General features: G+C 37.7%; 4 protein-coding genes and 1 long non-coding RNA gene across 7 annotated transcripts; 2 read left to right on the forward strand and 3 right to left on the reverse strand.

Moving 5' to 3' along the window:
- Window positions 1-5628: 5628 nt before the first annotated feature.
- Window positions 5629-21937, forward strand: IGFBP3 (insulin like growth factor binding protein 3). Its single transcript, XM_084510001.1, has 4 exons — window positions 5629-6660; window positions 10421-10647; window positions 13236-13355; window positions 19626-21937. The coding sequence occupies exons 1-4, from the start codon at window positions 6270-6272 to the stop codon at window positions 19749-19751; spliced, it is 864 nt and encodes a 287-aa protein (XP_084366127.1). The 5' UTR covers window positions 5629-6269; the 3' UTR covers window positions 19752-21937.
- Window positions 21938-28053: 6116 nt separating this feature from the next.
- On the forward strand, window positions 28054-32109 carry LOC311432037. Its single transcript, XR_014689794.1, has 2 exons — window positions 28054-28240; window positions 31310-32109. It is a non-coding gene; the product is annotated as an uncharacterized lncRNA (long non-coding RNA).
- Window positions 28763-34810, reverse strand: IGFBP1 (insulin like growth factor binding protein 1). Its single transcript, XM_084510064.1, has 4 exons — window positions 34307-34810; window positions 32559-32737; window positions 30678-30806; window positions 28763-29671 (listed from the first exon to the last, which is right to left on the reverse strand). Exons 1-4 carry the CDS (start codon window positions 34683-34685, stop codon window positions 29540-29542), a joined length of 819 nt encoding a protein of 272 aa, XP_084366190.1. The 5' UTR covers window positions 34686-34810; the 3' UTR covers window positions 28763-29539.
- A 14015-nt stretch (window positions 34811-48825) lies between these two features.
- On the reverse strand, window positions 48826-51893 carry CCDC201 (coiled-coil domain containing 201). The gene is made up of 3 exons (XM_084512108.1): window positions 51788-51893; window positions 49540-50108; window positions 48826-48993 (listed from the first exon to the last, which is right to left on the reverse strand). Exons 1-3 carry the CDS (start codon window positions 51804-51806, stop codon window positions 48907-48909), a joined length of 675 nt encoding a protein of 224 aa, XP_084368234.1. The 5' UTR covers window positions 51807-51893; the 3' UTR covers window positions 48826-48906.
- Window positions 51894-60688: 8795 nt separating this feature from the next.
- ADCY1 (adenylate cyclase 1) lies at window positions 60689-226013 on the reverse strand. 3 transcript variants are annotated; one of them, XM_084510065.1, is made up of 20 exons: window positions 224312-226012; window positions 181518-181667; window positions 163548-163666; window positions 152415-152526; window positions 140446-140573; window positions 125355-125513; window positions 121215-121356; window positions 104372-104527; window positions 99871-100065; window positions 97843-97940; window positions 94434-94518; window positions 89766-89855; window positions 87028-87284; window positions 86283-86409; window positions 80107-80238; window positions 78720-78866; window positions 78221-78319; window positions 73317-73431; window positions 70977-71101; window positions 60689-70071 (listed from the first exon to the last, which is right to left on the reverse strand). In XM_084510065.1, exons 1-20 carry the CDS (start codon window positions 224978-224980, stop codon window positions 69733-69735), a joined length of 3444 nt encoding a protein of 1147 aa, XP_084366191.1. In that variant the 5' UTR covers window positions 224981-226012; the 3' UTR covers window positions 60689-69732. The 3 variants fall into 3 exon arrangements, with proteins under 3 accessions (XP_084366191.1, XP_084366192.1, XP_084366193.1); XM_084510066.1 differs by having other exon boundaries at window positions 80122-80238; window positions 224312-226011; XM_084510067.1 differs by lacking the exon at window positions 181518-181667 and having other exon boundaries at window positions 224312-226013.
- Window positions 226014-288358: the final 62345 nt, after the last annotated feature.

Raw genomic sequence — 288358 nt, forward strand, 5'->3', positions numbered from 1 at the left:
TATTTAAAACTGTACATATTTCAGTAAAAATTGGTATCATACTTTTGACCAATCTGCCCAAACTCAACAAAGATTTTCAGTGCAGAAATAATCTAAAGAGGAGACATTTATACAGAAGCCAATAAGGACAGGGCCACTTTTTTGTAGTGGAAAAACTGCTGGACAATATGTGAAGTTATATCAGGATCTGTCAGTTTTCATCAATCATTCAGTAGTTTTCTAGGAGAGCTTCCTTCAGAGTTGAATTGTGGATTCAAGATCACCATCCCATACAGACAAATTTGTTTAATAGGCTGTACAAATGAGTATCAACATATAATAATAATGCCTAGTGTCCATTATATTTTCTAGCTAGCGAGGTGAGAGATGTAGTCATGCTCTTACCCTCCTCGTGAAATGTTATTTTCCCAAATCTACTGCCAAGTGAGATGAGGTATACACGGCTTCATTCTCCTTCCCCTCCAGCCAACCTTTCACATTTTGAGCTCCATTAATTTCAATGTAGTTGTTCTTCATTCTTAGAAATGTTATGAAAGGATAATTAAATGAGTCAGAGAACAATGTGAAAGATTCCGCATATCACATATGCCTTTCTAAAACTAACTCCTTGTGACAGCCTAACTAACAGATAGTAGTGTTCATGAGTAATAGACATGCTCCAGAATGACCTCTTCAGACATGTTAATAGGTGAGCTTCAAGTGCTGACATTTTCAAATCACAGAGACATCAGATCAGTAAGGTGAAACAGTGAGTACAGAAGCTCCCATTTGTGCACTGGGTGCACTGCAGGGCTGTATTTCAGACTAGTCTTCTAGTCTTCTGATGGCTTTTCTCCACATGGATTGAAGGGACACTCAGACCTGAATGTTGTCATATCATCAGGAATATTGCCAATGTTTTCAGCAGCAGGAACAAAATTTGATATAGCACCCTTTTTATGTGATCACACACATATATATACACACACACATATAACAAGGAGATGTATATATCTTTCCAGCACCAATTATGACGTTAATCCTTTTGAGAAACTACTGTGTACAGAAGGACTAGAATGTTTGTTTGTATGTCATGATTTAACTTCCCAGATTCTCCAAAGAACTGAAAGAGTTAGTTTGTGACTTAGAGTCAAAACCAAGATGTATACGTGTGAATTTCAGAAGTACCCATTTGTGCAAGGTTAACTGTGCTGAAATTTCAAACCAATCTATTCACTATATTTGTTAAAAGTCTAGATAATTTTCTGATTAACCCTCAGGGAGATGTAATTTTGAAAAACAGAACAAGAAGCACCAGACGGCATGGAATACCAACTATGCACCCTCAAATACGTCATAAGTATTTCTGTTCTCTTTCTACATATGGTTTCCCAGACTGAAGTATGTGGTTCTATTGTGGAGTGGGACATGATGGTAAGCATAGAATGGCTCAGGTTGGAAAGGGCCTTAAAGTTCATCTAACTTTAACCTCCCAAATCTGTGTTTTTCGACCTGAATTACTGTTAAAATGATCTGCATAATACTTGTTTCTTATAAGACTGCAGCCTATCACTTCCTTCAGCATTAGCATCCAGAGGGTTCAGGTACATAACAGTAGGCATTCATAAAGACCTGAGGCCTGCTCAGTGCCATCAACAGAAGAAAGGTCCTTAATTGCTTGGAGAACAAAGAGACTTTGGGTATCCCATTGATGTCCAATAGTGGACTATGATGTGTAGTCTGACATCCAAGACAAAGCAAAACAAACAAAAAAGAAGAGTTGTAAATCAAGAAGGCGTGATAAATATTGCCAATTTATAGTCAGAAATTCAATAGTTAGGGCATTATACAGTGTTAGAGATGCCATACTCTGTGGGAAAAGGTTCAGACCTATGTAATTTTAATTTGTATGGTTAAGAGACAATGGAGTTACAACTATCTATCTTCTTTCATGCACAGGTTGCCCCAAAAAACTTCATGTTTTTGGCAAGGGGAAACTTCTCAAGAGAACTCACAGCATATGCTTTTAGTTCTAATAACAGTCTAAGACAGACAGTTTAGGAACTTGGTATTTTTCTTGCTCAACTTAAATCTTAAAAAGTTTTTAAGAAATATCTTTTTGACTTGGTAACAAGGCATTTAGATTTGCAGGCATTAAAATTACTACTTTTTTTTTTTTTTTTCTATAACATATGCAATATAGATGATATTTGACAAATATAGTGAGATATTATTGTACTGTAACACAGTGAAAAGAAGGGACAGGATTGGTAAATAGAGAAAAAAAAAGTTTATGTTATAAATGTTTATTAAATTCTCACATATTTTCTTATACTTTTTGTCTTCCAAACTTGACTGAATGTAAATGCATGAGGTATGTTCATGACCCACTAACTTATAGAATGACCTAACACTTAATGAATTCATTCAAAATCAAATACACAGAGAGAAGGTCTGTTCTCCATGTACTCCACTCTCAGCCATAGTCTGTTTCCAGTAATCCAAATTCACTTATCTTTCCACTTCTACACTCCACTGAAATTTCAAGACAGGATCTGAATTTTATTTATTTGTTTATTTATTACCTGTGGATAGAAGTCCAAGTGTTCTAGTAAATGTAGATCCAACAGACTTTGTAAAGAAGCAGATTTTTTCCTGTTACCTCTATGTTAACACCTGTGTTATGGAAGTTGTACAATATCCAGATTGCTGACTGTTATGTGGGTTATGGAGAACATCTGACCAAGGAGCAATCTCTGCTGTTCTTAGGAAGAATCTTGAGAGCTATATCTTTTTCTTAATTTCTTTCTCCCTCTAATTCCCCTCTTCTCTTTAAATTCCATATGGTTTTTTATTGTCATGATATGCCATATAATGTCTAATGAGTACATAAAAGAGATGGACACATCTTTCAATAAACTCTGTATAAGAGCATTGTGATATTAAACCTATCAGCTATTTTCCTTTCTGCTATTATGGTTAACAAGATATCTCCAATAGTAAATGGGAGTGTTTGGTAGCTGTTTCTGTAATACTGCCAATATATACCCTTTCATTATGTATGCTTCTGTTAGCAAATAGATGGACAAATTCTGAAAAGGCTTCATTACTGTCTAAAATGTCTCCATTAACATCCCCAAAAGGATTTATTTCTCCTTTATTTTCCTAATATTATCTGCTTCCAAATTCAATTATTCTCTCTTCTGTCAAGCTGAATTCAGAAACTGTCTTCAGAAAAGCAGCAAAGGATAGCATTTATAAGGAATCCAGTACAGCTTTCTACTTCATGCATGGTTAAGGGGCAGGATCCGGAAAACACCTGGGCTGTTTACTTCTGATTTATTTCTAAGTATTTATTTTCCTATTATACCCCTGAATCTGGAGCAGGTCTTGCAGGAAATTTTCATTAAATTATAATTTTAGACAGGTGACAAATAATTATGAGACATTCATTCTTGCCTTTGTGAAAACAGAGACCTAGAAACTATCATTTAAATGAATACTGTATTTTGGCAACATGACAGTATGTCTTCACAGACTGGGGGTGCACAGGCTGAAACTCCTTGCATTTTTATTTTCACTGGTTTAAAGTACACATTATATGAACTGACTTCATTGTAGATCTGATGAAAAGCAAGAACATATTGAGGAAATCCCATGTACAGTGCTACCCTACTGTGCTACTACCAGACTAGAAAGGAACACCTCTTCTTTCTTTTAGACTTAATCTGAGTTCTAGATAAACAAAATGCAAGATGATCCTAACAATTTTCAGAATGAATCAACAATAAACAACTATTAAAAACAAAATAAAATAAGCTTTCCTGCTATAATTTTCAACAACAAAGACAAAAGAAAGTAAGAGAGAAAGAGGGAAAGAGAGAAAGAAAGGGAAAGAAAGAAAGGATGAGGGAAGGAAGCAAGGGATGAGGGAAGGAAGGAAGGAAGGGATGAGGGAGGGAGGGAGGGAGGGAGGGAGGAAGGAGGGAAGGAAGGAAGGAAGGAAGGAAGGAAGGAAGGAAGGAAGGAAGGAAGGAAGGAAGGAAGGAAGGAAGGAAGGAAGGAAGGAAGGAAGGAAGGAAGGAAGGAAGGAAGGAAGGAAGGAAGGAAGGAAGGAAGGAAGGAAGGAAGGAAAATACGCAGTGTACAAGTGCTTTTTTAATTCCCCCCATGTGGCTGGGTTCGCTCAGATTTAGTGAGTCTCGAATCCAATACTGGACAACCGGCGACCTCTTTCGGTCAATTAACAAAATGAGCAAGAGGACAAAAGGCTGAAAATCGTTGGTGCTGTCGCCTATCGGGATATTAAGCGAATCTGACCTCTCTTCCAACACCTCATTCATTTTATTTCCCTAGGAAAAGTCTCTATTAACTCTTGCATCACATTATTTACGCATAAAACCTTTTTTTTTTTTTTTTTTTTTTTTTTTTTTGGTCTTTTTAAGTACGGTGTTGCTTTCCAGACAGTATTTTGGAAGGTTGGAAGGTACTGTCTGAACAAAGAATGGAGAAAACAAGCCAGAGCTGATTTTAATGTTCTAAAAAAGATTTGATTTGTAAAAAAGAGCAGATTTGGAGATTCTCAGGGCAGTTCCTTGAGTGATAACATCTCCACTTGAAAACTACACTTTTCCACTTGAATTTAGACACGTGAACAGCTGATGAATTACCGGAAGGTGAACTTCAATGTTAATAACACAGGGGTTAAAAACAGCGTAATGGTTTGGCTCATCATTTCCATGGCAGACAGTATTTGTATACGCCAGTATCTGTAAGCATTATTCGTTTTACTTTGTATATGGAGCAGGCTCCTGTGATAGAAAGGCCATATATGTGCCTACATATATATTTCACCATATCCTTCTGTGTTAGGTCTCAGAAGTGCTGCAGAAAGGATGGTCACAAATTCTTGCATTGGCAATTCAAATTTTCTCCACCAAAGTTAAGCAAAACAAGACAAGCAGAGTGGGGGCAGAGTTTGCACTGGCTACAGAGCGAAAACACATGCAGTGTGCAAAATCGACTGTAGGGCTTGCTTTTTTTTTTTTTTTCTTTTTTTTTTTTTTTCCCACAGACTTATGAGGATGTTGCAATGGAAAGCATTTTCTCGCAGACTGAGGGAAAAGTTTTAAAGAGCTCAGAGAACGCTTTAGGAAGATGGGGGAGCTGCATCCACGGGCCTGGATCACCACGTGTACCGAGTGATCGTGTGCCAGAGAGCACAGGGTGCCAGAGAGTAACATCTGTGCAAGCGTGTGTGTGAGGGAAGGCTTTCAGCCCCGAAGCAGGCAGGATTGTAGAGAGGAGCCCAAAAAAGGGCACTGCCCGGGAGCTGTGCTCGTACATCCCCTCCCGCTGCCACGGGGACACAAGTACATACACAGCACTTATCCCCTAAAGAACAAAAAAAAAAAAAACACGAAACGCCCCTCACTAAGAAGTGCCCATAAACCCCAGGGACCGCCGCGGGCCCCTCCCCAGCCCCCAGCCCCCAGTGACCGCCGCGGGGCCGCGCCGAGCCCCCGCACTGCCGCCGCGGGGCGCTGCGCGGCCTCGGCGGGGCGGCAGGGAGCGGAGCGGCGCGGGGCGGGGCGGGGCGGGGGGCGGCCGTGCCGATATATGGCAGGGCCGGGCAGCGCCGCCGGACAGATGGGCGCAGAGTCGCGGGGAGCGGAGGCGGGAAGCAGCCAACAAAGAGAATAAAAAAGAAGGGAGCCGTGTTCGCTTTATTTTTATTTTTTTTTTCTTAGCCCTCTCACCCTTGCTTTTTTTTTATTTTTTTTTTTATTTTTTTTTCTAAGCATTTTTGAAACAAGTTTTCTTCAGACCGTCTGGGCTTTTTTATTATTATTATTTTGATTATTTTTATTTTTTATTTTTTTTACTTTTGGAAGCGTTTTTTTTTTTTTTTTTCAGTGTTGTGTGTGGAAAAAAAAAAAAAAGCCATCAACGTTAGTTTCAAGCCAAGTGGTTGAGGCGCTCTGCTGGGCGGAGGGGAGGGATAGGAAGGAAAAGTTGCCTTTGTTGCCAGCGAGTTCTTCTATCACCTTTATGCTACCAAAGGCCGGCGGCTGAAGAGAGAGAGAGGGGTCGGTGCGAGCGTGCTGCGGGCACCGCTTCCTCCCCTCGCGCCGGCCGGGCTGCGAGAGGCCGCTGCCTTTACCTGCCCCGCAGCTCCGGGCGAGGAGCGGCGGCCGGCGCTGCCGCCCCGAGTCCCGTGAGCGGCGCAGCCCGGGGCGCTCCCCCCGGGCCGAGCTGCGCGGGGGCGCCTCCCGGCGGCCCCGGTTGCCATGGTGCCGCGGCCCGGCGTGCTGTGGGCAGTGGCGGCGGCGGCGCTGGCGCTGCTAGGCCGTCGGGCGGCGGCCGCGCTGGCGCTGGCGGGGCCGGTGGTCCGCTGCGAGCCCTGCGACGCGCGGGCGCTGCAGCAGTGCAAGCCCCTGCAGCCCGACTGCGCCGAGCGGGTGCGGGAGCCCGGCTGCGGCTGCTGCCTCACCTGCGCCCTGCGCCTGGGGCAGCCCTGCGGGATCTACACGGAGCGCTGCGGCGCCGGCCTCAGCTGCCAGCCGCAGCGGGAGGAGGCGCGGCCGCTGCAGGCGCTGCTGGAGGGCCGCGGGCTCTGCACCAACGCCACGGGGGACGGCAAGCTGCGGGCCTTCGTGCTGCCCGGGCCACTGGCTGAAGGTAAGCGGCTGCTTCATTCTTTCTTCGGGAAGTTACAAAGTAACCACGCGCGCCGGGGAGGTCGGGCAGCCAGGGCTGGGGTCGCTTTTGAAGGAGGGATGCTCTTTTTTTAGTTTATTTTACCCCAAAGGATGAGGGAGGTGAACCTCTTGTGTCTCTTACTATCGTTATTTATTTATTTTTTTATCTTCACCCCTGGTGCTGTGAAGTAATCCTTCGCGAAAGAGGCAAAGTTGCTCTTTCTGAGAGCAGTTTGGGGGAGGGAAGGCGTTGTGTGCTCCTCGCTTGGGTCGTGAGTCTGCCCAGTTGAAGAGGAGACAGTGTAATCCTTGAGATTTGTGCCCGGTGTTCCTGGAAAGAGGGTGCGAGAAAACTAGAGAGTGTGGGCTAGCTCTTGTGCTGCAGCGTGATTACATCAGGGCAGTGATAAGCCCAGGAATTAAAAAAAAAAAAAAAAGTTATGTTTTCCTGGCCCTTGAAGGTGGTTGTTCAGAACAAAGCATTTGCACAGCAGTGTTTAAGAGGATGTTGTTTTTCCCTGCATTGCAAATAAACCTTCAGACAAACGAAGGCTTTCCCGTACCTCTTACATATCTTGTAAATGAGACGTTCACCGAGCAGGTTCTGTTTGGTTTGAAGAGGAAGGGACAGCTGGAAAAAGTTCTGTTAGCATGCATATTTGGAAACTTTAGAGGCAGGAAAAATTGGGATTCGGATCAAGAAAACTCAGCCCTGTGCAAACATTTCATTAAACTGTTTGTTAGCCAACAGCAAGTATGTTAACATTTATTTAATAGAAAAGTGTGTCAAAAGGCTTTCCACTGTTTGCATTTTTAAAAAGCCAGGAGTTTTTCTGCTAGGTTACAGGGACTCTTTGGCTGGCCTTTCCTTAGCTGAGGAAGTGGCACCAGTGTTCCAGTTAACTGGCTGCTATGAGACTAAGAGATGCCTTATTATAATTATTTATGTGCTGTTCCCAGGCTGTTCATACTTTAAATGAGCGAGAGTTCAGAGGTACTCACTGCAGTTTTAAATCTCATTGGAACATGGAACAGCTTCCTTCATCACATGAACTTGGCTTTGACTATTCATCCTTCAAATGAATTGAAAACGGAGGGAGTCTCCTCGATACGTGAGACTTGGCAGTGTTTCGTGGAGGGGCAGTGCTTTTAACAATGACTGTTAGAGGAGGGGAAAGACAGAGCTGAATGTTGGTTCCCTGATGAAAATATTTCCATTTTCAGGCTAAATAGTCAGAATGCTGAGTTCCTGTTTTTGCATTCTTGGCGCAGGAAGAATTCCTGTTTTGAAGTCAGTAGGAGCTTTGATTGCTTAAAAAGTGCAAAGTAGGTCTCTACAGCTCACATTCAAGGCATGAAGGTTGAAAATTCAGGGTGCAAAAAAGAAGTATTATGCTGAACCTGTGTGTACACATAGTACCTGCCTCCTCGTGGGTAACGCTCCAGTTTCAGCTCTAAATCTGAAGCTTGGGAACTAAGGTTGTGGCATGGTGCCCTCCCTCCCTGAGCAGGATCACACCTCCCTTTCATGTAGCTTTGTCCTGCGTTATGTGCTATACTTTTGGTCTTCACTAGAAATTGCTAGAAATCAGTGTGGATGGTGTGTATTGCAGGAACTTCTTAATGCCAACTAAAGTAGGCCACTGACTTTACAATTCAGGTTTTGGCACACAAAAGTCTGAAGTATTACTGTTCATATACAAACCTTCTAATCTGTTCTTGAAAGAGAAGAAGCAACTTTTGTAGCAGTTCTGTTTCCATTACAACAGGATGTAGAGGTACCATGGCACCAACTTTTGTAGAATTGAGTTAATGGAATATGCTTTACCATTTAAAGTGTGGCGTTATGACCATTCTGAATTCAAGTGTAAGAAATTCTGTCAATATGTGGTGGTCTATACAAACTGTGAAATGATCAGCATGCTGATTACTCAATGCACATTAAGAATACTTTCTACTTTTTTTATAGTAGGTAAACCTAAAAAAAAATGGACAGATGAGAAAACACAGTAGTCACAGTACTTATATCTAGAAGATTTAGGTTTATAACATTTTATTGTCATTTATTGCAAAATTCACTGAGAATGTGGAAAAAAAAATACCACTGTTTAAAAACAGGACATTAAACCACCAAAAATATGTTCAAATACTGCTGAGAGTCTGAGTTAAACCCACAAAAGCCAGGAAATTTAGACTTAAGACTTGAACTTCCTTAATCCATTTGCACTGGGAGTTGGATTTTCCCGGTCAATTATGTTCATTGCCAGCAGTGGCTACACTAAAACCACCAGTACCAAGATGTTAACTCTGATCCCGCCGCCTCCTCCTTGTTTTCCTCCTCGGTTCCTGTGTATGGCCAGTGCCAGGATACTGTATGTGTTGAAATAACGAGACTCAAATGAGCTATGTGAACATGGGCTTTCAGTTTTAGCACTAAATTTCTTGGCTTTTGTGGTTTTCCAGTGAGCCGTCAAGTATAATTTTAATACAGATTTTCAGGATGCTTCTTGCACATCAGTTATCATTATGTGCTCACAATGTGATTTCCTTAAAGGGAAAAAAATAAAAAATAAAAAGAGAGAGAAAAAAAGTGGCCAGCAGCCAAGGCACCAAAACGCAGCAACTAGTGGGACTTAGCTGACAGTAGCAGGAGTATCCAGACTTGAAAAATTCCATGGAGGAAATGCAGCCAGTTACAGTTACATTGCAAGAGTCTTCTAAGAGAGAAATGCTGTGTAGACAAATACCTCAGAAGGTACAGGAACGCTGGGCTTATGCAGTATTTTGGAAAAAATAATCCTGTAGTTTCCTGTAGGTTTCTCCTGTAGTTTTGTGGATGATAGTTTAATGAAAAAATATTTTTGAAACTCATAATGAAAGTAGATGTTTGTCCTGTGACACCACTACAGAATGAATGGTAATTTTTTTATCCACTACCCCAAAATATATTTTATACAACTAGAAATATTTTTGAATTTAATAGTAGAGGAATGAAAATGTGCTATTTTTTTTTTCTTTCCTGTTATGTATGTGGAATAAAACTAAGAGAGAAAAACAGCGTTAAAAATAGTTAATTAGAACCATCAAACTCAGCATGGTAGAATTTTTTATTAACGCTTTTTTTTTTTAATTTACTCTCTTGGGGAAGATGAAGAGTTGCTCTCCATCCAATAACATACTCGTGTTAGCTGTATTAAATTAAAGTTGTTTAAATCTGTTCTGGGTCAGAAGTACATGATTTGAATGCTCTGCACGACCCATGTTGGTCAGGCTGCTAACAGAGCTCTGACTCAGGGCCAGGTGCTGGCAGGGCTCCACACCTGGCAGACCTGCCTCCTCCTGCCGGGAAGGGAAACCAGCAAAAAAAAAAAATGAGGAGTGAGAAACTTGGGCGGTAGTGGTTTGCAAATAGTTTGAAATGAAGTGAACGTAAATACTTTTCAAGTGATTAGCAAGGCAGGGTGTACATTCATAGGCACCTAGCACAGGTGGTGGAATGGTATACTTGAAAGGCTCACTAGGACTGAAGAGATTTTTCAGTTAGAAAATTCACTGCAGTTCTTTACACATAGCCTATAGACTTCCTGATGCATGCAGAATACTTAATTGCTCGTGTTTTTATATAAGATTTTTGTACAGAAAAACTAAAGATGTAGAGTAGTCTAGTGGTCTGTTGCCCTTCCAGACTCAGCTGGCGGTTGACTAACTTTGTTTCTTCACTGAATTTGTTCTTTTCATAGGAAATTCCAGTGATTCAGAAGAAGACAGGAGTACCAGTAGCATAGAAAATCAGGCCATCCCAAACTCCCACAGGGTGCCAGATTTGAAATTGCATCCACCGCACATCAAAATAGATATCATCAGGAAAGAGCAAGCCAAAAATACACAGCGCTATAAAGTGGAATATGATTCACAGAGTACCGATACACTGAATTTCTCTTCCGAATCCAAACAAGAAACTGAATATGTAAGTGCTTTTATAAAAGCTAAGAGATTTCACTGCATGTATATGCCTTTGTGTGTATGTGCATGTTGTGCATTTGACAAGATAAATAAAAATGGTTATTGTTGTACCTATTTAGGGTATTCTGGCCGTTTGGCCAATACAACTGTTGGATCTGCAAATGCAGATAAGCAGCTGACCAAACAGATCATGTTCAGAAGACACAGAGGCCTAATGCACTGGTGTTTACATTGATTTTAATGTAATTTTCACTGTGTCAGCTCTTGGCAAAAAACCTTGTTTCCACATGTTTCTATGAGTGTTTTCTGTGACATGTTTAGTAGTGTCATTATTTGGTAAACTTGGTTGCAAACAGCATTATTGGGTTGCAAAACAATGGAAAAAAGGAAGACGTTTGACGTTCAGTGTGGTGGTATTGTGTTCATACTCCATGAAGCAAATCAAGGGGGATGACTTAGCTTCAGCTGAAACTAAGTCTCAAGTCATTATTTCTATGACGTGCTGAACACCACCTCCACTTGCAGTAGTTGTTTAGTGCCACTGCATAAATGTAATGGTTCACAGCACACAAGCTGCTATTGCTTCCAGCTTACTGTGCCCAGTAGAAAGAGTATTTGCAGGGCAGCCAGAATGTGGTGAATCTGATGGGACAATAATTCCTGTTTGTGCATTTCTTGACTGCTGGCATGGTGGTTATCCTTGTGCCTGTGCCAGCTGACTTAAAAATATGGATGGATATATTTTGGCATCTCATCAAAACAGTTGTGGTGAAACCAGACAAGGCTTCCTACCTGCAAGAGAAGGTTTTGAGACCTGTGAGGTGGAAAGCTGTGTCTGAAGAGTGTGTGGCCTCCAAGTTAACACAGTTGTTTGTTCAGTTTGTCATTGATGTCCAGCTGTCTAGTAAAAACACTTAAGTATCCAAGTTTTAGCATGCCTTCTTCCCCAAAACTTGAAATAAACCTCTTCCAGTAAAATAATGAGCGTTTGTAGCTCTGAGGAAATAGGGTTCTGGCCTTAACTAGGATAAATGTTTCACGTACATGATAATCAGGCCCTGTGTGTAAAGGCACACTGATTTACTAAATCTGCGTATATCTGTAGGAACTGGAACCAGAACCAGGTCCATTTGAGGCAGGTACCTCTGCAAGCAAATGCCATTATGCCCATGTCTACGTCTTAGCTTTAATATTCATCCTTTTACTTTTGAAACCTACTTCAAGATAATAGTTAAAAAAGGCTGTTGCTCTTTTTGTAGGCCTAACTCAAAACTAACTCCAAAACTAACTCAAAAAATCTTTGTGTGTGTTATTTGTAGTTGGTGTCTGAACCATTTATTTAAGGAGTTGCCAATAAGAGCACCAATTTAAATAGCTTGTTTAGAGCTTGTGAGATTGATACTGAACAAAAATGTATGAAAGCAGCAAGGAAGATCTTTGCTTACCAAAAATTTATTTTTTAAACTTCAGCAGAGCTGTGGAGTCTGTATGCTTTCAGACACTCACATGAAAGGCACTTCATATCAACAAACTTAACATTTATGCTTGCAAGTAGTAATACATTACTTCACTAATTAAGAATTGTACTAGTGGGTCTTTGTGTTGATAGAACAACTTAAATGTTTTAAACCCCTGCAACTGTGAAAAAGAACTTTTTGGGGTGTCTATTGAAGAATCAGGCTAGTGAATTGAGTCAGTAATGTGCTCAGAGCAGCATGTAGCTAAACACAGAGTATGTAGAGGCTGTGATTCTTGAATTCTGATCCTTCTGCTGATACTGGCTCCCTTCTTGGCCTCTGGCAAAACTTGAACTCTTCCACTCCTGGATTTCTGGCTGTAAAATTGGTCTGGTAACATTTTATACTGTACCCTAAAGGCCTGCAATGAGAAACAATTAGTTTGGTGTTTGAGACATGCTTTTAGAAGTGGTTCTGGAAGTTTTTATGTCATTGTATTAGAGCTAATCCACACTACACCATTGTCTTCCTTTTGCATATGGAGAAACTGGTGCAAAAAGTTATGTACTTATCTACCGAAAATGCTGTGTGCAACCATTCATTTGCATGGGTGCATACATTTGGTCCAGCTGAAATTTGGAATTGTTGTCCAAAGTTCCAATATATTTATAAAGGCATATACAGTATGCCAAACTGCGTGTTTTCAATTTAATCCATTGCATTCAAGTCTTTAAATCTAGCAGAATCACAGAAATAAAATGACGTTAGTGAAGATTTACAAAGCAGTTTGTTCTCAATTGTCTGCTTTCTTTTCCCACTTGGTGAGGATCAGCTTTTCACAATATATGTTATATATGACTGATTTACGTAATGGTCAAGTCTTCCTTACAGCTGTAATTTCAGCTGGAAATGTTAGTCTGTTTGCAAGCATGGCATAGGGCCTTCAGTGCTTAGAAATCAGTTTTGTCTTGAATAATGTCAGAATTTCATCTGTGATTGTTTTGCTTTTTGACATTTCTTTTAATAGATTTGTTTTTGTGATTCTTACCCTTTGCAGATTTATTAACTCTTCTGTGAAGAACAGGATTTGTAAATGAAATTTCATATATGTTTTTTCAAATGTGCTCACTAACAGGGTCCTTGTCGTAGAGAAATGGAAGACACTTTAAATCACCTAAAGATCCTGAATGTCCTGAGTCCCAGGGGTTTCCATATTCCAAATTGTGACAAGAAAGGGTTCTACAAGAAAAAGCAAGTAAGTACAGTGTCTTGAGCATTTCAGTGAATACATTTCACTTATTCTGTGTTGCTGTTGAAGGATCTTGCCAGCAAAGTGCATTATATATATATTTTATATATCACTTTAAAAAGAAGCTAGTTTAATCCCAATTTTAGGTCCTGATCTGATACTGTTGAACTTTGTCAAATGGGGATAATGTTTTTATTTTCTGTTGGTTATGACAGCAGATTAATTTGAGAAACTTCCAACTTAATCACACACAGGTTGGCCAGTGTCCTAGATACTAATGCCCTTCAGTTTAAAAAAAGCAATGCCTCTGTAATAACCCACAGAGCTAAATGTTGCAGTTGCCATATGACTGCAATAGATCAATGCTTTGAATTGTAAATAGATGCTTGAAAGTTCCTAGAAGAACTGTGTTGGTTTATATTACAAAAAGCAATTTGAGAAAAGCATGTGTCTGTCCTTTATGCACTACACAGATCATTTCCAAAATCCAGGTCATGTTATCATGGAAGTTATACATCTAGTAGTTATTCTGTAGCAAGGTTGGCTCCTCAGCCCACTCCTCTTTTTTTCCTCCTCTTTTTTTTTTTTTCTCTCTTTGCAAATGCAGACCTATGTGGAAGGTATATACATGTATGCAATACATTCATGCTCTAAAGCAGCATTCTCCATTTGGTACTACCCTTGAAGCTTATTCAAGAACTTGCAGAATTGCAAGACATAACATTTTTTCTTTGTATGCACATTTCATCTAATACAATTGTTTAGATAGTGACCTATCTCCAAATGTATTTCTTGTTATAGTTCCAAAATTTTCAGAATTCAAAAAAGTCCTTCAGATTTCCTTCAAGGCAAACTCTGTAAGGACAGATCTTGTTTGTAGACTATCTTGTTTTTCACATTTGGGTTTACAGAAGTCAGCCTCTTTATGTCTGGTAACCAAGAGTGGCTGACTTAGTGCATTACTGCATAATAGTTCGTTAGTTAGAAGTGAGAGATCAACCTCAGAAGAGGCAACCTTATTTTAAGAGCGGTATCTCCCCATTGTTTGGCTTCCAGCTTTCTTAGAAACAGTCTTAACCTTTCAGGTATTCCCTGGAGCTCTGCAATGAGCTGGCAGTGTCAGGTAGGCTGTTTGAAATAGGGGTGAGGTTTCCAGTGTTCTGACCTTGGCTGCACACTGCCAAATTTGTATTACTTCCAAGCTTTTCCCAGGCAGGTGGTGGTAACTCCCAAGCAGGGTGAGTTTCTTTTTCTTTAGTTTTGAGAACCCACTGTCAATTCATGTCTCACTGCATGTAAATTAGCAGACAGCAGGGCTCAAATCCCAGTCTGCATTCATTCAGGAAATGCCACAGACTGCTGTGTGAACTACTCTGTGGAGCAAGGCAAGGACTGTTTTGTGGCTGTGCCATAGAAGTATTTGCTTAGCTACTTCAGAACAGCATGTCATGTAACTGCACTGAAGATATGCAAGCATCTTGCAGTACTTACCCTCCTCTAGGTATTACAGAAGACCACAGATTGGTATTTACTTTGTTCAGTAGATGTTCCTCTCATCTGTCTTTAGACTTCAAAGTTTTAGCTTTGTCAGCAAAAATGCGGTGGTTTGCACACTGTCCCTAGTGTGTATATATGGTAAATCAGATCCACAGTGAGCACATACTAAAGTGCCTCACTGTACAGTCATGGTTCTCTAACTGAGGCAGAAAAAAAAATACGGAGGGGGAAAAATATGGATAGTCTTTTTATGGATACTCTTTTCTAGTCTTAATTCCTAGAAGTTCATTTACTAAAGTAAGGTGTTGGTACAGAGCAAAGACAAGCGTCTGCACAGCATGTAGTCTCCATGTTATCTGGAAACTTTCAAGCTGCTTTAGAAAAGGTTGATATGCTATGTGCAACAGCCCCTCTGGTCAGAAAACATAGATGTTGAAGGAGCACTTTCATACTTGGCCAGTCTTGGCAAGCACTGTGCCAATTTGCACTGCTCCAAGTAGTTTCATGATAGTTTGGGACAGCTCAGAATCTTGTAAGAGATGCCTGAAAATTGAGTCCATATCAGTAAATACAATATGTGTAATGTAGTTTGGGTGCTCTTCCTTAAAATGAATCTTAATCAACCCCTGGCACAAGCCTTCACAGATAGGGCTTACAGAGAGAGGCTGCTTCTCACACTTAGAAAATATAAGACAAAAATAATGTATTTGAGTTACCTTTGTATAATTATCTCCTAGAAAAAAAAAAAAAGCATCCTTTTTATAAGTGAATGAGTCCTGGTCAGATTGAATCCACTCTCTGCAAGACAGTACAGCAATATCATTTGTTTTTTTTTTCTTTTTGGAGGATCAAAATGAAGGCCTGATTTTGGGAATTGCAGGTGTATTAATTTCCTTCTTTGCTATTATTTGTTCAATCTGTAATTCAATTTTGTCATGACAACAAAATTCGGAAAAAAATGTGTTAGGAAACAGTAAATCCATTGCAAAAAAGGAGCATTTTGAGCACTTTTAATTCTGGAAATGAATGCTAAAAGCACTGCCTAGGATGTTCATGTATATAGAGGTATGATGGTAGGAATCAGGTAAATTATGATTACTCTGGAAACCATGAAAACTCATTCAGGAGGTACTTTGTGTTTTAGTATATTCTGCCTTCCTGGTCACCTGCTCTTGCAGTCGAGTTGAAAGCAATTATTTTTCTTGATATTTGTGGACATCTAGAGAGATTTTTCAGAAGTAACTATAGAGAGTAATTTGCATATGAGCAACAATTTCAAGAACTTAAATTCATCTGTCAAGGTATAACATGAAAATAACTTAAGACCTTGTGTTTATATATAAACTTTGTTAAAATCAAACATTATAAAATTTAGATTTCTTTATCTTAATAAATCACACACATTAGCTTACACTATTCAAGTATGGTGTATATATAGGTATAGTTACATGAACTAGGTTAATACAGGCATGGTTTTGCCTCAGGCATGCGAAGAAAGTTTTGATGGAATTATAATTATTGCCCCATATTTGTATACCAGAACCAGATATTCCTAAATGTGAGCTGGCATTGTTCCACTGAAAACAACTGGGCTTGGCAAGAACCAGCATGGCCTGAGGTGTATGTCAAGGCTGTCTGCACTCTGCTTCAGGAGACCATGGTTGTAGCTCCATGGAGACCTCTGAGCTGATCAGGAATTCAGCAGGATACCATATGCTTTGCTGTGCCCCACAAATGCCTCTGTGGCACTTCTTTGTGGAGGGGAGAGGGGCAGGTGGCATGGGGCTGGCAGCTGGTACTTCTATCAGAAGTAATTATTGACTGCACTGCTTGGGCAGTTTTCCAGCTTTTTGGACTTCTGAAGTCATACAGAAAAGCCTTGAAATTTGTGTGCAGTGTAAAATTCAGAAGAGTGAATACTTTTATCTAAACTTTTTTTCCATATGAATTGTCCAGTATTTCAGTATGGAATGCAAGCTAGCTGTTTCAGGGTAAAAAGCATCACTTTTGAATCAGAAGCACTTTAGTATTGACAGTATGGATGATCAGGTAGTACAAAATAACAGACTGCAAGAGGTAATTTTTCTCGTTTCTTCAGTGACATTTTAGCTGTAAAGCTCTAGCCCAAATAATCCAAGGGTTTCATTTTTTATTTCTTCTAGACAACCTGTTTGGGAAAAAATAGCCATTAGTTTCTGCAGACTGTGCTATAGTTAATTCCAAAAATTGATTATGCAACTGTAAAATGCAATCAAAACCACCAACAACACGCGATAACTTTAATTGATCATTTGTTTTGACAGTGATGCAAGCCTATGAATCAGTCAGAGTTGTGTAACATACTTCATATAGTACTTCTAAAAGGGGAGGCTGTGTTACTATTATTAGTAGAAGTGTAGTTTCATGACCGGAAAAACAGGCCAACAGCCAGAAACCCCGTGCTTTAATTCAGGCCCCATCTGTGCCTCTACTCTTGGGAAAAACAACTCCATAACTGCTGCCTCATTTTCCTTATCTGTAAAACGTAAATCATGCAAAAGCAACTGTTTATGAATTACTCAAAACTGAGCATGAAGGATTTAGTGTGCTAAATGTGAATACCTCTTAAGGTAGAATCCAGTCCACTTACCACCAAAATTTAAGAAACACATCCTCTTGGTGTTGGTGAACTTAGAACAGGCATTCTCAGAAATCGTGAAGAGCACATACAAGTACTAGTCTGGACTTTGAAACAATAAATGATTCTAAAATTTACATTGCTTTTATATTTAAAGATTTGATGCAGGGAAACAACTGACCGAGTGACTAGAATTCAAACACAAGCTAATCATGTAGTTTAGCAAATTATTAATGTAGCTGTCCTCTCAGTAGGCTTGAAATTCTTCATCCTCTCCTATAAAAGCTGATATTCTTCAAGTTAATTTTGTCATCCCACTGGCAGGATTGCCATTCATTTCCATACAGCTAATGCAGAAGGACTGCAGATTCAAAGAGAAGGCATTGTATTATTTCTTCATTAGACTTCCTACTCAAAAATATGTCACAAGGCTAGATTAATTTTCAGTTATGGTGATTAATGTTATTTATTTATATATTTACAAATAAAATAAGCAAGCTGGAAACTTGGGTTTCTGCCAAGACAGTATGTTCAGTGATTGGTGTCTAATGTGTGATCTGCTCTCATCTCTCTTTCACAGCTTCCTAGTGAGAACTGTCTACACTAATCTCTGCTGCCACAAATTAATTGGCTCAGGGACCAACCTGCTGCTGCAGGCAGTCCCAGGAGTGGCCCATATTCACACTTCTTTCTGACATATTGCCCTTTCACCTGAGGTCCTAAACTAGACATCAAAGGGTCAGGCACTTTGTGCAACATGTAAAGCCTAACATTTACTTGATATTTCCTCATGTACCTGTGCTTGGGAAAGACACTTAGCTTTGTGGGCCATTGACAAGGGACAGTAAGACGTATGAAACTCTGGAGAGCAATGCAATGGAGTGATAGTAGCAAAGTTTAACTACCTGGTGGCAAAGCCACAGCTGGTACCCAGTGTAAACTTCTGAAATACCTGAATTGCTCTGATGTCAACTCAGAGCTCATTTACTTTGTTTGTATGATAGCTTTTACAGTATTGAGGAACATATGTGGCTTCACCGTGTCTAGTCTGTTCTTCCTCCACATGATGGAACAACAGATGAAACACTAATATTTGAAAAACTCTCTTGGAGTCAGAATTCCTTCTGTCCTGACTAAATGACCTTCTCTGTTAGCATTTGCAGTGAATCCTCCATCATCAAATCTCAGAAACTTCTGTTGTGCCATACTGGAGGCTATGTCTTAGCAAGGAGGTTGACCATTGCAAAACTGTGCTGCGGAGGCATGTGCCTTTTGAGGGAGTGAAAACCTTGCAGTGTTCCAGCAATACTGTTAGGCTGAACTGTGACCAGGATTACACACCAAACGTAACCTGCAGCATCTCTTCTCCTTTAGTTTAGCTTTTACCATTTTTCGTTTCTTGGAGAGACCATTACTTAGTACATGACAGACTTTTTAAATCTACTTTTACTGCATTACTATTTCTAAAGAAGTTCAGCATCTTTGCTTGTTTAATGATAGTTTCAGGTTGGTCACTTTTGTTAATAAATTCCAATAAGCATCTGATTTCTAACATTGATGTAGGTCATAGACTAATATACAAGCAAAGTCATTTATAGCAAAATAGACATGTAAAGTTCTAGTACACCTATCAGTTGTTGAAGTGATAACTACATTAGAGAGGGATTATGTATATGTTAATAAATGTCAATGACAGTATTGAAATTCTTCCAGCAAACAGGTGCAAACCAAGGGTATTTATTGCTGCAAGAGCTGTCTTTGACCTGTGCTTTAGTGTAAAACAAATCTGTTGACTTTCTTTTCCAAAGATGGGTCTCAGTCGTCAGTCTGTGCTGTTTTAAGTAGTCCTGGTATTCAATAGACAAAAACTGTGCTGCCTAATTCTGCTGTTTTCTGCTAATTCTCAGAGCAGTTTTATTATGGAATAATTAGATCCAAAGTGCTTGATGGGCAGGCTATTAGACTACTTTTTATTGTAATACTTTGTAGTGGTGTTAAATCTTCAATTTAATTCAAGCAATTCTATCAAATCTTCTGTTTGGTTCTATATATGGCTAGGATATAGCAGTGCAGATATCAAACAAGCAGGAATCCCTACTGTATAATGCTAAGAGTAGAATAAAACAAAAATTATGCTAATTAGGTCCTCCATTCTGTTTCAGTGTCGTCCATCCAAAGGCCGAAAAAGAGGTTATTGCTGGTGCGTGGATAAATATGGACAACCGCTTCCTGGATATGATGGCAAGGGAAAAGGAGACGTCCACTGCTATAACTTGGAAAGCAAATGAGGGCTGGATGCCAGCTCTTCTGGCATCTGTGTGTGGCAGCTGGACCGAGCAGAGGCCTTCGTGGGGCTGGGCAAACACCATGTACTGCATTGCACAAAGAGTTTATGAGCACTGCCTCCTGTGGCAGTTAGGGGAGTAGAGGCCTCTATGGACTCTGCAGCTGCACCCTGCCACTAAAACATGTTGGGCTTTCTACAGAATATGTAGGGAGCTCTGAATTCCCCTGTCAACCTGCACTATCGATACCCAGAGAGAAAGAAAAACACAAGGCACTTCAGAATGGATTCAGGGAGTCTCCACTGACTTTTTAAAGAACGGCCTGTGACCAATTTGATCCCAAAAGATTCTGTTTTTTATTTTAAATAATTTATAAATTGTAAACTTGTAGAGTTGTTAAAGCAAAACAAAAACGCACACATACACACAAAAACAACCCACAAGGATTTAAAGGCTAAGGTTAAGCTTTTTTTTTACAGGTCTGATGGGAATCTTCACGGGTAAAAAGTTTTATAAAAATCTCAAAGAACTTTTTAAGAAACATATTTCTAAAATAAATACATGACTATTTTTTTCTGTAAAATATATTATGAATATTCTGTTAGTCTGTAATATAATTGTTTTTAAATAAACTTTATTTAAATGTAACATGTGAATACCAAATATTACACGATAATTCTAGTGTATACTTCTGTATGCAAAGAAAAAGTAAACGTATGGGATGCTTTACAAATATGTATAGATCCATATGCATAAACACTGACCTGTTCTAGGTAACAGAAATGAATTTGTGGAGTGAAGGAGGTGTTTCCAGAAGAGATTAAGTTTCATTATTTGATGTAGGTACAAATATTCTGATAATCTTTTAAATTCTTTTTAATTATTTTACTTTTAATGTACCCATCACTGAATTATACCACTGGAATGAGTAACAGTTGCACTGAAGCTCTCTGTAAAACATTCTTCTATCTGTCCTTTGCTTCATTTAGTGCAACAGAGCTTAAATTTCCTGTTTCCTTCATGCTAACATAGAATATTCATGGACAAAAAATTTCCATTACAGTACCAGCCTTTCTATTTGCTTATTTATTTTTAAAAGCTGTATCTATTCTATGTGGTCTTCATATACTCTGCCAAAGTATGCATTCTGTATGAGGATCTTTTGTTTAAAACAATGCGAAGAAGATGGGAGGATTGTGGGCCTCCACAATTGTTGAGACCTGTGTGCTTCACTTATGCTACACACAATTGTTGCTTCCTTTGACTTTGGTAGAAATTATTTGCCTGCATCAAAGCATTAAATAAGATCCATAGGATTTAAATATTTAAATTGTCTGCTAAGATATGTCATTTTAATATGAAGATAAGTGTAATGCTGTTACATAAGGAAGTCTTTGGCAGCATTTTTTTTTTAGGCTGATTGTTTATTGAACTTCATGACAAATTCTGTATGACAGTGAAATCTGGATAAGGAAAGGTGGCCTGTGAAATGTAACATCTCTCTGGAAAGTAATGCCATATTTTGTATATGTATTTATTTATATATTTTATATAAATATTTTATATATTTATATAAATATATAATATATTCTTATATGTGTCACTATAAATGTTTGATGTCACTGTAGAAAAAAGAACCAGCAACACTGTAATTTCCTGTTGGGTTGGGAATTCGATGGAGAGTGATAGCAGTACTCTCATGCAGCTTTCCAGCCATTGGAAACAGTGGTTGTGCTGATGGAGGGGAGACCATGGAGTCAAGGAGCCTGTTCCTCTCCCACCCTGTGAGTTATAGCCACCTGTGTTTCCTGCAATGGCATATGTCTTGAAATTTTATTGTGGAAAGATTTGGATATGCAGCTTGCAGGATTAAGGTAGCTGATCACTATAAATCAAATGTTTAATGCCTTACCCTGAAATGTAGCCCTGTGTGTATTCTGTGCATATTTCTAATTTATATCTAATGAAATAGGTTCACATTGTTAAAACTGAAATTTTAAACCTAAAAGTAATAAGAAAAAGTGTATGTGAGGTGGTGCTTAGTTCAGGTTGATACAGACTTCCTGACAGATAGTTACAGAAAGCTTTGTGAGTTGAAGATTTATTGCAATATTTTTACTGCTAATGCAAATGTAATGCCTGCAAATATTTGTTGGCAAATTAAAATAAATAAATGCTGACTTTTTTTTTTAATTGTACACCAGTTTATTTCAAATAGTTTCACATGGGGAATAAAATTATATATTTTTTATTTTATTTATATATTTTATTTATATATATTTATATATTTGGGCACATAATATGCAAAAACTAACATTGGGGTCACAAAAGTATGTTATGAGTATTTCACTTTTTTTTTTCCTTCACTATTTCATGAGCCTTCTCATAAAAGAAAATGACCTCTCACCAAGGAGGTGGACAGCTGCCTTCCAAACTACATTTGGGAAATCAAGAAATGTTTTAACAGGCTATGGCAGCATTTCTGATTTGTGTTTTTCATTAAAATTATAGCTCTTTATTAAAAATCAAGAAAGACGTGTTGTCTGGTATTGGTCCTTAAGTTAGTTTGTCATGCTTGTTCTCAATAGATGTCCTTAAAACAAATGTCTAAAAATAGCAAATGTTTCTTACCTGTGATTTAAAGCTCCTCCGTATTCAGAAGCTCCCTGTTACGGACACTTCCTTTGTGCATCTGATGTTCCTGGCAACTGGCATTTTTGGTATGAAATGCAAGCTAACTATATTTCCCCATGTAAGAAACAAACATTTTAATTAAGAGGATCAGCAGTGATATTTATTTATTTATTTATTTATTTTTTTAACATACCTACTTCTATGAAGACAAGGGCTCAATTCATCAGACAAACTGCATGTCATTCAAAGATTTTTTTTCACGGCTATCGCATTCAAGCTGCAATTCAAATAAATTATTTGTGGGCTACGTTCAAGCAGCAGAATATGTGCAGCATGAAGCAAATGCATGGGTCAGTACCAGTTCAGAAGATCTCTCCTTGCACACACAGATTAGAAATGTTGCCTGTTAAGCGCTACAGTGAGTGGTGGACTTCAGTTTTAGTGACAAATGGAACTTAAGTATTAGAAAAATACCTGCTGTTTTGGTGCCTTTGCTGCCTTCAGCTCAGGTGGTATGGCTTTTTTTTTTCCAAGTAAACATTTGATAGCATTTTTCTTAACAAGCTCTTTCAAGAATCTTAGGCAATCCAGGTGAACATTGTGAAGTCTCACAAAAATTCTTGTAACTTAGTTAACATTATTGACATGTTAAATATTTGCACAGGAGGGCACTACAAAAGCTTAACGTATGTACTGCAAAACTCGCTAATTTCTTTTTGAGAATACTTCATCCCTAGATGCTACATGGATGCCTTACGTAGCCCATATTTGTGTGGTATTTGTTTTAACCAGAGTAGTAGTTGCATAAATCCCTCTAATTGACAAGAATGCAAGTTAAAGCTGCCTGCAGGCAGAAACACTATCTTTCAAACTGATTGAGAAAGTTAGCTTTAGTAGATCTACTGTGCTATAGTCTTTTGACCTCAGAATATTCTTTTCCACCTTTATGGCATGCACGCTCTTCAGGGAATAATGGTAGCTATTTGTGCACAGGGGAAAGCACCATAACTCTTCATTGAACTGAGCCCTAAATTAAAGTAACGGTTTTACAAATCTTTTAGGAAATCATTTTTTGGTATCTGTAGATACTCTCTAAAACTGAGTAATCAAGGATGCCTCCACAGAGATTTTACATATTAGCGATACAAATTAAATTATGAAAAGTGCTTAGAAATTTTTGTGGGTGTGAATGCGTATTAGTATTCAAAATCAAATATTTATATGGGTAGCTATTTATTATGTGGCCCTGCTGTGCCTTTAGAAAGGACCCCCCCTTTTTTTTCTTTTTTTTCTTTTTTTTTTTTTTTCTCCTGCACAGTCCAAAAATAAGATCCAATAATGGATATTGGTGTATTCTAAGGGCAAGCTTTTTGTGGTCAGTATCAGTAACATCTTCATCTGTGAGTATGCAGAATTCATTTTGTTTAAGGATTTTAGCATTTTTGTTTTGGTAGGTTAGTGTCTGCAGTTCTAACACATGAGATCGTTTGAATTAAACAATACATCAGTTGAGAAAATAATACATCAGTTGAGAAAATACTACATCTTTCTCTGCTAAAAAGAAAATTTCCCATCTAAATGGTAAGTAGCACAGGTTTCTTGTTCACCAGAAGCTCATTTTATTTTTTTTCTTTATTTTATGTTGTATTATTTCTTCCAGTTCAGCTTTTGCAGCTGTAGAAACATAAACCTTTGCTTTTGTTTTTGCCCTATATATTCAAAATGCAAATGACTTCAAGGTTGAAAGTTACAGCTGGGGAAAAAAGGAAAAAAAAAAAAAAATCAGAGACCAGGTATTAGGAGAGGCAAAGGATAATGTTGCAAATCTCAGTTTATCCTTGCAGAATGCTTGTCCTTCTGTAGTATGTATCCTGGCTTTCCACTTCTGCTGACATATCCAAATTCCTTGAGAGCCTTTCTCTGTCATAGCTAATTTCACCCCACTGCTTTCTCCATGAGTGGTGATGGAAAAAAATAAAGGCAGCAAAGTTATTGCTACAGAGAGCAGCTGAGATTTCCACTAGAAAAATCTGTCAAGCTGAAAAAAATGTCGTTGAGGACTGCTTCCCACAGCCATGTGCAGTAAGAACTTCCAAAAGTGGGGCAGTGAAGAAGTTCGGCTACAAGTACCAGGCTGAGGGTACATTTCTCTCACTTCCTGCAATTGGAGAACAGAGGTTATTTTTGCCTGCTTAGGCCACACAGAGAATATTCAAGGTGAAGGCATGTTTCCTATGTCTGTTACATATCACATAACTTGCACCCAGTAAAAAAGACCTAACTGACTGAGCTTGAAAAGTTGATTATCACTTTATCACAGGGGTGCCACATGCAACCTTCAGCCCTCAGATCTTGCCATATATTTCCACAGCTGCTACCAGTGGCATGCTTCTTTCTCTGGTCCCTTGCTGGATCCAAATGGTGACAGCTCAGCTGCTGAAGCAGCAATAAACAGAAGATGCAGACCATGAGAAAATATGGAAGAAGACTATGATATAGCTTGCATTTGCTCCAGGACTCCAAAGACATCCCTCACAAAGATACTTTCCCAAGCAACCTCAACAGCTATGTATCATCAAACTACAAAGCACCATCGGTGACAGAAAAAGAAATAATCACACATCATCACCAGCATAATTATGCAATTAAAATCTCAGTGTAGGCACAAATGGACTGTTCTTTGTTAGCTTAACAGCAGTTGGAGGAGATTCTGTGCAGGAGGTTCTATGTTGGGCATCTGCAGCAGGACGCTCTGCCAGAATAGCTGTTCCTGCTGGCCAGGCACCCTCCCTACAGGGAAGCGTGGTTCATAAAAAAGCAGCAAGGAGCCAGGCATGTGCACAGCCTTGCCTTCTGCTGAGTGCCCTCACCTCTGCTGAGATATCCCTACTGCCACTCAGAGATGATAATCTACCACTGAGTCTCAAGTGGAGAGCAGAAAGTTTTGCAAAATGAAACACACAAGATCTGGAATGGGCTAAATTTAGATTTGTTCATTTGACCCTAATTCTACATTCACGAACAAGCTTGTTCCTGCATCAGTCCTGCAGTATGTTGCTCCTTTCCCTGGGCCCTTGCAGTAGCATACTTGCAGGTAGATATTGCACCCTGGTGCAGGTCAAGGGAAGAGGAAAGGAGAGAAAATAAAATAAAGCTATTGTTGACAGACCTATCATCAGAGCTGTTTTCATTTATCAGAAAGCAAGTGCTGGTATCTCTGGACTCCTGCTGTAATTTCTGGTAATACAATACTAACTAGCTGCATTCCTGTAAGACCCTCCCCTTCTTTGTCCCACTACCTCTTTACTTAGATGTGACTTGATAATATGTGGTGACACATCAGTAAAAGAATTCCTCTATTTTCCTCCACCATGCTACTGTGCTATTCACTCTATACCATCTACACAAATCTTCAAGAAGGCAAATGTGCCAAACACAATTAAGTGCTGGATAAGGTTCATAAACCACACTTTCCTGTGCATTCTGAGTCCCTGTCTGATTCTCAGTGCAACATCCAAGAAGTGTATAAATATAAAATGTTGGTAAATAAAAAGCCCGGGACCTGTCTTTCTCCCCATCACCCCCTCCCAGTACTAACCAACACAGATGTGTCTCCACTGCACCCCAAAATAGTGAGCAGAACAGACTCAGTATGAGCAGAGCCCAAAACCAGATAGGTTGTCTTCAAAAAAGAGAATAGAAAATAAAGTGCAGAGAGCACTGACCTCATTTCTTTGCTATGAGCATTTTCCAGTTGGCAGTAGGCCAGGGGCAGGAGGAGGCATGGCTGGAACAAACCCTGCTGCAACAAACCTGGCAGGGTTTTGGCAGCAGAAAGCACAAACTACGTAGTGTTCTCAGATAACATGAACCAAACACACAGATGCTTACCTTATACCTTCCCACCAGTTAATTTATTTCAGGTTGGGTAGGAGTAGTGCAAGAAGGTGTGAAGGCAGGGAGCTGAAATTACAAAGAGTATTATATTCCCTTTGCAAATCCAGGTACACTCCAGGTGACCTGAACTGCTCAGAACATCCTACAGCACCTTCCCTGTTTCCCCACATATTCCTACCAGGCTGAGCTTGCTAGCACAAGTGTGACTGATGCAGTGGGCGCATGCTGGAGGCAGGATTGCCAGCTGACACATGCCAAAACACAAACAGAAAAAAAAAAAAAAAAAAAAAAAGTAATGATAAATAAATAAACAAATAATTTAAAAAAAAAAAAGAGAGAGAGAGAGAATTTACAGACTTTTTTTTTTTTTTTTCATCCTATTACTGAAGCTGATCATAAAAATTGGGACAAATCATAATGCATGGCCCCTATGGTCTAAATGTAGGCCAAGCTCCTGGCAGCACTCCGACAGGGGAGATGTAATTTACCTTCTTTGCCTCCTTGCATTAGTCCTAATCCCAGTATACTGAAGAGTCTGGCCCAAGTCAGACAGCCCAGCCTAGAGAAGCTCAACAGAAATCTGTCCTGGTGAGTCCTGGCAAGATGTCACACAAGGCCAGATTGCAGATAAGGAGACACCCATTCCCTGTTGCTTTCAGTGTGATAAAAGGAACTAAACTCCCCTAAGAAACTGGTCTGTCATGCCTGAATGCTGTACAAGGCAGCTTTCACTTCTGGTGCTTAACTGGAAAGGAAACAGTTTCCTAAAACCTTTCCCTGTTAAAAACTCTAATTTCTTGCAGCTAGGATGTGAACCTGACACCCTGCAAACATTAGAAGTAGCTATACTGGATTGCTATACTATAAATATACAAATATATGCAAATATATTAGTGTACTATTACTATTTATTAATATGATAAACGTTTCCTCTATATATAAAAATCCCAACATAAAGAACCAATTTCTGCTGTTTAGAGATCAACACTACACAAAGTTGATGGGGTGAGAACAGAACAGGGTCAGAGTGCTCTTGTGTGCTACAGCTGTGAGTATACAATTTTCTCTCCTTTCCTCACCATTTTCCCCTAGCAAAGCCATATGACCATTGTTCATTGCTGTGGGTGTGCTTTGTGGAAGGATTCTCAGGTTTTGCTTAAATTCATTGATTCTTCATTATTTTCATACAGTGATTGCCAAACATTTTGACGTAGTGAATATAATTTTACAATGAAGTTTAGCAGGGTCCCACTGTAGTTCATTACAGGGAGGTAAATAATTTGTAATTATTTATAATGTCAATGCCATCAACAGCTTTTGCAATGTTTTCCTGGGAAGATCTCAACACACTCTACAATGCAATGCAGTAGCATATCCATACTTTCAAATCTGGGGCAGTTTAAAGAGTATTTACTAGACCCCAATAGTATCAACACTGACATATAAATACTACCAACACATTCAATAACTACAGTGTAATGCCACTGAAATGTAATACTCAGAGCAGAGATTTCCATGCTTTAGCTTCACTGTTTCTGCAAGCAACTTCCCTCTCTCGTTTTAAAACCAAAGTTCATGCCAAGAAACTGCTGGAGGTTTTTTTTTTTTTTTTTTTTTTTTTTTCTCTCTCTTTTTTTTTTTTTTTCTAAGTTTCCTCCCAGTCAAGCTTTTAAAAATGCCCCTCTGGCCCTTTTCTCAGGCAGAGCTGGTGCAGCCATTTTCCACCTTTGGGGCATGCTAATTCCCACATCAGTTTCTTCATGGAAAACAAAACAAAACAAAATAAACAACAACAACAACAAAACACAACAACATTTTGAAGCAGGCAAGGCAGTTGCTTGCTTCCCTCTCTTTCCCTGCAACCACTAAATAAACAGAAGAAAAATTTGGGAAAGGGAGAGGGAGAGGGACTGCATCCTAAGCACAAGGGACCCTCTTCTCTGCTTTCAGCAAAAAAAAAGGTAAGGCTGGGCTTTTTCTCTGACTTTCCATGCAAGAAATTGTTCTTTCCAAACTCTCTGTTATCTTTTAAACACACTAATATTACTGTGTTGGGCTTTCAAGTTGAAAAAGTTATACAGCTTTCCTATCCAGCAAACCTTTTAATAAATTTGCTTAGGGGCTGCTGCTTTGCCCAAAACAAAGGCTTGCAAAACACAGCCAGGATTGGAAAGGACAGAAGAAAGGGAATGGGGAGAGGAAGAGCAAAGGAAGAAAACGTATTGAGGAAAGATGGAGCCGGGAGCTCAGGAAGCAGATTTAGAAGGGCTGTGTTTCCCTATACTCTCCCACCCCCTGCTACACTGTCCTGCCTGCCGTCCATTGTTCCCTGTCCGCTATCTCCAGGGAGTTGGTACTTAAGAGTTTCTTACGCCAGAGGTTGGACTCGATGATCTTGAGGTCTCTTCCAACCTAGACAATTCTGTGATTCTGTGATTAAGTGTGCTGTGTTGCAGAAACACGCAGAACACAAGAGACTGGGACTGTGTAGAAGAAATTATTTAATAGCTTATTTTAAATAACATGACAATGTCAACATGTGAACAATTTACACTTGTGGCACAGGTTGTCCTGTTGTTCTGCTATATGTCCTGTGCATACGTGTGGAAAAAGAAACAAATACTGTCCCATTGTGAGCTTCAGTATATAATCAAGGTTTAGACTTTCTTTTTTAAGAAACAGTTTGACATTGAAACAGAGCAATAATATATAAACAAAACAAGTTTTAAATAAGTTCCTAACCATGTTCTGTACTGAAAGCTATTTTTTAAAAATCACTTTTACATCTATAAATATATAGTACAAAAATGCAAGTTTACAAGCCATTTTTCCCAAAAAGATTTATGCCACTTGAAGTTTTAAGTAGCAACATTTCTCCAACATGCCACATGCATTTAAAAGCAATAATATTAAGTATTTACACATAAAGTTATGAAGTGTTTGGGAATATAAATTAGTAACAAGACACTGACAAAAATACACTTACTATAAAATAAATAATTCAACGGCTTTACATATGAGGGTATCTATAATATACAAACATAATATACAAGACTGTAGGACTTGATCTTGCAGTTGCTCATATCTGTCACTTGAGCATCAGAGTAATGCCAGCACAGTAAAAAAGCTGCTTTATGTGGCTACCTATATGCTGAAAATCAGGTGCCCATAATTAGCTTACTGGAATGGATCCTGATTGAAATGGTTTCTGATGAGAACAAGCTCCACAGAAAACCTGGTGTGAATGAATATGTGTAGTTTTATTCTTGTGAGCTGAGATATTGTTGGCATTCAGGGTCTCCTTTCACTTCTGAAGATCCAGGAATTTTTCTTCCAGTTTTTGGATAGACACACCAGCACCCAGCAGACTCTCCATCTAGTGAAGTCTCACACTAGGATTATTACGAAGAAAAACAAAAAAAGAAAGAATAAGTAATTAAGAAAACTCACTATGGGATGCTACAAGTAGAGCTGTAGAACTAGGACTGGAAACTCAGGAAATGCCACACATGGACTCATTCTGAATGTAGTAATCCTTGCTCTGACATAGCCTCTAACCAGAACAGTTGATTGAGGAGCTTTGATCCAAGCTCAGCTACCATAAGAGCAACAACAAATGTAAAACAGTTTGCCCAATTCTTGATAAACAATAGTATAAAACAGCCATATCTTCAGTAAGAAACTGAAGGAAAGCAGAATATACAAGCTAGAGAGATGAAAGCAATGGCTTGATGGCCTGATGCTTCATGCACAGAAGGAAATAGGATTCTTTCTTGGGATAGGGGGGAGTTAGATTTCTGTTCATGCCTGGTTAGATCCCAGGTCACAGCGAGTCACATGTTCATGCCATGCTCTAAAACAAGGAGTCTCAGTGACACAGATTTATGCAGACCTACTAAATTTGTGTGCATGACCTGTGGTTATTTTTTGTACTTTTAGAAGGCTAATGTTGCTCCAGAGAGTTTTGTCACTGAAAATGTATTTTACTGTGGGAGCTGAGAACCTCCTATTTCCATAGTGATTTTTACATATACAATGAACAATGTAGGCAATGTGGTGGATATTATGCATTAACATTGACTGTGAATATGCTAACAAATTAGTTACATGAAGCTTGACTTGGCCTGGGAACAGACAGAGTTAAAAGATCTTAGAGAAGGCTTTGCATACACCTGTTCTGTGAATGGAGAAGACTCCTGCCTCCATTTTTATCAGCCCAGAGCATGCGGCTCACTTTTAAGAGAAAGACAAACCATCTGTTCCTACTACAAAGTATCCCTGTTTTCACGACATTTTCCAGCAGCTGCAAACTTGTGAGCTGGAGAGCACAGGGCTATGAAAGGGCTATGTCAGACTACACGCAGCACTGCTGTGAGCAGACAGGAAAAAAGCACGTACCTGTTTACTGTGGTAAAATCCATTCTTGTTGCAGTTGGGCAAATAGAATTTGTAAATGTCCCCTTCTCTTCTCTGCTGAGCCTTTGCCAATTTATACAGGGCTCTGTAGAGCTCCTTCTGACAAGGTCCCTGCAGGAATATCATTTAAAAATTGTCAGTACTGAAATCACAAAGAATCCAACCAAAAAAAAAAAAAAAAAAAAAAGTATGATCAGTATAGAAGTAGAAAAAAAATTGAAAATAATTATTAGTCATACAGTCTGCACCAGGCTGCTTTGCATGTAGTTTCTACATGTTTCAATAGGAGCACAGCCAGAAAACTCTGATGTTCCATTTAGGCCTTTGTTTTTATTCTTTGAAGTATTTTCTGTCCTCAGAAACATGAGGATTTAAGTCCTTAAATTGCCACACAAGGAAATTTAACCTGTACTGAGTAAACACATTACTGCTCAGAGGGTACAATATCTCCTATTATGGGGAGGTGCGTGTCAGGAGGCTGGTGTACGTGAGGCTGGCCACGTTTTCTGGGTTGCCATGGTCTGGGTTGTTCTGTTGATGTATGGAGAATAGGTGCAAGACATATATAGACAGTACAAGAGCAAACATCTGAACGTTTGTTATCTTTTGTACAGGACATGGCCGTCACCAAAGCAGAGTGTAGAGCACTTGCTGTGGCTCCAAGACTCAGACTCAAAGTACCAGGAACTGGGAGTGAAAAACTGTTTGCCTGTCTCTCTTTTCCAGCTTTTTGAAGTCACAACTACTACTTCATTAATAGTGCCTAACATATTAAAAGGAATGAAAGGGGAGGAGAAGTGACTGAACAAATATTTTTATTGGGAGCGAAAATAATCTCTTCTTCACATAAGCAGTCCTATTCAAGTCAATGGGTTTATCTGTAGTTCTAGGTCAGAAAAGCAGAAGCCTAAAAATCAGAATTGGACCTAACAGCACTTAAGCATAGTCCAAACTAAATCAGTGCTTAAATTCTGCTCTGGGTGTGGAGTGAGGCTTCCCATGTTTCTGGGATGGGAAGTGGGGGCTATGTATTTGTTGTTGTTTGGCTGGTGTTGTTTTTTGTTTTGTTTTGTTTTTTGGGGGGGAGGGGGGAGGGCGCTGAGGGGTGCGTGAGTGCAAGAGAGGGAGAGAGCAAGCATTATGAAAGTGGGCTTTCCGTTGTGCACAATCCTAATCCAACTTCATGTCGCCGGGGCGCGGGTTTACACCGGCTGCATGAGACTACTAACTGTGGTTCTTTGGTGCCCTCAAGTGGCACCAGAACCTACTTGCTCACATCCCACATGCCCACTAACCACTGCAATTTTGCAGTGCTGAAGGTAAAAGTGAAGGTTAATTGCTGAGCTTTCTGTCTTTTTATGTGTACCTACTTGCTAGTGTTTCCTTGTGAAATTAATAAATGTTTTGGTTTGCACTGGTGTCTTATCAATGTTTCTATGTAAGTATTCCCTTTTTAGTTCACTGAACACTGGACCAGGCACAAATATATTATATATTTTTAAATTAAAACAAGAAAGAATTCTAAGATTGTAATATAGGTTTCTGGAAATTAAGGAACCATGTAATAATCTGATATTAATTGCAGAGCAAGATTCAGCCTCTACAAGGACTCTGTATAGGACAGATCTGATGCACACCTGTTTTTATAGCTCCTGCCATTTTGCCTGTTCCTCAGGCATCTGATGAAGGCATTCCAAAAGAAGTCTGTTCGCTAGCTATCCAAAATGCCAACATTTTGATGTTGATGTTGGAGTTTCATGCACATTTTAAATTTGTATTCAGAATCAGTAACTTCTACTGAAGTGGTCTATAAAAAGATTGCAAACGAAAACAAAAACAACAACAACAACAACAAAACCCTACCTGCTCTTTCCACTTCTTTAGTTCAGATATTCTCTTTGCTTTCATGTTTTCATATGCAGTGATGGCATTCCAGGGGATGGATTTGTCCTGGCCTATGGGAAACATCATCTGATAGTTCAGCATCTGATCCTGTGTCATTTCAGTGCTTTCTAAAGGTATATCCTCAGGTTCGATGGAGTCTGGAAATGAATGATATTTAAGTGAGATAAGGAAAAAGAAGGAGAATCAAAACCACCAACTAAAACATATAATGTCTAAGACAGATCCACTTCACTAGCTCTTGAAAGAGTAATAATTTACATTAAACATTTTGATGTTAATTCATATAAGGACACATGAGCTGTTCTCTAAAAAGCTGGTTATTTTATAAATACTTGGAATCACACTAATACAAAAGATTAAGCTCCAGATAGTCTGTTAGAAATTAAAAATTTTTATTGACCACAGTGGGTTGTAGTCACTTTCCTAAGCAAGTAAAGACTGGAGTGAAACTTTTAATGGATTTAGATTTTTAACAGCATGATGTGTTTCAGTTCTTATTTAGGAGATGAATTAGTCCAGACCTGATCCATGACATCTTGTACTTTGTTCTGTGGCTTGCCTCACAGAGGGCTAGAAATTCACAAGATATGGCAGAAGCTCATGGTGGCCTGCAGTGGAACAAATAGCTAAGGAGTGGAAGAAGCTGTTTGGATCACCCTGAGCATGACCCACGTGCCCATGCCTAACTTAGTGTGTGAACTCTTCCACTGGAAGCAAAAGTTCCTTCTCTTAGCAGAAACTCATCATGGGATAAAAGTTTGACATGTGTAAATAACTTGCTGGGTCAAGGCTGTAAATAATTATCCAATGGAAAAAAAAAAAAAAAGGAAGAGAAAGATTGAGGAGGGAAAAAAAAAAAAAGAATAAAAACAAAGAATGAATAAAAACAAATATTATAGCTTTTTAACTGATGGAGGTTTAAACACTCATTTTAGTCACTGTTCTCTCCACTCCCCACCTCCTCAAGTACAAGAGAAATTCAATTTACTACCACCAGTGACCATTGTTATTTTGAGTCAACCATGATTATTTCTGTAATGCCTACTGAGTTACCTTCATCACCACTGCATGAACATAGCAGCAATGATGGTGAGAATGTTAATAAACAGTAAAAATAATAATAAACATTTAAAAATAATAATAAACACTGAAAAAGTTTCTGGTCATTATCATTTGGCATAAGATGCTTGATACAGCTTTTTGCTCAAAGAAATTTGGTTAGCAATGCACTATTTAATATACTTTTAATTCTGAAAATGAACCCAAATGCAATGCCTGCTTAGGTCTTTTCATTCTCTCTCAAGACTTTTGGAGCTGGCCATCAACAATGTCTAGAAAACTTTTGTTGCACTCTAGTTGCTCTTTACTATTAGAGCGGAACAATCTCTAGAGTCCCAGAAACCTCACGCTGATTAGCCTGCATCGTCCCATTGAAACACTTCATCTTCTTGTCTGTGGCATAAAAGCCTGCTTTGCCTGCCTCGCACTGATCTGAGCATGTTCTCCTTGAAAAAGCTGCCTGCCTTTCCTGTTTCTCTAGCAAGTGCCTAACTTTGTCCACTTTTTTTTTTTTTTTTTTTTTTTTTTTTTCCCCCTGGCTTGTGACTTCCAGCACCTGCAGCCTTTCCCCCTGGGCACAAAGCACATCCCTCCTGGAAAGACCTCGTTCCGGGCCGGGGAGGAGCGGGGCCGCGACCGCGCCGTACCTGTCAGCTCCGCCGCGCGCATCCCTCCGGCCTCGCTGGCGGGCAGGCACGTCCCGTGCCCCCGGATGAGGGCGGAGAGGGGCCGGGGCTCTCCCGCAGGGACGTGGCAGCGGAGCCCTTGGCGGCAGCGGGCCGTGTACACCCCGCACGGCTGGCCCTGCCCGAGGGCGCAGGTCTGGCAGCAGCCGCAGCCGGGCTGCCGAGCAGCCTCCGGGCAGCCGGGCGCGACGGGCGGGCAGAGGGCGAGCTTCTCCTGGGTGCACGGGGCGCAGTGCACGGGCTGCAGGGCCACGCCGGCTGCGAGGCGAGGGCCCAGGAGCGCCGGCAGCAGCAGGGACGGCAGCCAGCAGCGGTGCAGCAGAGCCCGCAGGCTGCTCATGTCGCTGCTGAGGAGGGACGGCAGAGAGGGCAGCTCGGCGGACTGGGGAGCAGCAGGCAGTTTACATACATTCAGCTCGGCCGAGCCATTTATACAATGCTTTGCCTGGCTATTAATCTTTAACCCCAAGTTAACTATTATCTGAACAAGAGAGCCAGAGAAACATAATTTCACTGGCGGTTCAAATCCCTGACCACTCTTCCCCTCCCCTTTCACTTTCCCCCTTTATCTTTTTTTCTTTCCTCCAGACATTCAGGAATGCTTTTATTCCCTCACCCCACCTCTGCCCTAGCATAGTTAACAGGAAAAAATGCGGTGGGGGTGGAGGGGAAACGGGCAGAGGGGAATGGATGAGTGGGGGGTATCCCCTCCCCTTTTGCCTGTCACAAATGTCTCTTGTTCTTGACATTTGATAACAATGTAAATGTTTAAAAAAGAGGAGGGGGAGAGAGGGGAGGAGGGAAATCCCATTGAAACTGAAGCAGCTGACTTCATATTTCCACAGCAACAAATGCAACAAACCCTTGTTGAATTTTCATCATGTGCCTGCAGGTTAGGAGGACACTGACATACCAAAGAGGGGGCCCCAAGGGTAATAAAGCCATTGGGATCCTGTAACCACTGTACACATGGACACGGGAGTCCTTGCATTAACCTGCCAGAGGGGCTGCACAGCTGAAACTAAAGGGGTCTTCTGCCTCTGCTGCTGCTGGGACGAGGAGTATCAGTCCTCACAACATGCACTTGGGGTAAAATAATGTTGGTCAAACAAACCAGAGAGAAATTAAATAATTCTGCTTTTCTCTCTGTCCTGTTACCCTCTCCATCCACTCATATTTCACTTTTTTTTTTTTTTTTTTTTTTTTTTCCTCCTTTGCATGCAGTGGTTGTCACTATAATAAAAGCAAAAGCATTCAAACTTCACTGTGCTGAGCAGATAATTTTATCCTGGTATTTGCAGTATGTACTGAGCTTGAAATAGCAAATTCCACTGTCAAGTAATCTAAAGTAACATGATTTTTGTTTATTTGTTTTTGTTTTGTTTTTCATTTAGTTCTTAGTTCTCTGCTGCAAATGTGTCATTCACGTGAAAGAAAGTGAAGCAGAACTGCAGAGCATTCTTTAATATTTTATTTTTCACTTCTGTTTCTCTGGTACTGATGCCAAAGATTTTTATTTATAATGTAGTTTTTGTTGCCTTTTTAACTCCTTGTATTCTTAAGTCAGTTCTTGAAGTATTCTTATTAGTTATAGATTTTTACAACTTGAAGAGATTTTTTCACCTTACTACTTCATCTAAGAGTTTTATTTTTCCAATTTTCAGCCATTTAATGGAATGTAAAAAAAAAAAAAAAAAATCATCTTCAAAAGTTCAGGATATTCAGCTGCATATGCAAAAGGTAGCAGCCCTTCAAACTCACTTTCATTTTTAAGGATACTGAACAATTTTTTTTTTAAAGATAATTCTGTAGAATTCATATGTCTATGACTGGGAGAAGTGTCTGGCTGAAAAACTGTGGTATGACAATTTCTGCACAAAAATACAGCAATTAGACTTTTCAAGCTGTAATGTTTATTTTCCCCTTTCATTTATATTTTCTTCATGTTCATCTGCCTTGGGAAATGATGATCCACCTATCACTCAATGTGAAGTGATGAATATATAAAAGTATACCTTCTTCCCTCCTTTCCTCTTTTCTGTAAAAGAAAACAATGCAAAAACAAAATGTTTTGTGAAGAAACATGAAGAAAAAAATATAAATGATCCAGTAGACCCAGTTGTAAAATGACAAAGACCCAAAGATCTCATATACATTTGTGTATGTGCATGTATATATTCATTCACTTACCTATCTCTAGATAGCTAGAGTCTCTGCTATCTGAATTGAGCATCATAATTCTACTGACTGCCTATCATAAGCTTCTTGTCTATGAAATGACTGTACTCCAGAGTGACTGCTATGGTCTTGACTGCAGTTTTTCTTCCTTTGCTTTAAAAAAGGGAACATGAACTGAGAAGAAATTGCTTTTAATAATACATTTGAAACACATCTGTAAAAAGTTTTTTAACTCATCACCATCATTTTTAACTGATTGGATAAAGAGAAACTTAGTGCAAGACTGGAGTCTTTATCTGATGTGCAGGCCTATGTCACAAAACTTCCATTAGTTTGAATGAAAGTTCTTCCAAACCATAATCCTGTTTCCAGGTCTTTGGCATGCTTGTCATTGCTGGGGGGGCAGCTGGCAATATCTGAACTGCCCAGGCAATTCCTAACAACTGGCAGCCTTCTAGAAGACAGATTTTCTCCAACTTACCCTGTAATGATAAACAACCCCCCATGCACCCACTCCAATTACAAGATATTTTAAAATTGTGTTTATTTTGCTTCCTTTATGTATGATTGCAGGTCAACTCTAAATGATGGGTTAATTTTTTTCATTTTGTTTTGTTTGTTTTTTTAATTTGCTGTCCTTTGTACAATAAAAGTGAGGAAAGCTCATTTTCCTAAAGCAAAATTTGTAAGCAATTGCCTACCTGCACTGAAGTTAGACACTTAAGATCTATCCCTTCATCTTTCATTTATAGATATGTAAAGAATATACTTTAGAACAGGTTATAATAACGTAGGACAGTATCAATCAACAAAGCAGTGTATTTGTATAGGTTGTAAGACATCAATGAAATGAAAGTAGTGTATATGTTTATGTAGACTCTGTCTGATATAATACTACAACTCACCTACCAATCTTCATCTCTGACCCTAACATTGCCTTACAAACAGATAAGAGTCAGGAGGTTAAAAACATCCATAATGTAAAGCTATGTTTACTGAAGACTTTTTGTGGTAATCTTTAGATGTTCCAACTGGCGTCCTCTAATTTGAACCACTAATGAAGAGACACTACATGAATCCTAAACAAGGGTTACTTTTCTACAAGACTTTTCCCATTGATTTCTCAACAATTCTTAACCAATGACCTCATATTTCATGTTATTTTTTTCTTTAAAGCTGCATGAAATGACTCATAAAACTTAAAGTTTTATATGTTTAAGTACAAGTGATCTTTATCCTCTAATCACCAAAAATTCAACTGGCTTGCCAAATAATTTCCTAATGGGACTGCTTCACTGGTTTAAAATACCCCAAACAAACAATGGAATATCCTTATAATTTTACCTTTGATAAGAAACTGATACTAAATTGTAAGTTTAATATCTAAAATTACTACGTGTTGTACGTACATACAAGTACACGCATATATATATATGGCATCTAGCATATGAAGAGAAACAGCTATAGATACATGAAAAACCCACTTTCTTCTTTCTCATTTGTCCCATCAAAGATACTACGTGACAGCTCTATGGTTTATTAGGATTTTATTTATTTTATCCAAGTAATTCATAGTACTGAAGTTACTGCTGAATAATTTGAGTGTTTATTGATTGATTTTTTTCATAATTTTCACTTTGCAACAATGACATATATGTCTTTTGGTATTATTTTTCTATTCTGGTTGGATAAGAACAACTTCTAGATTCTGGATGCAGATAAGGACATGTTCCACATTTGTTTTGCACTGATATTCTCTAACTTTTGCAGACTGACTTTTGGCATTTTTTCCCAGCACTTTTTTTAGGGGGGAGGGGTTATAAAAATATTTTAGAAATAACTAGGTGATTTTGGTGCAGAAGCTCCAGTGAGAAAAGTGAGGTATGTCTCATGGTAAGTCTAGCTAAGGAAGCCTCTCTGTGTCAAACCATGGGTAATCTAGTTAAAAGGGGGGAGAAGAGGAGGAGTCATTCATTTCAGTGGTGGTGCCTGAAGCATTTGTGCATTGAATAAAATGTCTTTTTTCCAAAGCTGTGTGTCCACAGACCAATTAGATAATTATTTTCAAAAATAGTGATCTCTGCTGGCAAGAAAGGATAAAAAGCAGTCTTACCATGCCATAGGCCAGCTGCTCCACGCAATGATGGTACAAGCGAGAGTTTGTCCTGCCAGAGAAATAATCCAGACATGAGGTAAAGCTAAAGGAACTCCAGAGAGCATGAATTCCTGTGTGGAGAGTTAATATAAAAAAGCTGTGGATTCACCTCATTTACTATTGTCAGCATTACTAAACCCAGGTAGGGATATTCCCTGGGGCAACCCATGGAAATGAAGGTCCTCCAGTGCCTACCAGGTTGGGCTGTAGCTTAGCAGGGACTTTGAAAAATTTTACTGATCCCTTTAGTATTTCCTTCAGGAACATAAACTAGCATCAGCTGTTTAAATCTCTGTATGTTTCTGGCCACTGTGTCTCAGCCATGGACCCGAGAAGAGAAAAAAGCACTGTCAAAAAAGTAATGTGTCCTTTACCATGGTTCCTGAGTGCTATAGTGCTACTTAAGACATGAGTCTCCAGACTTCACCACTGCTGGGTTAACTTCCGAAGTGTTTGCTATCTTATGCTGATAAAAGAAAAGGTAAATTTTCCGAAGATTTTCTTTAAAAGCAATGTAAATAGATCTTTCAGATATATATTTGAGCATCTTATTTAAAGGGCAATTTGAGACAGTAATAGAGAGCTACAGCTTCCTTTAATGCCTGGGTCCATCACATAGGCAAAATGCCATAATCTACATGAATCCACCTTTTCTCCCCAAATTAATACTTGTCTTTCCAGGAACAAAGCTTTCCATATGAAGTAGAGAGGGAACTAGGCAGCATTGGCAGAAACAAAGTGAGATCCAGACCCAGACTGGGGGCATCATTTACTATAGACAGTTACACAGCTATGGAGAAACATGGCTGTGGAAAAACAGCCAATAATAATTAATTTATACTTGTTTATACATAATCAGTTGCAGTGCTGGATGTCCCTTTTCACACTAAAGATGCTGTGTTTTTAAAGAAATATACTGCTTACCCAAAATTCAGTGCCATGGGTGCCACTGAGGTTTAGGATAGGTTCAAATTCCTGATCTTTTCTTCTGATGTGCAGGAGGCTTTTCTCCTCCATGACGATCTTTGCCTGTTAGTGGTAGAAACTAAAGGTACTGTTCTTTCCTCTTTTTATCTTTTCTATAATGTTAATAAAAGTAGAACTAAATCACAAGACCCAGACCACAGTAAGCCAAGAGGTCCATTTTTTCGGGTATCCTGTGAAGTGGAAAACCAAAACTTAGGTACAAACATGCCTGAACTATGCCTACTACAGGAGGAGGGGCTAAGCTGCAGACTGCAGCCTGAAAGTCTCAGCAAGAGGGTAAGAGAGCTGCTCCATACACCAAAATGATAATCTGTTAAAATGGGAGATTATATTTCCCTTAATTATTTACAACTGTCTTCTACATTTAGGCTGTTCACCCCTGCACTGGTTTTTGCAGTAATAAAACAGTTCACTCATCTGCTTTTGTGAAAAAAATCTGTCCCTGCTTTTTGTCCTGGGGTATTTCTGATTTCAGCAATATCACTTATTATTATCAATAGAGTTGTGTGGTGGTTTTACCATGCTAGTCAGCTAAACACCACAACTGCTCTCTCACTCCTCCTCCTTAGATGAGGATGGGAAGAAGTAAAGTAAAGAACAACTCACAGGTTGAGATAAGGATAATTTAATTGAAGGAAAAAAATAATAATTATTATTAAGGAAAGATTGTTATTAATTAAACAATTTAACTAAAGGGAAAAATTAAAAGGGAGAGGAGAAAAGGGAGGGGGAAAGGGAAAAAAAAAAAAGGCTATGTGGAGTGCAGAGAAAGAAATTACTCTCGACTTCCCACAAATGAGTGATGCTTGACCACGTCCTTGAAGCAGGGCCTCAATGCACATAGCTGGTGTTCAGGAGTAGGACCGATGTTTTCACAACGAGAACCCACCCCTCTCCTCTTCTCCCTGTTTCCACCTTTTATTGCTGAGTGTGACATCACATGGTATGGAATATCCCTTTGGTTGGTTTAGGTCAGCTGCCCCGGTGATATTTCTTTTCTCACTTTTTTGCCCACCCCCTAGGAGGGTTAGAGAGAGTCCTGATGCTGTGCCAGCACTGCTCAGCAGCAGACACAACACTGGTGTGATAACACTGCTGTCTACAAGTGCAGAGCACAGCACTGTATGGGCTGCTGCCGGGAAAGTTAACATTCCAGCCAGACCCAGTACAAGTCGCTAAGAGTACCAAGAGTACTTTTCAATCTTCAGAGCTTCTAATTGTTTCCCCAGAGCATGAGGGACAGGACTTCAGGGTTTCAGTCAATTCTAGAGATGTCAAGGCTTGCACAGAGAAATGAAACCAGGAAGCCTGCTACTGGAATTCAGGATTGCCTTAGCTATTCAAACGTAATTACCATTGAATTAGTATCTGATAAGAGTGAAATATTTTGATGCTCACTGCAACCTAAACCTATGTGTATTTACAGTTTCTAGCTGTTTCTATGGGCCCCACAGTGAAATTTAGGCAAGTTCATACTGTCCATAGGAAAAAAGATGCCAAAGGTTGTGGCGTTTGCTTGGGACCCCTGAACCTTTCACTGAGGGGACCAAGATTTGCTTTCTGGGGGAAGAGGTAGAACAGGATGAAGACCAAATAACTGTGGGACACAACGTTCTTGTTCAGGAAGGTCACCCTACATGGCACATACTTTTGGGCAAATACACTTCAGCAAGCACTTCAGAGAAAATTGAAGCTGTTAACTTGACTTGTCATTAGGACACTTAAAACTGCATAGGCTCCTTGAAGAGGTGCACATTTTGCAAATAGAGACCTGAAGTAGTTAATCCAACCTGTGATTATATCAAAATCACACTGGAGATAAGACTGAATATTACACGAATATTTGTCTGACCTGGTGTACAAATAATCTCTGCCATCAAACACAGAGATCACACAGAGTTACTGGATTAAAAAAAAAAAAAAAATCAATAAAATTAATGTATAATGAAACAAAGTAAAAGCCAAGATTAGATTCCCAAGGCACTTTGTTAAAGATGAAAGCAGTGCCTCTCTTTACAAACAGAAACTTGACCACATTTAATAAATATTCAATAAATTTTGCCTTCTGTAGTAAAACCATGTAGAAAAGCATAAAATTTCTAGTGACTCACAGCTCATTCATGATGTTTCAATCATAAAAATTAAGATAGTCACAGAGAGGAATTATTTGATGTCTCAAAAGATTTGTTTTATGAAATCTGAGTGAGCTGTTGTAGAAATGTCTAACTATGTAATAATAAATTTAAGGTTTTAATTTGAATTGTGGTTTTGCTGTTGTTGTTATGATTAGTGACTGAGAGACTATGACATGTTTGTTCCCAAAACCAAACAATCCCCCCAACACAACTTCCTTATTAACGTAATTTACTACTTTTTTTATATACAACATTGCTTTTTATCCCCTCAGATTTAATAGCTTTCTTAGTGTTAAAGTTACCTAGTGAAAATACATTCCACAGACTGCTTAAGGATATGCAAAGGAGCTCACCTTTTAAAATAATAATGCAGAACAATGTATTCAACTCTTCTCCAAACATTGTCATGACAACCTTATCATTTTGCCAGTCTCATGTAAGGATTTTCCTCTGTTTTAATACATTTTTTTTTCATCACCCAGTTGTGGACAAAAAAAAAAAAAAAAAAGAAAAAAAACCACCCCACCTGCTACTGGATGTACTAGTCAAGGTCAGGATACACTATTGATTTGTGTGCTTGCATCATAACCTTTGTAGTATTATTTCCAGTCCTACTCACTTAGTGAACTTTTTTTTCAGCTACTCAGGGCTATTCAGGTTGCCAAACAGCACTTCTTTCTCCTTTTTCCACCATTCCAGTTTAACCCTTCCTTTCTTTCCTCTGGCATAATTACAGTTATAATGTGATTAAAAATCTTACATATTGTGTGCAGTGGATTTTTTTATGTGCGAGTTGTTATGTGCGAGTTGTTATGTGCGAGTTGTTTGTTTCTGTTTTTGTTGTTGTTGTTGTTTGTTTGTTTGTTTTTTAGAGAAAACCAACAACTAAAAAAACACCAGTCTATTTTGTATGAATACCATCACCCAGCACCAGCTTGATTTAGTTGTATACTGTATGGTGTTCTCTTGTCAGGGAAGTATACTTTGAAAGCTATTTTACCTAGGTATTTTTTTTAATCCAGTTCCTCTCCCAGTAAATTTATCAGCAGTGCTGCCCATACTTTTTTCCCCTCTATCTGAATCCACAGCTTCTTTCTGTAGTAGAAAGCTGGAATATTCTGTTTCTAGGAAAAAATAAATAAAAACACTTTGTTTTTGTTTTTCTATCTGAAAAGTAAGAGATATTTCTTTTCCCCTTTCATTGCTGACATGTCCTCTTTAGGAGAAGTTGTAAGATGTAAGCTTTAGCAGCTTACAATATCTGCCAGTAGAAGATGGTCACTTCAGTAGACAAACTTGCAATGAGATGAGGAGCTGAAAGTAAAAGGCAGCAAGAAGACGACATGTAGAGCTGGGAAAAAAAAAAAAAAAAAGGATGAAAGGATGAAATTGAGGACAACAGAAGTGATAAAAACAACAGCAATGCTAAGAAGCAGAAAATCCTTCCTTCCTTCCTTCCTTCCTTCCTTCCTTCCTTCCTTCCTTCCTTCCTTCCTTCCTTCCTTCCTTCCTTCCTTCCTTCCTTCCTTCCTTCCTTCCTTCCTTCCTTCCTTCCTTCCTTCCTTCCATGAAGATTGTTTTTCTTCATTCCTCTTTCTATTTTTCAAGAAAAAAATAAAACAAAGCAAAAACAAAAGCAAAGACAATGAGTAATTAACCTATGATGCAAGTTCAACCTTCTTTTCTAATAAATACTTAGGCAAACTAGAATAGCTTTGACGGGTGACACTTAAAAGCCAAGACTACAAAATAAGTCTAAGATGGTGATTACTGCCTTGCAACCTAGGACACTTGGTTTCAAAGTCTGGTGTCAAAGGAGAAGGGGATTTGAAATGCATTCTGTCATTTCCTAGAGTTTTACCCTGCAGTTTGCTGAAACTAAAGGCAGAAAGATACACCTACTTGTGTAGCTAAAGTGCTGTGAGATCACATATATAAGCAGTGCCAGGAGACTGACAACCAGGAGCTGTTGTCAAGTACTATGGGGTTTGCAAGTCTGTTGGGACTGGCTGCATTATCAAAACAAAACAAGCAAACAAACAAACAAACAAACCAACACATTATGCACACAGCAATACAACACCTTAGAACCAAATCTGGGGGAAGCTTACATGTTAGGTGGGGTCCTAGGATCTGTGCCTACCTACCTATATCTAGTTGTTGATTACATTTGAAAATGTTACCAAGTAGCTTCAACTGTTCCAGCTCTTCTAAGGTTCTGCTAAGCTCAGCTGAAACTTCAGTATGTTTGTTAGTGTTAGGCCAGAGGTTGGGCTAGGTGATCTTGGAGGTCTCTTCCAACCTAGAGGATTCTGTGATTCTGTGTTGAGCTTGCATTGACAGAGGAAGACTGGGAAAATTTTGTGCTTTTATGTCTTATAGAACAAAACACACTGGGATACAAGTCAGTGATGCTGCTGTGTTGTTTATTACTCAGTTGTTTTTACTGTAGCAGGATGATAGCACATTGTGCATTGATGAAAATAATAATAAAAGAAAATTGTTTCCCACTTTTCCTAGTTATCCCAAAATTATTCTGCTATGATCAGTGAAGAATTAACTTGGTTACCATTTCTCTAGTATTTACATTTTTCTTCAACCTGCCCTGCTACAACATCACTCCAGCTGGGCAGAGCACTCCCAGCTCTGTCAACAGGAATGTTACTATTGCTTCGGTGGGAACAAGGTTGAGCTCATAAATCTAGGGTGAAAACATTTCTGTCTCTTCCCTCTGTTCTCGGTAGTGTTTTTGTTCTTCTCCATCCAACATCACGCTTAGTCACCATCAGCAGGTAGATTGTGTAATATCCGTTCAGAAATAAGCGTAGTAAAAACAATTCCCTAGGTCAAGGTCACAGCTTAGCTCCTAAAGGAAAAATACTGGCCTAAAGGAGTACCCTCAGGGGAGGCTGTTCTGAACATGCAAACATATTCAGTGTTATATTGAAAGCCAGAACAAGCACAAAGCTTAAGAAACCATTTCAACTCTGATTCACTTTCATCCATGCAGAAGTTGTGTGGTGTGTGTGTGTGTTTTTTTGTTTGTTTGTTTGTTTTTTTCTGTTTGTTTGTTTGTTACAACATGTTTTAGAAATATGATGTCTTGAGACTTATCTTCTCATCATTCTCATGATGAGTCTCAATATAGTCCCAAATCTTTTCCAGTCTCACCACCCACAATCCATACTTGGTGTTGCTAATAAAAAGGCCTATTTTGTGGGGGTGTTGGATTCTACAGCTCCTGCTAAAGTTTTTTGTAAACTGGGCTGATATTGCAACATAAATATGCATAAAGGAACTTTGCTCATCATGAGAGTCACCAACCAAACAGTAATTGGTTGGTAACTGTTGCTGCTAGAGTATGAACATAAAACAACATTGAAACGGCACAATAGTAGTGCCTCTCTCAGTTCTTATTCTTTTCAAAGTATATGTGCATACTACAACAGAAAACTAACTGTATGATTAAACTAATTAGCAGTCTGCTAGAGAAAGGAAAGTACAAATCCTGTACACAAAAGGTTTTTTTGTTTGTTTGTTTGTTTAAATTATTTTCCCCCAAAGGATGTACTTATACGTGCAGGATAAGAGTAGCTATATATACATGTAGTTTCATATTCCCTAACATTTTGGATTTTAAAAAGTTGAGACAAGTCTTTCTTTGGGAACACCATTCACTATAGGGATAATGTATAATTTCATATTATATAGTTATGGTTGAAATCCCCTAGTAAACTATAATTAACAGTAATACTGTTGGTGTAGATAAAGTATCAGACACATTTCAACAGCCCTATGAAATGCCAACTAATTCTGCACGTTTTCCCATGAAAAGCTAGTAGATCAATGTTGTGATTTTTTTCCAAATTCATGAGGACCTGAAGTACTGTGATATAAATGCTACAAAGCCATTTGTGTTTCTTGTTAAACATTCCACAGAGAGGAAATAGTAGTTTCCAAAATCTTGAAAGCCCTCATTTTTGTGCATCTGTCTGATACAGCCTAAGGATTTGTAAAGAACCTTGAAAGTCAGTCCCATGTTACAACGGTGGACAACTATTTTCCCTCCACTGATGAAAGTCTCTGGGATTTTATCGGCACCAATTAGTTCCATAAACTTAGCAGGGGGCAGCCTTGTTCTCTTGAAAACTTTCCTAGCATTTACAGTGTTCTGAATCCTAGAATGTTTCACATTGTGCTTGGCATAAGCCCAAATACTTTTTAGCAGCCGTAGTCTCTGGATTCCTCTTGTATTTGATTTAGCCTGGACTAGAGCCTGAGCAAGACCTTCCCAGCAATTGCATCCTTAGCCTGCTAAGGACTGAGTCTTGGTCCAAGAAGCCTTTAATGACTTCCACTTAGGCTAGCATTGTGGATTTGTCAACCTAAAAAGACAAAGGCACTTCAGGGTATAACAGCTAAGCCTGAGCTTTGGCAGAAAACTGACAACAGCTATCAGAGTGGACTTTGAAGATGTGCAAAGAGTACAGCAGTGAAAATCAGGCATGGAGGACAAAAGACTGTGTTTATAAGGAAGAAGTCACTAGAAGACAGACTGGAGAAGACATTAAATGGAGACATTTGAAGATATGAATGGGTTCATATCTTCACTGGATGCTGGAGAGCAGCCCCACAGAGAGAGATCTGGGGGTTGTGGTTGACAGCAAGTTGAACATGAGCAAGCAGTGTGCCCAGGCAGCCAGGAGGGCCAACCATATCCTAGGGTGTATCAAGCACGGCATCACTAGTCAGTCAATGGAAGCAATTTTCTCGCTCTACTCTGTGCTGGTGCGGCCTCACCTCAAGTACTGTGTGCAGTTCTGGGCACCACAGTACAAAAAGCACATTAAACTGTTGGAGAGCGTCTGGAGGAGGGCGACAAAGATGGTGAAGGGCCTAGAGGGGAAGACATATGAGGAGCAGCTGAGGTCACTGGTTCTGTTCAGGCTGTAGAAGAGGAGGCTGAGGGGAGACCTCATCGCAGTCTACAACTTCCTTGAGAAGGGGTGTGGATGGTCAGGTGCCAGCCTATCCTTCTTAATCACCAGTGATAGGACCAGCAGGAATGGTGTCAAGCTGAGACAGGGGAGGCTTAGGCTGGACATCAGGAAGAGGTTCTTCACCGAGAGGGTGGTCGCACACTGGAACAGGCTCCCCACTAAAGTAGTCACTTCACCAAGCCTGTCTGAATTTAAGAAGCGTTTAGACTGTGTACTTAGTCACATGGTCTAAAATTTTGGGTAAACCTATATGGCACCAAGAGTTGGACTTGATGATCCTTATGGGTCCCTTCCAACTTGGGATAACCTATGATTCAGCCAGGAGCCAAAGGTGAGTTTGAAGGATGACTGGGAAAAAGAAAAGCAGAAGCAAGATCAAGACCTTCTGATAGCAGGATGAGAAGCCTGACAAAGGAACAATTGCAAATGGCTATATAGGAAGGTACAAATAAACAAGAGGTATAAATAAACTAAGACTAAGGTGATTGGATAATGTGATCAGGGTAGAAGAGAGTTTTTACACTAGCCTTGCACTTCCCTGATCAGGCCCTGGCACAAGTCATAGATGCAGATGAAATGCCTCCAAGCCCAAGGGGAATAAGAGAACATCTGCAACCCTATTTTATCTCAAGAACAGCTTGGGATCTACACCAGCCAGGAGCTCAGTTACCAGAGGAACCTGCAGAGGCCAGACAAGCAGCCTAGGTAACACAAACAAACAAATACCAGAATGCTAAGCATCAAACCAAGTGAGCATATTTGAACCTGAGGGGCAATATCACCTCACTGCCTGGCTACCACAGAAAGTTGTATCTGGGGACACTGCTGTTCTGAGTAACTCCGGAGAGTTCCATTTCAGAATTCATTACTAAAAACATCCTACTTCCTCTTAAACACCAAGAGAGGCTGTAAAGCCACAGCTCCACTCTTGCATTTTTGAGCATAACATAGCTGCTACTAGTGAGTGTCTTGTAATGTTGGCATGGACCACACTTCCGCTTCTCTGCGGTCTTGAGCAAGAGACATTACAAGTTTTAGTATGTAAGAAGGAAAAGCAATGGCTTTCCCTGACTCTGTCCAGAATTTGCAGCTTCTTTTGAACAAGACCTCATGTCTTTGGAGCCATTAGGAAGCAGGAAATCCAGTTCGCTGGTCTCAAAACCAGAACAATCAGGAAAACACATGTACTAGAAAGGAGGTAAATCTGTTTCGGGTCACTGTTGCTGACAACCCATTGACCGCTTACATGTTTTAAACTCTGCCTAAATATTAAGTAACATACAGCAGCAGGAACTAAAGCATTACACTTTTGGCACTACTTCTTGACAGGTGCTTCACAAGCAGCTGTTTAAACTGAACTTCCATTTCAACAACAGAGCCTCCAGGGCAACACCCCCTCCCATCCCCCTCCAGCAGCTCCAGAGAGGAACAGAAAATCTGCAGCCTCTTAAAGCAGCTAGTGAAGCAGTAAGGATCTCTGATATGACTGTGTAGCACATTTGCAAATACACGTCTGCAACAAACTTATTTAGAACCAAACCTTCAATGGTTATTACAATCATTAATTAGTAATCTCCAGAGGCCAGCCTCCCTCCTTGGTGCCTCTCACTATTTCCTCATCTCCCCAGCTAGCAGCAAAAAACACTCCTGATTGCATCAGTTTTGATTACTCTTTAGATGAGGAGACTCTCCTCTGGCTAACCAGGGTTACACTCATGAGGCCCACTAGGACTTTGCCACTTTGGTAACAGCAGCAATCCTAGGAGATTTGAATGTTATACAAAAATAGTGCTCAATGGCAGGATGAAGAATAATTCTTACATAAAACCTCTCTCTCCCTTGTTTATTCCAAACCTTCATCTACTGCACATTAACATTGTCTCTTATGTAGAGGCTGTATTTGATTTTTATTTGACACCTGCTATACCTAAGAGGTAAGAAGAATCACAAAACTCAAAGACAAATCAACCAATAATAATAATAAAAAGCCTTCAGAAAGTAATAGATAGTCCAGGAAGCACTACATATTATCCATGCATGTGATTTATTGGAACCAGTTATTAATACAAGAACCATGCGACAGCATTAATTCCAAACATATTCTGGTCACATTTCTTCAATTGTCAGCTCATGTTCTCTTGCTTCCTCAATGTTTTTAAGTTGACGAAGCACCCATTCTCTTTGTTTCTTTCTCTGTTATAGAAAAACAGAAATATTTAGTCAATCTGATTCTATGATTCATTTAGACTTCACTTTCTTTAAAAAGAAAACACAAATGCATCATAAATCAATCCAGCCAGATTTTGTCTGTAGATTTCATTTTAAGCTAAAAAACTTCTACTCTCAGAGCGTGCAGATTTATCTGTAGATTGCTTCTTTCTCCATTTTTAGGTAAGTTGCCAATATTAAGATATTTGAGAATTTTTCAAGTTTAACCATTAATTTGTTCCCATGCTTAAGTTTCTTCTAAAGAATGTGTATATATATTTGCTACTAGTGTTCACAAATGGTCATGCAAGCTCAGAGGATAAAATAAATACCAGATTGGAAAATTACACCTCATCTAATTAGGGATGATATCACAGATTATGACCCAATTCATGCTTATTTATTCCTACTGGTGAAGTTGTGAAGATGCTCTATTACCAAAATATTTCTGTACTCCTAGAAAAGTTTGTATATACTCAAAATTAGTAGAAAACTGTGTACTATTTCATAGCATATGGAGAATATAGTTACCACAATAGATTTATTAATTTTCTTCTTTTTCTTTTTTCCTATTTGGACATCTTTTATCCCTGGTATTCCAGTGATCAGCCATGAAGGTCCACTCCTGGGAGTTACTGCAACCTTCTCAGATGCTTTTGTTGGAGCTTGAGTTTCCACACTTGAGACAGCCTCTTCACTTGGTTCTTCACTTGACTCATTAGAGGCCAACACAGTGGAAAGTCTTCTTCTAGAAAATACAACCCGAGAACTTTTGTTTATCTCCTTGTTTGACTCTTGCAAGTCAAACACTGTTGAAAGCCTTTTTGGAGACTTATGAGGAATGTATGCTTCAATACTTGCTAGAGACACTTGAGCTAATGATCTGCTTAGAGTTGATTTTGGCACTGGGGATTCAAGAACTCTCTTACTGCCATCTTGATCCTTGACTGACTGACATGTCAAATCTGTAAGAGATGGAATTGTTCTGGAGAGCGTTGAGTCCACTGGAGTGCTGTGTTTCACCAGTCGCTTTTTCATAGATCTTTTGACATTTAGAAAAGAATATTCTTCCTCTGACATCTGGAAGTCAAGTTTGCCGTCTTGAGAAAATAAAAAAGAGAAGTGTCATTGCTCATATAGCGAGAGATGCTATGTAAGGTGTTCAGTTGCAAAAAAAATAATAATCCAAAGTGCTCCAGTTTCCTTGTTTGCATTCTATCTCTACATGGAATGTATTTGTTGTACACATCAGTGTTCTTAAAGGGCTTAAGAAATAAAGCATCTTGTCACATACAACATTTACTCCTGTCCAAGCCCTCCACATATGAAGCTCCATGTTGATTCTAGCCTATCTCATTAACTCCAGCTTTATTAAGACTGTAGTTTCTCCTTTCAGCATAAGTAGATAATATGCTTTTGGTTTGCAGTTGTTAATGCTAAGTAAGACCCTTGTAATTACTGCATGCTAAAAGAATTAAAATATGGTAGCAAAAATGAAAGCACACTGGAGAAGCATAAAGACATTCTGGATTCAAGGAAGAATCCTTTACTCCAACTACCATTTTGTCTCTCTTATTTTCCTTAAAAAGGGATCACAAACATCTTATTCCCTTTCACTTACTATCTGTATTACTTCTAGCCCTGAACTCTGATCCTGAAACAACTGTTTTGTACAACTGAGTTTATAATAATGACAAGGTTACATTGGTACGATTTCCCACTTCTACACCTGCACCAAGATCAAAAAGGAACTTGTCTTACATGTACAGAAGCCCAAGATAAATATATCTTGAACTGTACACACTAGAGATCTCTCTATATATTAAACGTGTGAGCATTTCTACTAACTGTTGATCGATGTGGTTTCATGAGGAAGTTCATGAACTTTATACAAGTTCATTGCATAAAGCTAATCAAGGGAATTTTATTTTCCTTTTCCAAAAATAAGTTATTAAAGATATTACAGGGGAGTATGGTGAAGCAGCACACAAAGAAACTTTGCTGATGTCATATGCATCTGTTCTCCACTAATAGGAAATATTTTGCACCTGTGTAGGGTCCATTAATTTGGTAGAGTATTATCCCCCACTTAATGTTTCTAGAAGACCACACGGCCAGAAGATGAAAAAAAGCATTAAGCCTTTTCAAAATAGATGTGGTTTATATATTTTTTTTTTGTTTGTTTTCCCCTCATCTCTCCTTTGAAAAGGGCTGGGAAAAAAGTATCTCTATCAATTTTATTTAGATAACTGTTTCTCCATTCACTCCTTAGCAGTGTTAGTTTGTGTGATATACCATAAGCAGTCTTCAGCCTACAGTTACTGCTTTTTTTCCTTCCATATCCAGCCACACTGACTTCTCTTTGTGTTTATTATAGAAGCTTACTTATAGTAAGCTTCTTTGAATAAACTTGTGAATCAATATAAGGAGTTTGCAATTCCCCCAAACACTACTCAGCTATACATTTTGATACTTTCCCCTTATTCATTAAATAGTAGTTTACAAATAAAAGCTGCCTTTTGTTTTGTATTTAAAAAAAAATAATTATAAAGGTTTTTCCAACCGAAACTTCTGAGAACAACATAATGCTGTGATTATTTCACACTTTTCTTTAATTCAAATATACCTATATACGAGCAATGTTTTTACACCTACTTGAATTAATAGCACCATTATTAAAGGGGGAGGAATCTAAAATCAACAGAGAAATATAAACCATTTAATAATGTCAGAGCACACAGTGGGAAAACAAATCTTTGGCAAGAGAAAATAACCCTACCAGTGCTATCAGATCCCATCTGATGTCCTCCACTACTCTGCTTCTCAGGTGATCTAACTTTAGTTGCTGCTTCAGTTCTTATAGCCCTAACAACCTCCCAGCATACTTTGCTGCAGATACTCCCTAAATCATGTATTTAGCATTTTTTAGGAGTTTCACTAGTGCTGCTGAATAACAAGAACAACAATAATAATAACAATAAAAGATAAATAGAAATCTGGGATAAAATAGTCACAGGAAAATGGACTAGACAACTTATCTATGTGCTACATTTATTGCTATTTAGGTGCTGCATGTGGCCCATTTCAATCACATGATTAATCTAGTGTTCTATTGTCTTCACGTAGCTGTTTAAGGCATATTGAGGATCTGTTGCAAAATGGTTGTTTGTTGATGGACTTATGTATGTTGATGGACTTATATCTGCTACACAGGTTTTGTTTTTTGTTTCAGTTGCCTGAAAAAATAATGAGAGAATAAATGTCAAATCTGCAATGAACAAGCTCTCTTAAGAAAAGTAGTTAGTGAAAACTAACTGAAGATTATTTTGATGCAGTCTGAATTTCATGGTGTTTGCAACTAGCAACTGTGGAAATGTCAGTATTTTATATTGAAGCAAGTGGTTTCAAAACATCACCTTTTAGATAAGAATTGTCCTGGTCTGAAATTGTAAGGTTCAGATGGAGGACCATAATTTTTGTTGACAGAGAAATGCATTTGGACTGAACCAGGCCCACTGACTTGCAAGTCAGCTTTGTGGTGGATGGCAGTAAGCAGCTGTTCTCACAACACTGTAAAGCAAGCACAGACGTGGAGGAGTGCATGCACAGATATTGGGGTAGCTCCTTTTGACAAAGCATGACTTGTGGACTTTTACAATCTAAGTTGATCAGACAGACCTGATTTCATGGCTTTATATGGGTGACCTGAGGCTGTAGAGTGCACCTAGCACAGAAGGCCAAAGGGCTGATCTTGCCAGGAGTTGAACTGTGGTTCCAGGGAGTCTGAGCATTTCAAACTTAATCATAAACCACCCTCTTTTGCTGTATGAATAATAGTACTATGAATATAGAATTGGAGCTACCAGTTCAATATTTAGGAATAACAGTCTGTCAGTATATGGGGTAAGTTGCTAGGTTTAAATTATGTGCCCCAAAGGAACAGAAAGAGAGCTTGAGAAATGGAGGCACTTTACAATCACATGGATTGCATAAGTAAACATCCTGGAAATAAATAGTCTGTCCAGGTTAAGCTATTTATTTCCTAAAATCCCCGGGGAGGTTCTTACAGGAATATTTTGAGAACTAAACAAAAATTATTTTGAGTTATTTGCGGCTGGGCAAAAGAAAAAATTCTCAGTCCTTTATAAACATAGAAGAGGCTAGACCAGCCTTTACCTCATTTTGAATATTAGTAACTAGTTTTCAAACTAGTGGCCTTGTGGTTTCAAGAACAAACCCACCAGGTCATCCATACTGTACCTTGCAGAGCTTGGCAATCCAGTTCCTTATATAGCACTGAGCAGAGAGTGATGGCTTGACATAGTGTTGCAATGTTTGTACTGTCCTGCTGTGACAGTGAGACATACTACTGCCTCTCCCAGTAAGGCTGTGATGCAAACAATGCTGTGCATCATGGACGTGCACAATATTTTTTTTTTTGTGTGTGTGTGGATCTGCACATAGTTGACATTATTTCAAAAGCTCCTGGCCACACCTTCCAGAATGTAGTTCATTCTTTGTCCTCCCCTACGTGTTTGCCCTCACTTTGTAGCATATCCTTTTCCAGGCTTCTCACAGTCCACCACTGGTGTCTGTAGCTGCATGATTTTTATGCCTACCTTCCATGGCCCTTTCCTACATAATTCTTAAAAATAACATCTCCCTGTCTCCTCTAAAGTAATTACTTACTTATTTCTCTAGTTCTTTTTCAAGTATTCTTAAGATATAAATTAGGATATTTGCAAATTGTTCTCACTATTAGCCATAGTTTCTCTTTTGTGTTAGAGATTTAGCTTTTTATGAAGTGATGGTAAGGTGTTACAGAGAACAGAAAAGAAGTAACTATGCAGAGATAAGCAAGAAAAGAGCCCAAAGCAAATGTGAGCATGCTGAACTCAGCAATCTAGCTACAGTGATGGTATTGCTATAGCCTTGGTCTATCTGTAGCCTGGACATGAAGCGTATAAGGTCAGGCATGACTGTCATCTTTCAGACTTCTTGATGCTTTCAGAGAACACATTTTATATTTTGTCCTCACTCCTATTCATTATGTACCATTCCTTCACTAAAACTATGGTCCTTGGTATGATCATCCTTCTCTTCACATTTTCTTCCTCATATTTGGAGCAATAACTCCTTATATCTGGATCCAGCTGTTTGATCTATGATTACATATGGTCCTTTTTTTCTGTTGTATCTATCATACAAGGTGAAACACAATTCCAGCATTATTATTATGCAGTCTCCATACATTTTATATTAAACCTCCTATGACTTTACATTAATAGCTTAAAAGATTCTTCTGTTGGTCTAATTTTAGGACATAAATTCATCTACCTTTCTAAAATGGTTCAAAACTCATATAGAAAATGGTTTTAAATGTCTCTACTGTATTCCTTTGTGGGAAACATTCATTCTTAAAGTTTTCAGTTCCAAAACCAACATAAGTGGGGAAAACAAAACCAAAACAATGTTTTGTTCACATTTCAATCCTTTTATTCCAGTTCAAATGCATGCATTCACTTCAGAGACATGGGAGTTTGAGATGACCTCATTGGGAAGAAAATAAACCTGGAATTATTTTTCAGTTTAACAAGGAATAACATGTATTGCCATAGGACATCTTTTTTACTTAGTGCTCTAGCCTAATCTGAGAGACTGCCCATCTTCAATTGCTGCTGTGTTCATTTCTTTATTTTCCACTCTGATGATGTTATCAACCAGTTCTCCTGAAGGGAACTTGGGTAATGAACTAGACCTCAGCTCCTATGCTTCTGTAACATATTATGTTGAATTGGTTGTGTTATTCTAGAAGGCCTTCTCCCTGCTCTGGGGTCAGCATGATGGTTTTTGGTGAAGAGGGTGGTTCCACAAAAAGTACATAATGGACAGTAGGAAAAGAGCATGGTAAATACAACTCATCACTCTACTGTTCATAGCGGGATGATACTTTTTTGGATAAATGGAAGGAAGGAGGAAGAGACAGAGGAAGAAAACAAGGGATGGTGGGGAGGAATAAAGGGAGGGATGGGGGGCGGAGGGGAGGGGTATGTAAAAAGAAGGAAAAATGCAGATAGGGATACAAAGATGAAAATGCTTTCCTAAATTTGCAGCCATACCACGAGAATAAATTAGAGGAAAGGATAAAGGAATGGAAAGGAATAATAAAAAAGAAATTATACCATATTTCCTAAAAGATTTAGAAGATTTAGGCCCAGATTATTAGTTGTTTACAGAAGAAATCCATGAAAGTTCAAATCTAATTCAAATTCTCATAACCTTTTCTTCCTCCTTCTGAACTTTGAGATATAGTCAAGACAAATCAGAATGTTCTAAGACTGCCAATCAGACTGAACTTCCCAGTGAAAATAGGAGTGGCACATCTCATTTATCAACATGAAGGCTGAAAACAGCAGGGAACTTCATCATGAACTAACCTCTACAGCTCTAACACCTTCCTTTGTCTTTCCAGTGTTATGATACAGTGGGATATGAAAAGTAGCAGAGCCTTTGTCTCAGTGAGTTGTAGGCTCCTTGGGCAGCCACAGATGTTAAAACGGAAGCAGTACAAAACTCTTGGGGATGTAGCTTTTTTAGGTATGTAAAGCTGCATGAAGGAACCCACTGGGACTTTCAAAAGTGCCTTAATCACCTTATTTCCACTTATTTCAGTAGGAATTACATGCCTGGGCACCACTGAATATCCTGAGGTTTTTGATAGGATATATTATGGGAAAAGCCATTTAATACATATGTTTTGAAGGATCTTTGATTAAATCTTCAGAAACCAAGGATTATAATCTTCTGTGGTCTGTTAAACAAGCTATACACATCTATAAATCCGTGCTCTATCTATTTTGGCCATTTGGAAGACTTTACTCATTGTCAGTAGAATGCTGAATTAAGATAATATGATCACTGGAGGGAAAAAAAAAAAGGGAGAGAGAGAGAGAGAGATTACTTATAGCATGTGGAAATGTACTTTTACAGCTGTTGGAAATCCTGTGTAGGAATGGTCTTTTTTTCTGGCCAGTGGAAAGGTCAATGTCTTTGGCTACATTGTCCAGGGATAGAAGTAAGTGTGGTACAATTTCCACTCTAACTGCTGTCATAGAAGCATCTTATAAGCAGCTTGAGGCTTTAGGGAATCCTAGACAGCTCAGTACTAGCAATACACTGAGTCTGAAATATGTTTCAGATTTTAGGTAGTGTACCTCTGCCACGACTGGGTCTATTCAGCTGGACAGCAAATCTGATTTTGCACACAGAAAGCAGCAATATGTATGCTGACTGAGATCTGCAGCTACTCAGAAAGTCAAACCTTTGTTTAAGCATTTAAATCTCCTTCCATATGATTAATTTCAGTGACAGTGTAAGGAATAATGAGATTTCTTTAAAACCAAATAATTGCAAATGTTATCACATGTTTTTAAAGTGCAGGGAATTGAAAGTAATATTCTAACAGCTTTTTTTTTTTTTTTTTTTTTTTTTTTTTTTTTTCTTCCCTGCTTTAACATAGGACTGAGTAAACGAAAGTCTTAAGGAGCAGACCTTTATCCCTTTGTTTAGTATCAGAACTCATAGGCAAGTTCAGTGCCACGTCCTCCCTCCTACAGCAGGGCCCAGCTCTACCCTCAGATACAATGCTTGGTGTCTATGTGAGAGGAGGATTAGACTGTAAATATTTAAATAAGCTGCTATCTTATAACCAATTATAAAACTCTAAGGCATTAAATATTGTTGCTTCTCTTGGTTAAACGAGCTTATAAAATACAAGTAGCCATTCTAAAACATTGTAGGGAATGCCAAACAGAGAAAAATATATTTTTATATAAAGGTCTGGATGATTAATATTTGACTTTAAAAAGTCAAACTACCTAAGTGGTAAGAAACTAGGTACACTTTCATAGCAGTAGAGGTCAATAACCTTCATAAAATCAATGTGTCACTACCTGCCTTTGTAATTACGTCAATGACTCCTCTTCATTATATGCTTATCCACTTCAGCCTTACCAGAGTGCCACGATGTGTTCTATCTGCATGTTGTTTGTTCACTAGACGGTGTCCTATACACTTTCTACGTGTTTCTACACTCCAGAAGTCCATTGAGTTAATATTCAACTGGGATCTTTCCTCAGTGACTTGCTGTGTGTTATCTGATATGACTGCTCCTTTCTAATTATGTTGGCAATGCTGCTGAGGAGAACAAAATACTATTGCCAAAGTTCAATAAACATACCGAGTAACTATAGAGTTTGGGGGAAAACAGTCGGTGATGCTTTCATGACCTTTGGCAACAGCATAAGCACAGTTTGGTCTATGCCAAACAAACGTCTAACTTCAAATTTCTCAGAGACTAGAAAATGATGGATTTGCTCTACTTTATTACATCTAATAATAAACAAAAAATGCTGTGTTTGTGAAGTGCAGTATAGCCCTTTGCAGGAGGTCAGGCCAGATGATTATCAATGGCTCTTTCTTATCATATTAGAATCCCACAGACAAATTCCCAGGTGATCTGAGATAAGGGAATGCTAATGAAGTCATCAGAGTCCCACTGATTTAGTGAAGCAGAGCATTTGTGATAGGGAAGCTCATCCACTTTGTCTGTTGTGACATAGTAATTGATATGTCAGGCCTTCATTGGATAGGATATGAAAGTCTTCATTGGCATCTTCAGACTAGGCCTAGTAAAATGAAAGGTAAACATTCATAATAATCATGACTACTTCTTCATCACTAGCTCTTTCTACTTATTCATCACTCACTTGCTATGGCTAAATGTAATAATAGTGGAGTAATGTCTGGTTTTAAGTATAGAAACAGCACAAATCTCAGAGGTTCATATTAATGCAAAATTAAATGCCCATTTCTATCCTTTGAGCCCTGAACCTGAAAACCTATGCAAACTATTACTGTAATTGATAGCAGGAATAATCTACACAGGACTGGATGTTTAGGATTGGATTAGGACTTCTAGATAGCCTGGCTATACGTCAAGATCCCCATCTTCAAATGTTCTCACCACAGTTCAGTGAGAGATGAGAGCCAGAATTGTAACAGACAATTTCCACTACGTGGATTGCTTTCCAGTTATGGCCTTTTTTTCCATAAGAATAATCCAAACAAGAGAATATGGTTCATGATTGGTACCTGTATAAATATTTCATTCTCATGGGCAACAGAACATCATGTTCTGCCAGCAGGAACAGTGCATTAGGTGACCTGCTGACCTAGGGAATGGCTGCAAAACTGGAATGCTTTGACATAGATATAATGGCATTGCACCAATAATGCCTGGATGATGTACACTGTGTTCTCATTTTCCGTTCTTCCCTTCCCTCTTTTTTAAATTGACAATATCCTCTGGTAACATTTTTGGAAAAGAATACCAGTTCTAGTCCTGGGTGGTTTATGCTATAGAAATGCAGACCCTGAACAAGAAATTCCAGATACTGCATTTCTGTAAAATAAAGCACCCAGGAATTGAACTGCTGTTCTTGTCCAAAAATATTACCAGAGGGTATAAGCAACCCACTGCTGATACTACCTCATTACTGAAGCAATACAAATTTTCACACTGTGTGATTATGCCTCTGAAGTGATTCAGCTGTGTAATGGGCATGACAGAAAAAATATTTCAGTGTACCTGAGCTGGGTCATTAATCCAGAATGTGTGTTAACTATTGCATTAACATATGTGTGTGTGTACATATTTTATATACAATATGTATATATGTGTTATATGCATAACACCACCAAAAATAACACAGTGAGGGTCAAACTTCTTAATATTAAGAAAAATACATTAAATACCAGTGCAACATAACAGCTCCAATTAAAGGTGAATGCCAGATTTTCAGTTTATCTGCATCCTTTTGACTTTAGAGCTATTCTGATTGAAACTTATGAAGATATGGTTTCTTCTCTTTCAGAGAGGAAGAGGAAAATAAGAAATAGCTATGTAAGGCCTCAGACAATTCCTTTTATTAGTGTAAGGGCAGACCAAAAACTGTTTCAGCACACTCACTGTCATCAGTAATTCTGTACTGAGCTCTCTAACCTGCAAGGGAAGTGGCTGGGAAGCCTTAGTCTAGCATTTGGAAAACAAAACAAAAACAAAAACAACAACAAAATCTTACTTCTGAACCCAGGCTGTTTTTCATCGCAAAGGACTCTACATTTCGAAGTTATCTCAGAGCATATCTACATAGACAGGCATGATAGACCTGAGCGCCTCTGCTTTTGCTGGCCAGATGGCAGTCCACTGTGATTTGGCAGTGGTACAATCAAATTACTTTGGTTCTGTGCCCAAGCCTACAGCGTCTCTTAAGAGACATGTTACCTGACGCAACTTTATCAGTTTTCAAATCAGTTTTAAGCTAGCATATATAATTCTGCACTTTGGCCTGTTCTGTATCTTGCACAGTTTTCTCAATATAAACCACCTACTGCATCCACATAATCGGCCCAAATTGGTGAATTCTTGCTGGCTTGGGGAAAGGGAGAAAGAGAGATGAGCTTCTGGTCTCCCCTTCTTCTGGTCTCTATGGCCAATATTTTGCCAGTATTTGTGCATGTTTACTTTGCTCTGCTTGTACAGTGGATGGAGCAATTGGTTCAAGCTAGCTTTCACTGTGATAAATGCAGAAAGTAAACATGATTGCAATGGAGCTGGATTGGTCCCATAAGGTTCTTTAGCACAAGGCAACTATAAAAGTAAAATTAAAGGATTGCTAGATGTATGTTCTTAGCTTGGAAATGGAGAAGCAGTATTTTGGACCTTTTGAAGGGCAGCTTCATATAGAAAAAAAAGAATTCAACTACACAAAAACAGTCAAACAAACAGCAATCCCAAACAGTTGTTTATTCAAGCAGATTTTTTTTCCTTTATTTTTAATTGGATTTCAGAAATTATAATAGTGCAAACACTCAGTATAAAAGTTGCAATAAGAAATTTACATTCACATTTAACATTTCAGTCCATTCACTTTTTAACATAAAAATAGGACAAATATTCAATTGCTTTTCTCAATTTAACAATCCTGAAAAAGACTGGAAGATACTCTACAATATTCTATTTACATAAAAAGACCCGTATTATTAATGCAAATCTATCATTATAAGTTACCCAGTGTTAAGTTATTGTATTGTACTATGTATATACATACATATATATATATATAGTGTATAGTTATATAGTTACAAAAAATATGTATAGGTATCAGTGGGCTAAAACAGTTGGAAAAATGTCATCTTGACTTACGAATTCATTTCTTAAAGCTATGACTATTTGTTTTATTTACCTACATAGATATTTCTGTTATGATACAAAAGGCCTCCTCCTGGTCCCTTTGAAGTCACTGGCAACAACACATTTGACATCAGTGGGAGAGGAACAGACCTTAAATTAAGGCCTGATCTAGCAATTCAACAATCATTGAAGTTAATATAAGCATTAGCTGTACTGGGCTGTAAATCAGACTAAAAGATCTTCGGAAACCTTGTATGCCAATCAAATAAAGAAAACAGTACATTTGATTTTCCTTTTGAGGAATGGAATATCTCTACCTGATGCAAATGACTTCCCCCCAAAAGTCTAAACAGAATATTCAAGTTAGTTTGCAAACAATGCAGAATTTGCTGCTAACATATGCAGCTAAAGCAGCTGGTAAGATTCCTGTGGCGTGGTTTTCTTACTGAATACCTAAATCCAACCAACCTCATAAACCCCCCAAACTGTATCTTGCTTTACTCTTCATTTTTTTTTTTTTTTAATAGAGTAATAACTCTACACACAGACTACACAACCACCCTTGAAATGGGTTTGCACTTATTTTTTAAACATGACAGCATGAATCAGGCTACCACACTCCTGTTTAACCGTGTCTCTGCAGCTGGCAGGATTCAGCCTTACTTTTCAGAGTGCTGCCAGTTGCTGGAGTCTGCATTCCCACCGCAGGGTTCATTTATCTTGGGTTTACGGTCATGTGCAGCCACTTCCTATCAATATTTTGTCAAAGCTCTTTCTATTCCCTTTAACACCTATTTGAAAACACTTTTTTAAAAAAGAAAAAGGTTGGCAACCATGTGATGGAGGACATACAGAAGAAAAAAAGCAGTAAACAACTGCAATAAAAATGTGATGGAGGTGAACAACTGAGGGTCAGTTAAGTGCAGGAGGGTCAAACTGATGACATACACTTTCTTAACAAGTGGTGCAGTGTTTATGAGCTGGAAGGCTGGAAGTCTTTTAGTCTTTTTTTTTTTTTTTTTTTTTTTTTTTTTTTTTACTTCCAAAGAACTAAGAACTGTGTGGTGTTAGGCAGGCAGGCTTGCCCAACTTCTTTTAGTCTTACTGCTATGGCATTTATTCTGTTTAAGTATTTCTAGGATGCCTAAAATTATAGATAAGCCTACAATGGACACTGTGTCTTCATGTGTAGGCAGGACAATATTGATTGTAGAATACATGCTTCATGTCTGTTTTTGCTTCCTGCCTTAGGCTACTGGATATTTAATTATAAAAAGAAGGAAACATACATTTGTTAATCTTTCCAATTAACAAATCAGAAAAATACTTCATTTGCAAGCAGAAACTATGGACATGTACCAGTAGGGCTAAAATTCACCTCTTGACAGCAAAGTACAAGGACTAATCAATACAATAAAACCTGGACAGATGTTGTTAATTGCAGTATGGGTTTTAGTGGCAGGGATTTTGAGAGATGGGTCAAATTTAGCTGAAACTGCTGAAATTATGAAGTTCTAGAATTCTCTGAATTGGATTAAATTACTCCAGAAACAGTAACTGCTCTTGGACACTGCTTTTCTGAGTGTAAAGTCTTAGAGCCTTACTTTAGTTTTTAATGTATTCCATAATGTTGTCCAAATCTACCTCTGTGTAATAATCAGGTACTTGAACACAAAACAGAAACTTGCTTTGTGTAAGTCCAAATTTGAACACTAATATGTAAATGTAAATGGAGCAACTCACAAAAGCACTTTACTTCTTTTTTCTTAATTGAAGTACAATAATATCACTATAAAATAAAAGGAGAAAGGCTATATATCGTAATTCTTTAGAAATGCAATTATCACTAAACAATGTTGTGATGGCACGAGTAGTTCATTTTCATGTACATTTCATTGAAAATGCTTGATATATCACTTGAGTGGCATTTGAAATGTAAGAATAGACAACCTTTGCACCCATGCACACTAAAGAGTAAAAGAAGTGAGAAATCACCTAAAGGACTTCAATGTGCCAACTCAAAATTGTCATAACAGAGATCATAATTGACAGGTCTGGGATCAAAGTAGCAGATCAGGCACTTAAACAGTAAGACACAATAGTGTACAGAATCTTGGTAATTAAAATACACTTCAGCCTTGCCCGCAATGAGGACTGTTAAACTAGGAAATGTGGCAGTGCAGATACATGCTGTAGGTAAGTGTACTGAATATATATAATCAGCACGTTGTACAAGCGTGTTCTGAAGAGGAGGGCAGCCAGATTTTTCAAAGGAGCTCCAAGCTATCTGGCCAGATATCCTGCAAAACTCAGCTCAGTGTGTACACTGAGCTTTCTAGAAAATCTTTTCTTTATTTAACTTGGACCCACATATACCTGTCTATGGCCTTCATTTATGAAGACTTGGATCACTCCTTGCACTGGCATAGCTGTGCTGGTAGTAAACCAAAGTAGGAAAGAAAGTAATAAAAAAGGTTCACAGTGATGCACAGCACTGTTTGTTCCTGCAGTCTTATGCTGGTGTGACATGTCTGATGCCACAATAGACATAAAACAGGGAATCCCAGTATAAAGAAGCAGATCCTCTAGCATGTAGTAAGGCACAAGTAAAAACTAGTCCCTTCAGCACATTGGCTATGGATATTAACCAATGCTAATTCAGATTTCAAAGTGCTTCCTCATGATCAGAAAATAGGCATAAAAGGTAACAACCAACTATTTCTAATGATTTTGTCTGGAATTTTTAAAGCAGTTCAGCAAGAGATCTTGAATAATTTTGTGAATGTGAACAGACACCTGCTAACTCTTTGTTGTTTTTTTTTTTTTTTTCTTTCCCTCTTTATGCCCTTGAATTTGTCAGATTACAGATCGCCCCAGGTGGCCCAAGCAGTTTGACATTTTGAAGCATAATTAAAGAGTGATAGGCAGGCCCCACCTAACCTTTACTTGTTTTTCTATTTATTTAGATTTACTTATTTATTCATTATTTAATTTTGCTCAGAAGTGAGTGGCCTGAAAACTCTGTGAGAGATGGCATTAAGAAGAATGAAGAAGAATAAATAAATAAATAAATAAATAAATAAATAAATAAAAGCCTATATGGAGTTATGGAAAAAGCCAATCATAAACAGGGTTGGGGTAGAGAAGCAGAGTCCAGATTGTCATTAGTCACAACCGTTATGCTACACTGAGATGTAAAATCCACTGAATTTGAGATGAGTTAGTTTATGACTGTTAGAAACCCTTAACTGCTGTATGAAGCCAATCATCAATACAAGGTAGTTGTTCTTACATACAAACTGGGATATGATAATCTGGAATGAGATAATCTACAATCTGATGACAGAATTGCTTGCAGGAAGTGTACTGCCTAGTTAATCCCACAATCACTTGATTAATCAAACAAACCAACAGATTCCTAAGTCCTATTATAAAACTAGCTGTAAAATACAAGAAGTCCTTGTTAATCCATAATAGAAAGTATTCAGAGTCCATCCCCCTTTTCCTCTGCCACCAACCTCAGTGTTATGCTCCTACAATACTCCTGATTTATCATACAGCACTTTTGTAAGTAATTCAAGTAGTTCCTAATTGTAGTATCATGAATATAAAAACTTTAAAAATGGTGCATGCCAAATATTTCCAAAATTTAAAGTTTGGTTTAGCAGCAATATGGAAAAATCATTTAAGAGGACTGGTTACTGATTTATTGATCTTATGCTACTACCAGACAGGGGGCTCAAACTGTGAGCCAGGCTGTAATATATAAGTGGTGCATCCCTGTAAGCATGGCTTCAGTAGGAGCAGGAGTTGCATCAGCACAGGAGAACACAGGCAGCTCAAAGCCAGAATACCTGGTGAACCTTCTCCTAATAGTTCTGTTCAATAGTTTATGCTTAGCAATAGAAGGTTTTTGGAAAATGGCTAAAAACATTTTTAACAAAAATAAGGCAACAAAATGAATTTATATATATACATACATATATATACATATGTATGTATCTAGTAAAATAATCTATTCACATTGTGTACTTTCCACATACAATAACTTAATACCACATTAGAAATTTATTCTGGGTAACATCAATGGGCCAGTTCACCCCCTTTACCTTCCATAGTGTTGCACCTGCATACAGCAATAATGTATATGACACTTGGTCCTGCATGATGACAATACTACATCAAATGCAGTATCACAGAGTACCCACTGAATGTCAGATATTACATCATTATGAACTAGAATATCTGCTTGGTGTTTGTATTACAGTAAGTAGAGTTTATTGCTTCTAATGACCAGAAGGTACCTCATAAAAACAGCATAGATGTTGATAACACATTTCATATACTGTATTATGGAACTTGGAACACTGAGGTTGGCAGATCACAATCATTAAATTATTTTTCTTCTTATTTTGCTGTTTGCATTTAGATTTTGCTTTGCTGAACACACATGCAACTAGTGGATTTAACTTTGTGCCAGAAGTGATATGTAAAAAATATTTAGTAAAACATACTGTTTTGTACTTTTTAAATTTTTTTTTTTTTTTTTTTTTTTTTTTACTGAAGTCAGGCATGAGTGGCATGCAGTATATTGCAAGGAAAACCAAAAGGACATCAATTTCCAAAGGATTTATAGTCTCCATGCACATGTAAAATGTCTGTTACAAAAATTTGTTAAAAGTGTGCCTTTTTGCCTCTTTTTATACAAGTGTACATGCAATTACCTGTCAAAGCTAAAACTATTTACAAAATTTCACACAATACATCTTTTAAAGTGAATAGTACATGAAAGGCCAATGTTTTCTGTTGTTTTTTAACACTGTACAAGATTAAAAATAAATAAGGCATTATAATACAGGTTTATCACAAATTAAAAAAAATGTTGGTTTTCACTGTAATACAAAACTCTAACTTGAAAGAACATTATGGCTAAATAGTCATCCTGCCTGGGCAGAACACATACAGAATCTGGACTTGCTGATGCAGAGAAAATACTTTGATTCTGCTACAAGCAGGTATTTATTCAACACATGAAAATGATTCTAGCTAGTTACTATTGTATTTGGATTTCTCAAAGCACTGAAATGGCACAGGTCATATACTGTTTCCTTTCAAACAGTGGCTCCCAAGAACTTTCTTTTGCCTTACAGACAAATTATGGGCAAAAATATGAAAGAGACTTTTATAATCTACTCTGTTACAGTGCTGTAAAATAGTGACGTCGGTTCAATACCAGAGTGAGACATCACTGTAACCCAAAGCAAAACTTGGCCTACAGAAGTTCAACTCCTGACCTTTGTAATCATGCTAAATCCCTGGTGATTTCTGCAGGCCTTGTGGGCCCATAAGTGATGCAGATTCAGCCCTGTGAGCTGAAGCTTTTTACTCTCAGTCTCACCTAGAGAAAGCAATGGATAATTTGTATGTGTTTTAGTGAAAACAAGAGTGCAACTAGTTACATTTAGAAGCATCTACAAATAACAATGCATTTTACAGGCTGGATAAAACAGGTTTCTACTCAATGTGAATGGAAAATGTTTGGAAATATCTAGCCAGGAATTCATCTGAATGCTAATTTGTAATCTCAGCAGAGAATAGTAATTAAAAAATCATTTAAAGATAAAGGTAGCACAGGAACACTTTGAAATTAGCTCCCAAAACAGTGAAGTAAGTTTGAACATCTCTGATACTTATTTCCTTATATAAAGAACAAAACTTTAACTATTACTATTATCTTAAAGAGAAAACGTGCAAACTGATGTGAAAAATTGTGCTTACTATTGACACACATTAACATGCCAAAATGGCATCACATTGTTGTAGGGCTCATATCTGTTAATTATTTCAAGCTAAGAGCTGCAGAAGTGCAGGATGCTATTCTACCTACAATACACCATGTCACTACCCTCAGTTAAAAGTTAGGGACTTTTGGGTACTGTGCAGCAGAACTGACTCCTTGCTGGGGCTACAGCAAGGTCACCTAGTCAACAGTTTCAAAACTTGACCAGGAAATTAATAAATGCAAGATAGGAAATGCAATTGCACCTGTTAAAGTAAGTCCAAATCAAATCCCTCAGAACTGTTTGTAAAGATATTAGAGTTGGCCACATGTGATCTTCAGCCAATAAAAGAAGTTACGACAGACTTCTCTAATTTGGCAGAAAATATCCATTTGTGGGGTTATCAGAAATCTTACTACTAGATAAGAACAGAGACATTATAGCTATCATTTAAAGCTGTTATACAAGATCTGAAATAAAACAAATGTACACAAGAAAAGGAAAAGGGGGAAAATTATATGAACAAAAAAAAAGGGAAAGCATAAAGGTAAGAGCACAGCTTCATTATATCATGATTTAAATGGATGTTTGCCTGCTGGAATGTCTGATTAATACTGCCTATCGTTTTCATATGGCTTTTTACTCATTTGTGACTTGGCTGAACTTTTTTCATGAGTAGTAGGAAAAAATACAGTTTTTCCCATTAAAAGAAAGATAAATCAATAACAACCACAACAAAAACATTAATGTTAGGATGAGGAGAAAGTCTGGAAACTGACTTCAAATACACCATCACTGATAGCTTAAGATAGCACACACAAACTGGACTAGCTGTAGTGCCAAAAAGACATCCTGGTGCACTCACCTTGCTCCAGAGGCAAAAGGATCCCACAGGTAGCTAGCCAATGGAGAGCACCTATCTGGTCCTTTCCATTCGACATGAAAAATATTCTTACAAAAGACACTTGCCTCATTCATTTGTTGGAGAAGAGGATCAGGCTTAAAAAACCTTTGCCCAAGGTAATGGAGAACCTTTGCTACAAGATCTTCTTTGCTACGTGATTTTCCACTGACATTACTCCATGAATAGGCTGGAAAAGAGTCTGGGAATAAGAACAGTCCCCAGAATATCAGCACAGGGAGCAATTCATTTCTGCTCACTGTTAATTTAATGACAAAAGAAACAATGGCAATATGATTATATTTTGGACCTGTTTAAAAAAAAAGTAAGATATAAATACTTCCATTTTAAGGTTTGAAAGTGGATAAATGTTTATATTTGGTCTATGTGGTTATGTACTACACTATGATCTGAAGCGGCTTTGTAGTAACAGGACATGTGAAAAAAAGTTTCATTACTATCAGTGAAATTGTATCAAGTCCACTGCTACAAATATTGTGTGGCTTGGTCTCTTTGGGAGTGAAACTGAGTGATTAATGCTACTGGACGCAATAGTTTCCATTTAGGTTAAATATGTCACTTAATTGCATTGTGATTTAATTCTTATAAACCTATTAGAAAACTTAAAATATGCAGTGCACTTTGCAGGGATACCTTTTACTCAGTTTAATTTTGTAAATATTTATTCTTTTAAGTTTGTGTTCTCTATGTGTATTTATTTAAATGGCTTTGAATGGCGCCAAAACAGAATTATGTAATTCTAAAATAATACCTGTGAACTGGATAGCTGTTAGGAATATAAAGAAATGCATTGACTTTTCACAGGTCAGACAGAGTGTATACACCCAACAGTTAGGAAACAATTTACATTTCTTATAGTTGTTTTAATCACAACAGTATTTGTGCTATCTTTGTAATCAAGCACCTAGCTGACAGGATACCAGGTAAAACCTTGCTGAAAACCAGTGGAGTCCCACAGCTACACAGGGAACAGAAACTCCTGCAGATTTTCTTTAACTATTTGTACATGTCTACACAAAATTTGTCCATATGCTGATTGTAGAAGAACCACATTCAGTATCCTCTTTCCACTGAAATCAGTAACAAAATAGGAAATGTGGAATATACTATATATGTTTCCTAATGTACAATCTTGACAACTTCTGCAGTTTTTTTTTTTTTTTTTTTTTAACTAAAATGAAGCTTTGCATGTTTTTTGACAATTTGAAGCTTTGCTTCTCTTTTGGAAAGCAGTGAGCCTGGTTAGATTGTGCATCCCCATTATGGCAGCTGTTCATGGAGCATGTCACCAGTCATCCACAGCCAGGTAACTCTAGACTACCCCCTCCTACGCAATGCATTTCACATCTAGACTGGTGTTTCAAAATGAAACGATTTATGATAGGATGTGGGCTCTATTAAAGGAAAAAGAAGTCACAACATATTCCCTTTTATGCAGGTTAAGAGTAGCCTTCACTTTCATGGTATGTTTACCAGTGTGCTCCTCAGTTAGGCAAAGTTTGACTGTGCTTGTTTCTCAGAATTATAGCTTTCTATAAATGTACAGCTTTGAGGAGTGAGCCTGGATAGAATCAAGATATAAAAAAACAACAACTATGGCATTAATTTAGAAATCAATTAAGACATAAGACCTGGCAAATATACAAACAGCACAAAGCTAGCAACAGCATGTTTGTCTGAAGTACAGGAATATTCTTTGAGCAGCTTAGAAAGGTATAGCTAAGCCCTGGAACCGAGTTACATGACCTATGCTGTTTACAAAAGCCATCCAATTTATAATACCATCCTTCTGCTCTTCGATAAAATCAGCAATATACATAAAGGAATGTTTCTATATTGCTGAAGTGTATTGCTCTATTTGGGGGGTGGCTCCTCTGTCTCACACAGAATCTGATGACCTCTGAGGAATTAGCAACTTTTTAAACTCTAACACCTTTTTTTTTTTTTTTTCTCCAATGGATTTTTTTTTCCAATGTAAAAAGAAAACGTATTGCTCTTCTGCCAAAATTAAAGTTCTGTTGTTTATCTATTTTACAACCTAGTGTTATTGTTTGACTTGGAATTTCTTCAAAGTTTTGGAGCATGCAAGTAGAGCTTGAAAAATACATAAGGTTTAGCAATTACCTGAATCTAGCCTTTGTTAATCTGCCACTGACAGTGCAATGAACACTTCTCATTGCTTTAACTCATGCATTGGGAGCACGGTTTTTCTAATTCTTGCTGTAGCCCAAGAGAACCTTCATCTGCCACACACTCCACAATTAAATGCAGCTTTTCTAATCCCAGACCCAACAATGCTGGCTATGACAGAAAGAGAAATCTCTTTGCTATGTCATTGTAGGTGGATGTGTAAATAAATACATATTTTAACGTTTTTCTTTTTTTTTTTATATATATATATAACTATATTAATTCTACGTAGGAGTGTTTGTATATGTGCATATATAAATTAAAACATATATATACACACACACTCATAAATAATTGCTTGCACGTTTATCTCATTTTTTTCCATTTACCCATTAAAAATGTCAAGAAAATATTCCTTATTTCCAGAAAATCAGGTTTTGACTTTTCTAACAGAATTGCTAGCCCTTATATATTCCATCCCAAGAGTTCATTACACAGTTCCCAAGTTCTCTTTGGTTGGGTTGTAGTGGTCCTTGGTTAATGCCATGGCCTATATGACCTCTGATCTCTTGGTAAAAATTCAGGGAACCATTGCTTTCCAAGTTCACTGCAAATGGCACAACCAAATCTCCTTTGCTCTACGCCTCCTTCACAGCCGGCACAGAGGGAAGATAATGCAGTGTTTGATTTGTATGAGTGGCAGATGCTTGAACTGCTCCAAGCCCAGCATTTACGGTAAAGCTAGCAACTGAGGACACTGATGGACAGCTGGTACCCAGTTTTGTTTGAATGTTTGATTTTCCATAAGGGTATATTTTCCGCTCTAAGTTTAAAGATCGTGTTTGTGGATTATTTCCATTGGCCTTTCCTTCCAGGAAATAGGTCAACATTTCACCTTTTCCCTTTACACTGACTTTACCCCTGCACACAAATTCATAACTGCACCTCTTTAATATCCGCTGAACTTCTTCTGTAACCTGAAGAGAGGGAAAAGAAGAAACAAAAAAAGAAAAAAATATTAGCTTTTCATTTTTTTTTTCTGTTCATATAAGGTCAATCCTAAAACTGCCAACCCCTCCCTATTTTACTTATCTGTTGTGAAGTACCCATAAGCAGAATGAATTAACATGTACTGCTGCTCTTGGGCTCACTAAAAGCTTTCTTAAGGAATTTAAAATCACTGACCAAACTGGAATCTCAGAAGCAGAAATTCTGGTCTCAAGATGAATAATTACACAGCCAAATTAAGCTCTGTCTGTCAGAAGTATGTAGCCAAATTCTCCACTTTTCTAAGCTGTATCAGTTCTACTGATGGTAAGTTACTCCAAAAGGCCTTTTGATCCCTGGAGACTAAACAGGTATTTTGGATAAAGAGTTCGTTGAGATTTTGAGATGTGCAGCATTGCTTCTAGCCAAGCTCTAGTAGAAAAACAATATTCTGCCTGTGTAGCATCTCCAATCCAAAGGATTTGAGGAATTTTTAAAGCCATATAAAATGCAGCAGGATGCAAATGGACACAGATCCCTTCCTTGTAGTCCTTATTCAGGCAAAATTCCTACAGCACACTGGGTGCCCCATGCAGTGTTGGCATTCCTGGGCTTGCCTCCAGCTGAGTGCAATGCAGCAGAGAACCCTGTTTCTTCTGATGGGAAACAATTTATCTGGATTTTATGAAGTAATGAAGCATATCATGGAAAACAACTACATATCTGTTTCCTGATTCATCTGGAGAATTTTGCTTTATTCAGAAAACAAAACAAAACAAACAAACAAAAAACACAAAATCAAGTGAGGCTGCATTTCTAAGGAGTCTTAAAAATGTAAACACATATAAAACAGCAGTTATATAAAGTTTGTAAAATTATCTTAGAATGCAGTCACCTGAATTTTCCCTTGCACTCCAGTACTATCCATCCGGCTGGCAACATTTACAGTGTTTCCCCAGATATCATACTGTGGTCTTCTGGCTCCAATGACTCCAGCCACTACAGGCCCAACGTTAATACCTAAAATCAGAACAATAATGAGTTTGTTTTTTCAGTTGTTTCAAACACTACAGCATATTATTGAAGGAAAACATAAATCTTATAAAACAGACTTATCACAAGTGTCCTGGAATTGTATTGGTCATAGAACACAATGTATGTTAACACTAACTGGACTTTCGAATTTGGAAGAGTTTTAGATACAAAACAAAGACATATACATAGATATCTAATTGGAAATGCAGTATGATAAACAATATAAAAAATTAGCCCATTTGTTGATTTTATTTTTTTAAATTATTTTTAAGAAAAGAAGAAAAGTAGTGGTACTACACAATTTGTCTGTGGAAATATTCAAGAAAAATTTTTAAAGACCTTTAATTGTTTGCTATGACTTCCACTGTGGCTGTTCATACAAAGCCTTTCTAGTGGGGGATTTTCCAAGCTGAACAGAAATAGTGGCCTTGAAAGCACAATGAATGGGGTAAGAGAAGCATGTCATAGTGGTTATCACTACTAGAAAACTCAGGACAACTCAGAACAGGTTGTAAGAAGAAAGTATGTGAAAACAGCTCAAGCATCTTTTTCAGGAAAACACTGGGCTTCCTTCTACATTTCTGACAGATTTTGACACTTGTTTGAAAGAAAAAAATGGGATGTTCTTTTCTCTGAGTGCCCTTTAGGAACTGTAAATGTGAAATCCTCCATAATGTTCTATGCAAAGTCTTTCCCAGGCAAGTTATACAGCAGAATGGGGTTTAAATATTTGTCTTCTACCCCTTTCTGAACCTGGAAAAAACAGTTGTAACATGGTTCAAAAAGAATTTCAGACTTCTGATTATCAGGATATACAGAAGGTCAAAGATGTATAAGTCTGCTGCTGCCATCCTTGTTGTCTTTGGTCTTTCCTACTATCCTGCTGTTAGCAGCCTCACTTTTCCCCTTGTCTAGCTGGTTTTCATTGGAGAGCAGTGAGACAGGAGGAAGGAAGGGAAGAGAAAATCTTGCTCCTTAAGCAGGCTGGGAAAATGTACTCACAGAGGTAAGGCTTGAAATAGCATATAAAGGATTCCATGGGAAGGACCTTGCTGTGAAGACCAGAGAATTTTATTTGTTGGATTAAACAGCACTTATTCACCAAGACAGGTGTGAAGACTGGCAAAAAAAAAAGTGTAATAACAGCATAAAAAAAAAAAAAAAGCAAAGGTAGAACTTCTGAAACTGTACACCAAAGCCTAGAATTCTGGAGAAAAGCTCCCCTGTGCACTGAAAAATATCAAGATGCAAGTTGTTTTGATTTATATTTTAATAAAATTAAATCTCTCTCTCTCTATATATATATATATACAAGATATCTACATATTCAAATATGTATAGATCATCCACTGAATCTCTATTACTGCTATAAATCCTGGACTATAAATGTGGTCAAGTTTCTGTTTCAAAACTTCCATCCATGAAATAAATTAAGAATTTTTGTTCAAACTGTGTCCTGGCAGAAAGGACTGTTTGAGGTGATTTGGAGGGGGAGGTGCTGATCTCTTCTCATTAGTGGGAGAATCAAGTGGGAGAATCATCAAGGGAATGGCATGCAATTGCGTCAGAGGAGGTTCAGATTGCATATTAGGAAAAGAGCCTTCACCAAGAGGTTGGTAGGGCACTGGAACATGCTCCCCAGGGAAGTGGTCAGGGCACCAAGCCTGCTGGAGTTCAAGGAGCATTTGGACAACATTTTCAGACATATGGTTTGATTTTTGGGAGGTACTGTGTGGAGACAAGAGTTGAACTTCGTGATTCTTGTGGATCTCTTCCAACTCAGGATATTTTATGATTTTTATGAAAAGTTCCCACCACACTTTTAATGCCAACAATGTCTATGCAGATGCTGGAGTACCTAACAGTTAAATACAGCTGGAATTAGTTTGCACCTGTTAAGCAATGTAAAGCAATGTAAGACACAATATTAGATACAGTAATAATATTGTATAAAAATATTAGTGCCGTTTCCTTTTAGGTGCGCATAGACTTAGACACTGGAATTGGACACAGGTCTAATTCTTTAGTACTGGTGATGACCATTCATGCTGCTCATCTTCTACATGGATGTGCACATTCTACAAGAAGGCTTCTCAGTTTTATTCAGGAATTCAGGGCAGGCAGTCCTTTCCAGACAGCGCAAGGAAAGTTAAAAAACAACATTGTTCCTCTTGTGTGATAATTGTAGAATGTGACTTACCTACTCGTAGGACAAAGTCGTTGTAAGACTGATAGTTGATTTCATCAAGAACGTCAAACATCTCTATTGCAAAATCTGCCAGTGCACTCAGATGGGAAAAAATTGATTTTTTAGCCTAGAAACAAAATGGTGTTAAACATTAGATTTGTTTGGTACTAAGAAGCAGCTGAAATACCGATATGAAAAGCAATGAAAGGCCCAAGTTGGATGGCTTAGGGAAGGAATTTAACCTATTATCCTGCCCGTGAAAGGAACTTTTGATGGTGATTACAGCATATGCACTATTTTCTCAAATACTGATTCTTTCTCCCTTCCCTTCCCTTCCCTTCCCTTCCCTTCCCTTCCCTTCCCTTCCCTTCCCTTCCCTTCCCTTCCCTTCCCTTCCCTTCCCTTCCCTTCCCTTCCCTTCCCTTCCCTTCCCTTCCCTTCCCTTCCCTTCCCTTCCCTTCCCTTCCCTTCCCTTCCCTTCCCTTCCCTTCCCTTCCCTTCCCTTCCCTTCCCTTCCCTTCCCTTCCCTTCCCTTCCCTTCCCTTCCCTTCCCTTCCCTTCCCTTCCCTTCCCTTCCCTTCCCTTCCCTTCCCTTCCCTATTTTTTCCTTTTCCACTCCTCTCTTTTTCTGATTTCTGGGAAGAATGGAAAGCACAGTTCCCATGGTTAAGTTGTTCTGTTGCTAGAGAGCTGCAGATGTTTGTTGTGAGCATTTCACAGAATATAACCTGGTTTCTTACAAAACTACTTTGCCTGATGATTATTAATAGCTACAGTTCTGCCCTTTTCTCCCTTTGGGGATTTTGCTAGATCCCAGCTCCATGGGTCCATGTTGTTCCCATTGACAAAATTCCTGTTATGTTTAATCCTGCGAGATACAGAACAGCTCTATTTTCTTTCCTTTCCAGGCAAGCTGAAGTGATTTGTTATAAAACATACCTAAATGAACTACAGCAAAAGAACCAGAAAGGATCAAATAAAATAATGAAGTATCAAGATAAAAAGAGAAAAAGGAAAAGGAAAAGGAAAAGGAAAAGGAAAAGGAAAAGGAAAAGGAAAAGGAAAAGGAAAAGGAAAAGGAAAAGGAAAAGGAAAAGGAAAAGGAAAAGGAAAAGGAAAAGGAAAAGGAAAAGGAAAAGGAAGAAAAGGAAAAAGAACCCCCCAAAACAAAACATAAAGAAATACTTTTTACACCTACAGTCTAATTAAACTGTTGAACTCATTTTCAGAGAACATTGTTGATTCCAAAAGTTCAGTTAGATTCAAACATACTTATACAAATTAATGGAAGAAACATTTGCTATGAACTGGTAAATAGATATTATCTGTAGATCTAGAATTTCTTAAACAGCATATCATTAGAAAGTAGAAAACAGAGATTTGCATGTTTGCTCTCTAACTCATACCCTTCCCCCAGTATCTACTTTAATGAGCCACATTAAAGATAGGTTACCAGGGTGGACCTTTGACCTGACTCAGTATTGTTGCTCTCACGTTGTACTTTTATTTGAATAATAAATATGAATTCTTGAACAGATTTACAAAGTGAAAGTCGGCTAAAGGTAGGATATGGTGAAAGAAATACAGGGTCATTGGCTGTCTAGCTTCAGTACGGTGTTTCACAACATGGCTGTGGTAGCTGGCATGAGATGAGAGATTACTGGATTTTTGACATGATAGTGAGATTTTATAAATTGAATGTGCCTGAGAAACCTGAGAAACAGGCTGCTATTTGCTTTTCTCAGCTTAATTTGAAAGTGGTCCTCCATGTGTTTGGGAAATTAAAAAAATAGAGAAAACATAAACAAAAAATGATTAAAATGAAAAACTTGGGCAAGTCCCAGTTTTTTGGAAGGATAGTTTTCTTTACACGTTTCTTGCAATGTCAGCTAGCTCCACTCTTTTCCAGCCTCACAAAGACAAATATAAGAATAAGAATTAAGTTTAAAGATAAAAAGGCTGGTGACTACACTTCTAACAGAGAGGGTGAAGAATATTGAATGTCTGGAACAAAGAGAAGTCTATGCTTTTATTAAAAATCTCTAATCTTTACATTCCTTTTCCTTCCAATGTATTCTTGCCTGATGCATACTTTGATTTCCTGCATTGCCTCTCATGGTTGCAGGAGAGATGACAGGTCACAAATACAGGATTTACTATAGATGGCATATGTGTCTCAAAAGGATTACTGCCACACTCTTTTGAACTTGCACTGAAAACCACAACAAAGTCAGGATCCTAGTAAAATCACAGATGTAATTTACAAGGACTCCACACATGCAGTGAACTTACATTGTGCAGATCTACAAAGAACCTGGTAAGTGTGCTGCTCTGATGATGTAACTAGCAATGAATTATTTATTTAAATAACCGAAGAAAGGTTAATAGAAAGATCAGCATAATCGTCACAGCAAAACCACCCTGACAGAGGCAATGTGAATTTGCTATAGGCACCTGCTGAAGTCAAGCTGCAGAAAAAAAAAAAAAAAAAAAAAAAAAAAAGTCCTGCAAAATATGGGATTAAAATATTTAACTTTATAAGTGTACTGAGTTCCTATGTGTGTAAGTATTTTCAGTTAAGAGCAGAGTTAACCACATACACAACTTGTGCTCATGTCCTAAACCTCGCACAAAATCCATGGCACACAATTAGAGGCTGCACCAGATTTTCTTATGAAGCTGGGATACCACTGGCAGAGGGGAGACCAGGAGCACTTGAGTCTGGTATGGCTTACAGTGGACATATCTGGCTCTGTAGGGCAGTCCAGGGACTGTGTGGACAGGGCAGTGATTGTCTGGACATGGTAGGCTACCCAGGATCATCATACTTCTAATAAATGGCTGCATGCTGAAGACCTAGCAGGAAATTGCCAAGAGGATATGAACAATTCCTGCCCACTTGCATCACAGAAGATACCACAGAAGAATTGAAAACCCAAGTTACAAATGAAAATATTATCTGTGATCACAAAAGATCTTTAAATTTTTGAGAGTTTGGAATGTTAAATAAATTCTACCTGTACAGAAAAGATCAAAATTTGCCCCAAGATTTCAGGAAAACCCAGGGTCCTGTACAAGACCATCTGCAGTGATTTAAAATACATTAATATGATAAGCTCAGAGCAGTACCTTTAGTACTGGACTAACTCAGCTGACCCTTCAGTTAGCAACTATAAAATACAAGAGATAAACATGTTTAGGTTTTGGAACATATGCTACTGAAGTTAAGCAATAACACACGTGTTTTCAGGATTATAGTTCAAAGAGCATTTATACCAGACACAAAGTATGCCTTTGCCTGTTTGTATGAGATCATACGGAACAAAATTCAAAGAATTTTCTGCCTTCCTCAGGAACCAGGAGTCAAACATTTTCAGCATAAACTCAACATTTTAAAATGTCTTTTTATAATGTCCAGATTTCTACTCTAGGAAAAATTAAAATAAATAAATAAATAAGTAAATAAATAAAGCACCTTGCAGACCAGAAAGTAAGTTGTGATACACTCCACTGTGATTCTAATAGTTGATTTCAATGTTGCCTTATTTATTCATTTAATGTTGTTGGTTGTTCTTAGAAAATTTACAGGCCATCTCCTGCCTCATTTTGCTTTTACCCTCTAATTCAGTGTTATTTTTTAAATTTTAAACCATATGCATGAGTTCATCTCTACAACACTTGTACGTGTGTATCAGAACAGGCATGCATATCTACCTGTACTCGTGCAAAACATTTGCAGTACTATTTAACATCTTTGTCAGCAACATGGGCAGTGGGTTTGAATGCACCGTCAACAAGTATGCAGATGACACACTGTGTGCTTGCAGCCCAGAAAGCCAACTATATCCTGGGCTGCATCAAAAAGATTGTATGTAACAGGTCAAAGGAGGTGATTCTCTCCATCTATTCTGCTTTCATAAGTACCCCACATGGAGTACTGCGTTCAGCTCTGGGCACAAAGATAAGACATAGATGTGTTACAGTGGGTCCAGAAGAGGGTCATGAAGATGATCAGAGGGCTGGAAAACCTCTCTTATGAAGAAAGGCTGAGAAAGTTGTGGTTATTTAGTTTAGAAATGAGAAGGCTCCAGAGAGACCTTATAGCAGCCTTTCAGTATTTAAAAGGGGCCCTATAGGAAAGATGAGGAGAAACTCTATCGGGGGTACAGTGATCAGACAACGGGTAACAGTTTTAAACTAAAAGAGGGCAGGTTTAGATATAAGGCAGAAATTCTTCATGATGAAGATGGTGAGGTATTGGAACAGGTTGCCCAGGGAAGTCATGGATACCCCAACCCTGGAAGTGTTCAAGTCAACACAACAGGTTGTGTTGAGCAACCTGGTCAAAGGGGGTAGAAATAGATGATCTTTGAGTTTCCTTCCAATCCAAACCATTCTATGATACTATGATTCTATGAATAGGGAAGAGGTCTCAGGAGATTCTGGGAAATCTGAATGCATGGGTTGCCTTCATGTGTTCATTATATTGCTTGTATAATTAATTTTATTAATAGTTTATTAATACATTATGCCTTTTAAATGTAGTTATTAATTTGAACACAATATATTTGGTATTCTGCCAGGGGATTCTGTTTTTCCAGATGCTGCATACAAATCTAGTAAATAGATTCTGGGTTTAAAATACTACCATTCTGACTTAGGAGCTTTTTACACAGATCCTTTACAAAGAATCCAGATTTGCAGACAATCAAATACAAATGCAGGCATGTGAGAAGTTGCTAGGATAGCAATTTTTCTTTTCAAGCTAATGATGTTATTTGAATTTCAGATTTAAGTTGTTGTAAAGAAATAAAACAAGCTATCTGTAATCACACTGAGTTGGTTGTGTTCCTGGTGTTCCTTTGAAAACTGAACGAGAACAGTTCCACCACATTGACTGTCATATAAAATCTTACCTTAGTTCCTGAAGTAGGTACAAGTCCCACAGCTGCCATATATGTACTTCCAATTGTCTTGATCTTTTCTATGTCCTTATAATACTCTTTGTCCATAAGCTTTGTTTAAAACATAAAACTGTTAAATATTACATAATATTTTAGACAAGCAACCATAGTTAACAAATAATGTGCAACTTGATTAAACCATATTATGGTTTGCTGAGGTAAGTTGAGGCTTGCTTTCTTTGTGGTCATTTAAAGAAAAACAAGCAAACAAACAAACAAGAAAATACCACTGACTTGCATTTTAATACTTTTCTTACAGTAAAGGAATTTGAAGTCAGATTCATGTCCTCAAATGTACAAAACAGGCACTTTGGAGAGAGGCCCAGTTGGTTCTCAATATAGTACTGTTTTATTAAACAGTTCAAAATATGTTGAATTTTTACAAAAAACCTCTGTTGATAGAAGTTTGGTAGAACTGATATGGTCAAAAGACAAAGCATTTAGACCTTACCTCATCAAAATCAGCAATAATTTCATTTAGCAGGCGTAAACACTCCACTCCCATATTATTGCCATCCAGTTCAATGTAGAAATCATTGAAATTTGGGATGGAAGCAAACATCACTCCCACTTGTGAATATGACTGGTAATAAAGGTCCTGCAGTACATGAACAGATATAATTTTTGTTTAAAAAGTTTAATCTAAAACAGACATCATTATTATGATACCTATTCTGATACTTATTCTACTGCTAAGCAGCAAGAGCAGTTGCCTGGATAGCTAGGACAAAAGTCATCAGTTTGGGTAGAGAGAGAGCCAGTCCTATTGAATATAAATAAATAAATGCAAGATCTCTTCCCTTAAAAAAAATCCACAGCATAAAAGTAAAACCTAAGCTATTAAAGCCATTTAAAACAAACAAACAAACAAACAAACAACAAAAACAACCAAAATGTAGTCTCTTTTCCCTGTGTAGGGATGAAGTGACTGAAAAATTCATAGAAACTCTGAACAGTTTTAGAACTTCTTTTATTGTGTGAGAAATACCATAGCATTTTCTCAGTTCTGTTTTACGGTTAAAATAGAAGACAGGACAGTCTTACCCTGCAGCACAAAACCAGCAGCCTTGCTTTTTCATCTCTTTCCCTGAGTTGCAGAATCCTGTATTCAGCATTAGCAATATAATCTTGTTCTGCCTGGTAAAGCTCCTATTTAAGAATTCAGAGAGCTAACAGAAAGTATAATTGCAGTTCTGCAGTTTAAATATATTGGTCCAAACTCCAAAGCACAGAGACTCATAATTTAGAAGAGCAGTGTTGTGGTCATTATGGCCACAATTGCTGCAGTTATTGCAGCTGCTCTAGAAAAAACGTGGTAATGTCTGCTTGAACCAGTGTTCACTTCATCACTGTGGACTTTGAGGTTAAAAGCTATTGTAGCTTCTCTGGATGAGTAAAATTCTGTTTTTACTTGTAAAGGCTGAGTTTGGTAATATGGTGTATTTACAGAACTAGAGTGGTTCAAATGGAAGCTTCTGGCAATTCACACACCTCACCACTCAGAACCAAACTGAGCTCACGAAATACTCTGATAAATTCCAATCCTCTAATTTAATTGAAAAAGAAATTTTTGATTTGCATGCAGACACTCAGCTGCATTGATGTTGAATAACACAGAATTCCCTTATCCTGCTTTTTCTTAAAATTCTTCAGAGAAAGAAGACAAAACAGAGAAAGAAATAATCCTGATCTAATTCCTGTATACAAGTATTTACAAACCCATTTATTTTAATTTGAATGCAATTTTATAAGTCCAAGCTTTTCTTGAAAGTATACAGTTGAAAGTTGACCCAAGCTGCAAATGGTCACATTTATACAACATTACCATATATTTAAACCTTATCTTGGTTTACCATATTCCTTGGATTAGACATAAGGAAGTGCTGTGCAACATGTGCTGGCAACAGATTGAAGAGAATTCGTTTATTATCCAGTTTGACTCTCTCCATATCATCTCTCTCTTCTTCTGCCTGTAGGGATAAAGGAAAAGAAAATCTTTTCCAAAATGTAAAAAAGAAAAATTAACTGAAACCATCAAAAACATACTTTGAAATTAAACTGAGCAAAACAGTATCTATGAAGTAGAGTGAGAACAGTAGCATCAGGGGTTTTTTACCTTTAAGTTCTTACTAATTCTAAAGTCACTAGGCTGATGACTACTTTCAGGGCTTAATCAACTGTGTATTGGTGTCTCACAGGGACCTCTGCTCTTTAAATGGGCACTCTTAAAAAGCTATTAGTAATTCCCCTTAAGTCACATTGACATTAGAGGTGAATTACTTCTTTTTTAGGTAGGTAGAAATACTGACAGCACTATCTGAACCACCTTTCAAAAAAGGGAAGCCTAGAGAATCACTAGTATTTAAAGCAAATCTATGACACTTTGCAGTAAAATAGAAACTGACCTGGTAAAACAGATTTAACAGAGAAAACTGTTTTACATTTGAACATCCTCAAGAGCGAAAGGCAATTTAAAAACAAATATATATTTTAATGTAAAAATAATTATTTCTACGGCTGTCTTTAATTACAACAGTATTTGTCATGAATACATACACAATTCCTGTGCACAACAGAGATTCTACAATTCATGAGAATGACAGCATTAAGAAAGTGTCTAAGAGTTAACACAGCTAAGCTCTTGTGTCTTATTTTACTCAAGGTTCTTGTGTCTTATTTTAAGTGACTTTGGTCACAGGAGCCAGTGAGGGCCACACATAAGGAAGAAATTCTAAAAATCAGATCCTTTATCTGAAAAATACTAACTATATAGAAATCTCTTTTTAGTACTCCCAGGTTTGCAAATTCCAGCCTAATCCTTCTTAAACTCTTCCGCAACATTATTTGCTCCTTGTTCTGAGAGGTGCTTTGAGCCCTACGTTCTGATTTTCACACAGCCCTCTGAGGAGAAAAGCAAACCAATGACATATTTTCTGGACCTTTTTTGATCTTCCTGTTTTCTGCCTTTCAGGGGAATGCAAATGAAAATTTTCTTCTCTCCTTGTGACTCATGAACTCCTGAGCTCAAAGCTACTCTTTGAGTAGCTGAGATAAAAGGATATATAGGCATCACCCTTTCCCAGGCAAAATAGACATTGCAAAGGGAGGAGAACTTGAGGCTGCAGAAAGAATAAAATAACACAGATCACAGGTGTTTACATTCTTGGTGGAAATAGTATTCAGGCAGCTAAATAGCAACCAAATCTTCATCTATTTGTTCCTGTTCCTGTTGGCTCATTAAGGAAAGCTGCTACCATGATATTCACACAGTAGCTGCTGGTTCAAAAAACAAGATAGATTATTGTGACAATAAAAAAAATAAACAAAATCCATAGGCATGAGTGATATCATTTTTAACATGCTACTTTTTGGTTGTACCTGTTTGGTATTCATGGCACCTAGGTCATTTTGCAGACTTTAACTGTATTTGAAAAGATGCAGTATTTAGAAGCAAACTTTGCTTTTTCTTCACATCTGGTGACAAAATTTAGAATGTTCATTGGTACTATGGCATTTCACATCAATATAATAAGCAGTTATCACATTTTATACAGTCACACAGCATCCCACAGTATTTACATTGCTGGTAACTCGTTACATGTCTGTTCAGGAAGTGGTCTGTACTGTTTTATCACTTGAGCGCTCAGATGGCTATTTAATAGGCATAAAAATGCAGTAGTAATGCCACCAACTGACTAGTTATCACATGGAAATCCACTTTTTCAGGATACAGCTAAGAAGAAATTGGGCACTGGTGCTCCAGAAACATGATCCTTGTACCTGAAGGTGGCACTAAAACCACAGAGAATAGACCCATCACAGTGTCTGCAGGACAGGATTTTTGGACACAAAGTGTATGTACACATGGCAAGTCTTGCCTGCCAATCATAGAATGCGTATTTCTTACAGGTGTAACACATTAGAAAAGATAGGTAAATGATATTCTAGTATTCCCTAAAGAATGCAACAATCAGTAACATAATAGCATTATTTTTACTTTCCTCTTGTTACAAATCCTGGATAAAAAAAAAAACACATTTGTGTCAGTTTTAGCTTCCTCATAAACTTTTTGTTGTATTTATTTTTTATTTTTAGCTTTGTTGATTCATTTATATATAAAAAAGTGATTAAGAGTCATAAATAAGGGAAATGCTCTTATATTTGCTATTTACAGCTATTGTCATATGAGGCACATAAAGTTTCTCAATGGTGTTATGTAAAAACCGAAATTCTCTTCCCATTGCCTGTTTAAAAAATAAAATAAAATAATTGTTTCTGAAAATACTGTGATATTCAGAAAAGTGAAATTTGACACAGAAAAAAGTGAACAAAACCAAAAAGAACCTGTATGACCAATGACATGTGAACAGTAAGTACAATATAAATGTTTTACCGACTCATTATCAGTTAGAGAATGTTGTGCTTTCTTTTGTTTGTTCATTTGTTTTTCACGTAGTATACCTAAAACTTGCTGCATTACTTCTGTTCTTGTTATATAACAGATGCATTTGCATTAGATTACCTTTTCTCATAAATGCAATTTTAAAAGTCAGCTTTGCTTCTCTGCTTTTTCTCAAAACACAGTTTGGTGCTTTCCTCTAATATTAGCATAGATCACTGAGAATCTAACAATATATTCTTCTTAATAATGTCATTATTTGCAGGATACTTTCAGTTTTAAAATATCATTTAGTTAGTACTAGTCTGTTTGTGGTTCATGATGAAGTAAATCAAAAAAATATTGACAAAATCCTTTCTATTACAGCTGTATGCCACTAATTGTTTTATTCATCAGAGATTTTATTTATTTATTTATTTATTTATTTATTTTTTACAGGATTAGCACTGCAATCAGATTACTAAAACTATGCAAACTTCCAGAATAGCCCTGGAGTCTGAAGTTCTTCCAGTCATGAGCTAGCACCAGCAGAACTTCCTAAACTCCATATTGCACCATGTTATCTCAAGTCTTTCACACTGCACTGGCTGGCAACTGGGATATGTGAATCTCCAGCTCTATTAGTAGTTCATGCAATTCAGTGTTTGCACAACGAACCACTACGCTCGCCCTGTAAAATGGAAGAAAATCTCTGAAGATCATGTGCATTTATGTGAACAATTTTCTAAAAATTCTGCTACTGAGAAGATAACCAAGTTAAGCCTAATATTTTGATGAAAAAATAATACTTCAGCCACAGGGAAACATGACCAAGAATGCTGTTAAACCATGTACAGGACTCCTGCAGTCCAGGAGCTGAGGAGAACCATCACTGAAGATGGTTTTTTCCCTTGTCTCCTCTTAATGGTTGTTAAAAAATTAGTAGTTTAGAGTCTGCCTATTATTCAAAGGCAATTTTAACCTTTAAAAAGGTTAAACCAGGGGATATTTTTTCCTCTTGGAAATTATAGTTGGCACCACAACAAACACAGACTATTTGGTCCAAAACAAATTTTGGAGGCTGACAGGCACAGCACATATAGATACTGGGGTCATAGAAAAATAATAAAATGAAGTGGTCATGCATTCTAGACTCAGTTAAACAGCATGGAGTCCTCAGCAATTATAGAATGTGATAAGTTTAAAGCTTACTCAAATGATAACTAAATGATAAATAAAAAACACTCACATATGTAAGTAAAACACAGAGGTAGGCATGGTTTTGGACATTGAGACAAACAAAAACACCCAACAGAACTTAACTGCTAGGTAGAAAAACTTTATGAGTACAAGAAAATAGAGCTAAATCATTCTTGATTTCTCCATTCTAAGTAGCACAGTAATGCCATGGATGTGTTTAACCCACGTGTTGCAGTCTTGATCTTACATGTAAAAGCAAGCACTCAAATGATTTAGACAGTTCCCTTAACAACATAGAATCATAGCATCGTAGAATCATAGAATAATTAAGGTTGGAAAAGACCCGCAAGATCATCTGGTCCAATCATATCCTTACCACCAGCATTGCCCAATAAAACATCTTCCTAAGGATCACATCCAACCTTTCCTTAAACACCCTCAGGGACAGTGACTACACCGGCTCCCTGGGCAACCTGTTCCAAAGCCACTCTTTCTGAGAATAAATGTCTCCTCATTTCCAACCTGAACATCCCCTGGTGCACCTTGAGGCCATTCCCTCTTGTCCTCTTGCTAGTTATTTATGAGAAGAGGCTGACCCCCAGCTCCCCACAACTTCCTTTCAGGTAGCTGTAGAAAGCAATAAGGTCTCCCCTGAGCCTCCTCTTCTCCAGACTAAATAACCCCAGTTCCCTCAGCCGCTCCTCACAGGACTTGTGTTCCAGGCCCTTCAGCAGCTTTGTAGCCCTTCCATGGACACACACCAGGGCCTTGATGTCTTTTCTGTAATGAAGGGCCCAAAACTCTCAGCCATGTATATATCAGCTTTGTTTTCTGGGTCCTGTCAGTATGCCTCCTTGCCACTGAAGGGATAGATGAAAACACCACCTGTACTCCTGTTCTATCTACTAACTACACCAATCCCCTGAAGTCCCTTTAGATAGCCTTCAGGCTTCTCTCAATGATTTCATCGCTGCCAGCCTGAATCATCAGTAATGGATAATAATCGGAGGGGAAAACCAGGCCAGGAAGTGTCCTGGTAATGGCCCTGACCCAGGCCCGAGGGAGGCAGCAGACTTCCTATGGTTAGGGCCTTGCTGACTTATGGGGTCCTCTGTTCCTCTCAGAAGGGAATCACCTATGACAATTAACATAGTTAACAGCATGTAGGTGTGAACAGGTTGTAACCTGTATGAAATACAGGAGTATAAAAGTGTAAGATCAATCATAATGACAACTTCCAAATTCCATCAAACCAAACTTACATCTTCTTCAACTTCCTCTTTCCTTCAGGGGTCAGTGTGACACACTTTGGAAGTAGGCATAGGAGTGCTGGGGAGTGAGGGGAAGCAGACTTTTCCTGACACTCCTGCTTATAGCTAATATAATTTCTATATTTTTTTCCTGTGAATATGATAGTTAAGAAATGTATTTTCAAAAAAAAAAAAAAAAAAGCCCCGGGGGGTATCTACATAAGTTTATTTAAAAAATAATAATAAAAACAAGCAAACATGGATTTATTTTCTTTATCTCAAGTTTATACTGGTAACAGTAATTTTCCCATGTTTGAAATTTAACGTGCATTCATAATGTACCTTAGATATATTACTTCGCTAATGATATGCTGTTTTAGAACAATTACTGTCCTGGTTTCAGTTAGAACAGAGTTAATTTTCTTCCTAGTAGCTGGTAGAATGCTATGTTTTGGCTTAGGATGAGAAGAGTGCTGATAACACCCCGATGTTTTAATTGTTGCAGAGCAGTGCTTATACCAAGCCAAGGACATCTCAGCTTCTTGCTCTGTCCTGCCAACAGGCAGGCTGGGGGTGCAGTAAGAGCTGGGAGGGGACAGACCCAGGACAGGTGACCCAAACTAGCCAAAGGGGTATTCCATACCATCTGACGTCATGCTAAACAATATATAGGGGTGGCTAGTCGGAGGAGGGGGCTGGACTGCTCGGGGTTAGGCTGGGCAGCGGGTGGTGAGCAATTGCATTGTGCATCACTTGTTTGTACATATTATTAGTAGTAGTACTATTATCATCATTGTATTATTATTATTATTATTATTATTATTATTATTATTATTATTTTCCTGTCTTATTAAACTGTCTTTATCTCAGCTCACGGGCTTCACTTTCCATTTCTCTCCCCCGTTCCAGAGAGGGAGGGGGGAGGGTGAGCAAATGGCTGCGTGGTGTTTAGCTGCCGGCCAGGCTAAACCACGACAATTACAAACAAAAAATCACTTCTCCAAAACAAGTGAAATTTATACATCTCTGGAAAGAAGGTTGCAATAACTTTTCTTTGTAAACCCCAACAGACATGAAAGATTTTGACTGTCTTAGTTCTACTGATTTTTCTGAAAGTACTTGTAAGCAATTTCATAAAGTTAGACATAATTCCATGTACATGAGTACTAGAAATCCTATGACTTACCTGCACAGCCCAGAGGTAGTCCAGACGTAGCTTCAAGTCCACCTGTCTGGAATGCAGTGCCAAAGCACAAGAAAACAGCAAAATAGCTAGTATTGGTTCATAGCCACGCATATAAAAGGAGCCACCCCTTAAAAATAAAAGGAAAATAAATGTATTATACTAGGTTTTCTAATAGCAAATAATCTATATTTTTAATATAAAATCTTTAGTTTGGGACCTGTGGGTACTAGCCTTTTCTGAAAAGGCTTATACTTGTAGGGTGCTACATGATAGTACTATGACTGCATCACACCAACATTCAACTTCTTCAGCACTTTATGACATACGTTATCATAGTATGTGTGCATACTTTTATTTAGAAAATACAAAACCCCTCAAAATTCAAAAGCTTAAATAAAGCTGGAATTAGTTGAGGGGTGCTGAAATATGAAAGTGAAGTTTTTAAGAGTTTTTTTTCTGTTTCATATTTCAATTATACTGCAGCATAAACAGCTGAGGTATGGTAGGATAAAACTTCAGAATAATAGAGCAACAATTGTTAGTTCCCCAAAGCTTATATACTGATGATTGGTATTACTAGATCCTACAGTTGCTGGAAAAAGGATGGCTTAAGTATTTCTCATGTTCTACAGAGTATAAGGCCTTAAGCAGCATTGAATGCTCGAGCACAATTCACAAATGAATAGTAAATGTAATGACTATCTATAACGAAATGTGCATTGCTTTAACTTTGCAGGATACCTACCCCACTGCTTTTCTATAACCACTGAGTTCCAGAATAACTATGTACAAAATTGTAACAAAAAGCAGGAGAATCATTTTTGGCAAGGAAGATACACGCAGAAATATTGCCAAGGTGAGAGTCCCCACTACACAGGAAAGGAAAGCATAGTGGGCTGTGTCACATGGAAGTTCATTCATTGTTTTATTTGTTCCACCAGGAGAAATGATAACTATTGAACTGCTGGAATTGGTATTCCAAACCCAAGGCATGCAGCCAACCTAGAAAAAATACGAGAAGGGAAAAGGAAGAAAGTAAGTTAAATGTGAAATAAACAGAAATACAGCTGCTGTGGGGACTGACAGTAGTTAATTTATAATTGGGAAGAAATTGATATGGAGTTCCCAGCCATCTCACTGCTATAATAAAATCTCTCTCCTTTTCCTTGAATGCTTTATTCAGTTTTAGGTGGGAGACGTGCTTTGTTCATTAGATGCCAGCAGGGCCAACTGATTGAAGTCAGGGATTAGTTGAATAGTTTCCCTCTCAGTGCTCAAAACCAAGAGATTCTCAAGCCAACATATACCTGAAAAGCTTATGAACTTCAGTAAACCTTGTATGTGGTTATTTGGGTTAGAAATGCTCTCGCACACAACCCAGAAATAAATGTGTTTGTTTATAAACTATGTAAGCTTTATCAATTTCAATTAATCAATTAAATATAAAATAAAATATATTTTAATCTCTGTTTGAAAAGCTAAGAATGAATAATATGTTTTCTCCACCTCTGAGCTAATTTTGTTATCACATATGATTCAAATACAACATCTTGTCTTTATTTATCCATACCATTTCAGTTATCTGAGGAGCTCTATTTCCTCTCTTGGCTGGGGGGTGTGGGGAAGTTTTGGTGCATTTCCCATGATAAACATGAGGAAGTTTAATCAGATTCTTCCAAAGGCAATGTCATATACAGATCTCTTTCATACAAGGAAGGCAAGGAAGGGAGGAATTGCTGTGAAACAGTGCAACTCCCTAGAGCTCCAGACTTAACTGCACTCCAACATTCATCCCTTACTACGGTAGAGGATTAGAGTTAACATAAACAGGGAGAGTGGGACTGTAGTGTGATACTGATTTTAACAGGCACTGCCACATAAGCCTTGCCCTGTACTTAAACTTCTCTTTTGAAGTGTGTTATTAGACCCTTTTATTTCATTCTGACCACTCACAATGAAATTTTATAGCATGCTGTAAAATAACTGACAATGTGAAAGGTTATTAAGCTATATATTTTACAGGGGATTGTAGTAATTCAGAAAGATGAGACATGAAAGATAAAATGTAAGTTAAACTCATAATGGCTAACATTATGAAATTATAGAGACTGAGGTGAAAAATTGTTTCAATGTGATTTTGTTTGATGTCCTTCTTGAAAAGGCTACTACAGTCATCTGAAAACACAGACTTGCTTGAGAACTTTGTACATGATGCGCAATCTTTCCAGGAAAACATTATGTGCTCTTAACTAAGTAAAATCTCAACACCTAGCTGCTCTGCTAGCTGAGAATTCTGGAGGCATTATTTTGCAGGAACTAATAGTTTCTACTCATTAAACACTTCTAAGCATTTCAGTGGTTACAGGCTCTTTCTGCTTCAATAAAGGATAAAGCTATATGCATTTGTAAGTTGTAATTGGATGACCCTTCTTAGAGGCCAGAACTAAATTCTAATCTGTCTTCCTCCACTGATGTTTGAGGCTGCTCTAGCTATTATGAGCTCTGCATTTCATTTTCACCATCTGTAAGCAGTAAAAATGGCAATGGTTTCACTTGGTCAAACAATCAGGTGTATTGAGGCTGATTTACAAAGGTTCCAGCTGACATAATATTCTTCTAAATCCAAAAGTCAGATATACGGACGTCTTGCTGAGATGCTAGCTAGCCTACAGGCACTACACATCTCTTCAGGCTTATAGGCACATTAGGAATCTCATATATGTCTGTGCTTTTATTCACACAGTTGATCTTAGAATTCCCAGAAATGTCTGAACATCAGGAAATCTTGGTACCTCTCAGGACATTGGATCAAGACAAGGGATCTTCTGCCTATTCAGTTCATTGGGGATCAAACTGATTTTTTCAGGGGAGGCCCAGGGAAAAGTGAATTAAAAAAAAATAATAAAAACAAAACAAAAAACATATAAAATAAGGTATGTGGCATCTCAGTCAGTACTGTGAATTATGAAATCACTGTTTTCCTACTGCTTAGAACACACTGCTTAAATCTCAGAGAGAGGCAGGATTTGAGACATCTACCTCCTCATCATTTCCATTTGTGTTTAGCATGCTATTTTTGTGTGGATTCTTTTGCTTGGGTGCACACAAGCATTAGCAGCCAAAATGGCAAAATCGAGTGCTGAGAATTCAACAAGGCAACTAAATGCCAAATACTTAGGTGTAAATTTAAATCCCATCTGACATTCAAGTCCACCATGTAGAACTAGCTGTAAAAGAAGCTCAATTTTCTGAAGTATTGAGCAAATTCATATCATACAGGAGAAGCTTCAGTGGATCATATAATCAGCAGAGTTCAAATTATGGCAAAGGTCTTTAATTTTGAAGAAACATGCTCTGTGTGCATGAATAATCAAAAAAGTAGGAGTCCACCACACCATAACATGGTATGTGTTTAATGGTATCTGTAACAGGTTGTTCTTAAACATAATATTAAATTAGGCAATATTTGATCTAAATACTCACCACACATCCTTGAGCCACAGAGTATATTAATATCACAATAAAAATACACAAAATGGTACGAATTTGTATTGTCAGGCACCCTGGAAAACACTAAGGAAGAGAAAAAAAGATTTATAGATAACCATTTTTAAAAATATATTTTAAAACACATTTAACTATTGTTTAGTAACCTTTTTACAGTGAACAAAGTGGTATGAGAATTTTTCCTGCAGTGTAAATTATGAAACAAGCATGCAGTTATAATTGTGTATACGTGTTTTAATGATAATTGCATTTGGGTGTAATACATTTGAAATTGTTATTATGATATATTATTTCTTATTATAATTAAAACTCTTTGAAAGGTTAGTAGGCTGCCTGCTCATAATGCAAACAGTAATCTGTGATGGCATTTGACTTTTTTCCCATAGGGAATATACCCAAAACACATATTGCCTTGTAAATTATCAGCTACAAATAGTGATTCAAGAGAACATACTATGGTAGCAAGGAATCTTTCAGCGCTATTTGTGTCTTCTACTATAATAGTCACATTAAATGCCAGGGTAGTTTTAATTATAAGGACACATTTAAAATATTGAATTTGTCAGAGCAGAAAGAGCAGCAGAGAACAAAAATGTTTAGTGGAATGGTGTCTTGTGAATCTCTTGCTCATCTCCATTTTTACCCCAATTCCAACACTGAAGTATGAAGTGTTCACTGCTGTGGAGCATACATGAAATGAGTGACAAAAAGTGTGAGAGAAGCAACAAGTCTGTTAGGGTGTAGTACTTATGATTGTTTCAGCCGTACTGGGCTTATGTGGCAGGGTATTTGATGTGGGGGGAGGAGTAGTGGCCTCTGTGAGAAGAGTCCAGAAGCTGCCTCATGTTAGATAAGAGCCAGTTCCAGCCAGCTCCAAAAGGAACCTACCACTGGCCAGCTCTGAGCCAGTGTGTGACATTGGTTGCACCTCTGCGAGAGCAGATTTAAGAAAGAGAAAAACAAACAAACAAACAAACAAACTGCTGTGCAACAGCAGATGGGAGAGAGTGAAAAACAACCCTGCAGACACCAAGGTCAGTGACCAAGAAGGTGAGGAGTTGCTTCAGTTGCCAGAGTACAAGTTCCCCTGCAGACCCTGCAGAAGCCCATGATGGAGTAGGCTGTCCAACTGCTGCCTGTTGCCAGAGTACAAGTTCCCCTGCAGACCCTGCAGAAGCCCATGATGGAGTAGGCTGTCCAACTGCTGCCTGTGGTGTACTACAGCAGAGCAGATCTCCATGCTGCAGCCCATGGAGGACCCCATGCTGCAGCAGGGGTAAGCAGCCTGAAGGAAGCTGCGGCCCCTGGAGATTCCACTCAGGAGCAGACTTTGGGCCAGAACTGCAGCCCATGGAGGAGCAGGAGCAGGTGGTCTGGCAGGAGATGAAGTCCATGGGGAACCTAAGCAATCCATTCCTGAAGGGCTTCACTCTGTGATATAGACCCATATTGAAGCAGTTCTTGAAGAACTGCAGCCTGTGAGAAGCCCATATAGGATCAGTTTGGGAAGGACTGTATGTGGGAAGGACCCCACATTGGAACAGAGGCAGAGACTGACCATTATAGAGTGGCAGATGATGAAGCATTATGGACTGACCACAGCCCCCATTCCCCATTCACCAGTGCTGCTCAGGGGGAGGAGGTAGAAGAGTATGTAGAGATATGCAGAGGTATTTAGAGGTATATAGATATATAGAGGTAGAGAGATAGCAGTGGAAGGTGTTTTTAGTTTGCTTTTAGTTTCTTCTTAGTAATAGGCAATAAATAACATTATTCTCCCTATGCTGAGTCTGTTTTGCCTGTGACAGTAATTGGTGAGGGATCTCTTTGTTCTTATCTCAACCCTTGAGCTTTTTTTTCATCATGTTTTCTCACCCTGTTTTCTTGAGGAGAGGGAGTGAAAGATTGGTTTGGTGGAGCTTGGATAGCCCTCGGTGTGAAACCACCACATGTAGAGATCCACTTTGTTTTCACCAAAAGATGCTTTCCTTCTTTTCCCTTTGCACTGAGAACATTTGGGACATCTATTATTTAGGGGATCCACAATACTTATTTCAGACCATGGGACTTCCTCCATTCCTCCATTTGCCCCTTCCTTTCAAGGGGCAAAAATCAAGTGTATGAAAGAATCAAGTTTAAGGAGTAGGAACTATCCTGTGTCCCTTAAAAGGAGTGGGCTGAGACTGGGTTTGGCTTAAGATCAAATGAAACAAGCAAAAACATAATTTTTGAATGAAAGTCACAATTCCTGAATTAAAGATGTTCAACTCATCACCAACAGCAAAAGCATAGTTTCCAGCAGGCACCATAGTACCCACAGAGGAGCTTTTGTGGCCTCGGCACAACAGAAATTATGTAATTAAATGTTTCGCCTTCCTTTTACATATGGAGAGGTATTTCCTCTGTATGTGTGAACACAGAATTCAAAGTCTGATACAGTTATAGATGAATCAACTTCATTTGGGCTGCAAAACATGGAAATACAATGATTACAGAAAAAATAAAACCCCTGTGTGATCTGAGAGTACATGTTGGCTTCAGTGTGGATTCAGCACACATAAGCATAAATGGGGAACATTTGATGTAATATAAATAGTAAATTTGTGTAAGAACAGGATGGGCTTGAGTTAATTAGTCACACCTGAATACAGTTTAAGTATTAGTCAGCATCAATAAAATATTCTGGTATATTACTGCTTTCAAGGTAGAGTGTGACCTGTTAACCACTATACTCTGAATCTGATCATCCAGACTGTTTGTTTACCCATCAAGGTGTCCACCCATCTAGACCAAAATCTATGCATATATGAGGCAAGAATTGTATTTTTATTCACACAAATAAAATACCTTTATAATGATTTCATATAAAATAAATATATAAATATATATATCATTAATTCAGTTTGCAATGGAATCAGTTACAGTGGTCAAAACAGTAATAATAAAATGCTGGGAATTCCCATAGTCTGAAGATAATGCTGCATGGTTAATAACGACAAAGCAAAACACAGATTCAAAATCAATGGGTCCTGACCCATTTGCATAGACTTTTTTTTTGTGTGTGTGTGTGTGTGTTATATATGTTATAATTGTTGACATGGTAGGCTACTAGGTTAAAAAGGAAAATAAAACTTTAAAAGGTAATGTGTAAGATGTCTGAATGAAAGTTCTGACTGTCACATAAAAGCTTTATATTTCTGACTTTTGGTCAGTTTGAAATTTGCTCTTTCATCACAATAAAGCATTTTGTGTTTCATTTCCTTTGTTTTATTTGTGGGATTTTTATTAACTAAAGATTTACTGTCAGATCTCCTAAATACTAGGTAACCAGTACAGTTCAACATTATTATAGTGATTTTATGAGTGAGATGCACAAGTCACTTGTCAAATGTAAAATAGCAAATAAATGCCAGAATACCAATTTACAGAGTGCCCAGTTCATAATTCTATATTCATTATACATAGTATATTAGTTAACTTTTATTCATTATACAAGAGAAAACTTCTCCACAAAATTTCAAACTGTTCTATTCAGAATTTTTATGTATTTTTATTTTTCTAATACTGGATTTGGTCCTGTAAAATACTGGATCTCTAGAGGAATCTGAAGTTCAAATCCTGTGGACTGCTGGAACTAACCTTAAGTTTGTGCTAGTTCCAGGGAAATGGCATAAAGAGGAGCAATTTCCTACAAACTCATCTGTGTTTACTGTTCATACACAGAACAACACATGTTAGACTACTGTGCCTTTATGAAACAAAGGAGATCATCAAAATTACTCCCCTAAAAATGTGTAGGTCTATAAAAAAATCTGCTCTGTACCAGATACTCTGCTAACATACTATTTATGTTTCCATGAAAACAATTTCTTTCCTCCTGCCAAAGGGCATATTTTCAACTAAAAAATTAGTGTATGTTAATTACTGCTGATTAACTGTATGTTTTCTCCTAATTAATGTCTTTAAAAATGGTTTAAACCACTAAAATAGTCTTTCATCAGAAAATTAGTCTTTAGATGTCTTATTCTGATCTGGCTGATCTTATTCTTGCCTACAACAGCTAAATGTCCTTCTTCATTATTACTGTTGTGAAAATGTAATGCAGGAGGATTAATAATTTCTAAAGTTCTTGAAAAAGCCAAAGGTTGCATGTGCAAAACATTGTATGTTATAATCAAAGTGGTTGACGCTTTGACAAGAAATCTTTTAAAAACACAGGGGAAGTTAGCAGCACTTTATATTTAGATACCAATTGCAATGGAAGGTAAAATAGCATGCTTCATTGTCAGAAAATGCCAGATGAAAGCAGCCGTTCATCTGGGCACTGGAATGATTCAGACGGTGATAGGTACTCAGTGAAGATGTAGCAAAGAAGAAAACAAAGAAACAAAAATAAATAGCATTAATGGCACTGAATGCTATACTGCTTCAAAAATTACTCATGGATACCTTTAGGTCCACATTCAAGTGAAACATTTTGTATGATTTGGAGTGCCTAATATGTTACTTAGCAATAAGCTTGAAAAGCACACAGATTTCAGACTCTGATGCTATCAAGTGTGCATTGATGGCTTCATAGTCCAAAAGACAAACAAGGCATAGCCAGTAAAAGAAGGAATGATAAAATATTCTTAAATCACTTACTTGTACTCGTGTGACATGTAGGTACATTATACAAGCAACTAGGAAGCATATGCAGAACACCAGGAGGACAAGGACTATGGTACTCCTAAAAGCAAAATACAGTAAAAGTAATTCAACCCAACTTAGTAGTAGATATGAGAACAAACAGCACAGGCGTCCTTCTGAAATGGTGTTGGATGAGTGCTGGAGGATCTCTTCCCTCACCCTTACTGTAAAGCTAACCATTGCAGGGAAAAAACTCACAGTGAAATACACTTCTCTCAAGGATGAGAAATCAGTAAACATTCCTGTACATAGTACCCACTCTGACCACAGCAAGGAGACCAAATCATCTAAAAAAGTCACCCTTACAGGGTGTCAGGAGAGACGCTTCCTAATTTTAGACTAATGCAGGATGATATGGAAAGTGGAGAGTGCAACCCAATTATTTGGCCTTGACAGCTGTGTAACAGCTACCTGGTGCTTTTCCCTTCTAATCTCTCCTTCTCAAAGATTCTGAAATCAGAGGCTAGTCAAACCTGTTACTTATCAAGTCAAATAAAATCAGAATGGACAGGTCAAATAAAATCAGAATGGACAGCACTCACTTCTATTGACACAGAGCAATTCCCTTCTTTTGATTTTTTTTTTCTCAAATGGTAAGAAAAATCTTAGCTTTTGCAAAGATGCTGTAGTAAGTCTTATAATTAAGACTTAAATCTTCCTTCTTCTGGTCTTTCAAAATGAGAAGAGGGATACAGGCCAAGAGCTTCCATCCTCCAGCAAGCCAGTGTTATTGGAACAGTACTTTATAGATGTGAGCAACCTAGCAAAAATGAATCCACCAGAGCTGGTGCTTTGATTTATGTTCAAGTGCAGCTTGGCCCCATGCCAGCCATGGAACAAGGCCATATAACAGCAACATAGAATGATCTTCATACCCTCCTTTCTAGTCTTGTGAAAACAACATGTATGTTGCCCTTAATCTTGAAAAATTTACGTTTTCTTGTAACAGTAGAAGAAAAACAGCACTATTCTGTAGTAAAACATCTCAACATTTGATTTTGATTTAATATTCATAGAAGAATTTATGTAAGAATTTATCAATACCCAAACAGAGAAAATGCTGTTGTATAGTATGTTTATCTAGAACCAAGAAGGAACTCTAGATGCTGTCATAATGTGGATTCTAAATACAAGTACTAATAGATAGCAGACTCCCCTACATTTTAAGATAACTGTCTTGTATTTAGGATATAACATGCAAGATGTATTTAGGATATAATATGCAAGAAGAAGATGCAGGGGACTGCAACAATGTTTTTCAAGGCAGCAACAGACAACAAGTGCTGAGTGGGACCCTGACAGATATTTGGATTGGCACCAGTAACAAAGGGTTACACTGCTGTTTTTGCTTTTCTTTTTGTTTATAATTCAACCCAGCATAAGATATTAGCAAGGTTCATAATCAAGGTTTTTAGTGGTTATGCTATATGTGTGCATCCATAACTGAACAGCTAAAGTCAACAGAAACATAGACTTTCTTCCACCAACCACAACTAGGGATATAATTGTGTCCTTAGCTGTTTTGCTGAGATGAACACAGAAATTGTGAAAATGTCAAGCCTATTGCATTTATGTTTTTACGCAGCAAGTGACTATCTTACAACAATTGTCTTTAGATTTTGAACTTCCTTCTTGGAATACTGTGATACATGTCAAACACCATTATTATCACCTATTCCACCGTAGTAACACATGACATGTCTTCTCTTGGCTTTTGCATTCCTAGTCATATTTACAACTACTTTTGGCAACTGAGTAGTTTAGAACTCCAAGTTTTGTGGAAAGGAGAAATTTTCTGATACTTCCAGAGTTTTAGTCTAGCTCATCATGGTTCCATTACTGTCACAGCAAGGAAAGAGCCAGGGCAAGCTTGTAGTTTTGCTGTCTAAAGCCACTGCTCACAGACACACTGGAAGAGAGAATTTGCGACTGTTCAGTAAGAGGCTTTTCTAACTGGCCCAGTGATGAACCAGTCCATTTTCCTGGCATGCAGTAGTTATGTCTGGTGTTTCCACATCTGTTATACAAGAGCTTAAGCTGAATATCTGTCTATCTGTTTTTTAAGTGATTCCTACTTTTTGTAAATGTTAGCAACTACCATAGTACACAATTCTTGGAAACTCATTCTACTTTCAATGACACTAATGCTCTGTCTATCTTTGCTTTAGATTGCTATGTAATGCAGCTGGGCCTTACTTCAGAAGTAGGTGAAGGTGTTTTCAACTGTGCTCCAGTCAGTCAACAGAGGTTGTTAGTATGGAAACTACATGATTTTTGTAAGTGATTTTGAATTCTTCAGGTGACAGGTATCACATTAAAAATTATATGGTGACTTATCAAAGTAAAAAAGATTACTTTCAAACTTTCAGTTAGAAACAATAGAACCATATAAGAGTAAGCATTGTTCTGACTAGAGATTTGTGAAAATGAAAGATTGGATTCAAAATTGGATTTTCAAAAGTATTACTCTGTGGCCAGTTCTATTTCCACTGAAATCCTAATAATTAGTAAAAGTGAGTGAAGATTATTTTCAATGTTTAGATATTCTCATCTAGAAAAAAAATACTATTTTTTTTTTTTATAACTTGGAAACAATTACATCTACTTATAACTTGTAGATTTGAAAATTACATCTAATATTTTTTCTTTAGTAAGCATTTACATAGAACTGGCAAAACTTGAATTAATCACTACATTATATCACTTAACAATAAGTACCAACACCCCTCCCCTCACCCGCAATATTTGGTTATATCTGTCTTAGTGCAGCCCAGACTGCAACTCAGGTAAGAGTGTTTCCATCAATATTTGAAGTAGCTAGTTCAAAGCCAACACAAATTTAGAAAAGCTGCTGTAACATCTGTGTCTGCAGTGTAGAAAACTTTTAAATTAAAAATCTTTAGCAGATCTTGGTCTTTTCAACTTCCAAATAAATCTTTCCACAAACAAAGAAAACAAAACAAAAGAAAAGAAAACATCAAAACCGAAAGAGACCAGGGAAGAAACCATTTTAAATAAGGTATCAATGACGTTGAAATTTTGGATGTCCCATACCAGGAAGAGTTTAAGGCCGACTTTGGGCAATCTGGTCTAGCAGTAGGTGTCCTTGCCCATGGCAGGGGGGTTGGAACTAGATGATCTTCAAGGTCCCTGCCAGCCCAAGCCATTCAATGATTCTATATCATGGGTCATTTGGATAAATAGATGAGATAGTCTGAGGAAAGATCAACAGACAATCCCCTGTTTGAGCAGCTACTGGCTTTGGTGCTTATTGTCATTTCCAGAGACAGGAATGTTTTGATTTTGTGCAGGATGCTTGAAGATGTTCAACTTCAAATTATAATAGCAAAAGACAGAAACTTACTGTGGTATTATTAAAAGGTAGACAAGGCCAAATAAGGCAGCTAGAATTAGTGAGAGAACTACAGCACTGGTGAAGTATTCATCCTGAAGCTGGTGGTACTGTTAGAAAAAGGAGGAAATGAAGACAGTGAGCATTTTATACAAACCCTGCCACCCACAATTAACCATTCTCAGCAAGAAAGAGCTATAAACTAAAATAGAACAAGTCTCTTCCCACTTTGCAAACATACAAATAATTGTTGTTTAATTCTCACAAAAAATGAATGAGGCAGGTCTATGCAAGATCTTGCTTGATAGCCTTCTTTCAGTTTTTTGTTGGCCTAGCTGTTTAGTTTTCACCCTCGAATTAGTCAAATCTGCATTAGACCCAGGCATAAGTTTATCTTCTGGTACAAAAATGAGCCAGTCATTTCAAAGCAGAAGGAGAAGGAAATCCCTCCTTCCTCCACCCCTTGGTACTGCCTTCAAGGAGCGTTGTCACCTCAAACACTCAGGATAGGATACTGATGGGTACGCTGGAGGCAAGTGCTACTGGGAGATTAGGTTCAGTTTTCAGCAATTATTGTCCCTGATTCCAGCTACAGTCCTTATAACAGAAGAGTTTTGTCAGAAAGATCCAAATTTCAACCTCATTTATATCATAAAAAGCTAGAATTCAGTTCTATCTGTTAGAGTAACACTAAATTTACACAAAAACACTCCTGACTAGGATGTGATTATAACCTCAGAAAGCAAGCAGTTCAGTAGAGATACACACACGCCAGTTAAAATCAAAGGAAATTGAAGCCATGATTCCACATACTCTAACCCTGTGATGCTAGTATAGGAATAATATACTGCATCTTGCAAGATACAGTATTTTCTCAGGGAACAGAGTTTACAGCATTTAGTTTAAGATTATAAAATACACATACTACTGTCATAATGGCTATTCTCATGTCTAATTTGAAACATATACAAGTGTGAAATACAGAGCAGCCTGGAAAAACACATTAATTGAATTAAAAAAAAACACAACAGACAAACAAACAAAAAGTCAGTTCCAGGAAGTTTTGGATTTTTTAAACCTTGTGTTGCAATTTAAAGGAAAAAACAAACAAACAAACACGAGCAAAGCTAAACATATGAAAGACAATTTTAAAGTTCTAAATATTCCCAAAAGACACCATACAGTTGAATCAAAATATTCCCTTCCTTCAGTAAACTTCACCTGCCATATGCAAAATAAAGTTCTTACTTCAAAAGCAAACAAAATCAAATAATAAACACTATGGGAACCTGAAATCAAAGATAAAGCTCAAGACTTTAAAAAATAAATAAAAAATGGGTCCAATGGGGCACACAGACTTCTATCTTCAAATAGTACTCACAGAGTATCTTAGACTATGATGTGACTTGCAGTGGAAAAATGAATTAAATGTTACCACCAAACTAATCCAAAACTGTATTACTTTTGCTTTTAAAAAAAAACAAATAAACCAAATGTTTCTATTTTTTGAAACAAAACAGTAATAATAATAATAATAAGTAAAAAAAACAAACATAAAAGGTAGGAACAAACAGTTCTACTTTGATAACTCTTCCTATATATGTATTTATGTGCTTCTGGAGGAAGTCCACCACTTTCAGCACAGTTATACTGGTATGAGGTCAGAACCTTGCCCAGAGATTTAAGCTTTTCTTTGTTTTATAGGATGGATTGGATCAATCCACATCAGGCTACATATGCAGAGGGAAGCATCCTGCCTTCCATGAATGCCATTCATAGCCAATGAATAAGTAGGCAGCCACATCACCATGAGACAGCATGAGAAGCTTGATGAGTAGAAAGATACTGATCTTTCTTCTCCCTTCCAAGTGCTTCCATAGAAGGTGAAGATAATTTGGTCTTCTTAGCTAAAAGATAATCCATCAGATTACTTAAAGATAGTGAGTAGAATTTAAATATTGTCTAAAAAAACAACAGCAAAAAAATGCTAGTTGGCTCACAGTCAATGAAATCAGTAAAAATAATTTTAAAAACACTTACTTTATTTTCACGCTCAATTTGTTTATATTTCAGGGTAATGAAGTTCAAGTCAGCCATCTCAGACTCAGTTTGACGGGCCTCTATCAAACGGCTGATGTATCTGTTTACTCGAGTTCCAGGAGTGTTGTATACGACATTGGTAGAAAAAGAGGAACGATTCCTGAGTTTTTCAGAGGCTGTCCTTAAAGCTCTCCTCTGTAGCAGAAATTAAGAAAAAAACACAGACTTTTATTAACATTGACATTTACTGTGTTCATATTATCCCAAGTTTACAGTCAGTATGAGGAATTCATTAAGAAAAGCAACTACAAAAAAAAAAACTCTTTAGGTGAAATCCTGATCTCTTTAGAATTGATGATCATATTCCCACTGTGTTCCAGGATTTCAATCCTCATCAGCAGAAATCTTCTTTACATACTCTCCTGAGACTTCTTTTCCACTGAAGAGATAAACAGTTTGATCCCAAAGTCACTTTACCTAGCAAAATCATTAGAAGTTTTATCTTAATGAAAGACACAGAGCCCTGCACATCTTAAAGATGTGACAGCCATGCTCTTCATGACACAAGAAAAGTCCTACTGGCCAAGACCACCAAAGTGTCAACATATATTTGGAAATAAAATTTTCCATTACTTCTTGCATGATGACCATATATGATTTTGGAGGATCAGAAATCTCAGATTTTCCTATTTGTAACTCGCATTAGATCTCTCTTGTTAAGATCTCTTTAGTATGCACTTTTAGGCCACTTGCACATCTGGATGGAGCAGTTTAATAAATTATCAGAGCTAAACTGCTCCTCACTGGGGTTCATACCTTCAAGGCTGACATAGCATAACAGGAAAGATGATCCCTCAAAGTCCTTGTCAGTGCAAAAGATCTATTGCAGAGCATATCTGAAAGGAATTTTAGACAACGTGTCTCACAGAGAGAGTTTAGAACACTCACAGAGATGGTGAGCAGCATCTCAGCTACAATGGTGCTAACCTTCAGTTGAGGGCATTGCAATTCAAGCCACTATGGTTAGATCTGCACTAGTATGACTGTCCATGTATCAGCACACACTGAAAGGATTAGGGCTTTCACAAAACAGACTTGTAACTTCTTAATTTTTTAACATAGAGTGATAAAGATGTAGGCCAATTGTGCAAAACAAACAAACAAACAAACAAAAAACCCACAACCCAGTCATATAATAATTAGCATTTTGAACAATTAGCATGAAGAATAAGGTATTGAGTATTCTTTTCAGCTTAAAAAGGGTCAAGCCTCACTTCCCAAATGGGTTTTGACAGCCCAGCTCACTAAAGTTGAACTTTTAAAATAAAAATAATATAATATATATATATAATTATATAATATATATAATGTAATATAAATGTAATATAATATAACATGTTATATTACATTATATATATATACATAATATTATATATGTGTATTATTTAACATCTGTGGAGTTCAGGAAGAGTATTCAACACATTAGGAAATGGTGAGTCTGGTCAGGGAAAAGGACTCCATTGGCTCAGTTTATAATCAGTAGAGTCTGTCAGCAAGCTGTTATAAATTTCTCTCTTCACAGCAGTCAATACTTAATAGCCCACTCTTTAAAGGATATATTACAAAAATAAATCCTTCTAAACCAGATGATAAAAAGAGGTGGTGCTCATTATTTAAGTAATTCTGTAGGAATGGCATTTTCCTGTCTTACTCCACAGAAAGTAGTTGTTGTAAGATCCTCATCATTGAATAAACAGTGGACTACAACTGTAGTCCTGTTTTGTTGTCTCCATATATAGAAAGTAGTTTATTAATCAATTATGAAATATAAAAAAATATTTTATATAATAACAAATTGAAATATTTTTCTTCAAACTATCAGATCCTATTACTTATGAAGTTGAATGTGGTGTAAGAAGTAGTTATTTCATCATGAAAATTAACTGTATGGACATATGTGGATTGGAGCTTTCAAATCCAATCCTCTGCTTTTATTTAACCATAACAGAAATCTTAATTTGAGAGTCATACAACTATTCTAAATATTTCTAACCATAAATTTGTTCTGTTGCAGAACATCTTTCAAACAGGCCAAAATCTACCAGCTCTCCCACAAGTTTATATGGAAACTATGTGCTGTCAGGGAATATTGCCAGGAATTAACAGTTTTGCTGTTCATAAAGATAAAAAAGTTAACATATAAATTGCTTAGGGTGAGGCAAAAATATCTGCTGGAATTTTTAATAATTTGAATTTAAACCACAGGGATGAGCACATAGGGATGAGCAAAACAGCTTTCTTTAAGAAAAATAAAAATAATTTAAAAATGCTTCTTTGCTTCAAAATTTGAAATGGGAGTAAACAATGAAATAAACACTGTTAACTATTACTCTAAAATAGGGTCAAAGTTACTGTGCTAAGTCAAATTAGGTGTTGCTCACAGTTAATTACTTAAGTCTCTTATTTTTTCTTCTGTTATTATTTCATACAGTAAAGTTATATGATGTATTATCTACGATCAAGAATAATCCTGTCTCCTGGGCTGGTGTGTATGTGTGTATCTATGTTTGCCCAGACTGTTAATGACAATATTTTTATCTATAAATCCTAAATAAAAGAGAGCCACGGACCAGGCCAAAAGTCTGTCTTGGAGACATCTACACAGGGTAGTTCAAAACAGAGCAAGGTGCAAGCTAGCACTTCAGCAGTGTGAACAGTCCAGAGAACAGTGCCTGAGCATACTGCCTGGTCTCCTATTTAGATGTCGGAGGAGGCCTCTGGGGCAGGCTGGGAGTATGTGGGAATGCCTTGTGCACGGCATGGGGTTGCGTAACCACAGCTGTGCCCTCTTATGCAAGTGGAGCTGCACTTGTGATATTACGTCTTACAATTCAGGTTGGATATTAGGAAAATGTTCTTCGCTGAGAGGGTGGTCAGGCACTCAGTCTTCCCAAGGACAGGGTCACAGCACTACACATGGTCTGATTTTTGGGTGGAGCCAGGAGTTGGACCTTGTGGGTCCCTTCCAACTCAGAATATTGTATGATTCTATTTATATTACTCAGAAATAATTAAATATATACTGCAGTAGTGTGTTGACTTTAAAGTCTTTATAGACAAACCTTGCTTTAACTGATTAGAGGACTGATAGCTCTGAAGAAACTCTGGATTGCAACACAGTGTGTTAATATTAAAAACATGTATCACACTCCATGTTAAAAGTGTATCAGGTACAAAAGCTTGGAATATGGAATAGCTGGTTCAGACAAAGAAAGCATTTCAGAACTTCACTGTATATGTTCTCACATGAAAAACAAACAAGCAAACAAAACAAAATAATACAACAACAAGAATAACACATCAGAACCCTGGGAAAACCATATCTGGATTTACTGTGTATACTACAGTATTTATACATATATACACATTAGAATCATTGTAGAGAACTGCATATGTTTCAAAGACTATGTGTGTTGCCTTTTTAAAAATACTCAAAGAAAAGCACTAATTTACAACTGAAAAGCCATACCGAAGTCCCTGTATTGGCCTATTTCAAAAGTGAATCTGGAGTTTCTGAAATTCTTCACTGAAATTGTGTTTTAAAGAAGCTAACAGGATTTTCTCTTTTTCCCCCAGAAGAAACACATGCGCATGTAAAATACAAACTAGAAAAGTTATAATTCTTTAAGTAAGATTACTTAAATTCTTTAAGTAAGATTTGAAGATTGAATCTTCAGTAACTGCACATAATTCAAATAATAATAATTAAAAAAATAAAAATAGAAGTGGAGCAGTCAAATACAAAATGAATTGCTGATTCCAATGCACACGTTTCTTGCTTTGGAGCACTGGTAGAGCAGCATATACAATATTGCCACCTGCCGGCAAAGAGAATAGGAAGGGCAAGTCAAGTCTTCAAATGTTTTTTTTTTTCTCCATAAATTTCTGATAGTATACCAGGATCTACTAGCATATAAAACAATCATGAGTTATGGCATTAAAAGCTATTCAAAAGTAAGAAAACTGTATTTGATAATTAGGGACTTGAATATTTTTATTAGGGACTTAAAGGGTTTTGTTTACTAAGCAGTTTTTTTGCTTTTTAGAGAACCACCTCGAGATATAAAATTATGTTCTTATTTTGCATCTGCTGCTATCAGTGTCAGACTGTGGTGGACTCATGATGCAAAAGAGCAGCTCTTGGTAATTGCATAAATAGCCTCAGAATCTCTAATTCCTTTGAAAGAAGCCCTTAATAAAAGCCATGTAAGACACCTGTGCTGGTTTATTCAAGAGGAGCTCCAAATGTAAGACCTGGTATAATTAAATTTTGTCTTTAGTGTGAGATGGCTGCATGTATTTCCCATTGCTGTGGTCATTAGATAGCTCTAGCCGCAGCAGGAACACATGAAGCAGCTGGCCAGGCCATCCCACAAATACTCAGAGCAGGTCTGCTTTATGTGACCCTGAAACCGATACTTAAAGAGTCCATATGAATTACCTTATCGTCATCCTCACACGTCATGACATTGGAGAAAGGGATCTCTGCTTTGAACATCTTACGACAGTGCATGAGCTGAACAAGCAGATAGCAGACTGTCTTGAACTTCATTCTTTTGGCAGGCTTAATGTCTGACAGAATCAGTCCAGGAAATATCTGTTGATCAAAAAATAGTATTTATAACTGTCATTAACATTCCCATACATACCTGCAGATATCTGTATCATCTAGTGTTTAGAACAAAGCAGTAATCTGATCAAGAAGCAATGCATTTTGATAAACATTACATATTTACATATGAAGACTATTAATTTTTTTTTTTAATCTAGTACATAAAATCTATTATACAGAATATTTAAACTTATAGTTAACATTTTGGGAATAGTTACATAGTCTACATAGAAATGTAGACTATTAAAAATAATGACAAATTCATAAAAGAGGCTACATTTTTATTTCTTTAAACTGAAAAAAAAATCTGGAAATAGAAGAAATATTTGGAGGAAATTAACATTCTTAGTAAGTTATGTTAAAAATATGATTGTCTCATTCTTATTTCCTCATTTTGTTAATTCAGACACTGGTAAACTCATTAAAATCAGAAAAGGATTGCTTTTGCTTAAAAGATACATACATGCCCCAGAAAGAGATTGTGACACACTGAAATTATACCTTAAATCTCATTTCTTCAAAGTATGAAGCATTATACCACAGAGAATTATTCTCAAAGGGTTGAGTATAATTTTTCCATTTTACAACAGAGCTCACAGTTCAGCAAAGAGAAATATTTTCTTGCTTAACTTAACTTTTCAGCATGTATTTAACTCTTGCTGACTTTAGTAAACCTCTAGTATGCATTCAGATGCTTTCACAGATAGAAAAAGAGTAATCCTTTATTCTGCCCTTAGCATTTATACCAATGTTATTCATGCTTCTGGCATGTAAAATATGTAAAGCAGCTTCATGGGAAATGTGGAAGGACCCCATGCCACGACAGAATGGGAATTTAAGCTTGTAAGATTAACCTATTCTGGAACAGCAAAATAAAGAAGTAGCAGAGGATTTGGTCTCTAGCACTCCTAAATACAGAAGACAGAGCAAATCATACTGCAAAATTCTTATTTAAATGTCCTAAACCTCACAAATGACACTGCGGCTTTGCTGTCTGGTTCTCACAATGCTATGATTTACTGAACAGTTTACATCATTACTTAATTATCAAGGAATGAAGAAGTATGTATTATCTGTAAGCATTTGTTTAATGCATGTTTTCAAGGATATCTAAATTAGAGAGATGGAAGTAAATGACGCTATGCTTATATTTTGAATGGCATCTCAGATATTAGTTTGCTATGCTGTTTAACACACAGTTAAGCACTTGCACTTTCTAGAGAATCAAGAGTATATCCTACTGGCCTACCAATACACTGTTTAGTGAGTTACACTGTTCACGAAACACAAAAATGAATTGTGTGTAAATACTTGAACATTTTTATTAACAGATGGATATGTTACATATGTTTATATATGTATAGATATATATGGCCTGTTTCAAATGTGGAAAGGTTCTTATGTGTGCCTATGTACTTTATTGTACACTGAAAATCTGATTAAAGCCAGCTAATATTACCAGCACTGTAGTGCACAGTCATCAACTGGAATCTAAAAGGACACTAGTGTGTCACTTGATCAAATATAGTTCAACATAAGTCTCTGTTAAGAGGTTCCTAGTATGAACTCTTTTCAGGACATCCTGACAGAAGACTGTGCTGTGTTGCAGTGATCACACAGAAGATGATCTACAAGGTTGTTCATACAGTAAATATAATTTAGGTATTCCTCAGGACACTAAGTATTCCTCAGGACACCAAGTAAATAGTTGTTACACTTGAGTACGGCAGATGTGATCAGCCGTTGAGCTAACATTCTCAACAGCTAAAACACACTTTTTGGACAGGTACTCTATTTACAAATTTTCCTAATGTAGCAATAATAATGTAGTTGATACAACCAGCTCCGGTGTAGCCATGTTCTGCAGCAGAGCAGAGGATTGCAGCATTCAATTTGCTGGTAAAAGCTGAGGCAAAGAAGGCATTCAGTACCTCAGCCTTTCCCATTTCCTGTGTAACCAGGTATCCCATGTTACTCAGCAGTGGGACAACATTTTCCCTAATTTTCCTTTTGTTGTTGATGTACTTACAGAAACCCTTCCTGCTGTCTTTGATATCCCTGGCCAGATTCAATTCTATTTAGTCTTCCTAACTATTCTATTTAGTTTAGTTTCTAACAATTCTATTTAGTTTTCCTAACTTCATCCCTGGATACTTGGACAACATCTCTGTATGCTTCCCAGGTTACCTATCCTTACTTCCATCATCTGTGTGTTTCCTTTATGTGTTTGAGCCTCCTGGCATTTTTGCCTGACTTCTCATTCATTGGGATGGACTACTCTAGAGGGAGTGAGTCTTGAATTTTAACCAGCCTGTTTAGGTCCCTTTTCCCTACAGGTCCTTAATCCATGGGATTCGTCCAAACAGATCTTTGAAGTCTGCTCTCCTGAAGTCCAGGGTTTGCTTACACCCTCCTCCCTTGCTCTCAGGATTCTGAACCACCATCTTAGAGTCACTGCAGCCAAGGCTGCTTGTGACCTTCACATTCCCAAGGCCCTCATTTTTGGTGAGTATGAGGTCCAGCAGATCACCTCTCCTTGTAGGCTCATCTGTCACTTGGAGGAGGAAGTTATTGCCAACACACTCCAGGAACCTCTTGGATTGTTTCTGTCCTGCTGTGTTCCTCCAGTAGACATCAGGGTGGTTAAAGTTCCCCATGAGGATCAGGGCCTGTGAACATGAGGCTTCTCCTGTATGTCTGTTGAGGGCCTCATCTTCTTGTTCTTCCTGGTCAGGTGGCCTGCAGCACACACCCATTATAATGTCCCCTTTACCTGTCCTCCCCTTAACATACATGTAAGCTCTCAGTTGGATCCTCATCTATCTTCAGGCAGAACTCCATGCATTCCAGCTTCTCTCTCATATAAGTGACTACATCCCCTTCTCATTTTCCCATCCTGTCTTTCCTAAAGAGCCTGTATCCCTCCATTGCATCACTCTATTCTTGGGACTCAATCCACCACATATCTGTGATCCCAACAAGATCATAGCCCTGCAACTTCACACAGCTCTTACTGATCATGCTTATTCACCATGGTCCTTGCATTAGTATATAGGCACCTCAGAGAGGTTCCCTGGAATGCTGGAATCCCAGAATGGGTTTAGGGCTTTTCTCCATATTGGTGCCTTGTAGTCAGTTCCTTGCTTACATGCAAAGCTATAGGTGATCCTGCTTAGGCCCCATTTTGTTGCTTTAGTGATCCCTCATGGTCATATCACCCCATGCCCTTTTCTTGACAACCCTGTCCAACACAGGATTGCTGGTTACTTTCTCCCTCCCTTCTCATGCTTAGTTTAAAGCCCTCCTTATGAGGTTAGCCATCCTACTGGAAAAAAAAATAGCTCTGCCCAAGTTCATGAGCTGGATCCCATCTCTCCCAAACAGATGCTGATCTGCAAACAGGGTCCCATGCTCTCAAACCCTGTCACCAGCACCAGGTCTATAGTCAGTTATTGACCTGTACTATCAGTGTCCTCCTCACAACCTTTCCCATCACTGGGAGGATTTAAGAGAAAACCACCTGGACTCCATGCCCTTGATTATTTTCCCCAGATCTCTGCCAGATATTTCCCCTGGAAGTATCATTTGTGCTTACATGGAATAACAGGAGGGGGTAGTATTCAGAGGGCTGGGTGAGATTCAGCAGTACCTCCACAATATCCTGGAACTGGACTCCTGGTAAGCAGCAAATCTCTCTAGTTGATAAGTCAAATGGGTGTCTCTGTCCCCTGTAATTGGGAGTCACCCATTACAATGACTTGTCATTTCTTCCTGGTGATCTTGCATGGGTTAGAGGGATAAGTTTCTTTGCTTGTAGGGATATCTGAATTCTCTTCAACACTGAGGGCAGTGAACCTATGTTGTAGATATAAGCCTCTAGGTGGGGCAGGAGCCTTTCTCTTGGTACCAGAGGTAATCAGCTTCCACCCTTCCCTTCATACAGAGGTTACATGTACCTCATCAGTGGGGTATGGATACTGCCAGCTTCTCTCCTACAGTTGGGGTCTGAGGGTCTTCAAGTTGTTGGATCACAGAGAAGATCCCATCAATCCCCCTTTCATCTTCTCTGATGTTGTGCAATCTGCTCACTTCTTCCAGGAACTCCTTCTACTTGATGGCACAGCTCCTCCAATACAGCACATTTGCAGGACAGAGGAACATCACTCATGGCAGAATGAAGCCTTAGGCACTTTCTGCAAGCTGGGAGTGGAAGACTACATTTGCCACCTGAAGCTTTGTCTGCCTCAGTCTCCACTCTAGCAGGGATAGCCACTGCAAAATCGGCTGGCAAAACATATCTGTGACAGTTAAAATCATCTGAAGTCAACTGTGGGCCCCCTTCTTCATGTCATTCTGAGTGAACTACTGCAAAAACTGTGGCATTTTTTGGATGCTTCTGTCCTGAGCAACCTGTTGTATTTCAAAAGTGGATCTAGCTGTGAAGGTGACCCTGATTTGAGCAGGGAGGTTGACCACAGACCTTCCAGAGGCCCCCTCCAAATCCAGGTACTGTGCCATGCTATGAAAATGTGTGGAACACATATATCTTCTGTTCTTCATGGCTGGTCAAGGCCCTAAACATGCCAAAGACATTGCAATACACACAAGTAGGGCACAATGGCAGTTCCTAGATCATGGATAATTTTATACATATCTTTTTATTTATTTATTTATTTATTTATGTTTTGGTCTGATAGTTGCAGGACCTATGGATTCTACACTGGGCCTGGAGATTTTCCATTCTACTCTTATATATACACAGCATAAAAAAGCACAAACAAAGGAACTCTCCCACTTTCATCTCACAAATCTTGTCCCTTATTTTAAATTATCATTACTCTTTTGACTGCAGGACAACATTTTTTACACAGAGAACTTTTGAGTGGAGCATTTCAGTAAGGTCACCTTCTGCTGTAAGCCTCTGATAATGGCAAGAAATGCAGTGCAGTCTGTTAAAACAGACTTAAGATAAACAATCAAACAAAACAAATAAAAATGAAACAAACAAACAAACAAAACATCTTTCACTCTGCCTGTTCTTTAAACTTGCTCTAGGACAGTATTACAGGAAAGCTGTGCAGCATTCTCATCCTAGCTCATTTTGTCAATGCATTTTACTTTCACACTCCTTTTTTTAACCCTTGGGATCATTTTTTATTTTGTTCACTGTTCCTTTGCTTCATAATTTTAGAAAGGCTGGTTATGTGCTGCAAAGCAGTCAGCAAACAAGGTTAAGAGCTGGGATTAAAAGCACTCTGAAAGCAGCCTGACTGTCTACAGCTTTGTGAGCATTTCTAAGTACACAGGAAACAAAAAAAAATACTGATTAAAATTCTGGGAAAACACCCCAGTGTTTAAATCTCATGTGATACTCCAGTAAGGGATTCACTGGTGCTTATCTGGGATTCTCAGAAACAGCAGCAGACTGTTGTTCCCCTGGCTATATTCAGCTACAGTGCTTAAACAGTACTGAAAAAAGAAGATATCAGTGACATTCAAAATACTTTCACAGAAATCATAAATGCTGTAGCAGCTTCATGGCAACTGCAGGAACAGTCCTGAAGATCTAGAGTAGCACACTGTTTGCTGGGTGGTAGCACAAGTAGTCTACTTACAGTGTTGGGGTGTGTGTATTCCAACTAGAAATAATCTAGAGCTTCTATCAAAACACTGTGTCTATCTTTTAAAACGATTCTGCTAAGGTATAAATGGGGTGTTAAAACTTAAAATGTTCAAGTTAGGCATTTAAATCTCTTAGTTAAATTCTTCAGGAGTTGTCAGATATTCAAAATACAAACCAGGCTGGACTCTCCTAGGCACGACAGCAATGGCAGCTGCAGGCAAGCATCACTTTGAAAACAGAAATCCTCAATGTGTGCCTAGTGTGTACCCCAAATTAGATACTTAGGTACATTTCAAATTAGACCACTTTTGCCAAATGTATTTTTGCATGTGGTATGCTATCAAAGGAGAGAGTTTGAGTAGCTGGAGTTTTCACATGCCCTGCATTAGCTGTAAAGATCTCTTATTCTGTTACTATTTAGAGCAGGAATCTAAACTCTAGCACTTCAAAAGGGCTAGTAAACACTAATGTCAAAATATCCTCAAAATGAATTAGTTCGGAAAGCTGGCAAAGCATAATGATCACAAAGACTTTCTTGAGACAATGTGGACAGGACAAGTAGAGACAAATGCAAAAATGTCCAAGGGAACTGCTAGACGTATGGATGGATTTCTTGGGCCATAAGTGCTCTGTGGAAAACACAAATACAATACAGTTGGAAAATAAAAAAAAAAGAAAAAAGAAAGAAAAAATTAGAGAAATGTGTGGCATGTCCATGCAGACCTAAACAGACTTAATCAATCAAATTTACAGAGAAGGAAATGTCCTACAAATATAAATGGAGCTTCAGTTTGAATTGAAATAATAAAAATAAATAAATAATGAATGCAGTAATTTTAGACCCATCGTTTCACTCAATTTAGTCCTTTAGCTTTTTTCTGTTGTCGACGGAAGGAAGACACAGACGCTCAATATGAGTGAACAGTGAACTTCAACCTTAATGGATAGCTCTGTCGCCTTTTATCTAGTTCGAACATAATCAACTCATACATATTGCAAAAACTAAGCTCAGGATTGGCTAACATTTCCCGCTCTTTTCAGGTAGTTCCTCCTTCTTTTAGCCACCGTCCCGCCTTAGGGACTTTCCCAATCGCTCAAGGGCATCGTGTCCTTGAGCCTGATTGGCTCTCAGCCAGCTGTGTACGTGCCAGACTCATGTGAGTTGAGTACGGTACTTCACTAGCCCATTGCCTCTTAACTGCCCAACATCCACGTGTCCTATTTCACTTAACCATTCCTCCACAATTCCCCCGTTTTTATTTTGCGCTACAAATACCTTCTCTGTGAGTTGCTCTAGTTTCTTAGTTAGGCAGTTAAAGATCATACGTGCAGCAACTATAATCAATATAATTATAAGTAGAAAGCGAAGTCCCTCTTTAACTAAGAAAACCCATCCACCCATGTTCCCAAAAACAGATTTAAGCCAACCTTCAAACCAACTATCTTGTACTACAATTTTTTGTGTATGATCCCTTAACAATTTCAACTGGTCGTGAATTGACTAACCATGGTCAGAAAGATAAAAGCAACACATTCCTTCTACATCTTCACACCCATGTCCCTGAGCCAGCAATAAGAAATCAATAGCGACCCTATTTTGCAATACAGCATGTCTTAGACTCTCCATATCTTGTGACATTTCAGAAAGAACTTGTGTTGTTACATTTGATTGTTTAACAGCCCAACAAGCAAGCTTATTAATGTTAGTCAAAGCATGTGCAGTTCCCACACCAGGCACCAAAGAAGCAAAGAATCTTTCTGCTGGACCCCACAATTCTACATCATCATTACAGTCAGAACCCAAAGTTTTTAGTTCTCGTTTAATTCTTCTGCTCCTTGTCGAGTTCTGCCACGAGTGTAAATCTGGAGCGAAAAGTGTGAGTCGCCCTAGGTAACACGGACCTCCAAAAGCATTGGCTGGTACTCCTTGCCATGCACGGTCTCCACAGATCAAAAACATGCCAGAGAGAAGCAGCACAGCCGCCGCTGCTTCCATGGTTCCGTCAGACAGGCTGCAGGGTCCTGATGTCCGTCCCTCTGCTCTGTGCCGACTCACCACACGGTGAGCTCCAAGCGCAGCGCTGCTCGTGGCGGTGACTGAGGGGGGGGAGGCTCCCACTGCCCCGTAGCCCCCTGAGGCAGCGTTACCGTTCTCACTGAAGGCGGCAGTGGGCAATGCCCAGCTCCAGCGCTTCCCGGCAATCCCAGTCGCTCTGTAGCGGCAGCAGCGACTCTCTGCTCAGCCTGATGTGTAGCTAAAGCGCTAGTGACTGTTTTCCAAGGCTTCAATAATTTTTTAGCAGACTTAATATCATTAATAACATCAAACAATTTATCTACAAATTTACGCCACTCTGTTTGTTCAAAAAACTGTATCACGATTTGTAAAACAACCCTGCGCTACTGCATATGCTAATAACCCTGGCAAATCTTTTTCTACAATCTATATCTAAAATACTCCGCTTTTCTAAAAATCATCTGAGCAAATTATACGCCGCTTGTCTTTCATACCTTTATATATACAGTTACAGCCTTTGCAAAGACCTCGGCGGCGCTTTTCCGGCGGGACCCTTTATAGGCTCATCCCGAGTGCGGGGACTCCCTTCCACCTTCTGAGCTGCGGGTGCGGGGACTCCTGTCCCTTTCACCTTTCAGACCTCGGCGACGCGTGACCGGCGGGATCCTCTCCCGGGTGCGGGGACTCCACGTCCCTTTCACCTTCCCGACGCGGGTGCGGGGATTCTTGTCCCTTCCACCTCCTGGGCTGTGTTGCAGGACCGGATCCTCCCTTATTCCGTCGAACACGTGGCCCAGGATCACTGCCAGCAGTGTCCAAATCCCGTTCAGACCGGTCCCTGTTCGGGCGCCAATTTGTTGTCGACGGAAGGAAGACACAGACGCTCAATATGAGTGAACAGTGAACTTCAACCTTAATGGATAGCTCTGTCGCCTTTTATCTAGTTCGAACATAATCAACTCATACATATTGCAAATACTAAGCTCAGGATTGGCTAACATTTCCCGCTCTTTTCAGGTAGTTCCTCCTTCTTTTAGCCACCGTCCCGCCTTAGGGACTTTCCCAATCGCTCAAGGGCATTGTGTCCTTGAGCCTGATTGGCTCTCAGCCAGCTCTGTACGTGCCAGACTCATGTGAGTTGAGTACGGTACTTTACTAGCCCATTGCCTCTTAACTGCCCAACATCCACGTGTCCTATTTCACTTAACCATTCCTCCACATTTTTCCTCTCTTTTTTTTTTTTTTTTTTTAATTGTTCACATGATGATGATTAGAAAATTTTCAGCATCTACTTTAGAGGCTATTGAGAATCTTTCCTTACTAAGATGAACTTTTTAAAACAAGTGGTGAATGAAGTCAAATCCAGTTGGAGGCCGGTCACCAGTGGCATTCCCCAGGGCTTGGTGCTGGGGCCAGTCCTCTTTAATATCTTTATTGATGATCTGGATGAGTGCATCGAGTGCACCCTCAGTAAGTTTGCAGATGATACCACGTTAGGTGCATGTGTTGATCTGCTCGAGGGTAGGAAGGCTCTGCAGGAGGATCTGGATAGGCTGCACCAATGGGCTGAGGTCAACTGTATGACGTTCAACAAGGCCAAGTGCCTGGTCCTGCACCTGCCTAGTGGAGAAGGACCTGGGAGTATTGGTGGATAGTCGGCTGAATATGAGCCAGCAGTGTGCTCAGGTGGCCAAGAAGGCCAACAGCATCCTGGCTTGTATAAGAAGCAGTGTGGCCAGCAGTCCTAAGGAAGTGATTGTCCCCCTGTACTTGGCTCTGGTGAGGCCGCACCTCGAGTACTGTGTTCAGTTTTGGGCCCCTCGCTACAAGAAGGACATGGAGGTGCTCGAGTGAGTCCAGAGAAGGGCGACGAAGTTGGTGATGGGTCTGGAGAACAAGTCTTATGAGGAGGAGCTGAGGGAGCTGGGCTTTTTCAGCCTGGAAAAGAGGAGGCTCAGGGGCGACCTTATCACTCTCTACAGGTACCTTAAAAGAAGGCTGTAGCGAGGTGGGGGTTGGTCTATTCTCCCACGTGCCTGGTGACAGGACGAGGGGGAATGGGCTAAAGTTGCGCTAGGGTTGTTTTAGGCTGGATGTTAGGAAGAACTTCTTTACTGAGAGGGTTGTTAGGCATTGGAATGGGCTGCCCAGGGAAGTGGTGGAGCCACCGCCCCTGGAGGTCTTTAAAAGACGTTTAGATGTAGAGCTTAGGGACATGGTTTAGTGGAGGACTTGTTAGTGTTAGGTCAGAGGTTGGACTCGATGATCTTGCGGTCTCTTCCAACCTAGAAATTCTGTGATTCTGTGAAGTCAGGCAAAGTCTAACAACATGCTGTGAAATGCCGTAGTAATGCATCAATCATACACATCAAACTACTTCACTTAAGAAGAAAATATTATTAATACATGAAAGAAATTGTCTCAAGAGTGTAAATGGGCAGTTATACTTGTGAAATACACTAGATGCTAACAATGATTCACAGATAAAAGTGATTTACAAATTAAGCCAGAAGGTAAGCACATGTAGTTACTAAGTATTTCATTTATACAAAACACAGAAGTAATCATGAAGCAATCTGTTTTGTCTACTCTGTGCTATTACATGAGAATAATTCAAGACTGGGGAAAAATGTCAAATCAGCTAGAAGAAAGACATAAGCAGACAAAACCTGTTGCTTGTGGTGGAAAAGTATGGGGCCTAGTGATTTATTTTAATATTGAAGGCAGATCATTTGTTTCATGGAACAAAGTTATGTTGATTAATAGTAAAGGAGGATGTTGGGCTCCAAATCAAAAATACTGCCTTTTCAAGCAACAAAGTGATAGAAAATTTGTTTACTTTCCAGCCACTCCTTGGTGAGAGGACTGCAATATAGGAAATGTAAAATCACATCTGTTTATGGTAGATATGACAATGATGTGACAGTCTTTGCCACTTTTTTTGCACCTGTTGTCATGCAGAATGAATCTCAGGTGTGCAGAAAGAATTTCTGCCTTAATAGGCAGATCATGAGTCAAAGAAATTAAATGATCAACCTTTCGAGCTGTCAAATCCATCTGTACTTCACAATAAATTATGCCACAAGTATGTGCTGTAGATAACTGCATTACAAATTTCTAATGTTTACAAGAATTTTTACATTTTAAACAGTACTTTCCAAAGAATTCTCCTGAGCTGTGTTTGCTTATTAAGAGGATTCTTTAACTTCCAGGTTTTGGGTAAAGTTTTCCTAAAATCTTAAGACTGACAAAAGTGATCTCTTCTTCAACTATTGCATTAAGTTCTCTTCTCAAATAAACTGCTGGTATTTGGGTTTGGTCATAATTATTTTTTGGACAAAAATAAAATAGAAATTTTAGCACCGTCTTTAGATCATTTTTCTGCAGATTCGCTGCAGCAAAATAGGTGGGAGACAGAACACCCTTCCTCTGTCATCTACTTCCAGCTGAATAACTAGACAAGTATTCAGAAAAGATGTAAACCATTTTAGTTGTGATTTTCAGAGTGGTCATAGCATTACTCAGAGATTTCAGATAGTATGTTATGGCTGTCCAAGCTAAAGAACGGATTTTCTGAGACTGCCTGGCATGTCTTTGTAGGTACAAGGTACGGTAAGAAGGATAAATGTCAGCCCCTTCAGAGAAATATTTGAAGAGAAGTTGTAAATATAATGTGTCTTTCCCTCTCTTTCTCTGTCTTTTAATATTTCAAACTTATTTTTCATTGCATTCACTGTATAGCTAGTTTCCAAAATGTGAACAGATGTGGTACTCACTTTTCATGAACAACCATCATATGCACTATTCAAACAGTAGATGCAGACACTGTGTGATTTACATTGCCACAAATAAAATAAAACAAATGTATTTGAATACATGGTGCATAACTCACTAGCACATTAGTAGAAAAGTTGCAGGTGGTGTTTAGCAACCTATTAAGCTAATTAGTCATTACAGTCAAGGTATGTTTTAGAATCCATGATGCATTTATGAATATATAGGAATCATTTATAAAATGTATCTATAGACTTTATCTATGATTTTCATAATGTTTATAGTTCCCTTTTTTTGGAAACATCTCTATTGCCTACCATTAATGGTCTGTGGGATTATTTGTATTTGCAAATATGACCTGGCAAAGGTTATATTGACCTGGCAAAGTTACTCAAGTGAAGCAGGTTCCCTTAAGCTGGCAATGACTAACAGTGATGGCAGGCCCACTTCTGTAAATGGAAACAATTACATGTTCTGAGAAATCTTTCTCCTTAGAAAAACTTCATAATTTCTTACCACTGCTTGGCTATCCAGAGAAGTACCTCAGGAAATGTACTTAATTGTCTGGGCTAGGCTAGTTTCTCATCTAGAGAAAATAATGTGCTTTCGCAAAATTAGAGAGACACAGGTAGAGAGTGAATTAATGTAGAAAATATAAGTAAGTAAGCCTAAGAAAAATCCACCTGGCTATCACTGCAGACATAGGCAAATCTTAGGATGTGTTACACTGCATGAGAATAATAGTTCTAGTGAAGTAGACTAGTTAAGCTTGCTACTGAGCTGAGCATCTGCGAGTCTACTATGCCAGCCATAAAACTGATGCAAAGATACTTTGCCTAATGCTGGTGCTGCCAATGAAAAAGAAAGAATTCTATTGAAAAACAGACCCATTCTGTTAAAAGAAATTTAAATTGAATTTCAAGCACAAAATTTGAAAGCTGGAACAGGATTAGTGAGAAAGATTACTGAGGAATCAACAGTGAAAATTATTTAGCGGGGTCTAAGCATGAGTATAAAGTTCCCAGAAGGGGCTCTGAGATTGACAGGATCTGGCCTAGTTTGTTGTTGTTGTTGTTGTTTGTTTGTTTTGTTTTTCCCTCTAATAACATCCATAAACAGAGTAATATTTACTATACTTCAGGACATTTGATGATACTAAGAACATCTATGTATCTAAAGCATAGAGTATGGATTTGTGAATATTTAATGTATCAGAAAGAGATAAATTTTTCTAACTAGATCAGATGAGGATTTTCATATATGTGTTGAGACTTGTGGCTAGTTACTTTAATCTAATTGTTCAAATCTTGTCTCAGTGCAATATTTTGGTCATATCACGACATGGCTTAGAAACTATATACAATATGAAGAAATAACAGATGTCATTTAAAATAAATGTGTTAGCTTTTTCAGAACTAGAAACTTGGTTTCTATTTGGGCTATATCATTTTGTATTATTATGTAATATTTAAGAAGAATATTTATGTAAGATTTTAAATAAAGGTGACCAAAATTTTGAATTTCATTAAAAAAAAAAAAGTCTTTATGCCTTTGGATAAACTATCTGATAAACTAAGTGGGTTTAGAAGCTGAATGTTATCCAGTCAAACATGCATAATTGTTGCTAAATAATAAAAATAAACAATAAATAATAGTAATAATAGCAAATAGTAAATAACAGTAACAGTAATAGAATAATATAGTATCTACCAAAATAAAAGACTTGAATACAACAAAAAGAAAAGAATACTCTCAGTGGTCTTTTCTAAGTTCCTCTCACGTTTTAGCTTATACACCATTCTAGTAATCATATCAGATCACAAAATTTTGGTTGTCAGTTGACTGAATAAATGATTAAAATAATTGGGAACATTTTATAATTTATTCACATTTTTAATGTAATTGGTACATGAATGAGTCTTCATATACTGTTCTCATTCTTGGCTCAGTTGATCTGTCTTTCTGGCACATCAAATAAGGGAAAATGTGGGGTATGTGCCTTCTAAATAAATATTAACAATAAAAAAATTATTTATCTTTCAAGTTCAACAGATTCTTGGCCATCTGTTGCAGATAATATTGATTTTCATTCTTCTTGGAATCATCCCTGCTACAGTCAGTTCATATTAATCTCAGAGATGATGCATAAAGACCTAAAAATGTCTTCGCATTTCAGCTAATGAGGCTCCAGGGGAAGGAACACAATAGTAAAACAGCAGATACCTGAATTCACCTATGGGTGCTAGATCTTGTCTGTGCTTCAGGGCCAGTCCTCTGTTTCTATATCTCTGAAGGTTTAATGACTGAATCAAGGTAGGAGAGGATATAGCAGGTGTTTATCTTACAGCTATTTATTAGTATCTTGTGGTCCAATGCAAGTGTACAAAGACTGGGGATGGCTGTAGTATACTATGACAAACAGCAAAGTGATGTACTGATTGTTTTGAGTCCAGTGGAGAAGGCTGTCTATATCTGTAAAATTCATGAAGTGTTTCTTTCTGCCAGTTTGGCTGACACTGCACTGATGCACGCCAGAGAGCTGATGTCAGCCAAGCTGTACTGCAGCATCTGTCACTTCTACAAATCCATCAGTGACACCCAGGGTAACATGGCATTCAGTTTATGTGGCTGATGACAAACTGAGTTGTTTCTCAGCAGTCACCAGCAGCTTCTCAGCAGCCTTGCAAACAAAAAGGAATGGGTGCTCATATGTAAGCTCTCATCTTTGCACATTAAACATGCATTGGCTTCATTTACTTTAATATGTGAATGTCAAGATTCTATTCTTAGAAATTCTTCAGTCAGTGCAGCTGAGAGAATACATGTCTACATGTAATAGATGCACTTACTGCCTTTTCTCCCTTTTTTATGCATTATGAAATGATACATAATGCTCTGGGAGTTAAAACAGCAGACAAGAAAAAAAAAAAAGATAAACAAATGTAGTGGCAATCAGCAACATACTTTTTCATATATATATATATTTTTTTTTCAGGAAGAGAGATTGGTTAATTTAGGAACTAATTCTGGTTTCAAGAAAGGCAACAAAAACCTCTTACTGAGAATGAAAACAGAATTTAGCCCACTGATTTTCGACCTATTTTCTTTCCTACTATCTAAAATGGAGTCTAATCATATAGATTAGCAGAAGAACAAAACACGAGATCATGTGATTTTCAGAGCAGACAAGGATATTCCATCTCTCCTTTATGCTTTATTCCATCTCTCCAAGACGCTTTAGAGGAAGCATATAATAAAACACCCTTGCAGCAGTCCTTCTGGTATAAAGCAGCAGTAGCTTTCATCATCAGAATCAGAATTCTGTGGTGACTTGACTCCCCGACTTTCCAGAAAAACTCTCCAGATAATCAAATTCAGACCAGGAACCTGACTGCTGACCTGGAATTCAGGATGATCTATTATTCCCTGGTTATATTTTTGTCAAAAACATGTTAATGGAAAGTTAGCTAACATCCTCAAGCATGGAGCTTTGAATTCACTTCAAAACCTCATCTTTTTTTGTTTCCGTACTTACTTTGAGACTTATATTTTAAAATTTCTCTCTAAAGGTCAAATCCCTGATTTAAACTTGTTTGGGCAGAGACTCGGACAATATGTTTGCAAAAGTCTGTATTCTGAGTTGTCCGGCTGAGATAAAGAGTAATACATATGTGAGGGCAGATAACTTTTAAGATAAGCATCATTTGATATGGAGAGGTTTGGAACAAACTGAACATGCTTAAATGGGATAAGGGCCTTTCAAGACTCCTACTGATGTCACAAAAGTTATTTTGTAGCATAAAAACAGACTGTCCTAAATAGGATCATTGCTTAGTTGTTTTTGTTGGGACATACCAATTAGATGAAATTTACAGTTTTTCAGCATTTACTTTTGAGGTGCACTCAGTAACTGGTTGAGGAAGAAAGGTGTGCCTGTGAATGAACCTGCTTGAAGGTCACTAACTATCACCAACTTCACTGCAACTCAAGAAATTACCATTGCACTGATGGGACTCTCTCCTTATTCTGAAAATCTGGCTAGAATGAGGTGTCACATCCATTTCTATCAGGCGTGGCTAAATCCTTAGCAACATCTAAGAAGTTCCTGCTCAAATGAGCTAAAATCTTACTCATTCCACACTTTCCATTTTCTGTTCTCCACCAAAAGAAAGAAAGGTGCAGAAAAGAAAGAAAGGTGCAGAAAATATTATTGTCGCTTCCAACACTGCCGACTTACTTCTCTTTTCCCAGAACTTCTCCGAGTGTCTGACAAAAGGAATGCACTGAAAAGAGAGGGGAGCCTGGCAAAATCTATGAGGAAAGGCAGCTAGGATAGGAAAGGGATAGCCAAAATCATTGTGGGAGTCTGAGGTGGCAGAGAAAGGAAGGGAAATGATGTTCAATTTGTCATGAGCAGCTCAGCTTAGCGGGAGAAAACACTGGAGCTATTTGTCTGTTTTGGACAGAGAATATATTCTTTGTTGCAATAATCTTAGAAAATTTACTCAGCTTGAGCATAAATATCTGATCTACGGTAGACTTATATATACATTTAAAAGCAGGATGATTGACTCCAGCCTCTTCTCCTGACCTAGATAAACAGGCTTGTGTTGTACAGTTTGACAACATGGCAACTTTTCCAGATTTCCAGGGAATGTTAATTCGGTTACTGCTGAATTCATTTCACTGTCTTTTCTGCTATGGGCATGACAAGTCTGTAAATAGTTTTTTTTCTGCATCTATTAAGTAGGGACTCCTCCAGGCCTACCAAAGGAGTCATTACTATCATAAGCGGTTGTAGAAAGTGTTAGGAGTGTGTGAGTAAAATGTCATGGAAATATGGGAATTAAAGAGCAAGATAAAATAGTCAGGCTGCCAGCATTAATATTCAGAAATATAATTTTGAATGGAAGTGGAAGATAGGAATGAATTACATTTTAGACTAACATACCATATCATTTCTAATGCAATGATTACAGAATCTGAATAAACCAAAAGCTTTCTTTTTTTGTGGGTTAAGTGAAAAGTTGTTTTAACTTTAAACTTCAAAAGTATAGTGATCTTCTTTTCTAGGTAATGTACAAGGTTAGCTTTTTTAGTGTTCCTGCCTCAACCAAAACCAAAAGATCTAATTTCAAGAGTTTAAAAGCTTTTAGAAACAATAAATACCGATATTGCCTCTGTTTCAGACTATCATAGAACAGTTGTTAAACTACAAAAAACATGCCACAAAACAAGCTAGAATTTGTGGAGCCTACCTTCCTCCGATGGGATGGCACAATGAAATATGTTTCAATATTATGTTTCTTCAAGAAACTATTCCTTTCATGTCCATATCCTGGTTCTACTTCGTAGTCCCCATTTAGGCACTCTAAGGTGGTCTTTGTAATGTGAACTTTCCTGGAGAGAAAAATAAGATGTTCTTCGTAGCTAAGATGTATTACTAGGTAGTTGCTAGTGCAATACACTCATGAAAAAGATCATAATGGGCTCTGTCTTTTCAGCCAAAAAATCACAAAAATGTTTCTATTAAATGTTTTTTTCTAAACTTAAGCAGAATGACCAAAACAGTAACTGCAGATTATCCAAAACCTTGCAGATTTAGTGATTTGTAGAAAGTGGAAGTCTTCACATCATCTTTCACATTGCATGGATTTAAGCGTTTACCTCACTGCCTGCTTGGAAAAACAGCCTGCTGTTTGAAACGTGTGGCTCCACACTCCAAGTCTGTCATGTACATAAAGAAGAAACTCCTTGTTCTTCTCTTTTTGTTTCTCTTCACAGCTGTGACATGTTCCATTTACTTACTCTGCGTTAAGGCAGCTTTCTAATCCACTTTGTTTTGGCAGCACAGTCAACTTTGACACTCTTAGGGACATGGTTTAGTGGGTGGTATTGGTGGTAGGGAGATGGTTGGACCAGATGGTCTTGGAGGTCTTTTCCAACCTGAATGATTCTATGATTCTAGTTTTGAGTTTGCTTATCCCCAAAACTATCTTCACATTTCCTCCTGAAGGAACCCTTATATTTGAAACGTATTCCCAGGAGATATCTTCAAAGCTGTTACTGCTCTTCTCTATTAATTATGTTCAGGTCTGTTTTATTTAATTTTTTATTTATTTATTTATTTTCCATCGGGAACCCTCAAGGTAAAGAACATACAAAAACACACTACCAAAATTGTCTCAGAATGACATATGCAGCAAACAGAAATTCACTTAACCAAAAAACTTAACCATTGACCTCCTGTTCAGCAAATCATAATCTTGCAAATATCCAACAGAAGGTGGTAAATCCCAGTCCAAATGCAAGTTGCATATAGAAGCACATATAAGCATATTTGTGAAAATGAACAGTGTACATTTAAATTCTATATATTCCATATATATATTCTATTCTATATCAGAGAGAGTTTTGATGTCATGGAACTTGAGGCTGGGAATGATAAGGTTGAGTCCCTATGGGTTAGGACCAGCGGGAAGACCAACAAGGCAAGCATCCTGGTGGGGGTCTGTTATAGACCGCCGAATCAGGATGAGGAGACTGATGATGAGTTCTACAGGCAGCTGACAGAAGTTGAGAAATTGTCAGTGCTTGTTCTCATGGGGGACTTCAACTTCCCAGACATATCCTGGAAGCACAACACAGCCCAGAGAAAGCAGTCTAGGAGTTTTCTGGAGAGCGTGGAAGATAGCTTCCTGACACAGCTGGTTAGTGAGCCTCCCAGGGGAGGTGCCCTGCTAGACCTGCTGTTCACAAAGAGAGAAGGACTGGTGGGAGATATGGTAGTTGGAAACTGTCTTGGGCAGAGTGACCATGAAATGGTAGAGTTCTCCATTCTTGGAGAAACCAGGAGGGGTACCAGTAAAACCGCTGTATTGGACTTCCGGAGGGCCGACTTTGAACTGTTCAGGACACTGGTTGGCAGAGTCCCTTCAGAGGCAGTTCAGAAGGGCCTCCCTTCCGAAGAGGAGTCCAGGAAGGCTGGGCACTCTTCAAGAAGGAAATTTAAATGGCGCAGAAGCTGTCTGTCTCCACGTGCCCAAAGATGAGCTGGAGTGGAAGAAGACCAGCCTGGCTGAACAGAGAATTGTGGCTTGAGCTTAGGAGAAAAAAGAGGGTTTATAATCTTTGGAAAAGAGGGCGGGCCACTCGGGAGGACTATAAGGATACTGCGAGGCAGTGCAGGGACAAAAATAGAAGGCCAAAGCTCATCTGGAGCTCAATCTGGCTACTGCCGTTAAATACAACAAAAATGTTTTTACAAATACATCAACGCAAAAAGGAGGACTAAGGAGAATCTCCATCCTTTACTGGATGTGGGGGAAAATTAGTTACAAAAGATGAGGAAAAGGCAGAGGTGCTTAATGCCTTCTTTGCCTCAGTCTTTAGCGGCAAAAACAGTTGTTCTCTGGATACCCAGTACCCTGAGCTGGTGGAAGGGGGTGGGGAGCAGAATGTGGCCCTCACTATCCATGAGGAAATGGTTCGTGACCTGCTACGGCACTTGGATGTACGCAAGTCGATGGGGCCAGATGGGATCTACCCGAGGACACTGAGAGAACTGGCGGAGGAGCTGGCCAAGCCGCTTTCCATCATTTATCCTGGCTATCGGGGGAGGTCCCAGTCGACTGGCGGATAGCAAACATGACGCCCATCTACAAGAAGGGCTAGAGGGTAGACCCGGGGAACTCTAGGCCTGCCAGTTTGACCTCAGTGCCAGGGAAGCTCATGGAGCAGATTATCTCGAGTGCCATCATGTGGCACTTACAAGGCAACCAGGTGATCAGGTCCAGTCAGCATGGGTTTATGAAAGGCAAATCCTGCTTGACTAACCTGATCTCCTTCTATGACAAAGTGATGTGCTTGGTGGATGAGGGAAAGGCTGTGGATGTGGTCTACCTTGACTTCAATAAGGCTTTTGACACTGCTTCCCACAGCATTCTCCTCAAGAAAATGGCTGCTCGTGGCTTGGACTGGTGTATGCTTCATTAGGTTAAAAACTGGCTGGATAGCCAGGCCCAAAGAGTCATGGTGAATGGAGTCAAATCCAGTTGGAGGCCGGTCACTAGTGGCGTTCCCAAGGGCTCAGTACTGAGGCCAGCCATCTTTATTGATGATCTGGATGAGGGGATCTTACCCTCAGTAAGTTTGCAGATGACACCAAGTTAGGTGCATGTGTCGATCTGCTCGAGGGTAGGAAGGCTCTGCAGGAGGATCTGGATAGGCTGCACCGATGGGCTAAGGTCAACTGTATGAAGTTCAACAAGGCCAAGTGCCTGGTCCTGCACCTGGGGCACAACAACCCCAAGCAGCACTACAGGCTGGGAGATGAGTGGTTGGAAAGCTGCCAGGCAGAGAAGGACCTGGGAGTATTGGTGGATAGTCGGCTGAATATGAGCCAGCAGTGTGCTCAGGTGGCCAAGAAGGCCAACAGCATCCTGGCTTGTATAAGAAGCAGTGTGGCCAGCAGTCCTAAGGAAGTGATTGTCCCCCTGTACTTGGCTCTGGTGAGGCCGCACCTCGAGTACTGTGTTCAGTTTTGGGCCCCTCGCTACAAGAAGGACATGGAAGTGCTCGAGCGAGTCCAGAGAAGGGCGACGAAGTTGGTGATGGGTCTGGAGAACAAGTCTTATGAGGAGGAGCTGAGGGAGCTGGGCTTTTTCAGCCTGGAAAAGAGGAGGCTCAGGGGCGACCTTATCACTCTCTACAGGTACCTTAAAGAAGGCTGTAGCGAGGTGGGGGTTGGTCTATTCTCCCACGTGCCTGGTGACAGGACGAGGGGGAATGGGCTAAAGTTGCGCTAGGGTTGTTTTAGGCTGGATGTTAGGAAGAACTTCTTTACTGAGAGGGTTGTTAGGCATTGGAATGGGCTGCCCAGGGAAGTGGTGGAGCCACCATCCCTGGAGGTCTTTAAAAGATGTTTAGATGTTGAATTTAGTGATATGGTTTAGTGGAGGACTTGTTAGTGTTAGGTCAGAGGTTGGACTCAATGATCTTGAGGTCTCTTCCAACCTAGACAATTCTGTGATTCTGTAAATTGAGTCCAAGGACACCCAAGGAGTACTTCAAATTCTAGGACGTGCTTCATGGAATGGCTGTAGGTTTATGTGCATGTTTAAGAGAAATCCTTTTTTCTTCTTCTTTTTCTTTTCAACATTTTACTTCTAATCTAATCTATTTACTAACATGAATCTTAAGACCATTTGGACAATTCCACAGCGGACATCATATAATGCAATGATTACTCCTACTGTACAAAACCCTTAATCCTTTTCATCAATAGTGATTACATTGCAAATTCTGCAAAGGAAATAAATTCCTCACCTATACAGGTATCTGATTCTTTATATATATTTTTGTTTGTTTGTTTGTTTGTTTTTGTTCCTCATACTTACCCAGGCAACCCTCCAGCTTCCATTACATTGGCTAAAGTCACATCATTTGACCAGACATCGTATTGCCATTTTCGGAGACCCAGGACCCCACAAAGTACCCTTCCTGTATGTAATCCAACTCTCATGTTGAGATCAACCTCTGTGGCTTCTGCAACAGATCTGGAATATATAGCATCATGATATTAGTCTTTAGACAACAGCATTACTCTTTATTTTCACTCCTTCCCCCAAAGTTAACAGTACATAATTGAAAAGGCAGGAACTTTTCAAAATCTCAGATGGTGTATTCAGGTACTGTTCTTTCCCTTCACTCTTAGGGTAGTTTCTAAGCCTCAATTGTAATTATAGAGAAATTATTCTCTTGTTCATATTTTAATTAGTTTTGAACCAATTTCTCAGTATTTCTAAATTTATTGAACAAGAAATTGATTTTCCAGGTTTTAATGAAACACAGTAAAGGTTACATTTCATTACATTTAATACAGGAAAAGGAAAAAAAAAAAGCATAGTAAATGGGTTTTGTAATGAAACTTTCCTAAAACTTTTAAGTTTCATTGTCTCTTTTTCAGTATTTGCTATCACATTTATACAGAAGCTTAGGTATTTTGCTGATTTTGCTGAACCAAAGAATTTTCTAGCTGTAACTCAAATAACTCAAAGACAGACAGCTTAACTCTTGCACTTTCCTGTTTATCTTTCATCTCACATTTACCTACTTCTTTTTTTACTCTCATAAATATTCCTTTTTCCCAATGTGTGCTTATTTCATCAGGATGACAAGCAAACACAAGGTGATTGTTGGAATTCAAAGAAGAGTGTTGAAACTATCTTATTGGGCTTAATTTTAACCTGACATGTAAATAAACAAACATGTTTCAATCCTACCACTACTCCAGGCTACTTTCAACTCGGTATTAAAATGCAATACCTGGCGTTTTTGTAAAGCTTCGCTTTACTGGTTAGTTTTGTCTCTTTGTCACAGAAGACTTGCATTAAATGATTAAATTTCTCTTTTTTTTTTTTTTACCACAATTTGTTGTCACTCAAAGTAATTTTCTCCTCTGTTTTCAGTTCTACATCTGCAATATCAGAACAATACTTCCTTTTCCTTATTCCTTTTTTTTTTTTTTGGTGGGTTGGTTGGTTGATTTAAAGGTAATAGTGTAAAATGTTAAATCTGTAATCGAAACAATACAACATAATCTGAAAACAGAGATGGTATGGATCCCTCCAGTTCGTCTGTGAAAGGTTGAAAAATAAATTAAAAAAATATTATTGTCTCAGTAATGTGTCCACAGTTTTGATTTATGGTGTTCTCTAAACTCACCCTTTAATTAAATTTCCACTTTGATGAAAACATACTCAGTTAAAAACTAACCTTTTTTTTTTTATTATTTTTTTTCCCCAGGTGTCTCAGATTGTCAATCATCTTGGATGATACTTATTTAATAATTCATATTTTTCATCTGATCCCTCTGCTACTGCTAGGGAACTGTTGCAACTACCAGTAATCACACAGAGTTGTGCTGTGCTTCTATCTTTATGGTATGCTTAACTAAGCATAACTTCCTGTGGTGAGTCTGAAATGGCACAAACATATTTAAAAATTCTTGTTTCTGCAGGAGAAGAGTTATGAGGAGGTACTATGAAGCAATGACTCCACTCTCTTATAGAAGTGCAGGACAAAGAATATGGTGAAACCACCACATCAGTGCAAGAACAGTAGATAAAGAGAAATTATAAATACTAATATCTCTCCAAAGCTGCTGCAAGAGTGGCAGAGAAACCACCTCTATGGACTTCAACTCATAAATTAAATCTAGTCTTCAGAGATTCTCATTGTACATGTATACCTGGGAAAGGGGGAATTAACTGGTGACGTCGTTATTAAAAGCATTTTTAATTTTGATGCTACTTTTGAGGAAGGATTCTTTATCTCTGTGAATGGAGTACGCTCTCACCCTACCCTGACTTGTGAACATTGAAAAGGAACCTTGAAGTTAATAAACTTACACAGTACATGCAGAGGAAATGCTATGCATGAATCTTTGCAGCTTTTCCCATTACAGCGGCACCTGGCATTCCACAGTTAAGTTGCAGTCCAAAAATAAATAAAATGGGAGAATAAAAAAGCTACCTAATCAGTGTAATATTTAATTTTCTTTAGGATTTCAAATTAAACTTTCCAAAAGGATGATGCTCTGGTTACAATTTTCTCTTGGCTTTCATTGACTAATGTATTTTTTTTAAATATCATCCAAGTACAGTGGATTTGTTGGAGAGGTCTTTAAAATGACTTTTTAGTTATTCCAGAAATAGCTATTACATTTTTGTCTTGTTGTACTTTTAAAACTACAATTAATTGAAAGGACACATAGAATCATAGAATCATAAAGGTTGGAAAAGAACTCCAAGATCATCTAGTCCAACCATCACCCTACTAACAATGTCACCCATTAAACCATGTCCCTAAGCACCAACTCCAACATTTCCTTAAACACCCCCAGGGATCGTGACTCCATCGCCACCCTGGGCAACCTGTTCCAATTGTAAGTACTCTTTCTGAGAAGAAATGTCTCCTAATTTCCAACCTCAACATCCCCAGGGCATCTTGAGGCCATTCCCTGTAGTCCTGTCACTAGTTATTTGCGAGAAGAGGCTGACACCCAGCTCCCCACAACTTCCTTTCAGGTAGTTGTACAGAGCAATAAGGTCTCCCCTGAGCCTCCTCTTCTTGAGATTAAACAACCCCAGTTCCCTCAGCCACTCCTCATAGGACTTGTGTTCCAGGCCCTTCACCAGTTTTGTAGCCCTCCTCTGGAACTTATTCCAGTACCCCAATGTCTTTCTTGTGGTGAGGGGCCCAAGAATGAACACAGTACTTGAGGTACGGCCTCACCAGAGCAGGGGGACGATCACCTCCCTGGTAAGCCAGGATGCCATTGGCCTTTTGACCACCTGGGCACACTGCTGGCTCATGTTCAGGTGAGCATCAATTAGCACCCCCAGATCCTTTTCTTCTGCACAGCTTTCCAGCCACTCTCCCCCAGGCCTGTAGCACTGCATGGGACATGTAGCACAGGACAAGATGTGGGGTGAGGAGCACAATATATCGGGCCTCAACTTAAGCAAGGAGCTTTGCAGCCATGAAGTGCTGAAGTATGTACCATGTCAGCTACCACTAATGTGAGTAACGTGGAGATCTTTTGTCCTCAACGGGAATTCAGGCCTACCACAGTTTTCAGTCATATTTTATACAACAGGAGAGAAAGGCTTATGCACTATTTTCTAACAAAGTATTTCCTTATCTTATTTCTACCACTGCAAGTCAGAATTCCTTTTTTTTTTTTTTCCTTTTTTTTTTTTTTTTTTTTTTCCCCAGTATCTGTTCCTAGTCAAGCCTTAAAAATGACTCCAAGGAGTCCTAAAAGGATTCCACTCTTACAGGGCTTGCTGCATACTTGGCAAAGCACTGAGGAAATGAAAGGAGCTAACAATATAAGCCACCTAATGATAACTTAACCTTTGTATCCTTACCTGTACATTTGTAGCAAACAACTGACTTTATACCAAGACCTGATAGCATGCAAGGCAAAGTATGTTAGGATTATGGTTTGCTTGCCTATCTATGTTCTCTTGAATAACTAAATACTTGTATAAATATCTTCACCAGCATACCTGCAAGTGTGTATTTCTCTATTTGTAAATTAATGTTAAAAAAGTTTTCATTTAAAACGGCATATAAAACCTCATGTCAAATGTATGCTTTTCTTTGTCCTAGCTGGCTCAGGAGAAAGGGGAAAAACTCATCTGCTTGTAGAAATTTGAATATCATAACAAATTAAATGAAAAAAAAAAAAAATGAGCAAAGAAATACAACATGGATGATTGTACTCCTTGTTAAAAAATCTGCACTGTATAATGTACCAATGAACCATAAAGCGGAATCTGAACACATTTGGTTTTTCACAAAAGATTTCCAGAAGTAGTCACTTAGTAAAAAATCTAAATCAAGAACAACTTTTCTCATTTTTCCAAGAAACCCCAGTATGTTTCAGGGATGCTTTCATCATTAAATTTGAGTCAGGAAAACGAAAAATGAAACAAAATCAAACAAACAAACAAACAAAAACTTCATGGGCAGTTTATTAAACATTTTGAATTTACTTTGAATTTATTATGTGTCCCTGTGTCCCCTAATTTTCATGAACATACCCCAGTGAACTATCAAAAATGAAGAATTTAAGTAATGTGTAAAAAAGAGGCTTCAAATATAACATCAGAATCATAGAATATCCTGAGTTGGAAGGGGCTCAAAGATTATCAAGTTCAGCTCCTGGCTCCACACAGGACCACACCAAAATCAAACCATATGTCTGAAATCATTGTTCAAATGTTTCTTGAACTCCATCAGGCTTGGTGCTGTGACCACTGCCCTGGGGAAGCTGTTCCAGTGCCCATCCACCTTCTCAGTGAAGAACCTTTTCCTAACATCCAACCTGATCCTCCCGTCACAGCACCATGCTGTTCCTTTGGGGCCTTTTGCTGGTCACCAGAGAACAAAGATCATCGCCTGTCCCTCTGCTCCCACTCATGAGGAAGCTGCAGGCCATCATGAGGTCTCCCCTCAGTTTCCTCTACTCTATGCTGAACAATCCAAGTGACCTCAGCAACTCCACATATGTCTTGCCCTTTAGACCTTTCATCATCAGAAAAGTACCACAATCATATTTCCAAACAGCATCAACTTTTTTTGTAATAAAATATCACAAGAACACCTAATGACACATTTTAAATTAATAATGCATTTCTGCAAAAATACCAGTACTTCATAGACAAGCCATGAACCGGCAAACTAAAAAAATTTTAACGAATAAATTATTCATTATAACTTATTTTTCTTAGGTTTGGAAAAAATATTCTCAAAAATTTTCCAAATGTTAATACAAAAGGAAGCTCAGAAACAAATGGGACTATATACATATACGTATATATATATATGTGTGTATATATATATATTAAGCTGTAGGCTTGTAGAGTCTATTCACTTAGAAGATATTCATCTACTCTGACAGCTTATGTCTCTTACTAATCCTTTACATTTTAGTTCTCTACTTAGCTATAAATATTTCATGTGCTGCTGCATATGGTCAAACTCATTTAGATAATCTGCAGAATTGCTCTGTGAAGTAAATACATTTATCCACACCCATGCTGAATTTGAAGCAACAGAGGAAAAAAAAATAGAATCTCTGTACCCAATTTCCTTTAAGTTATTTAGATCCTTTCTTAGGTCCAAAAATACCTGCATAGAAATAGATGTTTCCTGGTTAAAGGCATAGACAAGATTGTTGGTTCAGTTATATATGTTTGATTTTTATGTATGCACAGTTCTAAGATAACAGTGCCCTTTAACCACAAGGAATTTTGCATGTCTCCCTAACTATATCTGGGTCATTTCCACTTCAACATAATTTAGAAATGGTTAGTTCTTGGATATTAATGACAAAGAATGTCTTTCTGTGAACTAACGTCAGATTGGGAGAATATCAACTAATTTGCTAGTTACTGCTACAGAAGCCATGAGGAGGAGGACACTTAAAATGAACGTGCTCATAGAAGGTAAAAACCAAAAAACAAACAAACAATTGAGCAGATTGATATTACCTAACACACATGTCTTTGGAAGGCAGACACCTGAAAGCACTGAAATAATATTTCAAATACCAAGAAAAGAATATTTCAACCCTGAATGGCAGTCAGTTCCTGGCCTGGGCAGCCCACAACCTTCTCTGCATTTCTTACTCCACCCTGCAGCCCACCCACCAGGATGGATGGATAGAAATGGTATGGAGCAGATCTGTAGCAAAAGCCTGTGGGACTGGCAAACACCATCTCAGAAGGAAACAGGGATTTCTATGCCCTCAGGAGAAAACCCAAATGAGGGAGCATCACTATTGCAAAGCTCTGCTTTACCCTGCCTGTTATCATGACCTAGCACCTGCTCGGAGCTCACAGTCTCACTTTTCTATTATCTACAGGTTTCTCTGAATAAAAGAGAAATAAAAAGACGGCAACAGTGACCCTCCCCTTGCCAGGCCCTCAAGGAACACCTTGTGCCTGTGTAGCTGTGGACAGGAAGCAGTACAGGTCCCCAATGTGCAGTTTGGTGGGGAGGCTCTAGCACTCAAGGGTGGTGGCAGCACAGAGAAATGAGGAAAAAAAAGTTAGCACTGGGGATGGCCATGAGCAGGATCATCCCAGATGCAGCACAGAGCTAGCAGCTGTCCTTGTGCCTGTGGGATACCAGGTAGAGGGAATGGATTCTTGGGAGGATTGCAGGGTTCTTCTCCCCAGGGTCTCTACTCCATGCTCCTGGGCACTGAGTAAGGGCTCGGATGAGAGAGAAGGAAAAAGAAAATTAAGTTGAGCCCAGGATGGACTGCCACACCAAGTGATGGATGCTGCTTATTCCCAGTCACCAATACCTCTCTTGGAGCACCTAATTTGGCCTGGGAGGACATAGCACAGTTGCAGAGGGAGCCATTGGTTGCTGTGGAGGCTTCTCCTGTCTCCCCCATGGCTACCCACCAGGAATCTGTCAATTCTGCTAGGACACAGCCACACTCCAGGATGTACCTGTGCTTCATGAACATGATGTTCCACACCCCTTCCCTGACTTAGAAACTGTACTGGCTAGAGCTGCATACTTTCCCAGTATGTTGCTCATCTGGAGTAAGACAACAGAGACCTGGAGCAAGACAGCCTGGGCTATGAAGGACTGTTTGCTTCAGGAAACAAGAGGTTCACTTTGACAGAGGTACAAGCTAACAAAAATTTCAACAATGATGGTGAAGGCAGCTCATGATAGACAACTTTTTCCTCATCTGAAAATTTATGCACCTGTTGCTGATTCTCCCAGAATTCAAGGTGAATGCACTCCCACCTGTCCAGACATTCCCAAGCCCAGGACTTCTGAAGAACCAGCAATGTTTACACCAGGTAACATAGTGCCTCTCTTGCTCAGACAAAAGAAGACTCCAGCAGGACTCTGGCCATTTCACTTGGGCTTTAAAGGGGCTATTGTTGTACCCATTCTTCCACAGTTCAGCCAATGACCAAGCTCAGAGGCAGGAGATTGTTCAAGTATCAGCCTCCACAATGCCCAAACAAGCATCCACAGAATGTGCAGGTGGAAAACAAGCCCAACTTCATATGTTAGGCCTTACATGGATGACTGATGGAGTCATCCATATGAGGTGGAGTCATCCATATGTGATACACTCACCTATGTGACACAGAGAAAAGTTGATTTATCTCCTGTTAGACCCCACTGAGGTGCCTGGATTTCAAGAAGCAAGGATTCTTTCCTTCAGACCTCTTCAAACTCCACATGTAGTAGGAACATTCAATACAGAGGACAAGACAAGTCCTGTTACAAAAAAAAAAAAAAAAAAAAAAAAAAAAAAAGGTCCTCCCCCATAATACATATAGGTTAAACTGAAGTATTCAGGACCAGCTGCTGCGATCTACAAATGTGCTGCCAATGTGCTAATGTAGACATAGCCACTGATCCAGCCAGTGTTGCAATTTTCTCTGAGTCAGTACTAAAATTGACTCCCAGTAAGATGTCAAGGGAAGAAGTATTGTGAAAATGTACCATTTATGTGACAATACGAATGATTACATGACCCCATTACATTTCTAACAAGTTTATGAATGTTATCCCAAATATTCTATTCCAGTCTCAAATCTAGTATTTATATCCTGCTCACACATTCCGTCCTCATTTCCAATTAGAAACATTATTGTTCACTTCTTGCCCTGTGGATTTACTAAGCACATTTAAACAACTCACACATTCTATATCCTAAGAGTTTATAGTTGTTAATTGAGCCAAAGGATTATTTAATATAATTTATATCAGTTGATGAAGAGCTCCACAGGGAAGGGCAAACTGCTAATTTAAATTTTAAAAAATTTCCCTGCCTCACACTATCTTAAATCAGAGATCTAGTCATTATATGGGGAAGAGGAGGAAGAGCATGGTTAGCTGAGCAAAACTTCTCCACACAGCAAACAGCTAGTAAACATCTAGTGAGAAAGTAAAATACTGGAGCAAATATACTGGAACATTCAATTGTAGCAAACAGTTTAAATAAGGTGAAGAGCATACTTGGACTAACTGACTTCGAAACTGAGGTGAGGACAGTATCTTCCGTATTAGAGGTGCTAATGAACATGGCCATTTAAATGATATTCCTAAGAAAATCTGACAGTCCAAACTTAAAAGCAACATTGGTCATATGCAACACTTAACCCCCACTTAAATATTGCTGTGATGGCTTAAGTGACTCTGAATTAAAACAGCTAGCTTGTACTGAGGCACTGACACAAAACACACTGACAACACAAGTTCCTTTGGAGTAATATGAGAATATAACACTACCTGCTTTGTTTCCTTGTTTGTTTGTTTTATGAAAAAGAGAAAAGGATCTTTCTGTCATGATTCTAGTCTGACTTTAACTGCGCCCCTGAAAAAACTGCTTTGTACAAGGCAGATGAAATTGTGACAAGTTTGTTGTTGTTGTTTTATAATTTTCTGTGAAAAATTATAATTCTATTTGAAACTCTCAATCTAAATGTAATTGAGACAACATTCTCTGATGATACTTGCATGAAGCATCATGTTCTAGGACACCTAAATAAGAGCTACACAGAGCACTAAGAGAACAGAAAGTATCAATTTACATGAACTCAACATTCAACTCAGTAAAATCACAGATCTCTCAAACAACCACTAGGAACTTCTATTCCTTGATTTCCTGGGGAAAAAAAAGGAAACAGTGGTGGTATATATCTCTGGGATAGGCACTTTTAACAGATCCATCTTTATTAGATGGTATTATCATGCTTTTGTATATTTATTTATCCTAGGTAACATGACAAAGCTGTCATAAGGCATAATGTCTTCAAAACATAAGTTTACAATGCCAGGGCCTGGTTTCTTCAGTAAAGTTAATAGACATTTAGAACAGTACCACCTGGCATCCAGCTCTGACACTGGATAATAGGAGTTTAAAAACAAAAATGACTGCCTCTCATGAGACTGATAAGCTGCTACACCTAGTAGTCATACCATTAAAAAATAAAATGTTTCATTCCAACTTTACCGTCATAAGTTCTACACTTCTCCTTTTCATTTGCTCATCATATTTTCAAACAAATTAGCTTGGGCAATCCATATTCTGGCTTTGGTCTTTAAGAAGGACTGAAGACATTTTCCTAATCTTCAGAAGAACCTATTTTCCTGCTTTGGAGCTATTTGTGCACTTTGCTAATCCACGTGCTTCTGTCAACAAGAGTATTTGAGCAAGTGGAGATGCTGCTCCACTTGAAGTAAAAGAAAAAAATAAAATAATACTGCCATCAAGGGCAAGAGTTCATGGAATGAATCATTTTCCTGTTTTCCCTCATAAGCACAACTGGCATATTCATTTAACTGAGAAAAGAAATATGCACCAAGCCTGGATCCTTACTCACATTAATTCCTCAAAAAACAAAACAAAACAAAACAAACAAAAAAAAAAAAACAGAGAGAGAATTCATTTTGCAAATATACAAAGGAAATGGATAGCTTTGCCTCTTCTCCATTTTGCCCTCTCTCCCCATAATCTGGTTACTGACTACACACTCTGAAGTCTTCCGAACTTATAAATCCTGTTAAAAATATAATGTTGAAATTTTCATTTAATTATATTCTACTACAGGTATTAACTAGATGTTTACCAGATGTTTCTAGATAACACGCTGCTTAGAATCTGCCCATCTGCTTAGAATCACAGAATCACTGAGGCTAAAAGGGGTCTCTGGAAATCATGTGGATGAACCTCCCATCTCTAAGCAGGTTCAGATACAGCAGGTTGCCTAGAACTGTGCCCAGATATGTTTTAAATATCTCCGAGGATACAGACTTCACCGCCTCCCTCTGCAAACTCTCCAGTATTTGAACATCTCCATGGCAAAAGGTTTTTTTCTTATGTTTAAATGGGAATTCTTGTATTTCAGTTTTTGCCTATTGGCTCTTGTCCTATCACTAGATACCACTGAGAAAAGTTTGGCTTCAATCTTTTTGCATCCTCTCATCAGTTACTTGTATGCACTGGTAAGATCTCCCTGAGTCTTTTCTTCTCTAGGTTGAAAAGTCCCAGAATATTCTACCCTTTTAAATTCAATTCCTTTTTCAAATTTACATTGTTGTGACAGCAGCCAAAAAATAATAACATACAAAGGGAACATAATTAATTTCTAATATTGGTCAAATTGAGAATTCAAAAAAGAAAAGTTAAGACAGTTATTATTTGTACACATGAAAGATAGCATAACTAATGAAATAATGATTAATACTGAGCTTAAAAGAGAGAAGAGCAATAGGCACTGTTTTCCAGGAATTAAAAAAAAAAAAAAAAAAAAGACTTCTGAAAATGTGTAAAAGGCTTGTATATTTAACTATGTGTCTTCTAAAGCCCAATGCTTCCTTATAAACATAGTATGGAAGAACACACATAAATAACTTTTGGATCTCTTTTCTATTTCAGGATTTGTCCTTTGTGCGCTATGTTGTTAAGTACTCCCTTCCAGTGTGTTTGTAGGGAAGAAGAGTACCATACAGTGATTCTTTTAGGATTTTGTGTTAACACGGATGATCATATATTATAATAGATTACAAAGTCTTTTGTCAGTTTTACAACTTTTACAAAGAAAACAGGAAGTATTTAAATATTCATGTTTTGAAACAAAGGGAGAATATGGACTCATTTACCCAACCCTTAACATTGTGATTTATTTTATAAATTAATATTACAATAAATCATGTGGACTGGACTAGAAATGGGAATCAGCCTTCATGTGTTTTACATACTTCTCTCCTATTTTTAATTCTTTAAAGTCTTCTGCAAAGAAATATCAATGAATACAGGTTCACATAAAAAGTTCAGGTTGGTATGAAAGAACAGTATATGTGGTAATGCCCATGTTCCCCTAAGTCATTAGCAGGGTTTGAAGAAACAGCCATTACTTCCATTGAGACAAACTCTCTTGAGAAAAGCATACAGTGAACTCAGTGAGAGGATCATAATACACTCTTCTACAAAATCAAGCCTTTGCACAAATAAGCATGATCTAAATTTGGAAAAACAATTGCATCATGTATTCACCTGTATATATGTGCATATTCATCCTCACATACAAATGTCTGACATGAAAAATACAAAGTGGTCAAAGATTTATTAGAAATAATAAAGAAGGTAAAATGTTCCAAATGCCAGGCATGGAAATTTGTGAGAAATTTGCTTTTAAGTCTCTTTCTGATTGACCAAATCCCTCAACTTGTTATTCCTATTACCTGAGGAATAATGAATATTCAATAAACAATACTTATACTTATTGAATAAATTGGGTAAGGAGCCGAAAATTTCATCTCTGAGTTGTAGAGAAAATATTTCTGTTGCCACAAACAGGTAAAAATTACTTTAAAATTCTGCTTTAAAAATATGCTTATAAATTAGAAATATTTGGAGAAGTCCCTGGGAAAGAGACTGATGGGAAGAATGAATCATGTGATTCTTTTGTCTAATTGGCTTTAGAATAGAATTCTGTAACATCACATGAACATACATAAGGTAAAGACTGGAAGACAGACTGAAATAAAGAAACACAGCAGCCAGCAGCATCATATGGACTTAATAGATTTTTTGTTTAATACAGCACTGAAGTATAACTGAGGAGTAACTGGAATTATAAAACACATAATTTGAATTCAAAAGGCTTATGTTTGTTTGTTATATATATATATATATATTCTGTATTTAATAGTTAACTATTTTTAAATTGAGATTACACTGTGGTCTATTCACCTTTGCAGAGAAGGTAGGTCTTCTTTTTGTGCAACACAAAAACTTACGGATTAAGTGAGGGGAAGCAGAACTTTGAATCAACTCTGTATTTCCAGCAGCCCAGCTAACACCAGAGAAAAGAAATAACTGACTACTGGAAACAGTGACCAAACACTTTCCATTACAGAAAAGGTGAAGGCTCTGATGTGACACACTTTTACAGTGCCCATCGCACATGATATACTGGAACAGCAATCTCATCCCACAAGCGCTGACCATTATTTATTTAGATATAGAATTAATACAGGTGTGCACTCCCTCCTACAGCCTCTCTATAAAACACAAGTATTTGCATGCATATAGACACAGAATAAGGCAATAGTGAAGAAATCTCAATCCCTTTATCCCTTCCCTCCTGTGTAATGAAACAGATCTCCAGCTCTTGCTAAAAGCTCATTCGCAGTTCTCTCACATTCACATTTTTCTTCTTGGTAAAACAACAATCCATGCAGACCTCTCAAACATAAAAAAATCTTTCTTATCAGCAAGTAAATTTCACATTACATTTCTGAAAAGTAGACTAAATTGAAGGTTTAAACATGACATATGGAAATGAGAAATCTGAAAGCTATCATTTTGGGAATACAAACAGACACAACAGACATACATCAAGACTGGTTTTAAGATTGCATATTGGTGTGTGAAAGGAGCAGTTTAAAAACAATAATTCAGATTTCTTTCTTTGTGGAAAATAACAACTGGAATATTTCATGATTTACCATGATCTTTCCATCTTCTAATAAGTACATGCATGTGCCTCTATATACTTGTACTTGTGCCCTTTTTTTTTTGTCACAGTGATTAAATGGACTGGAAAATTGTTGTATAGAATCATCCTTCCTAAAAATCGGTATATCTGATTTTTATACCTGTGACCTGAATGCAACAGTACTAATTGTTAGGGGGGAAGACATGGTGGGGAAAGGGGATGTACCTCTGAGTGAAGAAAGCATGCCTGAGAACACTATCACACTAAGTAATGGCAGGGAAATACTTTCGAACTGTACCAATGCAATCAGCAAGAGCTCTAGAATGCTTCTACACCAATGCACACAGCATGGGAAACAAGCAAGAAGAATTAGAAACCACGGTTCAATGAGACAAACATGACCTGATTGCCATCATGGAAATGTGGTGGGATGGATCACATAACTGGAATATCAGAATAGGGAGCTACCAACTCTTCAGAAGGGATATACAGGGAAGGAAGGGAGGTGGTATTCCTTCTACATTAGGGAAGGAATTAATTGTGACGAGTTGCCTTTGAGAAACAGCCATGGACAGGTTGAGAACTTATGGGTCAGAGTTAAAGACCGCAACAATAAATGACACCTTGTGGTTGGGGTCTACTACAGGCTGCCTGAGCAAGGGGAGCCTGTGGGTGAGGCATTCTTGCTTCAACTACAAGAAGTGTCACACTTGCATGCTCTCATCCTGATGGGGGACTTCAACCACCTGGATGTCTGTTGGGAAAACTACAGAGCAGGTTGTAAGCAATCCATAAGATTCCTAGAGTGCATTGAGGATAACTTCCTGGTCCAGGTATTAGACAAACCAACCAGAAGAGAAGCATTACTTGACCTGGTGCTCACCAGCATGGAAGAGCTCATTAAAGAGGTCAAGACTGGAGGTAGTCTGGGTTGCAGTAACCATGTCCTGGTTGAGTTTATAATCTTGAGGAATACAGGCCTGGCAAAGAGCAAAGTCAGCACCCTAAACTTCCAAAGAGCAAACTTCAAGCTATTTAAAGACCTAGTAGCTGAGATCCCCTGGAACACTATCCTCAGGGACAAAGGAGGTGAGCAAAGCTGGAGACACTTTAAGGATGTTTTCCTTAGAGCACAAGAACTCTCCATCCCCCAGCATAAAAAAGCAGGCTGGGAGGGCAGACAACCAGGATGGCTGAGCAAGGACCTGCTGGTCAAACTGAAGTGCAAGAAGGAAATGCACAGGCAGTGGAAGCAGGAACACTTAGCCTGGGAAGTGTACAGAGATATGGTCTAGATGTGCAGCGATGGGATAAAGAAAGCCAAAGCACAGATGGAACTAAACTTGGCAAGGGGTGGTAAAGAATAACAGGAATGAATTCTGTCCTCAGACCAGTACTGTTTAATATCTTCATCAATGACACAGACAGTGGGATCAAGTGCACCCTCAGCAAGTCTGCAGATGACACCAAGCTGAGTGGTGCAGTCAATACACAAGAAAGAAGGGACGACATCCAAGTGGACCTGGAAAAGCATTGAGAAATGAGGTTCAACAAGTCCAAGTGCAGTGTTCTGCACCTGGGCTAGGGCAATCCTGGACATGAATACAGACTGGTAGAAGAACTGATTGAGACCAGCCCTGCAGAGAAGGACTTGGGGGTTTTGATGGATGAAAAGCTTGACATGAGCTGTCAGTGTGCGCTTGCAGCCCAGAAGGCCAACTGCATCCTGGGCTGCATCACCAGAGGCATGGCCAGCAGGTTGAGGAATGTGATTGGCCCCCTCTATTCTGCCCTTGTGAGGTCCCACTTGGAGTATTGTGTCCAGGTCTGGAGCCCCAAGCACAAGAAGGACATGGAGCTCTTAGAGTGGGTCCAGAGGAGGGACACAAAGATGATCAAGAGGCTGGAGCACCTTTCCTATGAAAATAGGCTCAGTGAGCTGGGGCTGTTCAGCCTACAGAAGAGAAGGCTCTGGGGTGACCTCATCACAGACTTTCAGTACTTAAAGGGGTCTCATAAAAGGGATGGAGAAGGACTCTTTATTCAGGTAAATAACAATAGGAAAAGGGGTAAAGGTTTCAAACTAAAAGAGATTTAGATTAGAGGTTAAAAGGAAATTCTTCACTCAGAGGGTGGTGAGGCACTGGAACAGGTTACCCAGAGAGGTTGTGGATGCCCCATCCCTCGAGGTGTTTGAGACCAGGTTGGATGAGGCCCTGGGCAACCTGATTTAGTGGGTGACATCCCTGCCTATGGCACGGGGGTTGGAACTAGCTGATCCTTGAGGTCTCCTCCAACTCAGGCCATTCTATGTTTCCGTGACTGTATGAATGGTAGCAGGCACTGTTCCTCTGAAAATACCTCTTATGAATGCCACACAGAAGCTGCTGCAGCACTCCTGTCCAGGTATACCACATGCAATACTTACGTGATGGTGTCAATCATGTCCAGTCCCATTTCAACACAGCAATGGGCATGATCCGTTTTGGGCTGGGTCAATCCTGATACGCAGTAATAACAGTCACCTAGGATTTTTATTCTTCTGCAATGGTTTTCCTTTAATAAAAAGAGAATTGGAAAAGTTTTACTGTTTATATAAATGTTATAATATTTAAAGGAGAAAATATTCTCCAACTATATGCAGTCAATCAGGGAAACCTTTTGTGTTCATGTGAAGTAATTTACAGTCCATGAAATCTAGGTTCCCTGTAAAGAACAGCTGACATATGCACATTTATTTATTTATTTTAAAATATATACATTTAAAATAGTGGTCAGCCCCACATTGCTTAACACACGTAGGATAACATTGTTTAACATAGTTCTGAACAAAAATTATTCCGTTACCCTCATGTTAGGTCAATACGAATTCAAGATTTGCAAGGACACTTCATTCTGTATGAATCCAAATGAAAGGACTGAAGTCAAAGAGCTACTGAATGTTAGGAAAGAAATGTATTTTGAGAAGCTTTTGTTCAAATCCAGTTCCAGTTACTAGGAAAGACAATTTGAAACTTGAAAAAGAAAATTTGTAAAGGTACCTACATCTGCGCATTACCAATACATAAATCACAACTTAAAAACTTACGCACTTTCAGCATAAACGTGATGTACCTGCACATCAGAAGAAGTCACTTTTCATTGCCATTGAATTTATCTACTGCTTGCATACAATTCAAGTTCTACAACTATAGAAATCTGGCTAAGTCTCTCCCATTAAATTTATCTACTGCTTATATACAATGCAAGTTCTACAACTGTAGAAATCGGGCTAAGACTCTTCCATTTTGAAAAAGCAATGATAGGATATGATAATTACTACATCACTGTGAGTAGAAAGTTCATTCCTGAACAGAGAATGCATAACGAAGTGCTTTTTAACAAAGCCATGACTTTAACTAATAAAGTATGAAGAAACATGAGGAGACGATAGTATACCTTCCAGCTGGACTACGACAACTTCTAACCATTTAGAATATGGCATAAAAAAGTAAATAATCTGACTAAAGAAATACAACTTACACTTTTGTCTTTAGTGACAAAAGGCTTGGAGGGGGAGGGGGTGTTGGTGGTGATTTTAAACTGGAAAAAATGGCCTATTTATACTGGTTTAGCATTTCAAATGACATATATCCTCATTCAATCTTATGCCTACAAGAATCGTAGCCTTCCTGATTTGACCACAGCCTCCATTGCATATTCCAGCTCAGAAGTGATGGTTATACATACAGTGATCCTGTCCTGTCTAACATGTCATACATAGTATTCAGGGCTTATTATTACACACTCTTCCAGCTGCTGTCATTCCCAAGCCTGTATATGTTTCTGAATATTGAACAAGTATTATACTTTAAGATTTACCTCAGTTCAGGTACAGAAGAAGGCACGTTAACACTTTGGGAAAATCGGTTTGCCTACTTCTTTTTATGTGCATATTAATTTAGCAGTAAATTCATATCTTCAATCAAAGAAACAAGTCATGTTTTTGGGTATGCCTAACTAGTAGAAAAAGCTTTTCTAAGAGAGGCTACTTAAAATGGCTTCTGCTGTACAGCACAATTTAAAATATACTGTTATTTATCATTGTTCATATATAATTTAATGAATATGAGCATAATTATTCTGGAAGCATTGTCACTGGGGCCTTAAAGTATCCCTGTATCCTCTAGCCACAAAATGTCTCACGAATTTTACTTGAAGTTTTAATAGGATATTTTGAGATCCCTGGTTAACTGGTATTATAAAAGTAAAAGAATTATTGATACAAAGTAATATGCAAACCTCGAAATCCATCCTGACACAAAACACACCTTCCAACTCAAGGTTTTTGGATAGAAACCACTAAGTTTTTTAATAGAAACCACTCATTTTAAGTAGAAACCACTAAATTATACTGCCAAAATAAGCCACTTTTAAAAAATTGTGGGCAAATCTTGAAGGAGTAGAGGGTATTCAATAGTTCAGGCTGAGACCATCTTTCCAAAATAAATGCAGTTTTGTCCCACAGTTTACAGTCCTCCATAAAGCTCTTTTCATCTTCAAATTTGGTATGCATGGTCTGTGGACAGGCAATGACTATTTGACCCAACCAAAAGATATTCAGAAAAGCCATTTCAGTAATCTGGGGCGGATAATATGTATGTGTTAATTGATCAGTATTCACTCTGCTTCAGTGTCTATGTCCAAAATGGCTCATTTCAAATTACTTGTTTTTCTTAGAGAGTTTACTGTGCTATAGACCAGTACTTCACATTTTACAGTGGGATACAGGAAATTACTCTATCAGACTGGCACAGCACAGTCTAGCAGACTGGTAGATAGTTTGAGAAAGGAAAAGACAGTACAGAGCTCAATCCATTTCCACTTTCTCATGTCACTTCATTACTCATGCAAATGAAAAATAAAAGAAAATAAAACTAAAGCATTGTCTAGAAACACATCAATTCTGATGGAAGATATATGGCTAAATCACCTGGTGTTTTTGAAAACACTACTCTGTTCCTTATCAGATGTTATCTCCACTTTTCTTGTTTATAATCATCAATTAGTATACAGTAATCTCTAGCAAAATCACTTGTTTTCTTTTCCTCTCTATGTGAGACAAAATTCCAGGAAGGAGATGCAGCTTTATAAGAGCAATCTTTATAAGCACTGATAAGCAAATTAACAAAACAAACTCTTTTCCTCTCTTTGTTTTGTTTCCTCAGCACCTTCCAAAAAAAAAAAAAAGCCCTTGACTCAACAATATTTTTCACACTTGCAACAGTGACAAATTCAAGTGTGATAGGTATAAATTCTAGTTACAGATAATACAAGCAATGCCTGTTACAAACAGCTGATAATTTGGTTTTATGAACATGACAAAAAGCACCAGAGATTAGCACAGCATTATCCAGGCAGCTTGCCCACCTGTTGTTCCTTACCAAGGTATTCCTGAGCAGATCTGCAGAATTCCCCCTGGCACAACCGACATTCACAGTGTTTGTCAGAGTGAAGTAGAAGACCAGCATGGAAGGCAAAGGATCCTTCAAAGTTGCTAAGAGCTTCCTTTACACTTTTAGACAAGTACTGACATAGAACAGTTTATTCTATCTGTCCATTACAAATAAGAGGGTTTTGTAGTTGTTTTAGGTGTTTGTTTTTGTTTTGTTTGGTTTTAAATGTGTTTTGCAGAAAGAGTGATGTCACCATTTGTATCAGGTAGACAAAAGGCATCAAATTTTCAGTTCATATTAATCAGCATGGTATCATGTGTTTCAGGGGAAATGCATTAATTTACACCAGCTGTCCCTCTAATCCTCAGGGGCCCAAGCCTAATTCAATGACACAGGCCAAACGCATCAGTTACAGTCCTTCCTTAGTGAAATAACTATTGGGGGAGGAGGGCAAAACAAAAAACGCACCTCTAAAACTCCCCAAAGATGTAAAATGGCAATAAATTGCATTTAGTATTTATCTCTTCACAAACCTAGAACTTCATTCTGCTTCCAAAGAGATCAATGAAACATATGGAAATTTGAACAAGAACAAGACAGAAGTAACCCCTGTTAGCACTGTAACTTATTTTCAGTGTATTTATATGGACAGCATATTTAAAATTTATAGCACTCTAGGCCAAAGTGCTGTTAATCTCAATAGAAATTTGGCTTAGGAAGCTTTGAATCACTCTAGAAATTAACATAAATTTATCCATATTACAGATGTGTATAAAGACACTAGAGAGACTTGCAGAAAGATTAGTATTTTCTACAACATCCTCAAAAGCTGGAATCAAGTCTCTATTCAATTTTATTTTACTTTTTTGTTAGATTGGAACAGAAGTAGGAAAAAAAAAACATAATATTTCAGTTAACATGCTGCACATATATATCATGCAGCACAAATATAGGCATTCGTACATATGTGCATGTATACATTCACAGACACACAGATTAAAAATTTACCTATATCCCAAACACACATACAACATATGCAATAATGCAAATTAGAATATTGATCTTGTGAACTATTAATATACTAATACATGTAAATGTGGTTGAACCTGAAAGTCTAATTGGGCAAGATGCAAGTTTTGAGTCCTCTCTTTCAAAGCATTTGAGCTTAGCCTGGCAGAAAGTATCTGGGTGTTGATACTCCCATATTCCTGAGCCATTTCTAACATACCTGTTCCCTTTGTACCTGTATCCCTGTATCCCCATTGATAATCCACTCCTTCCTTTGCAGAGAGGCATAGTACATGACTTACTGTTCCAAGTGCCTTTGGAAGGGCATGTACAGCATTATGCTGTTAAAGAAATGGCCACCCTCCTTCAGGAACTTAGAAGAAAAGGCAGTGAATTGGATAGGGTTAGTCAGAAGGCTTTAGGGTGCAACTGAACAATATTATACCAAGTTATTAATTTCAGTTAATGGTGAGAATGAGACATCCTTTGTAAAACATTAGATTATGTTTCTGATATTTACACTTTCCTACCATATTTCATTCCCTTATAATATTAAACAAAATATAAAAGATCTTGTCCCCCTCACAGCTCAATAACTCTGTTCTGTGTACCAAAGGACACTAGAGAAAAACAAGGCCCAAAACATTCCATGTAAAGGACAACCCAGTGAAAATCTCTTACAGTGCAGCAGTATTCACAAAAGATGCAAGTAGGTAAATTCATAAAATGATGAAGAAGTTGTTTTAGATTCAAATGTGAAACACTCCTCAGAACCCTTCTTTGAATCCTCTCTGAAAGGGCACTCTTTGTCGAAAAAAAAATAAAATAAAATTCAAGCCTACTTCATCTAACTCCTTATAGCTAAAGATCCTGCAGTTTTCTCGTGCTTTCATTAACAGTAAACAGTAATGTCACTTATCTTTTTTTACTTTTTTGTTTTTCTTCAGTAAAACAGAAAGATTTACCAACATGCTTTCTCTGTGTAGTATTCAAATCTATTTTAATAACTGTGTTGGAAGTGCGCCACCCTATGAGACAGAGAATTGAATCCGTCTTATCAGATAAAGTTTGTAGTCACATCCTAAGTGTAGTGAAGTGACATGAAAATTACCACCAGCTACATTACACTTCAGTGTGCTAATAGTGGTAATGCATTTTTGAAAATTGTTCTACCAATTAGAAAATTTCACTGAATCCAAGGGGATGAAGCACCTCTCCTACAGGCTGAGCAAGCTGGGGCTGTTCAGCCTACAGAAGAGAAGGCTCTGGGGTGACCTCATCACAGACTTTCAGTACTTAAAGGGGTCTCATAAAAGGGATGGAGAAGGACTCTTTATTCAGGTAAATAACAATAGGAAAAGGGGTAAAGGTTTCAAACTAAAAGAGATTTAGATTAGAGGTTAAAAGGAAATTCTTCACTCAGAGGGTGGTGAGGCACTGGAACAGGTTACCCAGAGAGGTTGTGGATGCCCCATCCCTCGAGGTGTTTGAGACCAGGTTGGATGAGGCCCTGGGCAACCTGATTTAGTGGGTGACATCCCTGCCTATGGCACGGGGGTTGGAACTAGCTGATCCTTGAGGTCTCCTCCAACTCAGGCCATTCTATGATTCTATGAATTCTTTCAATTACTGCATGCATATTTTAATATTTCTTTCAACTACATTTGATCTGTGGGTTTAAAATTTCATATAATCATTCTGATAAACTTTTAATGGAATAATGCCTGAAAATATACAGTAACTTTGCCAACCTGTAGGTAAAAGTGACAAGTACTCACACATCAATTTGTCTCAGCATAAAATGGACAAACAGAGAAAAAAAAATGAGAATGAGCTAACTTAACTGCAGCACTACATCACGTTTGATTTGGCAGCATAATGGGGAAATATTCAGAGCAATAAGAGTGAGTATAGGCTTAACAAGAAGAGCTTCTACAGAGTGATAGAAACAGTAGGAAAAAAAACAAATCTGGTTTCAGTATTGGAAGCACTGTAGCAAGTGGTTGTTAGGTTCTGATTGAGGAAAACTGGCCATCTCCAGATAAGCATATTTAAGCTTGTAGTTTAATAATGTATTTGTGAAGTCATGATACTTTATCTGCCATCACAGGAGCCATATTAATATATATGTAAAACATGTAGAACTATTCAGGATAACAATAAAAAGACATTTTGCTTCAAGTACTTTCTCTCATTTTAAGGGCAACTATATATGTTGACCTGCAATAACCTACATCTCTTGTCCGACCTCATACATGAACTTCCATTCTTACCATAAAGCCCCTCCCTATTTTGAATGGAAACTAATTTAACAATACTTATATTGTTTCAGTCTTTGAGAGTGAGAACCCATTTAACAGTCATGTAGGTTAATTCGCATAATTGGAAATTAAAAAGGATCTTAACAAGAATATTTTACACAATCATCATGACAGATATGCATGCTTGTCTCCTACTTAGCTTTCATTAAGAATCCTGTAAAATGTTGTTTTCTAATCAACATCCAAGGAGAAACAAGTCTACAACAAATGTATTACAAAAAAGTTGAAAAACTAAGCTCTAAATTTCAGGAAACTGATAATTTTTCTGGTTTCTTCTACCACAACAGAGAGGATTAAAAAAGCTGTCACTTTTGTGCACCAACCAAAACATGAAATTCAGTCATGTTCTAAATAAAAAATCATGGAAAATATTCAATACCTAATCACTGGAAATGTCCATTTCCCTTGGCCTGCAAGAATTACTGAAAAATGATTGCATGAAAAGAACTAGCAAGTTAGTGTATTCACCTGGCTATAAGGAAAGTAGTTTCCAGAGAGAAATTTCAAGGAGATAAAAAGTAAGTTTTGAGATGAGCAAAGCTGACTGCTGTGAGGATAGTGCTGCTGGCCTCCAGCACAGGAGACACAGCCCTTCTAGTCACAAAAGACTCCATATATAGGAGTGTGTTTACGCAGGGTACATTAGACAAGTAAAGTGTGCACCTGGGTTATCAACCAAACTGCCCTTTTAATAATGAAATTAACTTGGCATTTCTGGATTGCAACTAGGCATCACATTTGGATGACACCTGTTGAACTCCAGAAATACCTTTCTCTATGCCGGCTGCAGGAGTTTCAGTTCAAACGCCCACACTGCAGGCATCTGGAACTGATCAGAAAAATCCATCATGGTCCAATGCAAAGAAGCAAATCTCAGATTTGCGGAATATGAGCTCAGGAAGAAAATGATAATTCATAACAAGCATACAAATCATGACAAGAGATATGACAGAAATGACATAGGAAGCACAGTACTCTCTAGCCTAAAAAGTACTATGAAGGAGGTCAGAAAAGGTACCTCTTCTGTAGTACATACCCATTTGTATGTTCCTACTAAGTGTGTGATGTTAGCTTCCTCGATGAAAAATTGTCCCACAGACAATTTTCAGCTTAACTTCAACACAACTTTATCAACTTCAGCTTAACACCATACACATCATTAATCCCAGTTCCTATATAGTCAAAGGCATATTCATTAACACAACTTCAGTCTAGGGACGCTTTCTTAGGTCTCTCAAGGAGACCTCTCCAAATGAGCAGGATGATTCAAGCTTACAAGCACTATCTGCCTCAGTGGGCTTCTGTCTCTGCATTGACTCTCAAGGGAACTTTGGGAGACAAATCTCTTTAAACTTATCCTTTGCAAATATCCCCCCCTAGTGCACACTTACCAATTTCCACAAACAAGATCACATCCTGTATGTTCATGCTTTCCAACACTAACTTTCCCATCTAAACCAGCCCACAAAATTTTACATATTTTTATTTGTTTAAAATATAACATAGTTATATAAACTAAAAACATTCTATAGATTCAGTAGAATCAACTTTTTAAAGTTACTTAGAATCAACTTTTTAAAGTGACTGTTTCCAGGACTAGCTGGCTCTACAGCACAGGGAAGGACTGACAGTTCTTGACACAGTTCCAAAAAAAAAACCAAAAACAAAAACAAAAAACAACACAATCTGATCAAGAAAAGTAATTTACTGGCCCTTTGCTTAAGGCTCAGCAGCAAGATCCTTAGAAGTGAAGAAGGTAATCAGGAAAATATAGTAAATTAAAATGGAAAGAAATAGATTTAGCCTACAAATACTGGCAAAATCTGATGGCATACATAACTGCAAAAGCAAAGAACAAGGAAAACTTCAGTGCCTCCATCTGACTAACAGATGAGATGCCGTAAGTGGTAAGAACAAATAAATCTTTCATTCAGAATACTGATATCCTGAAAGAGACTAAATTTCATCTATCCTTATCTCTTTGTAAAAGGAAATTCTTAGAAGTCTGAGGTGCAGAAAGACAGAAGTTGAAAGGGAAATTATTGAAGATTCTCCATCCTTTACTGGACACAGGGGGGAACATGACTATTGATGAGAAGGAAAAAGCTGAGGTTCTTAATGCCTACTTTTTCAGACCACTTATCCTCAGGGTACTCAGCCTCTCAACCTGGAAGTCTGAGACAAGGAGCAGAAGAAACCCCTCACAATTCATGTGGAAACAGTTAGAGACCTGCTACTCTACCTGAACTGTGTGATTGCTGAGCCACTTTCCATCATCTCTCAGTGGTCATGGTCAAACAGAGAGGTCACATGTGACCGAAGAATTGCTAAAGCGATGCCCATCTATAAGAATGGTCATAAGGAGGATCTGGGGAGCTACAGGCCTCTCAGCTTGGCCTCGGTGCCAGGAAAGCTGATGGAAAAGGACATCTTGAATGCACAGCATGTGCAGGACAACAAGGGGATCAGGCCCAGCCAGCAAGGGTTCATGAAAGGCAAGTCCTGCCTGACCAACCTCATCTCCTTCTATGACCAGTTAACCCATCTGGTGGTGACCAGTTGATGTAGTCTGCTTAGACTTTAGTAAGGCCTTTGATGTGGTCTCCCATAGTATTCTCCTGGAGAAGATGGCAAGCCCATGGCTTGGACCGGTACACTCTTAGCTGGGTTAAAAACTGGCTGGATGACCAGGCCCAGAGAGTGGTGGTGAATGGAGTGAAATCCAGCTCGCAACTGATCACCAGTAGTGTTCTCCAGGGGCTGGTGTTGGGGCCCATCCTCTTTCATATCTTTATTGATGATTTGGGTGAGGGAATTGAGAGTGCACCCTCAGTAAGCTTGCAGATAACACCAAGTTGGGGGGAAGTGTCGATCTGCTGGAGGGTAGGAAGGCCCTGCAGAGGGACCTGGACAGGTTGGATCAATGGGTAGAGGCCAGTGGGATGAGGTTCAACATGGCTAAGTCCTGGGTCCTGTACTTTGGCCACAACAACCCCATGCAATACTACAGGCTTGGGGTAGAGTGGCTGGAAAGCTGTGCAGAGGAAAAGAAACTGGATGTGTTGGCTAACACTTGCCTGAATGTGTGCCAGCAGCGTGCCCAGGTGGCTAAAAAGGCCAATGGCATCCTGGCTTGGATCAGGAATAGCATAGCCAGCAGGACAAGGGAGGTGATCGTCCTCTTTTACTCTGCTCTGGTGAGGCCACACCTCGAGTACTGTGTTCAGTTTTGGGCCCCTCACCACAAGAAAGACAATGAGTCCCTGGAACATGTCCAGAGAAGGGCTATGAAGCAGAAAAAGGGCCTGGAACACAAGTCCTATGAGGAGTGCCTGAGGAAACTGGGGTTGCTTCATCTGGAGAAGAGAAGGAGGAGGATCAGGGGAGACCTTATTGCTCTCTTCAACTACCTGAAAACAAATATGCTTCTTTATCACACAGGATGCTAAAGAAATCCTTCCTCTTTACTAATAAGATGACTTATGGTTAAAATAATTAGAATATAGCTGAAATGTGTCTTGTCTCTTGTATCACAAGGTACAAGAGATACAAGCTGTGAGCATGACAACAGTCTTGCAGGGCCATGTGTAACTCTAAGTGGAGAGCCCCTGCTGGAGCAGATTCCAGGCTGGAGCTGCAGCCCGTAGAGAGGAGCCCACACAGGAGCAGATGACCTGGAAGGAGCTGCTGCCCATGTGGGAACCAAGCTGGACCACTTTGCTCCTGACGGATGGACCCCCTAATCACAACCCGATGCAGCACAGTATGAACTAGAAGGACAAGTAAATAACAATTCTTCCCCACATAGCTGAAAGAAGATAAATTTATTTTCAAATTTGGAAAGAGAATGTATGCAGGCTGAACAGAAAAGTCATTTTTTTTTTAGCTCCTCTGCTGTCTCTGATCAGCTTCTTCCCCACAAAACAACTGACCTCACACCATGATCCAGTATCTGCTTGTTATCCTTGCTTCAGGTGTCACTAACACCTCCAGTTGTCTGTACCTGGCCAGAACTAAAGGAACAAGAATGGTATGGTAGCCATTTCCCTTGCTTCAGTGCCATAACACATCACAGGCATGGGCGTTTGTATGTGCACGTTTGTTATATCACAACTGATGTGTTATTACACTGCCTTGTGTTTTACGGCTAGGATGACTCTACACATGACAGCACTGTAAATTTTTAAAGAACTTATTAGACGTCTTGTTGCCATATAGAGGATAAATTCAGTAATGAAATGAAAGTAGGGAGAGCAGCTATTTAAACAGCTATTTAAGACATTTAAGCTCCTGACAATGGTCAGCTACATGGAAGTCCCTTTTATTTCAAATCTATATGTATCTGAAGTACTCTAGGCAGGAAACCTGTGCTCCCCATGAGGCATTGCCAAATGAGTACGTTACAAATTCACACACCTCCTCTCCCCCCCAATAAAAATCCACATTCATTGCTTTTCTACTCAGCATCTAAGTTAATCTCCTGTTAATCTTCTGTTTTTCTTGTAAAAAGGACACATTTTCCTTGAAAAAAAAAAATATTAGTTCCTTTCTGTTCTGACTTGAACAGAGTGCAAATCAGGACATAGCACTTGATCAAAAGATACCCCGCTTAACTATGGGAGAGAATAGGTCTTCCTCAACTCCAGCATCTTATGAAGCAGAAAGCATCTTTCTCCTTGGTGTACCTGAGAGCCTTTTATCAAGACAGAGCCACAGATTGTCCATAGACTTCATATCTCTTATGTAGAAGACTATATTAAGAAAAGGTGAGTTTGGACTTAGATGCTACTTATGTTGGGGACCTGAATAAATATGTTCTTCTAGGCTGCTGCATACAGTGGAGAAGCATCACTTATGTAGAGGTGATACTTCTCAACAACGAAGGCTCTGAGGACAAGGTTAACAAACAAGAGAGATTTGATGAAGTTTTGCTTTGTTCATGGAGAAAACACATTTTTAGCATATTGTTAAGTGTAATTTGAAACCAGCTGTGTGAACTTTTTCAGGAATGTTCATGCCTCTCATTTCTTGTCAAATGCTTGTAGTACTATTAGACTGCTAGGAAGTACAGGCAAGGAACATTTCTCTCAAATTCTTTTTCCTTGGGGAGTCTGCATAAAGTTAAGTGCAATGACCATATCATACGTATCGGTAATGTTATAAATCTCATTATGCCTACAACAACCTCTGAAAAGCTACCATCATTTCTGTCATGAGTGTTGTCTGTGAATTTGATTCTCTAGCTTCTTGTCATCACAGAAAGTAGTTTTATATTGTACCTCAAAAAAATCATATTTTCCATTAATCTTTTTTTTTTTTTTTTTTTCCATGCAGGATAGACATTTAAATACTGAAATATCCTTCTTGTTTAGTGTAAACATGACCAATGAAGAACACCAATGGCTTCCAAAGAAACACAAAAAATATATTTAAATAAAGCAATTTTAACTCCTTTCCTAAACAGTTAGTATAGGCTATTTTCTCTCTAGGATATTAATTTTAAAATATAAGCTTTAGAAACTTGTAACACACCGGGCTAAACCCATCTATTACAGATTTCTAACATATTTAACTAATGTATCATTATTCAGAAAGGAATTTCAAGTACATTGAAAGAAGAATGTTGTACTTACTGTAGCTAACTCATCAAATTTGCCAAAGAGTTCATTCAGCAGCTTCACCAGCTCTTGGGCAGTACACTGTGACGCCAAACTAGTGAACCCCACAATGTCTGCAAACAAAATGCTGTAAAAAAGGAAGAAGACACAGAGATATCAGTACAGAAGGTATCCTCACATTCTCATTTTCCTCTTTTATAGCATGATACGGAACCAACACACAGACTCAAGCAAACCATGAAATGCTATCAAAAATGCTACTTAGAATAAAGCCAGAAACGATCTGAAGTAGAGAACTAGACACAGGTTGGTAGTGATAATTGTGTGTGAACAGCTAACAGAGCAACCATTACACTCTTGGCAAGCACAATTACATCAAAAGCTCAACTTTTTAATCACTGAGCACTGACAGTACATTCATGAATCATTTTTCAGTTAAGAGGAAGGTTGTTTTACATACAACTACCTTAATAAGTCAGTATGGGTTTCTTGATAGACTTTTAAACATTTAAAAGATTATTTATTAATCCTTCTCAATCAATATTTGATTTAAGACACTGGTAATTCTACACAAAAGTGAAGTCCAATAAAAGAACCCACAATATGTAAAGAACATACTATATGCAAGCTAAGATAAAATACGGAATTATTGTTTGCTAAGACACATCGTCATAGTTTAGTTATGGTTGTGAACTAATTAATACTGCAGTTAACTACATACATACATTTCGCAGGTAATGGAATAGGTTCAGTAATATGGTTACTGTTAAACATTTTTGGCATAAGATTTTCAAAATATGCAACTTTTTTTTTTTTTTTTTTTTTTTTTTGTGTGTGTGTGTGTATATCACTGCTTTAATATAATATTATTTAAAAATACAAAATATAATTCCTGTCTGGACAAGGCACGGTGGAGGCAAGACCGTGAGTAAATGCTCTGCCCTTTTTTAGAGCAAATTCTGCCATGAAATATTACAACCATAGCAACTGCTGCATTTTTTTTTTTTTAATGTAAGCAGAAATACACATGATCTACCCTCATTTTTCAGCAGAGGTAATAGGAAACAGACAGTGGTTGAGCAGGGCTTTTACAGAGACAAAGTGCTCTGTAAAACTGTAACTGTGAGCCTACTGGCTCACAGTTGGTCTGTTGCCACTCAGAAGTGGCAGTACTGGGAAGAGTGAACCCCTGACAATCACATGGAGCCCTGATATTTTAAAACTGGAATTCAAACTTATTAGTTGGCTTGTTTTATTTTAGCTAGCATGCTGACCATTATCTCTTCCACTTCTTCACCAGTTTGTATCCATCCATTGCCTCTTCCCTTACTACTTGGACTACAAGTGTTTTGGGGCAGTACCAACACTTCCTCTTCATTGTAAAATGCCTAAAAAATGGAACAGGGTATCTTGGGCTGAAACATGGGGTTTTGACTTTAGAAGTAAATACCTATGTGATGTATTTTATTTTATTATTTATTTTTATTCCTGTTATATCCTGCTCAAGTATTTAGAACACAAAGAACATGGAAGGTATTTATTGAGGGGTGGAAAGATCCGACACAGGGAGCGAGAACAGAAAAAAAATAGTAATGCTTTTTATGGTCATGGAACACATAAGGGTACTACAGAGATAAATGACAAGATATACTGTGCCAGAGTTACAGTGATATGCCTAAAACATTTCCATAGCAAAACCATATTTTCAAATATATTTAAATTTCTATTTCTCAGCAGAAGACAAAGTAACAATGAAATTCCATTTCCTTTGATTTGGATATATTATTCACACGAAAATAATGTGAGTCTTAAATGGAGGCCATACTTAACATTGACATACTAAGAAAAGACAAATCAACTACAGGAGTGACATCATTGTTAAGGCACGTTAATTATTCCTGTAGATGCTCTCATTCAAGAGTAAAGCAGTCTTGATTCACTGTAACTTAATTGTTAATCATCATGGAATTTCACATCCTTAGTGAGGATTAAAATAGAGTGACCTATGTCTACCTTATTTATGCATATAAGAATCCATACAATGTTATGCTAATACAAAGAGATGCTCCATAGTGATTGCCAAACAATTGGTTTGTTTGTTTGTTTGTTTTTAAAAAGTGTTAACATATATAGAACCAAGAAACGAGAAGCTACATGTTAGCTATCACTTCTCTTAACAACCATTCAGGGATATGACTCTCCCTGCCTTAATTCCACAGAAAACTTAACAATGGCATTACTCTGGTGAAAAATCAGCAAAACAATCTCAATTAAACTGTGACTATTAAAGAAAGAAGAGAAAATGAAAGTGGAAAGAAAGTGAAAACAACAGATAAAAGTTACTTCTTATTGTCCAATGAGGTGGCCTGCACGTGAGTCAACTGCAGTTCTCCTTTACAAGTGGTGTAACTTCAATGGTTAGTAAAGCTAAATAGTTATTATAGTGCTAAGTCTGGTGTTGCCTCATTACCCAGGGGCTAAGCAATACTCTTATTCTTCCATCCCACATCCGAGAGAATGGACTCTGAGGAGCTATCATTCTCTTTTGCTTGTGGACTATACCAAAACCTCTGCAATCCCATATTCCAGGTGTTTATTATTTGTCCTGTAGTTTTCTGTCATACCAAGTTTTTACCACTAAATTCAAAGGATCAGGAAGATTGGCTATTCCAGTAAAATCTTAAATTGTTTTGGATTTTAGACAGATGAGTTATTACTATCATAAATTCTACTTAAATCTTATAGGAGAAATAATTTTTGAGCAGTGCTTTCTCAAACTTTTTCCCTGCTCTTGATTTTAATGTCTGTGTGATGCTGATGTGTTGAAGGAGCAGTGCTGTTCCAGGTGGGAGGTTTGCTTAATCCTAACACTGCTTGTTTACAAAAGATCTGAGGAGCAGATACATATACTACTAAAGTGCAAGACAGAAGCAGTAGGAGAGAAGTTTAAAATATTTTCTTCTGATGTTTTTAGTTGAGATGCAAGGCATACTTTTATTACTGGTTGTCTATCTCAAAGTAACAGCTGTGGCTACCCTTTCAATGACTTAAAACCCTCATAATTCCATTAATACCTTCTGCTCTTAACTACCACTTGATGGTACAGCTGGAATTGGGTGAGTATTTCCTTTGTTCTTGATGCATTTGTAGTTTTGACTGTAGATTTTTTGTGGCTGTTTCCTGAAACTTTCCACCCATCTTGACTGTATTTTGTAAAATGAGCCTAAAATTACCTTTTTCTTTTTTTTTTTTCTTCCTATAATATCTTAGTTTTAACATTTTTTTAATGTATTGATAGATAGAGCCTGAATACTCGCCAATGAAAGCACTGGCTATCTTTGTAACATTTGATAGGAAAATTAGCTTTTTTTTTTTTTCTAACAGGAAGATACCAGATTTTTCACTAATATTTTTTATAGATAAATGATTTCTTTCAGTTACCAACTTTGCAAACAAAGTTCTTGAAGAGTTTGTCTCATTTCCCACCACTATACATGTAGATCCTATGATTCGCCTCTTTCCTTCTGATCTTAAAATATTTCCTTCTTTCTTAATGAAACTCACCTTTCTGAAAAGATATATTCCCTCTCCAATTACTATGTACAGTAGTTGAATCTACATTGACTTATGAACAGTTTCTAGTAGACACACAGACAACGCTATAATCCCTAATACCCACATAAATTTACCATAAAAATACAAATCCTATGCAATACCACAACAAAGCCTAGATGATAGATACCTGTATCTTTTTGTGTAACTTGTGGAAAAGATTTGTAATCACTGAAAAATAATGTTATGTTTTGCTTTGTTTTATTTTGTTTTGTTTAACTGCTATTTTTTTACTAGAAGTTTTTAGGTTTTTAATAGCTATTTTTTTTAGTCCAAATTTTTAGTTGAGGTATCCTAAGGACTCTTTAAAAAAGTTTCCTGGTGAATCTGATTTGATAAACAACTCTCCCTTCCCCCAGAACTATTAATTTCTAACTGCTTCTTATATAGAAAACCTGAATAAAAGCAAGGCAACACTGCTGTAAGCAACTTCAGGAATTAAAGAATCACTATGAACAGTCAGTCATTTCTCATCTCTCTATCACATACAAGGAGCTGAGCTTGTTCACAGCATTGTCTCATGCTCTGTGACATATCTGGAGCATCTCTGTGTTGATAAGCACTGAGTAATTCCACTAGAACCTTCTGTGTTCCTGCTTTCTCTCATCTGCTCCCCTGAGCTCCATGAGCATGTGTAGCCAGCATAGTGACACAGCAGCCCTACCGCAGCACTCTGAGAAGATGCTACACCTTGCTAAAATGGAACGCTGAAAGCCTGTAGCTTGGTGTAAGAGATTTAAGCCACTTTCCCATTGAGAATGTTGATGGAACAATACTTTTCTGTGTCTCCTTATGGCATGTGCCAAAAAAGAAATCCTGCCAAGTTCCAGATTTAAGAGCTTGTAGGTAGTAAATGTTCACTGATAACAGTGCTCTTTAATGTGCCTTTTATGCTTGAACAGTCCTGCTGGCTTCACCAGAGCCACTTGTATGAACTCAGCAAAAGAGGGAGAAGTGATATGGTTTGGGTTTTTTTGATGGTTAGTTTTTATTTTCTGCGTGTGTTTTTTATTTAATTAGAGTACAGCTTAAAGTAAGAGTGATATTTTAATGGCACGTGCTGCATCAAAAAGGCATCTGTAGGATTTTTTTCCTTTTTTTTTTTTTTTCTGAAAATCAATCATAAGTGAAAATTATTAGAAAATTTTATCTGTAACTCACTGCAATGATTAAGAAACAAGTGATCTCAAAAAAAAAAAAGCACAACAACACAAAGGATTATTAAAGCTAAAAAAAAGAAGGGGGAAGGGGATTTGTTTTTATGTAAAAAAGTTCACTGTGAAGCCTTACAAGCTGTATATATATATATAATATATATATATTATATATATACATATATTATGTATATATAATATATATAATATATGTATATAATATATATATATTATATATATGTGTGTGTGTATATATATATATATACACACTTATTTTTATATATATATATATATAAACCCTGTCTATAGTCTTCATGATCACAGCTTTTTAGCATTGGAATGGGTAATTCAAATTTAAAAAAAAATAAATCTGTGTTTTGATGCTTTCTAGAATACAGCACAGATCAGAAATATTTGCATGTAAGTAGCTGCAGACTGTCTCTGGCCTCAAACTGGGTCACAACCACATCTAAATAGATTCAAGAAATAATTTTATTGGTAGCTTTGAAACAGTGCATTGCCTGAAATTATTCTCTTGTTACACTGAGCCAGTTCTATTTCTTACTTGTAAAACTTAGGTTAAATTGCTGTACCAAAGGCCCAAGAAATCAGTAACAGATCAATATTCACTTTGTTTCCTTCTTTTAAAAGAAAATATAAACCCTACCTTGCTTAACCTGATTTTAAGGAAGAAATGTATCTTTTATGTTCCAAACCACACTCCTGAGTATCACAGAAGAGCAGGTATATCGGGGAATCTTCACATGTAAGCTGACATATGGTCCTCACATCCTTCATGGTGACCTTGGCTTGGGTTACCCCTGTAAGGTAGTTCTTGTGCTATGCTGAAATGTCTCTTTAACTGCATATGAACTACTTTTTGTTTGTTTGTTTGTTTTTGTTTTTTCTTATGAGAATCAGAAGTTATTTTGATTGTGATTATTTTCCACCCTAAGGCTTGAATCTAATGTTCTCATGTGGTTCACACTATAATTCTGAAAGTGTATTTATGTGTCGTTTTACATTATATATATATATATATATTTTTTTTTTTTTTTCCATTTAAAGAATATGCATTAATTTCCTACTGTATAACAATTCTGTCCAAAAACATTACAAGGTAACAAATGCCTCACTTCTTTCTCTTTGGCTGACAGAAAAACATCACGTCTTCAAGACTGTTGAATAATGTTCAGGTATTCCACACAAAATGTAGAAGCAGAGATGTATGTACAGTGAAGAATGTGTTGGGAAAGGACTGATTTTCACCAGATTATGACAGTTCTTTGTGACCTCTTCTTTGGGAGGGTTCCATAGATATATAGTTTCTGATTTAAGCACTACCCTTTAAAAAGTGAACATGGGGGATTACCTTATCTGGGAAATATTTCTTGTTCCTTACTGCACACACACAAACACATTGATATGAATAAAAACTTTTTCTTGTAACACTGTCTTGCTTCCAGATGTAAATTTGGGCCTACTGATCTTTCTCTTTTGACATGAAACTGCTGCTGAACAGAGAGCTTCCATGCTCTTCCAAAGTTAATGGATTGTGAGAGAAGGAAAAAAAAAAAAAAAAGTATTTTCTGTATGTTGTACTTAATTTACAAGAAAAACATGATAAAACTACCACATACGAGAAACTAAATGTCAGGAAGAGAAAATATACAAGTGAAAGTGATCAGCAGTTCATTTAAACAAAATTCTAATATTGGAACAATTCTTTTAAAAATGAAAAATCTGGAAGAAAAATAAACAATTACACTGTAAGAAAATAAGTATCTCAAGTGGACAAATGACATTTTAGATAGTGGGCCATCAGTATTTCTTTCTGCAAAGCTCAAGCAGTAAGCATTTACATAGTGCAAACAAGGATCTGCTTGTATTAGAAATAAATTATGAAAGTTTAAGCACTGGAACTGGAGGAACATGGAGGGTTCAAGGTTTCACCCTCTTCACTTCTGGCACTTTCAGTAACAAGACATTCCTCAGGTTATGAGTTGATACATATCTTCCCCAGCAGGTATTTTTCATTATCTAAATGTGAGTGATTTAGAGAAGAAAAGAAATTTTCCCACAAACTACTGCTGTTCCTATGGCCCTTCCAAGTTCTTTTGATGACACTGTCATCCATACATACATGTAGAGCCATACATTTAGTGCTTTTTTATGGGCTGTGTTCACTGATTACCTTAGAACCATCTCAAATGGAAATATAAAGTAAGTAAGGCTCCCTCTCTACATAGAAATCTTGAACTGATGTTAAAGGATTTTAATGCTTCTACTGCAGAAAGAAAAATAAAACATTAGATGAATCCTCATTTTTTTTTTTTCAGGTACATAGTTTTTGTTGGTCATGGCTCCTTTCTCCTCTTCTTCTTCCTCTTCCTCTTTTTCCTTTTCCTTTTTTCCTTCTCCTTCTCTTTCTCCTCCTTCTCCCCCTTCTCCTCCTCCTCCTCATCCTTCTCTTCCTTCTCCTTTTTAATAGGTGGAGAGTGGAAAAATCATGCAGTTTACTCATTTCATGCCTATATCCTTCAGTCTATCCATTCTGGAAGATGACGCTCTGACAGCCTCAGATATTTGCCAGGAAAAAAAAAAAGGGGGTTGCAATAAAGAAGCATAAATATACGGCATATTTTATCTTTTCCACTGCCTAGCCTTGGGGTTTGAAATTCCAGGAATTTAGAAATATAGAATGCCTGGTATGAAAAGGGCAAGTTATGAGAATACAGGTATGGTGCCCAGTACAGGACTGAAGTGCCACTACTAAGAAAAGTTGCTTCCATCTCCTTAAAAAGGTAAGGTCCACATCTTATTATTGGCACTGACACCCAGTTGCGCTTCCTGAAGGGTAGGACTGTCCTGTACGCTGCTGTCAGAGTGAAATGTGCAGAGAGTTCCCCTTCCTTGTTTAAATCTGCAGAGTCACACAGCTCTGAGGGTGAAACTGGTGTTATAAATGATGATACAACTCACTCTGAATTTAGTAATATCTATAAAAGAATATTTATAAAAAGTATAAAAGGCAAGTAAACAGTGCTGGGTGTGCGGGGAGTCTACACTCCACCAACATGCACACACGAACATCAAACATTCTACATATACAGAACATTGCTTTTACATACTAAACCCGAGTCTGCCTATACAATCAGAAAAGGTAACAAACAATCCTTTAAGTTCCATGACTTAACAGTCTCCATTTTCCATTCCTTTTGAACAGTATGTCTTGCTTTAAGTTGTCAAGCAACTCAGCCTTCAGGCCTTATGTATCCCGTTCTTCCCAGATCGAAGAAAAGCATATCCATCTCCTTTTCAAGGCCAATAGAGCCTGGGTCAAAAGGCACGTCCAGGTCAACAGGGGGCGTAACAGCAAAAGCCTTCGATGGCTGTAGCAGCAGAGGGGCCATGGCATAGCAGTCGGATCAGTAAAGGAGCCTGCAGCTCCCTCGCTGTCTGGCAAACCACCCCACGTCTCTTTAAGGCCTCAGAGATTGCTCACCAGGTGCAACCTTGTCGTTTTTAGTTGCAGAGTCCCACACCTTGACCTCAGTTTGGTCCCATATTTCAGGATCATAAACTGCCTGATTGTTAATAAGGAGAATAAGCTGTAAGGTTACCAGGACAGTCTTTGTTTCCAAGGACGTATGATTCCCCATAATGCGCAGCTGCTTGCCAGCGAGGGGCAGCTGTGTGCACGGGTCCACTCCTCTCAGCTTGAGCTTCTTTCCAGCTCCGGTGTGCCTATTTCCAGTGACTTTCTGTACGAGCTTCTTTGAGCAGTTTGCTGAGTTTGGCCGAACCTATCTCCATGAGGCAGTGTGCCTGTTCCAGTCGTGTTCTCCGTTCTGCTAGCCTGTTCCTTTTCATTCTTTCTTTCTGCTTCTGTACTTATGACATAACGTCACCACATCGTGTTGCCTTTTTTTTTTTTTTTTTTTTTTTTTTTTTTAATCTTGAGGGCAGGCTCCTCTCTTATACCCTTCTCCCCACAGAAGTCCTTTTCAAAAACAACTTTTCATTGGTCAAACAACTTTGCAAATAACAGCAACGGCAAACACCCAGAAATTTCCATGCCTTAACGGCTGGAGAACAAGAAACCTGAGACTGGATGGAGTCTCTTGAATCACGCTTCTTTGTTCCCTCTAAACTCTTTTACATTCCTGATGGCCTCATCGTTAAGAGTCTGATGTTATCATCAACCATGGGGCTTTCCAACCCCCATGGCCACACTCCCACATCTCCCCCTTCTTTATTAATATCAACCATTTTCTCGACACGAATCACCACTCCGTATATAACAATGGTATATTGGGACCTGCTAGCAACAGCTTGCTAAGTATTTACTAGGGCAGTATTCCCCCTCTTATCTTTTTCTGAATGCGATAGTTGCATTAAGAGCATGAGTTATATAGTTTCTTACTGTATACTTGATGAGATTTCCTGTTTTCAGGTCTCTTCCCCAAGGATCTTTCCTTTCACATTAAAATGAGACCATATCACTTTTTCTCCATTTACCTCAAAAATAACTTTCTAATGCCAGAGAATGAATTCACCTCCCCAGAGGATGTATTCAAGTTCAAAGTCTTTGATGAACTCTACATAGAAGCAATATGTGAGCCACAACATCCTTACAGGTTATATGAAATACCGTGTCATGCAGAAAAGGATAACTCCTGAGTTTATGTTTTTAAAAAGACTTTAGCACAACAGAGAACTCAGAAGTATTATATCAGTTCAGTTGCAAAATAATGGAGTTGAAAAAGACTATCCACACTGTAGTCAAAGTAAAGACCTATTATGCATGTAAATTATAAATGTACTAACCAGGACAATATTGGCTTGCATTAAGCCTGAATATAAATGCAACAAACGGTAGGATGAATATATTTTGTAACACTGTGATGGCATAACCAGACACAATTTTTTATAGGTATATGAACAATCTGATCACCAAAGAGACAAACAAAGACAGTAGGAGGCACCTGAGCAACAAAAACTTAGCAGAGAGCAGACAAGATTAGCACAAGTGACTGCAAATAGGCAGGCCACTGCAAACGAAAGAAAAAAGATTGGCAAGAAATAGAAAAAGAGACAAACAGTGTTGGTGGGGTGACAGTAGTATGAAAGCATGAGTCATAAACAAGGAAAAATAGATGAAAAGACAGCTCACTTTCTGGTCTTGAATTCACAAGCCTGACAACCTTGACTTTGGCAACTGAGAACTACTGAAGCCCATAACCAACTATGCCAACTGTGCAGCATCATCTCTGGGGTATTGTACACTTACAGCTAACTTTAAGTTGGTGGTTAAAGACCAAGTTTTTTTGTATGTAGTGATGATGATTAACATAATGTAAGATTTAATCACTGGAAATAAATGTGTTTTTAATGAATAAATTCAATAATGCTTCATTTACAGTTTACCAATCCGACCTGATTTGTGAGTCTTCTACATAATCCCTTTACAGTAATCTTTGATTCTCTGACATAGATAATTTTAGTTGCAGCATCTTAGTCACTAAAAGTGGTCTTTGCAAATATTACAGTCAGCTCAATGGCAGATGGGCTAAACCCCAAGAAGAGGAAACTGCTTCTGAATAGGTGAGATGGAGTTTACTCCTTTGCCACATGAGCAGACAGTGAAAATCTTAAGACAGTTCTATGATATCTTCTATTGGAGATGCACCTTGCTTAGAGCTAGGATGGTACCTCTTTGAAACTGTTTTTAGTGTGGAAGCACTTGGAGAAAATGTAACTAGAGGAATTATCATAAAACAACACCATCCAGACAAATCCTTTAGGGAATTTGTTTCGAGTGGCAAAGAGAATAGAAAATGAGAATGCACTTTGACAACAACCAGCATGAATGAGGCCGCTTACACGGTAGTCTGTTACTGAACAAGAACAAGAAGTCAAATTGGGCCTCAGTCAATAACATCTTCTGAAGATGAATGCTTGTGTAATGGGGACAAACATGTATTTTCTTGAGTTTACCTCACACTTTCCATGGTGTTACTCAGAAAAACTATAGTACTAAAAGTAGTCCTTCCTTACTATCAGGAAAATAAATGCAAATGTGTTATTGTTACCATGCAAATTAAATAATTCTATTCACTCAAAATGAAAGATGGTACAAAAAGAATGACTACTCACTTGAAAAGTTTCCTGCCTCCCAGCATTACTATTGAAAGCCATTTATTAAGTGATCATTTACTCCTGAGACTACTATGTCTTCCTAGCAGCCACCATTCTCCCATAAATGACAGATCTTTACTATACTGATTGTTTATTATGTTCCAAGACCTGATCACAACTGCATGTATATTTACTAAACATTCTCTGCTTTAAATTATTTAATGTACGATATCAATCCTACCTAACATTGTCATGCCTTTGAATGTAAATCTTGTGGAAAATCCTTTCAGGAGGCTTCAAGAAATCTTCCTTCATTTCCATTGCAACATTCCTGGGCAAAAGACTCATCAAGAGACGTTCCTGAAAAAAATGTAAACAACATCAGTTTTGCGCTATAGTATGTTGTCTATTATTAAACTGTTTTAAACTAGGAAACTAGACAACTTATTCCTACTTGAGTCTGCTTCCTGAGAACCTTCTCTAAATAAATAGTATAAACCATTTTTTTTCAGACTTCTGCAGACTGTGCATTCTTTTTAAATATTCTGCACAAAATAAATAAATCAGTTGACAAACAAGCTACACAGAAATGGAAGAGACAGCAAAAACTGATAATTTTCCAAAATTTTCATTAATATCACAATGTTAATAGTAGCAACTTTCTTTATCTCTAGTAGCTTTTATCTATCTGAGAAAGAATTTACAGGATCATTTGTATGTCCTACTTCTGAATCTAATAAAAATGTTATACTACAAGGACTACGACAGCTGGTTATTAAGCAGAGAGAATGGATGACAGAACTATCCACACAGTATGAATCAGCATAACCATAATAAAGACGCAGTTTTAATGGCATCTTATCGAGTCTGGCAATGTCTGTTCCAGCCATCATGTTAACAGAACACATTGGTGCAAACCCCTATTAAAACACAACTCTGCTTGCTATATCCACATAGATATTTTAGCATGTGTCACTGACCTGCACAGAAAGGACCTCTAATATTTTGGATCTCATCAGTGTTGACTATAAATGCCTATGTAGTTATTCCAAATATTCTGGCCTGTATTCAGGGACCTGTAGAACCTGCAGCAGGTGTTCTTAGGTGTTGTATTTAGATATCTGTTGAATTTTTCTTTTCACACAGAAAACACAATTCAAAATGCAATAGACCTGTTTTTGTTTGTTTGATTTTGTTTTGTTTTGTTTTGTTTTTCCAGTGAGTAGTTACAAGTCTATGCATCAGGCCTGATAGTTTCAGTTCTGGAAACATACTGAAGGAATTCACATAACTGTATATGTAACAGGAGCCACAGGAATGGCAACTGTGAGATATCACATCACATAAGTGCAGAACTTGTTTGAACTGCACCATCCTGTTATTTGAATCACATGAAGTAAGGAGCAATAATCAACACTCAGAAGAGGGTATCTGCATGGGCAAATATGCTGTATTGCTCACATGCACACATTTACCAGACAGAAACTCCAAATAACACACAAAGGGTTTTTAATTTTACAGTTTCATCTGAAATATGACGAATTGGTTATTTATGTCACTAGGAGATAAGATAAACTTTGCAGAACTGCTAGAGTTCTTATTTTAGACTAATGATCCTTCCTGTATTTGTGGCAGTGCATATGGACTTGAGGCTAGAGATCATTAATTAAGCCTATTTCCTATTGTTTTCACTTATATACCATGAATATTGCAGAATATGGTGAAATTAAATATTTGTGAATTTCAAGTTAACCAAATAGCCTTAGCAATAGATCTTGGTAAGAAATGGTAAATTACTACAATTTCAATGTTATTTTAATATAGCAGCCTCAAACTCAACAAGCAAGGAAAGACTCAGCCATGGCTGAGCTATCCTTTCAGGCCAAGAAAGGAATCAGCAGTGTGGCTCTAAAGAATAGTCACTGCAGAACAGATGGGAAAAGATAAGAAACAAACTCACATTGGAAAGTATCAGAGCACTGAATACAAATGAAAGACAGCATCTAACTTTATTAAAAAAATAAAATAAAATAAAAAAGCCTCTTTTATTTTGGGCAATATCTCATCTGTCAAGCAAAGTGGTACTGTCTTCCAGGTCATCATAAGGGATGATTACATCTCAGAGGTTTGGAAATGTAAAATTGACTTTGTGAATACCGAATACTGCTGAAGGCTGGGGAAATGGTTCTCATCTGGATCTCTATTCAGTAGATCCTACCATCATTGACTGATTTTTCATTTGCTCCCATATGGCTGATCTGATTGAAAAAATGATCTGAACATCAGACCAAAAGGAAAACTAGATGTGCATGGCTGCATAGTGAATTGAATGGAACAAATGACAGGACTGAAGCAAGGCCAGTTACACTTGTAGTGACATTCATGCCTGGGTGGCTGTCACCTCTGACGGAGATGGGTGGTGACAGAAAAAAAAAAAAAAAAAAGCAAGAGTCAGACAGGGATCACTAATCAATTAGCAACAACATTGACTAGAATAAACCAACACTCATGTGGCAGAACTTCTTTTTAGTAACAACTGAAGTTGTATTGGGGAAGCCTCAACATGTGGCATATTACAAAATACAGGGGCTAGTAGAGAGAAAAATGTCTCCACATTTTCATCTTTCTCACTGATCTACGGTACAGTTTAAGCTTTTAGCAGCTAGTTTCTAATCAGAAAATTAAATCTTAACACTGTGAACAACATCTGCTGTCTTAGGAATTTGTACTCTCTCTTCCTGCTATAAATCTTCACTCAGCATTAATATGATCTAAGGTGAAATCACATGATTAAAAAAAAAATAATCTTTTATGAGATTGTAATTGTCTGAAAATGATTTTGCATTCCCTGCAGAAATCCCACTAAGAAAAGAAACTAACAGATTAGGACCTACATCCCCTTCATTCACAGTGTTTTTCATTACAATTTTATTTTAAACTGTCAGATGTAGCCTGGGATTTGTAATGCCAAACTGGTCTGCCTCTGTCAATTGTCCTATTCCTATTAATGAGGATTTCTGCACCACTAATGAAGACTTAGTTCAACTTGAATAGAACACAACTTTAAAAATATCCAGATTTCATTCTTCCACAGCAATGAAGAATTGTTGAAAATAAGAAGGAATAAATCCATTCCTTTGACTTCAAGTCAAGTCAAAATGTACATACTAAGCCAATCAGGAATTGCTCAGTGACACCTTGGCACAATTCAACAAGTAAAGAATATCCTGAGTTAGAAGACACCCACAAAGATCATTGAGTCCCACTCATGGCTACACACAGGACCACACAAAAATCAAACTATACATCTGAGAGCATTGTCAAATGCTTCTTGAACTCTGGTTGGTGCTGTGACCAGTTCCCTGGGCAGCTTGTTCCAGTGCCCAATGACCATCTTGATGAAGAACCTTTTTCTAATATCCAATCTGAACCTCTCCTGATTCAGTTTCACACTGTTCCCCTATTGCTGGTCATGAGAGAGAAGAGATCAGCACCTTTAGTCTCTTCTTCTCTAATCAGAACAAATCAAGTGACCTCCTTACTCAAGTGATTAATCAAATCAAGTGATCCACTCTTTAAATGCCTTCCCCTCTAGACACTTCACCGTCTTAGCAGCCCTCCTTTGGACACTCTGTAATAGTTTTATATCCTTCTTATATGGTGGCATACAGAACTGTGCTTGAGGTGAAGCTGCACCAGTGCAGAGCAGAGTGGGGCAATCACTCCCCTCAATCAGCTAGCAATGGTGTGCTTGATACAACCCAGGATACACTTGGCCTTTTTGACTGCCAGGGAACACTGTTGAGTCATATACAATTTTCCATCAACCAGAACCCCCAGATCCCTTTCCATGGGGCTCTTCTCTAGCCTCTTCTCTTTGAGCTGGTACATAAATCCAGGATTGCCTCATGTCAGATACAGAATCCTACACTTGCTCTTGTTGAACTTCATATGATAGGTGAGCACCCAGCCCTCTAATTGCTAGGCCTCTCTACCATCAGGGCATTCAACAGCTCTTCCTAATTTAATGTCATCTGCAAACTTACATTCAAGTCCTGCATCCAAACCACTTATTAAAACATTAAGGAGAAATGGCCCTAAAGTGGGGACTTGCAAAATGCCACAAGTGATGGGCTGACAACCTGATGCAACCCCATTTACTACAACTGTTTGTGTCCAACTCGTCAGCCAATTGTTCACCCATCATATTATGTTTTTAACTAGTAGTGTGCTGAATATTTTGTCCAGACAGATACTGTAAGAAACTGTGAGAAACAATATCAAGAGCCTTGCTGAAATCCCCTCCCAAAAATCTTATCAACTGGCTTTCCTTGGTCAAGTAGGTAAGTAACCTTATTATAAAAGCAAATTAAGTTTATTAAACAAGACCTTCCCATCATGAACCCATGTCGGCTGTGACCAATGACTATGTTGTCCTTCAGGTGTTTTTTAGTAACTCCCAGAATAATCTTCTCCATAATTTTATCAGGCTCTGAAGTGAGATTGAAGTGCCTATAATTATTAAGGTCTTCCTTCTTGCCCTTCTCGGAAATTGGAACAATATTTGCCAGTTTCCAGTCAACTGGGACCTCTCCAGGTACCCAAGCCTGTTGAAAATTAATTGAGAGAGGTCTTGCATCAGCCAGCTTTTTGAGCATCCTGGGATGAATCCTATCAGGCCCCACAGACATACACGCATCTAGCTGGAGCGGCAAATCCCACACAAGTTTGGAGTTGTTTAAAAGCCCTTTATAAAGGAGAGAAGGAGAGAGGGACGGAGGGAGGGAGGGAAAGAGGAAAGGAGGGCAGGCTTTCTTAATGTCGTTTTGAAAATTTCATCTGTACTTATAATCATTTTATTCAGCTTCCCAAACAATACTATCCAGCCTAATACCACATTCCTTTCCTATTGCACAAAATTATTTATTTTGACATCTGTATGGGAAATGACTGATAGATTTTTCAAAACTCTTTAGGAAGCTGTAAATCATTTACAAACCCATTCTCCCTTCATCAGAAAAAGAGGCTTCAGTACAGTAAAATATCTTAATGTTTACAGCCAGCATCTTCTCCTCTCTTCCCCACTGTCTGCTGTGTAGTTGGGTGGCCCATGAACTAGATGTACTTGCTGGGCTTTTCCATGCTGAATTATTTTTATTGTAGATTATCACACAAGATAAATAGAAAACAAAATGGAAATCTTCCTTAAAGTCAGTTTAAATTACTTCATCGAAGGAAACAGTAGTCTCCATTGTTTCTGAGATACAGGAGAAAAGCAACCAGAGGAAGTGGAGCATTGTCTCAAAGTTGTGGCTTCTTGTGTTTCCTTGGTTTGTTGAACCTCATTGCTTGCAAGAGCCCTGTTCACTCATGTTACTGTATATGCATGTGTAGTAGAATTCATTCTGAGAACTAAGTTACAGTCTGGACCTGCTCAGGGGCCATGAAGAAAATTTTTGCTCATTATGTCTTGCAACCCCATGAGAATGGGCCTGTAATGGATGCAAGTCAGGCCATCTTAGTCATCTTTGTCATGTTTCTTCTGAACTTCTGCTTACAGCCAAACTGCTGATCCTGCTGCCTTCACCCACCAGGGAATTCAGGCCCAATATCTAGCTTGGAAGAGAGATTACTCAAAATAGGACTCAGTGGTTTCCAAACTTGTGCTGGGGAAAGCAGCAGCTCTTGATGGTCCATCCTCACACTCCCTGTCCCCAGGTACTAACCCATATTACTTAGGAAAGACTGCATACCCATGGCCTGTGGCTTTCTACATTTTCATAAGGACTTTAAAAACAAGCAAAAACAAAAATAAAAAGATGTAACAAAATATGTTTAGCACCTTTGCTTTCTGACTGACATGGTTTTTTATTCTTGTTTTTTTTTTTTTTTTTTTTTTTTTATATAGTGACTGTCCAGTTACAATGGCAAACAGGAAAAGAAGCTCACATAAAAAAGAACCATTTTGATCATCTACACTTAAAAGGATTTTTATAACACAAAAATGAAATCCAGTCTACTAGATTATGCAGTCAACAAAAGATCTTCTATTATTACAATTCTTAAATGGGAAGTGACACAATATTTATGTATTTATTCATTTTTCTGGAGAAGACAAGCTTCAGGCACTCATAAAAAATGTTCTAGAGACTGTTTCAAAGTCAGCTCATGTACGTAATTTTGAGATTTGGTTTCTACTTTGTCATCAGGGACTACAAAGTACATCCTAAACATTACCACCCGCTACCTAATTATACCTTGATAAATTACTCTTGCATAATTTTAAAAGATACTGCTTAGTGTGTTTATGGTCTCTGTTATACCTATATTAAACTGTACATTCATTTTACAGTTTCCTTACAGAAACTGCAAGGGAAAAAAAATGAGAGGGAAAAGAAGCCTAGTGCACTGAAAAAAGACTGTGTAATACTACTGAGATTCTTTTATACTACCTGTAAGCTGGAAAATGAAGGCAATATATTTCCTTCATACATTATTTTAAATTAAACTATACTTTGAAAAATGGACTGCTTTGTCTTCCAACTAAGTATGAAAAAAAGCACTGTTAAAGATGGTGATTTTTTGGAAGCCACAAGGTGGCAATGTTTCAGAACATTCGTGAGATTACTTGAAAATATCTATTTATCAGTAAATCCTTGTTACAATCATAAACAAAAAAGACCTTCCGTAAAATCGCAGTCTAGTGCACTGATTTTGAAATGGTAAGAGGATGGCTAACAGCATACTATTATGGTACATGATCATACAATGCAAGATGGCTATGGTTAACCTATTTGCTTTTGTTTAAACAAAAGAAAGGCAGAATATATCATCAGCATAATGTTTAATAAGGCATTGATAGACTCCACATGGAAGATGATTATTTACAATAATAAAATGGAGAGTGTAATGCTTACTGAAGGAAATAAGGGAGAGTGAAATCTTGGCTAAAATAGAGAGCAATGAGCAGCATCGACTGTAGAAGTACTGGGCTGGAAAGTATATAATGTATATAAAGGTGTATGGTATGTAATGATACCATACACCTGTTTGAAGGTACAGGAGAGCATATGAGAAGTAGAATGAGAAGAATGAGTAAACTTCAACAGCACAATCCACAAAAACACATGCGATAGGATGATTTGGAAACCTCTGCAAGTGAAAAAGCCCCAGATACCACTGACCATTGAATGACTATGAAGTCTTTATGAGGTGATACTCTATGAAGGCAAGTGTGATGCTAGAATGGGCTGGAAGACTGCTAGTAGGGTAACCTTTAGATCAGCTCCATGCATCATTTTTAAACAGGAATGAGAGCGGAGAAGGGCTACGAGGACAAGCAATGAAACAAGAAGTCTAGAAAGCATAATCTATTTTCCTGGTTGCCTTCATATCTGTTAAATCAGAATTCTCTAGAAATATAACAGTAAGGATTATTACACAGTATAAACTGGCAATGAATATGTGACCAGCATCGGCATATCAATGATCTTTACAGTTTCACCCCATACCCTTAATCTTCGCTTTCTCTGAAACATAATGCAAAATTCAATGTCTCCATATAAGCATTACAGTGAACATTGCAGGAAAAATATGATACTCATTTCAGCACTGATTTTCTTTTCTGCAGAAAGCAGAAGCAGATGGAGGAAAACAAAATAAGGCAGGGGGTGAGAGTGGAGGAAGAAAAGAAAAAAAAAAAAAAAAACAGCAAAACTCTTTGCCTTTCTGCAGTGAACATTGAAAGGAAAGGAGAGAAAAAGTAGGAAGATTTGATAGCATTTTGGTAAACTAAGCAAGAGGTTCTTTCCTGGCTACCTGCTAGTGCCAGTTTTTCATTTCATAGCAAGAAAGGCTCACTGTGAGTAAAGGCTGCTTCCCCTCTTCTTCAGGAGCTACCACTGCCTAAACAGATAAAGTTTACAGAGAACTGGAAAATCAAAACTCTCCACTGTAAGAAGTTTCCACCAGATCCAATTCTTGTCAGCTTTTGCATTGGCTGGATTACACACAAGGCACAGTGTCTGTTCTGAGAACTACGCTAGGACTGCTGTTACTAGATTGTATATGACATGGGTCTGACAGCTCCTCTGAGGTGAGCTGTTGTCTGGGGTCATCACCAGTGACAGAATAATCATCAATTATGGGATCATATTCTTATATCACATATTTAAAATATACTGTCCTTCACTGCTCTTGTTTTGAGGATTGAGTGACTAGAGTTATGAGATAAAGCATTAAGTCTCATCACAATTTGTGTATTTTAGTTTGTCATTGTTCTGTTCAAAAGATGTATGGATCAGCAAAGACTTGCTACCAACCACAGAACATTTAGAGAATTATAGTGAGTATGACAAGACAGTAATGTGGTAGATTTGAAAATATCTGGTAGTAAAGCCCCCCAAAATTCAAGTGAGTATTTGTGTAAAATTTTTCTTTATTATTTTCTTAATTTCTTATTTTTCTTAAATAAACCTCTTTGTTCCTATCTATCAAGCTTCAATAGGATTTTAATAAGCAGGTTTTTGAGGATATATCAATGAAGATAAAACTGGTTTTGGCGCAGACGAGCCACCAAATATAGAATTCTAAATCTTCCTACAAGGAAAAGAAAATATTTTACCTTCTATTTTGCATAGTCAGGAAGAGTGGGTTTAATCTTTTGGTAAAATTATCCCCTCATGTTAGTGCTGGTAGTATGAATATGTAGTATTTATATTCATAGATAATGTGAATATTTATAAATATATATATATATAAAACATAAATTCCAAATTTTAATTTCTTTATAAAGAGTCTTTTCTCATTCAAATAAAGAAGGATTTTCAAACTGACTGTCAAGAGTACAAGCCATCTGCCAACGTCATGATCAAAGGGAACTTGGCAGTGCTAATGCAATTTCTAGGCAGTCCTGCAAACAAGTCACATATGAGTTCACGTTTGCTAGAGACTGAAGTGCTGCACAGAACAAAGCTTTTCACTGTGAACATGATGGGGACAACAATCTTGTTGTTTCTCCAAGTTCCTTTCTCTTGAAGATGTTAGGAAGGTGGCATCACAAGTAGGGTCATCTTCATTGACACTACTCCCTTCTAGGTTAAATTGAAGAGCAGAAAGCACTTCACTGGCTAACCACTGGTGTGCCATTTCCTCTGCAATTACAAGTTTTTCTTCTTTCCAGTCGACAGCCATGTCTGGATTGTTCCACCATGTAATAATTAATTCTTGGGATAGACATGCATTAATTCCTAATAAAACAAAAGTCATGGAGCTAAATTGTACTCAGGTTTAACCCACAATTACCTTGTCAAACGGAAATTCCTAGCCAGATGTGCTTGAAAAGAAGCAAAACCCTAAACCAGTTTGTATCAAGGAGGTAATATGGACCAGAAACCTTGGAAAGAGATTAAATTATATGAGAAACAGAAGCTCTTCACTCTACAAAAAGAAGTTTGGAAGACAAAAACAAACAATCAAAAAGCAAAACAAGCCAGAACAACAACAAACAAACCAAACCAAAAACCACCACAACCACTAAACACACACACACACAAATCCTGTTCAGTATACTGTTCATGGAGATAATCTGTGATTAAGCAGTAACACAGTAACTTGTGAAGTATTTTAAAACTGCACGTGCCACTAGGTGTAATGTGCAACACATCTGTGGCAGACCTACTAGTCTATGATGGAACCACCTTCAGTCTGAAAAGTAGCATAGGAAAATCATGCTAAGCTTCTGTTAAAGTGTTAGCTAGCTTTCAAAACAGTTCATACAGTTCTAGAAGTGAAAACAATTCCGTGGGAAACAATAAAAACACATGTAACAACTTTTCTAATGACATTTTAAAGCTTCTTATGAATTTATATTGTTGAGGGAAGAAAAACAGAAGTTATTCATGAGCTTGCATTACTTTATACTGTGCCATCCTACTAGAAGACATAAAACATTTAGTTGATTTGAAAATGTCTTCCTGTATTTCCATTCTGCAGTGCATTTGTAGTATATATTGTACATAAGGCTAGCTGTAGGTACAAGTAGGCTGTACCCAAGGAGGAGCAGCCTCCTGAGGCCAGAAAAGCAGCCATGGGTCATGTCATCCTTCCCCATATCAGAGGCTGCTAATAAGGAAAAGATTGAATGACAACTACTGAAGGTGGTGCAAGGCACATTTCATCTTTCCCAGAGAAAATGCTGCCACCCGTCTCTATCACTCTCCCTCTCACTCTAGCAGGAGAAGAAAGCTGAGCTCTGCTGCATTCTTCATTTTAGTTAGTGTCTTTCACCTGGTCCTCCCCTTCCCAGGATAGAAACTGCAGCAGGAGAAACATTACATCTAGCACACATGTTGAAAAGATTCTGTGTGCATCCTTGAATGAATGTCCACACAGCATTGCTGTTATGAATACTGATATTTAGCAATCAATCATAGAAAGTACTTTTGAAATACTTGTTTTAGTATTTAACTAAATATCCGATATATTTTATCTAGTGTTATTACCTATGATTGTTTTCAATCATATTCATGATGTTATCTATTTAAAATTGTATGGTACTGTAATTTTAATAATTTAATTACAGTTTTGTGTGTTCTTATTTGTCTCTCATCCTCTGTTCTCTGTAATGGAAAACACAAGGAGCAACTGAAAAAAAAAAAAAGAAAAAAAATTTCACGAAGAGCCAAACTTCTCCAACACATTTAATTGACTATTGTTTGAAACAGAACTTATTCAAAATTTCCCAGTATTTCTTTCAAAACTCCTAACAGCCAAAGTATCAATAGCTTTTAGAATGATACAACTATTTGTGGTGACCCAACACACTCTTATTTTTTAATTTCTCTATTTACATTTGTCTATTGTACTCATTGTAAGCCAGCATTCATTACAACATGTAAAAGCTTAATGTAGTTTCATGACTATATGTCTATATATATAAGAGGAAAAACAAACTGCAACAAACAGCAATCTAACTCATCCCATTCGACTGAGTAACAGTGAGTATATAGACTTATAGCAAAAAGCTAAGTTTGTATGACAAATTTTCAGGCTTTAGAAATCTGTTTAGTTAGTACCCTGTATGAAAAATTAAATGGCTGATAACTGATTTAATTTACATACTTGCTAACAGTGGGAAGCTTTCAGGAGATGAATTAAAGATCTGCCCAATTGTTACAGTACTGATGTGACCTGCTGCTATGTGTGGCTTTCTAAAGGCTTTCATAGTTTTTCATATGATACCACATATTACATTTTGAAAATTAAAGGCATGTGGATGGAGTAATACAAGTAAGATGTAATTAAAATGTATGCACTTTGTATGATTTACAGCTGTATGTTTTTTCTTGTGTGTTACTGATTTTCTAGTTGCAAGGAATGTCTGTCTCTTACTATACAGCTGTGTAGCCCTAACCTTAGGTGTCCTTCTATAACCACTCCCTGGGAAAACCTCAGCAGCAAGGTGTTCAGAATAGAAGGGATGAAGTGCCCTCACATGTGTCTATTACTACCAAGGATTACTTTTCACAGATTAGAAGGTTAGATTACAAACCTCACTTTTACTTGGGCAAAGTTAGGTAAGAATTCTAATGGTATGCCAAACAATGCAGCTTCTGGCACTATGTGCATTCTGATGAGAGGTTTAATCTGCATAAACACAGGTGCAATAGAGCTGAAAAATTGGAACACATTTATTTGGTTGCTATATTCTGCCTTGCAAGGGGTACCAAGCCGTTCATAATATCTTCAGGCTGAAGTTGAAGCCTTCCACCTGAATGTTTGCTTGTAGCCCGAGTAGCCCTCAGTTTTATTATTTGCTGTATTAAGGATAGGTACGTGCATGACTACTGCAAGACTAGGGACTAACAGATGCTAGTCAGTGGAAAGCTTTTGGGCAATTTTTTCTTTTTATTGTTGTGTGGGGGAGTCTACTGTGCATCTTTGCAACTCCCTCCATCTGAGAAAGGTGGGAGACAGGCCAGGCTTACCACTCAACAAAGGAAAGGTAGACAACAGTCTGACTCAGTTCTGCATAAGCATCTAAGTAGCCAAAGGCAATGAACAAAGCAGAGGCTGGGAGTCTGCATCTCTACTGCTACTGCTATTTGGCTACGAGGCGTTGCTGACAAGCCTGTACAAGTGGGCCTGAAGCCCAGCACTTCACATTTAGAATCTGAAATGGTAACACTTATTATTTTCTCTTTGCCCTCATCCTAGAACAGGACAAACAGATTTTTAAAAGTGGATTACCCTTTGTAAGGCTGTAGTTTGATGACACACACACAAAAAAAATCAATTTTAAGCCTCCTCATAGCATAGAACACAACAGTGTTAATGTAGTACAGGCTCACTTGTCAGCTAAAATTAGTTAATCCACCCACATTTTTCAGAGATTGCATTGGCTAGTTTTCACAGAGGACCAGATATCATCTTGCCCTGCAATTTGTGTAACACTAGTATCACCTCCCTGTTGCATATTGGATAATTTAACAAGAACATGTTTTTGTGCCCACACATGTTCCAAATTTTTGCATTAGGAAGATTTGCTTATATGTGTAGTCTTAAACTGGGGAATTTAATTCTGACTCTATGTTCCTACTGACAGGGCGCACTGGGCACAAACCTACAGATAAAGTGCAGAGCCAATATGAATGGTTATGGAAACAGGGCCTGTATTTTAATGATAAATTTCATATTTTGTTCTGAACTGCTGTGCAGAAAGTTGCAAGATTCTGAGAACAAAAAGGTGGGAAACAAGGAGAACCTGATTATGCATCGATAAACATGCTGTCAGGTACCCTAGAAATTACTTCTGTCTGAAGATGTGCAAATATTTTTTTTCCATCTCCTTTACTGATCTGAGAAAAACAAAAGAAAAACCATATACACAAAAACAGCAACCTGATATCTGTCACCAAAATGAAAGTCCAATACAGCATGTTTTATTCAAACATAATGTATTTTATTTCTTTTTTTTTCCATAAATGTTTGAAATTAAATATAACAGACAAAATGACTGGAGGGTTGTTATGGGTGTCATACTTTTATCCAAAGATACAGGAGGCAGTAGAAACATACAAAATGTGGAAGATCTAGATAAAGTTATTTTGAAGGGGGGATATGAACCCAGCAGGGAATTTAAATCCAAAATGCCCTAAGCAGCAATTCAAAGTACGCTGCAATGAGATTCATTGTACTTTTTTCAACACAGTTTCATTTTGTATGAATAGTTACTGATCAGATCTGTGACTTAGTGATGTTCCAGTTACTATATGGAATGCTAAACATATTGCTCTAAAATGCAGCACTTTCATTCACAGACATTTGTATGCACAATTCAGCATTGCATAAAGAGAATGTAGCTAGCTGGCTTCAAATGATCTTGTGAATGTATACATAAGCACTTCAGAACAACACGGAGATGCTAGTCTGTCTCCCAGAACTAGCACTGTTCTAGTACTAGGAAGTACTGTGGTGTTATACTAACAAAGTATAACAGAGTATACTCTAGCTGGAGTGCTATGCTTCTGTTCCTGAGAGTAGAACACAGAACTGCCTGTGTCTGCACAGTGCATCCTAACTCCCTGTAGTTTAGAGTCATAGAGTGCTTTGGGTTGGAAGGGACCATAAAGATCACCTTTTTCTAACCCCCCTGACATTGGCAGAAACACCTTTCAACTAGACCAGGTTGCTCAAAGCCCCATCCAGCCTGGCCTTGAACAATTCCAGAGATGGGGCATCCACAACTTCTTTGGGCAATCTGATCCAGTGCCTCATCACACTCTGAGTAAAGAATTTCTTTCTTATGTCTAATTTAAATTTACCCTTTTTTGGTTTAAAACCAAAACTCAGCCTATCACTGTACTCTCTGATAAATGGTGCCTCTCCTGCTTTCTTGTAGGACTCCTTTTTGGTACTGGAAGGCCACTATAAGGTCTCCCTGGAGCCTTCTCTTCTCCAGGGTGAACAACGCCAACTCCCTCAGCCTGTCTTTGTAGGACCGGTGCTTCAGCCCTTTGATCATTTTTGTGGCCCTCCTCTGGACTTGCTCTAATACAACCCTGTCCTTCTTGTGCTGGGGGCCCCAGAACTGAATGCAGTACTCCCAGTGGGGAGAGCAGAGTAGAGGGGGACAATCACTTCTCTCGCCCTGCAGATCATGCTTCTTTTGAAATAGCCCAGGATACTGTTGACTATGGACTGCAAGTGAACACTGCCGGCTCATTTTCAGCTTCTTGTCAAACAAAACCCCTCTCCTCAGAGCTGCTCTTAATCCATTCTCCACCCAGCCTGTATTCATTCTTGGGATTGCCCTGACCCAGGTACAGGAACTTGCACTTGGGTTTTGGTCCTTTTTTCAGCTTCTAATGCTAGAGGCTGAAATAAAATTGCTTCATGCATTGTAATGGAGTATAGAACAATTTCATGACAAGATGATTTTTTTCCCTTCATTTTTTCCCCCATCATCACATTCTAATTAGGAGGAAATGCAAAAGTTTTAGGATGGAAAATAAAAAAAATGATCTGCACGAGTCGCTTGAAAAATGGCCTTCTTTTCTAAACATATTTACATGTACTTCTGCAGTACCAAACCAGTAAAGACATCAAAGCTATTTTGTGGGATTGGGAGGTTTGCGTAAATTTTTTTTTTCCAGTATTCCTCATATGGAAACAACAAGAACTTTTCATATCAGCTTGTGCTGCAGCAAGTACATTTAACTGATGAAAATTATATGCTTTATCCCAAGTCCAGTGCATGAATATACATAAAAACATTCTTATTATCAGGGAAAACAAGCAAACAAAACAAAAGAGCAATATTCTTTAAAAAATCAGCAAGGTTAGGAGTAGGAAATAACTTTCATACCTGAAGAGACTAAACAGGCTACAGTTCAGCTTGGAAAGAGAGACGAACAGGGCTATGAGAGGAATCTACAGTACCATGACAGTCATACAGAAGGTTATTATAGAATGACTACTCATAATTTATCACAAAAGAACAGTTGAGAAGTACCCAAACAAATCATTAGATAACAAGCCTCTAACAAACAAAATTAAGTTCTGTTTCACAATGCATAATTAGAGTGAAGTTCACTATCACAAAATTGTGTAGAGGACAAAACTGTCTTGGTATTTTCAGGTATTACTCTGGTCTTTTCATGTCTAAATTCTTGTGGATGACAAAACTCTATTTCAATACACTGAAAGAGAGAATAGAAAAATGGAAAATGGGCATGCTACCATCCTTTAAATACAGTGATCAAGTTACACTTCAGTTTAATAGGGCCTTTAGAATTACACAATTATCACTTTCTTGGAGTTATGGCACACTGTGGAGCCACCACAATGGGAATGAGTGTCACATGATGAGTTGCAGCTTCCTTTCTGTTTTCCCCTCTGAATGAAGTAGGAAGCACCCTATATCAGTAGCGGATCACTACTCTATGCTGAACATTTCACCCACCCATTCTCCATTCCTGCTTGCTCACTTCAAAAAGGATGAAGCACTGTGTGGAAATTGCTTTCAGAATTGGTAGGGATGTCTAACACAGTCTTCAAAGGAGCAAGGTGATGACGCCTTGCTTAGCATATAGGTAAGGGGTTGTCTTAAATTAAGAAGTGAACACAAAGATATAGTGCAGTGGGAATAAGAGGGAAGTACCCAGGTGCTCTGATTGAATAGGAACAACAAAGCAAAGTTCCAGTTACAGGGAAAAGGACCTACCTCACAATATTTATTCAACTGCCTGCTCTGCAGAGAATAGTGTTGCTGCTGAAATTTGTAGAAAAAAAAGAGAAGACAACTATTTCAGCAAAATGATTATAATTAGTCACTCCTTTTCTAAAGCTTACTTTTCTATGACTTTGGCTTCAGGTCTTACTCTTGACTTGCAAACTATTATTTATCAACATAACAAATAGATGATTCCACAATGGAGGGCAGTTATTTTTCATGACCACAGAGAACAGATAACATAATGAACATTAAACTGAATTAAAAACAAAAACAAACAAAAACACACACAACAAAGAGTCTGCTTCCTTCTCCCCAGCAACACAGCCTTTCTACAAACTCCTGCACAATGACTCTAAAAACACTACAACATGAGGTATACGTGATGATCTCTTGCTCCTAAAAATAGATTTAGCAAAATTATCACAAGGGACTATTACTACAAATGCATTCCATATGAGGACAATCACTGTAAGTAGGACACAGAAGAAGAAATCTCATTTACAGATGCAACTGTGGTATCTGTCTCACACAGTCAACACTTTAACTCCAAAATGCTGTTTATGATCAAAAGCCAAGAGTTTGTTCTTTCTTTTCTCATTAGAGATTTGCACAGAAATACCAGGGAAAGGTTTTAGTGGTTTTGATTACAATTTTCAATGTAGAAGCGCTATGCTATTTAGGTCAGAGCATTTGAATGAGACAAGAAAGTCTGATAATAAATTGTAATCCTTTTTAAATTTTATTGTTTGTAGCTCAGAAAACAAAAGCACATGAATGATCACAACTATTGAACTAGGTCAGAAAGTCCTTTTATCCTCAGGAAAAAAAACAAACAATAAAAAACAACAAAAACTTGAATATTGGCAAATAACTTGAAACTTGGGCTATGTTATTCTACAGAAACTATGGATTAAGGTTATAGCTTGAAATCAGGTAAATCTTATCTTGATTTCAGAAGTATTCTAGTGTAGTGCAAAAGCAGCCATAGAAGGTATTTCAGTGATACTTTGTCATCTCATTAGCATATTTCACAACTGCATTGAGTTTTATGCATGTTGCATAAAGTTAGTTTCACACATAAAGGAGAAAAGTAAATTCTCTTCATTGACTTTTATACTGCATTGGAAAGTGATTTACAGGATTCTTGGTTTATAATATAAACAATAAACAGTAATGGTAGTTATGTATAAGGCTTTTTTTCCTTTCTTATGTTTATCTATGCATGGATAAAATATAAAATAAAATATAATGTTAATGTTCTAAATATAGAAACAAAAAGTCAAGTATGATTTCATGTTGGATCATGTTGGATCTCTGAAACAATTTTGAGATGCATAAATGGCAAACAGTTGCCTAAACCCCATGAAATTTAACTTCTGGCACATTTGTGCCTTTGAAAATCCTCAGCTTGAGATTACAAAAGCCCAGAATCAAACCTAAAGTCTTTAATGTTAATGCCATTCTTATGCAGCCACCAAAGATATAAACTCGTTTAAAGAAGACATCTACTTATGTACGCTTAGGTCATAAAAATGCATTCACTAAATCCATATCAGGACAGTTCTTAAGCACCTACATTATTTCAATATAGGAAATTGGAAGTGAAGTGTGTGAAGCACTCATGCTTTGAGAACATTGACATCTTCTATAGTAAGGTTTGAATACCACTTAACTCCTCTATTGGCACAAGTTACCATAATTCCACAGAAGTCAATGAAGCTAAAGAGCTTCAGAACTGCAAAGCATGTACCTCTGTTATCACATAGACAGAAAAAATCAGACTGATTCAAAGTTTACAGAATCAACATCTGTTAGTGGGTTTAAGATTCAAACCTGTGAGTATTCTCTGAACAGAAAGCTCTGCAATATAGCAGTTTTTCTCATCATTTCCAAAACTATTTGGAAGACTGATTGATTCAACTGTGTGAAATAAAACATCAAATTAATTAATGTGGCTTAATAGAATGTTATGATTCTTATCCATATATATATGTAGTTCCTTCTCCCCAAAATGTAAGGACATCTTTTGTTCTTACATGTCATGAATGTAAACAGGATATAGCACACAGTCAGGAGAGAATTTTTACAGCATATTTAACACCTACCCAATATTAACTGGGGGGAGGGAGGGAGAGAGGGGAATATACATACATATATATAGTAATATTAATATGCTATATAGTAATATAGTAGTATGTTAGCTTTTCCTCAGCACTAAAAAACATCCACTCTGGTGTTGGAGCTTATGGTAGCTGTGTGGTAAGGCTGTACCTTTTACATGTGATGAAGAGTGAAATGTTTGCATGCGTTGAGAAGAAAGAACTAATGCAGGCAGGGGAGGAAGCATTCTTCCTTCACAGTAGAAAGCACACACTTCCTATTATGCACTTAGCAGCAATGTCCTGACCTGCAGTTCATGTAACTATAATGATCTCAGAAGAAACACAGAAAAAGAAAAAAGTCTTAGAAACTGACCTGTTTTTCATTTTCATCCTCCAGCCTCAGCCTGTCCTCTATGCAGTTCCTGGCCTGAAGGAATGCCTTCCTCTGAGCCCTTTCTGTCAAAATCCTCACAAAGACCCCATACAAATTTACACTGACAAAAAGGATTGCATTGGCCACAAGCTGTAAGGAAGAAAGAAAAATAAATGAATATTTTAAAATACAGTTGTTGTGTTTTATTTATTTATTTATTTATTTTACATTCCTTCTCAGCAAAATAAATTGGAAAAAAAAGCATGTTCTTTAAAACATTCTGCCTTGCTAGTCATGTCACTGAAACCCTTTCTCACAGCCCAGTTGTAGAGAAACAATAACAGCAGCTACCAAAAATCCAAGCAGGCTATATTGCATGATACAGAACTTTTCATCTGCTGAAGTGAATTTCTCCTATGATGATCCATAGCTTATCATTTTCATGCAGCATCAGTTGTTTCATCAGTTCATTGAAAGATCTATCCATACAGTAAGGAGACTAGTACCTTCAGCATTTAATTAATTGCATGATGCTCATAAGACAGAAATTGTATCCTATGCCTTAGTAATTTAGGAAAATTATTGTTCCTTTTTTTACAGTTGAGAAGTGAGGCACTGTCAAAATCTGTAACTAAATCAAAATGTATTACTTAATAATACAATGTAATATAAAATGTATTACTTGGTAATGCAAAATCAAAACATATTACTTGGTACCCCAAGCTTTCACGTTATGAAGTTTGCACTTGGAAAATCTCTCCCCATATCCATATTGTTAGTGATCATATTTTGTTTTTTTGAGAAGTCTCCCCAAAATATCGTTGATGCAATTATGCAGCATACCTGTCAGAAGATGCCAAGGGCTTTCAAATGGTGCACAAAGTGCTTATACCATCTGCACAAGCCAAGACCCACAGAAATGCTATGAGCAGGAGCAATGAATTACCTTGGAATTACTTCCATGAATGGTACTTTGATGAACAACACATAAATGATCCAACTGACCTTCTGATTATTATTTTCTTAATGTTTTTATGATATGTGAGTAAAGTTAATTAAACTAATGTAAGTAGCTCAACACTGGCTTGCATACCACTTCCCTACCCAAGACAACCCCATCCAAGTTCATCCAAGTTTCTCACTGCATCTCTGATATCTGAAACCATGATAAAGTTATAGAGTAAGGATGTTAATGAAAACTTGCATTACCTAAGTGTCTTTAGACAGTAAATTTTGCAATGCAATGTTTATTTAGAAAGAAGGCAAAGAGGCCTATTTTTCTACTATCTTTTGAGTCTCATTCTTCATATTAACCTTAATTACCAAAAAGTCTTGATGAGGATTCATGGAACTCAGTAATTCCAAAATTTCAGTTGGCAGTTAAATTGGCCAAGACAGGTTATTACAAGAACAAAGAAAGACATTACAGTAAATAATATGAATCATGTAAAATTCCAATGCATCTAAAATTGTAAAGACCATAAAACTGATTTTTATTTCTCATTTCAAGGTATATATTTCTAGCAAGTATGTTGCATGCTCTGCTAGTGTAAACCAAAGAGAAGCCCACTGCCCATGTTTGCACTGCATAGTGAGTCCAGCTGTGCCAAAAAAAAAAACCACAATCAAATTAAAATAAATAAGTAAATAAAGCTAGTGGGAAAAAAAAAAAAAAAAAAAAAAAAAAAGTGCATTGTAGAGAATGCTTACCAACTTTCATGGGTGTAGGGCTAAAAGCTAGAACTCAGCCAATACGGTAAGCAAAGATTCAGAAAGATAGCCAGAAACTTCCTGCTGACTTTTGAGAGCCTTTGGAAAATGTTTTATCCCACAAAATTAAGAAATATATTTCTCCTGTGTAAATGATGGTAATAATACATCTACATCTCCTGTGATCTCAGCATAATGGGGTGAACTGAAAGATCCACTTGGTGGATTTTCCAGACCTTCATGGATTCATAATTCCTCCAACTTTTTTCCTTCAGATCCGGTTGTTGTGAACTAAGAGGACAACACCAACTATTTTCCTTCAAAAATTCTCACTAGCACAAAATCAAATAATAACTTGCAACAACAAAAGGGATCTGTGCCTAGCATTAATGTTTTCTTTCTCCTCAGATATCCAAAAAGAAACACTTATCTCCCAAGAGATAATATGAGCAAAGAATGGTGTTGTGGCTTCCTCTTGAGAAGTGTAAAATGTGGATTCAAATGTTATCAGTCAGATGAATTTCAATCTAATAATCTCATGTACTGGTTACTTGTATGCCAATTCTCATAAATAGTAATGGAAATGTAAAATTTTGAAGATGAAAGGCATAACACAAACATGTTATTTCATGAAAGAGATGAGCATAGTCAGCAGTTCCTATCATGCTTTATTTTGCTTCATCACACATGCCTGTTTGAGATATAACAGTTTTCAGCAGAAATTAAGCACCAATAAATTACAATTTCTGTAGAAATTCCAGTATAACCCTATTTTTAGACATACCAATGCTGCTAAATTCACCTTATCCCTGCATTTTGTCATGTTTGAATGTAACGACAACAGTACTCTGTAAAGCTAATTCTTAGAAGCTCAGTGGAATAAAAATAGAAAGGATTTGTTAAGGCCATATTTGGAGGCAGTAGACAGATCAAAAAAATAAACAGTCAAGTGTTACAGGCAAAGCAACTGCTTGACCCTGTATATATAGAAAACAGCTGTTAATAGTGCTGCAAAATTAATACTATCTTTAGGTACTGATATCATAGTGACTTAAAACATAAATAATTACTTTAAGAAAAAAAAAAGTGTCAACTTGGTTTCTGGTCTTCAACTGAAAGCAGTAAAATATATTTTAACAATCTATCAGATGTTCTGTTATTGTTATTATGATTTAACTCAAGCAATGATGATCACCTGGACTTAGGTAACCAGTAGGTGGATTCCTGCAATCATGTAACCACTTTCAGACTCAGCAGGGTCAGTAATTTTCCAACATGCTTTGAATACTTTAAGATAAAACAGCTTAGCTTTCAGTTTTGGCCTGTGGGGAATCATGAAAAGTGATAAAGCAAGTAAAAGATTCATAGATTTCAAAATGTGAGAAAAGAAAGTAGGGCAGAGTGTCTCCTGAGGTAGGAGTTCTTCCTCTCTGCAATCCTCCTGCGTATTTACTACCTTTTCCTCAACTGCAAACTACATACATTTTTCTCTGTAGGTTTCTCAAATATATGTCACTCCCATAGTCCCTTTCATTTCAATATGTAAGCATGTATATTGCTCTCTATATAAACATACATAACTTACACACATTATCTGACATAAATCAAGGAAAGACTGAGAGACATACTTTCAACACAAATCAATTTTAAGACTTATTGAAGCATATAAAACTGCTGAAATATCAAAGAGTTTCATTTTAAAACCTTTCTACATTATATTCATTATACTGGTGCTTAGTATCAAAAAGAGTGCTCTTCAGATTTCACCATCTCCTATTTACATAACAACAGAAGGAATAATTTACTTAATGTAACACACAATAATTTAAAGATATTTTTGTTCCGCGACTTCTTTCAAACTATGTTACCCATACTGAGATTATAGGCCAGTCAGAATAACAAAAGTGCTTCAAGGACATGAAAGACAATTTCCAGTTTTGATTGCTGTCTTATCCTCTGGATGAAGTATGCTGCACTTCAGCTGCACTGAGCACCTTGAGCTTTAAGCTTCTCTATACCTTAGCAGGGTACAACCTCCACCTCTGGACAGACTGTCTGCCATGGTTTCTTGTGCTCACTCTAGTGGTTGTTACCAAAGGCAGACTTCTGACACTTCTGACATGGAAAAGTAGTTCTTATAAGCTGCCTAGTCACTGAAGAGGGATTGACAGCTCCAGCAGGTACTTTAACCACATTTCTATTCTTCCTGTAGTTTCTTCATTGACTTACTTGGGTCTAAAGTTAGTTTTGATAAGGAATTTGGTAGGGAATTCCAACTACGCGGTGTAGCAATTCCCATCAAAGAGTGGGCAAGTAATTCTGGAGATACACATGCATCAAAGAGCTCAGTTAATAAGCTTTTATTTTCTTTTATTATTATCATTATTAAATTATTATTATTATTATCATAGTCATCTCCCAGTTCTTGAATGTCCTTTGGGTTTAGCTGAGAGACTCTTCAAACTGTCTCTCAAAACTTTTTTTTCTCTCTCTGCTATTCTAGATGTATTCTATCTCCACTTTTTTTCTTTCCTTCAAAGCAAGAATCTTATGAGTATGTTCATTCATGTTCTTTCTCTGTCTTAAAAGTTGAGAACTGTGTCTGCAAATGATGTATTAATTACCTTTTAAGAAGACTGTTTTCTCAACAGTCTAATTCTGCTATGAGATGAACAGTAACATAGTAGACAGTGCAAACCTGAGGCTGGTTTCCACTATGGAGTTGCTTTCTGTTTGTCTCACAAAATTTCCTCACAGAAAAATAAGGCTACTTCACTAAGGTGTAAATGGCTTGTTCAAATGGATTGTTCAAATACCTTTTACAAGGTGACATTCATATGGATGGATATTTAAATACCTAACTGAAGTAGAATAAATGAGAAATATAAATTATTAGAGAAGAAAACTTAAGGAACTTCATTCTGCTTTCTGGGTTTGTGATTTGAGTGGGACTGAAAATGAATTTCAATAGTAACCACTCCCCAAATCATAATTCAGTAGCTAAAATCAATATTTAATTTATCAGCATCATGGTCTAACATAGAGTACTAAAAAATAAAGGAGACTAGAATAGGTAGTATATGTGGAGTGCTGCTCCAGGTGAAGGCTGAAATCTGCAGGGGAAAAAAATAAATAAATAAATAAATAAATAAAAATCCAAGATCAAGATGGTTCTTATATGTCTTAACCCTCAGATACCTGAAAAAAAAAATAAAAATAAAGGTATGGGGGGCCTGAATTCTACTTCCAGTTCTTTGTGTTGACTGAGTTCTACTACAAGTAATTTCTGTGCCACAGTTGTTCCTATTATGCAGATAATGTAACATTTACTGATTCTGTCAAAACACTTAGACATAGCAATGAAATGAGTTATTGTAAGATATAAATGTCTATTGTGAGGCATGTCTCTAAGGAGTCATAAAAAGATTACCAAAATGAGTCAGTGCTTCCTCCATTACAACGGTTGAAGAGCTAAGCAATACTGTGTTGTGCATTAGAATTGTTGATATCGTGAATAAGACCCTTCAAAAGTTTAAATAAAAATAATTTCTCTTTTTCCAGTTATGGGGAATTACAGCAGTGTTTTATTTACAGAACGAGTAGAAGAGAAAGTGCAATTGCTTCTTGATCTTGACATGGCTTTGTTAAATCATTTACTTAACTCACTTTGCAACCTTTTGAGAACACTTAATTACTACTTCCACTTCCTCCTTTTGCTGAAGTGGCATATCACAGGAGCAGAGAATTGTTCCTTAGCTCTTGCTGTGTCCCAGAAACTATGCCCTGGTACCAAAGAAATCAGCCAAACAAATTATCTCCAGATTAAACAAATGTATTCCATTTTTGAATAAACAGTCCTCTCTTACTTCTATTAGTTTTTGTCCTAGTTTCTTTATATAATGTACTAAGAAAATGTGTTCTGCTGTGCTATGCTCCATGGTTCACCTCTTAATTTGCCCCCCCTCCAGAATCTACAGCACACACTAAGAGGGGATTAGTGACAAGTAAGCCTGGACAAGCACCAGCCTCAGCCTCCCTTGCCATTAGTTTTCTCATTCATGTGGTCATAACCTCATTTTATAGATGAGCATGCAGAAGCAAACAAGGAAGTTACAATCATCCAATGATGGGTGAAAATCGTTCTTCATCATAACTGTCTAGTGTGTGTATGTCAGGGCTAGCATTGAAGGACAAACTGAGTCCAGAAAAAAAGATCTAAACACAAAAATACTCTTCTAGAAATGGTTGGCCCAACTATATATAGCTTTAACATCTGAAACTTGCCAAGTATAGCACTAAGCTGTTGCACTTCAGAAATTTCAAAAAGCAACAAGAAAATTATCTGTCTCTGTTGTTATACACAACATGTGAAAATTAATATTCTTTTGTGAGTTGATTCCTGACAGCATGTGAAGAACACTTTTAATTTATTTCTCTTGGTTTCATGTTTCTATCTATGAAGTCCAGTTAAATTAGCAATATTTTCATATATCAATGCAGATCTTGCAGATAAATAATTGCAGGTTACATTACACACATCAACAAAGTCCCTCCAAAGCCAACATAAGTACTGGGGCTACTGGGGACAGAAAAGAATATCTGAAGAATATTATATATGAAGCCAAAACAATTTCCCACTCATCCAGACAGATCTGTCAAGCATAGGTGCACACAAGAACTGGCTGATCTCCATGGTTTTTCACTATGAGAGAGGCTATGAAAGGCTGTCAGATATGGTATGATGATATCACAGGGTAGTTTTCTCTTGCTGTTATATTATGGTATTGAACTCTAGAGGCTGCATCAGGTCCACTGCAGGTTCATATAACTTAATATAAATCTAATTATATGCTCTCAGTCACTTCCATCTGAGAAAATCTGACACAATGAGCTGCCCACAAAAAAGTAAAAATATTCTTGCAAGCTGGACTACATCATATTCCACAAATTTCTCTGTGCTGAGAGAAGAGATGTATGTGTTTACTATGCTTCTTTCCTGAGTTTGCCCTTACACTCTTCTATATTAACTTGTAAATCACCATAGAACAAATAAGGCTTAGTGCTTTGGGGTGGTTTGCTACAGTTGGTTTTGTGGGTGGTACTTGTTGTTGTTGTCATTGTTGTTTTGACAATGCAATTGTTCTCAAGCATTACAAATAGCTGTTAGCTATCACAAAAGAATACATTGCCAAAGCTCTTGGAAATAATTTCTACAGAAATTATGTCCTGCATATTTTTATTAACTTGAGCATGTAATTTGCACTTGTTTGACAGAGGCCAGGAGATCAGTCCCTGAAGTTGTTCTACATCAAACAAAAATCTGCAGCTTTCTCCCCTTTCTGCATTTGTCAGTACAATATTATGTTATGGAATTACAGCAAAGTACAGAAAGCTATTGGCCAACATTTGTTTGTATTTATTACATGCAATATCTGGTTCCTTTTCAAGACTTGTTCCTGTGCAAGGATTCATCTGAACATCTTAATATATATGATTTTCTTTAAAAGCTGTAATAACTATACACAAAAGTAATGACTTGTGGAGCTATACAGTCCAAGCTAGTTTGAGACATTCTTTGGAACTGGAGTTGCTAGGTGACTAGACCTTCTGATCTTAAAGGCAATTTTTCCTCATTGGAGTCCTGTGAATGTTTGAGAAATGGTACGTAACAGCTTGCTTCATTCTGGCACCTGGCTGCTGTAGATAGGATGCATTTCTTATCTAGTGGATAGCTGTTAAAGGCATAAAACAAGGCTATGACTTCAGTTCAGCAATGAGCACTACATTTTCAGATTGCTTTAGTAACAACCCAGAAGGAAGAATGCAACAGCCTCCTTCTGAGGCTCCCTGCCACTATCGTTTCACAGCTGAATATTTGTATCATTGGCAAAGTGAACTCAGCAATGTCTCATGTTCCAATGGCATTATTTGGTTATCTTACTATCCATAAAATATACTCCACAGTGTCCCTCTAACAGAATCTAGTTTACTGAATATTGATAAGTACTCATCAAGCTTCTGCATGTTCCGGCAGCTGATGTGCATTTCCAGCTTTCCACTCAGGATCTTTCATTACTTAGCTTTAGTTTAGTTTTCAAGGGGCACTCAGAAGTGCTCTACAAAGCCTTGCCAATATACAGTGCTGGGAAACTGAACCTTAGTCAGAAAGGGAGAGTCATTCTGCTGGCCAGTGACAGAGCTGATTACAAAACAAGGATCTTCCTTGTCCCAGCCGTGCTCGCCAGCAGTTCACATTCATTCTTGTCAAGCCCAGAAGCTGTGCCACTGGGGATGAAATACTATCCCAGGGCATATTACAAATGCTGCACAAACACCATCTGTTTGGTATTGCAAAGGTGTTTTCCTGTGCTGTACACAGGATACTTCCTCCAAAGTGGGATTTATTTTTTCTCCTGGAAAGTCAGATGCATAAAACCTGGGAAATGTAACACCCAACATTAAAACTTCAAAGTGTTTTTTTTTTGTTGTTGTTCTTGTTTTGTTGTTGCTGTTTTGTTGTTGTTGTTGTTCTGTTAATTTAGCTTCAGGGCTTTCTCAAGATTTGACTGAGTATCTGGGAGAGGGCCATGGCTACAACCAGGTTCCCAAGTCTGTAATAAATCAGTTAGGTATAATTACAGGCTGAGAAAAATCATCACAGAGTAAATTCAAGCAGCTGTCCAAATATTACCCTGTAATTAATCTATTATTAGGAAATGACATTGAAACGGGTTATTGATGGACCTATCGAGCAAATCTGAGTAATTTTTTGTGACTCAGGCAGTGTCAGGTACACATTTTTCATATTAAGCAATGGGTCTCACTTTTGTTTTTGTCACTAAAAAATGTTCACCTCAAAAATGTCTAGAAGTATACAGAAGTCTTCTAACAACTCACCTGCAAATTAAATTGATTTACTATACTGTGAAGCCTTGGTTCTTACTCACTGCAGAAACACCTGGTCCTTTTCCTGATAAATGAAGTCAGACAGAGATAAAGAGAGGATAAAGTGCATATGCTGTTGCTCTGTTTGCCTCTGTACTGCTAAGTGAAAACATGACTTCATTAAGATGAAACTGATCTCAATCAGCTTCCCTTTCTGCCAGATAGATTGCCAGCTAGACCTGACAAAAGTCCTCTTATGTCTCTCTCGCTCTCTTTTTTTTTTTTTTCTCTCTTTATGCAGATATTTGAAGCAGCTAGTGAATGATGTCACTTCTGGTCAAATGTCCTGAAAAGATGAAAGTGTTTGCCTTGAGGAAACTACTACGCTGAGCCTGTTTACTTTTCTCCTGTTATTCTTTACAACTTGCAAGGCAAGCTTTACAAAAAGCTGTCTCTTCAGATAATAAGATTTCCACTCTGCATGGTCATTTAATCTATGATATCTTCTGTCAGTGTTGGCACTTGAGAGCTTTAATACCCACGAAGTTGAAAAACAGCAATTTAAGCAGAAAATATAGAGAAGGTTAGCCATTTTCTTGTTCAACTATGAAAAGTATATTTTTGCGAAGAGAAACCAGCAATACATTATGTCATCTATAATCAAACAATAAGTTGATGGAAGATTTAATATATATATATATTACCAGTTCCACTTGCACTTGATAAACTTATTAGGAAAATAAGAGGCTGTTCCTCTACTTAAAAATTGAATTGATCAGTCAATGATTTCAAGTCAGAGGAATTCAAAAGAACCAAACTATCCTGATTTTCAGTTAACATTCCTGAAAAATATCAAGTTTATTGTTAGAAAATCCCTATGATGTATGACTAAAAATAATCTGAGTGCACCAGAAAATGCAGGTGTGATTCTGTGGTTGGGAGTTTGGGTAATATTCCTAACTGATTCATACACATTTCATTGCAGGATCAGGACCTTAGAGAAAGAGCAATATGAATAATTTGTGAGCAACAGGATACTTTAGAAGAAATATCATGTGAGGACATGATAAATAACTTCTTGGGTTATATGATCTTTTGTCCTGTGTAAGTTTGGTTCTATTTTAATGCAAGACCATTTGAATGTAAATATATATATATATATATATATATATATATATATGAAAATTTCACAATATTGTGAATGGCAAACAGTTAAAAACACTGAGGTGAACTGCAGAAATAAATACAATCTTGAATATTTTTCTTTAAATGAAGGATGATAAAAGAAAACAAGAAGTAAAGCAAATATGTTTTTAGAAGAGGAGGAATAAATGGGGGTAAAAGGAGAAATAATACAGTAAACTAGGAAAATAATTCTAAACAGAGGAACTGAAACATGCCTTCTCAGCTCAGGAAACAAGCTAAAGAATAATAAGGTGCTCAGAATTACTGATATGATGCCAAATTCAGAGAAAAACTAGCACATTGTTTCAGATTTTTTTTAATGGATGAGAATGACAGGTAAGGAACAAGGACTGTTACTCTGGCTATGAATGAGAAGTCTTCCTGTTTTTGTTTCTTTTCCCCTCCTCACCTTTAGCTACTAAAATACACAGAAACACTTCCAAACTTGCATCTAAACATCAACAGTCCTCCATTCTACAAACTGTCTGATGGCTCTGCTTTGAATGTCTTGTCAATTCTAGTTAACTTAAGGCTGTCCATCAAACTGAGAATGCAATCTTTGAAGAAAAGGTGGTATTTCCATATACATATTATAAGAGATTGCAAGCAGCAGAATTTCATTGTTTTTAGCTGATTTAAGTAATTCTGAAAATTACAGAGGAAGAAAAAAGACATCAATTATTTCTCATTCTGCTTCATAACATATGAGACAGGAGAAAATATGTTAATCCCCAAAGCAAGGTGTTCAGGTGCTCAAAAAAAAAAAAAATAGTAAGGGTCAATTGCAACTACTGTCATAAAATCATAGAATCATTTAGGTTGGAAAAAATATCTAAGACCAAAAGATCAAGTCCAACCTTTAGCCTAACATTGCCAAGTCCGATATTAAAACTATGTTACTAAGCAATATATCTACATGTTTTCTGAAGACCTCCAGGGATGGTGACTAAATCAGTTCCCTAGGCAGCCTGTTCCAATATTTCACAACCCTTTCAGTGAAGAATGTTTTCCTAATATCCAAAATAAACATTCCCCGTGCAACCAAAGGCCATTTCCTCTTGTCTTACCACTTGGTGCTTGGGTGAAGAGAGTGATCCCCACCTCACTATAGCCTTTAAAGTAATTACAGAGCATGATAAAGTGTCCCCTGAACCTTCTTTTCTCTAGGCTAAACAACCCCAGTTCTGTCAGCCACTTTTCATAAGACTTGTTCTCTAGACCCTTCACCAGGTTTCTTGTCCTTATTTGGACATGCTCCAGAACCCTGATGGCTTTCTTGTAGTGAGGGGGCCTAAAACTTAATACAGTATTCAAGGTGCGGCCTCACCAGAGATGAGTACAGAGGGACAATCACTTTCCTAGTCCTGCTGGCCACACTATTTCTAATACAAGCCAGGATCATGCTGGCCTTCTTGGCTACCTGAGCACACTGCTGACTCATATTCAGTTGGCTATAGAACAACATTGCCCATTCCCTTTCCACCAGGCAGCTTTTGAGCCACTCTTCCCCCAGCCTCTAGCGTTGTTGTGGAGGAACTGAAGAGCAGGACCCAGCACTTAGCCTTGTTGAACCTCTTACAGTTGCTCTTGGCCCATTGGTCCAGCTTATCCAGATCCCTCTGCAGAGTCCTCCTACCCTTGAGCAGTTCAACACTCACATCCAACTTGGTGTCATTTGCAAACTTACTGAGGGTACACTCAATCCCCTCATCCAGATCATTGAAAATGATGTTGAAGAGAACTGGCCCCAGTACAAAGCCCTGGGGGACATCACTAGTGACCAGCCTCCAGCTGGATTTAACTCCATTCACCATGACTCTTTGGACCTGGCCACCCAGCCAGTTTTTAACCCAACGAAGTGTACACCCGTACAAGCCATGAACAGCCAGTTTCTCCAAGAGAAGGTTGTGGAAAATAGTGTCAACAATGTCAAAAGCCTTACTGAATTCTAGATAGACCACATCCACAGCCTTTCCACTAAATGCATTACCTTGCCATAGAAGGAGATCAGGTTTGTCAAACAGGACCTGCCTTTCATAAACCCATGCTAACTGGGCCTGATCACCTGGTTGTCCTTTAAGTGCCATGTGGTGGTACTCAAAATAATCTTCTCCATGAGCTTCCCCAGCACTGAGGTCAGACAAATAGGTCTGTAGTTTCCTGGGTCCTCCTTCCAGTCTTTCCTGTAGATGGTTGTCACATTTGCCAGCTGCCAGTTGACTGGGACCTCCCCTGATAACCAGGACTGCTGATAAATGAAGGACGCGGGTTTGGTGAGCCCTTTGGCCAGCTCCCTCAGTACCCTCTGGTGGATCCCATCTGGCCCCATAGATTTGCATACAACTAAGTGGTTTAGCATGTTGCTAACTATTTCCTCCTGGATTACAAGGGCTTCATTCTGCTCCCCATCCCCATCTATCAGCTTAGGGGACTACGTACCCAGAGAACAACTAGTCTTGCTACTAAAGACTGAGGCAAAGAAGGCATTAAGCACCTCAGCCTCTTTCTCATCTCTTGTCACTATGTTTCCCCCTACATCCAATAAAGGATGGACCTCCTTGGTCCTCCTTTTCTTGTTTATGTATTTATAAAAACATTTTTAGTGTCTTTAACAGCACTAGACAGATTGAGCTCAAGCTGAGCTTTGGCCCTTCTATTTTTCTCCCTGCACAGCCCTCATGGTATATTTATAGTCTTCCTGAGTGGCCTGCACCTTCTTCCAAAGGCCATAAACCCTCTTTTTCTTCCTCTAGCTACAGCCCTCTGTTCAGCTAGGCTGGTCTTCTTCCGTGCTGGCTCATCTTTAGGCACATGCAGATGGCCTGCTCCTGCGCCTTTAGGATTTCTTTCTTGAAGAGTGTCCACCCTTCCTGGGCTCCTTTGTCCTTCAGGACTGCATCGCAAGGGAATCCGCCAACTTGTCTCCTTAACAGGCCAAAGTCTACCCTCTGGAAGTCCAGGGTAGCAGTTCTGCTAACCCCCCTCCTTACTTTTCCAATAATTGAAAACTCTGTTAATTCATGATTACTATGCCCAAAACAGCCTCCAACCTTCACAGCACCCACAAATCATTCTCTGTTCACAAACAAAAGTTCAACAGGGTGCAGTACCTAGTTGCTCACTCACCAGCTGTGTCAAGAATTTATATTCCACAACCTCCTAGACTGTTTCTTCTCTGCTGTGCTGTATCTCCAGCAGACGTCTGGAAAGCTGAAATCTCTCATGAGAACAAGGGCTAACAATCCCATCACCTTTTTGGTGTAGAAGCCCTTAATCCTGCATTACCATTCCCAGGCACATTGGTGATTTTTAACCTGTCAATGTCCCTAGTACATTTGCTGCTGTATGGCTCTCCAACCCCTATATCATATGGGATGGCAGTGCAGTGAACCTTGCTGGCACCTCGCTAGTTATGGTTGCTATGACTGTAACTACTGTCATACCAACCCCAGGCTTGTCTCTGTCAAGCCTTGTCAAGACCCTTTCCCCTTTCAAATCTAGTTTAAAGCCTTATCAATAAGCCCTACTAAGTCTTTCTTAACAATTCACAAATCCTCTCAAGGGTTTGCTAACCATACTTCTTGTGCTCAGAAAAACTAAGGAACAGAACAGGATGGGAAGTCTCCAGCACTGTTTTATTTTTGCTTTCTCCAGGTGTGGGTTCCATATGTTCATTACCTGAATCTGAAGACACAAGGAAAGTCAAAGACTCAATTTGGCTCTGTTTACAGCAGCAAGAAAAATACCCAACCAGTGTGGTCTTGCAGCCAGAAGGAGGTGCTGCTGAGGAGCCTATGCCACACCATGTGCATTTGGGGTAAAGTTAGCTCTAGTTTGTTTTTCTGTAATGTACACCAGTTAGCCAACTTTCCACTGAAGTTTCTGTTCTTAAACACAAAAGATGCCTTATCAGAACATGGGTAAGAAGACCTTTTTTTTTTTTTCTTTCTTTTTCTTTTTCTTTTTCTTTTTCTTTTTCTTTTTCTTTTTCTTTTTCTTTTTCTTTTTCTTTTTTTCTTTAGTACAGCAAAAACTAGAGATTACTTTTTTTGAAAGGATCCACTATCCTTTCAGTCTCAAAGGACTTGTATCATAACGACTGCACAGGTAAGGGAAAAGTAGGCACCTACATAACCAAGATATGCTGAATCATGCTAGCTAGAAATATATTTGGGGAAAAAAAAAAAAAACGGTTTATAGTAAAAGTGAATATTGCACTGTTGATTATGCTATATGTGTATGAGACAGAAATCTGTAATATCCTTACTATCCCAGGGAAAAGCTTTGCTATGTACAGAAAGATTGAAGTATTAATGACCAATTTATTCAGTGATTTTTCAGTTGTTTAAAAACGTTTCTACTGTCTCCTGAATGGTCTAGAAAAAAGTAACTAAATAAGTATTTCCTCAGTCATTATAGGATGTTGCCAGAAACAATCATGGAAATTACAAGTCTGTAAAAGGGGATTTAAAAATGAGAATACATGGTATTGGATTAAAATTTCATAATAAGTGTGCAGATAGTTAGGATTTAACATGCCTAGATCAGAAATGTAAGGATCAAAATATATCATAGTATACTACAAATTTTCCATTTTTCTCCTTTCTTTCCATATCCCTGTGCTTAGGATAAAGGAAAAAAAAAAATAGTAGATGTGAAGCACATTCTTCCAACAACAGCATAATTCTTGTTATCTTTAAGACAAAAAAAAAATATTGTACATATAAGATTATGCTAATTAAGTCTGTTTTACTGTAACTGTTATTAACACTCTTTTCTGATTAAGTTTCTGATATGAACAATAATTAAAGAAAATCTTTTACATGACATCTTTCAAAAATGTTCTTGGCCAGATTCTGAGGCACTGAGTATATCTTGGGTGACTGCCCCAAATCCTTTGATAAAATATCCACACCATCTGTTCACAAACCCTTTTTAAGAAATCCCAAGCTACACAAACAGATTCATTAGGGATAGTTCTTCTGCCTTCAGAACTAAATATCATTGATCTGATCCTAATTCCCCCAGTGAAGTCATCTGAAATACTAACTTAAAAGAACATGGCTTCGAATACCGTGTCATGGAGTACTTGAAAGTTCACCTGTTAGCAGAAGTTTAACAAAGACCCTTAAAAATTGAGGTGTTGAATTAGTAGCAACTGCAGAGACTATTTAAATAGGATGAGCTTATATAAGCAGAATGAACTTCATATAAATCCAAAAAATGGGTCAAACTAAGAACTGGAGAGGTTTTAGCAAGGTGGAAGATGACACAGTTCAAAAGCACATATCCTTTTCAGGTAAAGTAATAAAAAGGACTAAGAACAGCTGTAGGGAGAAATGAAGAAGAACAGCTTGAATCAATCAAATCCCATCTAAACAGAGTGTAGAAAGTAGGCAGATGGACCAAATGGATATGTACTTCTATGCAAATGTAAGAAAAGGGAACTGGAATGAACTAAGATTCATGAACTATTTCTAATTCTGTATACTGAATTAGAAATTAGCAGTATTATCTCAGAAGTATACTAAAATAATTAGTGGGACACTGCATTTTCAAGGTGCAACCTGCAAGGGATAACATGAGTGGTGCTATGCATAAGCTGAATAAGTTAGCTGTATTAAGCTGAAGCAGAATTTCCATTGATTAAAATGTGATACTGATATGGGAAAAGTATATTAATGGTACTATACTGTCACATGAGGAGGATGGATGGAGGGGTTGTGAATCTGAGATTTCAAAGAGGCTGTGCTTGCAAAATACACACCAAAAGAAAGCTCCTGTCATTCATATGCAGACTCAGTAACTATTACACAGGGATACGAAAATAAGGCAAATTTTTAGATTCCATAAATGTTTTCTGAAGCAGCTTACCAGGAAACTAAGACGAAAAGAAGCACTCCTGACTGTCTTTTTGAGCTCTTTTCTAGTACCTGGTTCAAAATGTAATTGTCCAAATACAAGGAAGCACAAAGCACGTAGAAAGCAAGAAAAAGGAAGAAAAAAAAAAAAAAAAAAAAGAAAGAAAGGGAGATAAAGAGAGACAAACCCTATGGTATGATTTAATTTCATATGGAAAAAATATTGTTTTTTACAATGAACATACCACACAATCTCTCTTAGGCTGAATTATCTGTAAAAGAGGTTTTAAACTGAATCCCCAAATAAAGGGAACCAGATTCCCAGAAACAGGCTATCTTTGGCCAGCCATTCCTACAAAACTCCAGGATGACATTACTGAGCTATTGATTTTATGTTGGACAAAGTGGTAAAAACTATGAAAAACAACAGAATCTGTAGAAAACAAACACATAGCATAGTCAGGAAAAAGTAAATATACTGCATTTGGAAGAAAGCCATGCCTCCTAAGTTGGTGAACTTGCACTCCATCTCAGTATGTCATTGCTATATAAAAATTAATTTGAACTAACACAAGCGCTGACCACAAGAACACTACTTCCATTCTTTTTTAGGAGTCTCCAGCAACTTTTAATAGCAGGTCTCAGCAGGTCCAAATGCCAGCTAAAATACTAACAAGAAATCAAATCCAAGACCATCATTCAAAGTTCTGAAACTTTGAAGAGAGGCTATCCTACTCTTTACAATGAAACAATGATTGACCCAGTGCAATTATTTTGATTACCTCTAAAATCTCAAATGCATAGTCAGTCTACAATCTGTGACCTAAACACTGCCAGCAGTCACCTTCACACAATCTCTTTGACTTAAGTATCTACATGAAAGTCAGAATGTTAGCATACTTTCTGCCTTTATAGTTTAGTCTAAAGTCTTAGTTATTGCAGTTATGTCACTTTTGCCAGCCTAACCCCATCTCTAATATTTTGAAATTGATTTTAACATCTCTGTTGAGTTCTATTGCATATGCTATATTGCCTTGCTTTGGCATCTTGGGAAAATAAAATAAAATAAAATAAAATAAAATAAAATAAAATAAAATAAAATAAAATAAAATAAAATAAAATAAAATAAAATAAAATAAAATAAAATAAAATAATTCATATTGAAAAACTAAAGAGTCTATTTTTACAGTCAGAATTACCGAAGTACAAGAATTGAGGCAAGGACTGAGATTAAAGTTTTAGAAAGAAAACTAAATAACTTTATACATGCTAATATATGTTTGTAATTGTGTTGAGATTACAGAAATTATATACAGTTCTACCCTTAGAGACTTATGTTAATAGGGATGTCAAACAAGAATATTTTTCCAGTGTAAGGCACTGCATAATTAGTTCAGTGTAGAAAGTATATAAAATAATTATATTTTTGCCTACTTTAAAGACCCTGTAGGTTCAGATGATTATAGGAATCTGCCAGCAATTAAGCAGCTACTGTGTTTTACATCAGGTTGTGACTTTTCAGCAATGTAGCAGACAAAAAAATTCCTCTAAGTCTATAAAGTCTCACTATGCTTTTTAAATGACCAATATAGGTAAAAAATACCTTATTTGTATAATTGCTCAATTAATGAAACGTATCTGTTGCTGTCTCCAGTAATACACTATGCAGCAACAACTCTGTGTTAAAACTCAGCAGTGCTGTCCTTTGAGTTACTGGTAAGGAATACCAGTGGTTCTCCGGGTCGTTTTAGCTCTTTACCAACAGAACTCTGTAAACTGTATCCTCAGCAGTACAGTCTCTGCATGAGAGACTTGAAACAGTCTCTTAAAAAGAGTTTATCCTTCCAGGTGCAGTGCTGGGCTGCTGTGGCCATGTTGCTTCTCTTTTCATCATTCAAATAGATTCTGTAAACTCTGCACTCTTTGTTAGTATGGTAGCTTGAGCCAGCTGAAGCAGAGACTGCTCTGGTGATACTTTCCCGTCTGCTGGTTCTTCCTGCTCTACTGCAATAACTGATGAGCAGGGCAGTCACACATTGAACTGGCTCTGGGAACTCACCTGGCCAGAAATGGCACACCTTTACAAATAATGTTATTATTTAATATATAAAATAATATTTTTTTTCTTTCAAAACCATGCCTTTGAGAGATCACATTTTTTTTCAACAGGAAGCAACATAAGAATTGCCACTGTGTCAAAACCTGTTCCAGCCAATTAAAATTAATAAAGCAAGATACCAAAAATATTTGTAATGTCATAAAATGTTGGCCATAATTATATCGAGTGGGAAGAAGGCAACAAGTATAAAGGTGCTGACTTTGAAGGTACAAAGGGCTTTGTCACAATGACAGAAGAACATGGAAAGGGACTTCAAACATCAAGGCTATTTAACACCATGGATACAAAACAGCAAGATGAAACAAATATTCATTACTAAGTATCAGCTCTGACAAGAACATCCACTTTAGGAGAATAATCCAGGTTATTTTTTGGATTAAGAGTAATACCTGTATTCTGAACTCTACAGCAATCCCTTAGAGATCCGGTCACCCAGCCACACAACTCTCATCCCAGGTGCCCACGTAGAAAGAGGTGTGTGGGTGAAATAGCTCCAAACACCAAACTGAGGCCAACTATGGACCAAATGAAACAACTACCAGTCTTAGTGATAGGGAAAGTTTGGGATCCTCGGCATTAGAGATCCTCTGCTCTCGGTGGTTCTGAGAGCTGCTAAAGGCTCTTCTGAAAGATATTAAATATGCAGTAAAATAGTTCACTACAAAGAGAAAGAGAAGTTTGTATCATAGTTGACAACTACTTAGGCAAGCAGGGGTGAATCCTGAAAGTGCCAAAGGCTACAGCAGAGTGCTTTGGGAAACAGCACAAAATTGGAGCACAAGGGAGAAAAACCTGAAAAGCATTTCCATTAAAGTTGTAGATGCTTCAGGAAAAAAAAAAAAAAAAAAAAAACAGTGAAAAGATGTTAGATTTCAAACTGCTTTTTCCCCTCCAGATGAAAGAACTGGATAGATTATAAGGGTCAATACAACTGGGTCTAGGATAGAAACAAAGATAAAAGGTTTTATATATATATATATATATATATATATATATTTCACACCATTATTATAAAGTATATGTGCATTAAGTTCCATCCTGATAAAAGAATGTGGGCCAAACGATAAAATTCAGAATTTTTCCAGGTACAGTGTGACAAAATATTGAAGGTGCATACATTGTGGAAACAAGTGTTGGAAAGCTACAGCAACTACAAAAAGCAAAAGCTACAAATAGGAGAGACTAATACTGACAGTGTTCAACGGAAAAATCCATTCAAGTATCCAAAAACTAAAAACAACAAATCAGCCATCCAGTGTTCGTGGTGGAAGAGATATTGGTACAGCCAGTACAAAAAAAAAAAAAAAAAAAAAAAGCGAGCCATCCTTTTCTAGGGCTATCAGAACTGATCAGAAGTAACTAACCAGCTACACAGTGAAGAGATGCCCAATGAACACAGAAATCACATGAAGAGTTAGAAAGTGAAAAAGCTAAACCCGCAGTACCCAGAACAAATAAATCTTCAGAAAAACAAACAAACAAACAAATAAATAAACAAACCCGAAACCCAAAAACAATGTTTTCAGCAATTGCTCAAGGTTACTGCGTATCATGCAAGTATTTTGATAACCTTTTTTTCTATTTAAGTAAGGACCCCAGGAAACGAGTAAAAATCTAACCTTTCTTGCAAGGATGAGTTAATACAGTTCTGATTCAGCAATATTTAATACAACTGTTGCACAAATCTTTTTACTTAAAACAACAACAAACAAACAAACAAACAAATCATCTTCTTCAGCACCCCTTTCTTTCTCAAACAATACTTTGTTCTGGAAATTTTTACCCTGCAATGGCACTCTGGAAAACACTGCAAGGAATAAAGTTGTGCTGTGAGACAGAGTTCATCTTGGAACCATTACAGAAAGTTAATGCAAAGCAGACTAGCTGTGGCATTAAAGTTACTTCACAAGGTATTATTTCATACTGCCCAGATAAAAAATCATTAATGGGGCCTATGACAAAATATGACCAGGAATACATGCAAGAACTTTGTAGCTTTGCCTTGATCCAAAACACTAATTATGGATTAGAATTCCAATGGGGTGAAAAAGTTTCTGCACGATGGTCTCCAAGTAAGAGACAGTCATTACAGCAGTGATGACAAAAACAACTAAATAGATCTAGCAACTTAAACAATAGGTCATCCCCTTTGGTTTGCTCTGTTGCACTGTTGTTCCTGCTTGGCAGTTTTTTAGGTATGAAAAATCAAACCAAATCAAACTACCAGCAGGACAGACTAGGCCAAACAGCCAGGTTTTCACAGTGATTCTACATAATACAGCTGGAAGAACAATTTGAGGAATAATACAGGTTCTCTTCTGTTTTCATGATCTAAAAGGGATGTTATTTACAGAACAATCAGACATGGCAAAGGAACATCCAAACTTGCTCTAGAAGTGGTGATAGTACCATGGAATTAGCTTTTCTGCTGTTTATTTATTTATTTATTTATTTATTTATTTTTATTTCCATTTATTTATTTATTTTCTACTGAAGGATTTGGTGGAGAGGAGCAGAGGCTAAATATTCAGTGCCACTGCATTCAGCTGTGCTCCAAAGCATCTGTAACTGTTTCAAGGACCAAAACCAGGACCCCAGTGTCACCCTGCACTGTTGAGTGGGAATGCAGGCAGGCAGGACTTGCTCTAGCTAAGAGAAACACTCTTTCAGACTGCACTGAAGACAATTATCAAGGCTGAAGGTGTCACGTTGCCTTTGAATGTGAATTCTTCTTTCCTACCAAATACTGGTTTCAGTTGCCAAATTGCAATACTTGGACCTGAGGAAGTGGTTGGCCAGTACTGGAGCTACATGCTCCTGTCAGGGGAAATGTGCCTGCAACTTGGCTGATCTTGTGGCATGAGATGAGGCTGATGCATACCAGGTGCACAGCAATGAAGAGGTGTGAGGCTCTAGCTCTGAGGAAAAAATAACTAAACTAAACTAAACTAAATAAAACCATGGAAAAACATATTTGGTTTCACAGTATTTTGTATAGCCAACCTGATGTTTTCATTGTGGATATATGTATACCAATATACCAGAAACTACACAGTGAGATGCAACATGGCAAAGCACCAAGACTAAAAACAGATCTGGAAGAAATGAAGCTAGCCCTGTAAACCAGTCAAGAGTTTCAAAAGAACACATTAGGAAACCCATAGAAAAGTAAATCCCTTTCAGACCATATAGTTATCCCTTGTTACATAGTTGTTTTTGGCTGGAAAGGCTTTTGGGGTGGCATTTTTTTTCTTTTTTTTTTTTTTTTGGCTTCTTCTTTCAAGCTGCAAAGGCCTAGATACTTCTCTGCAGAAATTAGAAGTCTGCCTGGGCATAACATGATGATTAATAATTCTGAGTTATCTAAAATGTAAATTGGACTGCCAGATATGTTCCATTAATGATTCTTTTAAAGTTAGAACAGCATTTTCAAAAAATAATTATTTCCTCATGAATGTAGGTCACTGACTGTATTTCAATTATCAGATAACTGGAATATTTTAACCTACTTAAAGAAGTTTAAACATAAACTTATTTCCAAAATTATCCATTGCAAAAAGATATAAATAGATATATTTATGTGTTATATATATATATTTAACTTAATATTTACTGTAAAATCAAAACATGCAAAATGTAAAATATGGTTGCAACAGTCCTTGATTACTTCCAATTACAACTCAAACTAAATTTTGGCTGCCATGCCATAATAGCCACTTTCACTTCACATGGCCAGTTTTTCACAGCTTTATAAGTAAGCGAGAGATACCAACACTCTGATATCATGCAATACAAAATAGCCCTTGACATGCTTTATTTGTTTTTCAAATTAAGTGCTCAGCCTTCCCACACATTTAACTCTGTGTACATGTATATAATGCTTCTCCACTCCTGCAAATGACTCCCAGCTTCCTGGAAACACACATGCAACCTCACAAATGCAGATGGTACTAATTATCAGAGAGGACCTAAATGTTTACAATAAGGGTTTAATATTTTGATCAACATGCTTCTTTGGTAAGTGTTAATTAAAAAAAAAAAAAAAAAAGTGGAATAAGGACAGTGTTTGACAAACTAAATTCAGAAGCACCATTTACTGTGATTTGTGAAAATTGTGAATTTCTGGTTTTCATGCAACTCTGCTTTAAACAGTTACTCAAAGGTAAACCCATTGCCAAATGATTTACTATGTACTTACCATTAAAAAGGTCCAATTTTTGTACAGTGACAGTCCACACACTCAAATAAACCATGACACTAATGTCTACCCTTGCTTCTAATATTAGAACCCAGAGGATTTCTACTAAGGGTGAAGACATCAGCATTACAATGTCATCTGTGAATACTTGGCTTTAAATTTGTTGCTCTAGGTGTTAGACCTTCTAATTATTGGTTGTGAATTTAAACAGAATACAAATCACAGTGTAGAAGAGTGAAGTTCATGGCACATCAAAAGGTATGAGCTGGTTTGGTATTCCTTGAAGCTCAGTCACCACAGGATGTGGACGGTATCGTTCCCACCATAAACATCCAGCTGATGGGCAGCAACAACCATGCCAAGCAACCTGGCATTGCATGTCTGATAGTCTCTCTGCCCCACATACCTTACTGGTATGAGCACTAGTGTGGCCAGCCTGCAAAGGGAACACCTAAAATGGTCATTGGACTGAATGGCCAGCAGTGATTCTATGAATTGTAGAATATCTTGTGTTGAAAGGGACCCATGAGGATCATAAAGTACAACTCCTGATTCCACACAGGACCACCCAAAATTCAAACCGAGTTTGAGTGTTATCCAAATGCTTCTTGAACTCCTGCATGCTTGAGGCCATGACCACTTCCCTGGGAAGCCTGTTCCACTATCCCTCCAACCCCCTCAGTGAAGAACTCCTTCCTGATATTGAACCTGAGCCTCCCCAGATGCAGTTTTAAGCTGTTCCCTTGTGTCTTATCACTGTTCACCAGAGAAGAGATCAGCACCTTCCCCATCACTGCCCCTCATGAGGAAGCTGTAGGCTGCCATGAGATCACCCCTTAGTCTCCTCTTCAATAGGCTGAACAAACCAAGTGACCTCAGCTGCTCTTCATACAGCTTTCCCTCTAGAGACTTCATCTTTTTTGCCCACCTTTCAACAAGCTACAATAGTTTCATATACTTCTAAGTGGTAACTGTGTGGCAATTATGGACACTTTAACTTTAAATCAGTCATTTGTTCTTATTAGTTATGCAGAATTATAACTGCATCTAAGCCAGAGCAAATTTCAACCCCAATGTACCAACTAATATAGAATGACTGATCAAGATACAGTTGTTTGTTTTTTAATCTACTCAGCACAAATACAGAATAGGGGAGGAAATATAATACATTAAAAAAGCAAATCATGTAAAGGTAGTAAATAGCATGATTTTTCCAGGCCTTTTCGTTTGTTTTTGGAGGGGAAGGAAGAATAGGGGTAAATGGGATGCTATATCTCAACATGCATCAAAGGGAAAGAAAGTGACTGATGGGGGAACAAAAGAGGAAGTGAGGGGAAGAAATCAGGGTGTGAATGGCCCTTAGAGACTGTGAGAACGCACAGAACAAGTTGGGGAAAAGAGATAATCAATGCACATCAGAAAACTGGCAGTGAGAACCACAAAAAAAAAGTCTATGAATGTTCTCATTTTCTGAGTTTATATACCTCTTTGCATTTTGCAATGTTTTCTTCCTTCTCCATCCTTACCTTCACATAAGCCTCAGAATGAGAAACAAGGGAGGCCAGCATGCAACACTGGTGCCCATTGTGTGTGCTGGCTGTGAGCAGGTGCAAGAGACAGAGAAAAGAAAGGAAGGTTATGAGGTGTAAATATTGAAGAGCTCCTACACCACTTCCCATTTTTTTGAGATCTTCATTGTGTAAAATAGATAAATGGTGTAAATAAGGAAAGAAGATAATATAATGAAACATTAAATATGCCCTGTAAAGTAATTTAGAATCTACTGTTATTCAGACTTATGCAATTTGTGAAGTTAGGTATAATTAAAAACAAAAACAAACAAACAAAAAAAAACAACAACAACAACAACAAAACACAAAAAAAAAACATGAAGAACATGTCTTCCTTTGGGTGTGCTTTTGATTTTTATCTATTACTACTATGCTTTGGTTTTGTTTTAGATTGTCTTTTTTACTATTCAGGATTTTTTACAACTGATGCTGATTAAGTGTTTAGAATGGTTACCTGGAACATATTTTTCATACTAGAATTGATTATGGACAGGAAATATTTGAGTTGGCTTTTTGCTGACTCATAGTTTTGTGCGAGTTTGATAATTCTTTGGAATTTGTGTTAACCTTTGTAGATCACAGAGCATGGTTTCCCACAGCCTGACATAATTCAAGGAGCTGAATTAACTTTACTCAGAGATCATCCAACTCTGATATAGAGAAAAGGAAAACAGAGAGAAAAAAAAAAAAAAAAAGAGAGAGAGAGATAGAGAGAGTAAGGGGCAATTTCCAAAGCCTGCTATCTGCAGCATAGGCACCAGTAAAATCTCTACAAAAAAGCAACTGTTCTAACTGCATCACTGAACATGCCCCAGGCCCTGAGCATAGTGGAGGAAACATAAAATTATAAGTAGGTAATAGGCCACAAAATAAAAACTTTATTTGATAATTGAAAATATCATGTTCTTGATCATAATCTCCATGAAGGTAAACAAGGTATAAAAGTCTAGATATTCAGACACAGATACAGTAAGTTAACTCCACAGTCACACAGACAAAGCACAGACAGATTCCCCTTCTCTAAAAGATGAGTAGATATCTCTTATAACCATTGTACACACAGCAAATAACTGAGATGAGGCTCACTTCATCCCAAACAGAAAAACAGCAGAGCTCTGCAATCTAACATTCAGCAGGCTTCTTGGGTGCTTCCCTTACACTGCTCTCCGTTTGAGCTCACCTTTCCTTCTCTCCATTACAGTCCTTTCATTTGGCATCACTTTCTGCTGTATAACCTCTATTTATTACAGTCAGCTGTGACCATTCCTCAAGCTATGATGAGAAACCCTTTTCTTGGAAAAAATCAGTGCCTGAGACACACACACATAGCAAACTATTCAAGACAACTGTAAGTGCTCTGCAGAAGAGCTCAGTATGTGCTGACCAGAAGCATACCTTCAATGTAGGTAAAAGGACATGGTATCACAATGACTGGCAGTAAAGACAGTAAGAATTATTTCCAGAAGATGAAGAAAGCTTTCAAAAAAAAAGTGACAGTTCCTTACCTTCCCTGAAATCAGTTTTTTTTTCTAAAGGTACAGACATACACCTTAAGGCAATGTGAATGTATTAATTATATGATTACTATCATTGATTACTGTTATACATCAGTCTTGATATTTACTGTTTACTATCAAGCAGAAAAATAAAAGATTTATTTGGAAGGAGGCAGAGACCACCTTTCTCTTCTTCACTAACAGACTGCCCAGCTCAGTGAAATCCCTGGCCACATCTTTGCTGTTTTTTGTTTGTTTGTTTGTTTGTTTTCAGTTGTGCTTTGTTTTCTTTTGTTTTAAATTTACTTTTCTGGGCAAAAGTGCTAAAAAGGTATTAGAGAGAGGCAAGTAGAAGTCTTTTCAGGGTTGATTTGCTTCTCTGATTAAACTCTGCTTGTTCCTTTCTTCCCCTTATATTTCTCTGCTTGACATTAAATTTTGTAAGAGTTATTAATATGAGGGGTGGTGTTATATACTGTCAGTTGAGTAGGAGGCAAATAAGGAACAGCCTCTGTTTTAAGAGAAACTACAGACCATTGCGTCTTTCTTGTATCACAGCTTGAGAAACCTTACCCTTTCAGGTGTACAAGGGGCATAATGCTACTTTTAAGCACAGCTGAAGAAAATTCTAAAAATAATTTTATTCTTTAAGACATCTTCATACCAGTTTAATTCAGCCACACCTACATATTCAGTAGACTTCTTAGCATAAAAACTTAGCATGTTCTTCTCTTATGCTATGTCTTCAGTGATTACTAATGCTTTGGAAATCCCCAGTGCCACTGCTGTATTGTTTGTGCTCATCAATATAATTAAGAACAAAACCAGAAGGCTGTACAGTTACAACCACATGATAGCCCAGCCATGATCCGTCCTGGTAACACAAATAGCACTTATCTGTGTGCTTCTGTCTGATCATATCTTTCTTCCTCTTCTGGGTAAGATCTCAGCATAGCAGGCTATATTACTCCTGTTTCTGAACATATGGCCACAAGAAAAGTCTCTTATTTAATATTTTCAGTACTGATTCAGTACTAATTCAATGATGGTAAATGTATTCTGGGGTTATTCAATAAATACTTATAACCAAACAATATTAACGAAGTGAAAAACAGTACAGAGTAGAATTTCAGTTTATATAAGTCACAAGAGCTATGGTGGTAATTGTATTCTGGATCAGGAAAAAGTTCAATTCTTAATTGTTGCATTTATAAATAAACCTCTCTTGTTTGGATAGGCTCCCTTAATTAATGAAGCACCTATCTATAAGTTTTTACTACTATGTCTGAGCAAATAATCGCACAATTACACTAGTACCATTTCAGTATGCACTTCTCATTGTTTGGTATCAGTGATTCTTATATTGACCTTTGAAACAAAATCTTTCTAATAATTAACAGATGCACAGTGTTCACATACACATTTAGGGAATCACCAACCTGTGGTCCTCACTCAAATGGCCATGCAGAAGGAACTCAATCCTGTGAAGCTTACACAAACTTTCTACACAATACGAAAGTTCCAGCTTTAAAAGTTCTTTCTGCATTGCTCTGTTCAGCACTGCAAGAACGCATAGTCTCAGAGGATTAGTTCTGCTGGGATCATGGAGAGTTGAATGACTAGGTACGATTCAGATGTTTCAGTCCAAACTGAATTTGATGCCTAAGACATTTCTAGAACAGGTTGTATGCATTCCTCACAGGTGTTCAAACAAGTACACCTGGCACAGCTGGAACATTATCCTAAGACAGCCTCTACAGCATAGAATCATTAAGTCATCCACTTCAGTCCCAAGCTAGAAGCCCAAGGTCCTCCATCAAGGAACAGGGTCTCCCTAGAAACAAGTGCAGAGGAAAAGTAGTTAAAGCAGTTTCTAAAAGTTTTACCATCTTTGCTTTGCTGTGCTCAGTAAACATCCAAGGCAACAGGGACACACTGAACCATTTCCATCTGCATGTGTTTGTACTTCACAGATTGTATGTGGCCCTTTTGATTTGAGGTCTGACAAATAGTAAGCAATTCATAAGATGATGTTCATCAGACTAAGCCCTACTGGTTAACAAACCAACCAACCAAACAAACAAAACAAAATAAAACAAGAACAAACAAACAAACAAACAAACACTCCTATTTTTAGAACTTGTTTCTGTGTGAACCAGAGCCTCCACCAGTATCCAAGGTTTTCAGAGTGTCTTCTAGTAAAATCCTGGTAATACAGAATCCTATGAAGCAGTCGAAAACAGCCTATCCATGGGTTGAATTAGGTGTAAATCCACGCACATATGTAGATGCCTTATTGTCTCTAAACCCAACCTGTGTGCTCAGAGACATAAATACTTGTGAGAACCTGTGCTTCACAGTTCCAGTCTGATTGAATATATGGATAATGTAATACTCAATAAATATTATAGTCATCACCATGTCTTAAATTATTTCTAAAGGGAAGAGGAAACAGAAGATACCTTTACATATCTTTATCTAAATATTGTTATATTTACTGATCAGTTTGCTGATGAGACCTGAGTAGGTCACTGCTTCTCTGTGAAAATAATAAATAAATAAATAAATAAATACACAAATTCCTGTGGGGGAGGAAAAAAAAAAAAAAAAAGTATTTACTTCAAGTCTCAGAAGTTAAAATACTTTAATCCACAAAACCCTGCAGAAGAGCAAATCTTGAAATCTGTACTTTACTTTTCCTTAAGCATTTCTACTCAAAATCCCCAGTGAAGTCTGACATAGAACACATTCCTACAAAAGGTCACACGTTCCATCCTTGTACAGTTATTTACAGATTTTCCAGTGTGTTAGTCTTGTGTTACTCATCATCTGAAAAGCCCTCATGAACAGAGTGAAGTCAACATTTGTATATGAGGGAATAAATAAATGAACTAAAAACAAAACAAAACAAAACCAAGCAAACAAACAAAAACACAACATAGTGTTTGTTTTATTTCCCCAACACCATAGAAAGATGGAGAAAAAGACACAGGAAGGGAGGAGGGTGGCAAGGAAAGAAAGAAAGGAACGGATAAATGGTCAAACATTAAAGATTAAAAAATAGGAAATAACAGAACCTCTAATACTGTGTGAACTAACTTCACTGGATACAGATGTCTAGCAAAAAAAGTACAAGTTGTCATGTTACTTAAAATTAGTGAAAATCTGGAGTAACTCTTCAAAATGGATTAAATTGAGTACACATAATTAAGCTTGTAATCTAGGTCATTGTTTTGTATAGTACTCAAATATGCATGAACACATTTGGTGCATAAATCAGGAAGAATTATGCAAAGCTGAGGAAAAGATCTGGTTCATTTTCCAAGATTACTGTACCTAAAAACACCTCTTCAGCTGCACAAGAAAACCAAATAATGCTAACACAGTACATACCCTGTTCTCTAAATCTTACCAAGACTAATTACAGTGCATATACTGAAAATTCATCACCCCAGGCACAGTTATAAAGATATTCAAACCATTTTCTGCATCTTTGATTTGGACTTGGCTTTCAGTCTCCTGACAAGTCATTTATGTCCAGCCAAGTCATTTAATTAACTGTTCAGATACTACACTGATTACATCATATAAGGGTAGTGTATATATGCTCTCTCCTGGTCCTGCCTTAATACTTCAAGAGGATATAGAAAAAACAAATTTGTAATTCTGTGATCATGTGGAGAAGTATATTATCACAGAGCAGGACAACACAGGATTTTCTTTAAAGCCTAAACGTCAAAAATGGCACTGGTCACAGAAAATGAATAAACTGTTAAAAAAGGATGCTAGTCAAATGTTGTATGAGTGCACACAGATTTTCCAAACCAAACTCTTTTCACAATCACTTTTTTTCAAATGGAAGGTACACATTGATATCATATCAAAGTATAAAGTTTTTTGTAGTACAGCTAACAACCAAATATATTGTCAGCCTGAAAAATATACCTTTTTACAAATAAACAGCAATAAAGACATCACTTGGGATTTAACAGTGATCTTCCAACAGAGAGGGGGCACTGAGAAGGGGCTACATGGCATCCCCACATTGGGCGTTAGAGAAGAGATACAGGGCCTGAGGAAATCTGACAGCCTTCCTATATCGCACTATTTGCAGCCCTCACTTACAAGTGCAGTTGTACAATATATCTCCTTGCCTTACTTCCAAATAATCCAGACCTGAATTAGTACGCTAGAGGTATTTTTTCATGAGGAGATACGATTCTAAAATGAATGTGCTTAAATGTAAAATAATCTTCCAACAGACAAATATTTCTCCTCAAGAACACAGTGTTTATGAAACTGCAGGCCCTTTAGTTGCCCTGGAAACTATATTGGTAAAGGGCCACATTTTATATTGTCCCAGAGGCTTGTAAAATTTGTATCAAAGCTTCAGAAGATGAGAACTGCCAGTATATATTCACAAAAACAAAAGGCAAACAAGCAAAAAATTTAAGGAGGTTGAGTGGTGTGTTTTTTTGTTTGGTTGGTTGGTTTTGTTTGTTTGTTTGCTCTTTTTGTGTATCTGTTTCCCTTCGCTACAGGTAAATGATCTTTCAAGAAGCAAAACAAACAACCAAACAAAAATGTAAAGTTATACATTTGTGATGTGTTTACAGAAAGTCAAGAGCAGCATATTGAAGATGTTACATTTCTTCATCAGGATTGCTCCAAGAACTTCCAACTAAATAGAAAAACATAAAAGGAACACTAGCTGTTTAAGTACTGTCAGCATATCCATTTACTACTGTTCAATAATGAACCTACAGCTGCACCCAGAGAAAAAAAAAAAAAAAAAAAAAGAAAAGAAAAAAAAAAGAGAGAGAGAGAGAGACCACCTTACAAAAAACATAAAATTCATAAAGATAAAATTAATAAGGCAGAAAAGCCTGAATTTAGTTCTAATACTTAACTGACAAAATGCTCACAATGTTAGGACCACAGTTAGCTTTATTTTTAGAAAAATTCTTTCAACTCTGAAAACCAAACCTTTAGCCACTATTTCACAAATCTAAGTTGTACAAAACACTGTGCAGAAACAGTCATTTTACTTCCCACTCTTCTCTGGACTCAGATACTGAAAAATGGTCATAAGAAGAATCTTGAAGTTCATTCACAAGCAAAACCGTACTTGAAGTCACTAGGTGAAGTGCTTATTCCAGGATGAAGCGGAACACTGATTTTTCTCTTTTCTTCATCATTTTCTGCTCTTGAAAAGCATAAGGAATAAAAGCTGCATAAAAATGAATTCCTCTTTTAAGGTTCTTGCACAAGCGGGAGTTGTAGACAAGATGCAGAAATATTTATGCTCCATGTAATAAACTAATCCAGAAAAGATGTAAAAAGCAGACATTTCTCTAGTCAGGGAGACACCTATAGATAAGTAGAGGTGAAATCTGTGAGAAGTCTGTGCAAGAACACTAATGAGGAAAAGAGACAGACAGAATGCAGAAGTTAAGAGGCCTCTGACTTATTTCCTTTGGGAGGGAAAAACTGAATGAGGAAAGAGAAAACATAGAAAATAGGCAGCATACTTCTTTCAATAACTTTCAGAATAAATCTGTTCTATCTTTGTGTAGGCACTTGTATCTTTTACATTAGCATTTGCAATATTCAAATAGCAAAAACAAGCACAGTGGAAGTTTCACAAATGACAGCAGGTGAGAAGGGAAATGGTAATTTTGCATGGTATTTTATAAAACAAAATTACTCAAATTCCTCACATATTTTTTTTATCTATTATTTCATTATTTTCTTTTGTTCTTTTAAGGTATGCTTCAAGCATGTGCTGCCAAACATAAAGCTACAGGTAAAGACTGTAACATGCAAGAGTCATCTAACTCTGAATTCTGTGAAGGAGCTCCTCGAAATTACCATCAGTTAACATGGGGTTAAAGGACAGCTTCCCCTTTTCTTTTTGGTTTAAATAATTACTGACTCACTCAAGCTCCCTCTCAACCTGGCCACGTATAGAAAACTTATATCTCTTCCATGTCATGCAGCAAAAATAAGCAAAAACCCTCTGCAGATAAACCAGTGTATTGCCTCTGAAAAGCCTGTCAATATTTCTTTAAAAATGTCAAACAGAAATTAAGGTAACTGTTTTAGAAAACAGCATTTAAGGACCTTACTTAAGGACCTGTTTTTTTTTCTTTTTTCTTTCCAGATTTCACATTGCTCAGTGTTACATCTACTTGGCAATACCAGAATTAAAATACAATATGCTCTGGCATAAGTCCATTCATACATATCTCAGCAATATATCTGGGATATATAATTATAATAAATAGCTATTAAAATATATTGTATGTATAAACTATAGATGGTTTCTTCTAAAAATTGATGGAAAATTATTCAAAAACATAATTGTAGTTTCATTTTGCCTATGAAGAAGTGAAACAATTCCAACTGTTACTGGAAAACGTATAGGTGAACAGCTATTCTTTGTTCTGTCAATTCATGCCATTGCTTTGGGTAAACAAAATTTACCTCTCATCTACATCTTATGCAGCTAATAACAAAGTTACTGAGGCAAATACACTGAAAAAAAAAAAAGTGTAAGTGGCTCATAAACACGCTCCATTTAACTGTAACACAGAACACTTCATTCTTTTATGAACATCCTTCTCCAAGTCATGGAGACCAGATGAAAGGCTCATCTCAGAGTAGCTGAAAAGAAGAAAACATGGCAGTATGGCTTAGCCTAGAGCAAATGGAAATATTTTAAACTATTCCCTGGGGATTTGTGATGTTTAGGATGAAGTCTTCTCTTTATGAAATTCTTGCCCCAGACAACTGCAGCTGAAGTCAGGTTTGCAATCTATTCTGACTGACCCCTCCATTTAGAAAAATTATCTTGGTTCTCTTCTCTAGTCTTTTTTCCTTTTCTTTTGCATGTCTATCAGATGACAAAGGACTGCCTGTTATTTGTGCACTGGTACAGCAAGCAGTAAGTTGAGAAGCTAATCAAAGTTGACACTTCAGGCATTTCCTTAACATCAGTGGTAAATAAGAATAAGACAAGCTGAAATTCAGTCTATAATTTGATGTGTAAGGTTCTTGAGCAATCCCTTGTTTGCACTGTGTTAATATTTTTTCAGTTGCAATGAGAAAAAAAAAAAAAAAAAGAAAAGTATTAAAGATTTATCTTAAGCAGACAGAGCTTTCCTAAGGTACTATAGCAAAAAAGAAACTGATTTCAGGATATACAGGTAACGCATGATAAAGCACTGAATCATTAATTTTAAGAAAGCTGTCTGTTGTCTTCCAGAATTTTCTTCAAGATGCATGCAACTTCAGAATTATTCAAGACCTTAAAGATATTGCAAGATGTATTTAAATATATTGTATGTCTGCTTCTGCTCTTGACCATGAATGGATGCATCAGCACTGACATGCATAGATTATTGCAGGATATCAATTTTGATATCAATATATATATATATATTTGAGCATCTGCCTTGTAACTTAGGTATTTAAGATCAAATATAGCCAAAGTAGTAGCACAAGGTAGAAACTGCCTATTCTGTATGAAGAACTAGCTTCTGTCCATTCTGAATGAAGTAAGTTATTCACATAACACTTCCACAATAACATGCAAAACCTATTGAATTTCAATCTCAAAAATACAGCCTCTTCTATAACTGGTATCAGTGACAATTGTCTCTAACTACTGCAGAAATAATGGGTTCTAGTGATTCACTCATTTCAGTTCACCATAGCGGATATTAACATAAAATATCTTTATGGAAGATGAAGCAATTTTTTAAAGTTTTGGGCCATTTAAAAGTGCCTCAAATGGTATTCAAAATCTTCACAAATTCAAAATCTTTAAACAAATTGTATTTGCTACTGGCCACGTTTAAAAGTCAATTCACAGAATCACAGAATCACAGAATCATCTAGGTTGGAAGAGACCTCCAAGATCACCTAGTCCAACCTCTGACCTAACACTAACAAGTCCTCCACTAAACCATATTACTAAGCTCAACATCTAAACGTCTTTTAAAGACCTCCGAGGATGGTGACTCCACCACTTCCCTGGGCACCAGGGAAACTGAAGTTTTTCCTAATATCCAACCTAAACCTCCCCTGGTGCAACATTAGCCCATCCTCCCTCATCCTGTCACCAGGCACATGAGAGAATTGACCAACACCCGCCTCACCACAGCCTCCTTTTAAGGTACCTGTGGAGCACGATAAGGTTGCCCCTAAGCCTTCTCTTTTCCAGGCTGAATAATCACAGGTCCCTCAGCCACTCCTCAAAAGACTTGTTCTCCAGACCCCTCACCAGCTTTGTCGCCCTTCTCTGGACTCACTCGAGCACCACAATGTCTTTCTTGTAGCAAGGGGCCCAAAACTGAACATAGTACTTGAGGTGCGGCCTCACCAGAGCCAAGTACAGGGGGAAAATCACTTCCCTAGACCTGCTGGCCACACTGCTTCTTATACAAGCCAGGATGCTGTTGGCCTTCTTGGCCACCTGAGCACACTGCTGGCTCATATTCAGCTATCAACCAATACTCCCAGGTCCTTCTCTGCCAGGCAGCTTTCCAACCACTCATATCCCAGCCTGTAGTGCTGCTTGGGGTTGTTGTGCCCCAGGTGCAGGACCAGGCACTTGGCCTTCATACAGCTGGCCTCAGCCCATCAGTCCAGCCTATCCAGATCCTCCTGCAGAGCCTTCCTGCCCTCAAGCAGATTGACACACTTATCTAACTTGGTGTTGTCTGCAAACTTACTGAGGGTGCACACAATCCCCTCATCCAGATCATCGATAAAGATATTGTATTAAAGAGAACTGGCCCTAGTAAGGAGCCCTGGGGGACTCCGCTAGTGACTCGCCTCAAACTGGATTTAACTCCATTCACCACAACTCTTTGGGCCCAGCTATCCAGCTAGTTTCTAACCCAATGAAGTGTACACCAGTCCAAGCCATGAGCAGCCAGTTTCTTGAGGAGAATGCTGTGGAAAACAGTGTCAAAAGCCTTACTGAAGTCAAGGTAGACCACATCCACAGCCTTTCCCTCATCCACCAGGCGCGTCACTTTGTCACAGGAGATCAGGTTCGTCAAGCAGGACCTGCCTTTCATAAACCCATGCTGACTGGGCCTGATCGCCTGGTTGCCCTGCAAGTGCCACGTGATGGCACTCGAGATAATCTGCTCCATGAGCTTCCCTGGCACTGAGGTCAGACTTCCTTCTTTTGGTACCATGTGAAGAACTAAATCCTCTATATTAATGGTTAAAGTGGGGATGCTTGGGTTACTTTTAAGGGGTCTTTGAAACATAAGAAAATTTAATTGTTGTTCCTTAACAGTAATTTATGTTTGTGAACTTGTTACAGATGTTTGGCACCCATGTTGAAATATTTTCCAGTATCAGTTGTTTTAAGAGATATACCAAACCAAACCAACCTTTAATTATATCATCTGATTTACTTATTTTCCAGACTTCTTTATTTAAATTAATACAAATGTGACTAACTATAAAGTGTAAAGTTAGGTTGCATTTTACAAAAGATGTTATCAGGGCTAACTCTGTTCCCACTGAAGTTCATATATCAGTGAAGTCCATACAGCTGTTGTTACAATAGTGAAAAGGACATAAAAAAAAAAAAAAAAAAAAAAAAGCTGTTCTGTCTTCTTTGTTTCAATGGTTTCTTGTTCCTGATCCCAGCCTATTTGTGCCTGCAAAGAAACCCATACAGGCACAAACAGGATGACAGCCCACGTTGCTAGGCTCATTCTAATCTGCATTAACTCCCTGATCCGTTCAGTGCAGGGTTTCAGCAGTTTTTGTGTGGTGAAAATGGATGAACAGGGATGTGTATCCATGTCAACAGACTACTTTTTCAGTGGTAATGCTGACTTAAACTATGACCCGAGAGTAAAACTGGACCATTGATTGCTGCTTTGAAATCCAGAAATAAATAGCTGGACTTATGATTATTTGTTTAACCTTAATCACTCACCTAGGAGCCTGCTTTCCTACTAGACTCTGCATATCTGCCCTTGAACACTAGAGATTTCTGATTCCTGTTCAGAGGGCTTTACTCAAGCACCACATATCATCACACATCATCATGTCTGCTAACGTTGTCCAGGTTTACTATTCTGGACATAGATGGCAGATGTGATGATAACTTACCAGTTATCACCAGGCTTTTCTAATTCTCTCTTATCTGTCCTTAGATAAGATTGCTTTACACAATGACATTGCATTTAAGAAAAACTAAATAAAGAAACCTATCCCACTTTTCATTTGAAAATTACTTTCCAGAAAACAGGTAAGCCCTGTGCAGTCTTTCCTGCTGTTTTCCTGTATTCCTGATACAGTCTTTCCACAAAGGAAAGAACTGAAAATGGTTATGAGGCTTAATTTCTGGTTTTGGCTTTTGAAGTTGCCAGTGAGATGGTCTCCTAAACCAGGTTCCACCTGGTGTTTTGTAGTTGCCTGGTGTTTTGATTGTCAAAACATCTCCCAGTCTTTCTCAGCTGCAGTGCAGCTCTATGTCTCTTGTTGCTGTATGACCCACCCAAAGATAAGATTACAACAGAGAAGGAAAAAGGCTGTATTGCTGAAATGATCCTGGCTACTTGATAGGGTTTGCACACTTATGCAACTAAGCTTGAACAACAGATTCCCAAAAGCATGCCTCAGATGGGACAGTACAGACAGTACACCTTTACTAATGGCACAGGCACAACTAATCTAAAATGGAGGGAGTGACTCCATAGTAAAGAAAGCGAATGTAGCAGAACATGGTACAACAAAGCTTGTCACCATCAAGGATCTCTCTTTGCAAAGCCTTGTGTTAGTTTCCCTGAGTCAGAGGAGAAAATGTGCTAGCTGGATTTCCTGCTATGTTAGCACATGTTATACTGCTGGCAGAAACATGATGTAGCACTTGTACATGAAGCACCCCATGTGAAGCACCAACAATGTGCTTCAGACCCCAAGGATATCAACAGGTTGGTGCAAAGAGTATACTCTTTCTTCCTGTGTTTAGAATTATGTTTGACTGACACTGACAGTCTTATGTTTCTGACAGTTAGTATGAACTAAATTAATCCATAAAGTAGAAGGTGGAACCAATCCTTTGGTTCTTTCCTTGTTAAAAGGAAGTCTAGAATTTGATTATTTAGCATCTCAGTAATTTAGCCTTTAAAAAGCATTCCTACATTCTTCACCGTGCTCAGGGAATCATGTGCCAGTCTAGAAATTCACCATTGAAGAGATGATGCATTGACATGAAGCACTGTATCTTCTGAATGAAGATGAAGAACAGATTAATGATTTAGATTAAATTAATGAATTAGATGAAGTTAACTAGAGATGATTTTTCATATGGTATTCCTTTGCCACATGAAAGTCTTCAAAAGAAGCAAACTCAAAAACTGCTCGGTCTAAACTTCGATAATACCAAACAACACCTACAGCAATATGCCAAAGCCACAGATTGACCTTGACATCTACAATGATCCCACTAAACTTTCCATAACTAAGATAGTTTAATCATTTCTGAAAACAGCTGTGAGATCTCCAGATATTAAAGGGAGGAATAAACTGACCACTAGGGCTTTCTCTTCTTAAGTTACTCTCAAGATAGGTTGCTCTATGTCAGCTTTTAAACCACCAAACACAGCAGTTTCCAGAAGACTTACCCCCTTTTACTAAAGAAAGAAAGACCCTCAAAATACTTTGCATTCATTGCAATACACCAAAGAATGAAATTATACTATAGCCACTGTCTACTTATATGTAGCATTGCTGTCTTTTGCCAACAAGTCAAAGTCCTTTTTTCTCCCTTGGGACTGATTTAGGCTGAGTGTGATTTTTGCCACAGTAAGAATCACAGTACGTACCCATCGTGTTAAAATTCAAATATGGCAGCAAACTCTGTCATACTGTGGATGCAGGTTTTCCTCCCATTCTATTGTTATACATCTTAATACCATTGATGCATAGGCCCTACAAACTTTCATTATAATTCCACAAAAGTCATACACATTACCTTATAAGCAATCTTAATCAATACAGCACTTGTGTTTGCCTTCCAACTACAAGAAAAACTTTTAAATTTGCTACTGAGTTATGTGTTACCAACAGTGATGCTATATAAAAAAAAATTTGTGGTTACACCTCAGAAACCTGACTATTGTATACAATCACTTTGTTAGGCCATCAAAATGCTTTCAAACGGTAAAGAAACTTGAACCTTTACTACCTACATTTGAACTATGACTCTAAATAAGAAAAGGCCTTTCCCTCATACAGCTTCAGCTTCGCTCTTGAACCCCTTAGCTGCAATAACAAAACAACAACAAAAAAATCCATGTATGTTTCTAGGTTTGTAATCATTCAATAAAATAATTTCATTTAGGAACAGTCCTACAGTAAGTTTACTGTAACACAGTAGTGCATTATATATCAGGTTTAGATGGTGTTTTGTTGTTGTTGTTGTTGTTTGGTTGGTTGGTTTTTAATTCAAAACCCTACAAAAAAGGGTTTACAATTGTCTTGTACAAAGTAGTTGTAACTCTAATTTTTTAGTGTTTGAATTTTTTTACAAGTGGAATGGCAGCAACTATCATACACAAGGGAAAAACAAACAAACAAACAAAAAAGCAGGACAGCACATGAGATTTTCCTATGATAAGAATTTCTTTGAGATCTTTAGGTAATATTGCATTTACAGAGGATCAGTGACACTAAGTCAACTTCAAAAGACAACTTCAGGGGCATGTAAAAAACTTTGTGAGAAAGACAATTTCTCCCTAGCTTAGGTATGATACCTTTTTCCCAAGAGAAGGAAAAATCATTATTAACAGTAACCAAGCTCAATTCTTCACTATATGATTGTGCTGGAGAATACAGCTTTTGCAAATGGAGACTTAGAGCTAAGCTTCATGAGTGTAGACTCACAAACTGACAAAACAGATTAAGTCCTTTTAACAGTGTCTAAGAACAGTGGTCCCACTCTTTGGAGAGACAGGAAAACAGTGCATTTAAACAGATTACCAGTGCATAGATATATTTGCAAAATTAGAGATAGTCTTGATACTAATATTTGGAAAGCACTGTAAAATGAACTCATACAGTACCTCAGTAATACTTCTTATGCATGCAGCAGAAAACCTGTGCTTTGCACAGAATAACAAAGACAATGAAATAGAGCTGAGCTGTCTTACATTTGCAGCCCTTTTTATTAGGCTGCGAGTCTCAGCCTTCTGTGTGAGAAACAGAGGTGTGGAGATTAATAGTTCTGTCAGTTATGTGTTCCTTAATTACATTTTAAATACTATCAAAAATGATTAACTATACAGTGATATGATAATTCCTCATGATATTCCACATTACTATCACACCAACCTGCAAAGAGTTAAGATACCAAATGAAATTTTCAGTACTTTAATTATTTTAAATAATCACTACCAGTTTCCTTCATGTCACACTTTTCATAGTTTGCCTATTCCCCATTATTAATTTGTTGCTGAATTTGCTGAAATCAGTAAAAGCTCTAATCATAAAAGTAGATAAATGAAAGCATGAAACCAGTTTTAAATACAGACAAAAATACTGCAACTTTCATTTCTCCACACTGCTGGAAACAATATAATTTCACTAATTTATGATAGCACTTTTCTTTCTTCTGCTCTTTATTACTCAAGTTGCAACTTTGGTTTTCTCAAAAGATTTGCTCTTTTATGAATATAGTGATGTGTGAGGGCACTGTTGGTAAAATTTGCTTCTGAATTTTCTGGAAACAACCATACGTTTTATTTTTAAAGAAGAAGGAACAAAATATTTAGTGATGAAAAGCAGTTATTTAACAGTAAGTCATGAAACTGTGCACATGCCACAGCTGAGTAATTTCTGTGAGCAGCCTCTGCCTTCCTCACCCTATCTGCCCTTAATCTCTCTAACACCCACTCTCTGTATCACAACAAAAAAATGGACTAAGCTTCTTGGTGCAGGGTTTTTTATTTCTGTAACTGCTCTGAGGCACCTAACGTACATCTGCCAGCTGCAGGGGGAAAAAAAATCAACCAAAAAAAAAATGAGATGAGAAGTCATTAAACCTTCATCTCTAGGCTCAGCCTGCTGTGGATGCTTCCTCACATTTTTCCTCAAGAAAAGATATGGCATGAACATCTTGTTCCATGACTCCAAAGCAAGTGAAAGAGTCCAACTAACATAATCAAAATGCTATCATTCATATATGCTATTTAAATCCTTATCACAATGTCAAACCAGATATACAAAAACAGCTGTGAAGTCAGTATGCCTTTTGCCATGAATGTGGTCAAGGTTGCCTGTAATACTTTATATGTGATTAATATTCTACTTTTATATATATATATATATATATATATATATGTTATCCATTATTACATTTCCCTTAGGAAATCAGAAGTACAGATTGGCAGACTGGAATCTTCAATTTGGGTAAAATCCAGCCACTGACTGGAAAGATGAAGTTCGGGTTCTGCCATGTTGCCCCCCCCCCCCCAACTTCCTTTGCGTTCCTACACTTGTGTTCCTCCTCTCCTCTCACTTTTTCACGTTCCTGTGTCTTAGCTCTGATGTGACATGATATCTAATGGTGGCAAGAGCTAGAAGAATTGAGCCTGTGATCTGCACAGACCATCAGGAGACAACACTATGCTGTCAGAAAACTATCACACTTGAAGTAAATGTGCTTTATGGTGTAGACCTCATAACAAACTACTCCCGCAATGAGCTGAGCTATTGATTTTAATGTGCTGAAGTCTTTGTACATTTATATGAATGCAAATTTTACACATGCCATGGGACGCACTCAGGGTCTGATTCAGCACTACTGGAGTCAGTGAGGATTTTGGCATTCGAAGATTTGCGTATAGAGATTCCTCATAGAGCATGGAAGAAAATATGTTCACCCCAAAACCCACTTCAGAACATAATGTACGTCCATGTTTTAATAGGCTGAACTTGAAGCACCATGAAGCACCTAGTCTTGCTGACAATTTGCTAGAAACTTCAATGGATGTTACTAGATCTGCATTTTTCAAACCTCAGGTTAAATGACATTTAAATTCATTTCCAGCCTGAACTATCCAAAAATCAAAAGCTTCTAGGTCACAGCACCAAGCCTGTCAGAGTTTAAGAAGGGTTTGGACTATGTTCTTAGTCATATGGTCTGAATTTTGGGTAGACCTGTGTGGTGCCAGGAGTTGGACTCAATGAACCTTGTGGGTCCCTTCCAACTCAGGATGTTCTATTATTCTCTGACTCCTTTAAGAGAAAACTGGTCTCAGTGGCTGGTGCTGGTGCTTCTGCTTTTTGGATACAGTACATTCCAATTTAACAATTGAAATTCACCCTTTCGTTTAAGTTTTGGGGCTGGGAGATAAAGCACAGAGATTCACACTGATGCAGCTCTGCGTAGAGCAATCCTGTCTCCTTGACAGGCTGACTGCATGCAGTGTCTTCGTGCACCAGGATGTTCATGATGAAAAACAATGATGGTAAGAAGATTCAGACTGAGAGACAGCATCCATTCTACCCTTAACAAAATAGACTGGGCTACTGTCAGACTGGGCAAATAAAATTCAGATGATGTGGCTTTTACAAGGCTTTATTTTTCTCAATTTTAAAATTGTGCTTTGGAAAAGAAGGAACAACTTTTATATAAGAGAAGGGTCCCTTCTACACACAGGGTTAGTCTTCAAATCAGAAGACATTTTGCTTGCAAATATGCAACATATCAACATACGTTTCTGTGCAATGGAAGTTCACAGACCAGTTATTTCCCTTGACTCTGAGCAGGTTTCTGCCTCCTGTTATCAGCAAAGCATAGTTGTTCAGGGAACTGCACACAAATTACTGAAATTACTTTGGCTGAAGGGAGAGAGTGCTGAAGAAGAAATGTACATGTGTTACATCAGCTGCTAGTCAAATGATTCTATGTATTTCTAAGCCAGCTACTTGCCTGTTGAAAAGCTGAATTAAACTAGTGTGAAGAAAGACCGTTAGCAGATTTCCTCTCCTTAAAATTGTTCATCTTCAAGCCCTTGGTCAGGTATCTTAGTGACATTATTGTCAGCTTCTTTACATTGTTCCTCTAGGAACAGGCACACTGAGCTTTACTTGGCATCAAGTAAAATATGTCTCTGTGTCAGGGCAGACAGGATAGCCTGGAATCCCACAAGATCTAATTGGTACTCTAGCAAAAAGAGTTATCTCCAGCCCTACCTGAAGAGATATATTCTAACATTTTTGGTACCCTTTTGGATGCTTTTAGAAAAGGCTCCTCTTTGTGTTCTGCATTTCATCAGCTCTCCCTTTCGTGGAAACTCTAAATCACGCATTTAAAAATAGACCATCAGATTATCTGGGTAAATCATAAAGCTCAGCTTATCTCTCTCTTCCCTTTCAAAATATACAATTTATTTTGTCCACCAGCTCAGCAGCATGAAGCCATGAATAATCCTGTATGTCTCAGTATCCCAGTCTTTTAATTGTCCTTATGTATGTCCAGTATGCGTATATATGTCACTATGGGGCATGTGTGCATGTAAGAAGGGAGAAGAAATTTACTCTTCTGGGCACAAAGGTGTACAAGTCTGCTTATGTTTATGCCTGCACCAACTGTGTGTGTCTTAGCATTGCAGCACAGTTTTTACAAGGCCATGGAGAATAAAGCCAGAATTCATCAGAAGCAACGTACTAAGTACTTAAATTATTCATTAAATTGTTAGTTAACACCAGTTTAGACCCCAGAACCTATGTGCTTCTCCTGAGGGCAAACATGATCAATGCGATACCAGGGAGGACACAAAAATTCTATATTTCTCTTTCCCAGTGGTTCAGAGGCACCATATAATGGAGCCTGAAGCAGCAAATCCTGACTCCCAGCCCTAGCGTTCCCCTTACACTCATCCCCTCATCCTCCTCCTTCTGCCAGTGTGGTCCATCAGGCCATGAGAGCCGGAGAAAGCCCTGCAGGGCTATAAATAGCTATTTGGGGGAGGGGGAGGAGTGCAGCAGCACGTTTCCAACGATGCTTGCTGCAGAGGGAGGTTTTTCTGGATTAATGCAGAGAGGAAAAGGAACTGCTAGGAAGTTCACTGGCATACCAGGTAATGCCTGTGGAGAGGGGGCAGCAAATGCCATAGGAAAACTGAAGTGGGAATGCCGTGCTCCCTGGGAGAGCAAAGAGGTGGGCTTCCCCTTTGAGTTTTTCTGCAGAATCCTCCTGAGATGGGCTACGGGCACGAAGGGTCAAAGGCTGAGACGGATAGCAAGAATACGAATCAACACAAAGCATTGTTAGTACACGCAGCTTTTTGTCTATGCCAAATTCGTAGTGAATCAAGCAGTCTTATACGTGCTGGATTTGCACTGACTGTGCATGCGGTGCCCCTGGACCTGCCCCAGCGTGTAATCGCTTGGATGCCTCCCCTTCCTCAGCGCTCCCGTTTTCCTTCGACCGACAAAGCCTAGAGTCCTGTTCCCCCGGGAGTCACCCTGAGCCCCCGGTCTCCCGGAAACTTTTTGGGAACTACAAGCACCGCCGAAGCCGGGCTGCGTACGCCCCCCTTCCCGGCCAGGGACACACCGGGCGCTCCCCGGTGACCGCCGGGCGCTGCCGCCGCCCCGGCTGGCCGTACCGGGAGAGCACCGCGGCGGGCACCGCGCTGCTCCGCGCCTCCCCTCCCGCCCGCCGGGCACGCACCGCGCGGCTGGGCTGTGCTGCAGTGCCCGGCCCGGCCCGGCCTCTCTCACCGTCCTCCAGAGCCGCTGCCTCTTGGTGCTGACGGAGGTGGCGGTGACGATGAGGTGGGAGACGGACACCACCAGCCCGAAGACGATAGCTAGCAGGGTCCGGACGGGTAGCAGGGAGTAGGAGACGAAGGTGACCAGCATGAGCTGCCACATGCCCTGCTCGGGGGCGCTGGGGGGCTCCATGCCATAGGCGCCGAGTGAGAAGGGGCAGCAGAGGAAGGAGAAGGTGAAGCTGAAGAGCAAGGTGAGCTTGACGATCTGCTGCAGCTGGGTGACCTGCAGGTACTTGACATTGGTGACGATGAAGAGGGAGAGGAAGATGATGCAGTGCACCGGGTGCGAGCCTTTGGAGATGGTCAGGCTGGGTCCGGAGAGCAGCTCCACAAGGGCCAGGCTGGCGGTGAGCACGATGAGGACGGCCAGCGCCTTGAGGGTAGACGTCTGCTCCAGCTTCAGGTTATAGCTCTGGAAGAGAGCCTCCAGCTCCTTGCAGTCGAACTCGTCCTCGCAGGCGATGGCATCCAGCAGCAGCAAGGGAGGGGGGTCCCCCAGCCCGGCTCCCGCTCCCGCCGCCGCGGCAGCAGGCGGGGAGCAGCAGCAGTGGCAGCACTTCTTCCTCTTGGTCTTGACTTTCTGAAACGGTATTTCCTCCATATCAGTGCCATTCATAAACACCCGTGAAAAATGCTCCTCCTGGCGTCCCCGGCTGCCGCTCCTCCGCCTCGCTGCTCATAAAAGAGAGGGGGGCCGCGAGCAGGAGCCGCGGCCGCACGCCCGCCGGCGGCCCCTGCCGCCGCAGCTCCGCGGACGCGGGCACCGGGCACCGGGCACAGCCCGCCTGCCTGCCGCCGTCCGCAACCAGCGGCGCCTGCAAACGCCCCCCTCCGCTGCCACCGAGAAGCCGAGGATGGCTGGGACGGCGGGAGGAGAGCCTCACTCGTGTCAATATGACAACCTTCCTGCCTGCTGTCTCTCTCTCCCCCTCCACCCTCCTCCTCCTCCACCTCCTCCTTCCTCCCCTGGTGTTCCAGGGATGTTAATCTCCTAATGACACAAAAATACCATCCAAAGGTTTGAAATCAAGCGGGGGGAGGGGTGGCAGAGGGGGGGGAAGGGCAGAGGGTGCGTGGAATAATCAACAGGCGGGTCTCCCTTTAGATACAGCTACATGGAGGAGCAAGAGCTGCGGAGAGTGGGTGCTAAACGGGCTCCCGGGGGTGGGCAACACTGGGAAAATAAATAAATAAATAAATAAATAAATAAGGCGGATTAAAAATGAAACCCAGCCAGGAGATCAGGCTAAACGCAGGAAAAGTGGGGCAGCGGTGCCGGAGAGAAAGCAGAAGGCAGGAGGGAAAGGCAGGGCGATCCTCTTCGCACGTCCGAGAGCATCTCACCGGAGCTGGGGAGCGAGAGGCGCCTGCGCGCCGCTCGCCCGGGGAGCCGGGCACGGCCCCCGCCGGGCATTCGCGGCAGGGGAGCTGCGGGGGGGACGGCCCGCGCCCTGCGCAGCGCCGAGCACCCGCACCCGCGGGGCGCCGAGGGTAAGCCTTGGAGCTGCGGCTTGCTGTCTGCCGGCCTCGTGTTTCCCGCCCACCGTCACATCTACTGAAATACGTGCAAATGTAGAAAATCGATCGACGAAAAAAAATAGAAATATGCACGAATAAATTTATTAGATATAAATATATAAATATATTGGGTATAAATATATAAATATATTAGATACAAAGAGGGGTGAGTCCTTCTTCCTGTGAGAAATGAATACTTATCTGCCTGAATAAACATGCTGATTTTATGATTTTTGCCTTCTAGACTCTGAAATATTTGGAGAAGTGCAGTGCATAAGAAAATTTTCAGGAAAGCACATTTCTGTGAGCACTTCTGCGTGTCTGGAAATACAAATCAGTCAGTGGTTGTGGAGGGCTACTCTTGTGGCAGGAGTTAATTATCATCCTGCACAGAACTGCACTCTGTGCTTCATCAAGAACTTGAGTAGGGAATCTGTACGTTGTTTTGAAAGAACATTCAGCACTGCCTATAACACCACTACTATATATCACTATTAGCAAATTGCCAGCAAAGAATACCATTGCATCTAATTTGGAGATCAAGAGGCTGACTCCATGGTCATCAAAGACTGGAGAAAGAATTATAATGTTTGTGTTGGTTTTGGTCTAAGCATTTCTAAGAAACAGGGTAAGGAAAACATCAAAACTGGAAATTTTCATAGGTGATTAACATATGGCTTTTCAAAGGTACTGTAGGAATACTTTCTAGAACCGAAGCCTACCATCACAGATATGTTGAAGTTCTAATTGCTGGGTTTGTGTCAGTAGTGTCAAATTCTGGTTCCTGATTTAAGCCAAAGAGCCTTAAGATCAACAGCAGGCAGATTTCTTTAAAATTTGTTACAGCTATGAAGGTTAATGATATTTTATTTCAGGAAAGTAAAGTAACATTAAATAATATCTCCAATACATGAGATAAATTAATATAGTTTTTACACTATTATTTTAGTATTTTGTTGTAGTCTGAGCCTTCCAGACTCAGTATGGCATTGTTCTTTTGAAACTGTATAGACCTCACCAGGAAAAGGGAACAAATCATCATTGCTGGAGTTCATATGTTACAGCAATATGGTAATATGTTATTTAAAATAAATATTTCACGTTTGAGGCAGTGATTGTCATTTTGTGCTCATGCAACACTGCTTAAGGTAGTTTCACACTGTGAATTATTCCCTTAAATTCTGCAGAACGGGAAAAAAAAAAAAAAGCCAAAAAAAAAAAAAGCTAGTATCTATATTTCTGTAACTCACTTCAAGAAGAAAGTAAAGGGACTGGGTTTGCTGGCCTAAATCCTGGAGACAGGAAGAGATGTTTAACTGAAATGAAATGTAAAAAATAAAGCTTCCTTTGTTTTGCAGTGTCTCCAGTGTGTTTGGAAAGTTACTAAAATATATTTCTTTGTTCATTTTGATGCATAAATTCACTTCAGCCACACATGTATTTTTAACAGATACTGTTATCTTTTCAGTTGTCCTCTAGTTCCTTCTGAACTCATGTATCCCAAGGGATAAATGGTATTTTATATCTTACACTGCATTAGAGGTGGTACCTAGCTGCCCAGCCCTAGGAACTGAAAGAGTTGCCATGCTTTCTTCTGGTTGTCAGTTTGCTGTTGGAAAAACAGAAAAAATGAGTAATTCCCTACAAGGCCCAATGTGATTTAGATTATTTTCACACTTGTTACAACATCAGATTGGGTTAGTTAGTACGTAAATCCAGAAGAAAAGGCTCATATGTATGAGATATACATATCTCCATTCTTATTAGGTCAGGGGGAAGCAGTGAACTGTTGAAGATTTGTCTAATTTAGATATTGCAAGAATATGGAAATGTCACACAATGATTAATTAAACTCTCATTTTTTATATGATGTTTCACATCACAGGGCAAATACTGCACCTTACCCTGCATAGTGAAGAACACATTTTTTTACCACCTGATGGCACAAATGCAAAGAAGGAACCTTGGAACCTGTGTCTGAAACAGGAACATAATTACAGCAAATAACCACCTATAAAACTTCTGGAGTACATTTGACACAGTGCTACGTTTTCCAACTAAACTTACCTGCTGCAGATAGCAGTAGCCAGGTTCAGGTTTTGTGAACTATGAACAACACTTTGTGGGCTATACTGCACTTCTAGCTCATTTCTAAGGAAGATATGTGGTTGGTTTTGATATATAATGCCCTCAAAGTCCTGGATATTGGCCAGATCCAAGCCAGCTCTTCCTGTTGAACATCCTTGTATTTGTAACCAGAGACCACAATGGAAATAAATGTAGTATTGACTGGAAAGGGTGATTAAAGTACAGATCTATCACCTCTTGCATTGCAAAACCTATCTGTTCAGCTTTTTCCTGAGAAGCAAGCTGACTTGGCTATTAGAGTCAATGGAAGTAGAAATCTTTTCTTCATGGAGAGTTGGGCAGTGTATGGATCTAGATCAGACTGAGCAGAAGTCTCTGTTTTGCTGGACCTTAGGAGCAGTCTTGAATTAGAGGTCTACTCAGAATTTCAGAATGTCTATTGTAATTTATTTTGTGCATATAGCTTATCCATTTAATAATGATTTATTTTTCACTGTCTATTCTGTTTTACTGTATTAAACCCTGTACTTTTTTTTTTTCTTCTTCTTCTCACATCCCACAATTTCAGGCAGTCACTGCTTGATGCATTGGCTGGAGATCACCTTTGGAAGCAATATTTTTTATAGAACTAGAGCTTTTCAGATTCATGGCAAATTTAGAATTAAGAAGGTCAATGTTTAACATCACTAGATTTTTTGTCTTGGGTTAATTTTTTTCTGTGTAAGGATTGCAAAGATCTTCATCTTTTATCCATAGTTAGTGCTGCCTACTTGTAACAGAATGACATGATCTATCATCTAAGACAGGGATATATTTTTTTTTTCCTTCTCACCCCCTCTGACAGTAAAAGTAAGGACTCTGCATAAATCTATAGAGAAATTTCTGCAGACTCATTCTAGCGGTCACAGTTTATTAATGCCACCACAAAAAAAAAAAAAAAAAGAGAGATGTGCCTAGCAAGAGAAAAGCAGTGATATGGGCAGAACAGAAGAGGTCCTGCAGAAAATGGTAGAAAAGGCCAGGCTTAAATGTAGAGATTCAACATAGTTTTTTCCTCCTCTCATGGATCTTTGAAATATACTCATTGTTCTTTCTAGATTTTGAGGAAAGTTTGGGAAAAAATAAGTGAAAGTTTATTTTCTAAATCATTGAGATTTTTTTTGGAATCAGCATCCTCACTCTCGTTCCTAATCCAAGAAATATAGATTAGATTTCCATATGGCTACTGAAATACTGTTTGAATGGATTTCATGAGCATCATAATAACTATTCCTTTTTTTTTATTTATGTATAATTTTAAAGTTTGATTTCCTTTTATGTATTCTGCTGGAAAACAAATGAACCAGATATTTCTGATACATACCACTTCTACAGATACACAACTTGAGCTACAAGTTTGAATTTATCTCAACAGAGTGTTTCTAGAGCTGAAATATAATTTTCCCAGTGACAATAAGCGAAAAACTTAAAACACCTACAAATTTCACATTTAGGAAACAGTGCTCGACCCAAACAGTGTACTCCAAATAAATTACTGTTTTAGATGTTTCATTCTGTGCTTCTTTACAAAATAATCAATTTTAAGAGACAAACAATTACATTCAAGGATATATTTAGGGTATAACACTAATCACTCAAGGACAAACTTGTATCTTAGCTTCTATCCAGGTCTAAAATCAGCACCTTTGCTCACTTCATTTCCTTTGGACCAGCCTTTTGCACTCACACTATTTTATTCACAATTTTATCTGAAGTCTAGTTAATTGTGTAGTCTATTGGAAACAAAAATAAATAAATAAAATAAAATGAGAAGAGAATTACACTAAGGGCTCGACCTTAAGTCATTTGTCAGACAGGACTGCTGGTACAATAACTAGGAGATTTAGCTGAAAACAATAGGGTTAAAGTGGCTAATTTACCAGCAGAATATGGGGATGAGTTTTCTCCAGTCCTCTGCTGAGCAGAGAGTACAGGCATTAAGACCATTTGAGTCCTTTACCTCTCTCTTCTATTCTAAGCCTTCCAGGATAGCATGAGACTTCTGTGACCTACTGAACTTCTATATTAATACTAATGATTCTTTCCAGTGAGCAAGCAACATGCTTTTCAGCCAGCATGGATTTATAGCAGGTCAGCTGGATCTTTCCAGCTTGTGACAACTCATTCATTTCCTCTGTCTGTACTGCATCAACTCTGATTTATCTATTCTTCATCTAAAATTAGATCCACCCAAAGACTATTATATAGGAAAAATTTCAGGAAAGAGGGTTGGTGCAATGAGAAATTCATTGACTGTTTCTTTCATGGTATCTAGTAAGCCACATTTCTTACAAGCTTCTCCAAATACCACACTCCATCTGGCCATGCTTCTGTCTTGCTGTTCCCCACTGCATCCTCCCTGTTACCTCAGGGAAATTTGGGGATTTTTACTTCATGAGCATCTGGATGGCAACAGCATGAAAATAACATAGGAAAGGTTTCAAGGCTTCTTCAAAACAGTTTCTGCATACTTTGCTGAGATGTATACAACAGTGATATATATTCATTAAAAAAATGCTAAGAGTAAAATGAGAAATCATAAAGCACCTTGCAAGATCTACACAGCACACACACCGCCTCCTTTCATCATTTTGTTTTATATGTGTAAGTTAGACCTTAGTCTTTTTCAGTGGAGAACGGAAAGCAAGAGGGTATGATGAAGCTACTCTCAGTTGGCTATGTATATTCAGGTACACCTCTGTGGTCCAATACAACTCTATACAGAGGTGCCAGATAAATTACTGAAAACCATGCAGCTGTCTGTTACTTTGCCTTGCATTTGTGTCAGAGCTTACCATCTAAAGCTTCATACTCTATTAGTGCAGTTGTGCAGTAACCAACTCTGAAGACAGCTTATCTTTAAACTGCAGTCTGGAAACTAGAAATATCACACTATCCTGCAAGAGTTGGTGACTTTTTCCCTACTTTCCTTTCAGTAAGGCAGATATTTCAACACACTGGTATCTTCAAAACTTAATTTTCATTCAAGACCAGGACGCAGAAGAGAGGAGAGGCTAACTCAACCCTCCTCACCTAACGACTTAGTACTTGTCCATGCAATACAACAATGAAGATCTTCCCAAGCAGATAGCAGAACAGGTAACAGTTTCTATCATGGAGGTAATCTAGTCAATCAATACATCCTTAAAAATCCCTGAGAGGTGAAATCATACTTATTAAAATTAATTCCACCCAGGAGAAAATCTTTTTAATTCTCCTTGTTTTCACGTTAGACATTCCATTCTCTTTTAGGAGTTCTGCAAATGGCCAACATCAGGATTCTGGCAGTGTGTGACAATATTATATGTCTCTGATTCTGTTCCATAAAATCACGGGCAGTTGTGATAATCACTGCAGCTGTAAGTGTGAAAGGACAAGCATTTTTCTTGGTGTAACCCTTTGAATCTTTAAAAGGAAAAGACAAGATGTAAGCAAAAACAAAGACAAGAATTACAGCAGAATTCTGCAGTTCATTGCTAGCTCTATTTTCATCCATCTCTTTCTATTAAAAAAAAAAATAAAAAATAAAAATAGTAATTCATATATACCAGATTTAGTGTCCTCCTATTTTACTCATCTCTAAGTTATACTCCATGTGTATTATTGGATAAGTTACACTAAAATATGGTATTATTATTTATGAACCGGTAGTTTAGCAAACTGTTTTTTTTTTTTTTTTTTTTTTTTTTTAATTTAATTATTTTTTTAAATGAATCTTATTGGTTGCTTAATGGCTTTATTATTATTATTTTATTCTTTAATCTGTGTATGTTCTCCTTATGTCAAGTTTTCACCCTTGGTGTTATTCACAGTGTGCTCTGCTATAACTTTCCATCACAGTGCACTCATTAGCAGTTCTGTAAATAGCTCCTTCAGGTATCAGACCTGAGGCTTCTTTCTGGACTTCTGATTTGGGCAGAACTCCATACTGATTTCATTTGGTGTTTTTTCTTGAGTAAGGATTATAAAAGTCTGCATATTTTCATTTGCAATGCCTTCTGTCAAAGAGGGAAAAGTGCACTGACAGTGTGAATTTAACAAAAACAACAAAAGTAAAATAACTGTAGTCAGTTCACACTGGAGGGGAAAAAATGCTTTTTTTTTCCTACTAATTTTATTTTATTTTTTTTTAATCTAAAAAACTGGTAATACTTTCAACACATAGCATGCTACAGATAAACAGTATGTTCCCTACTAATTACTACTTGTATTTTATCACTGAACTGTAAACAAAAACAGTATCATTTTTTTTTTAATAAACACAAGGAAACAATCCCCAAATATAGTAGGACATTTAAATAAAAATCCTAGTGATGCTTTTCAAATAGAAAGATAATCTTGTTAAAGAAGACTAAGTCAGAGGAGACACTTACTAGAGATTCACCTCCTCCAACAACCCCTTGCAAACTGCAGAGCACCCAGAAACAGGATGTTTATTAGACTGCATTCCACTTGATCACTACTGAGGCCCAAGCTCCATCTATTTTATATCTTATCTATGTAATGAGATTCTTCACATAAGTCCTGCAAGTAGTAACAACTAATTAGGTCAAATTAACAGCACAGATGTTACTGGATCTATTTTGAGTTTAAACCCTCAAGATGGAGCTACACTCCTCTTTACAGTTACAAATGTTGGATGTTAAAAATAAAAAGACAGCTTTATGATGTGCTGTGTTTACTATTCTTTTAGTCACATTCAACATTGTTTCACATTCAACATATATTTCCAGTGGCCTTCAATGTTATATTTATTTTCTTGTCACTTGTACTCCCTTTTCATCCTAAACAATTTGCATAAACCTGCATAATGCTACTTAGCTTATGCTCTACTGTTACTATAAATGGATGAACTGGAAATTCGGCTTAGTAAAGCAACTTAATTCTTTTCTTGTCTCATTCTTTCTTCTTGCTTACACTCTATGCATGTGTTTGTGTGCATGAAGATGTGAAAGAGAGATTGTATACTCAAAGAAATTTTAAGAAAAAAGTGCTTTTGTTGTTAATAATGGTTAGTGGAAAAAAAATAATTTTCTGAGTTGATGCCAAAGTAGTAGTCTTAAGAAAACTCCTAGTATTACAGGTTTTCCTGTAAATACCTGTATGTGTTTGCACATGCACTTTTGCAAATGTAGAGAAGGAAAGTTGTTTTTTTGTTTGTTTGGTTGGTTGTTTTTTTTTGTTTTGTTTTGTTTTGTTTTGTTTTGTTTTAATTTTTAAAAACAAAAGAGTGAAATATATTTTACGTTTTTCTTTATGTGACATAAGTTGAGAGCAATGAAGTCAGGTGGTAATACTACACCTCTTATCTTTCATGCATAATCTTCCTTTTTTCTTTTCCTTTTTTTTTTTTTTCTTTTTTAACGTGTTTGTGTTTTCATTTGCTTGCTCAAAAACCTGTTTGCTTTTCAGTCACATTTACATTTGAAAATTAGGTTGTTTCCTTAGAAATTACGATTACATGTGAAATTGAAAATCATTTTTTTTTAAACATTAAAAATCATGCTCAGATTTTATTTAAAAATAGGTGTTTTTTTCTCACAAATCTCGTTTTTAAAAATCAGAAATACAGTAGCTTAAATATAGGTCCACATGCCTAAAAAATAATTGTATATTTGGAACAGCTATTTTTATAACACCTTAGCAGTTAATCCTTGAGAATGCTTCCTCTCCTCAGCACTGATACCACTTCATGGTACAGAGGCACATTACTCTAAGGAGAGCTTACTGTTGTTTTTAACTCCAGACTTAGTATATACAAGCTTGACTACATCTATTATAGATTAGGTCTTATCCACTAGTCTGAAATATATCTCACTTCTTTAAACGAGGTTAAGTGCTATTTTTCTTCCCCTAATCCTGTTTAGGCTGACAACTGTGGTAGTCTGGGAAGTTTAAATATTCCAGTTAAGTGGGAGAAAGGTCACTGCAAGATGGCTGCAAAGGTACCAGGTGATGCTAGAGGATGAATGTTTTTCCTAAAGGACTGCCTAAAGGATATCCAAAAGATGTTAGGGAAGGAAAGCCAATACTAACATTTAAATAAAAAATCTGTAGGAATATTCAACAACCATCACAGTGGTGCCACCTGTGTCCATTTTTGCAAGTAGGTTTTGTATCTTTGTCCAGCACTGAGATACTCTTTTGGCCCCAAACCAAACTCACCAAAATCCAGGGGACCTTCTACACCCTTAGTCCCACATATTGCTCCATGATACCCAATGACGAAATCTTGTCTCAAAAAGGTCAACTCTGATCATTGTACTGCTAAAAAAAGGGCCCCTGATTTCAGTACAAACTATTACTAACTACAGGGCTGAGTTCAGACAGAAGGGAACTTGACTGGCTATTGTCTGATGGCTCTACTGGGGTCTTATGTCTGGCTTGTAACTTTTGGACCTTCACATTCTAGATATTTGTATGACTGATGTACTTCTTGAAAGAGATTCTCATCAACACCTGCAGTCAGCAAAGAGCTTCCTGAGATCAGTGTGTGCAATCTGCTTATACTTGCACACCAAGCTACTGAATACTTAAAAACAAACAGCCTGCTGACTAAGCACCCAAAATACTCACCTGGCAGCCATAACTATTTTCCTTCCTCAGGATCCAGAGAGGACTTATTTTGAGGACCCCATAGGAAGAGGTGGCAGCAATAATCCAAAAAGATGAGATCTCCTTCTTAGGATGCAGGAAGCTCAAACACCATTCTTGATATATCTGAGTGGAAAAGGGCTGCAAACTACTCTAGTGCAACCCCATTTCATGTGGCATGCTATTTATGTGAAGGAACTGTCTCCTCCATTTCCTATGCTATGTTGCTTTTTTTGTTTTGTTCAAAAAATTTTGGTTGTCAAAGTAAAAGAGGGCTGGGCAATACAAGATCTGCCCTAAGAAATGTGTCTAATGACTCCAAATTATGAAGTTTTAGCTGCAGTTTATAATCCATTTGAGCCTGTAGGGATTAGCAATATTACATGCTTCTGATGGAGTTGCAGAACAGTGGAAGGAACAATTACTTAAAACATGCTAGCTGGGCATACAAGCAGCTTGAGTGACAGGGAAAAATTCCCAACTCTGTCAAAACTGGGCTAGCGCTGAGAAAACTGGTGAGAACCTCAGGTCCCTAGAAAATATACTGGGGAAAAAAAAAAAAAAAAAAAAAAAAAGGTATAGAAATGTGTCATGGTTCTGGCTGGGATAGGCTTAATTTCTTTTGTAGAGGCTTCTATAATGCTGTTGCAGATTTTTGATGAAAAGAGTGGTGATAACACACCAATGGTTTTACTTGTTGCAGAGTAGCGCTTACACAGAGTTTCTTTTCTACTTGTGCTGTCCTGCCAGTGAGGAAGCTGGGGACACACAAGAAGCTGGGAGGGGATACAGCCAGGACAAATGGCTCAGACTGACCAAAGACATATTTCATACTATATGATATCATGTTCAGCAATAAAAGCTGGGATAAAGAAAGAAAAGAGGGGAGATCTTTGGACCAATGGTGTTCATCTTTCCAGAAATTTATTATGCATAAGTCCTGCTTTCCTGGAAGTAGTTGAACTGCCTGCCACTGGGAAGTATTGAATACATTCCTTGTTTTACTTTCTTTGCGCATGAAGCTTTTATTTTATTCGGTAAACTGTCTTTCTCAGCCCATGTGTTCTCACACATTTACCTTTCTGATTATGTCCCCCATCCCACATGGGAAGAATGAGCAAGCAGCAGTGTAGTACTTACTTGCTTGCTGGGTTAAACCACAGCAAAATGTTATCTTGGCACTCCAGAATTATGCAGCAGTTGGATATTGTAATTTTTGTTCAGGTTCTTAGTTGGTTGCCTGGATCACTCATGGGATCTGACCTAGAGTGTGAAAATTTGTGTGCAAAAGCAGAGAAATAAAAGAAGTGACTGCTTTCCCAGGTGACCTTCTTCACAAACTTTGAAATATTCTGTCTGGAAATGATTTCATAGTGTGATTTTCAAAAGTTATCAAGTGCAACGATATGATTTTATAGCCTTTGCATTTTGCGCAAAGTATTTTTTTTTCTCTTTTAAAATATATTGTAACTTATGGAATTCACTGATTTGAAAAATTTGTTTTCATCTTCAATCATTTATATGATTAAATTAATTAAACAATTAAAAGAAATGAAATGTGAACAGCATAAGATACTCTTCAGCCACAGTGTCTGAACAGCATTTGTTTTGGTTCAGTAGAATCCTTGTTTGTGTCTCATATTACTGTGTCCTTGTGACTTCAGTGAAACCTTTCACATACCCTTTTACATACCATGTTTGTTCTCACTTATATAGTATTTCAATTGCACACAGTGCCCTTCTAAAAATTCAGTATTTGACATGGATCAGCGTAGCTTTTGAATGGATTTTCAAGACCCATTTATCTTGAAGGGGAACTTTTTTTTTTTCCTTTTTTTAAACAAGGAATATTATGCATACATTTATGGTAATGAGTACAAGCTATTATGTCTGTCATAATACAAAGCAGGTTGGCTGGTATTATTTTCATAAATATTTAAGAGCTTGAACACCTACAATGTAGGTTAGAGATATTCTACTACAGTCCAAAAAAAAAAAAAAAAAGCTGGATCTTCATTTAGATACACTTGGTTAAAACTGCAGTTGAGATGAGGCACTTGACTGTACTTTGAGTTAACAGGTTAAACTCAAGTTTAGAGATAATTGGACTCAAAACCTGCAATGCCTTTTATTCATTGCCTTTCTAACATAATTTGATTAGACCAGCTTAATCACTTTTAGTCCTTAAACAGTTTCCATCCCACAGTATAGTCAGGGTTTAAGTGAGAATGCATGCCATACTCCTGAGAGACTGTAGTCGAGATACAGCTAATAATTCTAATTAGCAGAGACAAAATAAGATTCAATTCAGTACCCTACATCTAAGGGTAAGAAAAACAATGGTCATACCTGGGATACGGCGTCATGGTAGAATGCTGCAGAGAGAAGTGTAAAATGTGTGTAGAAACACTGGGTCAAGTAGACTGATCCAAGAAGTCTTTTTCTACTCGTCCAGAAGTAGAGTTCAGTATTAGAAGTCTTCCTTATTTCTTGTATTAGTAAACTTCATCTAGCTAGACTAATTGTAAAACGTATTTTTTTCCTGAGACAAGAATAGAGAATATGAGTTGTGGAGCATTTCCTTTACCTTTTTAGGTGACTCCATCTTCTGGACACCCAACTCCTAATGTTGCCTCGGACAGCAACTAAAAAACTGTTTTCAATCACAAAGATATAACATGTCAATAAATGAAGCAAAACACTTTTTTTTTTTTTTTTTTTTTTTTTTTTCTGTTTTTCTGTTTTTCCAATTGTTCTGGTGTCATTGCTGTCTCCTGCAGAGAATAGAATGGTCAGTCAGGAACTTTTGCTAGAGGAACAACCTTATTTATATTTGATGTGGTTGCTAAGTGGTATTGTGCTTATCATTTGTGAATCATTGAAATGTACATCTGTTTCTTGTAACTGGGTTTTGGGCCTAAAGGTTTATTTTAATGGCCCATTAAACTTCCACTTGGCTATTTTGTTTCTTACGCTAATTTGAGTGTTCATTTGTAGATTTTCTAAGGCAGATGGAAGTGTATAGTCCTTTCCATGATCCACATTAAGATGTTCTGATGGCTACCTATTTTAAATACACATAGGACTCATGGGAATAAGCAAGTAGTTCAAGGTAGTGAACCTTTTGCTTCAGCATCTTCAAGTAATGAAATAAAAGAATGACAAAAACTTGTAGCCTCTTAGAAATTATGTGAAGTACCAAACTCAGCAATAATTAACTTTACATTGTCAATCTTGGGAAAAAATTACTTAGAATGTTGTTTACTTATTGTAAAAAATGTTAACATTAAACTATGTCATTATTACAGTTATCACTATTTAGGAGGAATTACCTGTACTGTAATAATACTCAAAAAAAACTATAAACAGGTTTAAAATATAGTTGTGAAAAGTTCTGTAAAACTAAATTACACAAAAATCCCCTTACTGACGAGTTTGTAGTCAAAAAACAAAGCACCAAAGGAGACCACGGAAGATAAGAGGATAATAAATACAAGATCCAAAGCCAGCTTTCTTAGTCTTTTTCTGACAAAATAAAAAAAAAAAAAAAAGAAGAAAAAAAATCTCCATCTCAGCAATTTCTTACAGGGTCCTTAACAAGTGAACTGAATAATATCAACTGTGTCCTAAAAAATATCCAAAGGAGGGCTACAAATATGGTGAACTGTCTAGAAGGCATATATGTGGAGTGGCTGAGGTCACTTGGTTTGTTCAGTCTAGAGAAGAGGAGAGACTGAGGGAGACCTCATCATGGTCTACAGCTTGCTTATTACGGGCAGTGGAAGGGAAGGCTCTGATCTCTTCTCTTTTGCATACAATGATAAGACCTAAGAGAACAGCATGAAGCTGCATTGGGGAAAGTTCAGACTGAATGTTAGGAAAAGGTTCTTCACTGAGAGGGATGGAGGGGCAGTGGAACAAGCTCCCCAGGGAAGTGGTCACAGCACCAAGTCTGACAGAGTTCAAAAAGCATTTGGACAATGCTTTCAGATATATGGTTTGATTTTGGGTTCAGGATCATTTTTGTGGATCCCTTCCAACTTGGAATATTCTATGATTATATAATTCTATGATACTATCACTTTCCTTCCTGTACAAGCTATACTTCTGTCACATTACTTGCTAGAGAAATGCTCCCTCTGCCTTGGTGAGCATGACATGCAAACTACCCATCACATAGCAAATCAAATTTCTCCCCTATGAGGAAAATCTGAGACACCTGGATTTGTTCAGCCTTGAGAAAAGACTGAGAGGGGATATTGTTAATGTTGATAAATACCTTAAGTGTGGGAGACAGAGGGATTTGGCCAACCTCTTTTCAGTGGTTTGTGAGAACAGGACAAGGGACAAGGGCCACAAAATGCAGCACAGAAAGTTCCGCACCAACATGCGAAAGAAATTCTTCATGGTAAGGGTGACAGAGCACTGGAACATGCTGCCCAGGGAGGCAATCTCCTTCTATGGAGATATTCAAGACCCATCTGGACGCCTACCTGGGCACCCTGCTCTAGGGAACCTGCTTTGGCAGGGGGTTGGACCCAATGATCTCTTGAGGCCCCTTCCAACCCCTACAATTCTGTGATTCTGTGGTCGCTGGCTTGCTTGCTTATTTATTTATTTATTTATTTATTTATTTATTTATTTTCCTATTTCTTTAACCCTCAAATTTAATTTTATTACCAATTTATTTAACCACATCTTTTCAACTATCATACTAGGTCACACGAATAGTGTCTTGGAAGACTACATAGATGACTACTCAACTTCTACTGGGGAGACGTGTTGTCTTGACAAACTACTGTACAGACTAATAACAGCACCACATGATAGTGGAAAAAGTAATAGCTGAGTTAGGAGTTGCATATAGCTTTCTTGCTCATATCACTATGTTAGGTTACACTTCATCTCAAAATACTGTTTTTCAGCTAACTGCAAATGGTCAGCAAACATAAAGGAAGAAGTGCAGCAACTTATATAGATAGCAGTGCACTTGGTACTTAAGCAGCCTGAAGAATTCCCAAATTGAATATTTTCAAGTCCATATAAGCAAAATTCAAGCTAACTGAAAGTGGTCTGATTTTATTTTATTTATTTTATTTTATTTTATTTTATTTATTTATTTTATTTTATTTTATTTTATTTTATTTTATTTTATTTTATTTTATTTTATTTTATTTTATTTTATTTTATTTTATTTTATTTTATTTTTATCTCTTTATTCCCGTTCAGTTCTCACCAAGCCTAATCTATACAACCAGTTAAAAGTTATTTGGATATATTCTAATATTGCTTATCTCCTCAACATTTATCCCTAACCCATATTTTTTTATTATTATTATTTTTTAATATCTAGTTAATCTGTACTATTTTGCAAGAGAAAGATCCTTCCTTGTTGACATAATTGATATGCAGTTAAAAGCACTTTCTTCTTTCTCTTTTTAATCTTAAAGGTTAGCTCTTCCATTTAAGATTAACATTTCAGTAGCATTTGGGCTGAAGGACAGTCAGCACCAGTTCAATAACCATGGGGACAGCAATAGCTGTGCTGACACACTTATCTTGCAGGAATGCACTGAATTTGTCATCTGTAGCTGCACATAACTTCCCACCCCTGAAGTTTATATCTGTTGGCCTGCCAACTTAACACAGAATAATACACCTGAAGAAAATAGTTCTCATTATAGTGTATCGGTTTTACATGGCAAGGGCTTGGTCTGTGAGAAGAGTCCAGAAGCTTCCTCATTTCAGATGAGAGCCAAGTCCAGCTGGCTCCAAAAGGGACCTACGGCTGACAAGTTGAACCAGTGAGCAATGCTAGTTGAGTCTCTAGGACAGCACATTTAAGAAAGGAAAAAAAAACAACTGTGCAGCAGCAGGTGGGAGATAGAGTGAGGAGACAATCCTGCAGACACCAAACTCAGTGCAGAAGGAGGGCAGGAGGTGCTCCAGGCACCACAAGAGAGAAGTGCAAGGTCCTCATCCTTTGCACAACAGGCAACTTCATCGACAAGCTACAAAACAAAACAAAAACAAACAAACAAAAAACACCTTTTCCCAATGTCAAGTTTTATAGTACTAACAAACCATAAATCAACACAGTTTAAAACATAGGTGGACAACAATCCTGAATATTTAAGTATGGTACATGCAGAATTTATATAAAATTAGAACTTTAATGAAGCTGTAAAAAAATTGATCCCTGGGAAGAACATGATCTTTAGAAATCTGTTCAGTAGTTTGATTCAGTGATTTCAGTATAACGGCTTTGGATCAGAAACTCATATTAATCTGGAACAGAAGGAAGCTTGTTAAGTAGATAACCCAAAGTGTTCAACATTTCAGAGTGTACATGTGCAGTCTAAGAAGTTTTGGAAGATACAAAAAACACAATTAACAATTGGAAATCATTGGAAAAACACTCTCAGTTGGGAGAATAATCAATTTGAAAGTGAAGGAGGAAAAAAGTACTGCAGAAAACACAGCAATTTTAAACGAAAAAAAAGTGAGTGTTGAACTTCTCAAAAATTCATGAAGTCATTGAACAAGAATCAAAGATAGGCACCTGCTGACTTTCAGTCTATAAATTCAATTAACTGGATTTTTCATTTGTATTTACATTGGAAATTGAAAGTTTTGCACCCCACCTATAATTAAGAGTTCCTTAGCATGTGGAAAGGAATTAGAGGAAATTCGCACAAGAAAAAAACTCATGGGATATAATTGTGAGAGATGATTCTAAAGAAAAAAAAAAAAAAAAAAGAGGAAGAGGAAGAGAAAGGAGCTTTACTATAGTAAAAAATGATTGTATAGACTTTATTTGGAGGACATTATTTGTGCCATGTGTTAGTATTCTATACGCTACAGAACATAGGCACTTCTTGATCACAGATGCAACATTTCATCATGCTCTTTACTTTATCCCAGCAGGGCAAATACTCTGGCTTTTGGAACTGTTTGTATATATACATAGAACCAAACTTGTTCGAAAAGCCCCATCACTGGAAGTCTTTTCATGACATTTATTTATTTATTTATTTTAAACTAAAATACACTTTAGCTAGACTAAGAGCAACATTGAGGCATGACTGCTGAACCCTAGATGGTGGTATTCAAAGGAACAGGGAGAAAAAGGTCTCTTTTGTGCCAACTTCCCAGACATGCCATTTGCATTTCCTGCAAAGATATAAGTAAAGACTTTAAAAACTCTGCTTGTTGTCACAGCAAATACCTTGGGTTTTCTCTTCACAACTTCAGGAAAAAAAAAAATCTAGCCTTTTAGTTGCTCTATTACCTTCACACTAACTTCATTTCTGTTGCAGGAGGGTAACTTGATCAAAATCAAGAGGCTGAGTTGTTATGGCTGACTGAATTGCCTTTCCTGTTCACTCAGAATCCTCATATCAGGGTCTTCTTTTTTAACTTATAAACAGAAACTTCCAACAAACTTTTCTCACCAGCTCAAGAAAAAGACAGGCAGCTTGCTTTGGACTAAAGATTCACTTGCAAACTGAAGCCACAGAAAAATAAAATAAAATAAAAAATCACTCTCAAAGGCTACTTGATATGCCCAATCATCATTTGCTAACAGCAGATGTATATTGGTGCTTTTTCTTCCTTCTTCCTACAGCATGCCATCTGTATTGCAGGTGTGAAGGCAACACTGTCATAGAAATAGCTGTAATCAATTGATATCTCACGGACATGAAGGTATGCATCATTCTTTTAAAAATTACTAGGTTTGGACTTCAAAGGAATAGGAAACATTGAAATTACAGAGGTAGTAAATACAGAAAACAAACAGGAAAGGTCTGAGTAATATTTAGAAAGATTTGGTGATACTTGCTAGTTAGTCAATTAATTATAATTGAGTTTTCCAAATACTAAAGGACAACCAGAAACTTTATTAATTAAGGCAACTGCCTTAAAAGACATTTCTTTTCAAAAGGACATTTTTTTTTTAAAAAAAAAAAAAAAAAGATGGAAGTTATCAGTTATAAATCATAATTGGGTGCACTGAGTTTTCATTGAATTGGTGATAGTGGAGACTGGGTAGGGCCCCAAGCATATCTATTTACTTACCTTTGCGAAATGTGTTGCCACAAAGTAATAGACTGTAAAGGGAAAAAAATAAAAAATAAATAAATAAAAAAATCAGCAACATGCTATTTGTGTTATAGCTGGTAAAACAGTGCTCTAAAGCCTAATGGAAGCAGGCAGGGTCTTTAAGTCTTGTCACATATAATGAAAAGCAAAAACATAAAGAATATTCTTAATGTTCTTTAAGAACATAAAGAATGAGCAATTGGCTGATGGTCAGGGCTCAATGGATTGTGGTTAATGGGGCCACATCTGGCTGGTGGATGGTCCCTAGTTGGGTCTCTCAAGGCTCCCTTTTAGGGCCAGTCCTCTTCGATGTCTTTATAAATGATTTGGATGTAGGACAAGAAGGTGTTTTGAGCAAATTTGCTGACGACACCAAACTTGGAGGAGTTGTGGACTCTGATGAGGGTGGAAAGGCCTTGCAGAGAGATCTGGACAGATTGGAGGGCTGAGCAATCACCAACCACATGAAGTTTAGCAAAGGCAACTGCCGGGTCCTGCACCTGGGATGGGACAACCCTGGCTATACATACAGACTGGGCGATGAGACACTGGAGAGCAGCCCCGCAGAGAGAAATCTGGGGGGGCTGTGGTTGACAGCACGTTGAATATGAGCAAGCAGTGTGCCCTGGCAGCCAGGAGGGCCAGCTGTATCCTGGGATGCATCAAGCATGGCATCGCTAGTCGGTCGAGGGAGGTGATTGTCCTGCTCTACTCTGAGCTGGTGTGGCCTCACCTTGAGTACTGTGTGCAGTTCTGGGCACCACAGTACAAGAAGGACATTAAACTGTTGGAGAGTGTCCAGAGGAGGGAGACAAGGATGGTGAAGGGCCCAGAGGGGAAGACATATGAGGAGCGGAAGAGGACACTTGGCCTGTTCAGCCTGGGAAAGAGGAGGCTGAGGGGGGACCTCATCGTGGTCTACAACTTCATCACAAGGGGGAGTAGAGAGGCAGGTGACCTATTCTCTGTAAACACCAATGATAGGACCCGCAGGAATGGTGTTAAACTGAGGCAGGTGAAGTTTAGGCAGGACATCAGGAAGAGGTTCTTCACTGAGAGGGTAGTCACACACTGGAACAGGCTCCCCAGTGAAGTAGTCACTGCACCGAGCCTGTCTGAATTTAAGAAGCGATTGGACTGTGCACTTAGTCGCATGGTCTAAACTTTTGGGCAGACCTGTGCGCTGCCAGGAGTTGGACTTGATGATCCTTATGCATCCTTTCCAACTTGGGATATTCTATGATTCTATGAATGTGTGCAATAGGTTACAGCAGGCTTAGGTCATAGACATTAGGATATTTAGTTAGGATACTGTTTTCTTTTTTTGAACTAAAGGGAAAGATATTTCAGTTGATCTACCTTTCTTTTTTTTTTCTGTATCTGTGATGTTTGAGTGAAGTACCAAAGGTAAAATTGATTCAGAATATGGGCTAGAATGACTAAGCAAGCAAGAGTGAGATTTACTATACAAACTTAACACAGAATAATATTTTCTAGCAAGGTTAATTTCATTACACTTAATTGCAACATGACTGAAGAAAGAGATTTATAGAACATGATTTTTTCAAGCACTTCAAGAAAGAGAGGGGCATACAGGAAACTTTAAAAAGTGCAGCAGTTTTTAGAAACACTATTAATACTACTTTACACTTTATACTTATGATTGAACAACTTCTTATCCTTATAATTGCCATGATTTTGCACTTGGACATTCTTCCTTAGAAACTCCCCTTAAGAAGATGGGGACAAAATGGGAAGAAAAAAATAATAAAATAAACAAGAATATAGTGTTTTGAAAAGTAAATGAATCCTTTTCTAATATATATAGACTAAGACATTGTGAGGTAGAGTGACATTCCCCCTAGAACCTGGCAAATGTTGGAAAACCTGTGAATAAAAGTAACCTTGCAATCCTACCCCTCAAGTCACTTGACAGCGAGAGTCTTTCTTTAATCTATATCGAGGAAATAATTAACTTAAATTTAAGTTTTGGATATAGGGATAGGAATATTTAACTTAATCTTTGATTTCACAGGAAGTGGCTGGCTACTGCCTAAACTTTCATTCTATTCCTGCTACGTAAAAACATAATTTCATGCTGCTGTAACCCCCACATCTCAGCTTTCATCTAGTTCAATCTCACTTCCATAGCTTGCAAAATCCCATCCTATTTCTATTAATTCATATGCACACATACCTTTGCCAGAACCAGAAATTTTGAATCTGTTTATATTTGATACTTAAAATAATTTGAAACTTAAAATAATTATCATTATATTTGAGATATGATTTAATAGCTTTATGATTTATATGATTTATACAACCTTTACTCCTTTTACTCTCTGCTTTCACAAATGTACTATGAGCTCTCCAGCAAAAGGCAGAAAAAAAAATCAGTCTATTAATCTTTGGACACTTATTTGACTGTTACATGACAACTCTTAAAATGCACTCATTGATACTTACTACCAGCAATAAGAAGATGGTTCTTTTTTGTTTGTTTTATTATTTTTTGTGTGTATACATACACATAACTACATGAAAATTATCAACAGGTATGTGTCCATGTCTACTATTTTGGTTCATCTCCAAGAATTCAGGCAATAAAACAGTCTGCCTTCAGAACAGCAGCTTTTTTCCTTTGGAAAACAAACAAACAAACAAACAACAACTCCCCCCCTCCCCCCCCCCCCCCATAACTGGATGTATTGTATAATTATGAGCTGACATATTGATTGGACTATTCTATGCGAATTTATCAAAATATAAAAGACTGACAATTTTCATCTCCATGTCTGTTGGCAAAGACAACAAAAATAAAAGCTTATATTCCCCTCTAAAAGTCTTCTCCTTCTCTACTTATGATGTCTTTTAAGATCAACATCATTCAGCAAAACATTTTTTCTTCTATCTCCCCTTCTTTCCTCGCCTACACATAACCTCCTTCCTGGCTGGTGAAGGAAGAATGAAGTTGTTCCTTTCACGGTGCTCTGAAGGTCTGCCTCCTCAGTGGTGTTCTGTTGTTCTTGATGAAGTTCAGCAGACTTCTGCCATCTGCCAGGATTACCACAATTCTGCACTCAGACTCTCTTCCTTAGAAACTTCCCTTAAGAAGGTAAAGCCAAACAAGAAGGAAACAACAACAACAACAACAAAAACAACAACTACTACTACTACTACTACTACTACTACTACTACTACTTAACTCTCAAATTTGACAAATGAGATGTCATTTAACCTGAAACTGAGATGTGCTAAACCTGATCCTGTTTGAGAAAGAAGGAATATTACAGTCAGCAGTAACATTTGCTATTGGGAGAAAATTAACAGACTAATTTGCCCATAGTACTGAAAGTAACTTTCCAAGCTACAGCTCCTGGGGTTACAGCGCATACAGTAAAAATTATATAGCAATGACCTTTTTAACTTATTAACATGTATACATAATTCATACATTTGTACTGACTGGCACATGTCCATGTAGAAAATATCTGGCACAGCCTCTCCTTTATAGTTGCTAAAGTGAGTCAATAAAAGTGAAATACATTCCAAATGTTATGATCCTTACAATAGTTTATCTTGTATGAAATCAAGCAAATGGATCTTTAAAATGAGTAACTGATATTAAGGAAGAGCCAATTTATTACAGTGCAGATTTGGATGTCAAAACTGCTGTCCTCATTTCTCTTTGTTTTCATTCATAAAAACTGCAACTTTTACATCTTACAAAGGTGCCCATTTTGCCCAGCCTATTAATTGGAGCAGGGATACACACCTTGTTCTGTTTCTGGAATATTTAAACACAGACTGAAGCAACAACAGATAGCTCTGCTTAAGATTTCAATTAACAGCCTTCTAGCATAGCTACAGGTGTTGATGGTGGCCCTAATGAGATGGAGCTACACCACTTCATATGGTGATGTGGAGTTGACTGTCAGGTTGGGAGAGACCAGTAAAATATCTTAAAACTGATCTGTAAAAGGGATGATCAGAAAATCGCAAGGTCACTTAAAAATGTTCTCTTCTGGAAATTGATGGCCGCCTTCAACAGCAAATTTGTAGTGGCTTCTCCCTCCCCACTCTCCCCCTGCCTTTTTTTTTTTTTTTTTTTTTTTCAGTCTGATAAAAGCTGAAGAGTATTTCATTTCCTAACCATCCAGGTGGTTCCTTTGGGAACTTCCATGACTTTAGGAGGCAATGTGCTTGCCATTCAGGAGTGAGAGAAAGAGAGAAAGAGAGAGAAAGAGAGAGAGAGAGCGAGAGAGAGCAGCAGCAGAAGTTGTGCTGTTGATTTTCTCTACATCCTTACGTTTTTGTTTGTTTGTTTGTTTTTGGTGTTTTTCATTTAAAGATAGCTTTAACAATAAAGAAAACTGCCAGGAAAGATTTTAATCTAATTTCATATTGAAGATAACATATCATCCTCATTTCTTCAGAAACATAATATGTAAGATAACAGTCTATCACACATAAAATATGCAGAAGTGTGCGTGAACTGCAAGCTTTACGGTATGAATAATGTGTTCTCTTTTGACAAGAGCCAACAAGACAGTAATGTTCCCCTGCACAAAATCAGTGACAAGAGATATATGAGATGGGATAGGGGATCTCAGTCTTGCTCATAGTATCTTTAGAGAGTTAGAAAAAAAAAAAACAATAAAAGGAAAACTCAGGGAAGCACTTTACTTACAGGTTAAAATATCAATGATGAAAGAAATAGTTACCAAAAACAATGGAATAATATATATATATATATATTTAAAAAAAGGATGATTAATTTTGAAAGTGAGGTTAAGATGGACCGTCAAAACACTGAGAGAAAGCCTTGCTGTTCTTTGGGAAAGAGGAAAAGTTGAAGGGAAGGTCTGAGGAAGTTTATCTATGAGGTTTCCTTTTAGGGTTGGGCTTCTAAGAAGTATGAGATGTTTTGCTAGTAAACACATGACGCCGTACATAAACCACACAGAAGTTGCAGATATTGGCTAGAAAAAAATCTCAGACAATTTCTGTGGTAACTGTCTAGACAGAAATTTTTGCAGAAGGGTCACTTACTGGCAACATTTACTGCTGCACAATTTCCCCTGTAATTAAAGATAGACTCTCTACTGTACCTCAGCTTACTTCCCAGTTTTCAGATTCTTTGTATGACTCTCAATATTTGGAGAAACTATGTGGCATTTTTCTCTCAGTTTGGAATTATACTTGACACAGTCCAACATGCAGAATCATCTAGCAAAGCTCAGTTCTTCAATGGCCCACCTATTTCCCCGGGATACAGGTCTTGCATCCTTGTATTAAGCATATGCTTCAGTAGAAGGAAAAAAACAACCAGTCAAGTTCATTGACATTACTAATCTACTGTGACAGCACAAGCCAAGAAGACTTTGATAATACTTATCTACTCAAAAACACTCAGAAAAGCAGTTATGGAAAGAATAGAGGAAGAAAATGTAAGAAGGGAAATTCTGTATACCAAAGTATTAAATATTTCTCTTCTTTTTTGCACAGCATAGTTAATAATGTTGACATATCACTAAAATATGTTTTATTTTGAATACTAAATACCTTTATCTCAACCTGCAGTGGGGAAAACAAGGTTCATTATACACAAAGCATTTTTCCAGTAACCAGTATAATGCATTCCAACATGGGTGCTTGGTGTAGGAATGACTGTCATTACTGACAATCATGAAGGACCCAGCTGGGACCATGACTGCAATACTACATTAACTCCTGATTAGCAGTTGTACTTTACAGACTGGATACACACAGGTTCTTCAGATAACTACTGCCTAGATAAAATATATCTAGGAGCCATCTGCTTAAAAGACACACAGTATGGAGAGATACAGAAGACAGTGGACTAAATGCTGTCTTCTCCCTGATTCATCTGCTTTAAAGCTGAAATAACACAAAATAGAGAAAAAATTGGCTTTGCTGACTTCATTAGATAACAAAAAGAGAATTCTCTAATCAGCAGGATCAAACCATATTCTTCCTCTTTGTGTCATACAACATGAAGACTTTAGCAGGGTAAGAGAGCACAAACTTTGAATCCTAGATATTTCTGGCTGCCAGCATGAGTTTGAACTGATAATACCATGTAAATTAGAGCCTTGTGTTTCTTTCAAGTAATGCAGAGAACTTAGATAATTCAAACCAGAAAACAGGAGCCTCAGGGAAGACAGATATGTTATTCTGATACAAAACTACACTGAGCTTTTACCACATGAAAAAGCATGTCACAGATATTTTTTTTGGCAGCATGATGTATAATGATATCACAGACATGAAAAGAAGATTGGTAAAGGATAAATGTACACATATATATTATATTTATATGTGTATCAAAACTTGTGTTTGTTTCACATGGTCTTGAAGTACAATTTCAGTGACAGAATTAGTCTGTAAAAGATTTACTTTCAGAAAGTTTTACACATTTTCATTAATAGACTGCAACCTAACACCTTTTCATTTTATCCGGGCAAAGTAGATAATGCAATCCTCTGGAAGAACTATAATAGTGTAGAGATGAATATCCCAAGACCCTCTGTAAGACAGTGATCAATAAAATGGCCCTAAGACCAAGGGTGACAAAACTAAAAATCTATTTTCTTGAAATCAATGTGCACGTGAAACCACATCATCCACACCTTCACATATCAAAGCATAACAAACCTTAGGTGAATGTGTTATCTTCACCTTGTTCAGTAACTAAACACACATCCTGCAAGTATTTACATGCAGGCACAGATTTAAACAGCAATAGCACATAGAAACGTAGAATGGTCCGAGTTGGAGGGACCTTAAATTCAGTTCCAACCCCCCCACCATGGGCAGGGACACGTCCCACTAGATCAGGTCCAAAGAAAACATCCACCCTGGCCTTAAACACTTCCAGGGATGGGGCATCCACAACTTCTCTGGGCAAGCTGTACCTGTGTCTTACCACCTTCTGGGTATAGAATATCTTCCTAATGTCTAATCTAAACCTATTCCCTTTTAGTTTAAAATATGCATGAATGCTTGCATGTGCATGAAATATGAGCATGTTGGATCTTCAGAAATATCTAATTATTCCAATTGATAATACCAGAGAGTCCCCCATATCAAGCATATTCATAGGCTTGAAAATAGTATCTGAATTAAAAATCAATCATTGGTTTATAAAGATTTATTATGAATTATCATTATAACGATTCCATTTGCCATCTTGCATCTCATTCAGGAATGGCAACTCCATGGGTGGTCTTATTTGGCCTGTTCTTAAACTCACCAAAATGTGCTTATTAATATGTTTTTCTTTATCATGGTTTTGGCAAACAAAGCTTCTGTAATCATTGTGTTGTTTCACTGCCTTTGTGCCCACAAGCTGTAGTAATTTTGGAATATTTAACCAATTTTAACTTTGTCTGGGTTGAAATGCTCAAAGACTATTAACCTTATACTGTTTTGTAGAAACAGGTTCCCTGGTGCCAAGATAGACACTTTATTTGAAAGGTTTGACAAAGAAAAAAAAGTTTTGATGTGAGCTTACATTTTAGTAGATATCAGAAAATACGCAAAAGAGAGAGGAAATGAAGAAACTCAGGTAGCATGCACACCTTCTTCGGTACTTCAGAAACATGCTTCATTAGTACTTACACAAGTCCTCAGAGTCAGCACTCTATTCAGAATTTATAGTTTGAGTGCTTTATTAAAGTTTGCATGTAAGTACCTTTATCAACTAAACTGTAAGAATAAAGGAAGGTTTGTCTGAGGAGACCTATTTTCCATAATATTAGTTATGCTAGCATTAGCTACAGCTTGATTCCTTATTTTTTATGAAATGCCTTTTGCCTGAACTGGTGACAACTGAAAGTATTAAAGTGTTTCCTCAAGAGACCACAAAGCTGCTTAACCAACTTGCATGAAAGTCTGAGAAACAAGCAACCCATAATTCCCAAATACCCATCAGGGATAAACATTTTGTCTCTTTCCTGAGTTACTGATGTATCACATCAATACATGTAATTCTTACAGGACAAAAATACACCATCCTGCTCATTTCAGAAAGATATCTGTACTTTTTTCATATAGATATTTCAATGTATATATATATAGAGAGAGAGAGAGATTTCAATATAGATATTTCCATTTCCATCTAGGAAAAGACTAAAACTGCTACAGAAATTCCTGTTTTTGATACTACATCATATAAAGTCTCCCCACAAATTAGAGTGTTTTATGAGCTTTTTATGAATCGTGATTTTTTGTCTCTCTTTCCAAGCTCCATACTCTTTTATCAAGTCTTCCATGAAAAGGCTCCTACTTTCATGATTCTTTGAGGAATCTGCTCCCTTCTTACTTTATATTCTTGGTAGGTTATTCATGGTCCAAACTAAAATGTTATATTTTCTGGCAGGATATTCTGAAAGGATCTGGTAGTTCAGGCAAACACTGCCAAACTTACTATAAACTCTCCAACAATCTCAGTTAACCTTTTGCAGAAGGGGGCTAAGCTCAAGGAAAACACATAGTTAATATAGACTAAAGTGCAATGGGTTGCAACTCAGCATGAAGCCTTTGCATGACTGTCTCTACCAATCTGAAAACATGTTCCTTGTGCCTTAGGAGCATGCTGTCACCATATGTGTAAGAGCACAGTCTGTTCCTGGAGGCAGATGTTCCTTATTTTTATTTTTTATTTTTCCAATTTTACTCAACTACTGCTAGTACAGAGTTAAAATAAAATATCCATACATAGAAACTTGCATAGTAATTATATTTTCTGCTTGCCTCCTCCAAACTCCAGATCTTGCCTTTATTTGGTACAGGCAGAGAAATCTGTGATACCATCCATATATTTTCAAGAAAGAAACTGAGAGCTTGTTCAAAACTATCTGTTACTTAAAGCAGCCTTTCTGTTAAGGATTCTTTTATAAACTAAGTTTCTGTAACACTGGTTACCTAATAAGTTGAAGAAAAATAAAAATAATAATAATAATAAAAAAAAAAGATCAGGTATCTTGTTGCACAGCCTAGCATATTGCATAGTCTTTCATGAGATATCAGAGAAAAGGCATAATTTTTTTTTTCCCATGTGGGTTTTTCCTTTAGTTCTCAGGTGTGGTAAAATTGAGATCTGGGCCAAATAAACACTGGAAATTCATCACTGATTTTATTTGTAACATAGGAAATATACTGGTCTTATTTTATAGATCAATCTGCCATTTGTCACAGAAAGTAAAGATGGAAGAAAAATACTCTCTTAAAAAACATGTCACCATTATTACTTAACTTACCATACATTACATAGATATTAAATTTATGAAAGCCAAAATTCTCCCTGTTTATTCCTCTGCATCACTCTGTTTTCCAGCTGATACCAAAAAATATTGAGGAGAAAATCTGAAACAGTAGTTCCTGGCTGATCCAAGCAATTAGGCAAAAGATAAATGTTTTCAGAACTATCGTGTTACCTGTGTATTATGAATTTCAGGGCTGTGAGGGTTTGTATTTCAGTTTGGGCTACCTAGCATGAAATGAGAGCAAATACAAAGGCAAAAATTTCCTCATTTCCCCTTTCAAGATTTTATAGTCATTGTCCTTTATTTAACATTTTTTCTTAAAGCTACACTTCCTGAAGGCTGGTCATTATAGAAGCTTCTTAGGTTTTATTCAAAGTAAAAGAGCATTTCTAGTGTCAAAGGAAGTTTGCAAACTTGCCCCAAAAGCTCTGCAAATGAAGGTAAGAGAAATGGCAAACTAATAAAACAAAACAAAATGACAACAAAAAAGAAACACTGACTTGAGGTGAAATTTATAGTATTTAAATTCTCCAGGTTGGCAATACCTTGTCTGCAGAAAAATCATCTTAAGCTAAATGACGTAGAGACAACTCCAGTGAATGTATTTGCTGTTGGTAGAGCCCAAAGTACTCTAAGAAAACGTCAGGGAAAAGCACATTTTATGTATGTGCTGTTATGCAGAGAGAAAGGAAGAGTTAGCTAAGTCTCTTTGGGTGACAATAGCATTTTCTTGAAATTACATTATTACATTAAAATTACATTTATACGCTGCCATGACAGAAATGCAATTTAGGCATCTTATTCTTCTCTACTGGCATTCAAGAGTCATCGCTGGTTTGCACATAGTTAAACATTTTACTGCATTTTATCCTTTTTGGGGTGGGGTGTGTAGGGGTGGCAAGCAGGAGAAGGGAAGACAAGAAAGTCACAAAAGGAATGGAAAATAGGTGACTAGAATCTGTTCCTTTAAGTTTTTAAGTCTTCAGTTAATGATACGTTATGTATTAATATAATTACAGGTATTAACATAAATATGCAATTATACTTATAGGAACAAAAGTTCTTCAATGTATTTACATTAAGTTCTGTAAACTGTCTTTTCAAGTTAGCATTACAGTTTGAAGATTGGTCTTCTGAGTCATAACTTATTAGAAACAAACTGTCAGTAAGGTTATGGGGACAAGGTATTTCATTAAGAATTGCAGTCTATTTCTGTCTGTCTGCTGCATATATACTGTTTAAATAAGACTTGTGGAGCATAAAGTTTCTCATACCATTGTCATAACAACAAAATAAATAAAAATGAAAATGCTTTCAAACCATTACTTGATCAAAACAAACAAACACACAAAACAACAATAACAAAACATGCACAAAAAATCCCTCTTGGTTCTGTTGCAAATAAATTTATTCCTATTATATTGGGTCTGTTCCTAACAATTCCTAATATTATTAACCTTTTCTAATTCTCAGTCAGGGCTTGGAATCTGTATACACGGAGAAAATAACATTAATTATGTGTATGACTAGTTTGATGAGACATTTCTGAAATACAGGTATTAGAAACAGTTGTAAAAAACTGATTGAAACGTTTTTATGCTCTCACTCATGAATAGCTGCAAAGCAAATCATTTAGTTTAAGCAATGATCTGGTCCTATTCTGTTTTTTACTTTCTTTCCTTGTGACTGCTTGGAAAGTTGGAGGGCTCAGTAAAAATAAATAAATAAATAAATAAATAAATGTATAGGACATACAGTGTAGATTGACAGATTTCTGTAGAGGAACATTAGTCATGACAAATTGCGAGAGCTCTCATCACTGTCACCAGAGGTCAAAATAATAAGTTGGCAGAACAAGTTCCCTGCTACATCTGTATCTCTTCTGTAGAAGCCTTTTATAAGCTTTGGTCCCCAAGACAATATACCAGTAAGAAATAAAAATAAAGAGGTGAGCTGCAGACAACATCCTGAAGGAAAAAATTTCCTATGTTTCCTACAACAGATCTCCATTGTACCACAATAAGACATCAGTAACTACCTCAGAAAACAAGTTATATCTCAGTTGTCTGTTTTGCCAGAATATGAGAAATGAGTGAAAGAAAATTAATCAAAATGAACAGAAAACATAAAGCATTTAATTTGGGCAGTAATGGATCTCCAAACTGAAAGAACATCTGTACCTACTACTTAATGTTAAGAGAAGCATGGGGAAAGGAGGGTAATAAAACAGACTTGTGCAACAGAAGGGCTGAAAGAGAGTCGGAAATGTAGTAAGAGGCACAGAGGCACAAGGTATTTGGAACCAGCTTTAAAGAAGAATAATGCTAGCGAAGAGCTTTTGAACTTTATGTTTTTATGTTACTCAGGCACACCTAACCTGCCAACCTGCCAGGCATCACTGCCCATCACTACTTGACAAAAGTGATATGAAAAAAATCAATCTATTTGCCATTTTATCTCCTCCTTCCACCCTAAAAAAAAAAAAAAAAAAAGACAATTTCTTATGTTCTTTAAGGATGTCTTGTGATTCACTAATAACTTAAGGGAAACCAAACAAAACCAAACTGCTATTCCGATTGCTTCCAGGCATTCACCTAAGGGAGAAAAGTCAAACTCCAAGCCTGCAAACACCTTTGGTGCATCTTTTCCTTACTAAGAAATGCCATACTAAGAATCTAATAAGCAGAAACTCAAAGCACCTTGGTTATAGGGCAACAGATGTTGCTGTGAAGTACCCTGCAGATATATCCATACATGATACAATAACATGTTTTTGTGCCAAAGACTTCTTTAGAAAACTGTCAGCCAGGGAGGGAGAAAGAAAAGGGCATAGAAATTACCAAAACAAAGGAACTTTTAGTACAAATTGTTTAAAGCAAACAATTTTGTATAAGAGACCATTTTATCCACTGAAAAGACCACTGCCCTACTGGAAGTCAGGTGATAGTGTAGCAAGACAACAAAACCAGAGAAATGTTTCTGGTTCAAACATGCAGTTTCAACCTCTTTCACCATCCTCAGTGGTATAGTAACTGTTGGTGAGCCCAGCAATTGCATTTACAGCTCAAGCTCACTCTGCAGGGCAGGGCACCCATTTCAGAACCTCATCAAGTCTTCTGAAGTGAGAGTCTAACAAAAGAGAAATCCTAGATTTGGTTGTGAAAGCAACTTCAACTTATAACAAAACTATGCCCATATTATTGGTTAGTATTCCTTTCAAACCAGAGAAGTGTTACATTCTCATCAAACTGTGGATCACTCACCTCCTTCTGTGCTATATGGTCTTAATTTTCATTTTCTTCAATTAATTCCCCTTAATCAGTTGCTTTAATATTGTGCCAATAAGACAGCTGCTTTAGGACTGTTCCCTTTCTTTTCATATCTTTACTGCCACTAATCAGAAGCTGTTGCGTGAATGTCATTAAATCAAACCTAAAAAAATCCTATGACATGATTAATCATCTTTATCCATTCATTTGAGTTCTTGAGCTCTCTGATAGCTCTTTCCCCTTATTATTAAAATAATAATAATTTCCCCTTTTTATTAAAAGAGAAGTCTAAGCCTTTCCTTTGAATGTATAAGGCTTCAAAATCTTTTTCTTAACAGGTCTAAAAGGCCTCTGATAGTACCATCTCCCTATGGAAACAGGACTGGGAGGGAAGCAAGTTGGTTTGGCTCTCAGAGTGGTCTGCTTAAAAAACTTTCTCCAACAAATTCTTCTCAACATATTCATGTTTTCTATATGTGTGAGTGCCATTTAAAGTAGATGTTTTCTCCTCTTTCTCGAAGTGGATCTAGAAGTGTCCAGAAATGATTTATCATGGTCAAGCTGCTGTTAGCTTAATGGTAACCTTGAATGGAGGCATGCAGGAATATAGTCCTGCCACTTTACCTTCTCCAGATGATATTTTTCAAGTCTTTCTTCTGAAGATAGTATTTTCTTCAGACCTTAAATCACATGAATATCTTTTCTTCATCTGCTACAACTTTTTGATATATTTTTCTTAAATGTTTTCACGGGTACTTTAGAGGTTACTCCAGCCAATGTATTTTCAGTTCTGTATGCAGCAATAAAAATTGTCTTTAGTCTCTTGTTTATTCACCCAAGAATCTCAGCCACAGCATCACAAAGAAAGCTAAAGCTACAGTGAAAATCTGTCATCTTATAGCTGTTTAATCATATTATGTCAAACTCTTTGAAGTTCATATACTGCAAATACCCCTCATATTAATGGTCCTATTCAAATTACTAAAACTACCCGCTGAAGCAAAGATGACTTATGTTAGTAAGCATTGCAGAGATAGCCTTTTTCATCTCCTATCCTCATACTTATTTGCTCAATTAATTAAATTCATTGTTAAAAGAAGGCTTCATTGCATGGCTGTTCCATGCTAATGAGTCGAGAGAAAGTCTTCTGAACAAATGGAAAAGCTGTGCTTGGAAACATGAAGAAAAATCAGATGAATCTATTAGTGAAGATGTTTCTTTTCTGTTCACACCATAAGCCTGAATAGACTAATTCTATGATCTAAGTGAATGAGGAATGTCTGCTGAATGTCTGCTTTCAAAGCATTCTTACACGCAGAAATCTACTTTGAAAATAAAACTGGCATCATTTGAAAGCAAAACTTCTGTGGCTAGCCATTTCCCTTTGAAATAAAAGCAACTAAATGTTTTCATCTCACAAAATTATCAATCTGTTTCTCATGAATAAAAACAGTCAAGAGCCTTTGCTTCTGAATCTTGTTCTTGGGAGTCTGTGTGGTAGCATTAGCTGTGATTTCAGTGATGTAGGACAGCAACACAATAGATTGGCACCTTGGGGCATTTTTTTTTCTTTTTCATGATTCCTGAGCTCTGCTTTGCAGTAGCAAAGACTGAACTGAAGCTGCTTTCACTTTAAAAGTCAACTTCTGAGTATGTTCAAATGACATTCTCTTTGGTCCGTGGTATTGTTTAGCATATCTTGAGAAGGTTCTGAGTAGAGGGGCTTATGTATTGTGTCAGTGTAGCCACATATTTCTGAAATATTAATATATTAATAACATATATATTTCTAAGCCATAAGACACACACACACACACACATATATATATATATATATATATATATATATATATATATATATAAAATTCATCTCCCTCCTCATGTCCTCATGTCACAGGAAGTCATATTTCTCAGTGTGGCCAAAGTGCTCAAACATTTACCTCTGGAGGTTTAATAGGAGCTGAAGGAGCTGAAGGACTATGTCAGTGGACAGGATTTATGCTACAGATATGGATAAATAAATACTTCATTAGAAAATTAACATTGAAAACAGTGTTCAGGGAATAGCTGAATTAAAAAACTGTTGGTCAAAAAGACCTCACTGAGCACACATCATGTGAGTAGGGTATTCTGAAACACACATGGCTGTTACTGAGCCCAGATCAGTTATCACACAGCAAACCTAGGTACAATTGGCAGGATTATCACTCAGCCCTCTGTAACAGAGTTTTACTGTATCTGTGGTTTCTTATTGAACATTTCTATTCAGTTTATATAGTTTTGGTTTCATTTTGTGAATAATTTGTATATTGCTAGAGTACATTCAGAAAGCCTTTAGTCAATTTTCAGACAGAATAATACTGTACTGGTAAACCATCATCATAAAAAAAAAATAAAAAAGCATCAAGATCTGAGAAGAAACAGGGTGAGAAAGAGAGAAGAATAATCTGGACTGGGAGAAGAGTATTAGAAAAGAAAGTTACGAGCAGGGTGGCACACTAGAAAGAGAGAGAAGGTGCAGATAGAATCTGAGAGAGATGAAGTAATGATACAGTGGCATATCATGACCACACACTGTTTCCTACTTATGCTAGAATGTGATGGTGTTGCCCTACCATGGGAAATTCTGAACTGTATCGGCTTCATACTATGCTACTGGCATTTGCAAAAGGATTTTGTGATAGCTTCGGAACAGAAAAGGAGAAAGACAGAAAAGCAGATAATTTCCCTTCTGTTCATGTGTTTAAAATTATACCTTCTAAAAAAATGACCAGTGTTTGGTCACACAAAAGCTCTCTGTTGATGTCTTTGCTGGGCTGATTAGTTATAGTACAGTTCAAATATTTCAGTTTTCCCACGATTCTCTCTAGAATATATATATGGTGAATTTATTTCATTGATTTTCTAAATTGAGGTTACAGGAAAAGTCATACCTGTGCAAAAAACTAATAAAGAGTTCCATAGACCCTTTATCTTGGTCATATTAGTGACACAAATGGACATATATACAATTACTGCAGATATAATTACTTTTATTTAACAAAATAGCTTCACATATTGGGAAAAAAAAAAATCTAAAGAAGTAAAAAAAAATTTATTGACCGTATATTAAACTTGATATGTTCATGCCTAAGGGGAATGAGTAGTTTTCTTTAAGTACACTGAGAAGAAATACTGTTATTGTATTTTCTCTACATAAAATATTCTTAAGGCAATGCTTTTTAAAATATAATCTTCAAATATAATCTTCAAGGAACTTCTACCAGTCTTCCTCCGAACTAAACACAAGTCCTAACCAAGCATTTTGTCCAATTAAATCAGTTAATCAGGTATGAAGTTTAACAACTTAAATAATACATAACATAATCTTTTTTTAATTTAATTTTTATTTTTCTGTTTTCTGTCATTGTAGTTGCTATTTCAACTTCAAAGACTCAACTTGCTCAAATGGGCAGATGACTAGTATTATGAGAAGCAGAGCACATACAGCACATACAGCATGTTCTTGAAACACCATATACTGCTCAGATTTCATTTTTGTTATCATCTGGATAGTAAGACAATGTTTTAATCATATTTAGCAACAGAATGTCTTTCCCTCTTGCTAAACTTTCTCTCTGAATTTTGCTAAGATATCCTGAAAAGTTTGTTCTGGTTTCATGAACAGATTTTCATCTGAGCACTCAGGTTAGCTGTTCCTCCCCACTCTTTCAGTAATCTTCAGCAAGACTTTTCTTTGTATGAAGAGAGCTTATGTCCATATTACTCTGTTTAATAAATAAATTAGTAAATAGATAAATAAACAAACAAAAGGACATGTTATGATCAGAAGCACAAGCTAAATAAAAACAAACTGTATGGCTTCAGTATATATATATTAATTAAATTGTATCTTATGAGTTTCACTTTTAATAGTTGTTGGTCTATCTTTTGACATCTAGATACTATAGAATACTAGCAGTTAAAAACAGAAAAGACTTGTTAAGACATCCAGGTTAGGCTTGTGCCAGAGCAGGTTGAAGGTCCATTCCACACAGGAATCTGTTACATCACTGTCAATATCCCTTCATCCATACAACATTGGTGGAAACTTAAGTATCAGACCAGAAAATATAAACTAGTATAATAAAAGTTTTCCTTATAATTTTGGTGGGTTCCCTAATGATACTTAGTTAGACTAAGATTTATGAACCCCATTCCCTACTCCCTCACCCCCCAGCTCAATGCAGTAATCTTGCTATCCATTTATTCCTGTATTAGTCTGCAAGATGGTCTTTTCTCTTATCCTGGAAATTATTTTCTTCATTTTTAAATACTGAGTCAGGCAGAGATTTTTTTTGCATGTGTGTTTTATCTCTCAGCATCTAATTTCTTACCTATCTTTGTGGTACCAATCTTGATTTTGGCACTTTTCCTTTTTTATTTTTAAATTACAGAAATTTGAGGCAGCTCAATGAAGCTGTTTTACATACTTCCAAATTTCTCAGAGTAAAGTAATAGTTTGGTAAGGCTAAGGCTCTTCATAAGACTCCTTCTGGTTATCTTTGCAAATTAAACCGTAATATCCATCACAATTAAATTAATTTTAAACTGAACACAACTGTATTTTCAGCTAACTGAAAATTAAAAGCCTCTACTCCATCAGAAGAACAAAGATAACTATCTGACAAATGAATCTTCTGCCAGTTGTGTTTAGGGATGCATTTGAGTTTTCAAGTTCTAACAGTCCTTCAGCTTTAAAGAAAATGTTATACTCTTTTTAAAGAGGATTCTTTATGAATCTCTGTGTCCTCTATGAAGTCAAACTAAATGTTGTAAGGCAGAGTTATCAAATGCCTAATTTATGGAAACTATTAGCAAAAAGAGAAGCTTGCACATGTGTAAGAAAGCTGGATAGTAAAATCTATATCTATACCAACTTTTCTACTGTTATAAAGAAATAACTATACTGTTGACTGTATGCCAGCTCTAGTACTCCTTGTATCCTTCAATGTACCAAGAAGAAAAAAAAAATTCAAATAATCTATAAAAGGAAAAACAAACAAACAAAGCAAAATAAAATAAAACAGAAAAAAGAACAAAAAAAGAAAAAAAATAAAAAAGAACAAGCCCTACAGATCATTTTCTGCTAGCTCAGTGAGTTGAAGTTTTTAATGATGAGAGTTGGACTTACCAGCTGGAAAGGATATCGTGGAATCAAAGAATCATAGAATATCCTGAGTTGGAAGCAATCCGCAAGGATCACCGAGTCCATTTCCTGGCCCCACACAAGTCTACCCAAAAATTCAGACCATATGACTGAGAGCATGATCAAAACACTTCTTAAATTCTGACAGGCTTGGTGCCATGACTACATTGCTGGGGAGCCTGTTCTAGAGTGTGAACAAACTCTCAGTGAAGAACCTTTTCCTGTTATCCAACCTGAACCTGACTCCATACAGTCAACTTGAAATAACTTTAAACAACTTGAAATAAGTTTAAGCAACAAAATTTCCAAGATAGCTTTCTTGATCATGAAAGATGAGTATATCTTTAAAGAGTTCATTAAAGCAGAAAGAAGTACTATCATTATCTAGAGATTCAATTAGACAATTATTTATCTCTCTCACTCCTCCTGTGCTGGACACATGGCTCCACTGATGCTAGTTTTCATAACACTCAAGTCATAACATTCATAACATTCAACAAGAATCTTTTTTCTTGTTTAAATTATTGTTGAATTCTTGTTGATTGTTTTTCATAACATTGTTGAATGTTATGTTTGTTTTTCATAACATTCAACAAGAAAAATAATCTTATTTTCAAGAAATCGTAGAATCATAGAATGGTTTGGGTTGGAAGGGACCTTAAAGATCATATAGTTCCAACGCCCCTGCCACAGGCAGGGACACCTTCCACTAGACCTGGTTGCTCAAAGCCACCAGATTTGTCAGTCATGATCTGCCATTTATGAAGCCATGTTGGCTGTCACTTCCTTATTTTCCATGTGCCTTAGCAGAGTTTCCAGGAAGATCTGCTCCATGATCTTGCCAGGCACAGAGGGGCTCCATGATCTTACCAGGCACATTCCTTCCCTCTCTCTATTCCTCCCTCTCAGTCCCCTCTCTTAACCCCCTCCCCAACCAATATATCTGTTGGGGTGATGAAATGAATAGGCTGTTGACAAGGAAGAACTGGCACCACTTGGTTCATTACAAGTGAAGCTCTGTTTAATAGTAACATTAATAAAAGAATCCAATCCCTTGTTCCCAGCTCAGTACACAGATCCTTATAGATATGCAGGAAGACAAAACAAATATACCTTCTCAAAGTTTATGCTAAGCTCATTTCGTTAGAGTTCAGGCCCAACAAAATTCCTAGATGGAAAGCACAATTCACAAATTGCTGGCTATGCATCACTCTGGAAACAGTAATATTTCACTTTTTTGTTTTATCTACATGTATTCTCCTGTTTGTTCACTTCTATCCATAAATATTATTTGATTTTTAGTGCTAACCCCATACATCCCAACATACTCTGGAAATATGCTTTCAGATTCTTTTATTCAGCAACCTTATTACTCCACAGGGAGTTAAAAGACTACTCTGACATGAAATAAGGAAACTCAAAATTCTGTCTGGCAATGAACAGTGAAAATTCACAGAATCACTCTTCTGTTTCTGCTTCAAGTTTGTATTTTGTTCACAAGTAGAAATCTCTCATATATTTATTCCAAAAGTGTTAAAAAAATAGAAGTAGTTTGATGTGTAAAATGTACACTGTGTCAGACATACTGTGTCAGCATAACAGAAGTACTTCTTATGGTAACTACAAGTTTAATGGCCCAATATCTACCTGTGTTGCAGTGAGAGATGGGTGGAAGAGTTACTTTCTCCAGACAGAATGGTGCACATCTGTCCAACCACAGTTCAGAGATTTAAGCCCTTTGAGATGAAAGTGGATTATTCATGAAGAAGATAATTCAGACTTCAGTGCCATCATGTATCTATTGGTGAGCAGATGTTGCAGCAAAGTATTGATTTAGACTAACTTTCCAAGTGCTTATAAAAAAGTAGGCACTCACAAGGTAATTGGAAATAAAAAGCAATATAATTAAACTCTGAAGCTATGCCACAACATCCCTAAGGAAAAAGGTTCTCAATGATCATTTCTATTTAACTGCAAAGGAGATGCTACAAAAAAATTTGTCAGAGAACTGCTGTGGTCAGAAACCACAGGAGGAGGGTACAGGTAAGGGATTGTGATGCATAGAAAAACAAGGAGTAAGGTTAAGAAAATTCTGCTTTAAGGATGCAGACATTAATCTGTCAAGATAAATGTGGAGTATTATCTGTGCAAGGTTATAGTGAAGATCAAAGATATATGCCCATATCCTTATAAATCAGTGTATTTTTATAGACTTTTCATCTAGCCAGTCTAGACTAACTGAACATATTTGCAAATAAAAGTTGTCATTCTAAAAAGCTATTTGTATCTCTAAATGTGTGATTTTTGTTCCTATTTCAACTTCTATTAACTCTCTATTAAAAACGTTTTTTTTTTTTTTTTTTTTTTTTTTTTTTTTTTTTTTTCCCGTCAAATAAGTACACACAACCAATGCTTCACTGCTTGTCTTAAAAAGTGATATTTACTCTAATGTGGCATAAATTTGATATCAGCATATTTATATTCTATGATTAGCCAACATCATTATTCCTATTCCCCGTCCCTTTAAATTAACTGTTAAAGAGCTAGTAGCTTTAAAGAGATAAACACCCTATAGCAACTTAGGAAATTCTACTTTCTTGGGTTTCAAGATTGCCGTTATTTCTTGACAGCCAAGTAAATATTAAGTATTTCTTTTATAAGTAAACCATGGCAAAGGGAAGTCATATAGCTTCTGCTGGAAGAATTTCCTTGTTATTCTAAGAGACTGAGTTAATACATGTCACATACCCTTTGTCCTCTAACCTCCATTCAGATCTAACAAACACAAAGTTTGGAGAAGGAAACACTTCTCCAGCAGAACACACCTTTAGGGGCTAGGAGTACTTTCATGAAGGTCAAACCAAACCTTGAAAGAGCTCTGTTTAAAATCCCAAATGTCAAACTGTCCATTTTAATAAAATACTTCTTATTAGATTCCTTCAAAACTTGTTGTTACAACTTACTGAGTTCCAATGAACAATGAATACCAACCTGAATTCCTTGAAGCTTTAGGCTGAAAGCTTCTCAGTGATTCAGGTCACTTTAATTTCACCACCTGAAAATTAAAGTGTTTTAGTGCTTAAATGAAACACAGTAAGGTGACAACTCAGTCACTCAGTGCTCCAATACAATCTAATGAATACTGTAGAAAAACACTATAGACACTTGAATATGTGGGGATTCCATGAGGATGAATAGACTACTTTCTGTCTTCCTGCATGCACCACAGAAGACCAAGAAAATGTGCACCTACTATGTATGGAAAAAGATATGTGCAAATTATTTTCCAGAGATGATGGGGGAATATTATTATTATTATATAATTAAAAATATATAATATTATATTATTTAGTGACTCAAAGCAGAAGGTCATAGAGAGACTTGGATTTTTCTCAAGGTGTAACCACCCCTCTCAGCACAATGTCAACACAGACAAATATTTTGCGTGTGGAAAGAGGAGGCTTATTTTAGTCTAATTGTACTCTGGTCCCCTTCACTGCAGACACATTTTTGTTTGGAAGGCATTAGGTATGCTCCCAGAGCACATCTGACTGAGTTTCACCCAAAAGGAAGCTAGTGCACATGACCTGAGACTGCTCAGTGATGTGAAAGAAAGCATGTTAAATGAGAATGATCAGGAGATTTGTTTCAAAAGCAAACTCCCAAGCAAAGCTAAAACACTAATGTAGAAGTACCTTGGATACCCTTGGCATCAGTAGATTTGAATTTTGTAACTAAAGCAACAAGTTTTTTCTATAATAATTACAGCACTGAGAGCATTTTAACATTGTACATCTATCTCTAGAATAATCCCCATAAGAATAAATAAATAAATAAATAAATGTTTTCTTTTTTCGCAACATCCAACATATTTTAATTTGTGTGTTTATAGTTACGTATCAGTAATACCATATTTTTATCTACTAGAGATACCTGATGAGATATTTCTTCAACAACTAGTTCAAATATAATGAAGAGAATTCATGGTTTCTTCAACAACTGAAATAAGTGTGTACAGTAGAGGGTCAACAAAAGACTGTCATGACATATTAGTCCATTTCATCTTGTGATAGCAGAGACATATTCTGTTTATACCCTCACCTTTGTTTTATACTTCTAGTAATCTTTGATGATTAGTGATTCTCTAAAGATGATTTCCATAACTGATGGACATTCTTTATATCCAAAGACAAACAGCAAAGCTGTATGGGGCAAAGTGGAGTTTAATATTCAAAGCAGAAAATAATTTATTATTATTATTTAGATCTTTAAACTACCTGGTAATCCGAGATTATACATCCCGAAAAATGCTTCATTTCAGTGTTTCCAACATGTTAAGTGACTGCCACTTAACTGATAACAGATTATCAGAACATTATTTTACGTCTATCAGTTACCAATATCTGAGTTTATTGGTCAAATTATGCACATGCATGGCATCATGAATTCTTATGCTCAGTGCTACGATTTCATTTTTGTATTCTCATTTATTTTTTAGCTTTTTCTCAGCTGTTAAATAATCTCACAGAATAGACCAGACTAGACTAGACTAGACTAGACTAACTGACTAGAGTAGTGTTAAGAAAAGGGGGCTCAGAGCAGATGAGGATGAAATAATTATTTTGCAATAAATGTTGGGAGTGAAAACTAAATGGAATTAATGGCATTTCAGCCAGACCACTAGAGTAAAAAACTGGGCTATTTCTAACATCTCTTTTTGGCAGTTAAATCTAATTTCACATTTATGGAAACAGCAAAAATGCTAATTCAGTATGTGATGCAATATTGCTAAACTGAGCTGTATGAGTAGCACTATCCTACTATTCTTTTCTGTTGTGATCTGATACAGTCTTTGGTAAAAACAGGTGAATTTGAAGAAGACTTACTTATTAAAGTTTCTGCGACTTTCCATAGAAAGTAACACAGCTCTGATGCTAAATGTGACCACTTGAAAAGCAAGAACTTGAAAAAATAGCTTATTTTCCAATAGTCAATTGTTGATTTTAATACAACCCCAGTGGTTGTATTAAACTTCTCTTAGAATGTTAGCAAGATCCTCCCCCCAAAAATAAAAAATAAAAAAATAAAAAAGAATGTGAGAATAGACAAGTTGGAGAAAAAAGAAGGAAGGAAGGAAGGAAGGAAGGAAGGAAGGAAGGAAGGAAGGAAGGAAGGAAGGAAGGAAGGAAGGAAGGAAGGAAGGAAGGAAGGAAGGAAGGAAGGAAGGAAGGAAGGAAGGAAGGAAGGAAGGAAGGAAGGAAGGAAGGAAGTTGTCTCTGGATAATCAAAGAGGCATGATGAACGCAGAATAACACTGAAGAGTCCCTCATTAGGACACAGCTGAGCTTAGGTTATAATATGAACATTTATGAAAATTGTACTTGCAATTAAAGTTGGAAGTTTGACTTCATTCTGTCTCTTATGAGGACAGTCAAGCAAGATATACTGTACTCTGTCAGAAGGAAAAATCTCTTTTTCTCTCCCTCTCTCTCACAAAGTATTTTAACTTACTGAAGAGTCTGTCATAATCTTTTCCACACAGCCACACACTCAGTATGAATATGTATATTGAGGACCAGATGACAGGTGACTAAATATAGTTCCTTGCTTTGGCTTTAATTTCCCCAGACTTGACTGGTTGCTATGCCTGTCCATCAACTTTTGAAGGCCTTTCTACTCAAATAAAGGTTGGGTGAGGTATTTAGAGTTCAGCTGGAAGCCTTACTGCATTTCTTTTCCTAGACTTGACACATCTGAACCACCTTAACAGTGCAGAACATCCCTTTTGACTGCAACATTTTCTCCTGCACAGACTGCAGGTACACCAGCAACTGACATTTTAACAGGCCTTCTAACTTTCCCAGGAGTATTCTTGTACTTCTGCTACATATTTTATATGGAGAACATTAATTATCAGTTTTCTGAGACTCCTGCCATCACAAAAACAGTGTCTTGGCATTGCAGTCCTCAATATAGAAGACAGTGAATATCTGGGTACTAAAATGTACACTTTCTAAATATCATCAACTTACAAAATAGAAATATATATATATACATGTATTCTTAGAAATACAGTAACTGACACCAACTAACTTTCAACTGGCTAAGGCCCAAGTTTGCCAAATGGTTTGCATTTGATTCAGAAAATTTGAGATCATAATCATGTACAGTATATTACATAAAACATTTTATGTTCATTCCACTGCCATAAAAACTATGTAGATAATATTTTTACAAGCTGTCATTTTTCAATAATATTACCTCAAATAACAGGTAATATTTCCATACAACCACATGCACCAGATTGAGGTTTGCTCTTTTTAAACCTGTCTGAGTGACTTCTGAATGTTAGATGTTCACTTGTGGGGTCTGCAAGAGTTAGCCTGAAATGACTGTGTACAAATATCTAACAGATGTTCTTATTAAAGTCTTGACCTCATAAACAAATTGGAATGGCCAACAATAGGTTCATATACAAATAAAAATCAGTAAGTCTTCATGAAAACACAAAAAATGCAAATTATTTTATATTTTATTTAAATTCCTCCAGTTCTGAGCTTGAGGATGTGCATGCAGACTTTACCAAAACCGACATTTTTTAAAAAGTTTATCAGCTACAAATAAATGGAAGGAAGAAGACACAGAATGTCACTGTGGTGCATATTTCCTATGCATCTCTTTGAAAGGCTTTAAGATTTTTTGAATGTTGGTCAGATTAAAAATTTCTTTTAATAACAGATAGATACTTCAGGTGCCCATTGCCAAAAGCTATTTGCTTATTGCCAAAAGCCTTGTGATATGCTGAGGATTTTATAGCAACAGATGTTGCAACATAACTGTGGTGAGCAGCTTAATCCACAGCCATCTAATTGTATAAATAATTAGCATACAGTATCAGAACAAAGAGAAAAACCCTTAAAACTGCTGGGGCACATTTGCCACAATAGTAACAGTTTATACTTTGTGTCCACCAACCTAAAAATATCCCCTTCCCTCAGACACCCCTAATGCAAGGTGCCATATTTGTGCTTTCTGATAGCTATTTTATACTTAAAAGGCAATAATTTTAAATCCAATACCACATATGCATATACACATATGCACATATATAATTCCACATTCTGAAATATAAATCAAGAAAAATTCTTATCCTACTGTAATATTAACATATTACTTCCTGCTTTTTGCTACACAATACACAAAGTGTATGTGTATGTGCAATTCCTCAGTTAACTTATCTTCATTTACTAGAGAACAGAATGTTAACTGATGGGAAATAGTTTCAGGTATGTACCAGTTGGCTCAGTTCTGAAAAATATATTTAACAGGCAGCCTATAGATTTGCAGATTAACTCTGTACATCTGTAACTAAAATCAGAGGCTCAAATATTGGTTTTGATCCACATGAAAGAGAAAATCAAGACAAAAAAATAACCATGCAACAAACAAACGAACTTCATAGCCAAAAAAGATCATTTCTATGGCCAAGTATTATCACATGCCATTTTGTTTCCTCTCTGAGTATGATTTGTAACCAGCTTTAAACAGAATTGAATATATAAAAAGCCATATAACCTTTAGATTTCAATATTGCTGCCTCACTAAATTCATATTAATGCACACAACATAAAATTAATTATAAGATTAATGTAGTCCATGTAGGCACATGTGAGTAAAGTTAGAGAAGGCTTTGATATAACAAGTAGAGCATATTAAACAATTTCCTTTATGAAAATTGTTTTCAAAATTTATGATTGCCCTAAATGTTCTTTGCGTCTGCGGGGGAGCATAGTTCTTGAAAAATACAATAAAATAAAATAAAATAAAATAAAATAAAATAAAATAAAATAAAATAAAATAAAATAAAATAAAATAAAATAAAAGTTAAAATCAACAGACAACAGAAGTTTCCTGCAAGTGGAAGCTGAAGTGCCTCTGACCTCTGTAAGAATTGCAAGATGTGGGAGAACAGGATTCCCATTACGGTATCTACCATTTCTTAAGATGTAAAAACAGGTCAGCTTATCCACATAGTGACCTCCAAAGAAAGAAAGAAATTTCAGAATTTGGGGCTGGGGGGTAGGAGGGTGGGGGAGGGGGTGATGGGGTGTGCTGTCAAAACTGAAAAAGAAGTCAGTTATTTTTCTATATTTTTGAATATAACTCCTTTAAAGTTAAGGGACTTTTGGGTCAATGATAGTAGAGCACTAGCAGTATTTTATGTGGGACTCCAAGTTACAGGGAACTGTAAGAAAACATGATTATATTTTATTTTATAAATTAGTAAGCTCAAATGGTTACAATTGCAACATCTATTTGACATGGTTGAATTCCTGTTCCCATATTGAAGAAAAGCAGACTCCATAAAGTACTGTTATTGTTTCTGGAACAATACAAAGGTGTGAAACAGAGAACACTAGAAGGCTAAGGAGTTCTGCTGGTATTCTGTGAGGAAACAAAATAAAACAAACAAACAAACAAAAAACAACAACCAAACAAAAAACCACAACAGTGAACTCAGGACAGTGGGCTTTTTACTCAAGCTCTCACTCTGTCAAAGGGGCATAACACTTCCTTGTCTTAAAAAGATGTTTAAATAATCCTTCTATGGTAATTTAATACATACATGTATGTTTACCTTCTTATTAACTTTAAAAGTTCACTAGTCTTTTGTAATATTGTTCTTAAGAGAGAGTACGTATTGACTCATACACAGAGGTATATGCTTATGTTTGTGTGTAAAATAGAAAAAGAAACAAAACAGTCAAGAAATGTTTTGGCAAAGTGTAAGGGAATGAAAAGTGCTTAGTTCAGCAGCACATCAGCCTGGTACAGAGCCAGATCATCATAAGGACACAGATAAATGTACCTGGTAACACCCATGCATAATGTGATTTACTGTGGAATTAAGGCACATTCCTAGAAATGCTAAACCCTTAAACTGGCATACCCCACAGTAAAGCAGTGAAATGTTGAGGACTCAGAATCCTCTTCTTAATATTGCTTTGCTAATGTTTTTTCAAAACACTGCAACTAAGCACTGTTAGTAAAGCAGTTTGCTTCATTTTGCTGACTACCTGACTTTTAAGATTTGTTTAGCTTTATCAAGAGAAATCATTTCACTGTAATAGTTGGTATGCATTCAGTTACCTATTACAACAGTTTATTGCTTTCCATAGTTGCTGATGCCAATTATAATGTTATTAATGTTATTAACAAAAAACAGCTTCCCAAAACAATAAAAACAGCAAGCAGTTGAGAAAAGTAGAATAATCTGGGATAGTTTTATTGCATGACTAGAGACCTTGATTCTATTTAGGTGACCGTTTTTCTTTCACATATATATATGTATATATATATATATATATCATCTTTGTATTTTAGCATTTGTTAAGAATAAATAGACTTAGTAGGCTGAGTTTGTTACATTAAGATGGGCATTCAAAATTTATATGCAACCATTTCAATGGTATTTTGATGACTATGAATACTAAAAACAATATCACCAAATTGTGCTTCTCTAACTTTCATTCAGAGAATCTCTACCACCAGAACAGCTAAACATTTGCAATGTGAAAGCAGGTAGTCTTAACTTTTCTACAATTTACAGTGTACTGTACACATGGTGAGTTTTATAAAGTTAAACTGAGTAATTTATAGCAATACTTCATACTAAGGGTTGATGCTTTCCCTTTTTCTCTAAAAGGTGTAATTTGAGGTTGAAGTATTTATTTTCTCCATTTTAGAAGTAGGAAAACTGAATGCTAGTGCAGCACAATGTGCTGTGAAACACACCATAGGTGGTGTGTGGCTGCTACTGGAACACAACTTTACTGTTTTCCTCATTCCTACACCCATTCAGTCCATGCTGAGGACATTTCATGCTGTGAAGGAGCATAGAGGTTGACATGGCATGGTTGACAAGTCCAGTGCCGACTAGCAAATACGTCACATTGGCTTTACTACAGAACCATCTCAGATCCTACCTCCTGATGTTTTCCTTGCACACCCATTTCACCTGATGCTGGGAAACTTTCATTTTCCATCTTTCTATTCTAGAAGAAAGCAATTCATAACTTAACATCATTATGTTTTTGTTGTTGTTGTTTTAATTCTGAATATGTATAATATAAACAAGAATAAATTATTCTTGGCAATAACTCCATAAATATATGCTATATGTTATTGGGGTGAGACTTCCAATTGACTTATTGCCAGAAATTAATTCAAGAGCTGATATTAATTTTATGTTAGCTAGGGACAGATACCAGTTTTGTCAATACTAACTATGAGGTAAAAACATTAGAAATTGAGTATATTTGATTATTTATCACTATTGATGACCATTGGTGACTATCAGAGTTAATCATTCCATTTTCCACAAAAATAAGCACACATCAAATCAAACCAAAACCAAAATATTTTCACTGACACAATCCCTTACCAACTATTAATAAAGGAACAGAAAATTAATATAAAATTCATGAATCTATATCACCACAGTAAAACAGAATGTTAATCTAATCATCTGCTCTGTGTGATGTGTGTCTTTCATAGAACTCTAGCTGAGGAGAAAGGCACCTTATTAAGTAGCAGAAAGAAAACTGAGTTGGACAGTGACATCTGTTTTGTAACAGATTTCACCTACGCTGCAGAAATTGCAGAATATCTGCACTTTAAAATTGCAAACTTGCCACACCTGGATCCTGAACAAATAATGCACAGCATGGGTCTCTTTCGGTGACTTATTTTTGATGAAATCATTGAGCCAAAGCAGAAAGCTTGAATTACAAAAGCAGCAGCCTGAATAGGCTTATTCCTTTTGCAATTACCTTTTCCCACTGAATGCTGCCTATTTTATCAAAAGCTCTGTCAACATTTTAAAACCCCTTCAGAGTAATTCAGATAGTTCAATGTAAATAAGCCATCATCTTTCAAAGATCAAAACAATATGCTTTTTTTTTTTTCCTTACAGATAAGAAAAAAAATCTTTTTTTTTTTTATTTTTCTTTCATCTCTTTTTTTTTTTTTTTTTTTTTTTTTTTTTTTTTTTGTTAGAGATAAATAGATAAGGTTCTAACTGAGAACTTCAACTGGACAAATGCATGACAGCAAAAGAAATTAAAAATGCGTATGTTCTCCTGTATAATGTCAGAAGAAAAATGATGCAGCCCAGAATTTGATGTTGTGTGGATGTATTGCCCAAAGTTCTCTGTAGTATATGTGATCCTTAGATCACATGATGAGATCTTACCACAGAAATCAATGGAATCAAAGACTCTCTTTTCTGGCAATGCTGACAATATTACAAGGCTTTCCATTGCCAGTCATAATGCCCCATAGAGGACAGATCCACCTTTTTCATTGGTGTGCTGAGAATCAGCCTTTATTTTCAAAGCTGATTGAAGACTGGGAAAAATGGGGTGTATCATGGCAAGTATAATTTCTTCTAGAGTATAACAGGCAACAAAAATGCTCACACATTTTTTGGTTTGGTAAAATTGTATCAAAGTCCTCTTTCCTTCCCTTTCAATATTTTATGTTGTTTTAACAGTAAACACAGCAAGAACAGAGTGGTATGTGTAATATAAATATGCAAACTATCCAATTTTAAGGTTGAATATTAAGAAAACTACATTAGCATCCTTGGTAAACTATTGGGCTGATGACCACAGACTCCTTTTGTCACAGTTTCCTTGAAGCATTATTATTATTATTATTATTTGTTTTTCTTCAACAAGATACATTTATCTGGAAGAAAGCAAATTCTAACCCTCTCCCATATATGTAATGTTGCTAAGGAAGAACAACAAGTCCCAAATCTCAATTTTAGTTGAAAACTGTTCTAGTAGATATTAACCTTTTTTGAGAACACTGGCACAGGAATATAAGCTTTAGATCCAAACTTTTTGTAGCAGGGAAAGCTCAAATATTTGGTGTCATAAATTTATTTTATTTTATTTTTTTAGAAACCCATGGAAGCATTCTCAATATTTTTTATCTATTTCCAAATCATGAAATGTTGTTTCCATAGACAGATGAAATGCCCAAGAGGACTTAGAGTAACAGGGACTAGGAAGATATATTTAAAATTATTTAAAGACTCACTTGAGATAGGTAAAAAAGAGCAGCAACCTCAGTCTTTAAAACAGGGCTTCAGTCTGATTTTGCAAAATCTCTTCAAAATGGATGAACAAAAAGATGATATCTAACTTCCCCTTTCAATACCAATATTCAAAACTTAAGCCTTAACACTCCTATGCAGGCAATGCTATGGAAACATTGAGATACATTTCTGTAGGCACAAATTTTTTAACGTCTCAAGTCAGACAATTTTCTCTCAAGATGCAAGAATGTCGTCTTCCAAACACACTAAGCTGCCCTGCTCCTAAAGTTCAGGCAGAGTTCATCAACGAAGATCAATGAACATCTGTTGGGCATGAGCTAGTATGCCCACTCTCACAGTTTGATTAGCTTTCCTGATCTCCTGACCTTCAGGTTAATATCTTCATATAGCCAAGTACCGTAGAGGGCATCATGGAAAACACTAGGAATTGGGAGCCCTGGGATGATCTCAATAAGGGAATCAGTACTACACTGATGATGGAAATAGGAGGAGGATTTTACTGTGTGTAGCCTTATCAGCCTTTTCCTCAAGGTAGGGATTTGAAAATACTGGATCTTGAACGCTTTGACCTAAGTCTGCGATGACAGCTCCTTTTTGCTTTAGGCTGTGGAGTATATAAGCTCATTTGTCCTTGGAGTAGCTATTGTTCCTGGGTAAAGAACAGTTAAAGCTAAGCCTACCTCCGTGTTATTGGTGTTCTGTTGCCCTTGGTCTCTTCCACAATCACACAAAGTTAGGAAAAGTTAGTACATAGGTCTTATGGAGTAAGTGGTTATAACACTTAATGGAAAGTAAAATTCAAATTCTTTCTCTAAACACAGCAAAATAGTTCCTCTAACAACAGAATTAATGTGTGCTAATTTGACATTATGGTTTGTATAAGAAAGACAGATCTGTAACTGCAGGAGAGACACCCTGGCTGTTAATACTGAGGGAAAGGAAGCATTCAACTCCAAGATGCACTTGATTATTGAAGTCCCACTTCCTAAATCATGCAGTTATCTGCCTTGGGGATGAAGGTTACATGCTATAGTAAAATAAATGTAGCTCTGGCAGACATGCAGACTTCAACTGCTGAAGAAAACTGGAACTGGTAATAACGGGAGAAAAATTAATGTTGTTCCATCAGATTGAAAATCTAAAAAACACCTTCTATGTAGCAGTGAAATTCAAGGATTGTGACTCCTCATTACAGAAAGGTAAAAGAAATTTAGTTTCACATCATTATCTATGTGAGCATAAGGTGATGTCAACAGAGAATGTAGGGGATGCAAAACAGCAACCAAAAGAAGTTAAGTAAGTCCTGCTTTACCTAATGAGTGGCTAAGAGCAGATATTTTTGAAGAAAATATGTTTTGCCTGAGTATGCACATAGAAACAGCTTTTTACTTTATCACACCCAATGGAGATACAGCAAGTCTTGCTGAAGGTCCAGATGGCTTGGGTTTTTAATTTGTACATGCAGCTCTTTTCTTCTTGCAGATTAGATGGCTCTCATCTACACATAATGAATTGATTTTCCACTGGTTTCATGTTTAGTTACTGGGAACAAATAATTCTTTATTTGTGAGAGCACAATAGTAATGGGTGTAATCGATTCATCATTTTATTTATCACTAGCTTAATTCCAAAAATTCTACAACCAACAGTTTTCTGGCCTATTGGAATTCTTCCTGAAACAACAACAAAAAACTATGTGCATGGAAGCATTTTCCCCACTCTCAGTAACCCAGGGAGTCAGGAAAAGGCAATCTCTCAGGATGCAAGACAAAAGAAATACTGTTTCCTTAATTTACTCTACCTCCATCTCTAGGTAGAGAGAAAAACATCTCCAGTAGAATGTTTACAAAGAGGAGAAACAGGGAGGTTAATCTAAACATCCACTGAAACATGAGCCTGATTATGAAGCTGGGAACCTGGAACATTGTATGTGCTGCCATTTCGAGATCATCGAGATCATCGACGTTAGAATAGTAGACCCTTCAAATGCTTCCTAGTAGGCTATGAGTTATTGGGTTTTTGTTTGTTTGTTTCTGTTGTTATTGTTTGTGCTTTGGGCTTAGAAATTTTTCCTGGTTTTGACTGGGACAGAGTTAATTTTCTTCCTACTAGTTTGTATGGTTCTGTGTTTTGAATTTTGGATTAAAATAGTGGTGATAACAGATCAATGTTTTAGTTATTGCTGAGCAGTGCTTACAGAATCAAGGACTTTTCTGCTTTTCATGCTTTCCTGCCAGTGTCCTGCTTGGGGGTACACAAAAAAATGGGATGGGACACAGCCAGGATAGCTGACCCTAAGAGTTCAAAAAGATATTCCTTACAATTTGATGTCATGCTCAACAATGAAAGCCTGGGAGAGTTGGTCAGGGGAGGGGCGCTGTCGCTCAGGGACTGGCTGGGGATTTGTTGGCTCATGGTGAGCAATTGCATTGTATATCACTTGTTTTGTTTATTTTTTTTTTTCCCCGTTTTTTTTCTTTCTTATTAAACTATCCTTATGTGTTCTTGCACTTTTCAATTTTCTCCCCTATCCTGCTGTTGGAATGGAGAGTGAGCAAACAGATGTGTGCTGTTTAGCTGTCTGCTGAATTAAACCACAACAAATTTATGTGTAAGAAACAGTAAGAAGAACAATTCAGCAGTCAGGCTGTATTGAAACAGATAGGCATAATCAACTTCAAACATACAATAAAAACCTTATCTGCTAACCATCCACATTGTAAACCTCACATTTGTGACAATTCCTCTCAGTCCTAGGTGTGTGGAACTGTTTTCAGGCCTGAACTTGCAGACCATTTAGTTCCAAGCCTGCCAGATCTGTCAGGATGTTTGAAGTTTAACTATAGTACTGCTGCTATATACTTGTAAAGCCTGCCCACCAGCAGAAATCCTACCATTATAGTATTAATATTTCCTAGCTACAATGAGGAGTGTTGTAAATAAACAGTATAATGAGGACAACCTTAGTACATGACAGTGGTACCTTAAGACAGGACATAATATGCATTTCTAAAATCAACTTGTAAAAGGGATCTTCCTTATGTTGTAAGCATTTTATTAGGATCTTACCAGAGTTCAACTGCAGAGGAAACCAGAAGATTAAGCCTCCACGGTGTTCTTGTTTGATTTCAATAACATTTTTATTTCTATTGGAGCCATAGAATATGATGTAATGAGAGTAAATATACAGGAAGTCACAGGTCAAGCAAAAAAAAAAAACACAGTTCTGTTTTGGTTGGGTATCTGCTTTCTTCCATAGTAATAGGACAATGAAAAAATATGTAATAAGAAAAAGGAGACCAAACAAATGCATACACTGATAAATGAAATATGTTTTTGTTCCTGCTCAGATCTTAAGGTTCCCATTGCTCCACAGAAGTTTTTAGCTTAAACAATTTGTATATACACTCTAAATATTTCAAAAGAAAACATTCATTACTTAAGCTTGGATGTCATTTTCTAACAGATAAATGGCATTCTGCTTTTAGCTTTTATGGCCCTCTTCATGGGATTATTTATTTGTTTGTTTGTTTGTTTGTTTGTTTGTTTTGTCAGTGTATTTGCAACTCTTGCTGGTAGCTCTTTTAACATAAAGCTTAACAAAAAGTTCTCAGATGACTTCTTCTTCTTTGTTCATGAGGCCACAGTGCTGTACATGCAGATGGTGGCAGAGTGTGGATGAGCCAAGACACAGTAGCACTACAGATTTTCCACAACCCACATTTTTCTTATTATACAACAACAATGGCATTCTTTGCAGTATGTTCTCTACTGAATTAAGGATAAAGATTTTCTGATCCAATATTAGAAACTTTCTTTTGAATTCAGGTGCTAAAAACCTATCAGATAAACTAGCTAGTCTTAAACCTTGGAATAGATGCCCTGATGTCATCTGAAAAGGAAATGCTGACAAAGGAAATGAGATCTGGATTGATGAAATCTCATTGAGATATGAATCTTGATATGAATCTTGATATAAAATGATGGTTCTTGGGGGTATTGCTCAGCTGTTGACATCCTTGAAACTTGACTTTAGGCTGCTAAACCAATTTAATCCCAGTATTTTTACAGGGACTTGGAGTAAGACTTTTAGCAACAATTCCACTCTTTATTCCTGTTTGTTGCAATGTTGATTTGTATATCAAGTAGCATGATTAAAACAGAAGTAGTCAACAACTTCTTTGTCTTGGTCTTCATTAAAAAAGTCTCTCATGCCTTTTTGCCTAGAGACAAGGATCAAGAAAGAGAAAGCTATCAGTAGTGGAAAAGGATTAATTCAGTGATGGCTTGAGATCTCAGCCTATATAAGTCCATAGAACCTGATGGGATGCATCTGGGCATGCTAAGAGAGCTGTCAAATGTCACTGTGACACTGTGTCACTGTTGAAAGGCCATTTAATCAGTGAAGGTCCACAGTGACTGAAGAAACATAAATCTGACACATCAAAAACAGGTAAGAAGGATGTCTCAGGAGCCTATAGGCTATTTTCTTTCACTTTGGTTCCTAGAAAATCTTGGAGTGAGTCCTCTTGAAACACATTTCTTGGCAGATGAAGAAAAAAAAAAAGGCAACTAGGAATAACATGCATTTACTAAGAATCAATCAGGCACAAAAAAATAAAATAAAAACCACCATCTATGATGAAATGACTAGATTTGCACACGAGGAGTGAACAGTGGATGAAAATTAAATTCACATTAACAAGGCTTTTCATGGTCTCTCACAGAATGCTTGAGACAAAATTAGAACACTCTGGTCTAGATAAATGCATGACTAAACATGAAAAATCATTTAAAATGGTAGTGGTTGCAAGCAGAGTACCTCAAGGGTCTGTACTAGTTTAATATCTTTATCAGTTACCTAGAGGGCCTTATATATGTATGCCAAATATGCCAAAATATGCAGATTATTCCAAACTGGGGTTAACTGTGAGTATGCTCAGAGGCAAGGCAGAAATTCACAGTGAGATAAACAAGGTGGAGAAATGTGCCAGCAGTAACTGCAGGAAAATTCAACAAGAACAAATGACAATTCTGGAAACTTTGGGCAGACTGTGCCTTGAGGAAATACAGGCTGGGGACTGGGTGGATGTGGAGCAGGTCTTTGACAGGATGATGAGAGACAATGGATACACACTGAAACAAGATTATATCAGATTGATATAAGGAAAAACTTTTCCCCCGTAAAAAACAGTCAAGTAGTAGAACTACTTGGACTAGAACTACCAAGCTACGTGGAGAAGTTATGCGGTTTCCACCCCTTAGAGGTTTTCAAGGCTTAAATGTATAAAGCCCTGAGAAATCTTATCTCGGGTCAGTGTTGACCATGCTTTGAGCAGGAAATTGGATTAGAGACCTTCCATGGTGCCTTTCACCCCAAAAGATGTTGTGATTTTGTTTGTTACACACACATCTGTGTAACTTTCTCAACCCCTACACACACATACTTATACTTTCTGCTTAAAAATAATACTGAGAGATCTTATGTTCTTTAGTCATCTATTGTCAAAAATAATCCACTGACCTATATAGTCCTAGAATAAAGACTGTCACTACTGAGCTGCTGTCATGTCCCCCGTCCTTTTTTTAATTCCCTCTTTGTGAAATAAGATGGTTATAAATTTTACACCTAAATTCAGATATCATTTTCCTAAGGAAATATAAAAGAACACTAAAGCCTTTAGAACTCACAAATAATTCATGTTCAAATCAAAACAAGTTTAACAGAATTGTCTGTTCTTAACAGTGGGGTGGGAAAGGAGTTTTATAGAATGCTCTGTTTTGCTTCATGTGGATTATTTAAACCATCTACCTCATAAATAGAATGAGTAACAAAAAAGAAGGCATTTTGCCAGACAAAGATGACTCGTGAATACAGAACTATGGTTAGTTTCATTTAAAGAAATTAACAGCAATGAGGTGGGGAAGATACATTTATTAAACATTAATGACACAGTTACTTAGCTAGAACTTCTTCCTACAGAGCCTACAGCTCAAAGAACCTACTCACTTGTTCCCCACCCACTTTACTAGTACGTTGCAGCACTACTAATCTAGATGGCATATGAATAGAATGTCGCCTGTGAGTGCAATATCATATTTCAGTTAATAATTTCTAAGTATGTGAGTGTATGAGGCTTTGGCCTCAGAAATTCACATTTATCTGAGCCAGCCAAACCTCTGAAGTGTGGGAGACTGGGCCAAAAATCATGAAAGGTTGCTGTTCTTATGGAATTGTTACTATTTCTTACAGTTGGGCTGGAAAACAAAAAGAACAACAACAACAACAAAAAAAGAAACAAACAACAATAAAGACTTACATGAAAAAAAAAAAAACAATGTGCTTTTGCAAATTACAGATCTGAAACTGTGTGGTTTCAGGTCCCATTTTTCCAAATTGCACTCTTGAGAAAAGAAGGAATGTCACTGACTTCTCTTACTGAAAGGTAAAGCCATTGAAAAATTAATGCCAGGCAAGATGCAGCAAAACAGTATGCCTGCCAAAATCCCAAATCCTTTGCAATCAGGCTTTGAGCCAGGTCATAGCATTTAGAAAGCAACTGCAGCACTAAAAGATTGTCTTCCCATGGCAATATATTGGCTGTTTCTCAATGCTGAAATTACTGAAGCTCACAGTAGTTTCCAGCAGCCAGTCCCTCAGGGTTGCTGTCCCATTTAAGTGACATTTATAAAGGTACCTTTTATAGTTGTACAATGAATTACTATTATGAAGATCCAAAGCATGGTGGTGATGGTCAATTGTTTCTCTTCTAGGTACTAGTGGAAAAAATTAACAGGGTTACAGCAGCAATTCTTTAAATAGATGTATCCATTTCCTTAGAATTCTGAGAAATTCTGTTCTACAGTGGTATAGGTTGCAAGTGAAAACAAGTGACCTGTAAATGTGCAGAGGCACTATCTATACCAAATCTATTATACAACCATCCAACTGTCCTGAAAGTGCAACAGAGGAGATGTATACAATCCCATCCTCTGGGGGCACATGACACTACACACACTACTGACTTCAGCAATTAACAGCTGAAGCTGAGACAAGACCTAACATTATTATTTCCTACCACAGGTTGCTTAAATGTCAAATAATGCATATATAAAGATTATTCTGGAAATTCTTTGAAAGTCTGTGCCATGATATATATATATATATATTAATATATTTGTTTGTGTTCTATTTCTATTGTTACTTGAGGATGTTCTAGCACTTCCAGCCAGAGTTTCTATCATCAATTACCTGGTAGTCAGTTAACTCAAGGTAACTTCCAGTTAGAAAAGCCCCTAGGAGAAATGTAGCTTTAATTGTCTAGTTAATTTGAAAGCAGGACTTGAATTTTTGAAGGAAAAGAGTCACTTTATTATTTATTTATTTTTTTTTTTGGTGGTGAAAAGAGAAAATTATGTTATATTTATATATCTAAATCTCTATAGCTAATGTTTATTAGTGTAGACAGATTTAATATCCTCTAGGAAAATCAGCAGCTAATGTAAACTTTAAGTGTAATGCTTACATCAGCTGTAAGTTCTGTGAGGATGCCCCTACTCAGCTTCTATTATTAGTTTAATGAAAGCCATGCTGTACAATGATCAGGGTTCAGGACTAGCAGGTCAGGACATCTGGATTTCCTTCTATACTTTATAGCTTACCCACACTTTGACTCCATGACAATTCACTCACTTCTCTGAGGGTCAATATTTTCTGTTAAAATGATTTATACCATGATCCAGCAAGAGGCCACCATGTAAAGCAAAGGGCCTTTCAAAGAACACGAGTGACCAAAATCATTCTAATATTCTTACAAATTTACAGAGAAATCCATCTGTCCTCCAGAAAGCTGGAAAGGCACATGCAAGAATAACAAACAAAAATAGATTACTCTAAAACAGGTTATTTGTAGTGCCCTAAATTTGTTTGCACCTAGTTACCTTCATTCCTTTTTTAATGAGATATATGCTCCAAACTGTCCTTGCACCAACTCATTTACTCCTTGTGTCCTCTACATGTGTTAGTTCCTAGAAGCAAGCATTCAGTAGGAACAACTAAGGTAACTTTGAAGAGGTTGTAAGAGGTTGTAAGAGGTTGTATCCCATCTTCATATTAAACATACAGTAGAAAGAAAAATAAAATTTTGTTTATGTAGATAGAACATGATTTTGCAGTCCAAAATCAGTAGGGATTTATCTTCCATTTTAAGTTCAACACACACATACTTTGCAAAAAATAAAAGTAGCTCAAGAAACAAGGCTGAAGTTTTGAACATGAATAGCATCACCTATTCATGATAGCAGTCATAATGTTTGCTAGTTTAAGGTGACAGAATGAATAATTGAGTAATGTAACTTATTAACATTAGCACTATTCTACATGTTTGGGGTCTTATACCAGATAGAATGGAACAGGCTTATTAAAATATAAGTATATATATACACTAGACAAAAATAACTGAACAAGTAGATCTGATTTTGCATTCTGACATTCTGATACTGCTTTGTTAAAATCCCTCTTGCATCCTGGGAGGTATCACTAAAATGAGTAAAATTTCAAGTGAAATAAAATGGATTAAAGAGAGCATACTGGTCATAAAGTACATAATCCTTCATCACTGGAAACATCAATCTCTCTTCCACTTTAAACAGATAAATGTTATCCCAGAGAAAAATGGTATCCAATGAGAGAGTTTGTTCTTCAAAGTAATAAGAATACACTTGTGGAGATGTGAGAATTGCTCTTTGCCTACGTGAGCTCTAGGGTTTAACAGAAAGAAAAAAAGCTTAGTTGCCTAGGGAACTACACTACTTCCTCTGCTTCTCATAATACTTATTTCTTTTACTTTTTCCTTCCTTTTCTACCTTTAGCTTTTTGCCTGTTCTACATAGACTTATAGGAACTAAGGCACACAGAAATAGAATCTGCACAAATATTTTCAAATATTTTGCCTTTACACATCAATCTTTTGCAGTTTGGAAAATCTGATTCCTGACAAAAATAAAATAGCACAGTGGAAACTCACCTCCATGACTAAGCAAACAGTCTCATATCTTTTAGATACAGATGACTGGCAAGCTTGTTAATGATCTTACTTGGAAGCTGGGAACACACTGTGCTTATGATAGATACCACTGTAGTTGACTGTGCAAGGGCTTCTGTTGTTAAATGTGTGCCAAGTATACTAAACTGGTTTAAAGCTTCATTTTTTTAAAAAACATAAAGGGTTAGTGTTAACTTGTTCTACTTTGCTCTGAAATTGACTCAAATGCAGATACAATGAGGTTAAGATACTAGTATTTTCCTGTTTTTACTTGCTCTCTCTGTCATCTGGACCTGTTCTTCACCAATGCAGAAAAAATTATGGGAGAGGTCAAGACTGGAGGTAGCCTGGGCTGCAATCACCGTGCCCTGGTATGGGGGCCTGGAGACAGCAATCCTGGATGACCCACTCAGAGGCCACTGATGTTCGAAGTACCTTGGTAATTTTTAAGGTGACATAACACCAAAAAGTCGATTGAAGAGTTGTATTGATGGCAAAAGCTATTCTGGCAGTAACTGATTAAACCTTCTTGTTTATAACAGGAGCTATTGAAACCTTGTGATTTTACAAAGGGCTTAATGGCCTGTAACATACAATGAAGTGTCTTGGGTTTACGTGGGAAAGGTTAAATAGCAGGGGGCTGCAGGGGTGGCCTCTGTGAGAAGAGCCCAGAAGCTGCCCCGTGTCCAATCAGAGCCAGCTCCATCTGGCTCCAAAGGGAACTGCTGCTGGCCAGTGCCATGCCAGTGAGTGATATTGGTTGCATCTCTGTGAAAGCAGATTTAAGAAAGGAAAAAAATGCTGTGCAACAGTAGGTGAGCAAGTGAGGAGCGAGAAACATCCCTGCAGACACCAAGGTCAATGAAGAAGGAGGGGGAGGACGTGCTTCAGGCACATAAGAAATTCTCCCATGGCCTGTGGAGATTCCCCTCGTGGAGCACGCAGTCCCCTGCGGCCCATGGGTCTTACGGCAGAGCAGATCTCCACACTTCAGCCGATGGAGGAGTCCACAATACAGCATGTGGATCTGGCCTGAAGGAGACAGGGGCCCATGGAGAGCCCCCACAGGAGCAGAATCCAGTTTTACCATAGTAGGGTAAAACCACCACGTGAAGAAAGAGAGAGGGTAAGCTAGAAAGGTAGAAGTAGAAGAAACATTGGGATCACCACCTTGGGTTCCAGAGATGTCTCTTGTCAAGTTCCTTTTTTGTCTGTGATGGTGGTGGGTGCACATGTTATTAACCTCTGAGTTATTTTATTTATAAGCTAGTCTACACCTCCAGCTCTCACTTCATATGTGAGATATGTCATATTCATATGTCATATTTTCCAAATGTGTGTCCCAAGACCTTCCTGAGAGAAGATCAGCAGGGGATTTCTAATGCCTTTCCTCCCCCAACTACCAGAACCACTTGGCACCAAAATGTCTCATATTGTTACCCAAGATAAGAACCTGGCATTGCACGCTGGGCAACAAATCCAAACTTCTTATCAGGCAACAAGAGGAACTGCAGGCCAGCCAGTCTCACCTGTGTGCTTGGCAAGAGCATGGAGCAGATCCTCCTGGAAACTCTGCTAAGGCACACAGAAATAAAGAAGTGATTCACCAACCAATTCAGTCAACATGGCTTCACTAAAGGCAAATTATACCTGACAGATTTGGTGGCTTTTTATGACAGAGTGTGGTGGTTTTACTCAGGTAGACAGCTGAGCTCCACCTCAGCCACTTTCTCACTCTCCCTCCTCAAAGGGAAAGGGGGTGAAAAAGGGCTCAAAGGTTGAGATAAGGTTGGGAAGATCACTCAACAATTATTGTGACGGGCAAAAAAGACTCAGAGTAGGAAGATAGTAAGATTTATTGCCTATTACTAACAAGCTAGAGAAGTGAGAAACAAAGGAAAGAAACCAAAAAAACCTTCCCCCCATCCACTATCTTCCACCTCCTCCCCCAAAGCTGTGCAGGGAATGGGGGAATGGGAGTTACGATCAGTCTATAGCACTTCGTCTCTGCCACTCCTTCTCAGCCACTCTCTGCCCCTGTTCCAATGTGGGTTCCTCCCATGTGTTGCTGTCCTTCCCGAACTGATCCTGTGTGGGCTGCCAACAGGCAGAAGCTCTTCAAGAACTGCTCCAGATATGGGTCTGTACCATGGGGTCCATCCATCAGGAGCACACTGCTCCTGTGTGGGCTCCTCTCCACGGGCTACAGATCCAGCCCAGAATTTGTTCCAGTGGGGGTCCTCTGCAGGCCACAGCCTCCTTCCATGCAGATTTACCTGCTCCACCATGGTGTCCTCCACAGGTTGCAGCTTGGAACCCTGCTCCACCATGGTACTCTATGGTCTGCAAGGTGACAACCTGATTCACAGTGGTCATCTCAACAGGTCACAGGGGAACTTTTGCACCGGTGCCTGGAGCACCTCCTTCCATTCCTTCTTCACTAACCTTGGCATCTGCAAGGCTGCTTCTCACTCCTCTCTCTCCCAGCTGCTGTTTCCCAGCAGATTTTTTTCCCCTTTTTAAAATATGCTCTCACAGAGGTGCAAACACCATTGCTTATTGGCTCAGCTCCAGCCAGTGGCGGGGCCCTTATCTAACATGGGGCAGCTTCTGGAGTCTTCTCACAGAAGCCATCCCAATAGCCCCCCTGCTACCAAAACCTTGCCATGTCAACCCACTACACAGGGTTACAGGATTGCTGGATGAGGGAAGCACAACTGAAGTCATCTATTGGACCTTTGAAAAACATTTGAAAAAATTCCGCACAATGTCCTTGTCTCTCAGCTGGAGAGAGATGGATTTGATGCATGAACCACTTGGTGGCTAAGAAATAGGCTGGATGGTCGTACTCAAAGAGTTGTGGTCTACAGCTTGATGTCCAAGTGGAGATCAGTGATGAGTAGTGTTCTGAGATTTGTTTTGGGACCAGCACTATTTAATGCCACTGTTAGCAACATGGGCAGTAGGATTGAGTGAACCCTCAGAAAGTTGGTGGATGACACCAAGCTGAACAGTGCAGTTGACATGCTGGAGGGTAGGGATGTCATCCAGGGGAACCTTGACAGGCTAGAGAGGAGGGCCTCTGCAAACCTCATGAAGTTCAATGAGACCAACTGCAAGGTCCTGCACCTAGGTTGGGACGATCCCACACATGAATACAGGCTAGGCAGTGAGTGGACTGAAAGCAGCCCTGCAGAGAAGGACTTGGAGGTATTAGTGGATGCAAAACTGTGTATGAGCCAGCAATGTGGAGTTGCAGCCTACAAAGCCAATCATCACCTCCCCTGGCTGTGCTTCTTTTGATGCAGATGAGAATACCATTGGCTTTCTGGGTTGTCATTGACAGCTCACATCTATTGTTTTTTGTTTGTTTTCCAGTACATCTCTGCAGGGCTGCTCTTAATTCATTCCTTACCCATTCTGTACAGATGTTTAGGACTGCCCTGATGCAAATGGCAAATCTGCTGAGGATGCCCTCAGTCATGTCACCAGTAAAGATATTAAACAGTACTGCTCTCATTATAGACCCCTGAGGGACACCACTCATCACTGGTGTCCATCTGGACATTAAATCATTGGTTGCAACTCCATGGATATCACAATCTAGCCAAATCCTTACCCACCAACTCATTCACCCCTCAAATTCATATCTCTCAAACTGAGAGACGAGGATGTTATGTGAGACCATGCCAATGGCCTTACAGAATTTTACATCAGTTGCAATTCCTTTGTCCACCAGTGCTTTCAATCTGTCATACAAGGCCATCAAGTCAGTCAGGCATGATTTACCCTTTGTCAAGCTATGCTGGCTGTCACCAATCACCTCCCTGTCCTCCGTATGCCTTAACATGATTTGCAGTAGGATCTGCTCCATGATCTTACTGGGCATAGAAGTGAAGCTGACTGGCCTGTAGTTCCCTTTTTGCCCTTTTTAAAAATGGGGCTTATGTTTCCCCTTTTCCAGTCTCTGGATTCTTTTCCCGACTGCCATGACTTTTCAAATATGATGGATAGTGGCTTAGCAACTTAATCTATCAGTTCCCTCAAGTCCAAAAATGGGCTTTTGTGCATTTGTGTTTCTCAGATGGTCTCAAAACAGATCTTCTTCTATGATGGATGGGACTTCATTCCCAAAGTTCCTGCCTTGAGATTCAGGGACTTGGGAGATATGGGAAGAGCAGAAGCCCATGAAAACTGAGGCAAAATAGTTGTTGAATACCTCAGCCTTCTCCATGTCAATTGTAGCCAGATCCCCTATCTCATTCATTGAAAGGGGTACCACTTCTTTTGCCTTCCTTTTCTGACTGTTGTAGCTGTAGAAGCCCTTATTATTATTCTTCACATCCCTTTCCAAGTTTAGCTCAAGTTGTGTTTTGGCTTGCGTGATCTCATCCCTGCACTCCTAGGCTTTATTGCTATAATCTTACCAGGATGTGGTCTCTTCCTCCACTGTCTACACATTTCCCTCTTGCATTTCAGCTTAATCAGCAGGTCTTGTTTCAGTCATGCTGGTTTCCTGTCTTCCTTGCTTGATTTCTTGCACATGGGAATCAAGAGCTCTTGTGTTCTAAGAAAAATGTATTTAAGTATCTTTTCAAAAAGAAGTATTTTTAATAACATCTAAGTGTGGTATAAATGGTGGTCCAGAGAAGTTGTGGGTACCCCATCCCCATCCTTGAAAGTGTTCAAGGACAGATTGGATGGGGCTTTGGGCAAATTGATCTACTGGGATATGCCCATGCCCATGGCAGGAGGTTGAAACTATATGATCTTTAAGGTCCCTTTCAACCCAAACCATTCTATGATTCTAACAAAATAGAGACCAATATGCTTTTGTTTTGTGGATAACATGTTCCCTATTTTCATATATGAAAACTTGAAATTAGTTTGGTGTTTTGCTAAATTGTTCATGTCATTCACTTCTTCTTCCAGGTTATTTGACTATTTAAAATTTGATATCTGTTATTGTACAATACTTATGAAATACTTAGATTAGTGACTGAAGGATACTTATGAAAAATACACAATATTATGAAAGAAAAATGTAATGAATCTAGTCAGAATCTCATAATAATTGAACATCTAGAGATACATAGCACCTCTTCTAGTTAACCATTTGCTTTAGCAACACATTTTTAGTGAATCTAAGCCTCATTGATGTTGCACCATAATATTGCACACTTGGAATTTTATTTTCAATGTTCAGTATTCTAAGAACAAACATTTCTGCTCCGTAAGAAATAGTGATTTAGTGTTCATTTGAAAAGATCGATCTGAAAATAGATCTAAAATGGAACTCAAATTTTAAAGAGAAATGATGAGAAGACAAAGTAGAAAAGACAGCAGAGTTGAACAACATTTAAGAATGTTATCTACTGACTGTTTTTTCTAGAGAATTTTCTATTTCTACTTTTCTCTGTTGGTGTTACAACATTGCATTGTTTTCTGAAAACAAATGAAGGATCATGGAATAATACAGAATATGAATTAGGTATGCTGCAGTCTGAATGCACTTTCCTCAGCAACTAGCTTGTCAAATAAATACTGTCCCTTTTTCTGCTTGCTCCTGAATAGATTTGGTTTTCCTAAGTTTATTATTAATGAATTATGTGCAATGTAAATGAAATAAAGGCTATGTTACCTTCATTTGGATTTATCTAATTCTGCTGAGGCACTATTATGTTCTCTTCCTTGTTCAAATGACAGTGTATTTTATGCTCAGATGTTTTTTTTTGTTTCATATGTCTTGTTTGGTATGGTTTAGTTTGGTTTGTCTTTTAATTCTCTAGCGAGACAAAGTAGTAAGAATACCGGATAATTTAATTACATATATATTTTTGATAAATTTTCAAGAAATGAGAAAGGAGGTGAAGGAACCAGAAAAGAATAGAAGAAGCAGAGAACAACCATAAAAGGAAAGAAAAATGTCCAATTTTTATTTTAGTTGTGTATCATTTCAATTGGTTTACCCAGCAGGAAATTAGATGCATCCAATTGTTTCTTCTTAATTGCATTGGAGAAAAAAATGCTTTCAAAGACTGCCCATAAATATTCTAATTTGAACATACAAACTAGGCTGCCCTGTTGTTTGTACATAGAAGAATAAGCAAAGCCTGTTCTTCCACAGATTGGTTTTACATATCCAATATTGTTGAAATGATTCAAGGAGTTGCATCAGTGTATGCAACACACTATGCCTTTAATCTCCCTTCTTCATGAGATCTGGCTATTTACTGGTTCAGTTCCTTAGAGCAGATGCTATCCTGTCTTAAACAGGCAAAAATATCCATCATTCCTGTTCATACTATGATTTTACAGCTCTGTCAATATTCATCATAGCAGTGAAAAATCAACTCTCAGATAGTGCGTGTGTGTGTATATAGTGTGTATATATATATATATATATATATTGAGCTCAGCTTTAAAAGAAGTTTGCAGTTTAAGAAACCTTACAACAGTCAGCTTTGTATTCACTGTAAACCAAATTTTAGAAGTCTTTAAGGCATTTGTACAGTGGAAAATGTGACATGCAAATATGCACAGCAATTCTTCTTCCCGTATTGTTCTAAGAAATGCATCTTCTCAGAGTTGGAAAGCAGTAATCAAAGATTTGACACAATCTGATCTGATGGTGATTATGAAGGTCAAAAGTCCTGCTAGGAATATCCTCAGAAATAAAAAAACAATAGGCTGTGCCAGCTCATTGGGTATCATCCTTTAAAGAAACTACTATC

This window comes from Aythya ferina, assembly GCF_964211825.1.
Source record: "Aythya ferina genome assembly, chromosome: 2".
In the NCBI taxonomy this organism is placed as follows: Eukaryota; Metazoa; Chordata; class Aves; order Anseriformes; family Anatidae; genus Aythya; species Aythya ferina.

Coding starts and splice junctions, on each gene's coding strand:
- IGFBP3 (XM_084510001.1), top strand. CDS start 6,270: ATGGTGCCGCGGCCCGGCGTGCTGTGGGCAGTGGCGGCGGCGGCGCTG. Junction 10,648..13,235: donor CCAAACAAGAAACTGAATAT/GTAAGTGCTTTT, acceptor GCTCACTAACAG/GGTCCTTGTCGTAGAGAAAT. Junction 13,356..19,625: donor GGTTCTACAAGAAAAAGCAA/GTAAGTACAGTG, acceptor ATTCTGTTTCAG/TGTCGTCCATCCAAAGGCCG.
- IGFBP1 (XM_084510064.1), bottom strand. CDS start 34,685: ATGAGCAGCCTGCGGGCTCTGCTGCACCGCTGCTGGCTGCCGTCCCTG. Junction 32,738..34,306: donor GCGCGCGGCGGAGCTGACAG/GTACGGCGCGGT, acceptor ATTCATTTCCAG/ACTCCATCGAACCTGAGGAT. Junction 29,672..30,677: donor GATTTTACCACAGTAAACAG/GTACGTGCTTTT, acceptor TAATAATCCTAG/TGTGAGACTTCACTAGATGG.
- CCDC201 (XM_084512108.1), bottom strand. Junction 48,994..49,539: donor AAATTAATAAATCTATTGTG/GTAACTATATTC, acceptor TTTCTATAACAG/AGAAAGAAACAAAGAGAATG.
- ADCY1 (XM_084510065.1), bottom strand. CDS start 224,980: ATGAATGGCACTGATATGGAGGAAATACCGTTTCAGAAAGTCAAGACC. Junction 78,867..80,106: donor ATATGGTAAACCAAGATAAG/GTTTAAATATAT, acceptor CATGTACTGCAG/GACCTTTATTACCAGTCATA. Junction 71,102..73,316: donor CGACTTTGTCCTACGAGTAG/GTAAGTCACATT, acceptor TTCTGATTTTAG/GTATTAACGTTGGGCCTGTA.